Genomic DNA, 262,091 nt, shown 5'->3' on the forward strand with positions numbered 1-262,091 from the left:
TCTTTACATGAATCATTCATTTAATCTTTACAACTACCCTATGAAGTGGGTGCTGTTATTACACTCATTTTACAGATGAGAAAACCAAGGCACAAAGAAGCTACGTAGTTTTCCCAAGGCCACGTTGCTAGTAAATGACAGAGCTGGGATTTGAAGTTAGGGACTCTGCCTCCAGAGCCTTTCTTTGTAGCTTCTTCACTATGGTGTCTCTAAAAGCTCTAATAAACAAACACAAACACGTACTCTGACTTTCCGTGTCCGATTGCAATATGGTGGATGCTACCACAGCACAAACTTGTGCCGCCAGACTAACCCCTCTGCAGAGAGTTTCATTCATGTATTCATTCCATTAGCACATGCTGAGTATGTACGATATGCTTCTATGACCTTCCTGTAACTGTATCGATTAGGAAGATCATAGCTTTATCCTCATTTCTGAAAAATATTCACATCTGTTCATCTCTATTCACTTCAAACCGAACCCAACATCGTAGTGAGTTGTATAATAATTGATACTCCGGTAATGAACACGTATTAATCATTTTGATGTTTGTCATAGTTTTGGATGATACTCGATTGCCTTATATACCCACGATAAGGAAGATTAGCAGTTAGAAGAGAACGCTAGTGATTCAGTTTTGGAGACAAAAAGTCTCTATCACTCTTCTTTCAAGCTTTTGGAGAGTTTAATTGGAGAGTACCCTGAGGTTGCAGAGAAGGCGGTTAGAAGCTGTTACCCTTTGCAATCACACACAAGTGAGAATCAGGGTTTTATTGATTCCATACGACAGACACATAATCTGAACATAATCTAAACCTAATTTCAATTTGAACTTTTAACCAAACAACCCATTTCCCTTGTTGTTTGATTACTATAAGCAGTAACTATTGCCACTGGAAATTATAAAATAAATTAATACAGATTTAAAACTGGATATATATATACGTATGTATATATACGTATATATATACATACGTATATATATACGTATATATATATACGTATGTATATATATATGTATGTATATATATATGTATGTATGTATATATATATATATATATACATACATATATATATATACACATTGGAATTCAGTGTAAAGTTTCTTTGAAAACAGATAGAAGGTTTGCCAGACCGCCACTGGTGCAGACCATTACTGGACAAAGAGGACAGAGTTCACTTCTCATCTTTTTTTCAGCTGCCTGGATCTCCTCTAAACTGTGATCATGGACCCAGTCTTGGGATAGTCACTTCCAATCAAATGTGCCATCTGCTCTCGAGCACTTTCAGGGGGCAGGCTGTCACACTTTGTGGCTGGAGGTCACCCTGGAGGCCTCCCATTCTGCCTGTCCCCACAAGGCAGAGCGGGACTTCGGAAAAGTCCGATTCAAACTTGGGGCTGATGAAAGTGTTCTCCTAGAAAGTCTCTGCTCCGATGCGGTTCTGAGCAAAACACAAGGGCTTCTCTTCATAGAAAGGCTTCAGCGTCAGTGCAGTTTTCCACTCCTGAGGAGAAAGAATGAATTCCATAGAGGGAGCCTACTTCCCAAGCAAGAATGCAACAGAGCACTTCCACCAGGGGTACATTTATCAACATCGCTGGAGGAATAGTTTCTTTTTAGAGAACTGATTTTACAAATAGCTTATTTTCTTCGTTACATAGTTAATATGTGTTCATTACCGATAAAATGAGAACATACAGCTAGCAGGGGTGAAAAGTAAATTAAAATATTCATAATGTAAATACTCAGGAAAACTCACTCTTAACATTTTGGGAGACATCCTCCAGATCCAAGCTCAGCAGATTCTTCCTTCAAGGATTAGATGGGAGATATTGCAGGCTGTATAGGACGAGAGCTAAAACTGAGGATGTTACGTAGGTACTTATACAACGACAGAAAATACAATTTGCCATAAAATCCTTACTGATGGAATGCAAAATCGAACAACAGTAACAATGCAAATAATTGCAAATAACAATTACAGATAATTTTCTGGCATGTAGGTCTACTAATCCTAAGAATGCAATTCTTTTTTCAGAACTAACCTTTGGCTTAATTAGGGCTCAAACTTAGTATTCCTACTAGCACTCGTCAAAATCCATTGTAAATGTTCATCTGTTGATACGAATCTGTAATGAAATTTAATGTATTTCATCTTTTTAAAAAAATTTTTTAAATGTTTATTTTTGAGAGAGAGAGAGAGACAAAGCTTGAGTGGGGAAGGGGCAGAGAGAGAGAGAGAGAGAGAGGGAGACACAGAATCCGAAGCAGGCTTCAGGCTCCGAGCTGTTAGCACAGAGCCCGATGTGGGGCTCGAACTCACGGACCATGAAATCATGACCTGAGCTGAAGTTGGTTGCTTGAGCGACTGAGCCACCCAGGCTCCCCACATATATTTCATCTTTGAGGATGTCTTTTCACACAGCTGGGCACTGTCGAGTACCACTATCAACCCACGAACATAATTTTAACTGAGCGTCTTCATTGCTTGGGAGGCATTATTAGAATTCTGCATTCTCTTCTTATTGGCCTGTTTGCAACTCATTACAATGCGATAATCACTTCCAACTGAAGGTTATGTGGAAGCCCCTCAATTGCAGGCAATTGGATTTTAATACTGAAATTCCCTTTATACTTCCATGGGGGCTCAAAAAATGCTGCTAGAACTATGGTTTGAGCTCTGAAAGTATTTCCCCTGAAAACGTACGCTGCAATGGGAAATCTCCCGCTTTATTTTAGCTTTCGAAAGCACGGAAAGTATATAAAGCAGGTTGGTACTACTTGTGATTCAAGCAACATTAGGTATTACCAAAATGACATTGCTGCAGTATGTAAGTCTGATACATACACAGTTTTCTCTTTTCATTTTATATTGAATTCCTCAAGAGGCATTATCAAGCCTGCAGCAGAAGTTCGTTTTCAAAGCCATTCATTCGGTGTTCGATAATAACGAGCGCTAAGTAAATAAACAAACAAATAAATATTGAAGGGAAATGCTTCTCATTCAGAAAAATGTGACTCTCAGGCCCAACGTTAAAACATTGCTATAAATCTTCACCCGTGCTAAGTCCCAGAACTGCAGTGTAGTGGTGAAAGTCAGGGCGTTTGACTTCTATTTGTGACAAAAATCCACAGAACTGACAATGATTAAGTCCACAAAAAATGACATACTGTTTCAATCCCACAGGATAGATTGAATTTTTTTCTGCCAAGTTCCAACTGATGAATGATACAATGAATAACCACAGATTTTTAAATATCCTACATTTCCACAAGCTTTGTAAATTTCCCAACAAATACTTTCTCTTTCTGCCCCATACCTATTTTCAGTTGTGACACTTCTTAGCAGATTCCACTTCAGGTTGTACTGAATTGATTTTCTTAACTTCTTTGAAAATATTCTCCACTCTAGGTATTCCAGGCAGACTATTCACAGAGGCTATTTCCTCAACCCTTTCAAACTTGGCATTGACTTCTCAAATAAACAATTAACTAGTATCAGTAACATCAACTCATCAAGAGCCGTAGAAAACCACTCACCGTTATTTTCTTTGTTTTTTAATTGACTATTTATGTCACCCCAAAGTCCTCAATTCTCTAAGCAGTTGTAGAAAATCGAACAAACACATTTCTTTTCTCTGGACATATTTCTGCAGCGGTTGTGACCAAACGTTATTTAACTCATTATCGATAGTTGTCTTTCCTTGTTTGGCTAACAATGGGCCGCTCAAAAATGAGCCACTTTGGTTGCGGGTCTGTTTTCTTGTTTTATGTCTGCGACGAAATTTTCCTATCATGAGATATGCCATTTTAAATTTCCTGACTTTTCTGGTTGTCGCTTTCCTGTGAGTTGGGAGTGCTGTGATGCGTGCTTCATCTAGCAATGCTGGTATGTACTATATTCTTTTAGCACAGCTACGGTGTGATCCTCTGCTTTGCCATCAGATTCAGCAATAACCCACACTCCACTGTACTTCAAACATGTGACATTCCAAGTCTACTTTTCTTTTTTTGTTTATTTAAAAAATTTTTTTAAATTTTATTTATTTATTTGCGGGGAGAGGGGAGGGTAGAGAGAATGGGAGAGAGAATCCCAAGCAGGCTCCGTGCTGTCAGCAAAGCCTGACTCGGCGAGGGTGGTGGTGGTGGGGGGACGGAGGTGGGTGCCAAGGGCTCGAACTCACAAACCTTGAGATCATGACCTGAGCTGAGATCCAGAGTCCGACGCTCAACCAACTGAGCCACTCAGATGGTCCTTTTTTTGTTGTTTATTTTGACATGACTGGTATACACATATATGCACATATTATATATGCATAAAATAACAAAATACATTTAATGCCACCACACTGCGATGTGATTGACTCTGAATATGCTGTTGAGTCATAAACGTGCCACTGCATTTTGTCGTGCACCATTGCCATGCACTTCTGAGTCAAACTACCTGGAGTTGTGTCACATTTCACAAGAGCGTAGTCCTCCACAAGATTCTTCTCACTTCGGACACCAGTCTCAAGCTCTGGGGTTTCCAGGTCATCCGCACTTCTGACCAGCCGGCTATAAATTTAGGAGCTCTCACTATCCCCTCAGGTTCAAAAATTCACTAGAATAACTCACAGAACTCAGCAAAGTGCTATACTTACGATGACTGTTTTATTATAAAGGATACAAATCAGGACCAGCAGAATGCAAAGGCGCACAGGGGGAAGTTTTCCCATTCCCAAACGTGAAGTCGTCCATGTTCTTAGGACATGTCGGTCTCCCAGCATTTCAATGTGTTTCAGCAACCAGGGAAGCCCATCTAAGGTTCGTGTCTAGAATTTGTAATGGCGTCTCATTACACAGACACGATTGAATCAATGGCCAAGCAAATTAATTCAAGCTCCAGCCCCACTTCCTTCTCCAGAGGTCAAACTGATATCGAGTTCCTCAAAAGGTTCTAATCACATGGTGTGGCCTGTCCCCAATCTGTATCATCTCATTAGCACAAACTATCCAGGGAGGACCACGTGTCACCTCTCTAGCATAAACTACCAGGCTACACCACGAATGACAAAGACGCTCCTATCACTTGGGAAATTCCAAGAATTTACAGGGTAACTTCCAGGAACCAGGAACACAGGCCAGCCCACCTCTATCACACAACAGCCACTGAGCCACAGTGCAGATCGGTGAGGGTGCCACACGCAGTCTCTGTTGCATCTTTTCAGCCCTGCCTTTGCAACATGAGAGCGGCCATAGCTGAAACATAAACAAAAAAAAATGTGTTCCAATAAAACTGAATTTATGGACACTGAAATTTGAATTCCCTATGATTTTCATGTATCATAAGATATTCTTCTCCTCTTTGTTTTCCAACCATTTAAAAACACGTTCAAATTATCCTTCGCTCACAAGTTACAAAAACAGGAAGCGGTCAAGATTTGACCCATGGGCCATAGTTTATGGACTCCTCTCTCATTTAGATAAAAGATTGACAGACTATAGCTTGTGGGCCAAATCCTGCCCACTGCCTGCTTTTATGGGTAAAGTTTTATTAGCACAGCCTTGCCCATTCGTTCATGAATTGTCTACGACTCCTTTGGGACTGAATTGAACAACAGCAACACACACTGTGGCCTTCAATGCCTAAAATATCTATAGTTTGGTCCTTTAGAGAGAAATTGGCTGACCCCTGCTAGATCAGCGAAGAGGGGGAGTCCGGGTACTGCATTGAATACATTGACTTTGTTGCATCTAATCCTGTTAACGCTGTTAGGTAGGAGGTATTATTGTCACCTTGCAAATGGGTAACTGAAGCTTAAAGAGGTGAAGGAACTTGTCCAAGGTCACACAGCTTATAAGAGTTGAAATTGGGTTCAAAGGCAGACTTTCTGGCAGCTGGTGGCATTTCTTGGCTTGTGGCCCCATGACTCCATTCTCTGCTCTGTGTCATATTGCCTTCTCCTGGGTCAAATCTCCCTCTGCCTCTCTGTTATAAGGATACTTTGTGATTGCATGTAGTGCCCACTTGGATAAGCTCTCCAGCCCAAGATCCTTAATCACATCGGCAAAGATCTTTCTTCAGTAGATGGTAACACTTAGAGGGTCCAGGGATTTGGACCTGATTGTTGAGAACCATTACACAGCCTCCTAAAAGTGGTAATGCCCAGTATTATATGGGTATTCTAAAAAATAGGTGCTCTCTCACACTGCAGTCGGAGTTGAAGTTATTAACACATTTCTTCACAGCACGCTAACCTCAGTTTGCCTCTCCAGGTCCACTCTCTACCCTACTGCATCTTTCTGTGCCTGGGGGCTGACCAAGTGTGACCCAGGGCTCTGGCCTCTGGCTGGGCCCTGCTAATGAGAATCATGGGAAGGACCTGGGAAGCATCTTCCTCTGCTGCCTTGATTTGCTGTATCTTTGCACTGAAAGGATCCTATCAGGTGACCCTTCCCATAAGCTACCCTCTCTAGCTTCTGGTAACTGCTTCCTCTCTGCCCCTCAAGCCCAGGGGTAATCTCTGGGCACTGTACCATCAGACGTCCCTCAATTACCCAGTTTTAGTGTGCCACCTGTTTCCTGTCAAGCTTTAACTTGTGCTGGCTGTATGTGTCAGATCAAATACCTATTTATAAGAAAGTTCATTAGCAGAATTATTTATAATAACAGAAACTCAAAACAGCCCAAATAACCAAAAGAGGAGATTGGTTAAGCAAATTATGGTCCCTCCACATAGAACATAAAAATAAATTAACAATCATATTGTAAAAGAATATTACCGAAAGGATAAAATAGTCACAGTATATTCCTAAGCAAAAAACCCCACGAAACTGTATATATAATAATGTCCCATTTCTATAAAGAAAAAAATTAATGAGGCAGAAAATTAAAACGATACATATTACATTTTAATAAAAACGTATCTATATGTGCTTGTATATCTTATACATAAAATATGCTTATTTTGTCACGCGTGTATGTTATATAACATGTTATATAATGTAATCATGTTACATTTATATAATATGTACTGTATATTATTTAGATTTGTTACATTAGATATGATGTCACTTTTGTAAAGGATGATCTACATATCTAATTGTACATGTTTTATGTCAAGTATATTATATATAACATAACACATACATATGATAGAAACCATACATGCATATGTATATGCATGCATGAATGTATATTTCTTCCAGATGTGGACTTCAGTCCTTTGGGCTTGAAATAGAATAGGTTGCATCTTCTAGTTCACGTTTACGTGAAGTTCAATATACGATGTCCTTACTCAAGGTTTATCCGGATTCCCAGCGGCTCACAACTTTCTCCAGGCTCTCCGCCCACTCAGGTTTCTTTTCCCCTTTCACTGCCCCAGCTCAGACGTGGGACTCGGCCTCTTCTCTGGAATTGGAGACATTTGGGATTTCTCCAAAACCACGTGCACAAGGCAAATGTGTGGGTGGTGGACTTTTTCTGAAGGTTCAGAGCACTAGGTGGCTACCTTCCCCGATGTCAGCAGCACGTCAGGCGCGCCTGCCTCTCAGGCTCTGCCCGCAGTGGGCGCGAGCCGGGCTGCACGGGGTGGTGGGCGTGGCCGTGGGCCGCCTGCGTGGGTGTGGCCACTGGCCCAGCCTGAGGCTGGACGCCAGGCCCGAGCAGGCCCTCTTTCTAGGCTCCCCTCGCATCAGTTTCCCCCACCCCGTGTTTATCTCGTGCTCTCCACCGCAAGATTACAGCCCAGGCCTCCTTGGTGACTCTAGCAGCGGTCACTCTGGGCCAGAACCGACCAACCAGAGGAAAGTGAACCGTGAGTCCCTCCCCTCCGCTAGTCTCTAAAAGGGAAGCAGTGAGCCGTGTGGGCGCAGGTGGGCACTTGAGTTCTTGCTTCCCGCAGAGACTGGAGCAAATCCCCGCTCACCACCGACAGGCAGTGTGATTTGGGGCACGGTTTTTCATGTGCCTCCGTTTCCCTACCTACCAAATAAATATGACAGTAACAAAAGGGTGCTGAGTATTAAATGAGTTAAATGCAGAAGAATATCTTTGGACTTGGGGGTAGGCAAAAGTTTCCTCGAGTTAATATGTAAGGAGTGCCCAGGATGCTTGGCACCAAGTTAATACTGTTAAATGTTAGCTATTTTATATATTTTTTTCTCCACAGATATGTTTTATGCATCACCTACCCCTCCCGTGAACACGCGGGAGTGGCCGCTATAATCAATTTGTTTTCAAGCGAGGTGTGTGTTAGCTACATCTAAAATATCAGAGGAAAATATTTCAACACGTGGGAGGTGGGATTACGGTGTTTATTTTTTCATTGTCTTTGTGCTTTTTCAAGAATTCCTAGTTTTGTACACTGAGCATTTGTTATTTTTGCAACTATGGAAAATGCGAGTTTTCAAAAGAAAGGCGCGTGAAGCCTCTTGGGAGGACAGTGAGTGGTGTAGGTTAGGAGAGATCTTTCCCCTGTGTGTACATAGATTAAACCCTCAAGACTAGGCATGGCTTCTTGGCTCCTTGGGAAATGGGTAGACCTTTAAAATTAATGGTTCCCCACTGTTTGCATTTCATAAGAAATCTGTAATGACTTCTTGCTCTTCGGACTTGCCATTTCAGCATCTTAAAAAAAAAGAGAGAGAAATTAAAGCGTAAGACTCGATTCCTTTTTACAAACCAAATTGTTCTGAAAACTTCCCCTTCGATTCCTAGATTTTAAGAGGCTTAGCCTGCTTCCTGCCCCCTAATTGCTCTATTAATTTAATCTGCTCAGCGTCTCCCTAGAGTGTAAGTCATGGGTCCTCAGGGCTAGTTCTGGCTGGTTCTGGCTGCTCTGGTCTCTTCCACAGAGTTGCACTGAGCTGTTCTACATGTTACCCTGAGTTCTATTTTGCTGGCTGTTTCTTTCCAAGAGGGTTTCTCCTGGCCTAATTAAGTAAGCTCCGGTATTTGCACGAAGTTGCACATTAAGTGAAATGATGTGCGCTCATTTTCCCTTTCTCCAGCAGACACCTGGAGCTACGCATTCGTCCTAATTTTCCTGTTTTGGATCCTGATCATTTCTCTTGTGGGCACTCAGTAGCTTCATGTTTGTGTAGCACGAATCGGTGCTTTGCATAAAAAGAGACCCCAAGCAAGTTAGTTCACTTTCGTTTCCTTCCCTGTAAAGTGGGGATAAAAGCCTACGAATTAGTTTCCTAGGGCTGTTGTGACAAATGGCCACAAACACAGTGGCTTGAAACAATGGAAATCGATTCTTTTCATAATTTCAGAGGCAAGAAGAATTGAGGTGTCAGCAAGGCCATCCCCTCCATAGTCGCTAGAGGAGAATCCTTCCAGCTCTGATCTTCCTTGGTTGGTGGCAACATAACTCCCATTGTCTGCCTCCAGCTTCATGGGGCCTTTCCCGTGTCTCCTGTCTCACGTCCTCCTTTCTCTTCTGAGGTCGCCAAGTCTTCCAGTTTAGGGCCTACTCTAAATCCAGAATGATCTCATCCCGAGATCCTTAACTTGGATTACATCTGCAAAGACCCTGTTTCCAAATAAGTTCACATTTACGGGTACTTGGGACTATGATTTGGACATATCTTTTGGGGGGCATGCTATGCCATTATTACAGCCTCTCTACCTTTCTGAGTTGCTGTGTGAGTATTAAAAATGATATGATAATATACATAATGCAGCTACCACAGAGCCTGATGCACAGTAGGTACTCAACCAGTGGTCATCTTTTTTTTTTTTTTAAAGTTTATTTATTTTTGGAGGAGAGAGAGACAGAGTGTGAGCAGGAGAGGGGCAAAGAGAGAGGGAGACACAGAAATCGAAACAGGCTCCGGGCTCTGAGCTGTCAGCACAGAGCTAGATGTAGGGCTCATACCCTCAAACTGCGAGATCATGATCTGAGCTGAAGTCGGATGCTTAACTGGCTGAGCCACCCAGGTGCCCCTCAACCAGTGATAATCTTAATAATTACTATCGATAAGTGAGTGCTGTACTTACATTGGGACTAAGCCTATCTCTGCCTTAGTCCACTTGCTCCTGACAGTATCTCTCCAAAGGAGATAATGCCCCATTTTACAGATGAGCAAACTGAAGTTTCAGAAGCCTAGACGGGATAGTAATAACAAGTGGAGTGGGACTCAAACCCAGGTTTTTGTGACTCCGGAGCCTGTGCCCTTCTCTACTGCACGCAGTCACCCCAGTGTTGCCTCTTTCTACTCCTCTGCTGTGACCCGACACCTTCCTCTCACCCCCATCACACTTCACACTCTGACCCAGAACTATGGTGGGAATAATAAGCAACGGAGAAAGAGAAGAAAGAAGTTTCTTTCTAGAGGTTTCCAGACCTGCTCGAGTGTCCTGGTGACATAACAGCTGGCTTGCCCCAGGGTGCATGAGCTGTGAGAAGAAAGTCATAGTGCCTTTTATGTGCTCACCTGGGAAGTCACACATGACTTCTGCCACATGTATTTGTTGGAAGTGAGTCACTAAATTCAGCCCACGCTAAGGGAGAGGGGGATTTGGTGTCACCCTTTGAAAGAAGGATCAGGGAATCTGTGGACATATTGGAAACTCCCACACTCCATGAGAAGAAGATGGCCTTCATCGAAGAACTTAATCTGGTGATTTAAGTCAAGTTAGCTATGCAAAGGTTCAGGAGCAGGGGCTGAGGAGAGCACGATTGCTCCACATAAACAAGTGGGAAGAATTTGAACTATAGGTCAAGTGAAGGGAAGAAGGAAAGAAAGGAAGTGAAGAGAGGGAGCATGAGCCCGGCAAAGACTTGTGAGAACACGGTCTCGCTAATATGTTTGATGTTGATCCCCCCTATTTTGCCAAGCCAATAAACTTTTCTTTTCTTTTGTTTTCTTTTCTTTTGTTTTCTTTTCTTTTCTTTTTTTTGTTATTTATTTTGAGAGAGAGAGAGAGCGCAAGCAGGGGAGGGGCAGAGAGAAGGAGAGGCAGAATCCCAAGCAGGCTCTGAGCTAGCCCTGAGCCTGATGTGCGGCTCAAACCCACGACATGAGATTGTGACCTGAGCTGAGATCAAGAGTCAGATGCTTAACTGACAGAGCCACCCAGGTGCCCCCAATAAACTTTTCTACACACACACACACACACACACACACACACACCACTTTGTGTGAGATGCTTTTAATGGCAGTTATGAAACGGGCAGAGTTTCAGGTCTCCGTTGATGGAGTCTAAGCAGGGACCACACTTGAGGACAATAAAGCCCATTTGCAGATTTACCCTGTGTTACAGAAGCGGATGCTAGAGGCCAGAAGGCCCCTGGGAATTACCAGAAACCTTGAGAAAAGCAATGACATTTCCATGAGCTTGGAAGGGGAAGGAATTGTAAGAAGCAATTAGGCAGGCCCTGTCCTGGAGTTGTTACTAAACACAATGCACAGAAGAGGGCTTCACCTGGGAGGGGCGAAGCCTGTCCTAATTTCCAAAAGCAGCTTTCAGACGAGAGGATGGGTACCAACTCTTTGGAGTTAAGTTTGCTCTTAAGGGTCTTTGGAGGATTTAGTGTTTTTGACAAAATCCTAAGATGCTGTTTTGTTTTTTCTTCATTATTTCAAGTCATTTGCTTCCCTCTTCTATAATGATTGGGGATGGGGTATTTCAGGGGCTGCAGGCTTAATTAGCTCTGAAAAATAAATTTAATGTCGCTCAACTTCAGGCATGATGTCAACATTATAGTCCCCGTCATTCTATTTCATGTAGTTACTGGATTTGTACATCTCTTTGCTTCCAAGAAACATAAAGCCCTATTGAAAAATCTCTTAAAGAACATCCCTGATATTTTAATATTTAACGAAAACCCCTTTGACAAGGAAAGTCTCCAAAGGAAAGAGGGTTAATAGGAGGAGAGAGCATTATGAAGTTCAAATGTTGAACATTCCTCCGAGACTCTATTTGGCCAAGTCATTACACATTTAAAACTCATGCCTGGGTTCTTTCTTATAAGTCACTATGCCCATCAAGGGAGGGTCTTGACTCTCCCTGTAACCCCAGTGCCTGACACGGTCTATACACTATAAATATTTGTTGACTTGGGCATTCGTAAGAGATTATTAACACTTAGAGACTAATTGGGGTCTAGTTCTAGAAAATTCCCAAAGGTAAAAATACTTTGGAATAATGAAGTCCTTGATCAAAGTCATGAATTTCCTTGTCCCTCACTAATTTGGATCAAGAGGAAGGCAGAGGGGGCAGTTCCCAGGGTGGGATTTGGGGGGAATGTGGGGGAAGATGGCATAGGGTTGGTGCATCTGTCCATGGTATGTACACACATTGAGATTAGTGTTTTAAGACATCCTTTTGCCTGTTTTCAACAGTTTTGCTGCTGAAGTTCCTTCAAAATAACTGAATGATGAATAGATTTTGAAAGAAGTCCATCACCCACTGAATGAGATACTGTCTTGTAGGACCCTCCCTTACTTTTATCTGCAAGGATCCCCAAATAGATGTTGCATTCCATGAGAAGAAACCATATTTTTCCCATCTCAAGCCCTACAGCAGTTCATTCTGGCCCCACCCTCCCTCCACTGGTAGGCTCTTCTCCAAGTGCAGTGAATATCTCCTGCCTTCAGGTTCAGTGCACTTGCCTAGCTCCTTACATAGTGGAGGCGTCAGCTGGAGCCTTCTTAGCCCTTAAGACACAGAAGGAATTGTCTCAAGTACCCCATTCCACAGACTTTGGAAAGCCTGGTGCCTTCTCCAAGCACATTCTGCGGGGGACCTAACTTCTGGCTTACCTCTTGTGCTGACCTGCTGTTCCTGTGAATTAGTTCAACTTAGGTTGTATCTTGCTGCTTTGGGTAACCCAAATGTGAGACTCCACTATTTCCTTATTTTCTATAAACTCACATGGCCATATCTTTGGGTGTATGGCAGACTGTGATTTTTGCTAAAAATTCAGGAAGAAGGAAGGCTGGGTATCACAGAAAATCAGACAAGTTGCTTTTACTCATTCTTTTTTTGTCTGTCTGTTTTTTGTATTTTACCTATTTGTCTTGAGAGAGACTGAGAGAGTGTCTCAAGGGGAGGGGCAGAGAAAGAGGGGGAATCTCTGTCAGTGTAGACCCCATTGTGGGATTCAAGAACCATGAAGTCATGACGTGAGCTGAAATCAAGGGTCAGGTGCTTAACCGACTGAGCCACCTAGGTGCCCCTAGTTTACCCATTCTTTATAGCCTCCTTGGTCACGTTCTTAAAAACATCCCTCTGCCATTTCTGCTGCCTTCGGCCAGGTTATGTCACTTCCTCTCCATTTTCTTTCCTTCTCCTTGCTTCTTTTCCTTTCCTTCAGGAGAAAACAAAACTACACAAAAATCACCCCTACTCCCCACAAATTCTTCCCATTTTCTGGGCCTCCCTTACATATTCAAGGACACACTGAAGTTTTAAAATTACTACCCCCAAGAAAAGGCTTTTCGTAAACTCTAAGACAAATCAACCGTCATCCTAGTTTTTGTCAGGATATCAATTAGTAGGGCAATATGGTGATGGTTTAGCTTTCTAGTTACTCTGATTCCCAGTTTCTCCGTCTATAAAATGGGAATATGACAGCACGTGCCTCATAGAAGGAATGTGAGGATGAGTAAGTTAATGTGTCAAGTCCTTAGCACAGTCCTTGGTACAGGATTCACAAGAAAATGTCACCTATTCTTACTAGCTCCCTCACTTCCTGGTCACTGAGGTCCTGTTCAGACAGGAAGGTGCAAATCAAGTGCCAGCACCCCCGTGGAGACTTCTGTGAGCTTTCCCAGCCTGAGCTAATCAGTCTAGCTCCCTCCCTCCACGCATTCTTGTGGCACTGGGTTTACACTTCCCTTCAGGCAAGGAGGAGTGCTCAGATGCATAAGGCAAGCCTTGAAATGAATTTACAGTCTGGAGGGAAAGAAAGATGTGGGCATATTGAAAGGGAATGACGCAAGGAAGCTACAAATGAGTGGAGGAGGGACGAGCAAAGAGGTACAGTTGCCAGCTTCAGGGTCTGAAGGTCAAAGTCAGCAATGTGATCATGTTGCCAGTGTTGTCAGCCCTGAATGCCATTATGCAATTCTTCTGTCAAGTTTTCGTCTGTTTGGAAAGTTTACCATGGTGCAGTTTTAGGGCTTGCCACTGTTACACTGTGTTGATTATTTCAACATGTGTCTATCAGTCAGGACCTGAGCAGGGAAGCAGAACTACTATGAGTTATGGGATAAGGAATGTATTATAGGAAATGGACCTTACATAATTTGGAGAAGAAATGGGGGAGCAAAGGCCTGGAAAGGGGAGTTGAAGAATCAGAGAAAAGTCACTAACCAGCCCTGGCTTATTGGGAAATGTGGAAGCCAGGCAAATCCAGCCACTGGAATAGACTTGGGAGGGGGGTGGGGGCCGGGGTAGAGGTCTACGGGGGATGGTTGGCTCTTCGTGATAGCTGCTTCTGTATGTTCATAGCATCTGCTGGCAGGCCTGAGGTTGCTGCTGGCAGAGCAAGCAGGTGGGAAGGAGGGCTGGAGGCAGCACCGGGAAGGATGAAGCACACTGGAACTTGCCAGCATGTCTGTCTGTCCATTTCTCACCACCTCTTACCAATGACCGCCTTTCGACTGTAATGGTACCTGCTTCATTTCTGCTTTCTAAATTTCATACCACTTCACTTATGGCCCACTCAACCCAGAGTCACACAGAGAAATGAGTTCTAGGAAACAGCTCCCAGTAGAACAATCCAGTACAATATGTATTATGAATCTCAGTATTCACTGCAAATTGGAAAAATGGCTGATGGCTAATTTCTACTTCTTGGAACAAAGAATAAAGAACAAAGAGGGAAAAGTCATAGGATCTGGGTAAATGGCAGGGTCAAATTTTAGAACAGACAGTCCATAATCAAACTCACACATATGTAGACACAGAATATATGACAGAACAGTGGGGAAAAGATAGTCTTTTCAGATAAATGGTTCTGGGTCAATTGGATGTCCAAATGGAATAAATAGTAATCTTGACCTCACCGCATATATAAATATCAATTCTAAGCACATTATAGATCTAAATGTAGAAGATAAAACAATAAATCTGCTGGGGTGCTTGGGTGGCTCCCCAGTTAAGCATCAGTTAAGCATCCGACTCTTGATTTTGGCTCAGGTCATGATCTCACAGTTGGTGAGATTGAGCCCCTTGTTGGGCTCTGCGCTGACAACGTTGAGCCTGCTTGGGATTCTGTCTTTGTCCCTCCCCTGCGTGTTTGCTCTCTCTCTCTGTTCCCCTCCACAAAAAATAAATAAATAAACATTAAAACATAACAATAAATCTGCTAAAAGATAAAATAGGAGACTAACTCCCATGACACATTACCCCAATTGGGTAAGATTTCCTAAATAAAACCCAAAATCACTTCTTTGTGGAGAAAAAACACTTCTTTTTGGAGAAAATGTAGAACGATTACAAAGTACAGTTGTTGGATGGAGTATACATTAATTCATCCACTTTAGAATACTGTTTGATGACGTCTACGAATGTTGAATATATTCACACCCTATATTCCAGCAATTTTGCGTTTTGATATGTACCCAATATAAAGATGTATGTAGGTTTACCAATGTATTTATCTAAGAATGTCCATAGCTACTTTACTAATAATCAAAACCAGGAAGCAAGCTAAATTTCCATGAACAAAAGAGCAGATCAATACATTTTGGTGCATGTGTGGAATGCAGCAATGAAAACGAACAAACTACTGTTTCATGCAACAACATGGATGAATTTCACAAGCATAATTTTAAGCAAAAGAAGCCAGACAGAAGTGAATATACAGTGCGAGACTCTATATAAAGCTCAAAATGGGTGAATCTGTTATGTTAGAAGTCAGGATAGTGGTTTCCTTTACTCATTTTAGTAGTGGGTGTGGATGACTGAGAGATGTTATGAGGGAGGCTTTGGATGAACTGGGCATATTCTGGGTTTTGATCGGGAAGGTGATTATAACCTCTGATAATTCGTTAAGCCACACACGTATGACTTAGGCTTTTTGTATGTGTGTTTTACTTCAGAAATTTTTTAAAGCTTATTTTCTATTATCTAAATATCTTATTATTATCTATTTTTATTATCTAAAAGCTTATTTTTAGAAAAGCTTTTACAATGCCCTGGCTATCCACCACCAATTGTCATACCTAATAGCCTTTTTCTTACCTTTTGGCCTTTTTCTTACCTTTTGCCTCTTTTATCCCTCCTACATTATTTCCTACCCTCTGGCTCTAAAAATGCGTTTCCTTTCATAATTCTTCCTGCACCTGGCACACCTAGCTTTATTGCTCAGCAAAGATTTCTTGAGTATCTGCAATATGCCAAGCACTGAACCAGGCCTAGAGTTCATGATGGTGAGTAAGCTAGCAAAGGTTTTGACCTCATGGGGCTCCAGCTTCCAATGGAAAGAAGCTTATAAACAAGAAATTGCATCATAACTGACTCTTCTTGAGAAAAATTTTGGTCTTCCCCAAAGTTCCAGATTAAAGCCAGCGTCTCACAATCTGTTGTTTATGCCCACTAACGACCTCATCACTCCCTGCATCATTGCCATTGCTGGGTAAGACCTCAGCATCAACTGACAATTTCCTCCACCCTCCATCCCGAATTCTGCCTCATCCTGCATACTTCTGCTTTTGAAACGTACACACCCATTCTTCCTCATTTCCAGGCCTGTTGCTTCCAACCACTCTGGAGTCCTTACTCCTTCTGTTTCCTCCTTGTTGTAGGGTTCCTTTACAAAACTAGAAGCCACTTGAGCTTGTGTAATCAGAACTCGGGTTTGGAACGCCAGCAAATTGTTGAAAAATCTGGAGAGGGCATTTGAAACAGAGCTTCCGAGACCCACCCACAACCCTTGGAATCCTACTATCTCTGTCACAAAGTGGCAAGTGACTCCTGTCACTACAGAAGCTCCTCAGATTAGGAAGCAAGCGATCCCAGCACCGTGTTGCCTCTGTACCGTCAACTGTCAGAAAAATGGATCTTTGTCCAGAAGTCCAGCTACAAAGAAGTGTGTGAATTATAGTTTCCAGCTTGCCAGCCTTCATGGTACAGGTTAGAATGGGTGTTGAGCGCGTCGGTCCTCACTGCCTCCCTCACCAACTGGCTAGACTTCGAGTTTCCCTGCTCTTGCCCACCATTTCCATTCTCTTTATTGCTTCTGACTCTGATTATTATCACTCCACAGCTCCAAAGCCTGCTATGACTCATCCTCTCCACTGAATCACGTTAAAATGCCCTTACTTGTCATTCAAGGCCCTGTGTGATCCAACCCCAACTTGTTTTTCTGTTTGTATATCTTACTCTACTCTTACAATTTCCTTTACACATTCTGCTCTTTCCCACCTTGAGTCTTTGTGCATCCCCTACCCCTTCCCACAGTCATTTCCCATTAAAATACGTAATTTATTTAGACGTGGTGTCTGAAGACAGAGATGTGGGCTGGAATCTTAGCTCTGCCTGGGAAAACCAGATCACCCTGAACTCAAAGCCTCAGTCCCCTGCCCTGTAAGATGGAGGTAATAATAGTACCTACTTTATAGGCATGTTGGAAGGACTGGATGAGATCAGAACCCAAGTGGCTGGTGCATGCCCTCCACAGATGGCAACTACAGTATTGTCCTCTTTAGCTTTGCACCCCCTTACTCGGGTGCTCAGTAAATATTTGTGCAATGAATGGACAAGCCAAACCAAGCAGCAATGTTGACCTCAGCTAACCTAAGGTCAAACCAGGATGCTACTTGTCCCCTTCCTGGTCAGTATCAAGGCCCTGGGCGGGGTCAGTTTATAACACCGGTATAAGCAGGTGAAGAGTTTCCACTTGTTTTTATCAGATCAGGAGAAATAAAAGCTAAGAGTCTTAACAATTAGGCTGGGGCACAACCCCAGTGTAGGCCACAGCATGTTACTAGTGCCTTATGGATTGAACACAGTTTAGGAGAGATTCTCCTCCCAAGCCTTTCTGTGGGGGGCGCTCGTCTCAGTGCTTGGGGAAGGGGCTGTCTGAACACAGAAAGTGGGAGGAGACAGGAGGTCTCCCATCAGGTACGTTCCCATCTGAGCCCCAGTGGAAAATATTCGAGTCATCTCAGATACTGCTGGAGGAGTGAAAACTGATCTGCTCCACTTTGGAGATCCATTTGGCTGTATTTATTAAATATGAAGATGCACATACCCTATGGCCCAGCAGTTCCGCTTCTAGGTCTCTGCCCTAGGAAGACGCTCGCACAAGGAGACTCGCTCAAGGAGATGTTTATCAGATCCAGGAATTAAAGCAACCTGAACATCCATCAGTGACGAATGCATGACATGTGCATTTAAACATTAAAATAGCAAATGGAAAGGCGTGAACTAGGTTTTTATACATCACTGTGGATAGACTCCAAACGTGTAATTTTGAGCGAAGAAAACAAGTTGCAGGACAATGCATTCAGAATGTTACCACTTAAATGTTTAAGAGCAATATATAGATTGTTCAGGAACACATACCTGTATAAGCTTTAAACAATGGGCTGAAGGGATAGAAGCTGAATTCATCGTAGTCGTTACTTTCATAAAGAGGAATTTGGTCAGGAATCAAGAAGACCTAAATTGTATCTATAATTTTTTTCTCTTTTAATTAAAAAAAAAAAAGCCTTAAAGGACAAATATTAACAACTGAATTGAGGCTGAAGGTATAAGAACTCTATTCTAAAGGAGAATATTCTTCTCAGAAACAAAGGCATGGCTGTGAGTCTGATTCGGGGTTTATGTGTGTGTTGTGCTGGGCTGTGTTGGGGGAGGAGGTGCTGGTAAATGACCTTCACTCGGGTCCTCGAGGAATGTCCACCTGCAGGCAAGAGAAATTAATCAGTGTCATGGCATTTAAATTTGAACAACATAAATACCAATGGACCTCTTGGACCCTCTGATGAAAGCTGTGTCCTCTTGATTCTGGGAGGGGAAATGTCCATACACACAACCGGGCAGATAACGTTACAGGGTCCATAGGCCTCCGGCTGAGCCTGCACGACTGCAGGGGATCCAGAGGTTAGCTTTTTTTGACCTCCAGAACAGCTGTTAGAAATGCGTGGTAAAGAGACCAGAGAGACTTGTTAAAATAAAATATAAATACAGTGCTCTCTGTGCAGAAAGTTGGGAAGGAGGGGGAGAGAGAGAGAGAGAGAGAGAGGAAGAGCGCACACGCCTGTGTGTGTGTGTGTGTGTGTGTGTGTGTGTGTGTGTGTGTGTGAAAGCTGCTGAAACCGTAAAAAATTAAGCACAGCTTCTCCAGAGCTCTTGGTTTGCATCCTGAAGTGTAATGCCAGTGTAAATGCCAGCAGCCCAGCCTTGGAATTAGCTTCTCTCACCCTGAAACCGGAAGTTTAGAGAGCCCCGTTTGGTCTCGCGGAAGGACCACGATGTCTGTTCCCGCAAGGACCATGCGGTGTCCAGCTTGCTGCATGGCCAGCCTCTTTCGCCCCTTGCTGGAAGCCTCAGGCTTTCACCCAGTGTCCCTGATGAGACAGAGTCTTCCCATGCAGGGTCCACGCAGCCCCCTTTGGCCCTCTGACCTCAGGCAGGGACTAAGATGTCTTTGGAAACTGAACATTTTTTTTAAAGAATCATTTTGGTATTTGGCATTTTTGAATTGGACTCCCAGCAAAGGAATTAAAATAGAGGAATGTAATTGAGAAATCGTTTGAAAATTTTAGGTAGGCTGCATCTTTTCCAGTTGATGCGAAGGTCCATTGAGGGGAGGGTGACAAGCTGCCAGCTGTCCCGAGGGCAGCTTCCCGACCGTTGCGTTCCCACTGGCAGTACTGTGGCCAAAACACGAGGGAACGCATTAGACGTTTAGGGGAAACTTAATCTCTTCCAAAGACTCAAAGTCAGATGTAGCCTTAAATATTTTATAGGAAAATATTTGCAAAAAATGTGACTTGGCAATAAATCACAAGTTGGTACTCATTAAGGTTACTTGCTGACAGAGACAACTGAAAAAAATGATCCAGGCCCAGAATTCTTTTGGAGCCATGAAAAATCTATCAAGATCGATGCATAAAATCTCGTTCTTTCATGTTGCCAAGGCAAACGTTTTCGGGTTGGATGAATAAAGCCCAGTTTGTCTGTCCACTCTGAAATCCAGAGAGGCAAAGTGACCTGCATGAGCCCCCACTCTGCTTATGTTGAAACAGAAGAATGAGCCTCCCAGCCTTACTGCTCTCCTTCAAAGTCCCGCTTCTGCAGGTGGGGGCAGACATAAGAATTCCTTGCCTGTAGACAAGCCATGGTTCCCCAGGGCCTCCCCTGGAACCTCCTGTGGGAGGCTCTTGTTTATTTTATTTTTATTTTTTATTTATTCATTTGTTTATTTTTAATGTTTTTATTTGCTTTTGAGAGAGAGAGAGAAAGAGAGAGAGAGAGAGAGAGAGAGAGAGAGAGAGAAGAGAGACAGAGCATCAACAAGGGAGGGGCAGAGAGAGAGACGGAGACATAGAATCCGAAGCAGGCTCCAAGCTCTGAGCTGTCAGCACAGAGCCTGACGCGAGGCTCGAACTCATGAACCGTGAGATCATGACCTGAGCTGAAGTTGGATGTTTAACCTACTAAGCCACCCAGGCGCCCCAAGGAGGCTCTTGTTTAGAAACCCATCTGGGAAATGCACACGGCACTGGCACCAGTTCTCTGGGGAAAATATCTATTTCCAACAAACACCCAGAAGTTTTAGGATCCAGATGGCAGTTATACACTGTGTGGCTCTACCCAGAGAGAATCTCCTGGGTGCCCCTACTGTGCAAGGTGCCTTCTTTTTGCTTACAGGCTCCATTCTGCTAACTTGGATGCCAAGGCAAATGTCAGTGGCTCCTATCAAGAGCAGTGGTTCTCAAACATTAGCTTTAGAATCACCTGGAGGGCTTATTAGAACAGAGTCTCCTAGGCCCTATCCCCAAGGTTTGATTTGGTAGGTCTGGGATGGGGTGCCAGAAGTTGCATTTCTCATGAGTTCCTAGTTGTTGATGCTACTGGTCCTAGGACCACACTTTGAGAAACACCGGTCTGTGCTTTTCGTCTGAGGTGCCCCTAATTCATCAGCTTGGTTCCAGTCCCAAAATGGAGCCCTCAACACACAGCCTTCCTCTACACAAACTTGGAAGTGCACATACGGTTAGCCAGACACGGAGTTCAAAGTTACGTGAAAAACAGCCCTTTTACGTTCAGCAGAAGTTCTAATCCATTCTGGAGACCACAAAGCAAGTCTGGAGTGACTCACATGCTCATTTCCACCAGCTTGCCCTTCTTGGGGCTCTCTCACTAAAGAGGGACCTTATTGTGACCCTCAGGCACCCAGGTGGCAGTGCCCTCCCTTTGGAGGAAGAACCTCTTCTTCCAGACATCCTGTCCTGTCCCCTTTCCCACTTGGCCCCGTCTTGATTCTTTCTTTCCATCTTGATATCACATTTGGTTCTTTCTTTCCATCTTGATATCACAAGGCTTCAGGACCTGGGGAATGGAAGGTGGAAAAGGGGAAAAGAGGCATTCCATGACTTCTGTCCTCAGGGTAGATTGTATACAAGATAATCAGAACTTTCATGCTGCCTGATTAACAATGCCACGGTTATGTCCTGGAGTAATACGCTAAAAGAGTGTCCCTTATCTTAGACTGAACTGTTTCCAATCCTAGGGACAATCCCAAGAAGGGGGAGGGGCGGTCTTGCTATTGCACAATAATGGGTCAGTGTGCTGCTGATCTCCATGGTAATTGCTGCCTTACCCCTCAAAGGGTGGATTTAATACCAGGAATCCCTACTCTCACTAGCTGAGGTGATTTCAGACAGGGATATTCATTACCCTGAAACCACACCTGCTAGGCAGTAGTTACCTTTTCATATGACTGGAGGTGGCTGACACATCGAATATATTCACCCTAATTAATATACTGAGCCTGGGTGGCTCAGTCAGTTAAGCATCCTATTCTTGGTTTCGGCTCAGGTCATGATTTCATGGTTTGTGGGACCAAGCCCCACATCGGGCTCTGTGCTGACAGCATGGAGCCTGCTTGGGATTCTCTCTCCCTGTCTCTCTGCCCCTCCCCTACTCATGCTCTTTCTCTCTCTCTCTCAAAATACATATATACATATATATACACTATTTGCTAGTAGTTGTTCCAATGTGGCTGTCCTCAGAATCACCCAGGAAACTACAAAACTATGTATGCTGAAAAAAATACAACACAGAAAGGAAGGGTATCCTTATTTTCTTAATATAGAAAGAACTTTGCAAATCCATAAGAAAAGTACTAATAACAATAGAAAAAAAGGACAAAAGGTATGAATAGGAAGATCATACACATACAAAAATTCTAATATTAACATGAAAATATAATTGATATCACAAAGTGTGAACATTTGAACACTGAGGTACCATTTTTCACCTATCAGACTGGCAAAGATAAAAATTTTTAACAGTAGACTTCATTGTCAAGTGTGAAGAAGGAACATTCTCGTACATTGTTGGTGGGAATATATGTTATCATAACCTTTTTGGATGGCAGTTTGTCAATCTATGAAAATGTTACAGGCGTATACCCTTTGGCCCAGTGTTTCACTCTTGCTAATTCAACATAGTGATATCTTAACACATGAATGAAAATGTATAAGCATGTTCTGTTTCATTAAGAAAATATATAACATATTCTTGGGCTCTCTCCCTAAGACCAACGGGATTTTAGTCACTGAGGTTGAGAGGCAGGAATTTATATTTTGAAAAACTCTACTGGGAGAAATAGCTGATTCTAGAGTTGAGACAGGGAATACACAAGACGAACTTGGAGAATCTCATTAAGATGCTCAAAAAACAGGGGCACCTGGGCGGCTCAGTCGGTTAAGCATCAGACTTCAGCTCAAGTCATGATGTCACAGTTCATGAGCTCAAGCCCCACGTCGGGCTATGTGCTGACAGCTCAGAGCCTGGAGCCTGCTTCGGATTCTGTGTCTCCCTCTCTCTCTGCCCCTCCCCCACTCATACTCTGTCTCTCTCTCCCACTCTCAAAAAGAAAGAAAACATCAAAAAATAAAAATAAAAAACAAACAAACAAACATGCTCAAAAAACAAAAGGATGGGGCTATGTCAAAGGGACACAGGAGTCAATCTGAAAAAGCTCCCAGTGGCCAAAGCTGGAAAATTTGAGCACAAAATATATAACATACTATTAGATTACAACCCAGGATATACAATAAATATCTATGAGCCCATATTGGTAAGCATAAATGATGAAATAAATAAATAAATAGGGAAGAAGAGATACATCTCCCTTACAAAAAGATTTCAAGAATTCCAAATAATTTATGTAGATCCTCTCCGCTCCAGGAAGTGAAGCTGAATTCCCACCTCCCCCTTGATCATGGGTTGTGCTTTACGATTCCAAAGACTACAGTGTTGGAGTAGAAGAGTAACTTCCAGTAGAGAAACATGGCAAACACTATGCTGGCCATGTGATCAAGGTTAGCGTCAACAGTGATAAGTCTTGTTGAGGATATATACCTTTGATATGATGTGATTAGAAGGATGCTTCCTCTGAGGTATTCTTCCCCCAATCCATAACCCTGGTTTCACCATGAGAAAAACATCAGGCAAACTCAAATTGAGCATTCTACAAGATAACCTGGCCAGGACTCTTCAAAACTATCAAGGTCATGACAAACCAAGGAAACTCGAAGAAGCTATCACAGACCAGAAGAGACTGTAAAACGCAATGACAAAATGTAATGTGGTATCCTGGATAGGATCCCGGAGTAGGAAAAATGAGTGAACTCCAGATAAAGTATAGAATTAACTTAATAATTAAAAACAAAAACAAATCTCCAGGCAGTTGTTATTTAGCCAGCGTGGCTCCAGGCTGCCATTAAGCACTTTAGAATCACATCAATAGACGGAAGTTCTCAAACTTTGGTCTGCAGTAGAATCACCCAGGGAACTTTTTAGCTCCATAGATCCCAGCAGAAAAATTCCAAGTAGCTTCATAGTGGGCTTGAGATATACATATTCTTAAGCCAGCGCCAAGTGTTTTCTTTGTTTAGTTTTTGCATTTGAAGCATTCTTCATAACATCCTCGAAATTCTTTGCTACCTTTGTGCGTTACCACACAACTCTACAGGGTTTCCCCTCTCTGTCAGTTTTACAAGGGTCTGCCCATCCCCCTAGTTTCTTGTTGTCTTGAACCTTAATTAGGTTAAGTTGTTGTTCAGCTACAAAGAACCCCCACCAATTTGACATACATAGACTCATAGTTGGATGCAAGCACACGGAGATGGCCTTGGTGCTAAGACATGGGCAGCTTCACAAATTCCACATGCCAGGACACAGCGGAAGAGGGCAGTCCTCAGCACCTCTTAGAAAGTAGTATTACTGGCCATTTCACCGCCGGTAATCATGATGGTGCATCACAGGTGAAGCCAAATGTTTTTTTTTTTTTTTAATGTTTATTTATTTTTGAGAGAGAGAGGACAGGGGCAGGGCAGAGAGACAGGGGGACAGAGGATTCCCAAGGAAGCTCTGCACTGACAGTAGAGAGCCCGATGCAGGGCTCAAACCCATGAACCGTGATTTCATGACCTGAGCTGAAGTCGGACACTTAAGTGACTGAGCCACCCCAGCGCCCTACAGGTGAAGCCAAATCTTGAAAGGACCTGAGCCTCTGCCTCTGCCCATCTTGTTGATGGCAAGAAAAGAGGGAATATGCATTTTTAATAAACACTACAAGGGCTTCTGAAATGCCACATTTTAGACACACTGCCCTGGAAACCAAATATGATATTCTACTCGTCATTACTACGTCCATCAATAAGATGTGAGTTTAGTTGGAACAAAAGCCTTCTGAAGATAAAAAGATCACGAACTTCCATTCATTATGTAACATCTCTAGTCTATTTGGGGCATTAAATGAGTTTCTTAATAGAATTCTTACCACCATTTGACATGTGATAAGTGTGGAATGAACAAATACTGGAAATAAGGAATTAATAGGAAACCTCCTGACACATCATCCTTTCTGATTACCCTGACCTGGTATAACCAAGAGAGTTTATTTCCTATGGCACTTAATTCACATTTAGGACATCCTCTTTTATTTTTCAATACAGGTACAATGTCACCCATGAATTTGTTTGCAGAATTAGAGCCTGATGGATATGTGTACTTCAAAGGTGTCCTGTGCCCCCTCTCTTCAGGTTCTCCCTGTCCAGAGTTCTCTATCCCTGGGACTGTCTTTCCAAACCAATCCATAGCACCCTCACCCTCCTAAACATACATTCCTAGTTAATTCCTACTCAAATCTTAGCTTAAACATCCAGCCTCTCCCATTGGTAAGGACTCCTCCAACATGGTCCCAGAGCGCATAATCATTCCTGTGATACTACCATTACTTAAAAAGAAATCTAGAATTCCTGTCTTTGGTGTTTTGTTATTGTTTTAATCTGTTGCTTGTGTTTTCACAAGTATGTTCCAGTTCTTCCCAGTAGAACTTTCTATGATGGCAGAAATGTTCTTTATCTGTGCCCAGGTTTCAATCCAGGAAATCTGTTGCCTACACCACCATGGAAAACTATCTCCCGACACCAAATAATTACTTCATTTGTAATTTACCTTTTCTGTTAAGTTGTGTGTTTCTTCCTATATTCATTCATTTGGCTGATGGGGCAGGAAACGTTAGAGGAAACTCTCACACAAGAGATGACAGAACAGAGAAAGGTCTAGCAGGCAGATAGAATGCCATGGACAAAGGCTCAGAGCATGGAACAGCAAGACAAAGCACAGGAGGTCTCACAAAGATAGTTAATGTCTACAGAAGATATGAATGGAACCCAACACAAAAGTTTCATGTAAGATAGGGAAAAAATTGGGATGCCTGGGTGGCTCAGTCAGTTGAACATCTGACTTCTGATTTCTGCTCAGGTCATGATCGCAGGGTTGTGGGATCAAGCCCTGTGTTAAGCTTCATGCTGAGTGTGGAACCTGCTTGGGATTCTCTCTCACTCTCTCTCTCTGCTCCTCTCCAGCTTGTACTGTCTCTTTCTCTCTCTCAAAATAAATAAACATTAAAAAAAAAAAAGGTGAAAAACTGATTAGAATTTGATATTGAAAAGTGAAAAGAAAAATTATAAATACAATCTATGTTATATATATTTGATGTAAGTTAGGTAATAGCTGTGGTCAGTCCTAATTTTTAGAATAAACAAAATTAGTTGATTTATGGCTTGAGAGTATGCTTTAAAAAATAAAACAAAACATGTCTGGTAGCTCATTTGAGGACTATGTTGAAGTCCTTCATTTTTTTTCAGCTGCCTCCCTTAATTTATGATTTTCAAATGTTTCTAGTATGTCCATTTCTTCCTCTTTAATTGTTAACTGGTCTCACTCTGAAAGACTCTTATTTATCAGTGTTTGCCTGTATTCTAGCATTTCTCCTAGGTCCCTTGCATCAATTTCATGAAACTCTGCATCGGGGTTGTTCCCATTATGGTGATTTTGTATCCCGAACCAGAGACATTGGACAATGATTACCAGCTTAGGAACTGCCTACAGTTCAGCATGGCTGGAGTGTTGGGTGTGAGGCAGGGAGCAGTGGGAACACCTTGACATTTACCAGGGAGAGGCATTCAGCAAGTAGCTGACTCTCTGGCCTTCAGATTTCTTCTCTACTTTGAGGAAGCCATTGCAAGAGTTCAAGAAAACTGCAAAAACAAAGGCACCTAACATGTGCCAGGAAGATAATGGTCCCTCAGCAAGCACTCGTGTTTTTTCTCTACCATGTTTTGGCTATCTTGCGTTATGTTTGGTTGGCGGATTCATCTGTGCATGATTGGATTTTTTATCTTGTTACTGTGTCACATAAGCACAAAACCTGATAGATGAACTTGTGTGCTGCCGCTAGACAAAGTAAGGAAATATTTGTCAATTTTTAAGGCGGGGGTTCCCAAGAAGCTAGTTTCCCATTGAAGAGAGAAAAGCAGAACAAGAATGCAGAATATGACATATGCTAAGAATGGCATCGCTGAGACTAAACAGGGCTGGCATCTGCAAGACATGCAAAGATTTTTTTTTTTATTTCAGGGCCAAGGGATTCTGGAATCCAGCCCTTCCTCCATGTCATTCATTCTAAAGAAATAAGTTAATTAGAGAAAGAGGAGGATCAGCATGCCTCCTTGCAGTCTTAAAATTGAATTTATAAATAAAAATAAGAAAATGGAGCTCATCCTGGGCTCTTCTGAGGAATTATTGATAAATGTGGGGCTCATTGACATCGAATCTGAAATGCAATTTTTCTCTCTATTGTTTTCTAAAATCATTTTTGTATTCCTACTTTGACGTATTTGTTTCTGGAATGTTTTATTTCCCTAAAGAACAAAAGGGTTCTTGGAAAAGAATTACATGTGAAAATTAGCTGAGTGGTTTGCAGCCATTTACAATGGAAATTTCTATGCGGCGGCAGTAGTCGGGAATGTAACATTTACCTTATCGTGCAATTCCCAGTACTTCAAAGATAGCTCAGAGACTAAATCTCAGCAAGGTCCTGATTTCCTAATGAGAAACTGAAAGTAATAATGAGCGTTGTTATGAGATTAGAATCATGAAATCATGAACAGAGGAAGGAACAAATTTGAGATTTTAATCTTTGTGTTCTGTGTTCCAGCCACATAGTAATAGTATCTTAAGAGAAATTTCTTGGAATTTCTGTGAGGTGTGATTTACAGCTATTTTCCTGCTGTGGGTTAATTTCTTGGAAATAAATCCCAGGGATGAATGATCACGTCTAAAGGGGAGAAATGCTGATAGGCTGTGGCTTAATCATATACATCCTCCTTGGGAAAATTTTAACCAAGAATTGCGCATGTAAGCATTAAGGGAATATTTAAAGACACTACTGATTTGAGAAAAACTGTTTTGGAAGAGCAAGACCAGATATTAACAACAGGGCATAGTGAAAATCTAAGCTTCCCAACACAAACGTTGGAAAAGTTCCACTCATCCTCTGTTACTGCCATTTCCAATCTCCCCTTAGAAAAGCATTCTTTGGGGTTAATTTTATTAATATATAAATAATAATATAACCTTTAGAATAATTTTAATTTAATTTAATTCTAATTTTATAATAATTATAATATTATTACTTAAATAATAATAAATAACTTTTCTAAATTAGTAAGAGAAAGCTCAACAGTTCAACAGAGGACATCAGCATACAGTTCACGGAGAAAGAAACAAATGGCTTTCAAATCGGAAAAATGCTTTAAGTAGGCAATTTATTAACTCAAAGAAAAACTAGAACATTGTCAAAGAAATGCAATCGTACTTCACAACGTGGCTCAGCAACAAATAATATTTATATAAAAATAATAACCTAAATGCTGAACTTAATATACCTGTAAGGAGCTTGTTGAACAAGACAGACGTGGAAGGCTCCTCTGCCTTCTCAGTTTTTCAGCCCCGTGGATGAAATATCAGACAATTTCTGTAAGTTTTCTGAGTACTTTTAGGTTATTAACGAATAGTCTCAATTTTTTTCAGGTTATCCAAAGTCCAATGTAATCTTATATCAGAACACTAAGCTCTTATCCAGTTTATACTTCTCCTCTCCCACAGCTTGGGGCTGACGCAGGCTTGAAATTTGCAGTGGGCAAGAAGGGTGGGGAGGGCTGCCAAATCAAACACAAAATGCCCAGCTAAATGTAAATTCCAGAATGCAACAGATACTTTTAGGAGAACTGTGTCCCAAATATTACATAGGCTGTACTTATACTAAAAAAGAAAGAAAGAAAGAAAGAAAGAAAGAAAGAAAGAAAGAAAGAAAGAAAGAAAGAAAGAAAGAAAAAGAAAGAAACATTTTTATCTCAAATTCAGATTTAATTGGGCATCCTGTACTTTTATTTGCTAAATCTGGCCACCCTAGGTAGAGGATTGACATTTCTTCATTCCATCTGGCTCACTCTGCTGCCCTTGGCTCCTCTCTAGGGTTAGATGTAGACATGGAAAGGCTAGAAAGGAGGGGAAGGAAAGCTCTTGGCCTATAGGATTGTCATCTGGCATGAGTACCCTCCTTCAAGGTCTGAAGGAGGCTGACTCATGGGAGCACCTCCATCTCTGGGGGTGTTTTAGCTGGAAAGTGCCTCATTTGACTGACCACACTGACAGTTCGCCAGTTGGCACTTGGCTTCTGCTTGTTCACTCTTTGTTGGAGTCGTTTTTTTATCCTTCCATGTGATACTGTTGGGTGGGGAACTTTTGAGAGCCACCTATTGGCAGCTCTTTTCTACAGAATCCAATCTGGCCTGCAGAAAACCACATCCTTGCTCTACTAATCCCCAGAAATGTTGGCCAAACTTGACTCTTTGTCCTGAACTCCAGCCCGCTTCTGGCCTTTGTGCTTTTTTCAAGTGTCAGTCACCAAGTATGCACCTGCCCCCTCAAACTTCAGGGAACACCTATCATTCTCTCTGAGGGTCCTCTTAAAATCCCCTTTACTAAGTTTAGGGTGAGTGGAAGGAGTCCTCCCATCATGGCTTGGGGATGTGGTGGAAAACAACACTGCTAACTCCATCCAAAGCAATCCTCAACACAGGCCACTTCAACTCCCTAGTTAATTCTTTTTTTTTTTTTTTTTTTTAGATTTTGAGTAATCTCTACACCCAACATGGAGCTTGAACTCATGACCCCAAATTCAAGAGTTGTGTGCTCTACTGACTGAGCCAGCCAGGCACCCCATCCCTTAGTGAATTCTTCAGACTACAGGTAGTTAGTGGGTAAGGCTGGAAGAATCATTTTGGGGCCACCCTATTTGCAAGCCTTGCATGAATTGTCTATCTATTTAGAATGTGGGGGCTTTTCGTACCCATTGTTCTCATCTTTGGTATCTCCATTCAGTCTCAGAGATTAAAAAATCTATTTTAACAATTACATAACTAAAAATGGTTATATAATCATATTGTGAATATTATGAGAGGGTGCGTGTGTGTGTGTGTGTGTGTGTGTGTGTGTGTGTGTGTGTGTAGGGATAGAGGTTGTCATATATTAAAATCCTCATTTATCATAACAGGAAGGCAGAAGAGTCTCAAACTGATAAATCAAGAAGTAACAGTATAAGCACATTACTTAGAAATATGGGGATAGATAGCGGAAGGAAGATCCAGGTGACTGAAATGTTTACCTTTGTGGAGTGAGACTGTGGGTTTAATGTGGGTGAAGAAAGGTACTGTTATTTTTCAGTATAAGTCTTGAAGTGCTATTTTTTAAACAATACTATGGGCTTGATAATATATATTTAAATGACAAATTTTTTCAAAACCACAGGAAAAAATACGCATTCATTAAAAAGCATGAGGCAGGGGCCTCTGGGTGGCTCAGTCGGTTAAGCATCCGACTTCAGCCCAAGTCATGAACTCACAGTTTGTGAGTTCGAGCCCCATGTCTGGCTCTGTGCTGACGGCTCAGAGCCTGGAGCCTGCTTCGGATTCTGTGTCTCCCTCACTCTCTTCTCCTCCTCCTCCCCCACTTGCACTCTCTCTCTCTCTCTCTCTCTCTCAAAAATAAATAAACATTAAAAAAAATTTTTAAGCATGAGGCAGATCTATGTAATAATGGCAGCTAACCCTTCTATAGTATTTGATGACTATCAGATATAGTCTAAAATTCTGGGTATATGTTAACTCAGTTAATCCATGTGAGTTTGTTTGCTAGAGCCACTGTAACAAAGTACAACAAACTAGGTGGCTGGAACAATGGCAATTTATTTTCTCACAATCCTGCAGGTGGAAGTCAGAAAGCAAGGTGTCTGCAGGGCCCTGCTCCCTCTGAAGCCTGTAGGGAAGGGTCCTTCCTATTCTCTTCCAGCTTCTGGTGGCCCCAGACAGTCCTTGGCTTTGGGCACGTCACTATCATCTTCACGTGGCCTTCTCTCTGTGTGCCTATCTGTGTCCAAATTTCCTCTTTTATAAGATCATCAGTCCTTTTAGAGTAAGGCCCACCCTCATGACCTTATTTTAACTTAATTAACCTCTCAAAATACCCTATTTCCCAATCAGGTCACATTCTGAGGTACTAAGGATTAGAACTTCAACATATCTTTTCTGGGGAGGCACAATTCAACCCATATCACCCATGCAAAACAACCCATAACACCATGCAAACGCCCATTTTGCAGATGAGGAAACGGGAGCATCGGGTGGTTAGGTAATTTGGTCAAGGGTACATGGCTAATTGATGGTAGTGCTAGAATTTAAACCCAGGAAATCTGGCTCCCAGATTCTGTAGCCACAAGGCCACACCCTCTATATGAAAGGCACAAAGCAAGGCAAGAGCAGCGTATGGTTCATGCTGTCATTTGTGTGAGCAAAATTGGGGATGACTGTTACAGACATGCTTACACATGCACAGGACATCTTCGGAAGGGTGCCCACAAGAAACTGACAACAAGGTCACCTCTGCAGAGGAGAATTTGGGGGCAGAGAAATGAACCTTTTCTTCAATATATATATATTCAACATATTTACATATATGTATGTATGTGTACATATATTGCTGGGTGTTTGTTAGATTACCATATATTACCATATATAGGAATTAATTTAAAATATTTAAATTAAAAACGAAAGCAAGAAGAACGTCCTTTCACTATTGCCATCCTCCCACACTACGGGCGACTCAGGGAAGATGTTATGAAAGTGTGTGAGGAATCCGGGCAGAAGTGATCTAAGCATTGGTTCCCAGACAATCTCTTTAAGAAAGACCATTGCTTTAAAGGACTATTTTGGGGGCTGTAGAACATGGGGTAGAACTTTGGATTATGGAATACGGTGCAGCCATTACACTTTACATTTATGTAGCATTTTTTTAAATGATAATGAGACATATGTTTAAAATATTAAGTGAACTCGTATAGATAGGTATTTGTCTCTCTTTAAAAACAAAAGTAGGGGCGCCTGGGTGGCTCAGTCAGTCGAGCGCCCAACTCTTGATTTCAGCTTAGGTCATGACCCAGCTAAGCAGGGAGGCTGCTTGAGATTTTCTCTCTCTCTCTGCCTCTCCCCACCCCCCCCCAAAAAAAGATGAAGTAAAATAACATTCCAAAAAAATAAAAATAAAAACAACGCTGAGTAGAAAAAACTGGAAAGAAATAGACCTAAATGTTAGCCACGGTTCTTTTGGGGGAGGGTGAAAGAACCATGGACGATGTCTATTTTCTTCTTTGCACCCTTTTGTGTTTCGTTTAAGCCTGAAGATAGAATTTAAAACAGTTCTTAAAATGTGCCAGCAGTGTTTCTGGTGAGCTGGAGTCATTCATTCCTACATCGACCGGCACCGACTGCCCTGAAGAGATCATAATGACAAAATGAGTATGTCTGCCTCAGAGGTTTCTCTCCTTCAAAAGTCAGCCTAGAAACCCATTTCCCCACGTAGGCACTTCCACTCAAACTGCCACTTTCCTAACTTGATTCCTCCAGTTAGAGAGGGTGTGAGGGTGTCCTGCAGGGCATCAGCTTTTATGCTTGGAACTCCATTGGAATTATTCTCTTTCAGCTGGCCACAGGATATCAGTTAGTCCTATGGGCCCAACCCCAGCTGACCAGTGTGGGCCGTCACTTAAGGCAGCAGCGCCACCATGATGCAAGGTTTTGTCCACATAGATTGATGAGGATAGTGTGTCCTCATGTGGTGCATGGGAACAGTCCTCATCATTGCAATCTGCATGGCTTTCTGGAGAGGTTCGGACTTCTCTCAGCTGGTCACGTGTCACCGTATGGCTGAAATAACATAACCCAGGCTACTCAGTTCAGCTTCGCCACCAACGGTATGTGTCTGCATGCTGGGCTTCCGCTGTGCCAGCCGGCCACGTGACCCAGATGTCACTAAACCAGCCTCGGCCCAGAACCCACCCTAATTCCCCAGAGAGCTGGGGTCAGGCTCTCACGCCTGAGTCGCTGGCCAGCAGCACGTCTGGGCTTGCATTCTAGGAAGAATTTTTGTGGCATGCTCAGGGATGGCTACGTTAAACGTCAGACTAAAATGAAATCTGTGGGGCCCCTGGGTGGCTCAGTCGATTGGCAGCCAGCTCTTGATTTCTGCTCAGGTCGTGGCCTCATGGTTCGTGAGATCCACGCTGTCAGTGCAGAGCCTGCTTGGGATTCTCTCTCCCACTCGTGCACACGCGCGCATGCTCTCTCTCTCTCTCGAAATAAATAAATAAGTTTAAAAATAGTAAAAACCAAAAATAAAATAAAATCTGCCATGAAGCAAGGCATGAGTCCTTCAGGGACTGGAAGCATTCTGGTCTGGGGGGGGTCTCCAGAGTCCCCCCGCTTCTGGAGTTCCCCCCCCCCCCTTCTGACCAGGCCAGGAGGCTCCCATCCGCTCTAACTGTTCTAATAACCAGAGGGATGTACATAATGTTGTGATGCCTATAAAGGGTGGCTGACATCCAGGTGACGTGATAGAGTGGAAATAGTAAAATACAAGACTGTGTGCTTGATCCCATTTACGCCGTGATGACTGTAAATCAATATGATCCTAAATATATAAATATATGAAGAGATGTTTGGAGAAAGTTCACTTACATATTATCAGTGGTTGTCTCTGGATGGTAGAATTTGGTGCAAAAATTGTTTTTAACTTTTAAAAATTGTAATTCTCAGTCTTGTAAGAACTTTTTAAAAAAAAAAATTTAATGCTTTGTTTATTTTTGAGAGACAGAGAGAACACGAGCAAGGGAGGAACAGAGAGAGAGGGAGACACAGAATCCAAAGCAGGCTCCAGGCTACGAGCTGTCAGCACAGAGCCCCATGTGGGGCTCCAACCTACAAACTGTGAGATTATGACCTGATCTGAAGTCGGCTGCTTAACCGACTGAGCCACCGAGACACCACAAGAACTTTAAAAAAAAACATAGCATGCATCTTTTTTATGGATGAAAAACAAAAATATTCTTTTTCTAAAGAGCAATTATACATATCTCTTGATATGTGTATAACCTTAGGCAAGTTAGCTAGCCTCCCTGTGCCTCAGTTTCCTCCATTATAAAATGGAGATCATGATCGTTCCCATTGGATGAGATGGTAAGGGTGAAATGTGCTAATATATATAAAGTACCTAGAAGAGTGCTTAAAATGTAGAAATGCTCAATGCTCTTATTATTTGGGTGGTGACGGTGGTTGGTGTTAGTTGTGTTATTGTAATCTCACATTATGCACCGATGTCTGCAGGACAGGAATTACCTAGAACAGAAAAGCCAAATTATTTTTGCAAGGCCACAAGATAGATTAGTTATGGTTGAAAAGAAGGACATACGTAAGTGTGTGGCTATATTTCCACTGACAGCCAAGCAGTCTAATATATTAGTATAACTGACAATTAGTACGCTAGTAAAGCTAAATGTCAGGGGGTGAAAAAGCTTCAGTCTGGCAACTTTCTGAGCATAACTTTCCAGGAAAAATATAGTGATTTTTGGACTGATGAACTTCAAAGAAAATGTGTGAAGGTCATAGTGAGACAGAAACTTCTATGTGAATGCCTTTACAACACAAACCACCTGCACAGGTTTTAGTCTGTTTCATCAACACAGAACCCTTAAGAATCTGGGAGGGACGGTGGGGCAGTGTTTGGGTATATTAACCCCTAAGATATTTTTTTTTATATTTTATTTTATTTTTATTATTGTATTATTATTTTTTCTTGTAAATAACCTCTATACCCAACATGAAGCTCAAACTCACAACCCTGAGATCAAGAGTTGCATGCTCTACCAACTGAGCCAGCCAGGTGCCTCATAACCCCTTGGGTCCATATTTGCAGTGGGGGGAGGGGGAGGTCTCTGCTGGGCATGCATATGTAGTTGAAAGGCCCAGAAAGTTAGGTTTCTGAATGTGCACAGTTTAGGGCACCAGGCTCTCCACATGGTCGAGACCCTGGAGTCTGACCCTGAAATACTTTGAAGCTCTCCCTAATTCAATTCCTGGCTCTCGATGCCTCTGGCTCCTGCTTTCTGGTGGTGAGGGCACCTAGACTTGAATCCCTAGTCCAGGTTCTTTTATCTGATGACAAACTGATAAAGGATGTGGCAGTAAATGTGTGTCATCATTCAAGCTGATTTGAACCAGAGACCCAAGTGAAGAAACCAGTGTGTGTCTTTGTCATTGCCAATGATAAACTCCTGAACAAAGCTGACACCTGCACATTAAGGGTGTACAAGAACAAAGACCCATTCTCATTCCACTTAGAGGAATTCTGTGCTTAAAATTCCACAGTAAATGTAAGCACTTTTCACTAGCAATGTCATGGCTGAAAAGAGGAATTACTGTCCGTGGCATAAATAGATAATGTTTATGAACCCAGCCTCAAGAAGGGCTTCCTTGTGGCAGATGAATTGCTTTGTCACCCAATGTCACCCCATGACAGAAGTAAGATATCAGAACCACTGGTGGAAAACAACAAATGCAGACTCTTTGAAAGGAGAAATAAAAACTATTTTCATATATATATATATGTATATATATATATATATATATATATATATATATATATATATATACACACACATTAGTTCTTATAAAGACTAAATACAAGTATTTTGAAGTAATATTTAGCTTACTGGCCTGCATGCTGTAGGCTCAATGTTGCTTTCTTTTGTTTATTTACACCATACCGAGGGTAGAAGTGATTACTTGGCAAATGATTTGGAGCCTGGTCTAATATAGACCATGGGAAAAAGCCTCAAGCCTCCACCTCCATAGAGATACAGAAATTATTTTGACCTTGAAGGGTTTTAGAGAAGTTATACCGATGACCACCTGGGTCAATAAATGAAAAATCTTTATTGATTTGAGACACACAGCTTCTTGGGGTGGTTTCCAAGATAAACAAGTTGCAAAATATTTGTTTGCTGCTATTTGTTGGCTACTGAGCTGAATCCCAAGAGTTTGGAATAAGATGGTCCTCTGAGAGCTAAACTATAAAATCAAAACATAGTGGATTGACATGGAAATCTTCACTGAAGACAATGCTACCCGGAGGGGCTTGGCATGGAGGGAAATACAAGCATTGCCTGGCCACAGGGTACTGTGTAGGGCACTAAGAAGTCTTAGTCGACAGCTTTTGAATCTTGACTCTTTTTTTGCCTGTAAAGGCCATTTCCGATGTGGGGGTAGAAGCAGGAGATTGTCACCAGGTGGCCACAAATGTTCAAATTCCTGGACAAGGACCTTCCTAATGTGAGCTGAATGTATCATGCTGTGTGTGTGCCTGATACCATTAAATATTCAATTAATCCCACTTCTCTTGTTCTCTTTCCATGTTTATGAGCATCTCTTGATTACTCTGGCTTCCCGTGTCAGTGTCCCTACAGAGGACTTTTGTAAAGAGAATATGGGCATTATGTATTCCCATCACAACAATTATCTTTGATGTGGTAAATGAATTTAATCGTTACTCAGTTCATGATTTGGCTTCCCACACAACTTGACTACAGGGAGAAAATGGGCTGCTCATGCTCACTTAGGTATTCCAGGCTATGGTCTCCATTATGTTTTGATTTCGTAGGCCAAAGTCTCAGTGGACACCTTCTTTTCGTGGTTCTTAGAAAATATCCTCTTTGTAGCCTCAAAGATATTGAAGCATGTATGGAACATGCCTTTCAGTACATCAGTGCATTGGTGTTTGGGTTTTTTATCTAATCTCATATGCCTGGTGAAGGTAAGCGTAACAAAACTAGGTTCCTGAGCCTATAAGACCAAGGATCACCCAGCAGAGCATGGAAAATTGCCAGAGGTAACAGGTGTCACCTGAGGTCTCCTGAGGATCAGTCTGATCACCTTCCCTGGAAAAGCACTCTCTTGTTTCTAGGTGGGCAGATCATGTCCCTCTTCCTTTTCTGCATAAATCTCAGACCATAAATGAGCTTGCTGGTTTTATGGAATTATCTGAGACAAACTGGTAAAAAGTTGAGGAATAGCTACTCAAAACAGTGAATTTCGCTTTTGAATAATTGACCTGCAGCTCTTCTTTTTGGCACTAATTAGCCATTAGGACCAAATGACTGTTAAGGCCGCCCTTAGATCGTGATAAATCTACATGTGTAGTCTGCATACAAGAGAATGTTTGTCTTTCTGTTCTCTGTAACAGGAAGTTAGGCGCATAGCTGACCCAAAAGTAGTAAAAATATTATTGTGATGTAGATTAAGTCTGAGGCTAAAGGAAGCGAGGCCTAAACAAATCCAGTTTTATCCCATTAGAGATTATGAACTGTTTTATCAAGAGACCTTTCCTACTCTGACTCTCAAGATGGTTTATAATGTAAGTTCTTATGAGCGTCACTGGTCAGGGGTCACACAACTTAGCCCAGACCCATTTGAGGGCCATAAAGTCACAGCCCAAGGAAAAGCCTGATAAGAACCACCTTTTATGTTGTTGGCAGATTTCTCTTCAAGGTAGCAAAGAATCTAACAGTGGCTTATAGTGCAACAGTTACACCTGAAACCTCTGGTTCCTCATGTTATGTAATGGCCTGCAAACCCAGACTTATATTTTATAGCATAAAAACTGGCCGCTCTTTGCCTGGAACATCTGATAAGTTACTAGATCTGTAATCAGGCACAGAAAAGAGTTTTCCACTTTTTAAATGAAACTTTTTGTTTTGAGATGGCTGTAGGATTCATGTGCAATGGTAAGAAATAACGTAGAGATTTTGTGTCCCTTTACCCAGTTTCCCCCAAAAGTAACATGCTATAAGACTGCAGTACAAGATCACAACCTGGGTTTTGACATTGATGTGGTCAGGATATGAAACATTTCCATCACCGCAAAAATTATCATGAAGCCTTTTCATAGCCACACCCACTTCCCTCCCACTCCCTTCTCTCCTTGACCCTTGGCAATTACTAATCTAGTCTCCATTTCTAGAATTATGTCATTTCAAGGGTGTTATGTAAATGGACTCATACGGTATGTAACCTTTGGGGATTGGCTTCTTTCATTCAACATAATCTTCTGGAGATTCAGCTAGGCTATTGCATCTATCGATAGTTGGTTCCTTTTTATTGCTGAGAAGTACTCCACGGTATGGATATACCCCAGTTTGTTTGACTGTTCATCCATTGAAGGACAAATGGATTGTTCCATTTTGGGGCTGTTATGAATAAAGCCATTATAAATATTTGTGTACAGGGTATTTATCAGGGGTAAATGCCCAGGAGTGCAATTGCTGGGCCATGTAGTAGTTGCATGTTTTGTTTTGTTTTGTTTTTTAATAAACTGCCAAAGTGTTTTCGAGAGTAGCTGTACCATTTTGCATTCCCAGCAGCAATATGTGAGCGATTATAGTTTCTCCACATCCTTGCCAGCATTTGGTATGGTCACTATTTAAAAAAAATTTTTTTTAATGTTTATTTATCTTTGAGAGAGATAGACAGAGCACAAGCAGGGGAGGGGCAGAGAGAGAGGTAGACACAGAACTTGAAGCAGGCTCTAGGCTCTGAGCTGTCAGCACAGAGCCTGATGTGGGACTCAAACCCACAAACCATGATATCATGACCTGAGCCAAAGTCAGACACTTAACCAACTGAGCCATCCAGGCACCCCTGGTCACTATTTTTTATTAGACATTTTGATAGGTATTAGCAATAGCTTACTGTGGTTTTAATTTGCATTTCTCTAATGGATAATGATGTTGAACATCTTTTCAGGTATTTATTTGCCATTTGTATATCTTTTTTTTAACTTTTTTTAGTTTTTAAAATTTACATCCAAATTAGCATATACATCCAAATTAGCATACCATAGTACAACAATGATTTCAGGAGTAGATTCCTTAGGGCCCCTTACCCATTTAGCCCACCCCCCCCCCCACAACCCCTCTGGTAACCCTCAGTTTGTTCTCCATATTTACGAGTCTCTTCTGTTTTGTCCCCCTCCCTGTTTTTATATTATTTTTGTTTCCCTTCCCTTATTTTTTTAACTTTTTTAAAAAAGTTTATTTATTTTGAGAGAGAGAGAGAGACAGAGTAGGGGAGGGGTAGAAAGAGAATCCCAAGCAAGCTCTGTATTGTCAGCACAGAGCCTGACATGGGGCCCATCTCACAAACCATGAGATCATGACCTGAGCTGAAACTGAGTTAGAAGCTTAGCCGAATGAGCTACCCAGGTGCCCCGTCATTTGTGTATTGTTTTTAGTGAAATGTCTCTTCTTACCTTTAGCTCAGTTTCTGAATGGATTGTTTGGTTTTCTTTACTGTTGCATTTTGAATTCTTTATATATTCTAGATACTAGTCTTCTGTCAAATAGGTGGTTTGCAAATATTTTCTCCCAGTCTGCAGCTTGTCTTTCCATCTTCTTAACAGGATATTTCATAGAGCAAAATGTCTAATTTTGTCAGCTCTGACTTAGCCACGGGAGATCACAAGGTAAACAACCAACACACTTATAACCATTCTGTACCCATACAACCATTCTGTTTTTTCCTTTCAGTATTCAATAAATTACAGGAGATATTTAACTGTTAGGTGATTTATCTTTGTGTTAGATGATTTTGCCCAACTGTGGTCTAATGAATTCTGAACACATTTAAGGTAGACTAGGCTATGATGCTTGACAGGTTAGATGTATTAATTGCATTTTCCACTTACGGTATTTTCAGCTTATGATGGGTTTACTGGGTCTACAACCCCACCATAAGTTGAGGAAGATCTCTACTGTTATATAAATGAGTCAAAGATGGCCTCTGTGTATTGGGCCCTCGGTTGTTTATTCTTCACTGCAGATTGAGACCCATTAGCTCAAAAGCACACTGGCATCAAACTCAAATTTTTATACAACTAACATGCAATTATTTAAAAATAGTACCAACAAGCAAATGTTTAGCCATGTAGGGCTTGCCTGACTCACATACCCCACAAAATCTAATCCAGCATCTCCTGGTCTTTGATAAGATAGAGCCTTGTGGTTATAAGGTGCTGCCTTTCCAAGTTCTCTGACCCAGAGACTCCCCACCATGCTGCCAAGAGCAATCACCCAGACTTACATGTCTAGGGACATGTTAATCCTCTGGGGGTTCCCTTGCCCTCCTTCCCTTCTGGATGGTGGTCTTCTTGCCACAAGCCTCTGGATGGTCTCATACTGTGAAGGACTTCCATTCACATGCAGCACTGCCCACACACAGCCCAATAAAGCTTGCATGTTACTTCCTTTGTGGCTTATTTTTTTTTCTTGATCACCCCTTAAATCCTTCAAAACCCCTGTAGATATCAGGGTAATACTTAGCTTCATACAATGAATTGGGAAGTGTTTTATTTTCTGGAAGGGATTACGTAGAATTGATGTTAATTTTTCCTTAAGTGTCTGGTGGAATTCTCCAGTGAAAGTCCATCTGGGCCTGGAGATTTCTCTTTAAGATCATTTAATAAAAAATTCAATTTCTGGGGCGCCTAGGTGGCTCAGTTGGTGAAGCACCTGACTTCGGCTCAGGTCATGATCTCACAGTTCGTGAGTTCGAGCCCCTTGCCGGGCTCTGTGCCCACAGCTTAGTGCCTGGAGCCTGCTTCAGATTCTGTCTGTCTGTCTGTCTGTCTGTCTGTCTCTCTCTCTCTCTGCCCCTCCCCTGCCCACACTCTGTCTCTCTCTCAAAAATAAATAAATATGAATTTTAAAAAAATTAAAAATTCCATTTCCTTAATAGTTACAAGGCTATTCAAATGATCTATTTCATTCTCGGTATAGTTAGGTTGTTTTTGTTTTTCAAGAAATCCAGTGCACTTTCAGTGCTATCCTCTTCCTCTTCTCCTTCTAGGAGTCTGATGATGGACATGTTAGGTCAGTTCTTATAGTCCCACAGGTCTGAGGCTCCGTTGTTGTTGTTGTTGTGCTTCTTCTGTTGTTGTTGTTGTTTTCCAGTCTATTTTCTCTCTGTTGTTCAGATTGGATAATTTCTGTTGCTCCGTCTTCAGCTGCACTGGTTTGTTCCTCTGTCTCCTCCGTTCCGTGATTGAGCCCATCCACTGAGTTTTTCATTTCTGCCGTTGTAGTTTTCAGTTCTAAAGGTTCTCCTTGGTTCTGCTTTCTCTTTTCTATTCCTGTGCTGAGACTTTTCTGTTTCTTTGCGGGGCCTATTTTGTTTTGTTTCAAGCCTGTTCTTAAGTGCTCAGTGAAGTTGCTTTTTAAGGCGGCTGCTTTAAAATCTTTGTTAGATGTTTCTGACATCTCTGTCGTCTTGATGTTGGCGTCTCTTGACTATCTTTGCCCGTTCAGTTTGGGCTCTTCGTGGATTTGGGCATGATGAGTGAGCTTTTATTTAAACCTGGAATTTGGGGTATCATGAGAATTTGGATTTTAGGAAAACCTGTTTTAGCTGGCCTTCTCTGACATTGTTCTTTTGGGCGGGGGGGAAGGGTGCTGCCTCATTGCCGCCAAGTAGGGGTTGAAATCCAGATTTCCTACTCAGTTCTGTTGATACTGATTGGGGGTAGCGGGTGCTCTTCATTACTACTTGGACGGGATGGGAGTGCCAGCTTTCCAATTGGCCTGCATTGGTACTTCTCTGGCTGGGAAAGTTGGGGGTGCCTTGATACTTCTCTGCATGGGGCCTCAACCAACGCCACAGGGTGGGGTGTGGCCTTGTTACAGCTGGGCAGCGGTACAAGTCCTGACCCTTCACTAAGCCTCTCCTGGTATCACTCCAATGGGAAGGAAAGGGGTGCCGCCTCACTGTGGGTAGGGGTGTAAGTCCAGGCCCCCCCCCCCCCCGGGATATTATAACGGTGAAATTCTGATGAAATTCTTGGCCCTCTATTCTGCCCTCTCAAACACCACCCTGGCTGCGAGTTTTACATTTTGCATTCACACTTGATGTTATAGCCTCATGAGGGTAGACATCTAGTCTCTCCACTCAACCTCTGCTAGCACTGGTATGGGCGGGGACATAGTTTTTTCTCTGGTGTTTGGCCACAGCAGAGCAGCTTCCAACTGAAAGTTTTCTGTTCTTGCTAGGCTGCCCTTTTTCTGTTCCTTTGGCTGGAGAGAGCAGGCTTTTGTTGGGGCTTTGCTTTTTTTTTTTTTTTTTTCTTAGCTTGTTGGCATTTCTAGGTTGCTGGCTTTTTTAGCTCCAAATCCGAGATATGCAAGGCAAACAGAGCTCAAAGGACTCACAACTGTGCTGTTCCTCAGGCTTCAGTGTTCTAGCTGCTCTGCCTTCTCTCCATCTCTGAGTCGTCTTACATTTGTTTTATATATAATGTTCAGGGCTTTTTGTTGTACTTAGTGGGAAGAATAAGGAAAAGCTCATCTATATTCCGTCCTCCCAGCCGCATAAGTCTCTACATGCCTATTTTGAAAAATGGACAAAACCCACACCCTGGGTTATACCAGAGAGCAGCACACCCATGGGATTCATGAAGGTGGGCAGATTAATAATTACCTGAGCCAACTGTTCCAAGCGATCCTTCAAGTAACTTTGGGGGGGGGGGGGTTGGAAATTTCCTCCAAGCATTTATTCAGCTTGAAGTTTTTCATCACCTATTTATTTATTTTTGATCAACTATTTAAAAAAAAATTTTTTTTAAATGTGTATGTATTTTTGAGAGAGAGAGCAAGAGAGCATGAGCAGGGGAGGGGCAGAGAGAGAGGGAGACGCAGAATCCGAAGCAGGCTCCAGGCTCGTCAGCGCAGAGCCCGACGTGGGGCTCCAACTCACAAACTGCAAGATCGTGACCTGAGCCGGAGTCGGAAATTCAACCAACTGAGCCACCCAGGCACTCCTTGATCAACTATTTAAAATGAGGTACAGTTACCAGGTTTCAGTCAGGGAAAGATCTGAGCAGTTGACCTTGTTTTGTAAATCAGCGAGAGTCACCCGCATCTCAAGCAGGATCTTTGGCTCCACGACCTTAGTCGTCACGTTTTTATCTTTGCTAACTGTCCCTAGAATCTACACCCATCACTGTGTCTGACAACCAGACTCTCGACCTCCCACTGGGATTCATATTTTCTGTTTTTTTAGGTGATGAGAAATGTATAATCTTCAAATCTGATGATATTTTAATAACTTGTATATCCCCAATTTTCGTCAGTGCAGGTATTTAGAGAGTATCTACCACATTTACCAAAACACTCCTGTAAGTAGAACAGATTTGGGGTTATCACTGGTCCATTAGTAAATGGTAAAAGTAGAAATTTCACCTCGAAGGCAGAGTTTTAAATAGATCTCAGCCAGTAATAGGTCACCAATTGCCCTGAAAGACTTCAGATTTAACCTCCCCATTCCATTCTCATGTGCAGGTAGACTTTGCCTTAGAAAGAAAAAGAGGGGCACATGAGAGGCTCAGTGGGTTAAGCATCTGACTCTTGATTTATGCTCAGGTCCTGATCCCAGGGTCATGGTATTGAGCCCCACATCAGGCTCCACACTGACAGTGCAGAGCCTGCTTGGGATTCTCTCTCTCTCTCTCTCTCTCTCTCTCTCTCTCTCTCTCTGCCCCTCCCTCACTCTGTCTCTCTCAAAATAAATAACCTTTTTTAAGGAAGGAAGGAAGGAAGGAAGGAAGGAAGGAAGGAAGGAAGGAAGGAAGGGACTTTTTGCCTCATCCAGAATATTCATTCTAAACGTGGAGACTTTATCAGGATTAGACTCAGCTGCAAGTGACACAAAAAATCACAGACAGACAGTAGCTGAAACAAGATAGTAATTTACTTCTCTTTTACATAAAAGTCAGAAAGGGCAGTTCATAGCTGGTGTGATGTCACTGCACTGAAGGGACCCATGTGCCTTTCATCTTCTCGCTCAACATATGGCTTTCACATCATGGTTCAGAGAGAAGTAGGACACACCCTTTCCTACAGTGAGATTTCCTCTCACTGTGCCTTCCCACTGGCCTGGCCTGGGTTACTGTAGCAGGATTCTCACACAGAGTCCTGACACCGAGGCTTTTCTTTCCCAGAAGCAACTTTATTCATGCCAGCACCGCTCAGTTGGGTTCGTACCCAAAGAACTGAGCCCCGAATGCCATGTGATGTAGTTTTTTATATATTTTTTACTTCTTTGTCTCTCTTATATGGTAACACACAAACACACAGTCTGATTAACTGGTCTCATGTTACAAGGTCGTGAGGGATGTTGTCATGTATGCATATAGTCAGGTTACCTTGAGGTGTTTTTCTTTCCTTAGGGAGGGGACCCTACCCCATTACAGGGTTACAGTTAATGGCAAGAGAGGCTATGTAAGGTCGTGCTTATTCTGAGTAGCTTAGGGCCCACATAACCATCCATTCTATTATGAGAAAGAAAGGGAGGATGAATATTGGGGGCAAATAATGATTTCTGACACTGGGACTGACAATAATGAAAATCTATAATGCTAACTATGACTGACCACTCAACCCCGATTTACCTTCATATGCTCTCACTCCTAAGTATCTGAGGGTTTTTCCATCCCCAACTACATCTGTCTTTACGAGTAGGGTCCATAAGGAAGCAGCCCTCTTCTCCAGCAGCTCCAGATGAATATGCTCTAACCCACCAGCCAGTTTAATATTCAGGTTTCAAGAGTGATTAATTCTGCCATGGAGTCTGTGGAATAATACAGAATAAATATTATGGCAAAGAGATCGGAAGTCCAAGCAAACAGCATGCCCTTGGCAGGGGAAATACAAATGTTAAAAAAACAAATCACATCCAGTTTGCCAGAGAGCCAGATCAAAACTATAGGAACCTCCAGTCTCTCTGAAGCTAGCAGGGATTTTAGGGACCAGTTCAGCTTTGTCTTAATCCCACCCTCAAATCTGTGGAGAGACAAATCGGCAAGCTTGGGGAGATTCGTTCTAACGTCTGGCTCAGTTTTAAGCAGATGATGTGAAAACCCACCTGCAAAACCAGTGTCAAAAGGTTTGTAATCTGGGGGTGCCTGGGTGACTCAGCGGAGTGCCCAATTCTTGGTTTCGGCTCAGGTCGTGATCTCACGCTTTGTGAGTTCAAGACCTGAGTTGGGCTGCACACTGAGAGCACAGAGACTGCTTGCGATTCTCTCTCTCTCTCCCTCTCTCCCTGCCCCTCCTCCCTCACATGTGCTCTCTGCCTTTTTCAAAATAAATAACTAAACTTAAAAAGCTTTAAAATGTAGGGTGCCAGCTTGCTGTGGCACCCAGTGACTCAGAACTAAGTAACTGGATCTGGGGCGCCTGGGTGGCTCAGTCGGTTAAGCGTCCGACTTCGACTCGGGTCACGATCTCGCGATCCGTGAGTTCGAGCCTCGTGTCGGGCTCTGGGCTGATGGCTCAGAGCCTGGCGCCTGCTTCCGATTCTGTCTCCCTCTCTCTCTGCCCCTCCCCCGTTCATGCTCTGTCTCTGTCTCAAAAATAAAAAAATAAAAAAAATAAAAAGAACTAAGTAACTGGATCCGAAATTGACTGAAATCAAAAATTATCTGCTGCTACTTCCCTACTTTAAGATAAAAATGTTACCTATTTACAAACTCTCACTTCTCTAAAGCTCGGCAATCTGCAGCCTCTCAGGAACACAGCTGAGAAACACGTCAATGAGAAAATAAAATGGATGTTAAAAGAACTCATGTATTTTTTTCCCCTGAGGAAGTCGACTGTCCACTGGGTCCTGACTCACAGTCCATGTAGTCTTGTACTACACACAATTCTAATAAGCATGTTACCTGGCTTCCAACTCCCAAGCATATCGGGACTATAGAAGCAGGAAGAGGGCTGTGCAAGATGGCATATGAACGGCAATAGGAAGTGCTGGTTATCAGCTGGCCAGCAGGGGAAGAGACAGAAATCTACAAACGATAGAAAGGAACTCCAGTAGGGGCACCTGGGTGGCTCAGTCGGTTGAGCGTCTGACTTTGGCTCAAGTCATGATCTCCTGGTTTGTGAGTTCCGGCCCCGCGTCCGGCTCTGTGCTGACAGCTCGGAGCCTGGAGCCTGCTTTGGATTCTGTGTCTCCCTCTCTCTCTCTGCCCCTCCCCTGCTCATGCTCTGTCTCTCTCTCTCAAAGATGAAAAATAAATTTTAAAAAATTGTTTTTAAATTAAAAAAAAAAGAAAGAAAGGCACTCCAATAAATCTGGTTTTGACAGACATGTGATAGAAGGACAAAGAGCCATGCATCTTGGCAAGCGCTGGTTAAAATACCATGCCTTCACTCCAAGCATTCATGGAATACTTACCCTGTTACCCTTGCATCAGGACATGGGAATGAATTCTGGCCAGTGCACGTAGACAAAAGCGCTGGGGGCTATATTCAGGTATGGTTTTAAGATTTCTTGTAAAATATTTCAAACTCTCTGTCTTTATGTCCCCAAATTCAGAGGATGCAGGGGGGGGAGTCTGAAGCCCTGGACTGTATTAAGCCCAGGTAAAAGAGCCTGATTCCTGAATGACGGCCTGGTGCAAAGCACCTCTGCTGACCCACACAGGACTGAGATGCCAGCTAGAAATATGTACTTGGGTCAAGCCACTGACTTATGGGGTTGCTTGTTTGTTACGGCAACCAGAATTTCTCATCCCAACTGATATAGAAATTAGTACTGGAAAGTGCTTTTAAAAACAGCAATCTCGGGGCGCCTGGGTGGCGCAGTCGGTTAAGCGTCCGACTTCAGCCAGGTCATGATCTCGCAGTCCGGGAGTTCGAGCCCCGCGTCAGGCTCTGGGCTGATGGCTCAGAGCCTGGAGCCTGTTTCCGATTCTGTGTCTCCCTCTCTCTGCCCCTCCCCCGTTCATGCTCTGTCTCTCTCTGTCCCAAAAATAAATAAACGTTGAAAAAAAAATTTAAAAAACAGCAATCTCAAAACTCATGGTATCATTCAGTAGGTGGCAAGAAAACACATATTGCAGACTGATGGCTAGAAATCTATGTAACACAGTGGCAAAAATTTGGTAACGTTGTCACCTGTGATATTTTGGATGCACACCACCTACCTGTTGAACTTGTAGCTCTGTGGGAAGAAATTAGAAAACAACACATCAGTAGTATATACTGGTTGTTACTGGCTGCATTTGACAGGCTACGAAAAGAAAGAGATGAGCAGGAAAAAACTGGCCAATTTACAAGCAAAAGTAAAAGGAAATAGGGAAAAGTCCGGAAAGTCAGGGTCTCACAGGGTTGGAAGATCAAACTTTTGTTAGCCTTCAAACTGGAAGCTATAAGAACACATAAGGCTTTGGGCAACAAAGTCCCAAGAAAACTTTCTCAGTTGAACAAATTGGCTGAGCCTTGCATCAGGGATCAGATTGAAGGCGTGGCCTTTTTGACAGGTTGAAGGTAGCTATCATTAAGCTGAAGAGGCATGTGGGAAGAGGGTGGCTGGGAACAAAAAATAAGGCAGGCTCAAAAACTGTGTCTAGGATGAATTTGGGGTGAGGTTACTGGGAAATGGAACTGGTTGGAAGTAAAGGAATGAGAAGCTCATAAAGATTTTTAATGCAGGAACCCAGACTAAAAACCTTTTGGCTATTCAAGGTTGAAGCCCCCAATCTTACTTCCAAGGAGGGCCTCCTCCCAAACACACACCTCGGTTGTAACCAGAGAAAACGAGGTACAGCAAAGACCATGCCGGAGGGTAGATCCAGGAGTCGCAGAAAACAATGGAAGGTTCCTCCCAAAGAGCAGAATTAGGACCTAATCAAGGGTAAGAATGCCTAGAGGCTTTCAAATTTTTATTGCCCTACAACCGCTATGTGTTTTCCATTTTGTCTTCCAAACGTGAGTGATTATGCGGCATTTCTGCATACTACCATTTTATATTACTATGTGCAGAAAGCAGGGTCAGGACCAAGGTGAGGCAAGTGAGTTGCTTAGAGTGCAAATTTGAGCTAAGTACTCACTCCCAGAGGGTGCAACGGCTGACTTTGCACACATGGAGCCATATATAGCCTGAAGAGGACAGCACATCAACGCATCATCTGCAGATCCTGTTTTTGAGCTGAATGTAGTAACTGACTGCGACTGAATTATTCCTCTCTGCAGGATGAAGGGGTGCGGGGGGCAGTGTTCTATGTGTGGAAGAAAGAATGAAAGAGACATTTGGTTACCAGAAGCATGGACATTGGCAGAGACTAGCAAAACATTCCCAGTACCTATGCTGTCCCTTTGTTGGCACATCGGTAGCCCACATTTTCTTGTCCCTATTATCTGCGTGGGGCTATGTGACTATTTTGTCCAATAGGATGTGTGCTGCCTAACAGAATAGTATGAAATTTCAGGCCTGCTCCCTGAAACCTCTGATGCAATTATCACCTGCCACCATATGCAGACAATGCAGTGAAGAGCTCCCAGGCTCTAGAAGGCAGCAGAACCTCAAGATAGAAAGAGCCTTAAAATCCACCTCGTCAGCAGAACACACATTTTTCTCAAGCTCACATGGAACTTTCACCAAGATAGACCACACTGTGGGCCATAAAACACATCTTAACAAATAAAAGAACAGAGGTGCCTGAGTGGCTCAGTTAGTTGGGCATCCGACTTCAGCTCAGGTCGTGATCTCATGGTTCATGAGTTCGAGCCCCGTATTGGGCTCTCTGCTGACAGCTCAGATCCTGGAGCCTGCTTTGGATTCTGTGTCTCCTGCTCTCTCTCTCTGCCCCTTCCCCCACTCATTTTCTCTCTCTCTCTCTCAAATAAATAAACATTAAAAATTTTTAAAAATATATAAAAGAATAGAAATCATACAATGTGTGCTTTTAGACCACAATGGAATGAAAGTAAAAATCAATGACAGGAAGATAATGGGAAAATCCTTCAGTACATGAAGATTAAACAACACACTTCTAAGTAACACATGAGTCAAAGAAGAAATCTTAAGAGAAATTAAAATATATTTTGAGCAAAAGGAAAATGAAACCACATCTTATAAAAATTTGTGGGATGCTATGAAAGCAGTGCTTAGAGAGAAATTCATAGCATTGTAGAGAAGAAGAAAAATCTAAAATCAATCACCTAAGTTTCCATCCTAGGAAATCAGAGAAAGAAGAGCAAGTTAAATCCAAAGTAAACACAAGAAAAGAAATATTAAGAGTTAGAGAAGAATCTTGTATGATATTATAATGGTAGATATATATCACCATAACCTTGTCCAAATCCATAGACTGTACAACTCACAGAGTGAACCCAAAGGTACCCTAAAGACTCTGGGTGATTATGATGTATTGATGTAGGTTCATCCTTGGCAACAGATTTACCCTTTGGTGAGTGATGTTGATAATGTGGGAGGCTGTGCCTATGTGTGGGAAGAGAGTATATGGGAAATTTCTCATTTTTTCATAATGTTTATTTATTTTTGAGGGGGGAAAGAATGTGCATTGGTGGGGGAGGGGCAGAGAGAGCGGAAGGGAGAGAATTTCAAGTAGGTTCCACACTGTCAGTGCAGAGCCTGACGTGGGGCTTGAACCCACAAGCTGTGAGATCATGACGTGAGGTGAGATCAAGAGTCAGACGCTGAGCTGAGTGAGCCAACCAGGCACCCCAATATGGGAAATTTAAGTACCTCCCCTCGATGTTTTTTGAACCATAAACTGCTCGGAAAAAAATGAAATCTTAAAAAAAAACTTAATGATTGGAAGTGATACATTTGTGAAAGGCAATATTATAAAACATGTCTTAGATGGGCTGCTGGAGAGAGAACTAAGAAAAATAAAAATCTTGCCATTGTCACAAATAGTAGTTTCTAATTTATTCTCTCAGCTGGGCGGGCCTATGGTGCTGTGGAAGAAATCTTCATGTGAGCCAGTTGGTTTTCCAGTCCCAAGCTGTGGATAAATCCTGTCCATGCAGATCATGGGCTGAAAACTGTTGGACCATTAGCACTAAATGGTCTCTCCTACTATTAAAATACCTACTATTAAAATACCTCAAAGCACGTAACTATTGATGGTATATGGGTAGCAGTGCCTTCACGTAGGAATGACTTTTACATAATAAAGTTTTTTTCAATAATTTTTTATTGAACCTCCTTCAACAGCATCCAAGTCCGAAGTGCTTGGTCTTTGTCCACATAAAAAAATAAACCTTAAAATACTTTTCGTAAGTACATGGTTGAAGTGTCTCTCTGTTCTTCACTCAACTAAAAGCGCTTTGGAAAATGAATAGAGCTGGACGTTGTATATGTCTTTTGTTTTCATCTAAAAGTTATCCTTAATGCTACTCACCCCTCTAAAAAAAAAAAAAAAAAAAAAAGATGAAAGAAACCTGCGATCATCTAAACAAAATTGGACTAAGTTCCCCAACCACTTGTAAACGCCAAAACCAAGTATGTGAAAATCCAGTTGCTAGGAGGGGAAATTAAATGAGGTTTGAAGTTGGGGAAAGAAAGGATGAATAGGTTCATGTATGTGTTTCCACTTAAAGAGTTAAAAAAAAAAATCAACCTTAATTCTTACCTAGATTTCAACAACTGGGTTTTCTAGTTATATCTATGGTTTCAAACATTTTTGGAATCATGGGCCACTCTGGGAATCTATTGAGAGCTATGGACTTCTCTCCCAGAAAAGTGCAGATATACACATACATAAAACTTTGCATGTAATTAATTATATTACCTTGGAGTAATATAATTTCCCCTTCTCTTAGAGAATTACAAAAAAGTTATGCTTTCCTAATTTGATTTTCAAGCAAAAACTAATGACCACTTCTTGAAAAAAAAAATTACAGGGGCACCTGGGTGGCTCAGTCAGTTAAGCATCCAACTTCGGCTCAGGTCATGATCTCATGGTTTGTGAGTTCAGGCCCCGCATCTGGCTCTATGCTGACATCTGGGAGCCTGGAGCCTGCTTCAGATTCTGTGTCTCCCTCTCTCTCTGCCCCTCCCCCCACTTGTGTGCTCACGCGCGCGCTCTCTCTCTCTCTCTCAAAAATAAATAAACATTAAAAAAATATTTTTTAATTACAGTAAGTAAAAAAAGTGCACATAAAACAAAAATAAGTTAATTCTGCTCAAAGGTAATTTTAATGAAAAAGATGCTGCTGTTCCTTTGGTTTGTCTGTTTTGTTCTCTTGGAGCAGGAGGAGGAACCGTTTCCTTCTTATTTCAGGGTTTCTGTTGGTCTACGCACAGTAAAGCACAGGGTTTCAGAAGTCTACGCACAATAAAGCTAAGAACCCTGCAGTTGTCATCTGAAGCTTAGGGTATCCTTCAAGGCGTATTCAGATGGTTAGCAGAATTCCAACGATAGGACTGAGATCTCCAAATTCTTGCTAGCTGTTGACTGGGGAGCACTCTCAGCTTCTAGGTGCTGCCCTAAGTTCTTTGCCACATGGCATCCATAGGCAATTCCTGGCATGGATGTTTGCTCGCTTCCAGGCCAGCAGGAGAATGTGTGTCTGCCTTCTGAAGGGCTCAGTCCCTTTGAATCACTCACCTGATTAGGTCTGGCCCAGACGGATCATCTCCCTTTGGATGAACTCAAAGACAGCTGATTAGAAACCTAATCTCAAGAGGGCTATCCTATCATATTCACAGATTCTCCCCACCCTCAAGGTGAGGAGATGGTACAAACTGTGTCTACTAGGGGGTAGGATCCTTGGAAGCCATCTTAGAATTCTGCTTACCACAGCTACTTTTCCACAACTGCCTCCAGGGAGGCTCCTTTGGTAATATGAAGTTGTGTGGTTTTCGAAAAGGTGAGACAAACATCATTGCTATACAACTGACTTTAACAACTTTTGCTTTGATGGAAATGGGGTTGGTACCCAGACTCACTAAGGTCCGCGGTAGCAGATGGAATCAATGGCCAGTTAAGAATAGACTTGGATCAAGAACCCCAGGATTCTCTACAGTTCTTCAAGTTGAATTCATGTTACTTCATTTCTTTTGTTCTCAAGTCAATGAAGTCATCTTTGGCAAGGTCTGCCTCACCGCTGCTATCTATGTCAACAAGGGAAGGATTACAGATTCACTTTCCACTTGAAGATTGAGCAGGACCGCTCAGAGGTATTCTGAGGGCTTTTGGGTTGCTATAGTTTTCTGACCGCAGAGAAAGCAAGAAATCTTCATCGTCCCTCTCAATTCCAGCCTGTAGAAGCATTTGCTTCAGTGATAGAAAGTTTGAAGCTTCTTCCGACCAAGTTACTCTTCCAAGTATATAGGCTTGGCCCAAAGAGCTTGTAGTTTTGTTTTATTTTTTTCAGCAGAACTGCACTGATGATTCCAGGACCTTGAACTGAAGGATTTACCTCATTCAGAATGACCAAAGCTATGTGACTAATAATCTAAACTGGGAGCAAACCCTTCCCAGTAGCATTGCCTGGGGGGATCATCTTTCCTTTTCCTTTTGTCTTAAGCACCCACACAAACTTCTGCTTCAAGGTCAATAAGCACTTCATGACCTGCCTTATTCTGTGCGCTTGATAATCTTCTTCTACTATTATTTGACAAAGTCTCTTAAAAAGATGGTGATTCAGGGGCGCTTGGGTGGCTCAGTCGGTTAAGCGGCCGACTTCTGCTCAGGTCATGATCTCGCGGTCCGTGAGTTCAAGCCCCGCATCGGGCTCTGTGCTGATAGCTCGGAGCCTGGAGCCTGTTTCAGATTCTGTGTCTCTCTCTCTCTCTGACCCTCCCCCGTTCATGCTCTGTCTCTCTCTGTCTCAAAAATAAATAAACGTTAAAAAAAAAAAAGATGGTGATTCAAAGTCCTGGCCTGGGGGAAGATGAAGATATCCACTGCATAGACAAGATTGTCCATGGGGTCTATGGCACCGATGCCTGCTGACCAACATGCAGAGAGCTGCTTTCTTCTAGAAGACAGTGTGAGCACGCAGGCAGCTGAGCTTTTAGGGGGTGCCTCCTAGAACCTGAGCTAGGAGTTTTCTGTCCATCACAGTTTGCTTGGCGAAGACTTTTTTTTTAAAATTACACAAACGTTTTTAAAGTTTTTATTTATTTATTTATTTTGAGAGAGAGTGAGCACGAGTGGGGGAGGGGCAGAGAGCGAGGGAAAGAGAGAGAATCCCAAGCAGGATCCACACTGTCAGTGTAGAGCCCAACGTGGGGCTCGAACCTGCGAACCGGGAGGTCATGACCTGAGTTGAGATCGAGTCGGACACTGAATCCACTGAGCCACCCAGGCACCCCAGGACTTCACATAGTTGGTTTTTTTTTTTTTTTAACGTTTATTTATTTTTGAGACAGAGAGAGACAGAGCATGAACGCGGGAGGGGCAGAGAGAGAGGGAGACACAGAATCGGAAGCAGGCTCCAGGCTCTGAGCCATCAGCCCAGAGCCCGATGCGGGGCTGGAACTCACCCACTGTGAGATCGTGACCCGAGCTGAAGTCGGAGGCTTAACCGACTGAGCCACCCAGGCGCCCTGACTTCACATAGTTTTAAAGAAGTTAGTAGTATGGGGACACCTGGGTGGCGCAGTTGGTTGAGTGTTCGACTCGATCTCAACTCAGGTAATGACCTCCCCATTTGTGGGCTCGAGCCCCACGTTGAGCTCTACACTGACAGTGTGGATCCTGCTTGGGATTCTCTCTCTTTCCCTCGCTCTCTGCCCCTCCCCCACTCGTGCTCACTCTCTCTTTCTCAAAATAAATAAATACACTTAAAAAAAAAAGAAGTTAGTGGTACGTATTTTTTCAAAAATGAAAACATGTTTTTTTTTTCCTCTGATGGCATTGGTCAGTATGCAGATAATGAACAAAACCCAGAAAGTCATGAGGAATGCTTATAGTTTCTTTCTTTTCCATGACAAAAAGAAACATTATCACTTTCAATTATTCAAAAATCTGCTTCAAAATATGAGAAAGGAATATTACATATTTTGGAGTGTCAACCGAGATATTCCACCTCAGCTTCAAGCCCCTTCATTGTCCAAGTTCAGGGTATGTGGCTTTGCCAAGGTCTCTCCAATCACATGGAGACAAGCATTCTTTGCTTGGCAATAGGATGAGTGATCTTGTCAGATGCTTCCAAATAAGGTTCTTGATTTGAGATGAATCTATGTGATAAGATTCTGGTATTTCCCAAACAGGATCCTTCTTATGAATCTACACTGCCTGAGACAGATTTCAGGATGTAGAAGTGTCAAGGGCTCCTTTAGCTTCGTCGGTCTCAGATTCCCATCAGCAGATTCGTGCCTCATCCAGGGTACCGAGCTGTGGTATCTGATTGCATTCAGCGATGAAAGTTGACCCAAAAGCACAAAAATTTGGTCATGCTATGCTTTCTTTCCTTCAACATTTCCAATTTAAGCCAGACCTAATAAAAGCAAAGGCAGATATTTGTATTCAAAGTGACAGAGTATATTTTATTCAATTCTCATCCATGGGAAATGATTTTAGAAATACTCAAATGGCAACGGGGGCAATTGTGTGTTACCCACCACACACGTACTGAGCATGTGATAAAGACGATTTAAGCAAGAAGAAAGTCAAGTTTGGATTTATACCAGCAAATTGCTCCATTCACTAACTGTGTAATTAAAGAGCCAATTGCAAAAGCTTTTTGAATCTTCCGAAAATCTCTGGAAGTTCCCTACTCTTATATAGAACTATTATGTCCAGTTCTGTAGGTTTAGAAAGAGTCACATAGCTTCCAGTGTGTCATACTTTCAACTGCATGTATAAATGTTTCTAGAAGCGCCTGGGTGGCTCGGTCGGTTAAGTGGCCGACTTCGGCTCAGGTCATGATCTCACGGTCCGTGAGTTCGAGCCCCGCGTCAGGCTCTGTGCCGACAGCTCGCAGCCTGTAGCCTGCTTCACATTCTGTGTCTCCCTCTCTCTCTGCCCCTCCCCATTCAGGCTCTGTCTCTCTCTGTCTCAAAAATAAGTAAAAACATTAAAAAGTTAAAAAAAAAATAAATGTTTTTATATTGCCGATATTTTCACAGATGAGTAGTAGAAAACAAAGACAGTATTGAGAGACCTGTGACGTTCTTTCATTTCCCTGTAGACCTCATATGACTAATGTAGAGGATGACCATGACGTGGGTACGTGGGGAAATAATCTTGGCTTTTCTTACACTTCACAGAAACTCTTGGCTAACTTGCCGTTCATGTTAGCAGCACTAAGGTAGACATAACCTTATTTTATTCATATTTGACTCTGATTTACTGCTAATAATCTTATAACTATGGAGAGCTAGTCTTGGCCATGCCTTTATCATCTAACTTTCTTTAAGTATAGAATTTGATGTTTTCTGTATCATCTTGCATAAATCAATAGTTGTGTTTTTTCTTTGAACGATCAGTTTTTTGTACCATGGTACTGAATAAGCTGAGGGAAAGGATCCGTTTATCACATCCTGCAACTATCCTGTCCTTATCATTCCAATGATTATGAGTTTATACATTTATAGAAATCAACTTATGAATGCTAAACATTACTCTCATATACAAATGAAATAAACATTTAAAAGTATATGGTACTTCCCAAGAAAAGTGAAATATTTTCACCTAAGAATTTCAGATATATTTTAGTCTTCCAACTTGTCTTGAATGAGTGAAAGTGTAATCTATTATCAATGGTTTTACCACAAAAATCAATATCCATTCTCGAGTTGCAGTGTGTTCAAATACAGAAGTTTTTCATGCTCTCTGAAAATTGTCAGTGTTTCCTAAAAATTTTCAAAGTTATTTTTCTTCAGCGATTCTTAATGACTCATTTTTTTAAGTGGGGGAGACCAATAGATATAAGTAATAGAAAATCACATTTTTGTTGGGTGGAATATTGCATTCCAACCACTGAAACCATTTTCTTAAAGGTTGCAATTTACCTGGGATGTTTTGTAATCTTCAGGTAGATGTGTATTGATACTTCCTATCATGTAATTTCTTTTTTTTTAATTTAATTTTTTACTTTTAAAATTTTACATCCAAATTAGTTAGCATATAGTGCAACAATGATTTCAGGAGTAGATTCCTTAGTGCCCCTTCCCCATTTAGCCCATCCCCTCTCCCACCACCCCTCCAGTAACCTTCAGTTTGTTCTCCATATTTATGAGTCTCTTCTGTTTTGTCCCCCTCCCTGTTTTTATATTGTCTTTTTTCTTCCCTTATGTTCATCTGTTTTGTCTCTTAAAGTCCTCATATGAGGGGCGCCTGGGTGGCTCAGTCGGTTGGGCAGCCGACTTCGGCTCAGGTCACGATCTCGCGGTCCGTGAGTTGAGAGCCCCGCATCGGGCTCTGGGCTGATGGCTCAGAGCCTGGAGCCTGCTTCCGATTCTGTGCCTCCCTCTCTCTCTGCCCCTCCCCCGTTCATGCTCTGTCTCTCTCTGTCTCAAAAATAAATAAGACGTTAAAAAAAAAATTTAAAAAAAAGTCCTCATATGAGTGAAGTCATATGATTTTTGTCTTTCTCTGACTAATTTCACTTAGCATAATACCCTCCAGTTCCATCCACGTAGTTGCTAATGGCAAGATTTCATTCTTTTTGATTGCCGAGTAATACTCTGTTGTATATATATATCGCACATCTTCTTTATCCATTCGTCCACCAGTGGACATTTGGGCTCTTTCCGTACTTTGGCTATTGTCGATAGTGCTGCTATAAACATGGGGGTGCATGTGTCCCTTCGAAACAGCACACCTGTATCCGTGGATAAATGCCTAGTAGTGCAATTGCTGGGTCGTAGGGTAGTTCTATTTTTAGTGTTTTGAGGAGCCTCCATACTGTTTTCCAGAGTGGCTAGAGCACCAGCTTGCATTGCCACCAACAATGCAAAAGAGACCCTCTTTCTCCGCATCCTTGCCAACATCTGTTGTTGCCTGAGTTGTTAATGTTAGCCGTTCTGACAGGTGTGAGGTGGTATCTCATTGTGGTTTTGATTTGTATTTCCCTGATGATGAGTGATGCTGAGCATTTTTTCATGTCTTGGTTGGCCATCTGGATGTCTTCTCCTATCATGTAATTTCACGAACGTCAAACTATATGCAGAATCCCAAGTGGAAGCTGAGTCACAGTCTCACCTATAGATGAACTGCTATCAGTTGTGGGTGATGATAAAGCCCTTCATTGCCCGTTACCATCTTTGACATCATTTTTCAATTTACCATGGAGTATCAGCACACTTTGTAGATAATAATAAGAGACTTTTTTTGGTAATGTTTTAAAATAACTACTGTTCCCAAACAAAATCACACAGGTATACACAACCGGCGACAACTGAAATATCACACTTCTAAAGAAGTTCAGCAACAAAATGCACATACCAAGCCTTGCAAAACTGTGTAATTGTTAACAGGAAAAAAACAAGCCCACCCGAGGAGACAGGCAGAACACCCACTGCACAACAATGCCAGGACTGACTATCATTTTAGGTGAGATGCTCCATACTGTCCTTAGTGCATTTAGGCTACTATAACAGAAATACCACAGACCGGATGGCTTCTACGCAACGGAAATTCTGAAGGCTGGAAAGTCCTTTAGGTGCTGTTAGATTCAGTGTCCGGTGAGAACACACTTCCGGCTGACTTCTCGTCTCTACATGGTGGAGAGCTGAGAACGGAAGGAGGCTGTCTCATGACTTATGAGGGCACTAACCCCATTCATGAGGTCCCCAACCACATGACCCCATCTTATCTTAACTACCTCCCAATGGAGTGGTGTTAGGAGGTGGGGCTTTGGGAGTTTCAACATGTTAATTCTGCATGCACACAAACATTCCATCCATAGCACGTCCCTAGTTTTTCTTGGTTTTATTTTTTGTCTACGTGAAAAATTGAATAATTTTACCTTTTCACAAGACAAATAGAACCATGACTTACATTGTATACTTCTCCTGGCTGGCTTGAGAGATATAATCATTGTTCCCTCTGGCATTTTGGGTAGGCCCAGGCCCACCACATCCCCATCTCCAACCCTGCCTCATCGTCACCCTACCTTGACATTATATTTACGCAGTTCTTCCAGAAACCAAAGAATACCCACTTAGGCATAAGCCTGTTTTGTTAGTATATGATACTTTTTATAAAAGCTAAAGTACTTTTTTATTCCGTACTTGAGAAAGGGAGCCTGTGGTGTTCTCCTCTGAGGTCATTAACCAGTAAGATTGTAAAGTACGCTTTCAAGTACGTTTGACAATGATTTCAAAGAAGAAACAACAGCATTATAAAAGGAGCTAGAAAGAAAGGAAGTAAAGCTTAGTAGCAAGATATCGAGGGTCCTTATTTGCCAGAGATCTGCAAATAAGTGGCAGGGGTACCACAGGGGTCCAGAGAATGGTTTCACAAGCACGTGAAGTACTCCTTGCAGAGTAAAGAACTTTCAAAGAGGACCTTAAGACAGCCTGAATCATTTCACATGCACATCAAGGACTTAAGGCCAAGGAAACTGACAGAGCTTTACCCCTCCCAGAAAAACTGAGAAATGACAATGTGACCAGCTTAGTGGGCCACTGCTATCTGCGAGTGACAGCTTTGTAAGTGAGGCTTGGGAGCACAGCAACATCCCCTAGGGCTTTGGTTCCCAGTTTCTGAGGAAGAACTCCACACTAAGTGGTATTCCTTGCTTCATAAAGTCTCGGGGACCCTTTGGGCCAGGGCGTCCGTTTCTTGCACAAAAGTTGAGCTAAGTTTAACCAATAACTCGTGTACAATGGTAACCAAAATGAAGAGCAGAGATCTCATATACCGACTGGGGATTCATGTTGGTAAATGAGGATAAGTAAAAGAAACTATTTAAAAAGATGCAAAATAGGGGTGCCTGGCTGGCTTGGTGAGTGGAGTATGAAACTCCTGGTCTCAGGGTTGTGGGTTCAAGCCCAACGTTGGGCTTAGAGATTACTTAAAAGTAAAATCTTAAAAAAAAAAAAAAAGACGCAAAATAGAAAAAGAAGCAAGGTATTCTGTGAAATATAGTTAAAATCAATAAAAACATAATTAAAATACAATTTTGTTGATTTTAATTTTATTTTTTAATTTACATTCAAATTAGCATGTGGTGCAACAATGATTTCTGGAGTAGATTCCTTAATGCCCCTTACCATTTTAGCCCCCCCCCTCCTAAAACCCCTCCAGTAACCTTCTGTCCTCCATATTTAAGAGTTTCTTATATTTTGTCCCCCTCCCTGTTTTTATATTATTTTTGCTTCCCTTCCCTTGTGTTCATCTGTTCTGTGTCTTAAAGTCCTCATATGAGTGAAGTCATATGATATTTGTCTTTCTCTGACTGATTAATTTCACTTAGCATAATACCCTCTAGTTCCATCCATGTAGTTGCAAATAGCAAGATTTCATTCTTTTTGATTGCCGAGTAATACTCCGTTATGTATATACCACATCCTCTTTATCCATTCTTCTGTCGATGGACATTTGGGCTCTTTCCATCCTTTGACTATTGTTGATAGCGCTGCTATAAACATGGGGGTGCATGTGTCCCTTTGAAACAGCACACCTGTATCCCTTGGATAAATACCTAGTAGTGCAATTGCTGGGTCCTAGGGTAGTTCTATTTTTAATTTTCTGAGGAACCTCCATTCCCACCAGCAGTGCAAAAGAGATCCTCTTTCTCTGCATCCTCGCCAACGTCTGTTTTTGCCTGAGTTGTCAATGTTACCCATTCTGACAGATGTGAGGTGGTATCTCATTGTGGTTTTGATTTGTCTGTCCCTGATGATGAGTGATGTTGAGCATTTTTTCATGTGTCGGTTGGCCATCTGGATGTCTTCTTTGGAGAAGTGTCTATTCATGTCTTTTGCCCATTTCTTCACTGGATTATTTGTTTTTTGGGCATTGAGTTTGATACATTCTTTATAGGTTTTGGATACTAACCCTTTATCTGATATGTCATTTGCAAATACCTTCTCCAATTCCATCAGTTGCCTTTTAGTTTTGCCGATTGTTTCTTTTGCTGTACAGCTTTTTATTTTGATGAGGTCCCAAGAGTTCATTTTTGCTTTTGTTTCCCTTGCCTCTGGAGACATGTTGAGTAAGAAGTTGCTGCGGCCAAGGTCAAAGAGGCTTTTGCCTGCTTTCTCCTTGAGGATTTTGATGGCTTCCTATCTTACATTTAGGTCTTTCATCCATTTTGAGTTTATTATTGTGCATGGTGTAAGACAATGGTCCAGGTTCATTCTCCTGCATGTCGCTGTCCAATTTTCCCAGCACCACTTGCTAAAGAGACTATCTTTATTCCATTGGATATTCTTTCCTGCTTTGTCAAAGATTAGTTGGTCATGTATTTGTGGGTCTATTTATGGGTTCTCTATTCTGTTCCATTGATCTGAGTGTCTGTTTTTGTGCCAGTACCAGACTGTCTTGATGATTACAGCTTTGCAATACAGCTTGAAGCCCGGGATTGTGATGCCTCCTGCTTTGGTTTTCTTTTTCAAGATCGCTTTGGCTGTTTGGGGTCTTTTCTGGTTTCACACAAATTTCAGGACTCTTTGTTCTAGTTCTGTGAAGAATGCTGGTGTTACTTTGATAGAGATTAAAATACAATTTTAAATGAATTTTAAATGTTTGTTGATTGTTATGGTTGTTTTTTGTTTGTTGCTGTGGCGTTTAGAAAAACCCCAAACATTCAAAACAAAAAAATTCCAAACATTCAAGTCATAGCTGGAACATTCCCAAATAAAATTCTTTACTTCCAAAGTACTCTCTGTGAAATCAGAATAGTGACTGTCCTTAAGGGTGGCAGTGCTTGCAAGGGGCAGGAGGAGTCTTCTGGGCTACTGGTAAAAGTCCGTTGTACCTGCAGCTTGTTGTATGGGTATGTCCCAGTGCTATGCTGGAGACCCTGCAAACAAGCCATGAGAACCAATTGTTTTCATTTTCAGGAATTTGTGAGCCAGTTGTTAAACACAGACATCATTACAAATTAAACAACGTAATCTTACAATTAAAGTACACTAAAAACCTTCCAAGGATTTCACTACCTTTTATTATTATGCATGCTCTTGAGGTTATTTATGTGTGTTGTATCTGTCTGAAGGAAATATATAAGATTTATAGGTATATGTGTCACTGCCCATCTTTCCCAGCTCTGCATTCGGTGTATCATGTTGGTAGTTTGAAATGGGTGGTGGTGGCCAATTTCATTTGCTGCACAGACATCAAAAATTCTACACATCAGGGCTTGAGTTTTGTTGATCTTCCAAACTTAGGAAAGTAGTGAAGAAAATGTTAAGGATGAAGATTCAACTGACAAGTACATCACATCTGTAGCGATTATATTGTAAATAGCACAGAAAAATGAGGAATTATTCTTCCAATATTTGAAAACTATTATCCAATTCAGTGAAGTTGCTCACGTCATTGACAAATGAGTGTTCAGACATACCTCTTAGTTCACTTTTGTGAACTCTTTTTTTTTTTTTTAATTTTTTTTTTCAACGTTTTATTTATTTTTGGGACAGAGAGAGACAGAGCATGAACGGGGGAGGGGCAGAGAGAGAGGGAGACACAGAATCGGAAACAGGCTCCAGGCTCTGAGCCATCAGCCCAGAGCCCGATGCGGGGCTCGAACTCACGGACCGCGAGATCGTGACCTGGCTGAATTCGGACGCTTAACCGACTGCGCCACCCAGGCGCCCCAGTGAACTCTTAAGTGTAAGGAAAAATGTAACCAAGATTCATGTTGGAATTACATTCATTAGTCGTTTGCAACTTTAGATTGCCTATAGGTACAAGAACTCAGCAAAAGTCCATTTTTTCCCATGATTTCTTCTTTTCCACCCCTTTGTTTCTGTTCTCTTTCTCTGTGATTCTAATTAATGAGATATAGACCTCATTGCCCTTGTATTTTCCGCCTTTATCTTCCAAGCTGGTTAATTAAAAAAAATTTTTTTTAATTTTTATTTATTTTTGAGAGAGAGACAGAGCATGAGCACAGGAGGGGCAGAGAGAAAGGGAGACACAGGACCCGAAACAGGGTCCGGGCTCTGAGGTGTCAGCACAGAGCCAGATGCGGGGCTCAGACTCAAATCCTTGGGATCATGACCTGAGCTGACGTTGGACGCTTAACCGACTGAGTCACCCAGTCACCCCTTTCTATTAAATTTTTAAAATTTGGCAATCATTTTAAATTTCCAAGAGTTCTTTCTTGTTCTCTAATTCTATTTTTACAGCATCCTTTCCTTGTTTTGAAAGTGCAATTCTTATTTCTCAATTATTTTTGAATATACATAAAAGTTTTTTGTTTTGTTTGTTATCTACTATTCTCCAAATTTCATATATCTTCTTGGAGCAGTTTCTCACTTTAATTTGGTCCTTCTTTTTTTTAATGTTTATGTATTTATTTTGAGAGAGAGAGAGAGGAAGAGAGAGAATCCCAAGCAGGCCCCATGCTCAGTGTGGAGCCCGATGCATGGTTCAATCTCACCACCATGAGATCATGACCTGAGCCCAAATCAAGGTTTGGAAGCTCAACTGACTGAGCCACCCAGGCGCCGTGGTCCTTCTTTTTCTTGTTGCAGTCTTTTCTCCAATGTCTAGTGATACTTGGTTGCTCATGTATATTTAAAAATGAAGTAAGAGAAAAGTTCATTCATTGGGAGATTGGCTTTGTGGATGGCCCTGTTGAATGGCAGGCTTTGTTTTCAGATGATCAGTTGTGGATCAACCAATTGCTTGGGAACTTCAAAATGCCAAAATGCAGAGGTGCTGCACTGTTATCTAGTTGTCCTTATGATCAGTTTCCTTAGATAAGTACCTTCCTGTTCATCCTAACCTTGGGGGCAGCCTGGTATTCTGTGGAAGGGACAGGAAAGATGACTGTTCCATAGGCAGACTCCAGTGTTATGCCCTCTTTTGGATCCGCCATTTTTGAATGTTTGTGTCCTGAACCAGAGTTTCTATAGGTAAATCAGCTTCCTTCTCAGTGGCGGGCCACATCTTAGGTAATCCAAGAAAGTTTCCTACAGTCTGCTCCATCAGTTAACATTCCATTTTCAGCTTGCTTTCTCCAGAAATGTGTGGAAATTCTCAGCAGTTGATAGACTCCCCCCATAAGTTCACCATCTTGAAACAGGAGGCTCAACTGCTCAACTCATTTCTAACCTTGTTTGAAATGTACACTTCATAAACTGTAGTGTTTCCTTTGGGGTAGGAGTGAGAAGAGTTATGATAGGGATATAGGAGTACTATTGACATTGTTTTTTAAGACCTGAGCTAATATTCCTGTGATTATCAGTCCATGCAAGACCTCTCTCTTGTTTCGTTTTGTTTTTTTAAGTTTATTTACTTATTTTGAGAGAGGTGGGGAGAGAGAGAGAGATAAAATGTGAGAGTGGGGGAGGGGGAGAGAGAGAGAGGGAGAATCCCAAGCAGGCTCTGAGCCACCAGTGTAGAGCCCCACACGGGTCTCCAACTCACAAACCTGGAGATCATGACCTGAGTCGAAATCAAGAATCTGAGGCTTAACCAATTGAGCCACCCAGGCGCCCCTCCCTCATTCTTTTAAATGTATTTATCCCCTTTCCTCACTCCTCTCTCTCCTTCCACTAGGCAACCATTTTACTGTGGGCGATAAATATCCTTCTACTTGTATGTATGCCAGTAAAATATGTGTCATTATTCTTTGTGAACCTATTTTTAATCTACACAAATGACATTGTGCTGAAGATCTCATTCTCCTTTTTACTTTCTTCAACCAGCTCAAGCCTATCGATTACATTTTTCAGAAATTCCCTCATCCCTATTATTTTTTTATCTGCTTGATCTGTCAGTTAAAATCTCCAGCTATAATTTTTGATTTGTCTGTTTCTCTCAGTTGTTTGTTATATATTTGAGACTGTTTTATTAAGTACTTGTAGTTGCATGATGGTTATGTCATGTTGTTTTTATTACCAGACTTGCTAACTTTTATGCTATTTTTTACTTGGATTTTATTTTGTCAGATATTAAGATTGCTACCTCAGCTTTCTTCTAATTTCTCACTTTTGCCTGGTATTTTTATTTCAATGCTTCTATTTCTAACTTTTCCATGTCTTTCTATTTTAAATTTTTTTTTTCAACGTTTATTTTTTTGGGGACAGAGAGAGACAGAGCATGAACGGGGGAGGGGCAGAGAGAGAGGGAGACACAGAATCGGAAACAGGCTCCAGGCTCCGAGCCATCAGCCCAGAGCCTGACGCGGGGCTCGAACTCCCGGACCGCGAGATCATGACCTGGCTGAAGTCAGACGCTTAACCGAGTGCGCCACCCAGGCGCCCCAATGTCTTTCTATTTTAAATGTGTATTTTACAGGTAACATCTTTCCTTTAATCCAATATCAGCATCTCTGTTTTTTAATCAGTAACTGTGATGATTAATTTTATGTGTCAACTTGACTAGGCCACACGGTACCCAGATATTTAGTCAAACATTCTTCTGAGGGGGCCTGGGTAGCGTAGTCAGTTGAGAGTTAGACTCTTGATTTTGGCTCAGGTCATGATTTCACTTCATGAGTTTGAGCCCCACGTCCGGCCCCATGCTGACAGCTCAGAGCCTGGAGCCTGCAGTGGATTCTGTGTCTCCCTCTTTCTCTGCCTTTCCCTTTTCTCACATTCTGTCTCTCAAAAATAAATAAATGTTAAAAAAATTTTTTTATTAAAAAAAAAGATTCTCTCTCTCTTTCCCTCTGTCCCTCTCACCCACTTGTGCACGCTCTCTCTCTCTCTCTCTCAAATTAAAAAAAGGGCACCTGGGGCGCCTGGGTGGCGCAGTCGGTTAAGCGTCCGACTTCAGCCAGGTCACGATCTTGCGGTCCGGGAGTTCGAGCCCCGCGTCAGGCTCTGGGCTGATGGCTCGGAGCCTGGAGCCTGTTTCCGATTCTGTGTCTCCCTCTCTCTCTGCCCCTCTCCTGTTCATGCTCTGTCTCTCTCTGTCCCAAAAATAAATAAACGTTGAAAAAAAAAAATTAAAAAAAAAAAAAAAGGGCACCTGGATGGCTCAGTTGGTTAAACGTCTAACTCTTGACTTTTTGCCTCAAGTCATGATCTCACAGTTCCTGAGATCAAGCCCCACATCTGGCTCTGTTCTGATATCGTGGTGCTTGCTTGAGGTTCTCTCTCTCTCTCTGTCTCTGTGCCCCTCCCCCATTCATTCCCCGCCCCCAAATACATAAATAAACATTTTTTTAAATTAAACATTATTCTGGGTATGTCTGTAAGGGCACCTTTAGATGAGATTAATATTTGACTTTGTAGACTGAATAAAACAGACTGTGCCTCCCGATGTGAGCAGGCCTCACATATTTCAGATGAAAGTCTAACTGGAATAAAAAGGCTGATCATCCAGCAAGTGGGAGGGGATTTCTTCCTGTGGGACTGTCTTGAGCAGGGATATTGGTCTTTTCCTGCCATTGGGCCTGAACGGCAACATCAGCTCTTCCTGGGTCTCAAGCCTACTAGCATTTGGACTAAAAATACATCATTGACATTCCTGGATCTCCAGCTTGCTGACTGCTAATCTTTGGATGTGTCAGCCTCCATAATCACATGGGCCAATTTTATATATTTATATGTCATTATACTTATAATTATTTTTTTTAATATTTTTTTCACCTGTTTCACCCATCCTCCTACCCCCCACCTCCCCTCTGGTACCCATCAGTTTGTTCTCTGTAGTTAAGAGTCTGTTTTGTTGTTTGTCTCATTTTTCCTTTGTTCATCTGTGTTATTTCTTAAACTTCACCTACAAGTGAAATCGTATATTTGTCTTTCTCTGACTGACGTCTTTCACTTAGCATCCTTAGGGTCCCATAGATCCATCCATGTTGTTGCAAGTGACAGGACCTCATTCGTTTTTATGGCTGAGTAATATTCCATTGTGTATACATACCACATCTTCTTTATCCATTTATCTATTGATGGACACTTGGGCTGCTTCCATAATTTGACAACTGTCAATAGTGCTGCAAAAAACATAAGGATGCATATATCTTTTTGAATTGGTGTTTTTGTATTCTTTGGGTAACTACCCAGTAGTGGGATTACTGGGTAATATGGTAATTCTACTTTTAATTTTGGGGGGAACTTTCCATACTGTTTTTCACAGTGGCTGCACCAGTTTCCATTCCTATCAACAGTCATACAGTTCCTTTTTCTCTACATCCTTGCTGACACTTGTTTCTTGTGTTTTTGATTTAGCCATTCTGACATGTGTGAGGTGATATCTCATTGTAGTTTTGATTTATATTTCCCTGTTGATGAGTGATGTTGACCATCTTCTCATGTGCCCGTTAGTCATCTCCATGTCTTTGGAGAAATGTCTGCCCATTTTTTAATCACATTTTTTAATACATTAAGAACAATTATGTTTTATTAATTAAAATATATTAAGTTTACATGTGGGCTAAGTTATGCATTTCAAATCCACTATGGTCCTTGTTCAAAATACAGAATGCAAGCATTCAAGAAGCATTCTTGTGATATAATGATCTGGGAGTAATGATTTCCATAATTTTCAGGACTGAGGTAGTTATTAAGAAACGTGGATACAAGGCTGCCTGGGTGGCTCAGTCAGTTAAGTGTCTGACTTGATTTCCGCTCAGGTTATGATCTCATGGTTCGTGAGTCCAAGCCCCGCATCAGGCTCCATGCTGACAGTATGGAGGCTGCTTGGGATTCTCTCTCTCTCCCCCTCTCTCTGCCCCTCCCATGCACTTGCTCTCTCTAAAAATAATTAAAATAAACTTTTATTTTATTTTTTTTAATTTTTTTTTCAACGTTTATTTATTTATTTTTTTTGGGACAGAGAGAGACAGAGCATGAACGGGGGAGGGGCAGAGAGAGAGGGAGACACAGAATCGGAAACAGGCTCCAGGCTCTGAGCCATCAGCCCAGAGCCCGACACGAGGCTCGAACTCACGGACCGCGAGATCGTGACCTGGCTGAAGTCGGACGCTTAACCAACTGCGCCACCCAGGCGCCCCTAAAATAAACTTTTAAAGAAATTATGAAGAAAAAGAAATGTGGTATACAATTGTATGCCCTATTAAGGGAGAGTTAGCTATCTTCTGGTATCTCTGAAGATTTCTTCATTTCAACCACATCAACTATTATTCTCTACTTCAAACTATTGCTATTATGAAGACATGTCAGTATTTTACTGGACTACCATCTCTTTTTCTTAAAGACCAATTGGCAAAACCTTTTACTTAATAAATTCAGAACATTCCTTAGTCTTATTAACCCGGAATAATGATGCTTTGATCACCTATTTCATGGTAACTTACATCAATATCATAAATCAACCACAAACATCATCTCCATTTAGATTTTCTTCATATATTGTGTATTGTATTTTGTTTTTAATGAATTTAACTAAAACTTTGTGTTAAATATACACTTTAGAGAACACTTTAGAGAATATATATAAAGTATAAATATATACTTTAGGTGCATAAAGTAACTTTGAAGATCTAGAAATATAGAAAAGTATTTAAGTGAAAATCAAATGTAAATAATTATCACAGAACTCACAGTAGAAAGCAATAAGTCAGTAACCTTTCATTATTCTAACTCATTATTTTAAATCAGAGTATTTATTAAAGGAATAATCCACAGTTAAACCCTTAGATAATGTATTTGTTAATATGCTTCAAAAGATTAAGGGAATGGATTTTTGGACAGGTATAATTAATTTCAGCATAGGCTTTTTTATATTGACCTTATTTGAGATTTGTGACCAGCATATATTAATGTATTTCTACTCTCAAATAACTCCATGCAATACTTTTATTCCTAGTAAGTGTGTAAAATCATGTGGTTGATTATTGCTGCATCAAAGATATGAGATGTCCTTTTTCATTAGGTGGGATTCATGCATATCTCATTTTCATGAAAGATTAAGGGCAACATTATATACAATATGTGAAGCATAAAAAATGTATATATCCATGCCATTGGTTCTGTTTCTCTGGAATGCCCTAATATAGTAACTTTACCATTTCCATTTATTTTAATTAATATTATATTGGGATTTATTTCTTATTTGACATTTCTACATTTATTTTCATTTGTCCTTCTTTCCTGCTTTCCTTTTCTTTTCATGAAGAAAGTATTTCCTATAGAATGCCTTTCTAGTCAATGTTCTGTCAATAAAATGATTCTTAATTTTAATATCCAGATTTTTTAGGACATAAGTATATCATGATATAAGATTTTTTGGCTGATGTTTATATAGGAAAAAAATTTGTTTGCACTCCCCAAACTCAATACGATATTTTTAACAATACAATGTGAAGGAAATCTCAAGTTACATTCCCAATAAAAGTGGGAAAACGTGGACATTTTGAAAAGTGCACTGTGTGACAAGCAAGGGGACATGTGTCTCAGATATTGTAGAAACAGAGACAGAGGAAACAAAAAATTTAACGTTGTGAAGCATATGGCCAAGTGGTGGGACTGAGCAGGGAGGAGAGAGCCAAAACCTAGATAACTCAAGCAAGAAACTCAACATGAACCAGCAGAACTCAAGCAATTGGCAGCATCGGGTCATTCTGAACACAGGGGAAAAGTACGATCTGAAAACAATGGCAGAAAACATTTTAACGTCTACATTCCGTACCACTGGCCCCATTCCCAAGCTTGGCTCTCACAGTACTAGAGGTTGGGCTTCTTCCTATCACCAGCTCCACCCCAGACTGAGTTCTAGAGGATTACCCTCCAGAGAAAGTGATCAGCCAACAAAGAAGAAATCTCAGACACTTTCATCTGGGAGGGTTGCCAAAAAGAGGCTGGGACCCCATCCAATACCCTTTAGAGAATGCCATCAGAACAATCCCCAACCACTCAGAGTTCCCAATCAGCATTTTTCAAGATGATCACATGGCTGTTCTTTCATCTGTTTCACTAGAATTGTGTCAACCGACTTACATTCATCTGATCAATACTCACCATCTCTTGGGGAAATACACTGACAAATGTTTACACTATATTGCATGCTCACAGCTGGTAGGCTACTCCCCAGGATAATTACAGACTTCTGTTCCTCCGAACTGAGTTGTTGAGTTGTTGTTTGTGCCCAAATTGCTTTTGCCACTTGTGATTCTTATTTTAAATATTTCATTTAATCAAATATTTCATAACGTGTAAAATATGAGTATAAAGCAAAAGAGCTGTTGATTCTATTTAGCGTAGGCAGAATTCTGAAGATTTTCTGGAAGATTCCCACCCCCTGGTTATTCAAACACTAATCTAGGTACTGATCTAAAGGATGGAATTAAGATTATTAATCAGTTGACCTTAAAGTAAGGAAATTATCTTGGATGTTCTGGAAAGGTTCAAAGTCATCACATAAATGCAGAAGAAGTCAGGAGAGAGGAGGTAGAAGGAAAGATCAGAAATACTAGAGGTGCGAGGATTTACCCCAGCAGTGCTGGTTTTGAAGATTCAGGAAAAACACCAAGAGCCAGGGAATGTGGGTAGCCTCCAGAACATGAGCATGACCCCTGGCCAACAGCCCACCAGGAAACAGGGACCTCGGTCCTACAACCTCATAGAATTCAATTCTGCCAACAACCCAAATGATTGTGGAAGGGATTCTCCCCTGAGAGCCTCCACTAAGGAATGAAGTTCTATCAACACATCTATTTCAGCCTTGTGGGACCCTAAGCAGAGCCCGCTGAACTTCTGACCTACAGGCCTATGAGACAGTAAATGGGGATTGTTTTAAGCAGCTAAGGTTGTGGTAATTTGTTCCAACAGCAATAGGAAAGTAATACACTATTGAAAACTAAATTTATTACTTCAAAAAGATTTGGTGAGTTGCCGAAAAAGCCACTTTTGAATGTGATGTGAACACCACAATTGTAAAAGATTGGAAAGAAGATTGGAAAGATCTGGTAGAAAAAATATGTTCTGTTTGTTTTCCAAATGCCCTTAAGATTTTGCTTTGCTTTATCACGACCCAAACTGGAAATCGAGGGCAATTCATAAACCTATGTAGGAAAGACATATGCAAGAAAGGCAACTCAAGAGTTCCCTTGATCCATACTACAAGAAAGTAACTAAGCTCTACATTTAAAGACTGGTGTTTATGCGTTTTAAGTTAAAATAAAATATATAAGGTATCTGTTGTCTTTTTTTTTTTTTTTTTAAGATTCTGTGCTCTAAGCAAGTTGTGCAATGAACAGACTATCAGTCCTGATTGCCTCTGATAAGAAAGCTTCTCAACCGGTTTCCTAAAATTCTGCACTCCTGCTGTTACTGGCTATGCTAGGTTTGTGCATTGCTGTTTTTCACTACAGGCTCTCTGCAAAATGACGCCTGTTATCCTGAGAAGGCTTTTCCTTTCTGGGCTGAACTGTGGCCCCCTCCCTCTGCAGCTGTCTATGTTGTAAATGTGAGACGGTTTCCTTGGTCATCATGAATTTTCAGAAGAATTTTCAGTTCCAAGTTGGGTAGGACCTGAAGTAGCCTCCCTGCTCCACAGAAGTCCTTGAATTGCCGAGGTGACATATTCCTGGCTTCAGCGATTCGGGTTTTTACTGTCTCAGGGGCTGCAAACTGAACCGCTTTCAGGGTGAGGCAGGTAACCTGAATGAGAAAAGCGGGAGAAAGGAGTCCTGAGAGCTGGCATAAGCAACAGGGAGCGGTAAGTCCAGCGACTAACCAGAATGCCTGCCAAAAAAAAAAGAACAGAGTGCCTGTTAGTGACCAAGGATGCTAATTTCATGCCCATTACCAGCTGCGTTTTAGATCTTTTTTTTACTTTTCATTTTTTAATGGCCCCTTTACCTGACCAAAAAAAAAAAAAAATGCACGATGTTGTGAATAACTGAAAGGTATATTAATTATGAGTAGTTGCCTAAAGTTGTATTTTGTAATACAGCACACGATTTTCCCCCACACTTTAGCGAATAACTGATAACACTTTTTGTCATTGTATTGTATTGTCAAACCATGAAAAGGAACCAGAAGGTGTGGGAGGAACGGTATACTTTTTGTGGAGAGAAAGTTGAGAAAAGAAGTTGAAGAAGGAAGAAATGAAAAAAAAAAAAGAGCAAAATAAGAATTTTGAGAGGCACTAGGTAAAGGCCCTTGAAATTTTTGATCACTAACTTGGAAAATAGAGTTTTCTAGATCGTAGGCGCACAGCCTGCTCAAAAGTAAGTTCAATTGTCTACCTTGACTTTTTAGATACTGCTTTATACCCTGCAGAAGTTCATAAAATATTTCTGTGTGCTTTTGAGGGAATCCTGACAGATTCTTCTCTGATCACTGGTGAGAAATTAATTCTAAATGACTTCTGAATCCCCTCGAGAAGTTGTGTATATTGTTTCCCACAGCTTAACTGCACTAGAACATTAGCACAGAGATTTTTGGCAGAGCAAAAATCTGGAGTATTCGGACTATTTAAGTGTTAAAAGTTTTAGGGCGAGGTTTCGTTTTGTTCTACAAAGTCTGCCAAACTCTGGCTAAAACAAAGCAAACAGGCCAGCAGCATAAATTCAGGCACCAGTCACATGTCTTTCTTCATGAAATCTATTGTAAGTAGATAACTATATGAGAAAATTACAGAGTGGTAGTAGTGATAAGAAATGAAAAACTTTCTGAAAAGCATCGGTGCCAAAGGCTCAGAAAGCTCTGCTTCATGGTTCAAGCAAATGATAATCAAAAGGTATAAAAGTTCATTCCCTTATTCTATTATATTTTGGAGAGCTATTGAAGTTGCTGAAGATTAAGGGTATTGAAACAATTACAATTTCAGAGGCTGTCTCGTGATGTTGTATAGTTTGAAGCAGGACATGATGAGGAGGTAATTTTTCACTAATAGAAAATAGGCAGGAATGTCTAGAAAGAAAATTTAGGATAATTGCACATTGACCACTTGTATAATTCATGGATTAATTATGAACATGGAGGGTAAAAATATTTGATAGTGAAACCTTGGTAACTAGGTGAAAATGAAATGTTACCCATAGTAGGGGACTTTAGTTTTTGACATTTTATCTCTTATGTGCACTTGAGTAAGACTTTTACCGTAAGTATTGAGTTTTTATCTGAAGCAGTAAGCTAGGATAGGAATAAAAGATTAAAGTAATGTCAAAGTCAAATGCCTACAAGAGCCAAGCAGAGGACATGAGGGTGGCCCAGTGTGAGGACGAACTGGGAGTATGCATTCCATCTGAAGGGGGCAATTGTTGAATTGTGGGAATCTGGGTGAGGGTTACCTTCAAAAATATTTAAATGATTTTGGATATCTAGATTTATTTGACATCTCTGTTTTTCTTTAATTTTTTTTTAATGTTTATTTACTTTTGAGAGGGAGAGAGAGGCAGCGTGCGAGTGAGAGAGGAGCAGAGAGAGAAGGAGACACAGAACCCAAAGCAGGCTCCAGGCTCTGAGCTGTCAGCACAGAGCCCAACGCGGGGCTCGAACTCAACAGACCACGAGATTATGACCTGAGCTACCCAGGTGCCCCATAACATCTCTTTATATTTAATTCAGTGAACAATTCAATTAAAAACAAAACCCTAGAAGACAAATAAAACTCATATACTCTCTGGATTCAGCTTGCGGACCATCCCTAGATTACCAGAATATGGATGACATTAATATTAACTGAGTACCTGTTTAGTGCCAGTTAATAGACATAAAATGAGTTTATTTATACCTCAATAACTCAGTGCAGTAGATGCAATCATCTCCATAACGCAATTAAGAAATCGAGGCTTATCGAGATTAGCATATTATTGATAACCACTTCCCTGGTTAGCAATATGTTTAATAAGGAAGATGAATAAATCAAGTGATAAACAGACTACAGATGACCTAGCATAGAAGAGTTGTTTAACAATAATGGGGGAAATCAACGATGAAACTGACATATTTAGCAAAACACACTAATGGAAGACTGTATGAATAAGACTATTTTTATTTAACCTTCCTTGGTGTTTAAACGTGAAAAGGCTTCTTGACATTTGTGATTCGATTTCCATTTCAGAATACTCAGTTTTACTGAGATGGCTCCATGCTCTTTCTCTGAGTTCTGATCCTGTTTTTCTGCATTTCCACTCACAGTAGAAGAGAAAGGAGTGGAACCCCCGAAATACTTCAGAGTTACGAGAGGAATCTCTTCTCTCAGTGCATTTAAATAAACGTTCCAGAGGGAGAGGTTTTCGGGACTTATGGCTGAGTTGCTGTAAAACTTGAAATGGTAGACATGCTCTAACCATATAATTGCGTTAAGGATTTGAATTCTTCCTTGTATTCCCTGAATTTTACTTTTTAAAAAATTTTGTAATGTTTTGTTTATTTTTGAGAGAGAAACAGGGTGGGAGTTGGGGAGGGGCAGAGAGAGGGAGACACAGAATCCAAAGCAGGCTCCAGGCTCCGAGCCGTCAGCACGGAGCCGGATGCACAAGATCATGACCTGAGCCAAAATAGGACACTTAACTGACTGAGCCACCCAGGCGCCCCTAGTCTCTGAATTTTAAATGTATATTATCTTAAAATCAGAAGTAAATGCTATTTTATGAAGTTTAATCAGTACAGGAAACAGCATATAGCACATATACTTCAAGCATCAAGTATGTAAACATCTTAAAGAAACAACTTTCCTGGACAACTTGGCCACTAAATATTCACTCATGCCACCTTTAACCCCTGGGCTCAAATATCTGTGTCTGGATTCAGGCCTTTCCACCTCCCTAGAATTCCATGACCTTGGTCCCTTTGAAGACCACTCTGGATGCGTTGTGTCCTCTCATCTTGGCCTGGATTTCTCCGTGAGCACTAGACAGTGTGGGTAGGGGATTCTCCTCTCCGAGAACACCATCCATTTTCTTCTCTTCTGACGTAGGAGTCATTCATTCAGTTTCTATTATTTTCCTAGTTACCCTTAAATCTCCAATTAAGCATGCGTAATTTGGCGAAGTTCAAGTTAGCCCATGTTGCCACATCTTTGTCCTCTCTCCACCCAGACTAGGACTGTACAGGGACATTCGCCTTCCTCTAAACACACTTTTTTGTAGTCCCTTCAGTAAGGTTCTGTTGGTGGGGAGCTCTCATGTATGCCTGAAAATGTCTATTTTTCAGTTTTTCTAGCCTCAACAGTAAACGAGGCTGGCAGCTATTTTCTCTCAGCACTTTGAAAATATTATTCCATTAGTTTTTAGTTTCTATTGTTGCTTTTGCTGTCAGCCTAAGTGTGGCTCTTACGTGGGTAACCTGTTCTGTCTCTCTCTCACTCTGGTGTTGTGAAATTTCCTGCAACACGTCAAGGTGTGACTTTAATTGTTATTTATTCTGCTTGGGACTTAGTGTGAATATTGAATTTTCTATTGTAATCTCCTCTTCAGCAAGCTTTTACCAGAACAGTCCCTGAGCAACCTGGGTTGAAGGTACGCTTTTCAGAGGTGTGTGCAAGAGTGAAGGTGTGTGTCTGTGTGTTTGCTTCTGCTGGAGGGGTAGGAAAATCCTTGGCCTCGAACCACGTTCCTATGTTAATAGCTTGAAGATTTGCATATCATAGAAGTGGAATACACCTGGGGCTCAGAACTCCTGTGAGGGTAAGTCATGGCAGGAAATAACTAGCTTTGACTCTTTTTTATCTCCACCCAGAGCCTGTACTGAAACAGACATACTTCCTTGTTATCTCTCCATGCTGGTGGGCGGATAGTTTCTACTTCTTCCCTTCCCCAAGGACATAACCCTTCAAGGGGTGTAGCTATAGGCCCGGTTCCCAGTTCCAACTCTCTGCCTACTCTACTGTCCCCTTGTGGCCACAAAATCCCAAGTGTCCTTCCTGATTACCTGGATGGAGGCAAATACCCCCATCCAAACAGATGCAGTAGCAACCTTGGCCCTTCTCTCTCTAGTCTTTGGTTCCATCTTTCATTTGGACCTTTGGATCTTGCTTGCTTTCTTAGGAGCTCAGCTACACAGGGATGTTTGCTGTGTTTTATCTAGCATTGAAAGGAGTTTGTGGAGGGAAGGATTTTATGTTCTCTAACCCCCGAGAGTTCTGGAAATGGAAGTCCATGCGGTTCCTCTACATTCCCTCCTTCTTTCTCTTCTTCCATTGAATCTCTCAGACCAGACAAAGACTCCTGCATCTAGAATGTGGACAGGAGTTCCAAACTTGGTTTAGCATTCTTCTTACACAATAAATCCCACCACACTCTCCTGGATTAAATATTTTATTGCAGCTATAGTTCTTTATAGAGCACAAGAAGCTGCCCAGAGAGTAGATTCCAGGGAAAGAGCCAGGTCTTCTCTTTTTATTCTGCTTTTTGCAGATTCATTTAGAATGGACAAAAAAAAAAAATTTTTTTTTAATTCAAAGGATGCCTATTAAGGTTAGATCTCATCCACATTTTTGAGATTCCCAGAAGTTGGGGAGGCAGCCCCTTTTATTGGGTGTATCAAAATGAGTGGGAGGGCTTAGTTCACAAAGCTGCTCTTGGACACAGTTTTTTTCACTTTACATATATTTGGAATGAAATTCACTGTAACAGCCTGATAGTCTTGTCTTCTAGAGAGGATTTTTGTTGTTGTTGTTGTTGTTGTTGTTGTTCAGGTCAAGAAACATTGCCTTAGGGTATGTTACTTTCATATAGATTGATTGGAATGATGTAGATGAACACCAAAGGAACTGGCAAGGAAAAAGATTAGGAGCTTTGGATTTGTAAAGTGAGGAAAGAAGGAAGGAAATGCAGGAGGATTTCTGTGAAGGGGCTGGAAAGTAAACAGGTTGAAACCTCAGGAGGAGCAAGCTTTGGGATGGGATAGTGGTTAGGGGTCTGCCTGAAGTCAATGGCACTCTTAAAAGACGATATATGATAAAATTTAATGAAGGGACTACGTCGAAAAAGCACCAAGTGTTGGCGAAGCCCCTGGGGGAGAGTAGCCCCCAGATTCTCAGCCCAGTCTGAAGAAAGGGAAGGGAACCATAACTGGAACCTGGAGGGAGCCATAGGTGTAGGAGACAGCTGTGCCCTTCAGTCAGCAATGCTACCCCTCTGAAACCTTGGCCTATAGGGAGGGAGCTGGGGGGATAAATACCCATCATTCTCTGTCCTCCAACGCTTTGAACTCTCTTAGTGCTACCATAGACCTAAGACAAGTAGAGGCCAGAGGGCAAGGGAGCCCCCACTGATGCAGAAATCAATGCAGAAGTCAGCCTCCTAAGACAAGAGCACTGTGAGGGGTGTGGAGGATCTGGAAGGGCAGACAGACTGTCCAGCAGAGGGGCGGGGGGGTCTGCACCCTCGATCAGAGGGCATGTAGGTTAGCGTGGGTACAGGACAAACACATAAAGCATTAGCGCCGTTGGAATGCCTTCCTTTCATTTTTATAGTGTTGCTTTTTCACTGCTTCTAATGACTTTTCGTGTCAAAATAGCACCTAAATAATTGCGAAGTGGTACCACTTTTGGAGACTGTCTTCAGATGGTGGAAATACTTTTCCTGTTCCCCACTTGCCCCTCCTAGCTACACTTTTCAAGGAAAGGTGACAAGAATCAAGCCCATATCCTGGCTGGTTTCAGCATCTTGGTAGCAGTCAGAATGGCAATGAACAATAGGAGCAGTGCTGAGTTACCCTCCTATGGATCAAAATATCAGGGCAAATCTAGAGCTCTACCAACCTTGCCATTTCCCCAACGGAATCCAATCTCCCCAGGCCACCAGGTATGGTACGCCCTCGCCAATTTAGTCTCTCGTGTCTCCATGTAATCACTTATCTTTCTTCTTTGGGTAGCTGTAGAAAAAGAGTAAAAAGAAGAGAGGAAGAAGTGAAGAAAAGATAGCATGTGGCCTTGTCTTCCTCCTCTCTTAGTCATTGAAATCATATACCACTGATTTTCCTGTGCATGGGGCCATGGGCACTTGAACCCGGTCAGGGGAGGGCTCCAGAGCCAACCTTTAATCATTTGTTGATTCAATAACCATGGCCTGTAATATTATTCTCAGCATCTGATGATGACATTACTCATAATGATTGCTCTCTTTGTACATGAACAGGGCTTGTAGACCAAGGCTAGGCTAATGTTTCTTTTAAGGCTGCGCTATAAAATCTATTTTCTAGTCTGTAGAAACAGCCACTAATTGAAGCATCTGGTGCCATTTGTGAGCCTGCCTTTTTTGCCCTATGGCAGGTCACTTCCCTTCTGTAAAACTAGTCACCCCATTTCTGTTTACAAAATACAAGGTTGGGGGGCGCCTGGGTGGCTCAGTGGTTGAGCATCCGACTTCGACTCGGGTCATGATCACACAATTCGTGGGTTCGAGCCCCGTGTCGGGCTCTGGGCTGACACCTCAGAGCCTGGAGCCTGCTTTACATTGTCTGTCTCCCTCTCTCTCTCTGCCCCTCCCCTGCTCACGCTCTCTCTCTCTCTCTCTCTCAAAAATAAACATTAAAAAAATTAAAAAAACAAAAAACAAAAAAACAAAATACGAGGTTGGTCTTTCTGCCCCTCTCATTTCTCAGATAATCACAAATATGATGTCCCAATTCTTGTAACAGTGTACCAGGAGAATCAGGAGTGCAGAAAACATAGGCTTTGCCCACAGTAACCAGGACAGAATCTTACACATAGGTGCTCAAAAACGTCTGTTGAATGAATAAATGAATGTTCTTGAGAGTTGCATTTATGACTCTAAGATGAAAGGGTGTAATAATGAGACAGCTGGGAATTTAAAAGCAATATCGAAATAATTAATAACAGTGTCTACCTATAAGGGTTGTTGAAGATTAAATGAACTAATACATGTGAAAATAAAACTTTAAAGCCCTATACACACATGTTAAATATTATCATTATGTATGGATATTGTCAATAACTAGTCCCTCTGGAAAGAACATAAGATTTAGACTCAGAAGATACTTGCCTCCTTCACAGTCTTCAATTGTGTTGACTGTGGAAAGTTGCACAGCGTTGCTCTCTGAGACTTATTCTTCACATCTGTAAAGTGGGGATATTAATATTGTCATTTTCTTTCCATGTGAGACTCAGAGGGTTGTTGTGAAATGCTGTGAAAGTTGTAAAGCCCAGCGTAAACACTGACTTTGGTTTGTTTGTTTGGGTGATTAGTACCCTGTGACCCAGTGGACAGAGGGTCGATAGGGTGCACATGTTACTACTCCAGAATGACAATAAACGTGAAAATGTATACTTCTCAGAAGGTGTGCCTGTCTGGGGCCAAGACTGCATGATTGTTGAAGCTGTGGGCCCCTCGAGGGTGGATGCCACCACCATGCTGCCCAAGTGGATGCTCCAGGCAGCTGGGCTGAGAGAATTAAATGTGCGGGTAATTCCTACTGGTGATATCAGGAAACCACTCTCCCATCCAGCTCTATTCACCACTTCTCATGGATAGCCAAGTGGGAAACTTGCATTCCCTGATGGGCTTAACAGTAATGACACTGGACAGAGAATCAGAAGCCGGGTTCAAGACCCAATTGTTGTACTTTCTGGCTGTGTGATCACAGACAAGTCATTTATCATTGCTTAGCTGGGAGAGGAGAATAATGAAATCTATTCCACAAGACTGTTAGGAGGCTAAAGGAAGTTTATATATGTAATGTCATTCTGTAGCCTGCGAAGCACTAAACAAATGTAAGTATTAGGATTCTGCCCAGACACGGAGGGAGATGTTACCGAGCAGTAAAATTTCCTCACACATAAATGGCAGAAGTGGAGAGGAAGAAAAGCAAACGGGCTAGATAATTCACAGACTGGAATAACCGGCTCCTGAATCATATAGACTTGACTAGGCTGGGTCCAATATAGAGCCCTGGTAGCAACTTCAGTAGCTGGAAAATGGCGCTTAGGAGGATAAGCCAAAGGGCTTATTTCCTCAAAAGACAAGGTAGATGGGAAGGAACCTAGTGATCCGAGTACATGCAAAGCAAGCAGCCGTGTGCCATTCCACAGAAAACAGGACTCGCAGGTGGCCAGGATGAAGATCTGTTGGGTCAGTAGATGGGAGTTTTCTGTACGATAGAAAGATGGGGCAGGCCAAAGCCGGTGCCAGAGCTTTTGTGACCTGAATATGTACCCAGACAGACTGCCTCTTCCTGACTTGGGGGGAAGACGCCGTCCAGGAGTTTAGTCATGTTGATCAACAGGGGCTGACCCCTAAGACAGAAAGGTTAATCTTTGTGAGATGGAGCTTAAAGGGGCCCATGGGACAGGAACTTATTTGGGCAGGTAGCTTACCCCAGACCTACACTGTACGTTCATCCCTGCATTAGTTACTTGGGACAACTTACTAAATACCTTCATAACCTTAAACACAAAACAAAATTTGGAGATAGTCATTGTCATTCACTCATGCATTCATTTTTGCCTCTTGAGCCAGTACTGGTGACAGCTTCTCGCTGGCAGAAAAACCCAGGTGCCCATGACATAGACATTTCCATGAGCAAGTGCACTACATACAGAAAAGAGTTAAGCCCTTTCGTAATTGCTACAGTAGATGGCAAAAGGAGAAGTGTGAAGGGTGAAACTTAGATGTCCAGAGGAGGGAGCAGTCCCACCTGACAGTGGAGGTGAGGGATCACAACACGGAGAAAGTGACATTTGAACCAGGGAGTGAGGATAAGCAGCTTTTGGCAGGATGTTTGTGGCAATGGGTATTGCATGAGTTTTTGTGCAGAAGTATTTGATTTTTTACTCGTGGTTTTTATTGACGGTGTCTTTTTTTTTCCCCAAGTTTATTTATTTATTTATTTTGAGAGAGATGGAGACAGAGAGAATCCCAAGCAGACTCTGTGCCAGCACAGAGCCCGATGCGGGGCTCAAATCCATGAACCGAAACCTGAGCCAAAACCAGAGCAGAAACCAAGAATCGGACACTCAACTGACTGAGCCCCCCTGGAGCCCCTCCTATGGATTGATGTCTGTAATCAAAGTGTAAATAACTTTGTTAAGAATAGTGATTGTGCATTACACTTCTTTGACGTCTGTGCTGCTTCTACCCAGCGTTCTATACATATCCAGAATGAATGTCCATTCTTTCCACAATTTCTCCTCAGAGACTCTTCTAACAAAACCCTTCCTCTAGGCTTTTATCTGTCATTCTTGTGGTCAAATCATATCCATCTTGTAAGACCACCTTCCCCTTTTTTTTCCTGGTGAGAAAGGACTCTACTGCTCTCTAATGCCTATTTATAAAGCTGAACCACAAGCAATTGTTTCTGTAGATCAAAAATGGTCAAATATTGACAATTTTATATGGTTCAACCTAATGTATTCTCTTCTACTGAATGCACTCACTTGGTCTCACTTTGTACTGCTTCCCATTATCAGAGTTTAAATTACCTTGTTTCTTTCTTTCTTGGCTTTCCCCCTGCCTACCCCCGACTCCCAGCAGATGTAAGCCCCATGAGAGTAAGAAAGGTAGTGTCTTATCTTCACTGTAACCCTATCTCCTAGCAAATGTAGGCGTTCAATATTTGTTTAATGAACAAATAAATGCCCCAGGGTTTGGACATTAAACAAATTTTATCCAGCCTTGGGATTGGGTGAGTCTTTCCAGGCCTCACTGAGCTCCAAAAGCTAAGTTGTTGGGTACATTAGGTCAGTGGTTCCCAAAGCTGGCTGCTCATGAGAGTGGCCTTCAGAAAGTGTTAAAAATACAGATTCCAAGGTCCACTCCAGACCAATGGAATCATGATAGTGAGGAGGGGTTAAAAGAAAACAGGTATTTTTGCCTCTGAAGATGACTCTTAGATAGTCACTGAAACAGGTGTCAGCCTGCACTTGGGAGCTGCCGGACCCCATGAAGTCATGGGGAGAGGACCATATCTGTCTTGCTTGCAACCTGTCACTGCCAGGTTCCCGATTCATGGCACAATGGTTAGCACATGGCAAACAGCAATGATCAATTGTTGGCTGCATATTGAAGGGCTTTTCCATTTCTGAGGGGCATCTTAAACTGCCAAGCCCCATTCGGTTATCCGAAAGAGGTCTTACGTGGATTGACCTTGAGAGTTTTTTAGGGTCAGGGTACCTGGGCAGTTCAGTTGGTTGAACATCCTACTGGGGCTCAGGTCATGATCTCACGGTTTGCGAGTTTAAGCCCCATGTCAAGCTCTCTTCTGTCAGCACAGAGCCTGCTTTGGATCCTCTGTTCCCCTCTCTCTCTGGCCCTCCTGGGCTCACGCCCTCTCTCAAAAATGAATAAACATTTTAAAAAATTATTTTAAATTTTTTTAATTTAAAAAAAGAGAGTTTTTTAGGGTCTCCTTGGGCTCCCAAACTTGAGATGCTTATATATTTATGACAGTGTGTAATAAGCCACATGTCACTGGGCACTTTCACCTCTCTGAGCCTTAGATTCCTCTGTGAAATAAGGGTATTGGGTTCAAAAAGACCACTAGTGTCCTCTTGGACTTTACCTTGCTTTCCTTAATGACTCCCCTAGTTACTAACTGTGTGACTCTGGGCAAGAGATTTATCTCTTGCTGAAGTTTCTGTAACCCCATCCTCTCACCCTCCACTCCCTCCACTGTAGGATTGTAAGCGTCCCCCCTCCCCCCCAAGAGCAGAGACCTTGCCTCTCCATTGCATCTACCCACAATACTTAGTGCTTGGCATACACTAGTCACTCAGTAAATCAGTCTTTGAATGAATGATAGAGACTTTTTAAAAATGCAATGAGAAGGTAATTAAAAACTGTACATATCAACCCGAATTCACTGCACTGCTAGAGGAAGTATACAGTGACACAACCACTTTTCTTTCCTTTTTTTGAATAATAAATTTAAGGTATAATTAATATATCATAAAGTTAACCGTTTCAAAGTGTAAATTCAGTGGTTTTTACTATTTCACAGAATTGGGCAACCAGCACTAGTCTAATCCCAGAACATTTTCATCATCCCCACCCCCACCCCCCACCCCCTCCCGGTAACCCCGGGTCCATTCGTCTCGCTCTCCATTTTCTCCTCCTCCCAGGCCCTGGCAACCACTCGTCTGCTTTCTGTCTTTATGGATTTGCTTCTTCTGGACACGTCAAGTGAATAGAAATGTGCAATATTTGGTCTTTTGTGTCTTCTGGCTTCTCTCACTTATCACAGTGTTTTCAAGGTTCATTCTAGCTGTGGCAGGTATCAGTGTTTCATTCCTTTTGATAGCAAATAATATTCTATTCTGTTGATATAGCACATTTAACTTATCCATTTATCAGTTGATAGACATTTGAGTGGTTTCCACTTTTTCTCGATTAGGGATAATGGTACTATCAACATTTGTGGACAAGTTTTTATGAGGACATAAGTTTGGGGACATACCTAGGAGTAGTCTTATGGTAACTGATTTTTTGAGTAACTGTCAAAGCTGTCGAACTGGTTTCCAAAGTGACTGCTTCATTTCACAACCCAATCAACAATGCATGAGGGTTTCCATTTCTTCATGTCCTCTCCAATGTTCACTGTTGTTTGTCTTTTTTGTTTTCACCATCCCAGTAGGAGAGAAGTGTTATCTCAGTGCAGGTTCGATTTGCATGTCTCTAATGACTAAAGATGTTGAGCATCGTTTCATGTGCTTATTGGCCATTTGTATATATTCTTTGGGAAAACATTACTCACATCCTTTGCCTATTTTTTTTTTTTCCTTAAGATTTAAACATTTTTTATTTGCCAGTATGGTGTATGGTTTATCTGTGTCTGGAAGCTTGACTTCATTTAAGACAACTCAGTGCTCTCTGATAGTCTTTTTTTTTTTTTTTTTAATCTTTTTAGAGAGAGCATGAAGAGGGGGAGGAAGAGGAGAAGAGTGGGGGGAGAGAGGGGAAGAGAGAGAGAGAGAATCCCAAGCAGGGATAGCTGATAGCTATCAGCTGATAGCAAGGAGCACAAAGCAGGGCTCAATCCATGACCTTGAGTCATGACCTGACCCAAAATCAAGAGTCAGACGCTCAACCGACTGAGCCACCCAGGTGTCCCCTCTTTGATAGTCTTCACTCCTAATCTGAGCTTTAATTGTTCAACCTTCAAAATCTTTTTTTTTTTAATGTTTATTTATTGTTGAGAGACAGAGAGAGACAGTGCAAGCAGGGGAGGGGCAGGGAGAGGGACACCGAATTCAAAGGAGTCTCCAGGCTCTGAACTGCCAGCACACAGCCCAACTCAGGGCTCAAACTCACTAGCCGTGAGATCATGACCTGAGCCAAAGTTGGATGATTAACTGACTGAGCCACCCAGGTGCCCCCGCCTTCAAAATCTTTATTTTCCTGTAGTTTCCAGACTCAGCTCTGTGATGGAACAATCAGGAGTAAAACACTCTGCCTTTTCTCTGCTATGTGTTACCATTTCTACATCTTCACAAACCTGGCTTTATCTTTTCTCATTCTTCTTTCATAAACTGTAGCTCATTATAGCCTTTTCTTTCCCTTTATCCATTTGTAAATTGGATTTTGTCTTTTTATTGTTGAGTTGAAAGATTTTTTATATATTCTGGATGCTAGTCTCATATCAGATAAATGACTTGCAAACACTATCTCCCATTCCGTGGATTGACTTTCTACTTTCTTCATGGTGTCCTTTGGAGTACAAGTGTTAAATTTTAATGAAGTCTAATTTATCTACTTTAAAAATTGTATGTGATTTTGTCGCTAAAAAACAATTGTCTTATTTGAGGTTACAAAGATGTACTCATATCTTTTCTGCTAAGAATCTTAAGGCTTTAGCTCTTACATTTAGGTCTATGTTCTATTTTGAGTTAATATTTCTGTATGGTGTGAGGTAGAGCCATTTTTCTTTTCTTTTTTTGTAGTTTAATGGTTTTATTAACACAAATGTGACGTGCACATAAGCTGTCTGTCTATTCATTTTCTTGCTGTGCAGCCTGGCATTGGGTTGGGTGACTCTGACAGCCAGCTGGGATGCTCTTTCCGCCATGGCTTTGTGGTTCTTGGAGGAGACACTGTGAACAATCTCCGCACAGTAAGATCTGTTACACGTCAGCAGCACTTAAACTCCTTGATGTTGTGGACTAGGAACTTCCCGAAGACACTGGGAAGCACGTGCTTTGTTTTCTTGTTGCTACCATAACCAATGTTGGGCATCAAGATCTGGCCCTTGAATCTTTTGCACACCCTATCGTCAATGCCTGTGGGTTTCAGCCAGTTGCATTTAAGTTTGACATATAGGTCTGACGTGCCAGATGAACTTCTTGGTCCTCTTTTTAACAATGTTGGGCTTCACCAGAGTCAGCCATGATGCAAAGTAATGGATGGCTGCCACCTCCACAGGCTGAGCCATTTTCTTTTTAAAAAATCTTCCTATAATGAAATTTAGCACACATATAGAAAAGTACACAAAATAAAAATGTATAGCTAAATAGATCACCATAAAATGAACATCCTGTAACCAACATCCAGGTCAGGAAATAGAACATGGTTAGCATTCCAGAAGGTCCTCTGCTGCTGCTTCCCAATCAATATCCTGCCTTCCCCATGAAGTATCTGCTACCGTTTAAAGTAATCTCGTTTGCTTTTCTTAGTTTTACTACCTTAGCATGCATCCCCAACAATATAGCTTGACTTTGCTTATTTTTGAAGCTCATATCAATGGAACTATACCATCTCTGACTTTTACTCAACATTTTTTTTTTTTGAGATTTATTCAGGTTTTGCAAGTAACTGTAGCTCATTCATATTTATTGTTGTATGATGTTACTTTGCATGAACATACCATAATATTTTATTTTTTTAAGTTTGTTTATTTATTTTTAAGAGAGAGAGCCAGTAGGGGAGAGGCAGGCAGAAAGGGAGAGAGAAAGAATCCCAAGCAGGCTCTGCACTGTCAGAGCAGAGCCTGATGCAGGGCTTGAACTCATGAACCGTGAGATCATGATCTGAGCTGAAATCAAGTCAGATGCTTAACCAACTGAACCACCCAGCTGCCCCTATAGTATTCTATTTTTGATGGTCATTGAAATTGTTTACAGTTTGGAGCTTTTATAAATAGTGATGCTATGAACATTATTTTTCTTGTCTCTTGGTACACTGTGCATGAACATATATTGAATATAGAGTGGAATTATTAGACATGTGTATGCTTCACCCTCACAGAGAATGACAGTTTTACAAGGTGATTGTTATCAGTCAGTTAAAGCTCTCACTAGCTGTAAATAGAGTCCTTATTCCACACTGTCCCCTGACCAACACTTTTTATTACCATGAACAGTTTATTTATTCATTTATTTTTTATTTAAATCCAAGTTAGTTAACATATAGTGTAATAATGATTTCAGGAATAGAATACAGTAATTCATCACTTATTTATAAACATCCAGTGCTCATTCCACCAAGTGTTCTCCTTAATGCCCCTCTCCCATTTAGCTCATCCCCCCACCCAACACCCTACCATCACCAACACTTTTTATTGTCCATTTGATTACAGTCATCCTGGAGGGTGTTTAGTAGTATTTCATTGTGTTTTAATTTGCTTTTCCCTGATGGCCAATGAGGTTGAGCACCTTTTCATATGTTTATTGTTCATTTGAATAAGTGAGCATTATTTGTATTTCTTCAGAGGAGTGCCTATTCTAGTCTTTTGCTCATTAAAATATTTTTTGGTACTCTCTGTTTTACTTTGCTATGTAATTTCTAGGAATTTAAAAATATATTCTGGTTATGAGTCCTCTGTTAGTAATATGTATGCAAATATCTTCTTTCATTCTGTGGCTTATTTTTTCAATTCTTAATGTTGTCTTTTTGATGAACAGAAATTCTTAATTATAGTATAGTCTAACATAATGATCTTTTTTCTTTATGATTAGAGCTTATATGTCCAGTTTAGGAAATCTTCCTCTATCCTAAGGTCATATATATATCCTTTTATATTCTTAGAGATTTTATTATTTGCCTTTTACATGCAGATCTACAGTCTACCTGGATTTTTGTGTATGATGTGGGTAGGGGGTTAAGTTTAATTTTTTCATTTTTTTTTTTTTTTAATTTTTGAGACAGAGAGAGACAGAGCATGAGCAGGGGATGGGCAGAGAGAGAGGGAGACACAGAATCTGAAACAGGCTCCAGGCTCTGAGCTGTCAGCACAGAGCCTGACACAGGGCTTGAACTAGCAAATCGCGAGATCATAACCTGAGCCGAATTCGGACACTCAACTGACTGAGCCACCCAGGCGCCCCTAAGTTTAATTTTTTTAAAAATAATAATTTCCAATCATCCCAGCACAACTTATTGCATACTTTTCTTTCCAAACTTCTCTAAAGTGCCTATGGTGTTAAAGTCATGTGTTTATTAACCTTTGGTCAATGTCTGTGCTATTTATTATTTCATTGATTTCTTTGTTTCTCCTTACATTTCCATATAAGTTTGAAAAACAATTTGTGAAGTTCCACTGGGGTGGAGAAAAAAGTGTCAGAATTTTGAGATGATGCTAAAACTATAGATTAGGGAAGATTTACAACTTCGCCATGTTAGTTGTACTAGCCCATGAGCATGGTATATTCCTCCATTTATTTAGACCATCTTTGATTTCTTTCAAAAATATTTTAAAGTTTCTATGTAGAGGTTTTTACACATATCTTTTTGAATTTGTTCTTAGATACTAGATATTTTATAGTTTTTATATTAAATGTATTTACAAATTTTCATTTTCCTAATTCTTTTTGGTTTTTTGATATATAAAAACAGCTCAAGTTTTGTTGGACATTAACCTTATTTCTGATTATTTTGCTAAACCTGCTTATTCTAATTTTTTATATATTAAAATATGTCCTGTGAAAATAATGATGCTTTTATATCTTACTTTCTAAAACCTATATATATCCTTTAAGAGATGAACAGGTTTTATTGGGCTCAGATCAGAAGTCTGTGAGTCTTGAGGACCTCTGTTTATTTGCTGGTTTTCTTCCCTATGTTGTCCTTGGCCTGTTTGAGCTACTCCTTCTGTAGTGAACCTTGGCCTCATTGTACTTCTTCTTCTCCAGAGTGGCTGTCAACATTTGGTACTTCTGGTCAACCTCATAAGTCAGGTGCCTCAAGTAGACAAACTTATGTGTGGGCTTCAGACACACAGATTTAAGGAAAAATAATCACTTGCTTTTTCTTGTCAAACATCTTGAGGTGTTCTAAAGTGGCCTGGAAATGCTCTATCTTGTGGGGCCACATGCATTGCACAATCTATCTAAAGATGTGCTTGGATATCCAGAAGTAGTAGGGACCATAGGATGGGTTGGTGTCTATGTGCTTGTGGAAGAAGTCCAAAGCCTGGTACCTCCCCCTAATTTTGTAGAAGTTGTCACAAATGTTAATATTCTTACAGTGCATGACCACCACTTTCCAGTCCAGCACTACCTACCTGGTCATTCTAGCCTCCAGGTGATCCTGTAGATGGTGTCAACCATTGATCACCAGCACTATCCCTCTGTTAACTTTGGCAGCTGCCTTGGAAAATTAATCCCTATAAAATTTTTTTCTTATCTTATTGCACTAGCTGGAACCCTAGTGCAATGTTAAAAAGGAGTGGTGAGAACAGACATTCTTGTTTCCAATGTTAGGGGGAAAACTCAACATTTCACCACTGTAGAAGATGTTTTCTGTAGGGTTTTTAGAAACATCCTTTATCAAATGAAAGATGTTTCCTTCTATTCATAGATTACTAAGGCATTTTCTTCACGAAAGTTATAGAATTTCAGCATTCTCTTTCTTTCTCTATTGAAATGATTTAATAATTTTTCTCCTTTCTGTTAATATGGTGAATCACATTTATTGATTTCCATGTTAAAATATCCAACTTATTTATCATCCACTGTCCTTGCTATATATCCTGTTGAATTTGTTTTGCTGATATTTGTTTAAGATTTTTTCATAGACTTTATTTCTTAGAGCAGTTTTAGGATCTCAGCAAAATTGAGAGGAAGGTACAGAATCTCCCATGTACTCACATGTATAGCTTTGTCTGTTATCAACATCCCCATACCACAGTAGTCTATTTGTTAAAACTGATGAATCTACACTGACATATTATTATCACCCAGAGTTCATACAGTACATTACGATTCACTCTAGGTGTTGTACATTCTATCGGTTTAGACTGAAATTCTATCGGTTTAAAATGAAATGTATCCACCCTTAAGAGTATTATACAGAATAGTTTTACTACCTTAAAAATCCTTTGTTGCTTTACCTGTCCATCCCTCTCTCTACTAACCTCTGGCAACCACTGATCTTTTTACTGTCTTCACAGTTTTGCTTTTTCCAGAATGTCATATAGTTGGAATCATGGAGTATGTCACCTTTCAGATTGGCTACTTTCTCACTTAGTAGTATGCATTTACTATTCCTCCATATCTTTTCATGCTTGATAACTCTTTTCTCTTTAGTGCTGAATAATACCCATTGTGCAGATATACAACAGTTTACTATGCATTCACCTACTAAAAGACATCTTGGTTGCTTACAAGCCTTGGCAGTTTTGAATAAAGCTTCTATAAACACCTGTGTACAGATTTTTGTTTGGACATAAAACATCAAGTCCTGTGGGTAAATAGCAAGGAGTATGATTACTGGGTCATATGTTAAGAGTATGTTAGTTTTGTACAAAACCACCAGACTGTCTTCTAAAATGGCTGTACTATTTTGCATTCTCATTCTTGTTGCTCTACATTTTTGCCAGCATTTGGTATCAATGTTTTGGATTTTTAAGCCCCATTGTTTAACTCAGTCAACATTCATATACCTACATATTTCCTTCTCTTTTCATACTTTTTCATACCTTTATGCCTACCTGAGCTTACACTGGGGAATCATTTTCCTTTTGCTTAAACAATACTCTTTAATATGAATTGACTGCCAAAAATTTCTCACATTTCTTTTTCTTTCTTCCTCTCTTCGTTTTTGGAAATGTCTTTATTCTTCTTTCATTCTTTGGCCTTAGGAGTATGCTTTGCCCATGAGTGTGGAACGCGTAGTGTCAGGGATTTAACCCAGGAACAATCTTCAACCACCGAGGTATGGAGTTGATGGATAAATACCTCTAGCTTCCTCCCTACTCAGTGAGATAATTCTGAGATGTGTTCCCCCACTGTCTCTCAGATTGTCCCCAGTGGGATTGCATTCCTGTTGCCCACAGTGGTAAAACATGCATCAGCCCATCTTTCATTGAGCTTTCCCCCTTTCCTGTCTCATTTCTCTGTTCATTTGTTTTGAAAAGGAAAATTAGTCCAAATTATTAGAAAAGAACCCTCCTCCCCCTGGTCTTCTTTTCTGGGTTGTATTGCACTTTGATGCTTCAAAGAGATTCTGCTTGAACCCTGCTTATTGCCATGCTCTATCTGTATTCCCTCCTCCCCTAGGTGATGGGCTTGCAAAACTCCATGCCTTTATTCTTGTTTTTCTATCTGCAAAGTGGGACCCACTAACGTGTTGGAGCTCTGCAAGAGGAAAATTTTCCCTAACATGCCAGCCTGGGATAACAAAAAGATTGCAATGCCAAGATGGTCATCGAAGACCAAATGTGCAGTTTCAATAAGTGAGAAAACTGGCCTTCACCCGTGAGAGAAAGTCTCAGAACTAGGAGACTAGGGGTGAGTAAATCAAGGAAACAGAGTAGAAGAACAATGAAAAGATGAAAAAAGACAGATTTGGAAGAAATAAGCAATGTGTGGGTGTGGTGTGGAGTTTGTTCAGGGGCAAATATAAAATGAGTGAGCTTAAGCTAGATATTTTATTTGCCCCGAACATTCTTGAAAGCTCAGCTTAAATGACTTTTCTTAATTGTCTTGGCTTGAATCACTTCCTCCGTTAACTTCCATAGCACTCTTATTGCATTTATCATATCACATTTTTCCTATGGCTTTGAATAATCTGTTCCTTTTAAATTATTAACTGGATGGCAGCTGTGGTATAATGGAAAGAGCAATGTAATCAGAGTTAGATGACCTGGGTTTAAGTCTCAGCTTCAACACTTAACTGCACATCAGTGTTCTCATCTATATAATGGGGATATATTATTTACCCCACAGTGCGTTGAATATCAAAAGACGTAAGTATATAAAGTCATACATAGTGAACACTGTTGACTAATAAAAGCTTCCATTTGCTGAGCCTACCAAGTGTTATGAACTGCTCTAGGTGCTTGACAAACGCTATCTTATCTAGACCTCCTCACAACCCTATGTAGATCTGTTACTATGGGATATTTTACTGATGAGAAAAAAGACATTATGAGAGGCTAAATAATTTAAGCAAGGTCACATAGTTAAGTACCACAAACAGGACACAAATCCAGTTCTGTCTAGCTCTAAAACTAGCAGTGTCCGTTGGTCTACCCTGCTTCCCTTCTGCTTGTGAGGACTAAATACCAGCCTTGAAATCACTTTTTAGTCTAAACTAATCTGGGCCAATTTTGAAGCTGGTGACCTACAAAACTGTTCCATTATCTGTCTCAAGGGGGTACCTACTCTATCCTGATTTATAAATAAATTTTCATATATTTTGCTCAAAAGAAATTCCTAAGCAAAACTGTGCAAATGCAATGCATTAACAGAAAAATAGGGATATTTTACCTTAAGAACTTTTCCCAGGACCCCCGATTTAATGAACATCTACACAAATTGCAGACGGAGCTTAATGTTTTTACTCTGCTTTGAAAGGGGTACTTGATTTTTTGAAGGTGCTATGGAAGCCTTTGAGAAGAAAGCTATGAACTGGTTCCTTAGAAAAAAGGAGTTCCCTAGAAAAAAAGATCCATTCAAGAATTTGCCGTATGACCCAAATGATCATGAATTGAAGAACACCTTTGTAGAAGAGGTATTTTTCATTAAACTCATGAATCATTTAAATCAGTAAATTAGTGGAAATTTCCATTTTGTTTTTGTGCGAGTGATGGTGTTGCTGGGGACATTGGGGAGACTAGGGTGATTAAAGAAGTTGCTGCAAAGTCAGTTCTCTGATCCTACGATAGGACCTTCTGGAAAGGTCCTTACGTAACTACCTTACTTCTCCAATAAAAAGCTGTGCATTTCTCGCCCCTTAACTGATTTTGCACTTCCACTTTAAATGTAATTGCAGATGAAGGACTGGAAACAACAAAAACCCCCTAAAGGTCCGCAGAATAATTAGGGCTGCCCGAGGGAAATCAGAGCGAGAAACGCAGGAGCCCCTCTTCCTCCCACCTCCCCGGGGACGCACACTTAGCCTCCCTCCCAGACTTCTTCCCCGCCCCAGCGGGCTCCCCTCCGCCTCCTCCTTCCCTAACACGTGCTCTCCGGAACACTCACTCGGGAGCTATCCCACCCCCCAGAGGGCTGGGCTCGGGGCCGAACGGACCAATCCGCACGCGCCTTACAGTGCCGTGGCCCGACAACGTTGAGCCGCCCAATCGAAAGGGCCTTACCGCCCGTTTCCCGGAGCCCCGCCCCTCGCAGCCGTGCCCCCGCCCGCCGGTCTCCTCCCTCCACCTCCTCCTCCTCCCGTTCGCCCCTCCCCCGCCGCTCGGGAGCGGAGCCTGCGAGACGGAGAAACTGGGGCAGAAGTGAAGATGGCGGCGGCGGTGCTGGCGGCGGTGGTGGCGGCGGCTTCTCGCCAGTGACGCGCGGTGCGGGCTCATCTCCTTCCCCACCTCCCTAGTCCGGACCCCGTCCGCCGCCGGGACCACACCGTTCCCGCAGCCCGTCCCTCTCCTCCCTCCCCAGTCGCCCCCTCTCCCGACGCCCGGTCGCCGGCGGCGGCGGCGCGCCCGGGTCCCGGCCGCCGGCCTCGCACTCCAGCGCGCTGTCGCCGCGGGAGCGGGTGGCGTGTTGATCCGCCCCGCCGGACCGCCGGGCGGCGGACACACGCCCGGCAGGGAGGCGGCGGCGGCGGCCCCTGCGCATTTGCTTCCCTCCATTTGGGGACTGGGAGGCGGCGGCGGCAGTGGGTATTGGGGAGGGGAAGGGGGTTGGGGGGGGGTGGGCGAGAGCGGGAGGGGGCCGTCCTCGGGAGGAGGACTAGAAGGAAGCACCATGACGTCCATCCATTTCGTGGTTCACCCGCTGCCGGGCACCGAGGACCAGCTCAATGACAGGTAATAGGGCCGGCGGGCTGGCGGGCGGGGGGAGGGGCGCCTCCCCGCCCTCCCCTCCCCCACGGGGCCGCGCCGCGGCGGGCGCCGGTATTTACGCGCAGGCCGGCCGGCTGGCGGGGGGGGGGTGGGGGTCTTCACTGCTCCCATCTAGGCCCCTTCCGGGGCAAACTTCTGGTCCCGGGGGCTCGGGGTCGCGGGGGGAGCTCGGTGTGGACGGTGCCCGCGGTGTAGACGGGAAAAGCGCGCTGCAACCTTTTCCCTCCCCCCCCCCCCCCCCGTCTCCCAACGAGGAGCCGCGTTTAACTCGGCGGAGATGGGGGGGGGGAATCCGGCTCTCGGGGGGGGGGGGGCGGGCTGTAATTACCGCCCGGCCCAGGCCCGAGGAATCCATATTAGTCAAAGTTGAATTGAGACAGACAATGCGGATGGGGGATGGTGGAGGTAAAAAGAGAGGGAAGAGGAGAAGCGGGGCGAGGGGCCCCGGGGTAGACTGGGTTCGCCCGGGTCCCCGGGAACTGTGTCCGGTGGGGAGATCTGGACCTGCCAAGCCTAGAGATCCCGGGGGAGGGGGAGGCTGATTCCTGGCAGATCGCGGGGGTGGGGGGTGGGGGGGGTAAGCGCCATGATTATTGTTATTATTATTAAATTTGAGCTCCTGCAGTGAGGTTTGCCCGCCCCGGGAGGGGATGAATTCAGGCGGGGGTGGGGAAGTGGATTGGATTCCCTTTGCTCTCCTTCTTCCGAAACGGGTCTGGTAAGCTCCTTCTCCCAGCCCCTATGGTGCGAGCTTTTTTGTTTCCTTTTTTATTCTAATGATAGTGTTTTCCTGAGTTGTAATTTGACAGCTGAAAACCGTGCGTAGAGTCTAAGGAAAACTCTTACGTTTGCAGTTCGCAATGCTGCTTTCTTAAGCTGTAAATTTCTGGGATGGGTTGCTTTGGGTGGAGGAGGAATTATGATTTTTTTTTTTTTTTTGTCTTTAATAAGAAGGCTGTTTTGGCTGTGTGGATTCCTCCCTTTGCCTCCTCCACCGTTCCCTGCCAGTTTAGGATATTGAATTGCAGGGCCACATGCTCTCAGGGAACTAAGATAAAGCAGGAAAAGTTCCTTCACTGTTGCAAAACAGAGACTCGGAGAAGGTTGGGGGAGGCCTCCATTAAAGTAAGTCTTAGAATTTAGGACTCTGATCTGATGATGGGCTGATAAATATGGGGCCAGAAAGTGGGGCATTTTAAGCTTCCCTCTCCCCCGATAATATAAGTTGCTTTCTACTTCTTTTGAGTATAAAAGGCCATTTGGACCCGAGTTTAGAAGTTAGGTATGATTTTTGCTAAGTGACTGGGTGACATAAGTTGCGTGACGCCCTGTTTGTCGAGCGCTTCCCGGAGGGAGGAAGAGGCCTAACTTGCTAAGATACTGGCCTTGGTCTCCGAGTATCTATCCGCCTCAGGTGCGGGGGACAGCTTCTCATCGGCAAGCTGACCACTCAGTTTGTGGCACTGGGTTCAGATTTGTCTAATCTTTGCTGTAGCTATATTGTATTAACACGTTTGTGCAACTTTTGAAATCCTTTCTGAAAATATTAGCCATTTGGAGTTGTCACATTGTTCCTTTAAATACCGAAATAAGTTTTGTCATTTATTTTGACATTTTATGTGATCCTTACTCTGATTTTATTTCATTAGAGATAGAGATCTTTTTTAAGATTTTAACATAAGATTTTTTGGTAAATTTTGGAACCAGGCTGGTAGTGAGGATAGCTCTACTGTCATTCATAGAGCAAAGTTGATGGTGCTTGTAGTGTAACTTGGCTTGTGACTTAGAAAATTGAACCAAGCAGGAGAGAAGTAGGCCATGTTTTCTATATTAGTCCTGCTTTATATATACCAAGAATCCTGACTAGCTTACTCAGTTGACTGTGCATGCCAAAACCTATTTTGCAGTTGTCTTGGGCACTTTGATTCATTTTTGAGCATTCCTTTTGCTTCGGCTTGTCTGAGAAATTTCCAAGTAATGTATCCTTTTTAAAGCTACTTTTTTTTTTTTTTTTCATTCCTGGGGTAAACAAGTAGTCTTGTTTTTGATTCCTGTAATGTCAGTATACAATATTAAGAATATTTAGGTCATCTTGAGTTTTCATTTCATGAAATAGAAGTGGATTTGATTTAGTTTATAAAATGTGTGCATCGAGGTGGCAGATAATTTGACAAATAGGAAACTGTCATCCGTAAAATTTGGGGGACATAGTTGTGTCTGCTAGCAGTAAAGAATGGTTTGTTGAGATTTGTGAGGACAGCATTTGAGACAGGCATGCACTCTTGATGTAGCTGACTTAGGATGGAGCTGTTCTGTGTCTCCCCTTCTAAAGGAAGGATCCTTTTTGCATGCCTAGTTGCGGAGTAACAGGACCAGACTATTGCTGCATTGCTTGAGAAACATCTGTTTACAAAACAAACTGGCCTTCTGGAGTCTTTTAACTGGAATCAGAAGCTCAGGATGTTTTCATCTTTAGATAAAATCTTTACCAAGATTGAGTAAGTTTTGGTAGTAGAAAAGAGTGTACTACTCTAGCTTGACTTTTATATGAGAAATGTTGTCTGTAACAGAAATGAAGTGATAAATGATAGTTTTGGATGAAAAATAAGTAGACTTTATTCTGTATATGAAAAGCAGTAAGATTGGACAGGGAGTGTGATACTGCAAATAAATTGCTGAGTTAAAATGTATGGGGCCTCAAAACATCAACATTTCCTTCTCCAAATAAGTTTTCTTTAGAAAATAGCCACATCCTGTTAAAAATAAAATATTCTGTTCAGTGTAATGGTGTGATGTGTATCAAATATCTAAAAGGTACTTAGCATAAAAAAAAAAGTGTGCTTTTTTTTCTTTGCCTTTTCAAAATGCTGATTCTTTAATAGTCTTTGTATATCGGGTTAAAATCTTTGATTATTGCCCTGGGACACCAAATAATGAATGTAGTTGGTGAATATGGGTGGGGGTGGCTAGGACGGAGAAGAGGAATTCAGAGAGCCTGGGATGTTGGTTGTGGTTTCCAGAGTGATTACAAGGTTCCTGGTGCTGAGTGGCTGGCCCTATGCAAATATTCACTGTTGAATTGAAACCATCCCTGCTCATATACTTTTGTGACATTTTGATTTTCTCTCTAGTGAATTTCTTGAGTTAGTGCTATGTTCCTGCTTAAGTCATTGTTTCAGAGAAACAGCAAAGGGATACCAAGAACATGATTCTGCTGTGGAGACCGAGGGAAGGGCTGGAAATGCCTGCTCACTAAGATCTCCCTAAGTGCCAAAAAAGTCCCATAGACTGGCCTTTCACTAATGAGTTGAGAAAACAGGCCCAGAGATTCGCAGAATTTATCCAGGGGCACACAGTGGGCTACTGACAGATGAGGTCCACATGATGGGTCTTTTTTTTTTTTTTTTTTTTTTTTTTAAAGTCCAGGTCTCTTTCCACTTTTCCACATAGCCTATATTCTGGGATATTCCTGCCTTCTGAGGTATTGCAGCCTTAGAACAGGCATCTGTCTTAGAGTTTTGATTTCCCCTTCCTCTCAAGTCCTCCTTTCACTTACGCCTTTTGTCAGGTGGCTGACCCTCTTAACCCTTTTCTAGAACTAGCCTAAGAGAGGCCTTTTTAAGGTGATGTGGGTATGCCATGGCTTGTCCCTGTCCTGAATTAATCCTCAGGATGTAGGTTCGTTACAATAGGAACCAGTTCTCATTGTTTGTCTCTGCGGAATTTTCCTGTGAGCTTTGCTTTTTTGGCATTGTAATGTGTTGTGCAATCAAACAGTCTTGGTTGAGATTGTCATATCAAAAGGGTTTTTCTTTAAGGAGCTTCCCCTTCAGGGGCTGTAAGGCTGCCAGGTAAGATAATACAGAGAGGAGTTTGAAATGTGGAATTCTTAAATCCGGGTTTGTTTCAGCCAGGCTACTTAACATGGGTGGGTGAGTCATTTAACCACTTAGAACCTTACTCCCTTGTGTCTCCCTCTGCCGCCAGCACCTCAGTCTCTAAATCAGGCATAGTACCCATCTCAGGGTTGGTGAGAAACAGCTGAGATAGTGGGTAGGAAAACAATTATAATGTAGGTTCTGTGGAAAATATGAAGAGATGGTTACTTTTAACTGCTTCTGTGTGTCGTCTGAATTTCACATAGAAAAGCAGGAAATCAAAGGGATTGCTCTAGAATGTCCTTAGCATTGATACAAAATCCAGACCCTTAGTCTTAGATCGCTGTTTCTCAACTGGATGCTGTTTTGCCTCCCCGGGGTATATCTGGCAGTGTTTGGCGATACTTTTGATTGTCACCGCTGGGGCATTGCTACTGGCCTCTAGTGGGTAGAGGCCAGAGATGCTGCTAAACGTCACGCAGTGCACAGTACAGCTCCCACACCAAAGACTTACCCTGGCCCAAATTCTAGTTGTGCTGAGGTTAAGAAATTCTGTCCTCGATTATCTTGAATACACGTAGAGGTAAAAATAAATAGAAATGACTTTTGTGAAGAAAAATCCCAGCAATGCAGTTGTTAGTCTTATAATGTGACTATTTACAATTAAAATGAAAAAGTCAGTTCCTTGGTAACACTAGCCAGATTTCAAGTGCTCTGTAACCACATGTAGCTAGTGGCCACCCTATAGGACAGTGCAGATACATATCCGTGCCTTTATCACTGAAAGTTGGCTTGGACAACAGTGAAGTAGAAAGTGCTTTTTTGCACAGGCCATTGGCATTTAGTAAGTGGTCCTGATTTTCATTAGGAACTGTTGGGTTTTAAAGACTCAGGGTATTCTTGCCCTCTCAGTAGGAGCTTGAAAATGTGCCAGGGGTTACATGGAGGTGAACGAAGGTTGTGATGGGCAGATGTCATAATGGTCGAAAGCTGTCTGAAATTTCAGTACGCTACACCAAAAAACACAAGTATTAGTCTGTGTGGGACAGAGCATCACATCACCAGACCAGAGGGGAAGCTCACTGTTTATTTATTGATCGATTATTGAGATTGTTACCCAGACACAGTAATACTAGAGGACTGTGCTGGGGAAGTACAGGCAAGTTTAACTGAAATGATTAAATGAAGTTGATTAAGGAAAGTAAGATAAAGACAGTGTATGAAATAGCCAAACAAAGTATTGAAAATCAAAACATACAGTGGCAAACCAGTTTTATAAATCAAGAAATCAGTGACTAAATCGCAGGCTTAGGAGTAAACAGACACACTTGTGAAGGAAATTACACAGTACACGGAAGTGCAACTGGGAATAATGGGGTGAATTTTAAGAGAGATCAGGCTTTTCCCCTAGCAGTTAGGTTATTTAGGAAATAGTTTCTGAAGGAAAGTTGAATCACTGAAGGCTGTGTCAGATTGCACTTCAGTAGGGGCGCCTGGCTGGCTCAGTCTGTAGAGTACGCGACTATTGATCTCAGGGTTGTAAATTCGAGCCCCACATTGGATGTAGCGATTACTTAAAACAATAAAATATTAAAAAAAAATTACGCTTCAGTAGATACTATGGGGTGTATTGAAGGAAGCAGTTTTATATTGCAGGAGGATTTACTTACGTCTTCTTTTCCCCATTTTTTTTTTTAAATTTTTTTTTCAACGTTTTTATTTATTTTTGGGACAGAGAGAGACAGAGCATGAACGGGGGAGGGGCAGAGAGAGAGGGAGACACAGAATCGGAAACAGGCTCCAGGCTCCGAGCCATCAGCCCAGAGCCTGACGCGGGGCTCGAACTCACGGACCGCGAGATCGTGACCTGGCTGAAGCCGGACGCTTAACCGACTGCACCACCCAGGCGCCCCTTCTTTCCCCCATTTTTATCATATCTACTTCTAATTAAGAAACTCCAGTTGTGGTCTGTATTTCTGTCATTTTGCCACCTTGGCATCCTAAGTAAATGAAAACGGCCTCTCCTAGCTCTGTGTGATTGGGAATTGTTGATTGATTATTATACTTGATTTTTAACTTTTACTCTGAAAATTATTTTTAATCTTCATATTATGGAGAATTTTAAGCATATACAGAAGTAGAGGCAATAGGATGATGAATACACGTGTATAACAGTTATCACATAATCTTAGCACTTACCAAATCCGTGGCCAGTTTGGTTTCAACACTCTCTCCATCAGATAATTTAATCGATAATATCTTCAGTATGAATCTCAAAGATGAAGGCTTTAAAATTTTTTTTAATGTTCATTTATTTTTGAGAGAGAGAGAGCGAGAGAGCGCACAAGCAGGGAAGGGCAACAGCATCTGAAAGCAGGCTCCAGGCTCTGAGCTGTCCACACAGAGCCCCATGTGGGGCTTGAACTCAGGAGCCTTGAGATCATGACCTGAGCTGAAGTCGGAACCTTAACCACTGAGCCAGCCAGGTGCCCCTCAAAGATGAAGACTTTAAAAACACCCACACACCGAAAACAATTCCTTAATATTAAAATTCAATTTGTTTAGATTTTTCTATTGGCACATAAATGCTTCTTTTTCTTTTTTTAAAAGTTTATTCATTTAGAGAGAGAGCGCAAGTCGGGGAGGGTCAGAGAAAAGGAGAGACAGAATTCCAAGCATGCTCTGCAACATTGGTGCAGAGCCTGATGTGGGGCTTGAACTCCCGAGCTCTGAGATCATGATCTGAGATCAAGAGTCCGATGTTTAACCGACTGCGCCACCCAGGTGCCCCATAAATGCTTGTTTTTCATTGACAGTTTTACACGATAAAACTAAATGGGTTGTAACAAGTTACAATATTTGACATTTTTTGTAAAGATTTTATTTTTAATAAAATTTACTTAAATTTTTATTTAAGTACTTAAACTCGAACTCACAGCCCCAAGATCAAGAGTCACATGCCCCACCGACTAAGCCAGCCATGCGCTCCAAACTTTGACATTTTTAAGAATAAGACAATATTTGTGTGGATTGTAGCCTTAGAAGGAGGGGTAGTATCACACTGGGAATCTTAAGGTTCCTTGTAGCTTGATGCTGGCACTTCATAACCTCCCGTGGTAGCATTGTATTAGCAGTCACTCGTAATGGTTATGTAATGAGATTCTTGAAATTAAACTTGAGCGATTTTCTGCAGGGCACACTGAGGAATAATATTAAGTCATGTGGAACTTTGCAATGTTCTTCTAAGTTAATGTATAGAAGTGAGACTTAATGAGTTGAACTTGGCTATAAGAAATTATTCTGTTTCATATTTCATAGTATTTCATACTTCTTGATTGAATCAATGTTGTGGTTATAAACCTCTTGAAAATGAGAATTATGGTGAGTTCTTAGATAACTGTTTTGTGATAGTCTCATTGTTTTTTCAGGTTATTAAATAAGGTGTTAAATTTTAATGTTATTTTAAGGGTAAAGAAGACACATTTGTCTTGCCTGTGTGGCAAAAGTAATGTTATTTGTTTAGTTTCTGATGGTATCATTTACCTTAATGAAGTGCTTTCAACCTTCTCTACTTTTAACTTGTAAATTGGCTTTATTGAAGTATAACTGACGTACAGTATAACTCACCCATTTGAAATGTGCAGTTTGATGAGTTTCGACAAAGGTTTACAGCTGTGTAACCACCATAATCAAGAAAATGGAACATTTCCATCACCCCAAAAAGTTCCCTAGTGCCCCTTTGCATTCTTAGTCCCCTGTCTTGTTCCCACCCATGAAAAATGCTGTTCTATATTCTCTAACTGTAATTTTGCCTTCTTTAGAATTTTGTAGAAATGGAATAGTGTGTGGCATCTTCTGTTTAGCTCATGTAGCCTGTAGTAGTTTTTTTCCTTTTGTATTAGTGGTAGTGTTTCATTGTTTGGATGTGCCACAGTTTCACAAATCTGTTTTTTTGCTGGTGTAAATTTGGGTTGCTTTCAGTTTCTGCCTCTTCCTTAGTTTTTATTTATTTATTGTGAAAAATTGTTGTAAAAAACATTGTTGCAGAAGATATGGAAAATATAGAAAATCAGTGTAAAAAGTCTAATAGTGGGGAGCCTGGATGGCTCAGTTGGTTAAGCGTCTGACTCTTGATTTTGGCTCATGCGGGATTGAGCCCCGAGTTGGGTTCCGTGCTATCAGTAGATAGCTATCAGCTATCCTTGCTTGGGATTCTCTCTTTCTCGTCTCTCTTTCTTTGCATTGGTAGATCATTGGTGCTAGCAGTGTTAACATTTTGGTGGCTTTCTAGTCTCTTTTTCTGTACATAGAGATTTTTGTTTGTTTTTATAAAGTTGTAATCATCCTGGGTAAAAATTTTATGTACTTGAAGTTTTTTTCACTTTAGTATGTTAAAATATTTTTCATACAAGAAAGCTAGTTATTGTAAGAAACCTACATCTCTTTTCTTTCTTTCTTTCTTTCTTTCTTTCTTTCTTTCTTTCTTTCTTTCTTTCTTTCTTTCTTTCTCTTTCTCTCTTTCTTTCTCTTTCTTTTTTTAAGTAGGCTTCATGCCCAGCATGGGGCCCAATATGGGGCTTGAACTCATGACCCTGAGATCAAGACCTGAGCTGAGATCAAGAGTCAGATGTTTAACTGACTGAGTCATCCAGGCACCCTGAAATCTACATTGTTCTTACAGCAAGTTTGTGTGTTAATTAAAAAAATACTTGTCTATATAAAACGATGATATTTTAGAATCCATTAGTATTGATGGTATTCTAGATTGCATATAGAGCTATGACAGTGGGAGATAAATCCAGTGTAGGGAGCACTGTGGATTGAATGAATAGATAGATTTTTATTTCCTTCCCTATCAGTTCAGGCTCCATTTTTTTGTGATTCAGAAGAAAAAGTATTGAGATCTACCATTTTAGAAAACTGGATCTGCTCCAGCATGAGTCTGCTGTTTCACAATTCAGGTGACAAGGTGTTCCAGATCTTTATGTGAACTCAGATACTAGATCTTCCTCACAGATGATCGAAACTCCAGAGATGGCCTGTGTGTGAGCGGCTCGAGACCTTCTTACTTGTGGGCGTGGTGGAGATTCATTTAAGATGTTTTGTGACAGTCTGCTAGCTTTGATGTGAGAAGTGGGGGATGACTGATGTTTTAAGCCTTAAGAAAAGGCCAAATTTAAGATTAGGAAGTTAATAGGAAGACCATTAAGAAAGCAGAGACAGTATGGTAGGGTTATTTTAATATCTAAATTAGGAAAACAGAGTTCTCTATGGGGCTTTGTGGGGAGAGGTATTGGGCTTTTGCAGCTCAATGTCTGTTTTCTTATTTTGTAAGAATGGCTTTGTTTCTTGCCCAGAAGTAATTTGAACTAGTCCATATATTGCTCTGTATCCTCATCTGCACATAGGAAATCTGTTTTGTCTTTAAAGGAAGCATCAAGTGATTGGTCTTAAATTGTAAACTAAGCAGGTTTAAACATTTTCTTAGCATGCTTGTGTTTCTCGTGGTGTTTAACCTGAAGTCTTCATCTCCTGTCAGAAATCCCATAAGTGATTGTGTTTTCCTTCTTATCAGGTGTTCTGATTATTATGTGTAGATGGAGAGTAAGGGAGGGGCAGTGATGCTGTGGACAGCGTGCTCTTTCCTTTCCACAGTTCCTCTTCGGGGAGGAAGTATAGGAACTACTTTTTCTTTGCCTCCTGCAGTCACCAGCAAGGGATGAATCCAAATTATGGCCACATGTTCCTCCTGATTCCTTGTTAGGTTTCTGTCACTTCTGAAGGGACGCAAAACCAGGACCGGGTGTCTTCCCCTGGGCAGGTTGGCAGCCCAAGGTCTATAGGTCAGAGATGACGTGTGGGCTGATTTTCTTGGCAACAGCTGCTCATCTTTCTGCCACTCCAGAGAGCTGGAGGCTACTGAAGAATGCACACAGCACCTGCATCCAGACACAGGAGTCGTATGTGCTTAGCAGTCACCCCATATCATTCCAGAATGTTTCTGGTTTCACAAAACTCTTTTGAGTGGAGGGGCTAGGGTATTTTTTTTTTTTTTTCTTTTTCTTTTTTTCTCTAGGACCTCTTGACTCCTTAGAAGACTCTTTGGAAATGTAAAAAGCATTTTCAGTTTTCATGAAGATTTGATCATTTGATGAATTCTGGGACATTCTTGAGGGGTGATAGCATGTGTTTTTTGGGTGTGGTTTTTTTTTAATTATTTTTTTTTTTTGAGATGGAGTTTTTCTGACAACATTGAATTTTTATAAGAGTAACCTAACCAAATTGTAGTAAAACCATTTGTGGCTTTTCTAAGTAGTGTTTTTCATAGTGTCTAAGCGGACCACCATCATCAGGAGCACAAAAGCTTAAGGATTACTGTATGAAAGGCTCCTGCTCACATTCCTTTGTATTTAAATTAAAATAACTGATGACAGCCATCAGAGCTCTGCTTGCCTAGCCCTTACTGCCTGCAGCCTTCCTTTCCCCCTCCGACTACTGCTGCCATAGCTGTTGTTTGAGAGTAAGGTATTATCCTGCTCCTCAGCATTAGAGTAAATTGGTTTTTTTTTCTACAAATGAAATTTTTAAAAAGTTTGAGTACAGTTATACACATATTAGGTCCTCCCTACAACTATAAGACACCCGAGAGGGTAGCTTTAGGAAAACAAAAACATGTCAATTCTCATAGGGTTACAGTTCAGTGCAGAGAGTGAACCTGGTCCGGACCGCTAGCAGACTTGGAAAGACTGGTAGGAGAGGTAGTCGAAGTTTAGCCTGTGCAAATATTTGCCCTGTGTTGCCAGCACAGAGTTGGACCGTGGTGTTAGATTGGCCTTCCTTGTTCTGTAAATGTTTGTGTGCTTCTCACCTTCAAACATTGTGCTAACCAAGGAGTAGGTTTCCCTTGGTGCAACAACTGTGATTTATTTGTTGCACCGACCCTTTTTGGAACTTTTGGGATGAGAGGCAGTTGGAACATTTTCTGGCTTATTTTGCAAGTTTGGAGAATAGTGAGGTGATAGATGAGTGGGCCCAGGGAGTGGCATCAGGTGACTGCCATGTATTTTTTTTTAACTGTTTACTTTGAAATAATTATAGACTCACAAGTAGTTGCAAAAATAGTGCAGAGGGCCTGTGTCCCCATAACCTGGCTTACCCGAATGGTAACATCTTGATCGTATCGAGTATTTTTGACATCCTTGCAAACTATGAGAGATTTAAAGGAGCATTTTCCTCATATTTTTGAAAATTGCTTATTTCTCCGCTAAGGTAGCATAGATTAGAAGACCTACATTTAGAGAACATTTGGTATTCTTAGTTGATTTTGAATTGATGAGATATATTCTAGGTAGTGATTAAGTTTTTAGTCAGTCTTTGACATGATGGTGAGTGGAATATAAATTGGTAGTCAGTGGTCAGGGATTTGTTTTTGTTTTGTATCTGACACTAATTGGCAGTGTGACCATGAATCAGTGATACAACTTTTTTTTTTTTTTTTTGTAAAGTGAGCGGATTAGGCCAGATCATGTAGATTTTCTCCACTCAGTGTCTGTGCTGTTAGGATGTGGTAGGGAAAAGGGTTTTTGTATTGTAGAAAGGCTAAGAGGGAGAAGGAAGTGTGTCTATGGTTGTCTATGATTTCGTTCTCTTAAATTTCATTGATGAATGGAAAAATGAACAAAGAAAGTGGGAAAATAGGGTTTACTCTTTTACTTAATTTGTCAACTAAATTATATACATTGGGATACAAAGATGATGGCCTCTACCCTCATGGGGCATTCATTTTATAGGAGAGGCAAACATGTAATGGAGAATTCAGTGCTACTGGATGGTATAAATGACAGGGAAGAAGGACCTGATGATTAAACCTGATGCTTACAAATGGCTTTGAGATTGCTTTGAAGGCAAAGTTGCAGGGTGTGGACCCTGGTTCATCCTCTTATTTCTGTTCTCTTGAGCCTAATGAATTTTCTTTTAGAGACATGGAAGATACTGCCAGTAACCAGGGTTCATCATAGGTGCCTGTATTTGATATTGATAGAGTTTTAATAGTAGTTCAGAACTCTTTTGCTGTGTGAGAGTAGTTTACATATAGACAGTGGTTTTTTTCCTTTGCTTTTGGTTTGTAAAAGATACTGTCCAGGGATAAGATAAGAAGATGTGATTCAGGGGTGTGTGAAAACAGGTTGCTTTGTTGGAGTTGACTAGGAGGGGAGGGGGCATACTTGAACAGCTTACGTAGAGGGTCTGTACTCCTTTGTGATCCATGGTGCACAGGTTGAGGTTGACCCTGTGACCACCTTGAAAACTGCCAGGAGAGCAGTGTCATAGCACAGAGACCCTTAAATGTGAGACTGAGTGTCCTCAGATTCCTTGATTGTTATTGTCTTCATTCAAAATACCCAATTTCAGGGGCGCCTGGGTGGCGCAGTCGGTTAAGCGTCTGACTTCAGCCAGGTCACGATCTCATGGTCCGTGAGTTCGAGCCCCGCGTCGGGCTCTGGGCTGATGGCTCAGAGCCTGGAGCCTGTTTCCGATTCTGTGTCTCCCTCTCTCTCTGCCCCTCCCCCGTTCATGCTCTGTCTCTCTCTGTCCCAAAAATAAATAAACGTTGAAAAAAAAAATTAAAAAAAAAATACCCAATTTCAGGGGTGCCTGAGTGGTTTAGTCGGTTGAGTGACCGACTTAGGCTCAGGTCATGATCTCGCTGGTCCCGAGTTCGAGCCCCAGGTTGGGCTCTGTGCTGACAGCTCAGAGCCTGGAGCCTGTTTCAGATTCTGTGTCTCCCTCTCTCTCTCTTCCCCTCCCCCACTCATGCTCTGTCCCTCTCTCAAAAATAAAAACATTTAAAAAATAAAATACCCAATTTCATATAGTGCTCTGCCAATGAATATGCCAGGATTATTTATGGTTATAGATATTCATGGGATAGAACTATTTTAATGGATATGGAATTTCATATCTGATTTAAGACCCCAAGGTGAGACAAAATAGTCAAAAATACATATCTAGGAAAAAAACCCAAAAATACATATCCAGGGGCTGGCTGGGTCAGTAGAGTATCCAACTCTTGATCTCAGGGTCATGAGTTCAAGCCCCACGTTGGGTATGGAGATTACTTAAATAGAATTGCATATCTGAATTTATTTTTAAATATTTATTTTTGAGAGACAGCATGAGTGGGGGAGGGTCAGAGAGAAAGAGGGATGGAGGGAGGGAGACATAGAATCCTAAGCAGGTTCCAGGCTCTGAGCTGTCAGCATAGAGCCTGATGTGGGGCTTGAACTCATGAACCGTGAGATCATGACCTGAACTGGAGTCAGACACTTAACCCATTGAGCCACCCAGGTGCCCCTTACATATCTGGATTTAGATGTGTGTGTTTAATTCTTTAAGTTTTGTACTAAGTTTTTATCTTCAGAAGGTTTGTTCTGTGATACTGACATTCATTATCATGTATTCAAATTCGTACAGAATTTGAGAGTGTTACTGTGTACCTGAAAGACTTTGTGTACCATAGATGGGTCCTGATGGGACAGTTTTGAGAACTAAAAAGCCACTGGACTCAGTGTTAGGAGGCTTGGTCCTTCTTCTAACCAGTTGTGTAATCTTGGGCAAGTCATTTCCCTGCAATGAGGCTTAGTTTACTCATTCGTAAGATGGGGGGATGTGTTTGATGTCTGAAGGTTCATTTCAGCTCTGAATCTGTGGGACTGTAGGCCTGTGGATACTGTTTTATGAGCCATAATTGATGTATATTGCTCAGCTTTGCCACTTTAAGATTTGATTTTTATTTCCTGCCGCAGACCTCATGTGCCCTTTTGTCCTCATTCTGATAAGTATGTAAAAGCAGTGGACATTCTAAACCCAGCCCAACTCTTCTGAGTCTTTTTAAAAAACTTTATAAATTGCTAGGGTCGATGTATTTAACTTGATGTGAATGAATTTAGTGCAGTTATATTATCTTTTAATTATACTTCCCATATAAACTTAATGGGGAAGTTTACATGTGTGGCAAAAACTTACTTGAAATGAGGTATGATAAAGCAAAAGTGCATTGACAGTGTAACACCTCCTGGGGTTGGGAGTGTGTGCTCGCCTTTGATTTCCAGTGAAATGAGACTGTTCTCTTTGCAAGGCTATTTAGTAGGTTCTAGTACTGTCAGGTGCTTGTCGGGGATTCATGTTCTGTTTTTTAGGATGCCTATTGTCATTCTGTATATTAGGCTATAATAGTTGATCCTAGCTTTTTAGCTCTAGTAACCTTAAGTGTACTTGACATTGCTGAAATGTTCAAAATTTTATATCTAGGAGTATTTTAGAATTTTCATATTTTATAGCTGAGGAAATTGAGGGCTGGAGTGCCCACGTGATGAGTTAAGTGGCAAAGACTAAACTCTGCATTAATTCAGTTTTATTTCTTTTTTCTTTTTGGGATGTGCATGGGAAGTTACTTGCTTTTCTCATACGTATTTACTACTATATATAAGTGCAATTAAATATTAATATACACACTTTGTTTACACACACGTACCATTAAGACAGCAAATTTGGGGGTCTTGTGCTACTTTTCAGTTCTAGTGTTGGTGCTACAGTGGTGGAGCTTAGTCTGTGGGAAAGACAGGCCATTACAGGGCAGTGTGAGTACAGCGAAACAGGTTTGGGCTTCTTCACCATAGGCACATAGCGTGATCTTGTGAAGAAGGAAAGCTTGCCAGAAGAAGTGGTTAAAGGGAAGATCAGGATTTTGAATAGTAGGAGGTAGGCTGAGAGGCTGGTGCTGAGGGCATGATGCAGGGCCGGATGTTGAGGACTGGAAGAGCTTTGTAGGCAGAAAGAACTACATGTGTGAAGACCCAGCGGTGAGAGAGGGCAGTACATTGGAGGAACTGTAGGAAGCCCAGAATGCTTTGAGCAGTGAGTACATGGGGTTTCATATCATTTGAGTAGTTTTCTTGTAGAAAGGGATGCAGTGTTAACTGTCTTCAAAAATGAGGTTGGTATTATCATGAAAAACATTATTTGATTGTGCTAGGTCATATGCTGGCTGTGACTTGTTAATTTAGCAGGTTAGGGTTAGCAACTGAACCAGTGAAGTGAAGGGTGTGAATTTTCCATCCCAGTTTAGGCCAGTTACTTGATTTCATGACTACAAATAGCATCCTTCACCTGTGTCCAGCCTAGTCGTTGGTATTTGTTATTGTTAATGAGGAGAAGCCAGCTTGGATGGATGGTTCAGTTCAAATGCTTCTTTGCTGTTGGGAAAACGCTGCAAATTCTACAGATGGGTTAGTAGTATCAGTTAGATGAGTAATAATGCAGTTTTCTAAGAGAGGAAACAGTCTATGATCTTAACCATGTTAAGAACAAAAGTTTCATAAGAAGTGCTGAAAGAAAATGACAGTGCACTTGTCTTTAGGTTATGGGTGATTACTTTTGATGTCTCAGTGTGATTTAGCATTTTATATGCTTCCATATGAGTATGTTTTTTAAAGACTAGAAACAGAATAAGTCCCTAGTGTAGTGTTTTCGTTTAGTTAACTGTTCATCTAAAATAAGAACATGGAAAGCATTGAATAAAGAATACTTATTTAATTTCATTAAGTTTTTTTTTTTCTCTAGAAACCTCTTATATGAAATACAATTCTTTGTGTAAAAGTAATTGAAGGATGATTCCGTACATAAATTTATTATTGTAAAAATTTTATTTTGAGCTTTTATATAGAACAAAAGCCCATTAGGATTAGATATTTGGGCATAATTTTTGATTTGTGCTTACAAAAATTTGTTCACAGCCCTGCCCAAAGGAATGGTGTGTAATGAAAGTCTGTTGGATTTTGGACAAGAATTTATCATTTCCATTTTGCACACATAGTTCACCCAGGAAGAAGACAGCTTGTAAAAAACATTGTGGTAAAATTTAAGCACTTATTTTTTCTAGTAAACTGACAGAATTTTCATTATAACATAAATATAAATGAACACTCTGGAGAAAGCATTTAAAAGAATGTGGCCTAAAGTTTGTTTGTTTGTTTGTTTGTTTGTTTCATTCATTCATTCTTAGTCAACAAATATTTATTGAGGGCTTATTTTGGGCCAGACTCTTGGGCTACAGCAGTGAACAAAAGAGGCAAAAATTCCTGCCCTTGTGGAGTTTTCGTTGTAGTGACATGCTTTTTGTTAATGATTATGAAACACTTCTTTTGAGATGTGAGGTGTTTAATTTCCGTGTTCCATCTATGTGAAATGTATTTTTATTAAAAATTGCCATCACTTAGAAATGACGGGAAAGCCCACTGAATTAACTGTTCTTTGTAATATCTCTAAGTGGTTTATTAAACATTTTCATCACTGCGCGGGGCCACTCTTTACAACTTGCTCTTCCTTCAGTTTGAGGCTGTGAGCACCATCTGGGAGTGCTGAGAGAAGGCCTCTTTGAAGACAGGCTTATTGTGTGTGGTCTTTGCGTTCCAGTATCGCTTTTCCTAGACCTCATGAAATCTTGCATCTTTTGCAGTTTCACTTTGCACATATTTTGCATTGGATTACATTGTCTTGTCAGAAAACATCCTATGATCAGCAACAGCTTGACTCCAAAAGATGTGGAAATGATAGGCCAGGTTGTGCAGGGATGTTTGGAGACCCTTTTAATAAGAGATAAGTGGTTGGTGAAGGTTTTAGCCTTGTCAGTTTTTGTTTCCTTATGCACTCTCCTGACTGCAGGGATGAGGAAATGATAACATTCTATCAGTATATATTTCCTGGAGTGATTGACGGGAGAGCTGTCCTGTCGGTATTCTGTTAGTTACTAGGGAATATGGAAGTGTAGGGTTTTGTTGAGGTTACATAAACGTTGGTTTTTATTTTGAGATAAGATTTACTACTCAGTTAAATAGATTTGGAAATAATCTGCTGGAAAGAAGTGTTTAAAGGAGTTCACAGGTGTAGATAGTATAAACTACTGTTTTGTTTTTAAGTTTGGCCCATTTGAAAGGAAACTGGTAAGAAAGATATCAAAGATGAAGCATAAATGAAGCTTTATTCAAATACCACTGGAACTAGGACCGAAGAAAAGGGGGAAGTTTTCTTTGATCTTCATTCTGGTTTTTTATTGCTCTGTAATAAACCACTCCAAATTCAATGGTATAAAGCAACAATCATTTGTTATTATTTCTGGAGATTGATGGTACTCGGCTGGGTGGTTCTTACTCTAGGATTTTTATGCACTTGGAGTCATATGGTAGCTAGAGTCATGGAGAAGACTCCATCAGCTAGGGGCTGGAACAAGGGAGATGCCCCAGGCATCTCTAACCCCAATGGTCTCTCTGTGTGGTCTTTCCAGCACGGAGGCTTCAACGTTGCTAGACTTCTTAGGTGGCAGCTTAAAATTTCAAAAAAGTGTGTCCCTGTCCCAAGAGAGCACCAGCCTGGAATGCCTTTTTATGCCATAGCTTTAGAAGCCATGCAGAGTCACTTCTGCCTGATATCTTCCTCAAGAAGCAAGTCATAAGGCCTGCATTAAAGGGGAGGGTAATTAGACTCCACCTCTAGGTGGGAAGATTGTCAAAGGACTTCTAGGTTTTTTATGTAGTTTGTTTATTTTGAGAGAGAGAGAGAGAGAGAGAGAGAGAGAGCTTGCGCAAGCATGAGGGAGGGGTGAGCAGAGAGAGAGGGAGAGAGAATCCCAGGCAGTCTCTTTGCTATCAGTGCAGAGCCCGATGAGGGGCTCAAAACCATAAAGGGAGATCATGACCTAAGCTGAAATCAAGAGTCAGATGCTTAACCAACTGTGAGCCACCCATGCGCTGCTATAGATTTTTTTTAAACCTCCGTGACCATTAAAAAAGATGATAAACTAGTGATTATCAGAAGGAGATTTGGATGCCATGAAAGTTTTAGAAAAGATTGATATCATGTATTTGAAAATAGAAGCAATGAAGATTTGACATTTGTGGCACTGGACATAACGCATTGTGTGATAGTAGGAACTATTAATGAACCTAGTATTTCCAGACAGAGGTACTGAACTTGACATTTGAACAGTTGAACATGGCAGAGGCCCCCACAAAGCATCTAGGTCCGAATCACAAGGGAGTGTTCTTTTGACATCACTGGTATTACTCCTACAGTCAGGTGGTTGATTTGGTGCATTATTTAGGAAATAATGAAACATTTGATATGTTCTGAGACTTAAAGATTGCAGTGTGGGCAAGTAGTTCTTTACTATAACTGTGCTCAGGTGCAGGATGTATTTTCTATGAAACAGAATTTTCTTTGGATAAGAGCTTCTCGGCTTCATCATCCATTTGATTAGTCAGCTCTGGGATTGAATATTTTCTATTTGCAGAGACCCATCTGCCTTGAAATGACTAGGTTTTGCTGCTGAGTCTATTTTAATGGTCCTTTGCATGCCTACTATGTGCCAGGCATTGTGCTAGCTACGGCTGTGGTGGCATTCCGGAGAAACCTTAACAGCCAGTTCTAAAAGGAGAGTTGCAAGCATTTTTGGGGCAGAGTCATTGTGGTTGAAATAAAGGCATAGCTTAACAGATGATTAATAGGAACACCATGTCTATTTGCATGTAAAGTTTGTTAGAAGTAGTCCTTAATATTTCATAGCTCTGCCTGAGGTGGTATTTTGATATTTGTGGTCAATTTTAAAGGAATGTCAGTCATGTGTCATTTTTCTTGGTGTTTTGCAGTTTTGTTAAATGGAATATGTGATGAAATTGCAGTATCTTTTGTGTCAGTGTGAAAAAGAAAGACCCTGTATTCATTTTGTATATTCAGTACCTTCTGCCATTTTGTCTGTTTCCAATCAGAAGAGGCCGTATTGTTGTCATTAGAAAATGAGAATGTGGGATCAGTCAGTTACTAAGGGCCTTCCCAGGTCTAACACTCAAAGTGGGATGAGGGGCAAGAGACTGGGTAGAAGTTTTGGATGGTAAGGTGGTAGGAGGTATCAGCTAAGTTAATTTAAGTTGATTTGTATTTTAGGCTTTCTGGAAGCTGAGACAAAAAAGCAATGGCTAAAAAATAACATTGCTTATTATGTTATATCAGAGTGAAACTTTTTTTTAATCGTGCTCTGAGATAAATTTTTAGTGAATCCTTTTTCCAGTTAGAGATCTTAAAAAGCCCAGTGGACAAGGAGTTTTATAATTGACACGCAGGTTTTCTTTATGTGGTACATCACGAGGTTTGCTCATTTTAAACATTATTTTTAGCGTTATTTCTTACTATGTACAAAGCATTATGGCTTCCAAACATCCTCATCACTCTGGCAGCACTGTGAAGAAACTGGACTTGCAGGAGGTTAAGCGTGTTCCCAGGCTGCACAGCAGGGAAGTGTTACAAGGGTCTCCAAGCCCAGGCCCTTAGTTATTAAGTGGCATCAACGGGCTCTGCTGCTGAGGCTCAAGGGTACTTTTATGTGAAATGAAGGAAGTTTTAAACATTCTTAGATGAAAACAGAATACCATAGCAAAGGCCTGTGTTGTAGTCTTTGAAAGCTGTACATTAACATTTATCTTGTGCCTCCATGAATTTTTTTTTTTTTTTTTTTTTTTTTTTGCTTTCAAATTTTGATCTGTTTGCGGAGGACAGGATCATCATTGTGTCTTTTCTTCCCTCTTGCCTGGGGTTTGGTGGAGGAGAGGGGACCGCTGTATGAAGTGACCCTGTTGGGTTGAATGTTTGTCATTCATTTCCGAAGCCAGTATGCTAGAACCTATTTATTAAGCTCTCGCTGCACTCTATCCTGACATGCTAGTGTGTGAGATGGTGGGCTAGGGGACACATTAGACTCATTCAAATGGTGACACTGAATTGTTTCTGCCCTTTATGTGCTGTTTGGGTAAGGAGGGTTGTGAACAGTTGGTCTCTGGTTTTGTATAATATTCTAGTGTTTTTAATCTATGCGGTACCTACAATGTACTAAATATACAGATGTGCAAAAAGTTCAGTCATAGGTCATTTCCTGAAGTTTACCTGTATAGCTGGGAAAATAAAATAGAAATGTAAAAAGTAGAAGAGCAATATCAGAGAACAGTTCAAAGCAGTAAATAATTAATTTGTAGAATTGAATAGAATTGATGAGAAGTTTTGGAGGAAGTCAAAAGACAAAGTGCCTACTGGACCATAGTATCTTAATTATACTTGTAGATATTTGATGTGTAGCGTGGGTAGGATAGAAGCAAATTTGGAGAAGTTGAGATAACCAGGATTTTAATAGATATCATAGTTTTCATCATTGTTGTAGTACATAGGAACTAAGTACAGTTTTCTCCATGAACTTCAGTTCTGTCTAGTTGGTATTGTTACAGGTCAGTGAGGAGATATATTTCAGATGTCTCTCAGTGCTTGATTTTTAAAAGGTTATGACTGTAGATATTTGGAATTGCTCTTTGCTGTGTTCATCCAAAGTAGTACTGCTCATAGATAATAGAGTTCTGTGTCCCCAAATTCCTTTTGTTACCAGTTCCCATTTAGCAGTTCCTTTTCTTTCATTCGGTCAGAAGTGGTAATGACAGTAATAGCAGGAGCAGCTAACATTTTGTGCCTGACTGTACTAAAGATGCCATGTGCTACAATACCCTGTTGGTTCAAGTGTGTGAGTAAAATTTGCCATGATAGACGTAAATTTATGGTCCAAGTTATTTCTGGGATGTGTTGAGGAACTCAGAAACCGTTTGTGGATCAAAATTCTTGATTAAGTTTAAAGGTCAGGCTTTTTTAAGTCCTGATTGTTGTGGTTAGAGTTTTTCTGGCTTGGTTATTACTTCACGGACTCTGGTCAAGCCAATAACTCACTGGTAAGAGAGTTTAAAAATAAAGAGATAGGGGTCAAGGTGCTCTAGACTTGGTAATTTCAGGAAGAGTTTGAGAACTTTAGTTTTTTAAAGAGACCTTTGTCCCTAGGGTTTGTTTTGTTTGTTTGGCTCTGTTCCTAGCTCTTGTCCCTTACCCCAAGCTCTTGCTTTGCTGATACTCATTCATCTTGAGAGTATTTAAAGCAGTTGAAAGTTGTACATATACATTTAAACACAAATAGTACCTTTACTTTTCTATCACTTTTGTAGATGAGACCATAATCACTGCTGTGAGATTGAATAAGTGAATCTATATAATTTCCATGCCCAAAAAGGGAGGAGGGTGGATTTTTTTTTTTTTTTTTTTTACTTAGTTAACTGTTTTGGTGACATTTTAAGGACTTTTGGATCTAGTTTTGAAAGTTTTAAAGAGTTCTTTTTTCCTTAAAGCTTGTACCTCTTTCATTAGTGTGCTGTTTTGTTCCTTTATTTAGATAAATGCACATTTAAGTTTTGTCTGTATACTGTTATTGGCTAAGATACAATTTTTGGTTGGGAATAATTTTTCCTCATAATTCTGAAGGCATTCCATCATTGTCACATAGCTTACAGTATTTCTTTTGAGGAGTTCAGTGCCCTTTTGACTCCTGATCCTTTCTACTTGACCTGTACCCCCAAGGCTTTTAGGGTCTTCTCTCGATCTCTGTTGCTGAGAAGTTTCCTACTAATGTGCCTTGATGTAGGTCTTTTCCCCGTTTACTGTATTTTGGGCCCCAAACACTTGGTAGGTCTCTTTATTTGTATTTGGGCTTCAGTTCCTGGAAATTTTAGAATTTCTTTAATACTCTTTTCTCCTATCCATTTTCTCATTTTTCTTTTTTTTTTTTGGAGAACTCCTGGTAGTTGGATGTTTGACACCTCCACTGCTACCCTGATTTACTTCTTTTTACCCCTCTTTTCCATTGCTTTGATTTTTTTGCTTTATATTATGTTGAAGCTTTTTTTCTTCTGTTGGGTCAGTTTCCCCAGAGTGGAATCCTGGGAGGTAAGAGCTTGGCTGCGAATGTCTGGGATGGGAGCTGGCTTAGCCCTCTTTTCAATAAACAGCTTTTACTTCTTCCACTGTGCCGGTGCCTGCCTAGCTGGGTGTCCCCAGGTTGTTACTCTGGTTGAATTTCTGTAAGTAGGGACCAGTTCTGGCAGAGTCTCGAAGGGACAATCTCCTGTTCCTAGGATGGGGATCTTAATTGCTCCTTATGCAAAAGAGTCTTCTGTTTGGGTACCCCCAGACTTCATAAGTACCTGGCACCTCCAATTAAAATTCTTAAGAGTTGTCTGTTCATTTTCAGCATCTCCCTGCATACTGTAGGTTTCAGTTTTCTCTTGTCTGCTAGGTCATTTGCCACTTCTCTATCTGCTTTCCTGCTTCCGGCATTTTGTTGACATGCTGTTTGAATGCATTAGCCTTCTCTTTCTCTTTGTCCTTGTAACTTCTTTTAAAAAAAGTTTTTTTTAATTTATTTTGAGAGAGAGAGAGAGCATGAGTAGGGGAAGGACAGAGAGAGGGGGGGGGGGGAGAGAGAGAGAGAGAGAGAGAGAGAGAGAGAGAGAGAATATCCCAAGCAGGCTCTGTGCCATTAGCACAATTGAACTTGCAAACTGTGAGATCATGGGCTGAGCCAAAACCAGGAGTGGGTTGCTTAACTGACTGAGCCACCCATGTGCCCCTGTCCTTGTAACTTTAAAATTCATTTGTTGTCTTTTAAAATTCATTACTTGTCTTTTTAGAGGATTGCAGGAGGTAGTGAAGAGAAACACGTTTAATTACAAGTCCTATATGAGAAGAGAGAGACAGAGCACTAGCAGAGGAGAGGCAGAGAGAGGGAGATCCAGAATCTGAAGCAGGCTCCAGGCTCTGAGCTGTCAGCACAGAGCCCATTGCAGCGCTTGAACTCACAAACCGCGAGATCATGACGTGAGCCGAAGTCGGACACTTAACTGACTGAGCCACCCTGGTGCCTCTGTCATAGATGACTGTCTTTGCATCCTATCTACTCCCCTCTGTGCAGAAAGCACAGAGTGAAGAAGCCAGCTCTCTCCCGTCTCTTCTTAAAAGGGCACTAATCCCATCAGGAGGGCCCACCCTCATGCCCTGATTACCACCCAGAGGCTCCATCTCCAAATGCCATTACATTGGGCATTAGAGTTTCAATATATGGATTTGAAGGAGGGGGGACAGAAACATTGACTCCATAGCACCCAGTGTGATTTTTATATGATTTCTTTCTGTAGCTTGTATATATTTCGTGTAATCTCTGCTTATGTATCTGAGGTTCTTGGCCACGGCACTGTGCTCTCAGGAGAGGCCTGAAGTGTACTATTGACTACTTCACCGTAACCCTGTGTTTCCCTCCTGAAAATGAGTATCCCAGGATGTGCAGACTTAATAATTTTTCAAAATGTACTCAAGCCTGACTCAACATTTAATGTGGGGAGGCCTCTGTTGGTCTTTTCAGACATGAAAAAAGTTCTTCAAAAGTTACTATAGTCAGGGCTTGTTTTTTTCTTTTACTACCTTTTTTGGAATGTTTTCTTATATTCTTCATCTGGTGAGGAGCAGGAAGAAAGATTTTCTTTTACTGTATTTTCTTCTTTATTAAGGTTCTCTTCCAAGCACTTAGGTTGTTCTGTAGAGCCTTCATTTTGTATGATTTCATATCCATACCAGGTAGCCAAGTGCAAGGATTCTTGTGTCTGTGCCCCTCGTATCTGCTGTGTTAGTAATGTCCACGTCTGTGAGGTACATTCGTCTTTCTTTTTTGTGTTTCCGTCCTATCAGCTGCCTTTAAGTAATCTATTTTGATATTCATTCAACCTTAAAGGGAGATTTTGATTAAAAAAATAGTTATTTGATCACAGGAAGGTGATACATAGTTTGCCTCCGTTATTCATTCTCATAGTTGTACGTTGACTAGCAGATTGCTCTAGCACCGTCCACGGTTTAGATGACTTATAAGGAAAACTAATTCACATCTTAGAATTATCTTCTTGGCTTCCTGAAGTGTTTTTGGAGAACTTTAATTTTCTTAGTTGTGTAAGAGCCAAACATTTTTGTTTGTTTAATAGATAAGTCATTATAAATGTTGTTATTCGAATATGCCCCTTTTTGTGATGAATCCCAGCACCCTTCATGGCCTGTTCCAAAATACTGACGCTCCTGAAAGCCCTGGCCATCCCTCACAAAATCTTTTTCTTCCTCTTTCTCCTCCTCCTCCTCTTAACTAATCTCTGCATGCAACATGGGGCTCTAACTCAAAACCCTGATACCAAGAATTACATGCTCTACCAACTAAGCCAGCCAAGTGCCCCTCTCACGAAATCTTCTAACTCCAAATGAATCCTGTCTTCTCGGTGATTCATGCTTAGAACACTCCTCTCAGCACCTGGTTTACCGTTTTATTATTTGTCTGTCTGTGTGTATAGTTTGTTTTTACAAGTATATTGTAAACTCCTTAAGGCGTGTGGATTGAATCAGTGGGTTTTCAATGTTCCTTTTTTTTCTCAGGCTTCCTAAGGGGTAGATCACACTGTCTTCTGTAGCTGTGGCTCATGGTTAGGGGCGGTGTCTCCAAGTATGTAGAAAACTCCCTCAGGTGGTTTGATACGGCTCCCTGCCCTCCCTAGGGCATTTTATAGCGCCACTTACTTGTAATACTTAACATCAGGCCTTATACTCTGGGTGTTCAGGAAGTATTGTTGATTGAATGGGACCCTTGGCAGGTGTTGGTATGACAGCAAGAGTAGTGGCCTGGAGAGGTTTTGTCTCACACCCTCCCTCCCACCTTTTACTTGACAATTGCAGGTAAACCAGTCTCTATGTCTATAGTCTGCTGTTTTCTCAAATGGAAAATGAGGACACTTACATCAAGGACTTGATATTAAAAATCTGTTATGTGTTTGTTTTCCTGAAATCAAATTAAATATAATTCTGTGCTGGTGCAGTTTCTAAGAAAATGTTCACAGTTCAGGAAACTTTAACCAGTTCATGGTTAGCGAGAAAAGATTTTTGAGATTGTTTTTACTACTTTCCAAATTTTAAAGTAATCTTTTTATGAAGTATTGGTAATGGTGTCCCTCCCCCCCCTCCCCACCCCATCTAATTTGGCAGTATGAAAGGTTGGCAACCTTATCTTTGTCTTTATAATTTGAAGGAAATTTTATTTATCTGTTAAATCCAGAAGTCAGAGATAACATGCTTTTTTATACCTTAAAATCTGTGACTCCCCTTTGGGGACAGGTTTCTATATATTTGTTAGCTCAAGCTTGTAAATATACCTTTTCAAAGTCTCTGTCTTTACTAATATGTATTTTGTCTGCTTAAATTATTAGTTTCTGATAGAGGTATGTTAAATCTCTCCTTGGAGTTGACCGTTTCTCAAATGGTCAGTTTTTACTTGGGTGTATTTTTGAGGTTGTGGTGTTGAGAGTATTCAAATTTATGAATGTTAATGTTCTTGGTGGATTATTCCTTTGATTGATATGTAATGTGTCTCTTTATTCCTCTTAATACTTTCTTTTCTTTACTCTGATAAATTTTGACTTTTACTTGTGGGATGACAGTTTGAATAAGTAGATTGATTTCTCCTATCTGGATTTCATATTTTCTTATCTTTTATCCTGCTGCTTTTTTTCCTTCTGTTAGAGTCCTAGTTTTCTGCATTCCCTTCCCTTTTTCTTCCTTCTTGGTTTGGAAGCCATAGATTGTATTTCTTTTCTTTTCGTGGTTACCATTAAAATTTTCAGCTACAGTGTTTTCAGCAAAACCGGCAGCCCATTCCAACTTCCTTGTGAGGAACTCTGCTCTGGTACCCGGTCACTCACTGGGGAGCACTTTTAGCTTCATTTCCCTCCTGAGGAGATGTTTATCTCATGTATGGTCTCACCTTTGTCTTTTTTCTCTTTTCTACAGTTGTCTTTCATGGCTGTATATTTAGAGGAGGGGAGGTTTTCCCAGAGTGAACTCACTGTACCAGCTCTGCTCTACCCATTTTTCCTCCCTTTGGTCCACATACCTGTGCATCGTAATCACTAACTACTTGCTAATACATTTTGTTCCTTCTGTTTGTTTTAGTGTTAGCCACTTTTTTCAGCTTCAGATGGAAGGAAGAGAAAGAACAGGAGCACCCAAACAGGCTGGCCGTATCAGGCTTGGTGAAATGCTCAGGGTTAAGAGGAGGAAAATACAAAGAACTTAGTGCTGGACAGAGCGACTGTAGGGCCTTATTGTGAAGTGGTCATCTTTCCCAATTGTATTCCCGTTGTAGACTGGCTCCATTTTGTTCGATTTGTTAGCTGTTTTGCTCTGTCAGCATTAAAGCATTATAAAGATGCCGCTTATTTTTGTGGGAAACGGGAGGGCTACGCTGCATGTTTCAGCTCTGATGATGGCGACTGAGTTTTGCAGGCCTTCCTGTTCTAGCCCAGCGCTTGGTAGGACAGGTCTGCGACGGAGGCGGTTCTGAAGAGTGCCAGGCTAGAGATGAGTTTAGTGTCCGGATGTGTTTCACAAATTACTCCACCACCTTCCCCTTTTGGGGGATTGACGTTTATTATGCAGAGAGGAGGTAGCTGATCAAACCAGTAAACCTGCTAGCTCCTGGTGCTGCAAGATTGAGAACTTAGTTCTCTGGCTAGTAAGCGATTTTCAGGCATTAAAAAAAGCATGGGGAAAGAATTTGGCAGTTTGGGAGGATAAATAGGGATTGGCAGGTAGGAGGCTGATGTCCTTCATAATCTTCCCCAGGGTTAGCCCTTTTAAAGCATCATTATCCACACGCTATGTAAAAGCACTGTGTGTGTGTGGGGGGGGGTGTGGGTGTGTGTGTGGGGGGGTGTTAAGTGGTTGTGAGATGAAGAGAGTGGGACTGAGCTGGGATGCAGAACTCTCTGTCAGTGATGTCAGTCTGGAAATCGGGCACTGCCTGTTAAGTCAACTTCTCTTGGGTTGAGTGTTTATTGTAAGATGAAGAATGGGAAGCATTTATTGGTGGATTTCTGAAGGCCAAACTTGGGAGCCAGGCCTTGGCTGTGGTAGCTGTGTTGCCAGAAAGAACTTTGTATTCATTTGTGCTCCCTGGTGATAAAACAAAAGGGATCTGGTAAAGCTCTTAAATTTGACCCTGGTGTTTTGTAGTTTTGACATTTGTTTGACTCTTCCGGTTTAGCTCTCTGAATTATACCTAAAGGAAGGCTTTCTGGATGAGAGACCCAATGTTAAGAACTCTTAGTAGGTGCAAATTTCAAAGAAGCTGTTTGATACAGCTTTCAGACCCCCTCTAGGTACAGTGGTGAACATGTCTTTTAGTAAGTGGGGTTGTCGGGCAGTTTGATTATAAGGCTTACTTGATTAGTCTGGCTTCATGGAAATAAAGATGCCTAGCAAATGTCTGCTTATATTGTAGAAGGAAAATGATACTGAAATCTTGCCCTCTCCTACAAGTAGATAATTTCAAATCATAAAGATCTTTTATTTTTCCATTTTAAAGAATAAACATGCCTGTTGCCATATTATTTGGATTTAAAAATGATCTGTTGTAGATAGTTGTGTTTTCTAACCATAAAATTTTAGGCAGAGTAGGATTGTTAGGAGTATTTATGCTGTTTCCTTTTTTTTTTTTTTTTTTTAAATCCTTGAACAACAAGAAAATTGGGACATAGTTTTGGTTTAGGTAAAGGGAAAAGTTTTGGTTTAGGAAAGACAGCCTGTCACTGTTGAGCTCTACATTTTGGAGAGGCTTTCTGTGTGCTAGGCACTCTATAGGGTTCTGGGGTAAGGAGATGGTCTCTGCCTTAGGAAACTTGGATCTTTTTTTTTATTTAATTTTTTAAAATTATTTATTTATTTTAGAGAGAGACACAGAATGCACATGGGGAGGGGCAGAGAGAGAGAGAGAGAGAGAGAAGGAGACACAGAATCCGAAGCAGGCTCCAGGCTCCAAGCAGTCAGCACAGAGCCCGATGTGGGGCTTGAACTCATGAGCCGCGAGATCATGACCTGAGCCAAAGTCGGACGCTTAACCAACTGAGCCACTCAGGCACCCTGGGTACTTGGATCTTAAACCAGTGTCTTCTAGTTCCCCAAGATCTTACTAGAAAAAATGACCTGAACAGTGTGTCCTGTTCAACTTCAGTTTGAGAAGCACAAGATTAAGCATAGTTAAATGGGTTTCTTTATTGCAGTGCTTATAAAAGTGTAAGAGAGATATGTGAATTGTGAATTTCTGAGCAGGAGCTGTCCTAAGCAACATTCCTAAAACTTGAAATAGTAGGATTTTAATGTCTCCCTTAATGGACTACTAATCCTATGACTATTTTAAGCATTCCTTACCTGTATTTGTTGTATTTAAGAGTAGTGATTTCCAGGGGCGCCTGGGTGGCTCAGTTTGTTAAGTGTCCCAACTCTTGATTTTGGTTCTGGTCATGGTCTCACAGTTCCATGGGATCAAGCCCTGCATGGGTGCTGAGCCTGCTTGGGATCTTCTCTCTCCTTCTCTCTCGTTCCATCCCTCCTCGCTCTCACAAAATGAATAAGTAAACTTTATACATACATACATACATACATATATATATGTATATCACTACTTTATATATACATACATACGTATATATACGTATGTATATATAAAATATATACATACGTATATATACGTATGTATGTATATATGAAAAAAGTAGTGATTTCCGAAGGTAGTTAATCATCAGAATCACTTTGGGTGTTTAGAAATGAAAAAAAAAAAAATCCAGCTTGTGAGTGGATAATATGTTTATGTGCTTTAAAATTCAAAAAGTGTACGTTGGCACACAGTGAAAAGTCTGCCTCCCTGCTCTTTTCCCTAACTGCCTACTTCCTTTTCTCATAGGTGACTAATGTTATTCCTTCCAGAGATACTTCATGTGTGTGCCATAACTTACTTAGCTAAAATATAAACCATAGGGCCTTGCATTTGGAGATTTCTGGTTTAGTAGGTTTGGGTGGAACCTGGGAATATGTCTTTTAAAATGTTCCCTAGAGATTGTGATGATGAGCTAGATTTAGGCACTATTATTTATAAGACGGTACATGTTACTTTTACATGTGGTGTGTTACCCAGTTTGTAAGACAACTTTCTGAAACAGATATGGTAACAAGCATTTTTGGCAGGGGTGGAAAATTGAGAGCAGATGTTAAATGACCTATTCAAGGTCATGTTCTTTTTTTTTTTTTTTTTTTTTTTTTTTTTTTTTGATGGTGGAGCTGAGACTCAAAACCCGGGCTGTTTGCAGGTATCTAGGTAGGACAAGGCTGCCACTCAATGTGACTTTATGGCCACCTTTATGCCGGTGAATGGCTAAATAGCAACAACAACAAAACCAGACAAAAAATTAATACAGGCATTTATTTCCAGTTCTTCTTGTTTTGGTATTACCTGAGTTAGAGTGTTTTGTTTGATTACTTGCCAATAAATGTCCAGTGATTAGACTTTCTCTAGTTTGTATTTTAAGGCACTGAGCCCATTAGATTCGTGTTACCAACTTCAGGCGCTTAAATAGGAGGTTGCACACCAACTTTTATCTGTAATTTTGCTTCCTGATGAGCTGTCTCTCTCCCTTCCCTTTGCTTCCAACTTCCTTTTGGCCCATTTAGCACTTTTCCCTAACACCAACCCAGATTAAACCATCAAGGAGGGAGGGAGGGGAAAAGAAGGAGACTGCTCTCTGGGTGAAGGGGACTGAGAGAGTATCCTAGGCTGAAAAGTACTGAGTGATTTTCCTCACTGTTTGGTCAACTCTTTCTGTAGATGATTCTCCAAGAGTTTCATAAATTCCTCATGGTCTTGCAGGGCCATTTGAATTAGGGCAGAGACTCCAGGGGGTTATTTTGTAGGACAACATTCCTTTGGTGTATTTTTAAAAACCTGGTCTTATAATATTGGTCACATAAGAGAATATATAAAAATCTTTAAAAATAGCTATGAATCCATCATTTTGAGGCAGTGTGCAACTCAGAGCCAAGACATATGAATGTCTATTCATTGGTTCAGCCACCCATCCATTGGCACACAGTTACTAGGGATTTGGTCTGTGCCAGGTCCTGGGGACTTAGAGTTAGTAAAACATGCTTCTTGCCTTCATACAGTTTGTCAGGCTGCAAAAGAGGCAAATACTTCATCAAACAAGTAGTTACATCATATGAAGTGTTCTGGAGGAAGTGTGCCCCCCAGCTATAAAGTAGGATTCAGAGAAATGCCTAGGTTAGTGTGGAGTGAAAGGTAAGTTAAGGTTTCCCAGGTTGTTTCAGCCTAGCCTTGAGGGGCTCGTAGCTAGATGTGTAGAAGGCAGTGGCATGTAGTTACTCTAAGCTGAGGAAATAGGTGTGTTTAAAAAAATAAGAGAGTAGTTTATGAGTATAATCTAGTTAAGGAATTGTGAGAGGATAGTGATGTTTGGAGTATAGAATGCTCTGGAAGAGCGAAGAGATGAAATTAGAGAGGTAGTAGGGGCAAGAAGAGGAATTTTTCATGCTTTTTGAAATAAAAACCCATGCACAAGAAACAAAGGAATTATTGTGCATATACAGATTTCTAACACCAAGAATTCCCGGACTTCGCTCTCATTCTCTGGATCCCATTCCCTGGATCCTCAGGTTCCTCCTACCCTTGATCTCAGGATTAGAGTTGGGCCCTATTTAGGTTGGCAACCAGTTAAGCTAGAACTTGGTTTGAGCTGCAAAATATAGCAGGCTCTCTGAGGATATAGAATATAGTTCAGTAATGATAATGGTTGCCATTTATTGAGCATTTAAATGCTTAGTTCTTTCCAAGGTAAATCACAAAATTAACGTTAACCCTATAGCAGCACTACCAGACAAGTGGTTTTATCCCCATTTAACAGACCAAGAAACCTTCCAAGTTCTGGGAGGTTAAAGTAAGTTTGCCCGAAGTTACAGAGCCAGTTAATGGTAGGGATGGAATCAAACCCAGGTTGGTTTGTCTGACACCGCAGCTCATCCTCCCCTCCCCCCTTCTCACAAGACTGCAGCTGTGGTTCCTAGGGCAGATGGAATGGCAGCTCAGGAATGTAAGATGACCATTTCAAAAGCAGTGAAACTATTTCATCTTTGATGTTAATGTTATCAAGATCCTTGGTTATGAATATAATCTCCTAATTGTCTTGTTTCTCTGGGAAAGTCAGATTTCATTACAGGTATTTTACTTCAGTTTACAGTTCTATCTCAGGGATCAAATAACTTGCCAAATGTCAGTAGTTGTCCTGTGATGTGTATCAGTTGTCTCATGACACATTCGATTTGTATGTAGAGTTAAAATTGGGATTATAATGATTTGAATACATTAGCTGCATCTGGCAGATGCTTTAATGAATGATGTTGCAGATATTCAGAATGTAGATATGGCCTAAGGGTAAAGAAAACCAAGAATTTTCTCTTGAATATTTGGCTGGCTGCTATGCTTTTTGGATGGGGGCTCAAAAGAAGTCTTCTCAACCTGTTTAGTATAGTTTGATTCTTGTAGGTGTGTATAGTCTTGTTGTTTAACCAAGTTGGAATTAGAAGGACTTAAGCAATTGTCAAGAAGGATTAATGTATAAAGGCTGTATCTTGTATCTTTTTCTACCAAATTTCTTGTCCATTTGGCATGTGTATTTCCCTTTTCCTGTTTTGAATGGAGCTGAAAATAACATGGTATTTTGGCTTTAAAGGAAAATGACTCATTTTGTTGTGTTCGGCATTTAGTTTTTCAGAGATGTGTTTGACTTTCAAATGGCACAGGAGTTTGGGATTTTGGTCTCCTTTTCATTTTATTAGGAAAAATGTTATTCATGACACTAGATAGGAGTTTGTAAGCGGGATATTTTCCAGGTTAGGGGAAGAAATTATTTGTAAGTAGAAAGCCATTTTTTTTTTTTTCCTGTGAGAGAACATTTCTGTAATATGAATTTTCTCATTTTAATTTTATAACACTCTTTTCTTTTTTAAAGGTTATTTATTTATTTTGAGAGAGACAGAGGCAGCATGAGTTGGGGGAAGGCAGTGAGAGAGGGAGACACAGAATCCCAAGCAGTTTCCATGCTGTCAGCATAGAGCCCTACATGGGGCCTGAACTCACAAAACCATGAGATCATGACCTGACCTGAAACCAAGAGTAGGACATTTAACCGACTCAGCCACCCAGGTGCCCCATTTTTTAGAACTCTTTTAACGGTTTTAACTGAAAACCATTTTAGGGGAAATAGTGTAAAGAACTTCCCAATTAAGAAAATGTGTGACATTTAATGAATTTATAGTATTTATTTAGAAACTTATTTTCTTTTTGGTCTTGAATGCATCTTGAAGGTGAATGTCCTGTATCATTTATTTAGGGCAAAGTGAACATATTACATAAACTAGCATTTGTCATCTCCATAAGTGTGAAGTATGTATAGAAGTCCTACCTATAATTGTCATTCAGGAAGCTGACAGATGGGTTTTCCCTCTGTAAAAGCTGTCATTTGTGTGATTTGGGGTCTTTTAATAGTAAAGTCAGATGTTGTCTGCTTGGCTTAGTTCTCTTTGGGTAGGCAAAAAGTGAGAAAAGTCAGACCACTATTTTAGAAATTGTAAAGTCAAATTTAAAGAAATAAAATGTGCTTATGGCTGAGCAAAGATATATTAGGGATCACTGTACATGCTGAGATTTGAATTATAAAACTGTAATCAGATTCCTGTTTAGCAAGCAAATACTTTCTTCAGAGGTTGGGAGGAGTAATCCTTCCATATCAGTGGTCTCAAACCCAGATGCCTGCAGTCCTGGGTACCTCTCTAGTCACCATAAGGGGAATAAGCACAGTTTGTAGATCTCATTTTTCAAAAGAAGCTAAAAACCTGAAATTCTGTGTGAAATCCTCCAAGTTTAAATGTTGGCCAAGAATCTTTAAAAATCTTTTAAAAATTTAAAATGCTATGTGATTCAGCATCATGTGTACATCTGTAGGCTGGCAGTTTGTGAGGCTCCCTCTGCCCCCTTTTAGTAATTGACTATAGCTTTTGTATATAAATCTTAGGGAGGCTCTTCTGTATCTTTGTCCCCACTGCTGCCTCTTCTGTTGAAAACCATTGGCAAGTGAATTATAGTCACTTAATGTCTTTCATAGGAGTTTAATACTATCAGGGAGGCACTATTAAAAAGTTAAATCTGTTTTATGCTACTTCATGTTACTTCACTCTGCCATTGTACATCTAAACGGAATCACGTATGGGCAAATGATTTATTCGAAGTGTAAGACAGGCCAGTGGGTTTTAGTATATAACAAATGGGTTTTAGTGTAATAATATGGAAAGTTCATTAATAGGGTTTCAGATTCCACATTGCAATCAGCCTTTAAGAAACTATTACTTGTTGAGTTTTAGTGTAGTATCAAAGAATATGCATAATTTAAAAACTATTTTAAAAGTGCATAATTAGATTATTGTGGCTGTATTAGTAAGAAGAATGAACAATTACTTGTTTTCCAACATCACTTTAGTATTAGCCACTTTCGTGGCACCATGCATTTTAGAATACAGTATTGCAGTTCTCAGAACGTGGTCTGTTGACTCTGAATCCCTACCTAAGACCCTCTCACGGCCTTGCAGGTCAAAACTACCTTCATAATAATACTGAGGTTTTGTCTTTTCCACTGTTTTGAAATTTGTGCTATTGTTCAGAAGCAGTGGCGGGTAAAATACTGGCTTCTTAGCACAAATCAAAGTAGTGGCACCAAACTGTATTGAAAATTACTGTATTCTTTACTTTTTTGTACTTACAGGATAAGAAAAGCCAGTTTCACTCAAGGGTCTTCTTGGTGAAGCAGTAAATCTTAACCTGTGGATGTATGCCCCTTTAATACATAGTGTGACAAAATGAAAAGAACGTTGGCTGCCTTGAGGAAAACCACCTTTGCAGTTGTTTTAGTTACAAGCCAAACTAGCTGCTTTCTTCAAGAATACTATTTTTATTTAAAAGACGATATTTGACAGACATTTTCTCAAAAATGACCATAGTGTGCCTGTCACTTCAAGGAAAACAGCTGAAGCTATTTGTTGTCAGTAATAAAATTGAGCTTTCAGTCACATATTAGAATTTTGGGAAATTTGTATTCATCATTGTGTGTTTGACCCTGTAGATTGTTAGTGACTTTAACAAACATGATTTTTGAAGATCTGTATAAGTCAGTCAACCATTATTTTCCAAATGACCAATGCATGCTGTTCTAGACTCACACATGGGCAAAAGATGTGGTAGGTTTCAGGTTTCACATTGCTGCCAACCTTTAAGAAATGATCACTTGTCGAGTTTTGGTATAATATCAAAGAAGAAAATCTATCGTGACCTGTAAGGAGTATTAAAATATCACTCCCCTGGCCAGCTCTTCTTCACATACTTCAACCAAAACAATATACTGTAACATACTGAATGCAGAAGCAATCTGAGATTCTAGCTATCTTATATTAAGACTGATAATAAAGAGGTCTGCAAAAATGTAGAACAGTAGAAATGTATTCCTATCACAAATATTTTTGGAAAAATAGTTATTTTTCATAAGGTATTTTTTGTCAGTATGTAATGAGTTTATTATTTTTGAAATAAATATTCAAATATTTTCTCGGTGTTTAATATTATAAATATCAGTGTTTCTGACTCTTATAAACAAAAGCAATTTGGTGTCCTCAGTTGTTAAAAGAGTGTAAAGTGGTTCTAAGGTAAAATTTTGAGAATCCTTAAAGTACATGAGGAATTGGGAAGGGAGACTCTTCCCTTTTGGGAAGACTCTTTAGGAATATGTGGGGAGGTGAAAAACATGTATCCAGGGATTCTGATGTACTTTCAGAGAAAACCCTTCATAGGAGATAGAAATAAACTTAATGGTCTCTGTGTTCTTGAAGCCCGTATTTTGGTAAATTTTTAGTTTCTCTTTGGTCTTTACCATAATCTTACTCTTTGGTTCCTTAGTGTTAAATTTTCTGAAGTTTTCTGTGGTCAGCTGTGACCTGAGGAAAATTAAGGACAAAAATAGGAGTTTTTAATAGAGCTAAATTTGTTTAGTTTATATTTAATATAAGATTATGGCCTCACATTTTTGCTGTGAAAATGAAGTATAGTAATTTTTTTTTTTTTTTTGAATGTGTGTGTTGTCCAAATAGCTACATTGCTTCTCTTATTATTCATCCATTCCCATTCCCATTCGCCATTTTGGAAATCCTGAAGCTGGGGAACCCATGAGCAGTGTTAATTAAATTCAGTTAGAAGCAGTACAAAATGGATTTAAAAAAAAAATGTATCCAGAAGTTGAATGTCTTGAAGTAAAATTTCAGACATACAATGAAAAAGTCTTTCATGATCACAGAGATAAGAGAATCATCCCTAATGTGTTGGTGCTTCTTGCTTGGGCCAAGGCAGCCCTAATCTTTCCAGGTTCTTCCCTGCCATCCTGTTGGTCAGGGTATCTGTAGCTCCCAATATTTAAGTCATAACACAGGGTGGGTGGGTAGCAAGAAAGGTTTTAGAAAAACAAATCCACAGTGTAGATGAGAAGACTCTGTTGACCCCTTCCATCTTACACCCAAGACCTCCTAAAGAAGCTTCCCTAGGAACATGCCTTAGGTGGTTTCCTGTTGCCTTGCTCTGGGACTGTGTGAAAAGGGGTTTTGGGGTTGGATGCCCTCTGGACTGGATTGAATAAGGCAGCACCAGGTTTTCAGTTATCTGGTGGGGGAGGGTGTGCTTACTAGATGCTGGCACAATTAAACGATGATGTAAAAATGCCCTTGGTAATTTTGCCCAAAACAAAGCCTTTTCTCCCTGTGACAGTGGCTGGCAGGTGGGATCACCATGTGATAGCTTTAATTTGATGTCAGTGATAATGTTGAGCAGCTGGCATGCAAAGAGACTGTTCAGAGGTGGCAGTGTATATAGTATGATGCCATAGTTGTGTAAAAGAACAATGTGAAAATTAAGGACTGAGTGCCTATACTTAGAAAAGTGCAGGGTGATATAGCAGAAAAGGCCTTAAGTTTGACTCCTATCTCTACCATCTGTCTAGCAACATAGTTGCTCAAAAAAAATTATCTGTAATTTCATTGCTTCTTGAGTTTTGGGCTTTAAGATTTAGGGAGTTTTCTTCTGGAGAAATGCCAGCAATATTCCTACAGTGTTTTCTTTTTCTACAAGAAGATAATCTGAGCACAGATTTTTATTGTACGATTTAGTGATGTAGGTAAACACTACTGTTGGCTGTTGTTTCTTTATATGGATTATTAAACCATTTATTCCAAAATAAAATGATAAGGGTATGCAAAAGTTTTATTCTGTGGATGGATAGGTAAAGGTTGGAGTGAGGTCACTTTAAAGGCAGTATGATAATAATGATTATTGGGTTAAGTGGTGAGTTATTAAACGTTTTCTGTATGTTAACTCGTCTGCTTATAAGAGGTATATGGGCAACTGTCCTAAAAGAAATCTGTATATTTGCACTTTTGTTGCCCATTTTTTTTTTTAAGTTTATTTATTTTTGAGAGAGAGGGAGAGAGAGGGAGAGGGAGACATAGAATCCAAAGCAGGCTCCAGGCTCCAGGCTCCGAGCTGTTGTCAGCACAGAGCCTGACATGGGACTCAAACCCATAAATCACAAGATCATGACCTGAGCCGAAGTCAGATGCTAAAACTGACTGAGCCACCCAGACGCCCCTCTTGCCTGTTTTAAACTTTAGTTTGAGGTGGAAGACCTAGGGAGTTAATTTTGTTGAGCTTAGGATCAGGAACCTTTTCTTCTTCTGAAATGGATTCTATACAAGTATTATTATATATTTTTCACTGTTGGAACTGTATCTAAAGAAGTGGAAGAGTGGGGAAAGACTTGGTTTATCCTGTCTTTGCTTGGGAGAAGTTGTTGACTTCTGTAGGAAGAAAAGTAGGGCTGTCAGGAAAAGTTCATGGGGGAGGTAATATTTGAGCTGGTCCTGAAATAAGTAGGAGTGATGCTGGTAGAAATGTACTGGTGGCAGATTTTGTCAGTTTTCCACCATTAAGGTAATTACTGGTAAACATGAAACATGGGAAGGTGTAGCCTGTCTTACAGCTGCAGATCTATGAAGGCCATCATCTTGTAGTAGCTAGCTGGTGTGTCAGGAATATCTTTCCATCCTGGAGAATTGAAGCCTTTTTGTGGTCTAAATATACCATTTTTTAGTTTTAGAAATTCAGCTAGAAATCCACCAGGTTTCATACAGTGTAGGGGTATGTAGGTCTGAACGGGCAGGTGTGATATGTGACGGGTAGATAGAGAATTCTAAAATGGAGGAGCCTGCATTGATGCTATTACCAGTTGAGGCTCAGTGAGAAGATGAATTATCTTTGAAATTAGAATATTACATTTGGGGAAAAGGAGATTGAATTTATAGGGGATTTTCAGGGCAGCAATGAAATATGTTAGAGTCTAGTAGGTTATACTTTGATTTCTTGTCTGTTTTTTCAAAAGCTTATTTATTGGGGTGCCTTAACAGCTCAGTCGGTTAAGTGTCTGACTTCAGCTCAGGTCATGATCTTGAGGTTAGCAAGTTTGAGCCCTACATCAGGCTCTTTGCTGTCAGCATGGAGCCTGTTTTGGATCCTCTGTTCACCCCCCCCCCCCCCGCCCCTGCCCTGCTTGTGCTTATGCTCTCTCTCAAAAGTAAATAAAACATTAAAAAAAATAAATATTTATTTTGACAGAGAGAGTGTGCCCTCATGCACGCACAAGTGGGGGGAGGGATGGGGTGGGGAGGAGCAGAGGAAGAGGGAGAGAGAGAATCCCGAGCAGGCTCCATGCTCAGCACAGAGCCTGACAGTGGGGCTGTGCTGGGCTTGATCTCATGACTGGTGAAATCACAACTTAAGCCAGTATATCGAGATTTGGACACTTGACCAACTGAGCCACCCAGGCGCCCCTCTTGTCTCTTTTTAAACATCAGTTTGCTGTTACCTTACATTGGTGCTTTAAGAAAAAATTCCAGCCTTTGGATCTGTAAAATGCCTATAAATTTAAAGGAATGAAATAGGTTATTGAATTGGAATATAGAATAAATCTTTGGTGTAGGAGTACTAAGGATTGTCGGGAGCTTATTGCTAGCCTATCCATTGTGTGTTACAGGCACTTCACAAAGGCTTTCCTGCCTGTCCCTGAATGAGATTAAATGTTGAGTTATGAGGTTATTTTGTAATATTGTGCGGTGCTCTTAAAATTGTTTTCCATCACAACCACATGTAAAGATTTATTCTGAAATGGAATTTGGTGAGTTCTCGGGTAGTTTTCCTTTTATTTTGAAAACAAGGGAGATTTTTTTGTTCATGTTGCTATAAGAGAGAATATAGTTAATGAGTTTAAGCATTGTAAGCCTTTGGAGAAAGATCCTTTAAAGTAGATGAGTGCCTAATAATCATGTATAGACATTCAGTAACTTAGTACATGAATGTGATCCTTGGTCTGCGGTGATTCTGTGATTTGTGTGTGCGCTGAGGAGTCTATGATGTAAAAGAGGGAACTAAATACCCTTTTATTTTATTTTATTGTATTGTATTTTATTTTTTAATGTTTATTTATTTTGAGAGAGAGAGTATGAGCAGGGGAGGAGCAGAGAGAGAGAGGGAGAGAGAATCCCAAGCAGGCTCTGGGTTGTGAGCACAGAGCCCGAAGTGGGGGCTCTATCCCATGATCATGACCTGATCTAAAATCAGGAGTCAGACACTTAACCTACTGAGCCAGGCACCCCAATACTCCTTTTTTGTTTGTTTGTAGATTTCTTTGTCATGATTATCTGGGATTTATGCTTAGGGGACCAATTTAGTACTAGTAACAGTCTTGATATTTGCAAGAATGATAAATTTTTTGTAAATTTTGGGGTTAAATTTAAGAAACTTAAAAAACTTGATACTTGGGGAAACAGCCTAAATGTCCATGTAAAATCAGTTTGTATATGAAAGTTTCAGATGGGTTAGATGCAATTGAGTATGACAGTAGGTGCTATTCTCATGTAAACTGTATGTATGTATTCCCCACTGATATATGTATTTGCTTTTCATTCTTAAGAATTCCAGGACTGAAAAGAACCACATTTTCCCTTACAGGGTGAGAACATGAAACCTGACAGACTCAAATGAGCCCTGTCAGTAGTAGATGAGCTGGGAGTAAGTCCCAGATTTCTTGCTATCCTGTAGGCATTGTTTCCAGTACAGATGGTGTACATTTCAGATATGGTGAGGAGTCCACTGTGATTTTTAAGATTAGAAAATTAGTAGTAACCAGCCCCTCAGTGGCCTGAAATTTGCTGTTGAGTTCTTGACTTAGTACTTTTAGCGTTTTTATGTTCTCAAAGCTTATTTAGTGTTGTAAGTACTGTGTACATGGAATAATATTTGGAGCCGTGAAATATGCTGTGAAAGCGGCATTTAATTTTTAAAATCAGTTATTCCGCAGTTTGAAAAGACTTTGATAAATTTTATCTGCCCCAACTCCTCTCTCTCTCTCCTCCACAACTGTGTACTTTGTGAAAGTTGTCCATTCAGTGTTGGTTGAAGAAAAAGGAATGGGGTTGAAATGGGTTTACTTGTATGCAGGAAAACACATACCTTCTCAAAGTGTCACTACTGTTCTGTTTAGGAAGTAAAACCTTTCTTAGCCTTTTCCCTCCACCTCTGTCCCTTTGCTCCAGGGGTTCTGAAAGAGCCTTCCAGTTTATTTTATCCCCATTTTCTAGTTGGTCTTCTCTCAGAGCTCATGAATCCCATAATGCTTTACTCTTAAGGTATTTTATCTTTTTTGGAACATAGAAGAAGCATGCCTTGTAAATGAGCAAACTGGGATTTGGTGAAAAGGCTTGACTTGACAAGGAAAACACATTTTGTTAATGAAAGTAAATGCAACGGTAGGCAACAAAAATGAAAATGTATTTTCTTTGGGGCCAATTCACACATGGTCAAGTGCTGTTCTTTGGGAGTGAGAATAAAGTCACCAGTGAGTGGGAGAGAAGTTAAGTATGGCATCGTCTGAAAGTAATTCTTGCTTAGGAGTAAGCTTTAGAATTGGAAAGTAACTGTATATGTGTTAGTGTTTGAAAGATGTTCCTCAGCATTAAACAGAGAATAGAATTTATAGGATAAAGTAAAGTGGAGAGACAGCTGGGTCCTACTAGAATCTCTTACCGACATATTATTTGCCCATGTAATATGGTTTGTGGCAGCTTTTTAATCCTGAACTGGCTTTAAGCTAGGATGTATTTTTGGAGTATGTATACCACTCTCACCTGTCAGTACAAATTATTGAAATTTGAAGTTGTGTATTTTTGTCACTTGTTAGAATGCAAAATTCATGGAGTTTCTTAATGTTTTAATTTTTTTCTATTGCTTTCTAAAATTGTTTTTAAGAGAATTATTTATGAAAAAGTTTCAAAGACCAAGCAGTTGTTTTGGTTATAGAAGTTGACAAAAGTGCCTAGTTTAAATTAGTATTATAATATTTTATATTCAAGACTGTTTCCTTGAGAGAAACTGCAAAATCATAATAGATAACATGAGTTAATGTCTTCTAGTTATTTAGCCCTTTGAGATTTTTCGAAGCATACTTGACACTCTTGGAAATGATGGAGGTGTATGTGCACCCCAGTGTTTATGACATTATCAGCATTAACCAAATTATGGGAAAAACCCAAATGTCCATCGATGGATGGCTAAAGAAGTGGTATATATGTGCAGTGGAGTAATATGCAACCATCAAGAAGAATGAAATCTCGCCATTTGAATGACATGGATGGAGCTACTCAGAGTGTATTATGCTAAGTGAAATGAATCAGTCAGGGAAAGACCAGTACCATATGATTTCACTCATATGTGGAATTTAAGTAACAAAACAGATGAACATGGGGGAAGGGAAACAAAAGGCGGTGGGGAGACAAACCATAAGAGACTTTTAACTATAGAGAACAAACTGAGGGTTGATGGAGGGAGGAGATAGGCGAAATGGGTGATGAGTATTAAGGAGGGCACTTGCTGTAATGAACATTGAGTTTTCGGTGTAAGTGATGAATCACTACATTCTACTCCTGAAACCAGTATTATACTATATATTAACTAAAATTTAAATAATAACTTGAAATATTAAAAAGCAAAAGAAATGGGAGGAGGTGTTATTCGTGTTTTATAGATGACGTGGAGGTTTTAATTTGTACAGTTTTGCATCAGAAGGTCCTTCAGGAACTTGAGACTGTGTCTTAAGTCAGTTAGGCTTTCATGCTTTTTCTTTCCCATTATGTTAAATTCTTAATAGATCTTTGCTCCTCCATGTTTTCATTCCGTGGTATACATGTACAAAGAGATATGCAAGAATCTCTTTTGACATATGTAGCACACAGTGTTTAAAAACTGGCTTTCCACTGGTGTTGCTTCAAGAACCAGCTTTATTGCCACTTTTTGTATTATAAATGCTAGGAGCCTCAGTTTCCTCATCTGTAAAAAGGGATTAATGTTGTTATTATTGAAGTTGCTAATGGGGCAGTGAGGGAAAGTAGGAATTGTAGGGCAATGAGGGAATTGTAGAGTTGACTTGTGACTCTTTTCTTGGGACAGAAGTCAAAGACAATATAAAAACATTCTTGCCATAGCAAATTTCTTTGTGTGCTACTATTAGAAATCACCAAATAATGATACGAGTACCTATCAGAACTATTTTTGTTTAAAAATAATTGGTACATGTAGTTTATTCTCCTTTTGTTTTGTTTTTAAAGGTTACGGGAAGTTTCAGAGAAACTGAACAAATACAACTTAAACAGGTAATAGTTTTAAGGTATTTTAAATTTCCTGAAAATGATTTTTCTTAACTAGGAAAAAGAACTCATTTAGGTAGAAGCTACTAAGAATACTGTAAACTATCAACTTTTATTAATTCATTTCATTTGAATTATAGGTTCTATTCATACTGATTTTTTTAAAAGTCTGGCATACCAAGGACATACAGTAACTATGAGGATATCACAATTATTATTTTTCAATATTGCTTTAAGATATGTAAATAATAATTTTTAGAAACAAGTTTTGCCAGCTATCTTTTCCTTTGGTTAATTGGATAAAAACCAAACAACCAACCAACCCTAGAATGTGTTTGCCATTTAAAAAATTATTTTTCTTTGTCTTTCTTTTTTATTCCCTAGCCATCCCCCTTTGAATGTATTGGAACAGGCTACTATCAAACAGTGTGTGGTAGGACCAAATCATGCTGCCTTTCTTCTTGAGGTAAATCGTTTACTGTAAGATACAGAAATGAAAAGGAACAGTTAAAATAACAATTGTGCATTATCATGTGTCTTCCTTTTAAGCCAGAAAATTTTCTGTTTTTAAAATAGAAGGTTCTTGCAAGAGTTATTTCAGAGATCACCCAGTTCTATTTCCTTATTGTGTACATTCTCTGGCTCAGAGAAAGCTTAAATCATTTACTACAGCTTGAAACTAGTTAGTAACAGAATGGAGAAGTTCCTGATATCCAGTCATTTACTTACTCTGAATTCTGTTAGATTGGGATACTTTACCTTATTTTTGCTGCTATCCTGATCATGTATGTAACACATACTTGCGCACGTCAGGTGTGAGTGCCTTCTGGAAAGGAGCTTATATGTTGTCTTATGAATTGACAGTGATGGGGACATAATCTGTTTATTGAATAAATTCATATTTTAATACACATTTTTACTTGGGCCATTTCTTCTATTTTTTTTTTTTTTTTTTTTTTTTTTTTTTGCTTTCAGGATGGTAGAGTTTGCAGGATCGGTTTTTCAGTACAGCCAGACAGATTGGAATTAGGCAAACCTGATAATAACGATGGGTAAGACATTATGCCCTTTGCATTTAGTAAGTATTTAGCTCTTAAAAGATACTATATTAAACCTGTGTTTTGATTCTGATAGCCCTCAAGTTTAAGAAAAAAGCATTGTAGAAAATGAGGGACTTAAAATAGTGAACTGGTTATTTTGTAGTTTGATTTTAATTTTTCTGCAGGTGGTGATTTATAGCTAAAATATTAGCATTAAAAATAGCAGAAGAGTAGATCACTTAACAGAAATTTGTTACTAGAAGAATGATTTATGTATGTGGTAGGTCCCAAGTCAGATCTGTTCTTTGATTGAAATGACTTTTTAGATCTTTTTTTTTTTTTTCAAGATTTTTAAGTAATCTCTACACCTGACGTGGGGTTTGAACTCATGACCCCAAGACTGAGTCGCATGCTGTACCAATTGAGCACTGGCACTCCGTGTTTTTTCCTTTTTAATATTTCCAAATCCAGTAACTCAATTTGAGATTGACAATGGTGTTTAAAATTGTAGTCTTTATAAATGATGATATATTAAAAGAGTTACTGGATAATGTATGATGAATTTCAGTTGACTGCCTCTAAGGAAAGCAGGATTCCTTTAAAAAATCTAAAGAACAATTCATTTGCAGTTAAACCATGAAAACACTTTCAACCAGGAGTGAGTGCTGGATTGCCAGGAGCCTGTGATTTGTTAGGCTTGCTCTTTGATGTGAACGATACATTCCAGGAGGAGCAGTGGGGGAATTTGTGGGGTTGGTATTTGAGCACAGTCACTGCCAGGGTAGTGAGGCTGGGAAACCCAGGCTTGTGCCTAGGCAGTTTGGAACTGTTCTGTAGCTGTTCTACCTCCCATTTTTGTTTTTGTTTTTTCCCCTCCCCAGGTCGAAGTTGAACAGCAACTCGGGAGCAGGGAGGACATCCAGGCCTGGGAGGACAAGTGATTCCCCATGGTTTCTCTCAGGTTCTGAGACTCTGGGCAGGCTGGCAGGCAACACGTTGGGGTAAGTTGTGACCACTTGATGGCCTCCACTGGTCTGGGCCTGCGCTCTGTGAATGCTGTCACTCTGATTGATTGTCTTCAATATTATCCGGCTCTGTAGTGAGTGAGGAAACTCCTGAACTCTGGGCAGGCATTCCCATGGGTCTTGGCGAGGCAGTGTGATAAAAATAACCCATGCAGCTAATTACAATTAACCCAGGCCCTTGACCTTTTAAAAATGTCTAATGTTGAGATGTGTTTATTATATCACTTACCATGTCATTTGTGTTATTTCAGTTTTTCAGTCATGCCATGCCTTTGGTCTTACTTGTGCTAACTCTTGGGTAAAAAAATCTAACGTTTATTTCTTTCTAGTTTCCAAATTTGGTAGTTCTTTCTGAATTAATTTAGTGAGGTTTGAAAATCATGTGACTAAACCTGACAGCCTTTAATAAAGGTATTTTCATGTTTTTTATTGATATATTTGACATATAACATTATATTAGTTCCAGATGTATAACATAATGATTTGATGTTTATATATTGTGAAACGATCACCACAATAAGTCTACTTAACATCCATTGCCATACATAGTTACAGATTTTTTTTTCTTGTGATGAGGACTTCTAAGATCTTTGAAATAGGCAATAATACAGTATATTAGCTATAGTCATCATGTTGTACATTACATCTCCATGACTTATGTATTTTATAACTGGAAATTTGTACCTTATTTTTACTTTTTAGATTATTTATAAAATGTATACCTCTTAAACTAGATAATCAACTCTTCCATTTTATCTAAAGTTGATAAGCTGTCAAATTAAAGAAATCATATACAGATCCCAAGCTAGATGATTTTACTCATTTTATGCCTTGATTCTTGAATAGCTAGATTTTCTGAAATTACCTGATGAATGATTAGATAATGCCAAATCAGTTAGAAAATATGTTCAAAGACTGATCTGTGAAATATAACTAGAAGCAATTTAAATTGTTTTAAAGTATAGTAAGGGGAGGAGGAAGGTTTTAAGTATTTTAAAAATATTTTGACACTGAAATTCTAGGTAAAGTTAGATTTGAAAATTGAGGGCTCCAAATACTTATATATATATATATATATATATATATATATATATATATTTTTTTTTTTTTTTTTTGCTTTTTTGTTTTTATGCTGAACTAAGTTTATTTTGAGGTGAGAGGAAGGTTATTTATTTGAGTACATCCTTTATTTAGCTCATTCTGTGCTAGAACTATTAATAGGAAATGTAGCTCTGATCTTTACTAAAATATTATCTCCTTTTAATGGTCCTATGCACATAACCAAGAGAACAACAGTGTATGAGAAAGAATTTTGAAAATGATATGTAATAGAAGAGATTTTTATTTCATTTGATAAATCTGGAAGAAGTTTGATTACATTTATTTAAGAAAATAACTATTATGTATGATACTATGTCAAACTATACCGTATTCTTTAAAAAATTGCTGTGTTTCATTGCAGAGTCAGCAAACTATAGCCTACGGGCTAAATCCATTCCTTCTTGTTTTTATTGAAACACAGGCGTGATTGGTACTTTTACTGTCTGTGGCTGCTTTGTGCTAAGATGGCAGAGATGAGTAGTTTTGATAAAGACTTAGGCCCACAAAGCCTAAATGAACTATTTAGTGTTCTGCTCTTTACAGAAAAAGTTGGCTGATCTCTGGTTTAGTTTATGCATTTATATAGTGGCATTTGTTAGCTAATCTGTACTCTGTATTTATTTTTAAATTAAAGTTTTTATTTTGGAATAATTTGGCTTTCTTTCTGTTGTTCTTGAAGTGCATCACTGAAATAATTTGACTTTTAGAAAGTAAAAACTTTAACCTAGTCTCCTCAAATGTTATTAACGTTTTAAATAACTGTAGTACAGTGTTCAAAACTAAGAAACTAACAGTGATTAGTGTGCTTAATCTACAGAGTTTATTTACATTCCACTAATTGTCCCACTAACACCCTTTCTCTGGTCCACCCATTCAATTCAGGATCCCATATTGCATTTAGTTGTCACGCTTCTGTAAGTTCTTCCAGTCTGGGACAGTTTCTCAATCTCCTTATCTTTCTTGACCCTGATTAGTTTGAAAAATGGTTGGTCCTGTTTTAGAATGTTTAAATTTGTCTATTAACTCATGATTAAATCCAGGTGATGCTCCCCCCCACCCCCCATAAGCGTAACTTTTTTTTAGAGTGGTTTTCAGGTTTGCAGCAAAAATGAGAGAAAGATAGATTTCCCATATATTCCCAGTCTCCACACATGTACAGTCTCTTATTATCAGCATTTTCCACCTGAGCAATCCATTTGTTAAAATTGATGAACCCACATGGGTACATCATTATAACCCAGAGTCCATAGTTCACATTAGATGTTGTACAGTCTGTGGGTTTGGACAAATTTATGACATGTATGTATCCTCCATTATAGTATCAAACAGAGTAATTTCATTTCCTTAAAAATCTTCTGTGCTCTGCCTCCCTTTCTCCCCTCTGACCCCTAGCAATCACTGATCTTTTTATTGTCTCCATTGTTTAGTCTTTCCCAGAATGTCATTTGGTTGGAATCATATGGAATGTAGCCTTTCCAGATTGGCTTCTTTCACTTAGTAATAGGCATTTAAGTTTCCTCCATGTCTTCATATAGCCTGATAGCTTGTTTGTTTTTAGTGCTGAATAATATTCCATTGTCTGGATGGTACCACAGATTATTTGTGCATTCACATACTGAAGGACATCTTGGTTGCTGCCAAGTTTTGGCAATCATGAATAAAACTGTTAATGTTGTGTGCAGGGTTTTGTGTGTGTGTGGGGGGGGGGGGTTGGTGGGTATACGCTTTCAACTCCTAAATACCAAGGAGCACAATTGCTGGAATATATCTTTTTTTTTTTTTAATTTTTTTTTTTTTTTTACGTTTATTTATTTTTGAGACAGAGAGAGACAGAGCATGAACAGGGGAGGGGCAGAGAGACAGGGAGACACAGAATTGGAAGCAGGCTCCAGGCTCTGAGCCATCAGCCGAGAGCCCGACGCGAGGCTCGAACTCGCAGACCTGCGAGATTGTGACCTGAGCTGAAGTCGGACGCTTAACCGACTGAGCCACCCAGGCGCCCCTGGAATATAGCTTAAGAATATGTTTAGTTTTTTGTTTTTTTATTTTGGGGAGAGAGCACATGAAGGTGTGTGCACGAGTAGGGGAGAGGGACAGAGGAGGAGAGAGAGAGAGACAGACAGACACAGGGAGAGCGAGAACCTCAAGTAGGCTCCACACTCAGCACAGAACTCAACTCAGGGCTGGATCCCATGACCCTGGGATCCCGACCTGAGCTGAAAACAAGTCGGATGCTCAGCCAACTGAGCCACTGAGTATGTTTCGTTTTGTAAAAAACTGACTACTGTTTCCAAAGTGGCTATCCCATTTTGTTTTCCCACCATCAGTGAGTGAGAGTTCTTGTTGCTCCATATCCTCCTCAACAATTGGTATTATGTTGTCAGTGTGCTAGATTTTGGCCATTCTCATAGGTGTATAGTGATACCTCGTTGTAGGTTGCATTTCCTTAGTGATGTACCATGTGGGACATCTTTTTATATGCTCACTTGCTATTTTTTCTGGTGAGGTGTCTCTTGAGGTCTTTGGCCCATTTTCTAATTGGATTGGTTGTTTTTATATTTTTGAGTTTTAAGAATTCTTTGTATAATTTAGATAACAGGCCTTTATAATATGTGTCTTGCAAATATTTTCTCCCAGTCTATAGCTTGTCTTCTCATTCTTTTGACAGTGTCTTTTACAGAGTGTCATTGTGCCTTTGGTGTCCTATCTAAAGTCATTGCCATACTTGAGGTCATCTAGGTTTTCTTTGGTGTTTAGCTTGTAAGAGTTTTATAGCTCTGCAGTTTACATTTAAGTCTGTGATCCGTCTTGAGTTAATTTTTGTGAAGAGTGTGCGGTCTTGTGTCTAGATTCAGGGTTTTTTTGTTTTTGTTTTTGCATATGGATGTCCATTTGTTCTGACACCATTTGTTGAAGAGACTGTCCTTGCTCCACTGTGTTGCCTTTGCTCCCTTGGCCCAAAGATCAGTTGACTGTATTTATGTGGGGGATGGGGGGGGGGGTGTCTATTTCTAGGCTCTGTATTCTGTTCTTTTGACCTGTTTGTCTCTCTCTTTTTTTTTTTTTTTCCAATAGCACACTATTTGGATTACCCTAGCTTTATGAATCTTGAGGTTAGATATAGTGTCTGTCCTTTAACTTTGTAGTTCTTCAGGGTTGTGTTGGCTATGCTAGGTCTTTTTCCTCTCCACATAAACTTTAGAATTAGTCTGTTGGTATCCACAAAATAATTTGCTGAGGTTTTGATAGGGATTGCAGGTGATGCATTTTTGGCCAGAATGCACAGAAGTAATGATGGGCCTTTCTCGGTGCATCATGTCAGGAGGTGCATGATGTTGATATGTCTCATCTGATGATAAGGTTACCCCTCATTAGTTAAGGTGGTGTTTGCCAGGTTTCTTAATTATATTAAGTTACTATTTTCCTCTGTGTAATTAATGTGTACTTTGTGGGGAGATCTTGATGACTATGTAACTTGATTTTAGCACAATGATTTTTTGCCTTAATTATTTCTGTGGTGTTGGCCAAATATTTTTTTTTAATTTCCAAATTTTTTTTAAAAATTTTCATTTGTTTTATATTTACTAATTGGAATTTGACTGTAAAGAATTTTCCTTCCTTGTCCATTTATTTCTTGTTTATTTCTATTTAGTTCTTTATATCATTATGGTCTCATTAACATTTGTTTTATTCTATAGTTTATAATTCATTACTATTGTGTTGCTCAGTTTGTCTTGGATTTAAGTTCTCTTTATAAATAAAACTTGGATATGACCAATTATAGTGGAGTGACTGAAATATAGCAGTGGAATTTTAGGACTTTCCTGATAAAATGTGTGACAAATATGATGATAATAATAAAGTATAGGATATTTGATCTTGAATGAAACCTCTGTAGATCTACTTCAGAAGAAGATTAGGGCTAATCTTAAGACTTTAAAATGCAGAGAGAAGCAATTTTTGAGTCCTCCATACTTATCCTTGCCCACACTGCTTTGTGTACCCAAACATATGCGCAGAATAAACTCTGTGTGAGCTTTCTTTGGCGTTTCATGCGTTGAAGTATTGAGAAATGTCACAGGTATCACAGCATCCACTAAGTCATTGTCAGTCATTTGTTTACCTTTATTTGGTCCTGCAGATGTCCACAAAGCATAAGCACTTAAAGGCTAATTGTTTCTGTTTGGCCTCTGAAAATCAGTCTCAGTTTGTTGATGGTGAAATTGTGATCAAGTTATTTTGTAAATTAAATTTTATAGAGTCAAAAATATTTTTCTTCATAATATATTTTTTCTGTGAGTTGTATAATGGGTGTTTTTTCCTCTTTCTGTGTTGATTACAGTGAACTTTAAAGAAGTTTGCAATTTATAACCTGTCATAGAGAATCAAGGAAGGCAGAGCTTAAGTCTACCAGAGGGGATTTTTATCCACAAGTTTACCAAATGCAGTCAAATATGAAAGGGACCATCCCCGTAGACTGTGGCCACCCCTACCCCCTGCCCTTCCTTCAGAGTCCAGTTTTGCTCCCTCTGGGTTGTGAATCAGGGAGTGAATGGACTGTATCTGAGAGCTACATTTGGAAGAGTTGGGGATAGTTGGCTTTTCTTTTTCCATTAACATAGATAATTGAGAATTGATCATTTATTTTGACCAATCATTCTTAGGAATGCATAGTACACAGAATTTATGGGATTTTTAGTATTTTTCCCTTTGGCCTTTTCACTGTTGGCAGGTGTTTGTGTTAAAGATTTCTCATTCCTCCTGTTTTCTCCCTTTCATAACTAGCAAGATTTATCCTGGGAAATATTTCAAAAATCTTCTATGTAATTTTGTTCAACTCATTTCAGACCAGGATAAGGGTAAGAACACCAAATTTACTTGGGAAAGAGAGTTAATTGTGCTCAGTAGTAAATTTTAAATGGAGATATTTGTGTCTAAAGTCTTTTTATTCTGTTTGATGTCACTGGATATAATAGGTGATAGGTGTTAAGCTGCTTTTCATTCATTTGAGCTACTGTATTTCCTTTGGAGTCTCATCTGAGTTAGTAATTAGCACTGGATTTGGAATGTAAAAGCCAAGTAGGTCACTGTAATTGTAAATAATAATTGAAGCTGGCTAGGTGGGTAAGATAGTAGGTAAGTAGTAAGACTGCGACAGACTAAGCGAATGCCCCATTTTTAGAGGAGGCAGCTGATCAGCTGATTATTCCCGTAGGAGAATACAGAGTCATTGTTGCCAAATGCAGACTTCTGTGTCCCCTCCAACCTGGTTTGGTTTTGTTTTGTTTTGTTTTGTTTTGTTTTGTTTTGTTTTTTGTTTTGTTTTTTTAAAGTAAGCTCTATACCCAGTGGGGCTTGAACTCATGACCCTGAGGTTGAGAGTTGCATGCTCCACCGACTGAACCAGCCATGTGCCCCTTACCCCCACCCCTTTTTTTGTCCCAAGGAAAGCTGCAATTCTCTATCCTTATGTGAACATCTTGGCTTAAATATTAGAACTAATTAATATTTTTATGTAAATAAATATATACACAGGGACACACATAACCAATCATATGTATATAGCATATGTGTGGTGTTTATGTGTGTATAAGCTCTTTTTTAAAGTTTATTTATTTAAAAATTTTGTTCTTTAATGTTTATTTTTGAGATAGAGAACAGGGGAGGGGCAGAGAGAGGTGGGGGGGGGGGCAGAGGATCTGAAGCAGGCTCCGCACTGTCAGCACAGAGCCTGATGCAGGGCTTGAACTCATAAACCACGAGATCATGACCTGAGCTGAAGTCAGATGCTTAATCGACTGAGCCACAGAGGTGTCCTGGAAGTTTATGTATTTTTGAGGGGGGGGGGGCAGAGAGAGGGTGGAGACAAAGGATCCAAAGCGGGCTCCATGCTGACAGCAGAGAGCTGGATGTGAGGCTTGACCCCACAAACCGTGGGTTTTATGTATATATTTTTAACTAACCAACCAGCTGTAGGGACAAAGCTTGGCCCATGGACTTTGAGTTTGCAAGCTGTGGACTAATTCCTATGGTGTGATCTCCTCAGTTGATTTTGAGTCATTCTGTTACCTTGAGTACTATGTAATGGGATCAGAATTGTAGGATTAATTTTGATGAGCAAAGTATAGGTAGTAGAAACTGGTTTCCCCAGGAGTTTGGAGGTTTTTTTGTTTTGTTTTTGTTTTTTTTTTTTTTTTTTTTTTTTAATGTTTATTTTTGGAAGAGAGGGAGTAAGAGTGTGAGCAGGGAGAGGCAGAGATAGAGGGAGACAGGATCAGAAGTGGGCTCTGCACTGACAGCAGAGAGCCCCATGGGGGGCTTGAATTCACAAACCATAGGATCATGACCTGAACCAAAGTCAGGTTCAACCAAAGGCTTAACCACCTGAGCCACCCAGGTGCCCCAGGGCTTTTGCGTTTAGTATTAAACAATATATAGCTTACTAGCTTACTAAAATTATAGATAACAAGAATCGCTCATTCCAGTACTGTCTTTTTTGACCACTGATAAATTTATATTACTGTATGTTTAGTTCAATATATTATTATCTCTAGATAGCAAATTGATTACAGAAAGGAATGTAAAAGAGCAATTTGAAGTAGGGAGACTCTGGAAGGTTGTTTGGATTCTGATAGAAGAAACCCTGCACAGCAGGTATGAGTGGGAAAACATGGTATCCTCCATGGTAACAGGTTAATGGACAAACCAGAGATACTTTGACAAATGTCTTTCAACACCTCAGTTCAGGGTTTGTGTAGCAGGTTTGTGTTACAAAATGGCAGCCGTTGGTGTTTTGATGGATGAATCCAGCAGTGAACTTGGGTGTTTTAGGTAGGCTGTTACTTTCCACTCTTCCCTGTTATCTTGACTTCATTTATTAATGTAATCTGTCTACCCCTCGTGGAGATTTGAGTTTGTAAGGTCTGCTCAGGAGTAGATGTATATACTTCGATAGGGTTATTTTAACCCTTTATATCAGTTACATGATTTACAAATATTTTCTCCCATTTTATATGTTGCCTTTTCACTGTGTTGATTATGTCCTTTGAAGCACAAAGGTTTTAGGTTTGATATAGTTATTTTGCCTGTTTTTGTTTTCCGTGCTTGTGATTTTGGTATCATATCTAAGAGATCATTGCCACGTCCAGCATCATGAAGCTTTTCCCCTATATCTTCTCAGAATTTTATAGTTTTAGGTCTTATATTTAGGTCTTTAATCGTTTTAAATTAATTGTTCCAGGGACGCCTGGATGGCTCAGTTGGTTAAGTGTCCGACTTCGGCTCAGGTCATGATCTCGCAGTTTGTGGGTTCGAGCCCTGCGTTGGGCTCTGTGCTGACAGCTCAGAGCCTGGAGCCTGCTTTGGATTCTGTGTCTCCTTCTCTCTCTCTTCCTCCCCTGCTCACACACACATACACGCTCTCTCTCTTTCTCTCTCTCTCTCTCTCTCTCTCTCTCTCTCTCTGTCTCTCTCTCTCTCAAAAATAAGTAAAGATTAAAAAAATTTTTTTTAAATAAAAAATAAGTAAATTAATTAATTGTTCCATGTGGTATAACATAAGGGTCCAGTTTCATTCTTTCACTTGTGGATATGTAATTTTCCCTGTGTCATTTTTGAAGACACTGTCCTTTCCCCATTGAGTGGTTTTGGCACCCTTATCAAAGATCATTTGACCATATGAGGGTTTATTTCTGGGCTCTCTATTCTGTTCCATTGGTCTGTTTGTCTTTATGCCAGTACCATACTGTTTTAATTATGGTAGTTCTGGAATAATGTTTCAAAATCACAAAGTATGTGTTCTCTAGAATTTTGTTTTTCTTCTTTTTCAAATTTGTGTTGGCTCTTGAGGATCTCTCAAGCCTCTACATGAATTTTAGGATGAATTTTTCTATTTTTGTAAAAAATGCCCTTAGCATTTTGATAGGGATTATAATGAATCTGTAGGTTGCATTGAGTAATGTAGACATCTTAACAATATTAAGTCTTCCAGTCCAGGAGCATGAGGTTTGTTTTATTTATTTGTGCCCTCTTTAAATTCTCTTAGCTGTGATTGGTAGATTTCATTATGCAAGTCTGACCTACTTGGTTAGGTTTATCCCTAAGTACTGTTTGTTTGTTTGTTTGTTTGTTTGTTTGTTTGTTTTTTTGATGCTATTGTAAGTGGAATTGTTTTTTTTTAAATTTCCTTTTTGTTAAAGCAATGTACTCTTAATGCACCTTAGTTTTTCTTTTCGTCTATGAATGGTTCTTTACTGTTATATTTATGACATCTATTGCATAACTGAGATTAAATGATGGTTCATAGTATAGTCCTGAGAATGCACAATACTGTTTTTCTCTAAAATTATCTTGGGCAGTTCTCAGGCTATAGATACAAATACCACATAAACAATTGATACAGTGCATCAACAAGTGTAGAAAACCATCAAAAAGGATGACACTAAGTTTTCTGGAGATTTGTTCTTTTTCCATTTTACTGAGGAAACTTTTTAAAAGTTTTTTTTTTTTATTTGTTTAGACATAGATTGTGCTTTCCAATTAAGTAAGAAGAGAGATCCAGTAGTTTGTTGTATATTAGAATTGTTATGGTTAATATAGTCAGACATTTGTAAGAGAACAAAAGACTTGGAAAATCAAATTTAAACTAAATCTGCATGGGCAAGTTGAAGGTTTCAGCCTTAGATGAGTACCATGCACAATAGTTGAGAATAAAGTACCTTTATCTAGATTGAATGATCTCTAAATATTAGATTCATTTTAAAGAGGCATCAGCTATACTAAAAAAATTTTTCTAAAATAAATAGACTGGCACTGTCATAATTTCTAAGGCTAATGTGATTTGTGAGAACATTTTCTTTGAATACAGAAAAGCAGTTGTTTATGGTTATCTAGCTTTGTTGATTTGAAAATGCTTAATGCTCATGTTCGGGGCAATAAGTAAAGATGGAAATGTCATGCTTTTTCTAAGTTTTCTCATACTCAAGAAAAAATTAATGACTTTTAAATAATAACTTTTCCTTGGTTAAGGTGGTTAATAGTGCTAAATATCAATGGACTAATACCTTTGCCAAATAAATGTTTTATTCCATGCAAAGCAGTTTGAGCCCTAAACTCTGAATTACACTTTTTGTGTAACATGTTGTTGGTAGTTATTGTCTGATGAGTCTTCCAGGTAGAGGCAAGGTGTGTCCTATAACACATTTTAGAATTGTGACTAGAAATATTTGGTATGTGGAGCTTTAAAACATTACATCAAAAGATGCATAAATGTGATACTTATCTTTCTGAAGAGTGATTTTACATGTAAGTTAAGCATTAAAACACAAACAGTTTTAGTTTGAGGCTCAGTTCTGTTGTTCTATTAAAATACTGTAAACTGTTACGTCAGTTAGACAAATCGCTTTGTCTCCACTTAGGGGAATGAATGTGAGACCCAAAGTGGTCTATTCAGAATGACTTAAAAATATTAATTGTCTTAAATTCTCTCCTTTTTTAGAAGTCGATGGAGTTCTGGAGTAGGTGGAAGTGGAGGAGGGTCTTCTGGAAGGTCCTCAGCTGGAGCTCGAGATTCCCGCCGACAGACCCGAGTTATTCGGACTGGGCGGGATCGAGGGTCTGGGCTTTTGGGCAGTCAGCCCCAGCCAGTTATTCCTGCTTCTGTCATTCCAGAGGAGCTGATTTCACAGGTATGGATCTTGTGGAACACTTCACACAGGCAGCAGAACAATATTCAGTTAAGTACTTAAGTGAATATACTGGGCTTTAGTCATGACTTGCAGCATGAATTGTGAAATACTGCTTCTAGAAAGCTGATTTTGATAAAAGTATAGTCACAAGAAAATTAGCATAGCACTCTTCTTTATTTTTTATTTCAGGCCCAGGTCGTTTTACAAGGCAAATCCAGAAGTGTCATTATTCGGGAACTTCAGCGAACAAATCTTGACGTAAACCTCGCTGTAAATAATCTACTTAGCCGGGATGATGAAGATGGAGATGATGGGGATGATACAGCCAGTGAATCTTATTTGCCTGGAGGTTGGTGGATCACCATCATGGTTTTCTTAGCTTTAGAGGGAGAAACTTTTTTTTGAGTGGGTAATGGCATTATAAAGTACAATGGGTTTTCTGACGGTTCTTTCCAAGGTGGTAGGTATTTCTCACTGTAGTGTTTAATTTGTAAAATACCTTTTAGGGGAAATGGGGAAATGTTTTTGCTCAGTGGACTTGCGTTCTATCCCAGTAAAGACATAGATGTATATACATGGCTTTATCACTGTCTGACAGATGACTCTGGAAAGTTGTTTTCTGATGCCCTTATTACCAAATATGTAATAATTGCATTTAGATTTTGGCTACATTATATCTATGATGTTACAAATATCTTAATAGAGATCTTTTTTTTTCCTTGTGATTATTTAGGTAGCCCAAGTGACACTCATGCATTTGATGTTCCCTAAAATCTTTGTTTAGTAACATTAACTTTATTTCCTAGGTAGTTAGGACTTTTCCCTCAGGGTATGTCAGTAGTCTGCATCTCATTCTAATCTGATTTAATTTTTCAGAGACCTTTCAGTGGTCTACAGATATTTTCTGTATCTGCTTTATTTATGTTTCTTTCTGTTTATAGAGGATCTTATGTCTCTTCTTGATGCTGACATTCATTCTGCCCACCCAAGTGTTATTATTGATGCAGATGCCATGTTTTCTGAAGACATTAGCTATTTTGGTTATCCTTCTTTTCGTCGTTCATCGCTTTCCAGGCTAGGCTCATCTCGAGGTAATTTTGCATTTATTTCTTTGTGATCATTGGCTGGCTATATGGAGAGATAGTGATGGAGTTCACTATGTTTTAACTTTTAATACTGTAGTAATTATACGTTAATACTTATTACTCTTTTTGAATGCTTTGGTATTAAACTAGTTATTTTTGATTTGGAAGAGCCACAAATAGTACTTCACTTTAGAGATGATCTTATCTACATTGTGGAATACCTGTCAAGGGATTTGACTTACCTAACTGTATTTTTAATTAGGAAAATGGATTCTGAACTAAAAGCAGAATTCTACTTTACAGTGACATGCAGCATTCAGAAAACAAGTCTCTTTAGTTTATTTGATTAAAATAAAGTGATTATTCTGTTCATTTTAAATCCTGGCTAGATGGAAGTGAGAAGTATGAAAAAATTTAATAGAAATGGGATTGGCTAATAATTAATATGTGGAAATGTATAGCTTATTAAATGTTACTTTCAAAAGTTTGAAATTCTTGAAAGGTATAGTACATAGTAGAGGTTAGAAGATTTTGAAATCCTGTGAATGTAAGACTTTTCTCTGTATATGTTGGTATAGATTTAACTTGTATTTTAACTTTATTAAGTCAATTTTTTTAGTTTCCAGAATGTAAAACTGCTTGATTCAAATAACAGACAAGAATCAGTTATATTATCTACTGATCATTAGTAAACTGGAAAAATTGCTATGTTTTATTAAGACCTTGCTACAAATATCGAGTACTTAAAAGCAGAGTTTAAAAATAATAAACCTATGATGATCTTACAATATACTGAACCTGTTACGTAATAGCTTTAAAAAATTTAAATAAATCCATACTTTACTGCCTTTATCAAACATTTCATTTTCAGATATTTAATATCAAGCACAAATAACTCCTTCTAAATTTCTCCCCTTTTTTTGGTCATTCTGTGTAGGCATTGCTTTTCACTTGAACCATATGAAATTGCTGCTGCTTCCATTTTGACCTGCATGGATGGCAGTTTCATATGGTTCAAGTTAATGTTGTTTCTGATCCTTCTTATCCAAGTCTTGGGAAGTATATTTTGATTACTTACTTAAAAAAATAATGAGCAAACAAAAAACACCCCCCCCCCCCCCCCAACAAACTGTCTGTAGAGAGTTTGAAGGCCAATTGCAGGGGAAGCATTTTTGTAAGGAAATCTTTATCTTTCTATAAAGATAGTTAAAAAAAGAAGCTTGTCTGTTTCTCAAAAAATTTTAAATGAAACTGACCATGAATATCCAGTCTATAAGATTACTCTGAACAAGGGCTTGAATTATCAACATTTTTATAGTTAATGTTAATGGATTTATATTTTATCCTTTTCAGGTTTTTTCCTTGTTTGTATAAGGTTTTGTTTTTGTAAGGCATTCTACTAAATACTCTTGATTTACATATGTATCTGATATGTTGAAATTCTTATTTATGCACATTATCTAGTAGATAAAGTTATGGTAACCATCTTTAATGAAAGCCAAAAATTTTTAATTCCATTAAAAATCCATTTTAAAATAAAGTAATTCTGTTCTAAAATTAGTAGTTGGAATTCAAAAAAGTTTGCCTCTACATAGTTCTCAAAAATGCTAGTTTATAATTTTCATAGATTCACTTGAAAGAGTTAATGTTTTGAATGTTGCATGTCAGGCTTACTAGATATACATTTACATTAAATTTTTGTGAGTAGATAAACTGCTGTTAGTTGCATCCTGAAGGGTCTTTACTAGAGAGTGGCTTACTTTTATCCCACTGGTGTGACCCAATTGCATACCAGTTCTCCTTCTTCCCTTAGAGAGAGACTCTGAGCTGTTGCGTGAACGTGAATCCGTTTTACGTTTACGTGAACGAAGGTGGCTTGATGGAGCCTCATTTGATAATGAAAGGGGCTCTACCAGCAAGGAAGGAGAGCCAAACTTGGATAAGAAGAATACACCTGTTCAAAGTCCAGTATCTCTAGGAGAAGATTTGCAGTGGTGGCCTGATAAGGTATTTGGAAAGATTCCCACCCTTTCCATTTAAATGGATTCCTGGCAAACCCAACTGCCTCCCTCCCCCACCAAGGTTTCTATTTTATTTCAGAGTTTTGTACTACCATTATTTAAAAAAACAAAAAAAAATTTTTTAATGTTTATTTTTGAGAGAGAGAGACAGTGTGAGCAGGGGAAGGGCAGAGAGAGGGAGACACGGAATCTGAAGCAGGCTCCAGGCTCTGAGCTGTCAGCACAGAGCCCAATGCCGGGCTCAAACTCAGGAACCGTGAGATCATGACTTGAGCCGAAGTCAGATGCTCAACTGACCAAGCCACCCAGGCGCTCCTGTACTCCCATTATTTTATTTTAAATATTTGTTTATTTTTGAGAGAGCACGCGCAAGCGAGCATGAGTTGGGGAAGGGCAGAGGGTGAGGGGTTCAGAGGATCTGAGGTGAGCTCTGTGCTGACAGCAGAGAGCCTGATGAGGGGCTCAAACTCACAAATTGAGAGATCATGACCTAAGCCGAAGTCAGACGCTTAACCAGCTGAACCATCAAGGAGGAGCCCTTGTACTACCATTATTTAAAACACACACACACTCACACTCACACACACACACACACACACACACAGACATAAGTGATATTTTTGTTTTGTTTTAAAGTATACATAGAACATCTTTATTTGGCACTACAGGAGTCACCTTAGATGTAGATTCAGTGGTGCTATTATTTGTTGTTGTTTTTCTACTTGATGAAGTAAATTGGAGAAATCGGAATGGTAGTTCCCGATAACACATCAGCATTCTGTTTCAGAACTTCTTTTCTGGTGATAATTTTGCCAGTAACTGGTAACCCTTGGTAGAAATTTGTTTTATAATGTCAAGTGGACCCCAGCTACTTCAGAGCAAGTTTGTGGTCATTGATAGAAGCCCACAAGTCAGGGCAAGATAGGGATCTGTGTTTCTTTTGACTAATTAGTTGCCCTGTTTCATGGCACTGAATTCTGACAGACCCTTTGCTCTAAATGCTGTGGGAGACAAAGCAGGCTGAACAGGAATGGACTGGGAGATCGGCTCTGCATCCTGAAAAGTACAGTGACTGGCTTCTAGAAGGCATCCAGGATTTGTTAAGTTGATTTGAATCTTTAAAAATCCATCACTGCTGCAGAGGAAACATAGTGTCTGATCCTGTTGATGCTGTGTAGGTTTCGTTGTCCTGAGTGCTTGGTAATGGCTCCTACAGGAAGCCATGTTTTTCATCTCTCTTTTGATGTGCCTTTTTCTTCTTATTTCCAGAGCCAGTGGGCAGGAAATTTTCTTAAGTAGGAGTAAAAGAACATAAAAATTTTGAGGTTAATCTCTAACAGATAAGGAGATTCTGATAGAGATTTTTTTTTTCTTTTTTTGAAGTTGAATTTGCATTTGGGATATTAAAGGAAAATACTGTTTAACTTTTGAATTTATTTTTCATAGTTATTGCGAATCTTGATGTAGTTCATTTATTTTCTTCTGTATTCAGCTCATGTGGAAAGCTTGAATACAAGAAGGAACATGAATTTTAATCAGTCTCTTTGTAAGCAAAGGTTATTCTGTTTTCTTTGGCAGCTGACAAACTTTCCCTGTATTGGCATTCTCTTACTTCTTTCCATAAAACTAGACATGTCCTAAGTTCTGCTTTTATTCCATGTGGTAGAAGGTGATTTAAACCTAGGGCCTTTTTTCCCCCTCTCTTCTGTACATTGTTCTGTGTTTCCTATTTCTCTTGCCTGGATCATATTAGCCTGTGTCTACTTCCATGTTGGCAGGAAGTAATAGAGGATTCATGAATCTTGTTTTAATAGTACCATCACATATATATTAGTCTGGGCTTCTTTATCATGTACTATTTTTGATGAATGAGTGTTTTAAACAGTACAAATCTAGCAAGCTTTTTCCCTGGCCAGCGTATGCTCTGTTAGGCTTAGACAGTCTTTGTTGCTCTTTACTAATAGGCATGTTTTTAGTACAGCTTGTTTTCAGAAACAGTTAATAAGTACATCGTGATATCTTGAGACTGTGCAGACTTAATAACACTTGATGTGTTATTTCCTTGATGTTTAGACATCAAGGAGGAATAGGAGTGTGTGAAACAAAATATATCCTTCCTGTACCTTTTTTTCCTATTAAACCCCTAATTTAAAATATTTGCACTGGAAAAGATCTACTTTTTATTAGCTTATGATTGAAATTTAGATATAAAAAATGCAGTTTAGGGAAAAAATAGCTTAAGCCTAATCAAACTCTTAAGCATTATCATAGTTATCAACAAATATCAGTAGCTGACTATATTGGCCCCCCCCAAAATTGGGGGTAGTGATCCCTGGGAAGTACAAGGGTTTTGGTGGAGGGGAGCTTGATGTGTGATCAAGTGTCAGGTGGAGGGTGCAGGGAGATAAAGGGTGTTGTCAGCATTCACTACTTAGAAGTAATGTCTCTTTCTTTCTTTTTTGGGTGAGGAGGGTTAAAGAATGCCTGCCAGCTTAACTTCAGAAATGACTTAATCCGGTATTTTTAAATTGGAAGTTTGCGTAGTAACCATAGTATCTTCACTCTTCATTGTGTGGGGGTACATGAGAAATTCCATTGGTTAATTATCTTCTGGATTAGTACTGACTTTTCCCTACTCCCTATTTAGAGAAACAGCAATTTCTTCAAAGTTTCACCATTTTGTAGGCTAATAAAGTTTCTTTCATAGTAGAATGAGTGTTCTCTTTAAGCCTTTTATAGTTAATATTGAACTGAAAATATTTCAGGTAACCTTAAACTTTAAATATTTCTATGAGTTATTCCTTGAGTTGAATGTCAAAGCTAGTATAAGAGCATACTTGGGAACTCTTGTGCACTATTGGTGGGAATGTAAATTGGTACAGCCACTTTGAAAACTAGTATGGAAGTTCCTCAAAAAATTAAAAATAGAATTAACATATGATCCAGCAATTCTGCTTCTGGGTGTTTATCCAAAGAAAATGAAAACACTAACCCAAAAAGATACATGCACTTTCGTGTTCACTGAAGCATGTACAATAGCCAAGATATGGAAATAACCTTAAGTATTCATCAGTGGATGATAAAGAAGATATAATACATACATATACTCATATATACAATTGAATTTTGTTCCACTATAAAAAAAGGGAAATCTTGCCATTTGTGACAACATGGATTGTACCTCAGTGGCATTATGGCGGGTGAAATAAGTCAGAGAAAGACAAATGCTATATGACCACTCTTATATGAGAATGTGGAATCAAAAAAACAAAACAAAACACCAAGCTCATACACACAGAGAACAGATTGGTGAGTACTAGAGGCAGGGGGTTGAAAGGTAAAAAGAAAAAGTTTTAAAAATTGTTAAGTAGGCATAAAAATTTTTCCTTTATTAATTTTTCAGTACCTTAAAAATATAAAAATTAAAAATTATTATAAGGATGTCTTCATGAAGACAGGTGAAGGTCAGTTGTTATTAATTTAGTAGCCTTGATTAAATGCATACTTCCTTTTTTTTTTTTTGAAGCTTATTTATCTATTTTGAGAAAGAGGGTGAGTGGCGGAGGGACAGAGAGGGCAAGAGAGAGAATCCCAAACAGACTCTGTGCTGCCAGCACAGAGCCCAACGCGGGGCTTGAACTCCTCAAACCGTGAAATCGTGACCTGAGCTGAAACCAAGAGTCAGATGTTTATCTGAGCCACCCAGGTGCCCCACTGCAATCTTTGTGTTAGGCCTTTTGCTTAGGTGTTAGGGTAAGAGTTTTGTAGAAGGCAGAACAATGATATTAATGCTTTGGACTAAGTACCATTATAGAATTAGGTACAGGAGGCTTTGGGGAATCCTAGGAGGCCAGAGTGATTGCCGAGTGTGGACTCTGGAGTCAGATTGCTGGAGTTCATATTCTGGCCCTGCCACTTACTAGCTGTGTGGCCTTGGTTAAGACCTTTAACCTCTCTGGGCCTTTGTTTCTCATGTATAAGATGAGGATAATGATGGGTTTTGCCTTGTGAGATTGTCATGAGAATTAGATGACCCATTATATGTAAAGTGTAAAGAACAAGGAGAACAAAGGGTCTTTGTTCTACAAAGAGAACAGACAGTTTCTGTAAGTCACGGATGGGTGAGACCCCAGCGGCAGCATTTGGGTATTCCAAGTGGGTCCATGTGGCAGTATTTTGAGCGCTGGATTCTCTGCTGGTACAGAGTTGAGCACAAGCTGAAAGAGATATGACCATGTCCATTGTCTGACTTGGCTAAAAAATGCAAGAAATGAAAACATTTTATTGCTATAATAATGTAGCATAATAAAAAATTAATGGGTTGTCTGTATCTACCTAAGGGAGAGATGGAGGGAGGGCCTCTAAGTCCAAGTTCCTCAGGTTCACAGTTGAACCAGCCAAATCTATACTGGTTTCTGCATAGTTTTACCCCAGAATGTCAACTTTTTATTACGCTGCCCTGCCTCTTCATCCATCATTCCTCCCTCCCTCTCCAGCATACCACTGTCCCTCATTCCTGTCCTTCCTCCTGTTTGCTTTTTGTACTTTATATTTCTGGAAGTAGCTGTGATAATTCAGTTACTTTGGTAAGAGGATGCAATCTTCCCATTAGGTGATTATCTCACATAGCTTCATTTCATGAGACTTCTCAGTTCTGAAATTTAATTTCCTCAGACTAGAAATTTAGTTCTATGTGCTGAATGTCTACATGTAAAATGTAGCTATATATATATATTTATGCCAGCCTACTTCCAACAAGAATCTAAGGTGACTTATAAGGGAAAAAAGATGCAGCTATAGTCACGAAACACTGTTACCAAGAGAATGCACAGATAAGAGGGAATAACAGACGTGGGAGGGAGAAGGAGGAGTAATTACATAGAAATCCATGCTGAGTAAATCTGCTAAAACTGAACATAAAAACTTTGCTTTGTGCCCCATAATGCTTTCAGTTTAAAGCACGCACATATCCTTTATTTTTAAGCAAGTTGTTGGAGAAGAGTGTGGTGAGAGTTGTGTCGTGGGTGATGAAGAAACAAACTGATGGAGCAAGTCAGTGATGTTAATTTGCAGTCCTGTCCCTTACTGTTGTGGACCTGTTTTCATATGGCCTAAGAAAAAAAGAAAATATATTCACATTGGTCTTTTGAACTGCAGAGTTGCATGTGATTCTCCGTTTGTTTGAATGGTGTTGAGAGCAAATAGGCCATGACATTTGCTTCCTTACTTAACCTATTTGGAGCAGCCTCACTGTTGGAACCAGTTGACCAAACTTGTTGATCATATTGCTTCACCTTCAGGGTTCTAGAAGGGCAAGTTGAGTGGGGAGAGGTCTTTGTTGTTGTTGTGTTATTGACACTTGGATGTTGCAGGTAGTAAGTACCTGTTAAGAATTAGCTAAATGTGTCACAAACATAATTTAAAAGGAGAAATTGTCATAGAAAGGAAACGAAGGCAGGCATAAGGAGACTAGGGAAAGTGGATAGGCAAGGAGAAATGAAGTGTGAATAACTAAAGTTGATCAAATTGCACGTTGTAACCCTTGGTTATATTCCATCCACTTCAGGCATAATATGTGATAATGTTGCTGTTGGTGCTGGTACATCCTGGGAGAGGTAGTGTTGGCTGATGGAACATTTTTTTAAAAAGATGAAAACCAAGTTTTATGGGAGAAATATAGGAATAGAAAGGCCAACGTTTTCAAAATAGAAGTCACTAAATATAGATGTGGTCAGCAGGAATTTACACTGCTGCTGGACTACATGCCTTTTTTTTTTTCTTTTCAGTTTTGGCCCCTACATAATTTCTATCATTTTTGACAGATTTCCATCTCCTTTTGGGGAGACATTTCTAGTTTGATTGATGGCCTCAGTTCAGTTATTTATTGTTATTCAGACAGTTGCAAATTCATTGAGTAGTGTCAACTTTTAGTGACTTGATTTTTGTTAAAAAAAAAAAAAAATAGCGCTACAAAGTACTGATCTTTCAGGAAACATGCACATCTACTTTTTCCAGTTGGGTTGAAGTAGGCCCTAACTTGCTCAGAGGCAGCCATTGTTATTTCATAAATACAATGAAAACAATGTTTTCTATGACGTTATAAAATGAGTGAGCTAAAATACTGTTCTTTTCTGTTCTTTGTTTTGTATTTCTTCACATAACAAATCTAAATTGGGCAAGAAGCGATAGGTGATTATTCCATCATCTTCCTTTGGTTGGACACACACATTTTCCACATTTGTCCGTAATGGATTTTCAGTGCCTTTGGCATTCAGTTCATTCAGGACTTACCTTGGGGAACGTTGGTCTGTCTTGGAGGATATAGGTAAAGTCACTTCTGAGAGGCTTTGTGCGCCATGTTCTTGATATAGGGATGATTTGTTCAGGATTGTATTGCTCTGGCAAGGCATTTTACTTGGAGAAGTTGGGGTTAAAACTCATTTATTCATTCAGTTATAAGAGTGTTCTTACTGTGTACCATGTGCCAAGCTGGCCTTTGGGAATGTAGAGGTGAGTATGATATGGCCCCTCTCAGTGGGGAAGACATACATTCACATACAGTATAATGTGTTCACAGTGTGTGATCGGTGGTAGACTTGAAGGTGTGAATACAGTGCTTAGAGTTTCACAGTGGAGAATGACTAATGCCACCTGAGAGATTTGGTAGAGACTTCACACAGGAGATGATATCTGAGCAGCATTTTTAAGGTTAAGTAGGCAGTGACTAAGATGCAGAGGCATTCCAAGCATATCAAGCATGGGCCTAGAGTCAGGAAAGGGCACGGTGTGGTTATGGAACAATGAGAAATCTAGTGTGGGTGGGTAGGGAGTAGAAAAGAGCAAGGTGGAGCAAGACTGTGAGTGCCCCCCGGCAACTTGCCACGGGGTTAAGATGGTCTGCAGTCACTAGGAAGCAGAGTTCTTAGAGAAGTGACCTCATGGAATCCATGGGGTTCTGTTTGTTTTTTTATGAGGTGAAGGCTCTTGGCATTGTAGGAGAAAGATAGGAATAGGAAAAATCTGGAGTCTGTTCAGAGACTGATAGAATTGTCATGGAAGGGAATTATGAGCATCTCAACTAAAGTAATGGCAGTGGAGATAGAGGAAAGGAAGAATCTAAGGAATTTGAGGCAAAGGCAGTACTGGTTGACTAGTCACTACATTGTTAAGAGAGAAGAAGAGGAGGTGATGAGAGGGCCCAGGTTTTCATGTCTCTCCTCTGTTACAGGGTGGGTGGTGGATGCCATTCATGGAGAGAGCAACTGCAAAGGATATGCAGCTTTGGAGGAGATGATGAATTTATTTTGTAGATGTTAGGGTGCTTTACGACATCCAGTAGACAACTCTTGCAACAGGTTAGTTGGAGGTAGGAGATGTACATGTTTAATAAGCATGATGCCCCAATGGCTGCTGTCAGTTAGGCTGAGGGTGGAGCATATTTGAATAAAGGAACAGGGTGGAATCTGGGGCAGGGAGTGGATGGTGGTATGAGGGAGATGAAGAAAATAGCCATGAAAAAAGAAGGAAGACCAATAGGGAATAGTGACCTATGAATAGGGACAGGAGAAATTCCAGAACAGATGAACAGGGTCAAATGGTTTGAAGAGTTTAAAGAGAAGATGGGCTAATTAAATGCATGGGGCATTGATATGACTGTTGGAGGTGTAGTTGTACCTCTGAGTGAAAGCTGGTAAGGTGAAACATGCCAAGCAATTCACTTTACCATGAGTAGGATTGAAGGAAGGATTAGTTTGGTTGATTGTTGGGGTTATGAGAGAGTGTTACATCCTGTGTGTGGGGGTTACCCTTAAATAAGAGAGAAGGACACTTCTTTCTCTGAGATGAAGGTGGGGAGGAGAGGAGAATGGTGGTTTTTTTTTTGTTAAATCTAGAAGTAGGAATATTCAGCAAGCTTGTGCTTCTCTGGGTAAGTAGAAGGTGATGTTGGGGGCAGAGTAATCATAGTTCAATTTGAGCACTAATTTGTGCTGGGCTGTGTGCTGTCTACTTTATGTATGTTACTGTCTTTTGGCTTTTATTCTCCCCCCATATATATTATTAAACCCATGTTAGAGGTAAAGAAAGGGGGTTCAGAGAAGTTATAAAACTTACCCAGAGTCACATACTTGATAGGTGTTGGATCCAGGGTTTGGGCTCACTTGGCTTGATTCCATCATCCTTTAACTGAAGGGAGGAGAAGGAAGTGTGAGGTAGAGATGTTAGGATTTGATGCAGCCACCTTGGAGAGAGTAGACACAGGTTTTCAGATACGCTTGGCGGAAGATAAGCGAGGAATTGGTAACTTGCAGAGTTTCAAATTTGGTCTCTCCTGTCCCTCTGTGGAAGTGACTTGACAATAGGGCTGATTGGTATTGGTAAAATAGAAGGTTAAAATTTGGGTTCTTTCGGTACACCTCTGCAGCATAACCTGTTGTTACATTATAAATCGTGGCAGACTTTACAGGCTTTAGCTGACCGGTGTAACCCATCTGACCAAATAAGATTGGAATTTGACAGAAAAGCAAAATGACACCATTAGTTTAGCATACTCCAGAGCCAGAATTCCAAAGAGAAGCAGTGCTTAGACCAGTAGCAAAAGTACAACCAAAAATCTCTTAATGGCAAGTTTTGCCATGTGATTTCTGGGTAGCTTCATGACTCTGATCATATTAACATTATGTTAAAAATAATACTGATACTGGGGCACCTGAGTGGCTTAGTCTGTTGATGGTCTGACTCTTGGTTTCGGCTCAGGTCATGATCTCATGGTTTGCGGGTTTGAGCCTGTGTCAGGCTCTGCTCTAAGAGTGTGGAGCCTGCTTGAGATTCTCTCATTCACTCACTCGCTCACTCTCTCTTTTTCTCTCTCTGCCCCTCCCCTGCTCTTGCTCTCTCGCTCTCAAAATAAACAAACATAAAAAAATTATTGATACTGTTCATTTACATTTATTGTCAAAGATTTTTAGAATTTAATTGCATTTAACACTTGGCATGTGCATCACCTTAAAACTAAATGAACTCTCACCTTAAAAAAAACAACGTAGACGTTTGTTTCAGCAGCTTGGAAGAGTCTAGAGAGAAGGAGTCTTCTGTCTTGACACTTGATTTTCCCAGCTTCAGCTTATTGTTTTCTTCATTTATTTGGCACATTTATATCACCTACCATGTGCACTGTTCTAAAAAATGGGGATACAGTGGTGAACAAGACAAAGCTTATATCCAAGTGAATAGACCGTAAATGAGTAATACAGTATTGTGTATATACTATTACTATCATAATGTAGTATAGTTGTGAAATGCTATCATCTACAAAGAAAGCAGAGTAAGGAGGTGGAATATGAGAGTGGTGGTTTTGTAGGTAGTGTGGTCAAGGTTTCTTTGAGCAGACTTGATTAAGGATAGGGATCGAGTCACTGAGAAACAAGGCAAGAGAATACCAAGGACATGACAGGATCCTGCGGACATGGTCTGGGATCTGGAAGAAGGCCTGTGTGACTGAAGGACAGTGATTTCACAGAGGAAGCCAGGGCTGCATTACGAAGGGCCTTACAGGCTGTGCTGAAGACTTTGCACAGCTGTGGTTTATATGTTTACTGAATTAATCCCGATTTGATGAAGTGATTAAAGTGATTAGGTTTGGCCAGTTGTACTTACACTATTGTATTATTTTTTACTTTGTAGGATGGAACAAAGTTCATCTGTATTGGGGCTCTATATTCTGAGCTTCTGGCGGTCAGCAGTAAAGGAGAACTTTATCAGTGGAAGTGGAGTGAATCTGAGCCTTACAGAAATGCACAGGTATCTTATATTAAGCTTTCATCGAATGGTTCTATATATCAACATACAAAATAGTGATCATTTTTCTTGTGCTTTCTAAGAATCCTTCACTGCATCATCCACGAGCGACATTTCTGGGGCTAACCAATGAGAAGATAGTCCTGCTGTCTGCAAATAGCATAAGAGCAACTGTAGCTACAGAAAATAACAAGGTAGGAAATACTTTGCATTCGTTGAGAAACATTTCATGCTTCAGTTCTTGGTTTTCTTCCTCTCCCTCTGCCCCTTTTCCATCTTTTAATTTTCTCTCTTTCTAAATCCACAACTTCAAAGCATCTCAAGCCTAAAGAGAGTAATCCAGTATATAATCTTTTTGTTGCTGGTTTATCCCTATATTATAATCCAACTTTAGAGGTGGCTTTTTCCCTTAAGGAAAGGACAAAATATTTGAGATAAGTGCTAACAAAAGCTGTCAGATGGATTGGGGAAGTATGTGGGTATTTTGCCTTGGATTCTCTTTGGCTTTAGAGTCACTAAATTTTTTTTTTTTTTTTTTTTAGTTTATTTATTTTGAGAGAGAGAGCGCGTGGGGGAGGGGCAGAGAGAGAGGGAGAACTCAAGCAGGCCCTGTGCTGTCAGTGCATGAAACTGTGAGATCATGAAACTCATGAAACTGAGATCATGACCTGAGCCCAAATCAAGAGTTGAACGCTTAATTTATTGAGCCACCCAGATGCCCCTAGAGTCACTAAATACTTTTTAAAATTGTTGTAGCAAATGTTTACTTTTGATTAATTTCTTTGAGATGGCTTTAGACGATCATTTCAATAACTGCTACTTCAATTTATTTGTGTAAGGAAAGTATTTTAGATTCTTAATTAAGAACCTTTTCTGAATTACTTATTTTTCTGGCATTTAGCTCAAAACATTTTAGAATTGTAGTCCGTAGAGTATGTATGTTGTTTCCTAGTTTTGACCACAGTCCTTTCTTATTTATTTAAGCCTCTAATATTTTACTCTTTAGGTTGCTACATGGGTAGATGAAACTTTAAGTTCTGTGGCTTCTAAATTAGAGCACACTGCACAGACTTACTCAGAACTTCAAGGTGAACGGATTGTTTCTTTACATTGCTGTGCCCTTTACACCTGTGCCCAGCTAGAGAACAATTTATATTGGTGGTGAGTAACACAGGGAGGGGGAATTCCTTATCAGTGAATGCTTTTATGTGCATAGATAGGTGCTTTGAGAAGTGGAATACCAACATGAGAAGGTTAGTCAAAAGATAATGCTTTGTAGAGAGGGAAATTTCACTTTGGAACAAAGTAACATTAAAAAAACTTATAAAAGTAACACATACTTTAGTGACTGTAATTATGGAATTTTACAAAAGTATAAAGTGGAAACAAAAATTACCTATCATCCTGCAACCTGAAGGTAACTACTGTTAGCATTTGGAAGTATTTTAAATCTTTCTTTCCTATACATAAATATGTACTTTGCTTTCACATAATTGGAAACCTAGGCTATCGGGTATTTTTTATGCTTTCTCATTTAACAGTATTACTTAAAATATAATTAAATATAAAATATAATTACAATATTTCATTGGATGTATATTTTGTGTCTTCCTTTATTCCTTTACTATTAGGGACTTTAAAATGTATTTTTTCTGTTGTGTTTTAAGGAGTTTAGTAAATCTGCATTGGCAGAAATAATATGTAGGGGAATCTACTAATGAAATAAAATTATTTGGAAGAAAATTTCAGGTGATCAATTTTCTATAAAATTTTAATCCCTAAAGGTTTAATAAAAACAGGACCAGTTATGTATTAAAGCTATGCTCAAGTTATGATTAAGAATAAGTTGTAAATACAACAAACAAAAATATTACATGTAATTTCAGATTAATAGGCTTCTTTGCTGCTTGCTTGACCAATTTATACTTTTTCTTTTCAGGGGTGTAGTCCCTTTTAGTCAAAGGAAAAAAATGTTAGAGAAGGCTAGAGCCAAAAATAAAAAGCCCAAATCTAGTGCTGGTATTTCTTCAATGCCGAACATCACTGTGGGTACCCAGGTAAGTGATTAGGGGATGTTGTTACTCTTCAAAATCACTTTCTTCCTCTTTAATTAATTCCCTTCTAAGCAGTTTTATAAATGAATGTTATTTGAAGGACCAGGTTCCAATAGCATGTATATGCTTTTTTATTCAATAGTTGAGTGACATGGAGATTCTGCCCCAGTGTCACAGTAGGTTTCCTTATGGGGCAGGGTTCCCAGATTTGCCTAGTTTTAAGAATCATTTGGTACTTGAATGCAAGAGTGTGGAGCTCCTGGGACGTTCCTTCAGTTTGTCTGGTGGTAAGGCCTGGGGTTGATTATGTTAACAAGCATCCCAGGTGATAAACAGCCAGGCAGTTTTGAAAGATCCTGCTCTTGGGGATGTTGTCAGCATAGGGCAGGAGGCTTCCTCAGATCTCTGTTTCCACCAGAGATGGATTCCACTCTGAGATGGTTTTAGGCTTCTATGTTATAGAAGGTGATTTTTCTAATACCTCAGTGGATCAAATTGCGGTTGGTTCAAGGACTTCTGGCTCCTCCATTCTTTCAGGGAGTCTGCAGAGCCCTTTCTTTTCTTTCCATTTACGTATCTGTGAAGCTGAATTGTCTGCATACACTTTAGTCTAAGTAACTATCACAACAGATTGAATGCAGAAGCAGACGTGAGAATCGAACTGTCTTCCATTAAATCAAACATTAAGAGATTTGCAAAAATGTAAACAGTGCCACTTTTCTTGCTATTTTTTTTGAAAATCAGTTTTTTATAAAGTTGTTTATATTAACATGACATTTATTACTGTGAAGTATTTAAAAATTTCTCAATTTTAATTACTAATACATTAAATACCAGCTAGATAGGACCCAAATAAACAAAATATTTTTGGGTCCTCAGTAATATTTAACAGGGAAAAAGGGCTCTGATACCAGAATAGTTTGAGAACTGTTGTTGTTCTTTTCATTCATTATCTTGAGGATAGTTTATCTTGAGGATAAAAACTGGTGTATATTCTAGCAAGCACTACAATGACTATTTTGTAAGATCTAGGAAATACAAAATATAAGTTATCCCACCTTGTAGTGATAAGGAAAAGAAAAATTCAAAGTGCAAGATGACACATCGTGTAATAAAAACTACCATTTGTCTAAGTGCGAGGGATTATAAAGTGCTTAAAGAGTTACTACTTCAGTTGTTACTTTTCAACAAAACCCAGCTTATACGTACCCGTTTTGTGTTTGTGCTTCTATGTTGTTGTTGTTGTTCTTCTTCTTCTTGTCGTCGTCGTTGTTTGGTCCTAGTCATGGTTGTCTTATTCTGACTTATTTCTTGCTTGGCCTCCCAATGGGGAAGTGTTTAGTGATTACCCATTATTTTGAATATTCTTCTTCAGCCTTCATTATTTATTTCAGTTGGTTTGGACAGGAGCTTCAAAGAGCTCCCCTTTTCCCGGTTAGTCCAGTTACTGATTTCTGTTGTTCTTAAAGTTTCTTGTTCACTGGACTCACTTAATAGCAAGATATCCTCGCATTTGCCTTATTAGCATGGAGGATGATGTTGCTACAGAGAGAGACAGCAGAAAAAAACACTTTAAAGGTGCACTGAAGAACATTTTTAAATGAAATAGCTTGGAACTAAATTGCTAAGAGATAGGTATATTAAAATATTTTGGTATAGAACTAAGATTTTATTTTAAAGCTGTGGAAAACTAGAGATTTAAGATAGTCATAGCCACAGAATAAGGCAAGCCTTCGTGTGTTAACTGTTGATTACTTAGAATTATCAGCTACACCTACACTCTGAGATCATAATGTTGAGAATGATGTATTTAGCAGTTATCCATTGACACGTCTCGTTATATGCTGGACCCCAAATACACACCACCTTGTCTTTAAGGTGATTTATTTTTTATAAGAGGGCACTAATAAATAACCTCCTGTCTTCTAATCTTACCACATTTCTCTTTAAAATACAGCCTTCTTTCCTATTGATCCTCTTTCAGACTGTAAGCTTTCACCAGTCTTCTCTGAAAATTTGTGGGTGAAACTTCCCTTTAAGTCACAGCTAAGCAGGACATACCTTTTTCCAGAAGTCAGCTCTTCATGAACTGTACATTCTAAGCCACAGATCTATATTTAGTGACGCGTAACTATCTGATGGAACTGCAACTCTGCTCCAGGATTTCCAGTTGTGATACTACTCAGATGTATCAGCGTCTTCTGTGTCACTTACAGTTAATTATAAACCACCACATGATCTTCGTATGTGCCACTGTCAAGGACAGCATAATACTTCATTACTGGGTGACTGAACAGAATGTCCATGAGATTGAGCTGTGGGAGAACTCAAAAGAGATGTCCAGAAATAATCTTTCTCTCTCATTTGGAGCTATTCTTGGTGTGTTTGACGGTGCCATCTTGCAGGTTATTGCTTTCAGAGTATATGACCTGAGGGAGCTCCTTGGCAGTGAGAAGTTGCAGGTTATTTACTCCTGCACTCAATTAACTTCTAACATTGACGTCAACACACTCTTTTTTAACGTAAGAGAAAACTTATGTTATCCAGTGAAGCTTTTGGTTTGTAGAAAACAAGTCTTCTGGGGGAAAGAAACCCCCATAGAGATGAAGTTTATAGAGCCTGTATAATACATAGCATCGTGAATTAGGAAAGTCATTTCAGATGTTAAGAAACTGACAGAATGTGTAATTATTTTGTTATTTTTTTAATGACAATCTTTAAAAAAAGTTCTTTGCTATTTCTATTCTGTTTCTTTATAGCAGAATGGTCAGGATATTTGTTGCATGAAATTTGTTAGGTTGTATGAATTTTCTTTTTTTAATGTTTATTTTGAGAGAGAGCATGTGCATGTGAGCCAGGGAGGGGCAGAGAGAGAGAGAGAGAGAGAGGGAGAGAGAGAATCCCAAGCAGGGATTCGATTCTGCAGGCTCTGCACTGTTAGCACAGAACTCACATCGATCTCATGAGCTGTGAGATCATGATCTGAGTTGAAGTCAGGAGTCAGTCACTTAACTGACTGAGCCACCTAGGCAGCCCTTTTTGCATGACATTTTGAAGTTTTTTTTTTTTTAACAAATGTGCTAAAATAATTACTGCTCCTTAATTTTGGGAACAAATTCTTGATAGAGATAATGCTTTTAAGACAATGCTTTAAGAGCCTTATTTGATTGTGTAAGATTGTTTTTGGAAAACCTAGGAAATAATACTTTTATGTGTTGTATTTTTATGCATTTGGAACAACTCTTCTAGTTTTGAAAATGTCATCTTGATGATTTTTCTTTTGTTTGCTAGGTGTGCTTAAGGAATAATCCTCTTTATCATGCTGGAGCAGTTGCATTTTCAATTAGTGCTGGGATTCCTAAAGTTGGTGTCTTAATGGAGTCGGTTTGGAATATGAATGATAGCTGTAGATTTCAACTAAGATCTCCAGAGAGCTTGAAAAGCATGGACAAAGCTAGCAAAACTACTGAAGCTAAGTAAGTACTGTACTGTAATGAATCGTGATTTTACACCAGTTTCTAGTTTGCTATGTATACGAGAGGGGTAGTCAAGGCAGACTTAGAGGGGTGCAGTGACCTAGAAAATTGCTACCGTGGTGAGGTCTTGTGAAGATGCCCAGAAGGAATTGGTAAAAGATGCAAGGAATTGGTAAAATTTACTGTTTGCCACTTGGTTAATATTTGTATATTATAGTTGTTCTTGATGTTCAGCAGCTAGAATGACCATATATAGAGTTCTCTTTTGATATCTTTGTTTTGTCATTAGAGTGTGTCCTTTGCCATTACTGTGTGGAAGAAGAATATGTTTAGCCTTATCTCTATCAGGCCATCTTTGCCCTCCTCTCTCCCTGTGTAATTATCTTAATTTCTACCTAATGTCTTAACTGCATCTTGATCCTTGAAAGGATTTTGTAAGTTAACATCCTGGAGAGGGAAGTTCTGTAAAGGATTTGCAGACTTTCAGGGTGGAGGGGTATGTGAACAGAGTTACCACTGAATTGTGTGGAGCCCGCATACAGAGGCTGGCTTATTGTTTGCGAGTCAAGTATATAGTTACTTAACACCTGTACTTTTAGAAGCATCTATAAGTATTTGTGTGTGGTATAATTTGGTTGTTTGGTACATGAACTTCAAACCTTTAATAAAGTTTATAAGTAACTTTTTTTTCTTAATCTTATAAAAATATGTAACCATTATAGAAACATAGATGAGTAATAGCATCACATTCCAGAAACAACATTTTAATATTTTGGTGTCTTTTTTTTTTTTTTTAATTTAACAGGCATTAAAAAGAAATGGGGATTGTACTATACATCTTAAGTTTTTGAAATGCTGAAATTTGTTTGCTCAAATGAGTGTAATGATTGTAAATTTACTACCTTTTTTGCTATTTCTCTTAATGTTAAAAATGCAAGTTGTAATTAAGAAAACACAGGGATTACTGTCAGAGAAAGACAAATATCGTATGATTTCACTCATATGTGGAGTTTAAGAAACCCAACAGGTGAACATAGGGAAAGGGAAGGAAAAATAAGATAAAAACATAGGGAGGCAAACCATAAGAGACTTGTAAAGACAGAGAACAAACAGGGTTGCTGGAGGGGAGGTGGGTGGGGGAATGGGCTAAACGGGTGATGGGCATTAAGGAGGGTACCTGTTGGGATGAGCACTGGGTGTTACACTAATGAATGAATGAATCACTGGGTTCTGTTCCTGAAACCAAGACTATACTGTGTGTTAACTAACTTGAATTTAAATAAGTTAATTAAAATTAAAAAAATGGATGACTACTAAATAAGTTAAAGAAATACTCTTTAAAAGCAACGCTACTGTAATTTATGCCAAATTAAGGCTTTTTTGCTTTGTTGTCGTGATCTCTCTCTCACCGTCCCTGTCTTGTTATACATAATAGATTTATAGACTTCCTCTGTAATTACATTGATTTTTATCCTAAAAATAAAAGTGACAAAACACATTTTCATTTTTTATGAAATTTTGTAAAGAGTGATTGAAATGTTTTTGATGTGCACAAATATAAATGAGTTTATATTTAACACATAGAATATGCTACTGGAATTGTGTAATTTATAAAGTTTTTCAGTATCTTCCTTGAAATTTGCCATCTATATGAATAAACTTAGTAAAAGAGCTTATTGAAATTTAGTGTTAAGAACATAGTCATTTTCATGTGAAAGACTCTTCTTTGCTAAGTGTTGAGATGCGTTCACTTTAATGGCATGCTAGTGATTAGTCAGTATCAGCCTGTTTCCACCATCACAAGATTTGCAGAGCAGCCATGAGTGTTCACGTGTACTTGTACTAAGCACTTCGCCAAGATGCTGGTGAAAATGATACTGGTTTACTGTGGACTGTTTCTAAACTCAGGTGAAATTCCTGGTGGGGATAATAGACGAGGGGGTTAAGATGATGGCCTTGATAACAATATTTATAGCAGATTTCTTAGTAATAGGTGACTTTTCTGACTAAAAATTGACTTCTGCCTTTTAAGGACTAAGATATATATATGTGTGTGTGTGTGTGTGTGTGTGTGTATTTTTTAATCATCTGTAGGATATTGTATAGTTGCTGACTGTAGTTATCTTCCTAGGTATAATGAAAGAATTCAGTGACAAAGGATAGTTTATTCTGTAATTTCTCAGTTAGGTTACAACAGGTGATGGTTCTTCATCAGATGGTTCAAGAATAAATTTTTGTAAACCATGCGAGTTGAGTTCCTTTTTTGAACTCTTAAGAAATTAATGATAGATCTAGTTGGTATTTTATTTATTTTCCTTTACCATTTCTCAATTAAATTGCTATGTCCAAGTCAGGGTTTACTGAAGTGTGAAACTTGTTTGCTCAAGAGCTTGTAATAATTGAGTGTAGTTTTTGTTGTTATTCATAGATAAAGCTTATCTGAATCATTGTTCAAAGTTGTTGATAGCTTTATATGGTGTAGTTTTCTTTCCTTTCTTTTAAAAATATTACTAAGAATTTGAAGTATGCACCGTGTACCTTTTTCAGTACCTGGAGTCCTAGAAATAGACCATTTTGTACAAGTTTTAATATTTCATTCCCTTATAAGAATAAACTTGATCCTAAAAAATAAACCATCTGACAAGTTCTAATATTTCATTTTCCTAATAATGAGAATCTTATTTCTAATCTCAGGCCTGAAAGTAAGCAGGAACCAGTGAAAACGGAAATGGGTCCCCCGCCATCTCCGGCCTCCACATGCAGTGACGCGTCCTCAATCGCCAGCAGCGCATCAATGCCATATAGTAAGTTTTATGTGTAGTGTACGTTGGTCAAAGTAAGGTCCCAGGCAGAGAGCTGGGTGCAGTCTGTTTATGATTTGAGGCAACTTCTACCATTTTCAGTATTTTTTTGTATAAATTTTGTTTCTAATAGTTAGATTTTATGTGTATGAGCAGTTTTATTTAAATGAAAAAGTAGTATTTACAGTGTTGCCTATTCCTGTTGTTTTTTAGAGTTCTATTGAGTTTATAATTTGTAAAATGCATTGCAGTGATAGTGGGAAATAACTGCCACTAATTAGAATATTTTCCCACCTTTGTGGAGACTGTTTTTAGTATAAATTGGTTATGGCTTGGTCCCAACTTGTGCTCAGAATTTGCAGAATTTATAAACCTAGACTCACTACTGCACATTGGATTTAAGGAGGTTTTTGAACGGTCCTCAAAATAAATTTATAGTGTATTTGCTTTGCCCTTGAGGAAGTTGAAACTTAATAATTACATGATAGTTTTAAAAACAGACCAACAGGTCTTTTTTTTTTTTTTTTTTAACCTTCATCAGGTAACTCTAATTTTAAGGGTTCAAAATAAGTTTTTTATTTCTTCTGTGTGTGTTTGCAGCAGTGTTAATATCATTAGGCATTAACAGACGTGATTTTTGCTACTAAGTCATTTGAAGTGGAAATTGGTCATAAAACGTCAATTCATAAAGTGGTAGTTCACAGAATTGTTATTTAGATATCTCAGTTATGTATCCCTTTACAAATGATCTTTTTTCATATATTTAGATGAAATCTATAAAGTCTCTTTCACATTTTCTTTTTGGTACTTACCATTTTGTTGTTGTCTAAGAACGACGACGGTCCACCCCTGCCCCGAAAGAGGAAGAAAAGGTGAACGAAGAGCAGTGGTCTCTTCGGGAAGTCGTTTTTGTGGAAGATGTTAAGAATGTTCCTGTTGGCAAGGTTTGTTCAAAACGTCTAAGAGTTAGTTACTACCAGAACTAGAGCAGTATTGGTTATCCAAGAATTTATGGTTGGTGAGTGTTCATCAGCCCTTTCCTCAGAGCTGCTCCATTCCTTACCTTTAGTGAGCCCTTAGCCTGTTGCAGATAGCTTCTGTTCCCTAAAGATGAATAGATGATTATGAGACCTCTTCTTGAGTATTTATGGTGATATATTGCCTTTTTTTTTTAAGTGTTATTTTGGAAGAAATTTTGCAGAAAAATTGCAGAGATTATATTACTTTTTGATGCAGTCCGTTTTTTGGAGCTGTCAGAGAGTTCTGAAGGAGAGATCCTCTTCCATAACACTTAACAACTTCCCTTGACATTTAAAAATCTTACTGTCTTCAAGTCACTTCCAGTTTCTTTTCCCTTCTTTCTGGAGAGCGTTTCTTGCTTTCTAAGAAACCCAAGTGGGTAGAGTCCATCAGCTAAAATGCAATTTCACCTTTCTCTCCACACATACTGAAAAACAAAATGGAACTATATCTGCAAAGTAAAGGTTTTTCTTATTGCTCATTTGTTTCTGAATTGATGGTCTTTCATTTGTACTTTAGGGAAAGAGTAGATATGCCACGCCCTGCAATTTACAAAGGCTTTCTCATACATGATTCCATTTGATTCTCAAAATAGAACTGTAGCTTATGGGCAGGTGTTTCTTCTGAGATCACACTGGCTCAAAATCAGAAGCAGTTAGCATAGGTAGGACTCAAGTATTCTGGTTTCAAGTCCTGTGCTCATCTTTCTGTACATTGCTGACTCTCTACCCATGCTGTTCAAAATGGTAGCCACTAGCTATATATGTGGCTAATTTATTAAAATTGAATAACATAAAAAGTTAGCTCCTCAGTCATATCAGCTCCATTTCAGGTGCTTCATAGCCACTTATGCTAATAATGGTTACCATATTAGGCAGTGCAGATACAGGACATTATCATCGTCACAAAAGTTCTTTCACACAGCGGGGCTCTAAACTAGTAAAAAGCATAATAAGCTTTTTTGGGGGAGCATTTCATGGGTTATACTTAATTTTTATAGCTGGTTGCTAAACATCCCAAAGACTGTAAGCGCTGGCTATGTGGGTCAGTATTTTTTTAGAAAATAAGTCTCAGATACAAACATCAACAATAAAGCTTTGGTGAGTCTGTTTAGGCCCCCCCCCCCCCCCATTCAGGTTAATTTTATAACTTGGTGATCATTAAAGAAATAGAAGAAATTAAATGCCTTCAGTATTAAATTAGTTCAGTGAACATAATTTGCATATTAATTTCATATAAGTCGGTGGTAATATTCAGCATATTTACCTGTACTTCCAGGTGCTAAAAGTGGATGGTGCCTATGTTGCTGTAAAATTTCCAGGAACATCCAATAACACAAACTGTCAGAGCAGCTCTGGATCAGATGCTGACCCTTCTTCTCTCCTGCAGGATTGTAGGTTACTTAGAATTGATGAACTGCAGGTAGGTGTAGAGGGATCACTCAGCAGGTGAATGTTGGCACTGACTACTTGAGTGTGTTATGGTTTCTGAGAGCAAGGTTCCTTTTGTGACATGCAGGTTGTCAAAACTGGCGGGACACCAAAAGTTCCTGACTGTTTCCAAAGGACTCCTAAAAAGCTTTGTATACCTGAAAAAACAGAAATATTGGCAGTGAATGTGGATTCCAAAGGTAAAGATTTTGTAACATTTTCACCTGGCATACTTTATATCCTATTAATATTTGTGTAGTAAATGGGTGTAGGCTAGGAGCTGCCTGGGTGGCTCAGTTGGTTAAGCGTCTGACTTTTGATTTCAGTGCAGTTCCTGATCTCAGAGCTCATGAGATAGAGCCCTGCATCGTGCTCTATGCTGACAATGTGGAGCCTGCTTGGGATATTCTCTCTCTCCCTCCCTCCCTCTCTCTCTCTCTCTCTCTCTCTCTCTCTCCTCTCCCCCCCCCCCCCCAATAAATGAATATACTTAAAAAAAAAGGGCATAAAATAAGTGATTTGGGGTGTTTGGAAGTTTTGTTCCTTGTGTATAATGTTATGGAATGAGATAAATCACATTTCACATGTGACCAGAGATGTTAAAATTTGGCAGGTACTTAACTGGAGGTTATTAAAGATGCATAAATTTTTTTTTTACATTTATGTGTTTCTGAAGGTGTGCATGCTGTTTTGAAGACTGGGAATTGGGTACGGTACTGTATCTTTGATCTTGCGACAGGAAAAGCAGAACAGGAAAATAATTTCCCTACAAGCAGCATTGCTTTCCTTGGCCAGAATGAGAGGAATGTAGCCATTTTCACTGCTGGACAGGTACTGAGGCTTAACTTTTACTTGTGAAAACTGATGGGACAACATTGGCATTTTTGTAAAGCCTAAAGTTGGGCTCTAATTTGCTTGTTATTAAACTACTGAAGAATTTAGAATATCAAGTACAATTAATACTGGGTTTCTTATTTGGTTAGCATAATCTAATATGAAAATAAATATACCTGTTGTAAAAATCAAAGATCCATTTTTGGTTGGGAGCCAGATTTTATTATTTTCCCTCTATTATAGGAGTCTCCTATTATTCTTCGAGATGGAAATGGTACTATCTACCCCATGGCCAAAGATTGCATGGGAGGAATAAGGGATCCTGATTGGCTTGATCTTCCACCTATTAGTAGTCTTGGAATGGGCGTGCATTCTTTAATAAATCTTCCTGCCAATTCAACAATCAAAAAGAAAGCTGCTATTATCATCATGGCTGTGGAGGTAACTTGACTTTTGAAACTACTTGACATTTTAATTCACATGATACTGCTAGAAACTAGGGAAACCAATCAAATAGATTATTTGTTGACCCTTCTCTATAGGTGGTAGGAGTTTATTAAGACAAGAGAGATGAGTGAACCGTAGATGGCAGTGTAAGTGTTTGAGTTAAGGCGTGCACAGTGCTGTAGGAGCACAAAAGGGAGGGATATCAATCAGACTGTGACTATAGAGAAGGCTTCTCATAGGAGGCGATGCCTGAACACAGCTTTGCATAGTCAGGGGTCTCCTGGACACAAGGTGAGGGCGGGAAATGTTATCCTTGGTGCCAAGTCTTTGTGAATCTTAATGTTTTGGAAGACCACGTACATTGTTGATATAAACAGAAGGTAGGGCTTATATGGGTCAAGTGAGTGGCAAGTGCAGAGACTGGAGAAAGGCACTGGGGTACCTGTGTGCTAACCTAAGGGGTGTGAGCTTCCCCCTGAAAGCTAGGAGAAGGATTTTAAACTGGCTTTTTAAAAAAGGATGAGCAGTGGGTGGAGAACAGAAATGTAGAGACCAGATAAAGAAACAAAGTAAGCTTGAAATCTTGGAAATGAAGAAGAGGGAATGGATTTCAGAGTTCTTAAGAAAGTAGATTCTCTAAAGCTTGGTGCCATTCTTCAGCAATAAATGAAAGGAAGGAGTTATAAAGCTTCTTACTTGGGTGTGGTTGGTGGGGAGAGGAAAAATAGGAGGAACAAAATGAATGCTGGAAGAGGATGAGTTTAGTTTTGAACATGTTGTAGCTGAGGTGTTTATTAGATGTGGCGGTGGTACCACTGGAACTTATTGGAGCAATTTGAGCAGAGATTGACCTGATTTGACTTAACATTTTCACAGGATTGCTGCTGACCTGCTGAGAATAGTAGGGGACGGTGTGGAAGTAGGGAGGCTTGTGAGGGGGGCTATTGAAACAGTCCGGGTGGGAGGGGAAGGTGGCTTGGCCCAAGAAGTAGAGCTGTGAGGGAGAAGGGATTCATTCAATTCTAGGTATATTAGATAGGCTGACGGTAGAGCCAACAGGATTTGCCAATAGCTCAATATAGGGTGTCAAACAGAGGAAGCAATAAGGCCAAAGATTCTGAAGGAATGAAGTTGGCATTTATAGAGATGGAGACTAGGGATGAAGCAGATTCAGGAGGGAGGAGGGGCAGACAACAGGAATTTGGTTTTAGACATGCAGAGTTTAAAGTGCTTGTCAGATAGGTATCCAAGAGAAGGTGGTAAATAGACGTGTAATTCTGAAGACCCGGAGCAAGACGGAGAATTAGACATAGGAGCCTACAGTACATCCGTGATATTTAAGAGGAATTACATGGAATGAGATTACCAAGGTTGTGGAGAAGAGGTCTAAGGACTGAGCTGTCAGAATAGCATCAGCATGTAAATACAGGGAGATAAAGAGGAACCTGCATAAGAGACTGAGAAGGAGCAGCATCCACGGGGTTGGAGGAAAACTAGAGTGAGTGTTGTCTTGGAAGCCAGGTGACAAGCATGTGTCAAGTAGGGTGCAGTGATCAACCATGTCTGGTGATGCTGTGGGCCAGGCGAGGCAAGTGCTGAAGAGTGACTGGGGATTTGGCTCCATCTGGGTCATTCTGGACAGTAGGGATGAAAGCCTGATTAGAGTGAGCCATGGAGAAAATGGAAAAAGAACTAGAGATCAATATGGACAGCTCTTGTGAGGAGATTTTCTATAAAGGATGGAAAGTAGAGCTTAGTATGAGGCTTATTTACCCTTTATTAGGTTGGAGGTGAAAGCAACTTGTTAGAATTGCACCTAAAGTAGTCTGAATCCAGGTACTCCTGAGAGCTTCCTGTGAGCCTTGTGTATAGAGACACAGTGCTTGTATTCTTAGTTTAGTTTTGATTGCAACCTACTAGACTAGAGGTTATAGACTGGTAGGGGTATGATTCAGGAGGTGGCCATGGCCTGAAGTTGGCCTCTAGAAATAACCTTCATATCATTTTAAAATTCGTAATTGGTTGCCAACATTTAAAAACCACAGGATTTATTTTTAAAATCCAGATTTTTAATTCTTAAAAAATGAGAATATCTGGTAACATTGGGCCACCATAAAGCCATTAACGTGTCCCCTTTAGAGGCTGTATGTGGTCTCTCCAATTTATTGCAGTTCCTGATACCTAATTGCTTGGAGTCTAAATGTTGCCATTTATTTATGATGCAGTTTATGTTATCTTTTTACCCCCAGCCTCCTCCGCTCATTTGTATTACTTCAGATGCATCTGTAGGCATTTGGTTCTGTGACCCCTGCACTCTGTCAGCATCTCAAGGGTAAAGATAAAATGTGTCGTCATCCCATGGGTAGGGGTAAAGTGTGCCATCATTTATCTTTGTACCTCAGCGAGCAGGGCTTGGTGCACAGTAGACCTGCAAGAAATGTTTTACTGAACTCTCTCTGCCTTTTGCTGTAAGAATAAGTGACAAATACAGTATATAGTGATGCAGAGTAAACTCTTTTGCTTCTAACACAGTCATTGTGGTATTGATAACTCTCAGGGTGAGAGCCCATATAAAGCAGGTTGGAGATAAGGGTTCCCTGTAGCTACTTCCAACCGAATGACTGATTGGCTGCTTGAAAACATTTTATGTCACAGAGTATGCAGCAGAATATCTTGACTTTATTTACTTTCAAAAGTAGTGTGCTTTTTATTCTTGGGAGAGACTTTGACATATTCTCTTAGCGTATTAATTACTGCATATATGTCACTGGACTTGGGCAAGTTTAATCTTGTGTGTCCCACCTCATACTTTTGAATTGGAGCTTACCACGTATGGGGTCACCTCAGAGTCTTAGTGCGCGCAATCACAATAGCCTATCTCAGGTACTAAAATGTGGCAAATACTGGAAATAGTTTAACTGTATTTTTTGTCTTGCCTCCACCCCTTACCCACCCCTCCATACACTTTGGGGGAGGGATGGGATATTTAAGTACTTTGGGAGAGAAGTGGCAAGTTGTTCAAATGCACCTTTCTTCTTCCCTTTGTATTCCCGAACACTCTTTTCCCAGTTCTTAATTCTAGTTGAAATTTACAAGTTCATCTGTAGTCCAAAACTAATGCTTTATATTTAATCCAATAAGTGTCCCTTAACTATAGCGTTACATTCTGAAAGAAGTACATTTGAACTCCTTGATATGTTCATGCTGTGTCTTAGTCTGTTCAGGTTGCTATAGACTGACTGGCTTATAAACAACAGAAATTTCTCACAGTTCTGGAGGCTCGAAGTCCAAGATCAAGGCGTGGGCAGATATGGTATCCGGTGAGGGCCCACTTATTGTTTCATAGACAGCCATGTATTCTCATATGGTGGGAGGGGAAAACACTGGTTTTTTTTCAGCCCCCATTAAGGGTATTAATCCCATTCATGACGACCCCACCCTTGTGACTTAATCATTTTGGAAAGGTCCCACCTCCACACACCATCACATTGGGGAATAGGTTTCAACATACGAATTTTGGGGGCCGTAAATCTTCAGTCTATAGCATGCTGTTTCTCATGTAAATAATGACATGTTCTATAAATTATTAATGCTACCATGTCTTTGACAATGAAGTTACATTAGTTGTAACCTCTGAGGGATTGCACCTGTCGTGGTTTCTGGGGGAGTTGAAGGTATTGGTTTTCATGTACTGCAGTGTGATACAACGTTTATGAGCATAAGGGGGTATGTGTAAGCCTGTATAAAATACACAGAATGTATACCCTTTGCTTAATTGGTTAATAGTACTAATAGGGTTCTAATTTGATAATTACATAAGAAATAATATAGACCAGGTGTCGGCAAAATGACCTGCTGGCCAGATCCAGCCACTCCCATTCATTTGTGTATTGTGTATAGTGGCTTTCCCACCATAGCCGCAGAGTTGAGTTAGTTGCAAAAGCTGAAAATATTTACTGGTCCTTTACAGAAAATTTATACACCCTTCTCTATTCCTGTGAATTGTACATTCTGCTTAAAGGGCACCCTTAATTTTAACTCCTTTGGCAGGCTACCTGAAATTGTCTCTCCTTACTTGCAGAGCTGATTATATTATTATGTTTTTTTACATGTGTGATGTGCTGTTCAAATTCATTGAAGTTTTTTTCGTAATTTGTCTGAGCACAGAAACAAACCTTAATGCAGCACATCCTACGCTGTGACTATGAGGCCTGTCGACAATATCTCATGAATCTTGAGCAAGCGGTTGTTTTAGAGCAGAATCTACAGATGCTACAGACGTTCATCAGCCACAGATGTGATGGAAACCGAAATATTTTGCATGCTTGTGTATCAGTTTGTTTTCCAACGAGCAATAAGGAAACTAAAGAAGAAGAGGGTGAGAATAAGAACTATAACAAGGTCTTTAAAAGGAATCTTAGGCAGTTTTGGGGTGCCTGGGTGACTCGGTTAAGTATCCAACTTCGGCTCGGGTCATGATCTCACGGTTGGTGAAGTCAGGCCCCACATCTGGCTCTGTGCTGACAGCTCAGAGCCTGGAGCCTGTTTCGGATTCTGTGTCTGCCTCTCTCTCTGCCCCTCTCCTGCTCACACTGTCTCTCTCCTTCAAAAATAGATAAACATTAAACTTTTAAAAACAATAATAGGAATTTTAGGCAGTTTCGAAAATAGAACACTGAAAAGGAAATTACTATGAAGAATTTGTGTGTACTTTTTCTGTTTTGTAAAATCTAGGAGTTTTGACATTTCTTAGAAGGTGAAGATGCCCGTCTTCTTATTAGGATGAGTATGTAACATAAGCAAATAAATTTTTATCCGTGTGTTTTGTTGTCTTGAATTCTGTTCTTTGATAAATACAGACATTATATGCAATGCTTAAAATGAGATTTAATGATTTTATAATAACAGATGACTTTTATTACCATGAGAATTATGTAACAAATTAAGGCAAGTTATATTGAAGCCATCTTTATCCCAGTTTTCATAATGTAGAGGGAAAAATAACCTAGTGAGTTATGAGATGTTTTTGGAAAAATAAGGTTTTTTGCCATAAAGGTTTTAGTTGGCTACATGAAGGGGAAATCTGAAAGTCTAAAAGTGCAACTGGGTGATTCATAATGTTTTTCTTGATTTTGAATTCTGCCAGTGACATTCTGTGGCTGCATTTTTGAGTGGTGGTTTATTTCCTTATCATTAAAGGGGGATGAGTAGTATATAAACCAAGACTGAGGTACCGAATTATGGGTCTTTTTCTCCCTTGGTAGTGAAAGCTAGATTTCAGTCTACTTACGAATAATCTTATGTTTGACCTTTGGGGGTTGAAAGTTAAGGCAGAATAAGGAAATAACTCACATATTAAAAATCATAGTTAAATCTGTCTTCAGTGTCTGTTGCTCTAAGGAGGAAAAAATTAAGCTATTCATTATCTCTAGTATGTGAATTAGAGCACTAAAGTACAGAGTAGTTAGCATTTAATGGCCTATACATACTTAATCTCTTAATTATTTTTGAAGTTTAAATTAATCCTAGTTTTTTCTCTTGTATTTCAGAAGCAGAGCGCTCTGAAAGAAATACATTTGCAGAAAGGCTTTCTGCTGTTGAGGCCATTGCAAATGCAATATCCGTTGTTTCAAGTAATGGCCCAGGTAATCGGGCTGGATCATCAAGTAGTCGAAGGTAATGTGATTTTTACCAGGAAAGTTTAATTGGCGGAAACAGAACCCAAGTTCAGAAAAATACATCTTTCACCTATCATTTGCATGAATTGACAGGTCCTTTTGCTTTGTTTTTGTTCCTCCAAATATCACCCTGGGAAAAAGATCTGATAATATGTAATTAGATTTTAAGTGTAGAACAGTAGGACCTAGGATGCTTCAGAAACTTGAGATAATTTAGGCTTGTAGTTCAACCTTGATTCTTTGGATGTGTTTTAAGTTTATCACCCTTGTTTCCTAGGAAATTACTTTCTTTAGTTGGAGAACAAGTAATAACAATAATGGAAAGAATTTCAATCTTTTATTTTCAGATTACTTATTTAGATCAATTTCTCAGATGTCTTAATGATCTGGGAAGAAACGAAAGGCTGGTGTGTGTTATGAATGTTTGGTATTTAAAATTTTCAGCTCTCTGGGCTGTGGGATGGACAAACCTTAATAACATTAAAAATCACTAGGTGTTTGAATAGATGAAGAATATAAAGAATTCAGGATATAGTTTTTTTTTTCTTTCCTTTTCTTTTTTTTTTTTTCTGAAGGAAAAAGCACATGTATATTAGACACGAGAGCCAGAGTTCTTGGACACTTGACAGATCACTGACGGAAACACTGCTCTCTGTGCTAATGTGATAGGTTGTAAAGTCTACTTAAAGTGAAGAGTCTCTTTGCCTATTTTCTGTTCCGTATCCAACTTTCCCTTTAAAAATGATTCTTCTAAAATTGGTACCAAGTTGATAGCTTCCCGGGTTCAAAAATATCCTGAAATGAAATTTATCAAAAACTATTTATGGGTGACCAAATTGTAATTTAAAACAGTACAAAGACCTTATATAGACGATACAAAATGGAAATTATCACCAGCTTATTTGTTTAGGACTACACTAGGCAGACAAAGTGTTTGGTCTAAAATGGAAAGCAACTTAAATTCTTCTTGAAGAAATTAGTGTCTGAATTATTTCAGGTATTTCATTTCCTCAGGGAAAATACAGGTGCAGATCAAGTTGGACTCTGATATGGTTGGTCCAATGCCAGTGCTGCCATCTTTTTTTCATGTAAGGATTATTTTGAAGGCAAAGACTAAAAGGAGCTTCAAGAGTGGGTGATGTGTTGCTCACAGAAATAATTTGCAGAGTAAGCTCCTTTGAGGCATTTGCCGAAGATTTCACTGCAGTGCTCTTAACCAGTTCAAACTCAGGGCTGCCGGTTGAACAGATGAAAGCACAGGAGTCTTATTATCCACGCCGGGCAGTAGGAAGTCCACAGACTCTGCTTCATTGAAGTGAAACCCTCCTCTAGCCTACAATGGATTTTCTAGGCGATGCCCCTTGATGAGTATGCAGGCTGGGATTCATGAGCTGTAAGCTCAAAACTGATGCAATTTCAATATTGAATGGAGTACTGTTAAATGTCTTCAGATGATGATTTGACTCAGAAGTTTTGTTATGTGACTCATAGTTCCTGAGTACAAAGGGCAGATTTAGTGGAAAGCTTGATTGATGCATCTGATTGCAGGTGTATGTACTCTAGAGATTGTTAATCTGGAAGACACATGACCTTCGCTTTTTTGTCACAGTGGTATGTTTGAACATGACTGGATTCTAAGGCTTCTGTAGCATGGATATAACGTGCTTACAAAGAGGAAATTACATCATCCTTGAATTCTTCCATATTGTCAGAAAATACGATGACTCCAGGCAAGCCTATCGAAGAAATGTCAAAACTCTGAATCTTAGCAGCCAAGGTGGTATCTCCTCAGTATTGTCCTCAGCCACTGAGGATACAGGTGAATCTTCATGAATTGTGTACAACATCTTGAAGAATAATTTTCTTTTTTTTGTTTTTTGTTTTTTGTTTTTAAAGAATCTATATGAGGAGCTGGGCATTGTACTTAAAAATGTTCCCAAGACCTAATGAAGAAAAGAGGTTAAGGACAATTTTTTAAAATGACAAAGGAATGACCCCCTCATTTAATATTGAATTGACTACATCACAACAACAGAGTTGGGAGTTTGCAAGTTCAAGATGAGACTATGGTCTCCACTTATCTTCATTTTATTCTTAATCTGCTTTAAGCTAGAGGTTGGAGAATAGCCCACATATGTTTTTTGGCCTGTGCACGGTTAAATTTTTTTTTTTTTTCTTTAAAACTTGAATGCCTTCACATGAGCATGTATGCTTCTAGTTTGCCATTACTCCCCATTTCTTACACCTGACTGCCCTTTCCTCAGTTGATACTGCCTTCCAGGCCCAGGAGGCATTGAGTTTGTGACCCTGATGTAAGCATTCTTCTTAATAGGCCCCAAACATGTATTTATTTTCAGGTTATATGCAGTGCCTCCCAGCTACTACTGATTTTTTTCTCTATTTTGAGTAAGACACATTAGGATACCAAGTATATATATTGAGCTTAAAATTGTATAGGAACATCACAATGTGAACAGTCACCCTGGTGTGTGCTGTTAACTGGTAAGGAGACTGCCTTTCTCTGTGGGTGATGTCTTCGGACAGGGAAGTGACCTCGACTGACATAATCCCTATGTCCTGTTCCCCTCCATATTATAAAAACTCAGATATCTAAATTGCGAGAGAGAAGATCTCGATACCATAAAAGAATTACTTGTAGGTATTTTTTTTATAGTGAATACTATAATAACTAATACATTATTTAAGACATTAAAATTTACTTTGCAGAATCTTCCAAAGAATGTTTCTGTTCCCAGAGGTATATCGTCATACATAAGCTTTATAAATAGATGTGTTCTTGAAAGTAGCCTCTAAAGGAAATTTTTGTAAAAGTTTTAGAAAATTTGTCCTTTTGAAATTGAAAGTGTATCAATATGGAAAAACACATTTACCCTCGGATTACATAACAATTATAATTAGAAGATTCAAACATTAATAAAAATCTTTCTAAATTACTTATTTGTAGACATATATATAATGCTCACCTGGTAAGGTGGTAGGTCTTTCACATCAGAGAAATGTTGTGTCTGGGATTAAATCTGCATGGGAGAATGAAGTCCCTTATGTGTTGCCTGGCCCTTATAATTGAATTTTTAGTCTTTATTCATTTAGAAGCTCTAAAATTGTGGCTGACGGAAAGGATTTGCCTCATATGCTCTCTCTTTAATTGCTGTTAGTTCGTAATGTGTTAATTTTGTAGGCTTTGTAAGCTTTTATTCAGAGGTATAGATTTTTATACAGGTAGTTACCAGTTCCCCTAACAAGGTCTGTGTTTGTGATTATTTCCTTTTCTTTTTAGTGATGTGCACACCTGTGCAGTATTTTTTTTTCTTGTATAGCAGGAGGAAAAAAAAAATCACGCCCAGACATTAATCTAACACATTTTACAAGCTCCAGTTGCATTAAATTCCTTGGGATACAAATTGTACTGTTAAAAAAAAACTCCTTTTTTTTTTTTTTTTTTTTTTTTTTGGGTATAAAAAATAAATCTAAATTGGTCTTTGTTTTAAAACTACTCACTGTGTGGACATTAGTTTAATTGTTTTTGAGATCACAGCAAAGGGATTTTATTTAGTGGGCTAACAATATCGGTTTTGTGCTACTTAGTATGTTTGCTGATGTCTATTATTAAACTTAATTCTCACTGATTATAAACAGGGGACAGAAATTTTTTTGTCTTAATGTTCAGCTGTTCATTTACCTTAATGTATGAAAGATTATTTTCTAATCTTCACCGTAAGTTTTGTTCCCTGTGCTTAAGTTTGTGTGGGAGCTTAATATAGTGGTTTTAGTGCTGAACTGGGTACTAGGTGCCCCCAGTTTCATTTCTATCCCTCACTGACTTTGTGATTCCAGAATTGGCATTTGTACTTCACTTCCCTTGCCTGGAGTATTTGCTTATAGAACAAACTTTGATCTCAGATGAGTTCTGTACACCTTTTCATTACATTTAGCCATGGTAGTGAGCTCTGATTTTGTCCATGTTCTTCTAGTTTGAGGTTACGGGAAATGATGAGACGTTCGTTGAGAGCAGCTGGTTTGGGTAGACATGAAGCTGGAGCTTCATCCAGTGACCACCAGGATCCAGTTTCACCCCCCATAGCTCCCCCTAGTTGGGTTCCTGACCCTCCTGCGATGGATCCTGGTAAGATCTGTTATTTTATTTAGTGTTTAGCAAAAAAAACAAGGTCCTGAGAGAAAGGAAATTGAACACTTGAATGGGATATTTAGAAATCTGAAGTATTTAAAAGTAGCATAATGAGCAAATTGTAACCAGTTTAGTTGCAAAGATTTGGTTTAAGGGGTTTATAACTTAAAAATTAAAATTCTAGAAGCTGTTTTATTGAGATAATATATTTCCACACTGGCAAGAAGCTAACTAGTAATACATCATAACAAGTCAATAATTCAGAGGATTCCTTCTCTCATAATTTGGAAAACAAGTTTCCACTTAAACCTCTGTCCGATTTCACCTTTGGCTTGCAGAGAAAAGCCTTAAGGCCAGTTAAGAGAAAATGTTAGGGATATGTTGCCTATAATGATGTACATCCTGCTGTTCTGTTTACTGAAAGATGGTGACATTGATTTTATCCTGGCCCCTGCTGTGGGATCTCTTACCACAGCAGCGACTGGCACCGGTCAAGGACCAAGCACCTCCACCGTTCCAGGTGAGAATCTGTACTATTTTATCTGCCTAGGCATTTGGGTTTCTACAAAGCCACACTTTATCTCAACGAGACTTACCTTGGCTTGAAAAACATCTAATTCTCTGAATTAGATCTTCATATGTCAGTGAGGTTGTAGTGTTGTAAAATCATTTGGGAGTTGTAAAATGTGTTGTGTTTAAATTCTGTATAATGAAATTAGCAGTTTATTGCTAATACTAGAATATTTTTCTGTTGGTTTATTTAATGGTTCCTTGTTAATGTTATTTCAGAATATTCTTTTCACTCTTGTTTACTCTTGTTACCAAATGGATTTGCTTAATTACAGGTCCTTCCACAGAGCCATCTGTAGTAGAATCCAAGGATCGGAAGGCCAATGCTCATTTTATATTAAAATTGTTATGCGACAGTGTTGTTCTGCAGCCCTATTTACGAGAACTCCTCTCTGCCAAGTAAGAAGTTTAATATACTTTTTTTAATGAATTTTTTTTCTTCCATCTTTATTTATTTTTGAGACAGAGAGCATGAGAGTGGGGAAAGGACAGAGAGAGAAGGAGACACAGAATCTGAAGCAGGTTCCAGGCTCTGAGCTGTGGGCGCAGAGCCAGATGTGGGATTTGATTGTACAAACTGAGATCGTGACCTGAGCCAAAGTCCGCCGCTTAACCGACTGAGTCACCCAGGCGCGCCTAATATGCTTTTGATATGAAGATCTAGCTTAGCTCCTTTTACTGTTTAAGTTGATGTTGCAATGTATGGGCAACAGTTATCTTATGTGAATTTAAACTAATTGATCAGAATCTAGCATTTATTCCCTCTGTAATTAACTAAGCTCCCTTCAATGAAAGACTCCAGTATAATACAGTGTACACTAAATGAATACAAACCAATTTTATGTAAGTTTGATCAGGAGGTGTGTGTGCGTGTGTTAAAAAATCACAGCATAGCTATTCTCAAATGTGAATTCATAAATTCCATCACTGTCACCTGGAGAACTTAAAAAATTATACAGATTCTTCCCCAAACTTTGCAGCAAAAGTATGACTCGGTAAGTCTGGGATGGGGCCTGGAATCTGTATGCTAAACTCTGTGGATGATTCTGATGGTTTCTTTGGAAGTCTTTTTGGACTTGCAAAATCATGATGAGATTATGCAGTTTTTGATAAGTAGTATGTGATAAGTGCTCACTAACCATTGACAGAGTATAGCTCTGCTTTCAGCATGATTGTTTATGTTCCTTTACAAATTCATAACAATAAGCATTTTTATAAAAGTTAGCTCTTATCTGTGCCAAAGGATTAACTCTTCCAATTCTAGCAATAGCTGTTTGGAGTAGGTACTACTATTCCCATTTTATATTTGAAGAAATGGTCTTAGAGATTAATTAACCCACTCAGGGTCACAAAACTAGTGAGTGGCTGGAATTCCATCCGTGGTCCATGTCTTAATTCCAGAACTGAGACTCCCAGGCGTCACCCTTAAGCAACCTCTCCATATTTAAGTACAAGAAGGTGTTTTGAGTTTTTTATTATTAAGGGCAAGGAGATTTTTGTTTAAGCCTTATTGACCTTAGGCCATAATGAACATAATTTGTGAACTTACTACTTTAATGAAGGCCGCCCCCGCTGGTAAAATAAGTCACTGACTTGGAAATAAGTTATTATTACAGAAGAAGCTTACTAATTTATTAGTGGTTTGAGGCATAGGTAAAAATGGTATATATGCCAATATATTCTTTCTGTTTCAGAAAGGTATATCTTTCTATTTTTATTTCCTCACTTGAATTTTTGGTGTTTTTTAAGGGTATTATCTTTGTACAATTTGTTCAATCATTTGGTGTTGTCTCAAAATTCATTGAATGTTCTTACTTCCTTTCTCTCTATTTTTAATCCATTTTGCATTTCTGCAGTGTGTTTCTAGTTCACTAGTTATTTTAGTGCCCTTTCAATAGTAGTTGCTTTCCCCCAACCCCTTTTCTGAGAAAATACATGAACTATTTGGAAAACACTGAATATGTCGTGCTATTAATAAGCTGGTACTGTTGATGACAGCTTTGAAACAAATTAGAGGAAAGGCAAAGTTCTTTTGCCCTTTAGTTAATAAGCATAGGAATTCTCAAATTGGTCATTTGTTTCCTTTTTTATATTACACATATAGGAGAATTTCCTGGAGTTGCTAATAAAATTTTCCAAGTGGTATAACTGGAAATTGGTTACCATACAGATGACCCAGTTAAGAAAGGTTCTTGGCTTTAATTGTATTTGGCAATATATAAAGTATTAGGAGAATACTTCAGAGCATTGAATCTTAGTTTGAGAGCATGCCTGTGATGGTGATGCGTGTGTGTGTGTGTGATGAGGATGAAGGATTGTTTAAAAATACAATTATTTCCAATTTAAGCATTCCGTACCCCCCTTCCTCCCAAGTCCCTCCAATCCTAGGTGTGGGTGGTTGGAGTTTGCTTTAATAATGTAAGCTAAAGAAAGTAAATTTTGGTAAAAATCCTCCTGGCTAGTAAAGATGTAGAGGATTTTATTCGCAGCTGGCTCATTCTTATCTGAGCAGGGGGAATAGGTAGGGAGAAGAGTGAGCAACAACATAAAAATGGAGAAGTATAAATACTTAAGGAAACAGTGATGCATCTGATTAGAAGTGGAGGATTAGAAGAGGAGAACAATAGCCACTGAATCTGAAGAAGTAGGTTAAAGCCACCACTTTGGTCTCTGTTCTTTGGGCTTGAATCCTCAGATGGCTTTGGTTAGACTAGAATAGTATCAAAGTGGGTTTATAAGAATAATAATGTGATGGTGGCATAAAAAAAAGGAGTAAAATAGGTAAGAGTAGAGACTGGAGTTGAGGCTTTGTTTTTTTATGTCTACCTGTTGCCTTTAGTATATGTGTTATAATAAACTGAACTGGAAAATGGAAAAAAGGGATTAGATGCAAGAGCAAAAAATTGAGTTAGAAGGGGGACTTCATGAAGAATCCAAATTTTTTGTCTTAGTTCCCAGGAACAGTGATGCTGTTGGCCGACATAGGTAGAGAGTGGGTTTGGGGAGAAAGATGATTTTAGTTGTTAGACATTTTGAAAGTGCAGTATCACTGGGAAATCCTAAGTAGACTTACCAAGTAAGCAAGTGTAGATGTTTAAACTGTGTTATCATCATAGAAGTGGTAGTTGCTTTGGTGGATCAGAGAGAGAGAGAGAGAGGCACAGGTGGTTGAGGACTAAATTTGGGGAATTGCAAAGGATCCAGGAGGGAATAGAAATTCAGTGAAGAATATTGAAGGTACATTTTTAAGAGAAAATACATAAAAATAGCTAACATTTATTGAGTACATTTTATTTGCTAAGCAAATGAAAAGCTTTTAAGTAACAGTTGGCTTAATCCTCATCACAATTGTATGAGATAGAACCTGTTATCACCACATCTAGAAAATATTAGTCTGACTCTAGAGCCCCTGCTGATTTATTTTTTAATGTCACTAAGACCAAGAAAGGAGAGCATGGTTGAGAGACAAGGATTCTTAGACAGGGGCTTCCTTTTTTACATGTGGTAATAGGAGACTAGAAAATATCACCAGAGATTTCCTTTGAGTGGTAGGATGTTATTTAATACAACAAAACGACTTTTTTGCTTCATCTTGAACATTTATTTTATAATGAAGAAAGGAAATATTTAAAAATTAATATTTTTATGCATAATTTTTCTCATTTTAGGGACGCAAGAGGGATGACCCCATTTATGTCAGCTGTAAGTGGCCGAGCTTATCCAGCTGCAATTACCATCTTAGAAACAGCCCAGAAAATTGCAAAAGGTAATTTATTACAAGTCCTAAAAGAGTTGTTTATTTTTTAATTGAAAAGATTCTTTTCTACATTTATTATACAATTAATCAAACTTAATTTTTGCATGATGAAATAATTGAGTAGAAGCTATCAAGATAATTCTTTTGTGTATTTGTGTGTGTAAAATTCATGTTTGTACCTTTTTCAAGTATATTGTATTTTTGAACTTTCCACCAAAAAACAGCTGGTATCAGTTTTTAAATTAAAAAAAAAGTGCATGATGGGTAACGTAATGACTTTCTTTTTAATGTTTATTTATTTTGAGAGAGAGAATGGGGAGTAGGGGAGGGGCAGAGAGAAGGAAAGAGAATCCCAAGTGGGCTCTGTGCTGTTAGTATAGAGCCCAGTACAGGGCTTGCTCTCCTGAACCGTGAGATCATGACCTGAGCCAAAATCAAGAGTCAGGTGCTTAAACCAGCTGGGCGACCCAGGTGTCCCATGACTGATCTTTTGAAAATAAAGACGGGTTACTGATAGAACCTGCCAGTGGTTAACTGTTGATCATGATACAAATTTATGGAAATAATAGGCCAGATTTCTTATTGTTCTTCCTTCTGACTTGGAATTCTTGCTTAATAGAAAGCAGTAAGGAATATCAGTTCCTACACCCAGCCTTTAGAAGACTCTAAAATTTATGTGATTGTCTATAATTTATTAAATAGAGATAGAACTTGAATCTTAACTGCATAACATAGAGCTGTGTATTCAGCTGAGGTGTGGTGTATTGTTGTCATGTGGTTATGATATAATTACAGTTTGCTTTATTTTGCACCAGAACTGACTGGATTTCCTTGCATGTTGACTTATATATCAGTTTTGGGTTTTTTTTTAACGTATATTTATTTTTGAGAGAGCAAGAGAGAGTGCGCGCGTGGGCATGGGGGAGGAGCAGAGAGAGGGAGACAGAATCCGAAGCAGGCTCCATCCTCTGAGCTGTCAGCACAAGAGCCTGATGCGGGGCTTGAACTCAGTAACCACGAGATCATGACCCGAGCCGGAGTCAGATGCCCAACCAACTGAGCCACTCAGGCACCCTGTATTTCAGTTTTTAAAATTAATATATAGTAGTTTTGATTTATACTGTGTAAATGTTAGAGCTTTTGCATTTGAGTAAAGCAGTAGCTGATTGTGATTAAGGCCTGTCTTGGTATGTGAACTACTGTGTTCTTAATCTTTTTAGCTGAAGTATCCTCGAGTGAAAAAGAGGAAGATGTGTTTATGGGAATGGTTTGCCCATCAGGTACCAACCCTGATGACTCACCCTTATATGTGTTATGTTGTAATGATACCTGCAGTTTTACATGGACAGGAGCAGAGCACATTAACCAGGTAGGCCGTTTTAGACTTCTTTGTATTTATGCTGTCTTCAGGTATTCTTTTCTTTTTTCCCCTTTCACCATTACTAGAATTACAGTTCTATAGTTCTTAGCTCTGGAATTGTGAGTCTGATATTTCTTTTTATTCTGAGTTATAAAATTCTCCAAAGAAAAATAATTTTTATTCCCAAATAAGTGAGGCAAAGGAGATGATCATTAAATTAGTTATTAGATATCACGAAAATTAGAAATCTTCACTCAGTAGCATAATTTGATTCACAGCTCTTGACACAGATTTTATAGCTATAGCACCTTTTTGGGGGTGGTGATATGAATTATTTTTGCCCTACTGATAAATATTTGATTTCCATTCGTTGTACCTCCAGTGCTGTACCCGTTTATGATTCTGTTTCCATAGCACATTAGCTTTGCTCTGCTTTCATTGTGATGGACTTTAGAAAATACTAGAAATAATTAAGCTAATGAAATGTACATTATATTCTTCTAAGAAATAAACCCTTCTAATTGTAGGATATTTTTGAGTGTCGAACTTGTGGCTTGCTGGAGTCACTCTGTTGTTGTACAGAATGTGCAAGAGTTTGTCATAAAGGTCATGATTGCAAGTGAGTACAGTTCTAGTTTTCTTTAATTATATAAACTGCTTAGATTCATATTGCTGTATTAAAATAATCTATACCGAGGTAATGTTTTATTTCATTTTTCAGGAAGCATAAGGTTTTCTCAAGTTGTTCTCTTTAAGCCAGTTTATTTATTAAAATGTGGTTCTTGATTTAAAGTGTACTTTGAAATGTTGTTCATTTGCTTTTGTCTATATTCTCTCTCCAGAGTCTCAGTCTATAGTAGGGTCTCCTAGCAGGAGATCATAACAGGTATTAAGTGAAAAATGGTGAATGTTTGGCCTGTGCTTTATTTACTTCTTAAAGTGAATGTAATAACCTTTCATCCAGCAATAGAGTTACCATGGCTAGTGTGTTAATTTTCACAGACTTAAGAAGCAATAAAATACTCCAGCATGAACATTTGCAGTGCCTTAGAGTCTCAGCAGAGATATCAGCTATAATTGTGCCACAGATATGTAGATGTTACAGTTAACAGAGAATTGGTTTGTAAAAACCATCTATTGTGCTTTAAAATAAATGATTATATAGGACAAGTAGAAAATGTTTATAGATATTGCATTGGTGCTTATTTATTACTTTTATTAAAAGAACTTTGGCTAATATGTTTTTCTTCCTTAATTTAAACATCTAAAAGTGAATCTATTCATTGATTGCTTAGCAAGTGCTGTTACACACTAGATATTTGGGTGGTGGTGGACAAGGGAGTCTCTGTCCTTGCACGGTTTACAGTCCTATCAGGGGACACAAGCAAGAAACATTTGCTTATAAGGGTTTTAGGGCTCATTAGATGCACATAGGAGGACCACTTACACTGAATGGGGGCTATAGGGAATTAAGGAAGATGTTCTGGAAGACGTGACTATATTCAAGTCATTACAAGATCCCTCAGGAGAGTTGCTCTGTAGACTTCATGCCACTAAGTAATACTTGTAGTTAAGCATGCTTTAAGAATTGTTACACTTTGCATTTAAATATTAACAAGGGTTCTATCTTGGGTCAGTAAGTTATATCTCCATGATTTCAATAGAGATCTTTGTGGTTTTTTTTTTTTTTTTTTAATTTTGTTTTTTGTACTTGTGTGTGAATTCTTTCTAGACTCAAACGGACGTCACCAACAGCGTATTGTGATTGTTGGGAGAAATGTAAGTGTAAAACTCTAATTGCTGGACAGAAGTCTGCTCGTCTTGATCTACTTTATCGCCTACTCACTGCCACTAATCTGGTCACTCTACCAAACAGCAGGCAAGTGGGGTTTTTTAGGACATAAATTGGAAAAACACAGCACATCTGAGTAGCCCTCCCCCTCTCCCTGCTCACAGTGATGTTCCATTTTGCAGGGGAGAGCACCTCTTACTGTTTTTAGTGCAGACAGTTGCAAGGCAGACAGTAGAGCACTGCCAGTACAGACCTCCTCGGATCAGGGAGGATCGTAATAGAAAAACAGCCAATCCTGAAGGTGGGTGAGTCTGACAGTTGTGACCCATATAAAAAGGATTTTATTTATTTCTGTCTTACCCACTGTTTCTTTTTCTGCTTAGATTCAGATATGCCTGATCATGATTTAGAGCCCCCAAGGTTTGCCCAGCTTGCATTGGAGCGTGTTCTACAGGATTGGAATGCTTTGAAATCTATGATTATGTTTGGCTCACAGGAGAATAAAGACCCGTATGTATTTATTAAAAACGTTTTAGATTTATGTATTTCCCCTGTTAATGGAGGTGATTACAATGCATTGTCTTTCCTTCCCCCTCAAGTCTCAGTGCCAGCAGTAGGATAGGCCATCTTTTGCCAGAAGAGCAAGTTTACCTCAATCAGCAAAGTGGCACCATTCGGCTGGACTGTTTCACTCATTGCCTTATAGTCAAGTGTACAGCAGATATTTTGGTAAGTTCTTTGGATGTTTGTTTACAAGTACATTAAAAGAATGTTTTCTGACTTAGTTTCCCATAATTTTATTGATCCAACCTCCTAAGTACTGATAAGGTCTAATTAATTACACAGTACATTCAGGGGAATGGAATTTGGGGGTGATTTAAATATCTCAACACAGAAACTCCTTTCATTCTAAACAAAAATCCTAAAATGTGTTAAAAATATAACAGTATATAGAAATGTATGGAGCAGTGTTCAAAATTGACTCCGTGCAAATGTTTTTTTTTTTAAGTACTCCTTTTTGCTCTGAAATTAGAAAAGAATATAAATCATAAAACCTAGTGCTGGTGAGGTTATGGGAAAAAGAACACATTCAGACACTGATCGGGTGGCATTGCATTGGTATTCTTTTAGAAAACAACTTGGCAATAATATCACAAGCCATAGGAATGTCAGTGCCCTCTGGGGCGCCTGGGTAGCACAGTCGGTTAAGTGTCCAACTTCAGCTCAGGTCATGATCTCACGGTTCATAGTTTTGAGCCACATCGGGCTCTTGACTGTCAGCATGGAGCCTGCTTTGGATCTTCTGTCCTCCCCTCTCTCTGCCCCTCCCTCATGTTCTCTTTCTCTCTTTCAAAAATAAACAAACATTTAAAAGAAGAAAGAAAATCCGTGCCCTTCGACTCATCATAAAGAAATAATTTGTGACATGAGACATGTTACAGAATAATAAAAAATATAGAAAAGAAATACTTGATGGAGCCAATAATAGATTATTGAATCAAATTATAGCCCAGCCACTTGCTGAAATGTAATGCGGCAATTTAGAAATAAAGGTTATTTTAAGTAACATTTAAAAACCCCAAAATAACATGAAAATTGGATGTTCTCTATAATTAATATGTATATGATAGATGATGCATAGAAATGAGACCGAGAAAGTAACAATAAAAATGGTTAAGTGAGAGGGATGGGATTATGAACTTACTAATATAAATATTTGAAACTACTTTGCTGTTTCAATATGTACCCTATAGTGAGTGAAATTATTCTTTCTCTGATTTGATATATTTGTTATTTTTCTATGTATGATACACATAGAACTAGAAGACTAAAAACGGAAGACATTCGAGGCCTACTGTAGGTCAAAGACATGGTAGGCATGGGCATAAATTAATCAATGATATTAGAAGTGTTTTGGTAAAATTTATTTTGAGATTTTTATTATGAAATGGTAATATTGAAAAGGTGTTTGAACTTTTTGCTTTATAAATGTCCAAACATCTTAAGAGATGTCTCAGCATTAATAGAGTTATTACAATTTTTAAAGCTTTTAGATACTCTACTAGGTACACTCGTGAAAGAACTCCAAAACAAATACACACCTGGACGTAGAGAAGAAGCTATTGCTGTGACAATGAGGTTTTTGCGTTCAGTGGCAAGAGTTTTTGTCATTCTTAGTGTGGAAATGGCTTCATCCAAAAAGAAAAAGTAAGACATCCTTTTTGATCTGAGCTTTTCTGTCACTTTACACACATTTTTTGTGATAATGATAACATTGTGTGTATGAAAAGATTTCATAAAAGATTCCTATTTTTTCCTTTTGCTTCAGTAACTTTATTCCGCAGCCAATTGGAAAATGCAAGCGTGTATTCCAAGCACTGCTACCTTACGCTGTAGAAGAACTGTGCAATGTAGCAGAGTCGCTGATTGTTCCTGTCAGAATGGGGATCGCTCGCCCGACTGCACCTTTCACTCTGGCTAGTACTAGCATAGATGCCATGCAAGGCAGTGAAGAACTGTTCTCCGTGGAACCACTACCACCACGACCATCATCTGATCAGTCTAGCAGGTAAATTTCTATCTGGTAACAGATTCTAATTAATTCTTTCTTTGGAAATGTCACATTTGGCTTACTAAACCTTTCTATTAGCACTCTGGAAGTGTCCATGATCATTTATGTAACAAATGGTGAAGATTTTATTTTGTTTGAAACCTGTGAGAGCACTTGAAAAATTATACATTGTGCCTACACATCTAAGGTAATAGGCTTATAGTTGTAGGTTTTATTTTTGGTTGGAAAAGCACTGTTTTTATTATGCCAATAAAGTAATCTGGTAAGAAAGTTCAGACTTCTGTAGACATACTTCCTGTCTAGGGGGCGGGCAGGTTGTTATTCTCAACAACCATATTGTCTAGGAGAGAGCTAAAACAATTCATCAACTTAATATTTCTAGTTTAAGATTATTTATTTTTTAAATGTTACTTATCTTTCCCATTGGTAATTAGACTGTAAGCTTGTTGAGTCAGAATGTTTAGAAACTGAAACGTTTTGGTGTCTTTTAGCACAGTGCTTTATTAAATATGCATGCAAATTACTTGGGGATTTTATTAAAATGCAGAGGCAGATTTTGGAGGTCTGGGTGGGGCCTGAGGTTCTGTATTTGTTATAAACTCTCAGGTAGTGCCAATGTGCTCACGGTTTAGGGGTCATACTTTTGAGTTGGAGGGCTATAGTGATCTTTAGCAAATACTTGTTTATTTGGTTTTCTCACGTCTGATTCTGTTACTGTGTGTAATCATAATGATGTTTAATGAAGATCTTTGGGACTTAAAGACCCTCTTCTTCTTTCCTGGAAAACATCTCTGTGATACTAAGGCACGCCTTCCTTATTAAATTTAGCACAATTTCCCTAGATTTCATTCCTGGGTTTCATCTGAGTTGATTTGTTCAGTATCTGCTCTCTCACTGTTCTCATTATTCCCTGTGCCAGTATGTATCCCAGCTTTTCCTTTATTGTCAGGTCTCCTAGGATACCCTGAAATGTAAGTCCAGGTTTGTCTGTCAAAGCTTTCTCATGGTAGCTTTGTCACTGATAGGCTTTCAGGATTTGCTGGAAATGGTTACGAATCAAGCTGTATATTTTCAGACTTGCTAAACATACCCCATCATCCAGTGATTCTGTTAGCAAAATCTGCTTGGGCGCCATATGATGTCTGCTGAGCCTGATAGCCCTGTGAGGAGCTCCCTGGTTACTTAAGTGGTATTACTTTGTGTTTATGTTCCGGAACATAAACACTTTTTATCTGTTGAAAAGATTTTTGGGGTGATCTTCACTTTAAAAAGTGCCCATCAGCCTGTTCTTACTAAGTATCAAGATTTTTGTGTCCCTTTGCCCTGCTTCTTAGGCTCTTTATTTAAGTATTGTGCATTCTTCAGCTCTCCACTTTATCCCCCTTGATTGATTGAGTCAGTCTGTCATGTCTTCCCAGAAGGAGATCTCATTGGATCATCAAGAAAGATAATAGTGTCATGTTTTCTTCAACTGTTGATATAATGTAAGAGTCCTTCATTATTATACAGTGCAATCACTCCCTCTTGTAAGGATGTATTTTGATCAGTGTTTCAGGCATGTCTTAACTAAAAAGTACATATTTGACTAGTCTCTGCGATTTCCCTTGTGTGGGGTGGTAGGTGGTATATTATCACTCCACTGAACGTAAAGTTTTGAGTTTAGTATTTTTCCTTCTTCTGTCCCTTCCCTTCACCTCTTTAAAACTCTTAATGTCCTTATTAATCAACCTGTTTCTCTGTCTCCATGCCTCATACAAAAACTGTTCACTGAAATTTTAATATGAACTAGGAACTTTTAAGCGTTGTAAATGCATCACCTGTTTTAATCTTCCCAATAACTCATAGATAACCACTATCATCCTAATTTTAAAAGTGAAGAATATGAGACTCAGGTTACTTGTCCAAGGTCATACAGTGATTAAAGTTTAAACATATTTAGAGATAATTCTAGACAGATATTTACCTCTTTCCTATATTCCTGAATATTAGATGGCACTGTAAGGGGAGATAATTGCTGTTTGGTCCTTATTGATAGTGTTGAGACTTTGGATTAATCATCACAAACCCACCGTACCTTACAGTACAAATTGCAGTCCTAAACTTTCATGAGCGCAGGTTTGTAATTAGAAGTTCCCTGAAGAGGGGCACCTGGGTGGCTCATTGGTTAAGTGTCTGACTTTGGATTAGGTCTGTGATCTCACAAGTTGTTAGTTTGAGCCCCGCATTGGACTCTCTGTTGTAAGCATGGAGCCTGCTTCAGAACTTCTGTCTCCCTTTCCCTCTCTCTGCCCCTCCCCACCGTGCTCTCACCCTCTTTCAAAAATAAAACCACCACCACCACCACAAAAAGTTCTCTGAAGAGATATTTTTCCTGCCCCATCCAGCCATGGCTGATATAGATAGGTAAGTCTCTTGAAGTAGGTTACCCTTTCCCGATTTATGTTTGGCTTTATTTATGTGGGGGGGACAGAACAGATTTCTATGCTGTAGAAGCTTTATACTCCAGACTGTCTCCTGTGAAATCTGTGGCTTCTTGGAACCCTTCTTGCCTAAGAGACATCAGCAGATGCCTTTGGTGTTAATGGTGGCACCATTGCTCTCAAGCTTATTCAGTACAATTGTTTCCCTTTATCACCAGGATAGTTGTGCTTTGTTTTTAAATATTTAATGTATTTAGGTGTTCTACACCAAGAGGGATTTCTCTTCAGTTGGCAAATTGCTGAAACTAGAAGTTCCCAAAATTTGGAAGTATTTTAACAACTCCTGTTAGGGCTTCAGGACTATAGTTGTGCCAGGAAGTCTAGTGGGAAAAAAGTTGAATCGTGGTATGAAGAAAACTGAATGGGGGGTATCATATATTTTGGGTGTTATTAGTATTATACATACTAAGTGCATAACTCCTTAATGTTCTTTGAGGGGACGATAGATCTTGTGGATGTTTGTTTCAGGATTTTTTTTTTCTTTTTAAGGAATACTAATTAATTGTGGCTTTACACAATGTTGACTTTTATTTTTTAGTACTGGAAATATTGAAATCTTAGTTTGGAAATACCCTTTTTTATCTCTTCAGATTTTCTTTGAGCTTCCTCATATGTTTTGTAATTCACTGGCTCTGTGAAGAACCAGTTACTTAAATTTCTAGTATTAAACACTATATTGAGACTACTTGTGTATTTGAAGGTGGAGAGTTTGAGTGGATTCTTCATGTGTAACTGGTTTGATTCTTATTTCTAAGAGCAGCTGAGGTGAGGAAAGAACAGGATCAGTGTAAACACGTTTAAAGGTCTTTAACATTTCTTAATTTGTAAATAAAGGATAATAGTAGGTCATAGGATTATTTAACAACCATCTTCTGATCTCTGACCTGCATTTTAAGCTGCATTCTGTAATTCTCCCCTTCCTTTTATAATGGAGGCATCTGTCTTTTCTTGGCTGTTTGTTTCCAAGGCAGATTTTTAAGGAAGTAGAACTTTTTGGCCACCCACCTTTTGTTATGATTCTATTTTCAAATTCATACTTTTCAACTAATGTTTTCCCTCTACATACGTAAAGTCAGTGGTTAATAAGCTGATGCAAAGTAGGTCATGTCAGATCTCTTAGAAGAGTAGATCACTTGTAATAAGCATACTTATCACCACCATTCATACTTTGTTAATGGATGAATGCTGCTGTCGGAGCCTTTGGAAGTTGAGGACTGTTGTTACTGAAAGCAGTGGAGAAGGAAAAATATTTCCTGGAGATTATTTCAGTGGGAAGGACTCGTGCTTCAGTTATGTGCGTTAACAAATATGAAATGACTTACAGAAAAGTAGAAATAATTCTGAGGTTTCTAAGTTAAATCTCTATGGTAAAATTAATTTCTCTGGGGTCCATATTTTCTGATCTATGGATTATTAGTTTCCAAGAATTTTTAGGTCAGATTTAAAATAACATCCTAGTAAGTGGGTCACACCGAATGACACTGAGAAGCATAAAAAGTGTGTCGTGTGGCAGCAGTGGTCTCATAAGCTCCTGATTCTCCACAGCTCCAGTCAGTCTCAGTCTTCTTACATCATCCGGAACCCACAGCAGAGGCGCATCAGCCAGTCGCAGCCTGTTCGGGGCAGAGATGAAGAACAGGATGATATTGTTTCAGCAGACGTGGAAGAGGTGGTTGTAATTGTTTTAATTGTGGTAGATGAGAGGCTTTTATTTGGGAGGGAAGAAGTTTCACTAATAGTAGTTTACTATGATTACATGTGTTTGCTTCTAACGTTTAGAGTTTTGTTATGTGTTCTCATTTGTGGTTGTATGTGTTAAAAATACTTTAATTTAAATCCTTGATTTAGTGGATAATACAAAACTGGAAACAGAAGCTTGCTTTTTACTTAGGGTTAATAGAAAGGATATCCTCAATGTTAAAAAAAGTTTTAGTAGTTTTGTGCAATGTATTTGAAGGCAGAATGGATACTGCATATTCATTAGGTAAATTTTATTACTGTGGAAGTTAAAAAAAAAACATACACTTTCTACCCAGTTATTAAACTATTAATTTTAAGGTTCTGCACAGGGACGACAATTACAAATTTTAGGATATCTGACATAATTTTTGATTGCAAGTTGTCACTAGCCAACGATTTTCAAACTCTTGACTGCTAATAATCTCTGTAGTTAGCGATCTTTGTATTTAAGTTTAAGTTGCTGTGGAGGAACACTGGTAGAGATGTGGGTTTATTATGTACTTTGATTGTCTACAAATGAGATTCTGGATTTAGGTTGAGGTGGTGGAGGGTGTGGCTGGAGAAGAGGATCATCATGATGAACAGGAAGAACATGGGGAAGAAAATGCTGAGGCAGAGGGACAACATGATGAGCATGATGAAGACGGTATGCAGGTTATTTGAGAAATTATTCAGTATGAGTACATCAGGTATCTTTAAGGATATTAACAGAGAAAAGCCCCATTTGACTGTAATGTTCAACATATTTTCAGCCTAGGGATTCTGTAGCATCTGTTTCAAAATTTTAGGAAGCAGCTATATATATATACACACCTATAAATATATATGTATATGCTCATATATATTTATATGTATAAAATAACGTATCCTCTTTCTTTACCCTTTTTTTCCTTTAAAAAATTTTTTGGTATCGTTTGTTTATTTTTGAGAGAGAGAGAACGTGAGGGGGGGAGGGGCAGAGAGAGACAGAGACACAGAATCCAAAGCAGGCTCTGGCTGGCAGCACAGAGCCAGACATGGGGCTCAAACTCACGAGCCGTGAGATCATGACCTGAGCCGAAGTTGGATGCTTAACCAACTGAGCCACCCAGGCACCCCTGACTTTCTCTTTTCTTTTTCTTGTCTTTTAAATGTTTGTTTATTTTTGAAGGAGACAGAGACAGAGTGTGAGCAGGGGAGGCACAGAGAGAGAGAGGGAGACACAGAATCCGAAGCAGGCTTCAGGCTCTGAGCTTTCAGCACAGAGCCCAACACAGGGCTCAAACCCATGAGCTGTGAGATCATGACCTGAGCCGAAGTTGGACACTTAACCAACTGAGCCACCCAGGCACCCCTAACTTTCTCTTTTCTTATAAGGAAGTTAAAATAGTCATAATCATATTAGGAAATATTTGCAAATTTAGAGAAAGGGAAAACAAATGACCCATAATCCCACCTGGACCTAACAGTTTGTATTTTTACTTTCAGCCTTCCCCTTTGCTGCCCCATTCCCATGCATGTCTTTTAGATACTGTATGTGTAATTTTTGTGCCTTTTTTTTTTTTCCCCCCACTAATTCTTTTGGCCTTTTTGCTACCACCATAACCATTCTTACTAGTAGCCATTGGATAGACTTTTTGGGATCATCTTTGTTGAGGTGTAATTGACATACAATAAACTGCACAAATTTATAATTTTATGTTTTGATGTGTGTATACCATGAAATTCTAGATAGACGTTTTTAGCTTTCGTCCTTCCTCTTTTGGAATCCCAATATGTAAAACAGATGAAAATGGAGCATTGGTCCCAGCCCAGAGTTCTACCCATTGGTGGAAGTTCTCCTGCCCAACCCTTTTTACCTAAGGCTGTGCAGAACAGATTTTGAATTGCTGTGTAATAGTCTACTGAGGACCATAATTTGCCTAGTCATTTTTCTCCTTCTAAGCAGGCAGTTATGCTTACTGTAATAATAATCACTCCCCCCCCCACCCCCCCAACTTAGGATATTCTGGCTTATTAGACCCTGTCTGTTCCAGAGTGCGCTTATATTTTTTCCCTCCTTATTTAAATATATTTCCTAGGGAGTGACATGGAGCTGGACTTGTTAGCAGCAGCTGAAACAGAAAGTGACAGTGAAAGTAACCATAGCAACCAAGATAATGCTAGTGGGCGTAGAAGTGTTGTCACAGCAGCAACCGCTGGCTCGGAAGCAGGTGTGTTACCTTTTCCTTATCCAGCTTTCTTGCTTATACTAAGGCCATATTTATATTCAGCATGAAATGGTTAAACTATACTCCTTATGATTTGTACAAGGGGTGGCTAAGCTTTTTTACAACTTTATCCTTTTTCCCTTATTTTCGAGAGCACATGAGCAGGGGAAAGGAGCAGAGGGAAGGAGGGAGGGAGGGGGAAGTAGAGTGGGGGAGAGAGAGAGAGGGAGAGGGAGAAATTAAGCAGGCTCCACGCCACACCCAGTGTGGAGCCCAGCACAGGGCTCGATCCCATGATCCCAGGATCATGACCTGAGCTGAAATCAAAAGTTGGATGCTCAACTGACTGAGCCATCCAGACACCCCAGTAATTAAACTATTTTATGATGAGTTTTGTGGACTATTATAGCCTGGCATTCTGTTCAATATATGTAATATTTTCCTGAATGACGGAGTACACTGTAGTTTTAAATATCAACAGACTGACATTGATTTTGGTTTTAAAAATGAAAAATTTAGGTGCAAGCAGTGTTCCTGCCTTCTTTTCTGAAGATGATTCGCAATCAAATGACTCAAGTGACTCTGATAGCAGCAGTAGTCAAAGTGATGACATAGAACAGGAGACCTTTATGCTTGATGAGCCATTAGAGAGAACCACAAATAGCTCCCATGCCAACGGTGCTGCCCAAGCTCCCCGGTCCATGCAGTGGGCTGTCCGCAACACCCAACATCAGCGGGCAGCCAGCACGGCCCCTTCCAGCACATCCACACCAGCAGGCAAGTCTGAAAACTTGGTATTCTTGAAAGTGCTTAAGTAGGTTTTAAAAATTATGTATGTTCATCTATACAAATCAAGTAGTTTCATAATAGTTCTTCATTGTTTTACCGAGTTCAAATACAAAGTATTTACATATGATTATATCAAGGTTTCTCAGTCTCTGTACCATGATTACTTTGGGCTGAATAATCCTTTGTGATTGTGCATTATAGGATGTTTAGAAGTATCCTTGACTTCTATGCATCAGATGCCAGTAGCAGTCTCTCCTCCAACCCCACCCACCTATTGTGACAACCAAAACTGTCTATAGACATTGCCAAATGTCCCTCTATGGGCAGGGGCAGTAGCAAAATTGCATCTGGTTGAGAACACTGTAGTAATTCTTGTCTCTCTCATCATTGCCCTCCCTTAAATTAGTGTGGTTTAAGACCACGTTTTTCACTCGGTGACCATATTTGCCGTTACAGTTGATCTTTTAAATATATACAGTGCTAGAGAAACAAAATTAACATCTGACAGCTTGTTGTGGTTGTCCTTTTTCCTTTGTAGCAAGTTCAGCGGGTTTGATTTATATTGATCCTTCAAATTTACGCCGGAGTGGTACCATCAGCACGAGTGCTGCTGCTGCAGCAGCTGCTTTGGAAGCTAGCAATGCCAGCAGCTACTTAACATCTGCGAGCAGTTTAGCCAGGGCTTACAGCATTGTTATCAGACAAATCTCGGACTTGATGGGCCTTATTCCTAAGTATAATCACCTAGTGTACTCTCAGATTCCAGCAGCTGTGAAATTGACTTATCAAGATGCAGTAAACTTACAGGTATGAAAACATTGAAAAGTTACTCCAAATAAATTTTGGGATGTCAATTATGAAAATTCCAATGTAATGGGAATTAACATTACAGATACTTAAATGTTTATAGATTACTACTATATATCAAATTTAACTTTATTTGGATAGTTTTAACTATTTTAGTTTGGTCTTCATAGAATTATGTAGAAGAAAAGCTTATTCCCACTTGGAACTGGATGGTCAGTATTATGGATTCTACTGAAGCTCAATTACGTTATGGTTCTGCATTAGCATCTGCTGGTGATCCAGGACATCCAAATCATCCTCTTCATGCTTCTCAGAATTCAGCTCGAAGAGAGAGGATGACTGCACGAGAAGAGGCTAGTTTACGAACCCTTGAAGGCAGACGGTATGGAATTCTTCATATATGCTTATATGTTAGAGCCCTTATATCCCAGGAAGTTAGAGCTTTTTGGTTGCTGTTACATTAGACCTCACTTTGTTTTGAAGGGGGGGAAGTGTATTACTTCTTTTTAAATTGTTGTGTGGTTGAAGCAGAATAAGTTAGTTTATAATCCAAGCTGTTTTTTCCAAAATTCATTCATATGTTAGGAATCTGATACTAAATACTTCTCATTTTTGAAGTAGTTGATCTACATCCTTGTTTCATTGTCCTCCAAGCTTCCCCTCCTCCCTCCCCTATCCCTTGAAAGACATGTATTTATAGGAAGATTTTGACCATGATTGAGTATGAATGCATTTTGTATTCGGGAAGAGGAAAGTATGTGGGATTACCAAAGCTGTTCTTTGATCTCCTCGAATCCAGTTTCTTTTTCTACAGCCCCCAGTCTTTTGAATTGTGTTTAAAGTATATTTCTTTATGTATTTGTTGTCTTCTTTCTTTCAGTTATAAAATGACCTTTTTCAGGAGTAGGAATTAGCCCAAACATTGAACACTAGAGCACTGGGGCTGTGCCGTATAGTGCAAGGGCCCGGTACCTGAGGTCAGAGTCCTAGGATTTGGTTCTAGCTTTGGCTCAGGGGAAATAACTTTGCTACTTTGGGAGGATCATAACAGGGGGAAGACAAGGGCCTAGGAGACTGCTTAGGAACCTTAACAAGATTATGGTTGGAATTGGCCATTGAAAGGTAATAGATTTATTTAAGTGGGGCTGGTGAAGGCCAGGAAGGAGGAGAGAGAGAAGCATTGAAATCATGTAACAATTGAGGGCCTTGTTGAGGGGTAGAGCAGGAGGAGGCAGAATTTACAGCTAGACTTTGATTCTGAATAACTAATAGGAAAATTAAGAGAAAAATCTAGAGCAGTAGAATGGACATACTTGGCTTTTGAAAATACTGAGGAGCTGGGAGAGGTTTTGGTGGAAATGTCTAGAAGGCAAAATTGAATGCTTGGCAGAGAGATCTGGACCACTTGGGAGGCCTCTGCTTTCCTGTCCTAGGAAACCTGCTCCACCAACAGGCACAAGCCTTGTCTTTGTAAGGCTCATCACTCCCCGAATAACAGAGTTCTGATAATAGATCTAGATTGGTGACTTGTTCTTCTCCCTTTACTTCACTGTGGCTCTCACCCTAATATAATAACCTTATTGAGATATAATTCATGTACATTTCACCCATTTAAAGTGTACAGTTCCATACTTTTGAATATATTCAGAGCTGCACAACCATCATCACAGTTAATTATGGAATATTTTTATCATCTCCACAAAAATACCTACTAGTGGTCACCTCCCATTTTCCCCTACTTTCCCACCCTAAGCAACCACTGATCTACTCTTGGTCTCTATAATATAATTTGCCTGTTTTGGACATTTCATATAGACGGAATCATACAATATGTCTGTTCTATGCCTAGCTTTTCTTACCTAGCATAATGGTTTTAAGGTTCATCAGGTTTAGCATTATCAGTCAATATGTTACTTTCTAGTAATATTTCATTGTATGGATGTGCCACATTTTTATCCATTCATAAGTTGGGTTTTTCATCTTTCTGACTCTTGTGAATAATGTGGCCATCAGCATTAGTGTACAGGTTTTTATATAGACACGTTTTCAGTTATGTTGGATAATATACCTAGTTGTAGAATTGCTAGATCATATGTAACTCTGTTAAACTTTCGGGCAACTGCCAGACTTTTCCAAAGTGGCTGCATCATTTTACATTCGCAGTAGCAACATGTGAGGCCTCTAATTTCTCTAAATCCTTGCTAGCACTTGTTACTAGTGGGTTTTTTTGTTTTTTGTTTTTTTTAATGGTAGCCATCCTAGTGGGTGTGAAGTGGTAACTAATTTTGATTTTGATTTGCATTTCCCTAATGGCTAAATGTTGTGCATCATTTCATGGGCTTATTGGTCATTTGTATATCTTCGGAGAAATGTCTATTTAGATCCTTTGCCCATTTTTTAATTGGCTTGTCTTTTTGTTATCGAGTTGTGTGAGTTACTTACATTTTCTGGACTTAAGTTCCTTATCAGACTTGCAGAAATTTTGTCCCCTTTTGTATGTTTTCATTTTCTTGAGGGTATCCTTTGAAGTACCTATGTTTTTAATTTTGATAAAGTCTAGTGCTTTGTTTTCTTGTTGCTTGTGTTTTGGTATCATGTTAGACAGTGATTCTCAAAGTGTGATCCCCAGAACAGCATCAACATCACCTAGGAGCTTGTTAGAAATATAGATTTGGGGACCCTACCCCAGACCTACTGGGGTCTTCTGTTGGGAAGGAGTTCCTTGTCCATTTCCAAAGGACACTAGAATTCCTTTCCTGTATAAAGTACATGACAGTAAATCCTGCACAATGTTTTTATCTCTAAAGCAGAGTCACAGGGTTAATGAGTTTTTATTTACGGATATTCTCAGTTCCTAATTTTGCATATTTATGATAATGGTAAGTTTCACATTTGCTTTCTTTTTTTTAAACATTTTCATTTCTTTTTACTCCTACAGACGTGCCACATTGCTTAGCGCCCGTCAAGGAATGATGTCTGCCCGAGGGGACTTCCTAAATTATGCACTGTCTTTAATGCGGTCTCATAATGATGAGCATTCTGATGTTCTTCCAGTTTTGGATGTTTGCTCATTGAAGCATGTGGCATATGTTTTTCAAGCCCTTATATATTGGATTAAAGCAATGAATCAGCAGACAACATTGGATACACCTCAACTGGAACGCAAAAGGTATCCATACTTGCCGTGGGATTGGTTTAGGGAATACTTGTTTGCTCAGTGTGGTCTCTTAGTATATTGTCTGATTTTTGGAGTGAAGAGAACAGTGAACTAAAGAGAAAATAGTATAGGAATGTTTCATTTGGGAAAGTGGGTTTGAGTCTGTTCACCCTTTCTCCATTGCTGCTCCTCGCTTAAAACAGGAAATCTAAGAATTTAGTTAAGCTTTATGCCTGAGATAGTTTGTCATGTTTTCTATTAGAGTCTGTGTAAGTCCTCACTATTTCTTAATGTGGTTATCCTTTTACTTTTCTTGAGCCTCTTTTGTAATTGTAGTATAATTTGGCTGGTCAATCTAACATTCCCCAAGTCTAAAACTTGATCACAGTGTTTGAAATTGGCTAGATACTTAACTGACTTTTTCAGTGCTTTTTTTGCTTGTAGTTCCCATCACCTTTGCTCCATACTTCACATAAAATGACTCACTTGTCTTTTTAAAGGACGCGAGAACTCTTGGAACTGGGTATTGATAATGAAGATTCAGAACATGAAAATGATGATGACACCAATCAAAGTTAGTGTACAGAAAATCTGCTAATCTACTTCAAGAAATGGCTGCCTCAGTATTTCCCCTTCAAGCTTTTTAACTTCATTATTTTCTGTCTGGGTGGGAATTTCTCTTTTCTTCTCTATGTCCCATTTCTTGCATTTTCTGTCCATTTTTCCTTATGTATCCTTGCATTATTTGCTTCATAAATAAGGATGAATTAAAGAAATGTAGTGAACTTGTTAACAGTCAGTATTTTTTGTTTTTGTACCTTTTGCATTTTAGTTTTATGTTTACCTTTATTCTTAAGTGTGTAAGTACTACATTTTTAAAGTCTTAGCAGAACCTTTATTGATATTGGTGCAAGATATATTTAGTCAAGAAAATGAGAACTATCAGTTATAACTCCCAAATATGAAAAATCTTAACAGTTATTAAATGCAATAAAAAGAAAATATTCCAAACTCAAGAAATTTTGGGGTCTTCTGCAATCTCTTTGTAATTTTTAGCTGTTCTTTGAAGTAGAATTTAAAAAATTTGTCCTCTTGCCTATTTTCTTATTATCAACTAGTGCTTTTATTCAGCCCAGGGAAAGACAACTGACGTAACTGCTGTTGTTTGAAACCCAGCCATAGCTCACTATTTTTACAGCATGTGCTGTAAACTTACTGTCGACAGTTGTATTACATTAAGGGGAGACGGTGTTCTTGTGCTGACTTAGTGTTGAGATGAAGGAGATGCCCAGACATTTTTGTTTTGTAGAGAAAGCAGAACTTGGAAGTAAACAAATGCTCATATATCTCAGCTCCTGACCATCTCCTCCTTTTAGAATCCTCAGTGAGCCGCATCCTGAATGTGCTTAGGAATCTAGCTATATTCAGGTCTGAATCTTCTAGAAAGACAGAGGATATGGGAAATGTCTGTCCAGTACAAAGTGAAACCATATTTGTTATTCCTAATACTTTGTAAAAAGTCTTACTGTTGTGTTAAAATATACCTAATAGAATTTACCATTGTAACCGTTTTAAACTGCTAGTATTTTCAATTATCACCTAAAAATACCATCAAAATTTTGGACTATTGTTTTTGAGTGACATTAAAATTTTGTAAAGAGGGAACAGGAATTTCAGATTGAGCAGATTAAGATTCTTTTATTGTTCCCCAATAACTAATTTTTTCTAAAAAACAAATACTTTATCTCTTTATGTTTAGGTGCTACTTTGAATGATAAGGATGATGACTCTCTTCCTGCAGAAACTGGTCAAAACCATCCATTTTTCCGACGCTCAGACTCCATGACATTCCTTGGATGTATACCCCCAAATCCATTTGAAGTGCCTCTGGCTGAAGCCATCCCTTTGGCTGATCAGCCACATCTGTTGCAGGTGATTTAAATAAACTAGTCTTAGAAGGCTTCTTTTTAAGTGACTTTTTTTTTTTTTAAAGTGTTCAGTGTAACTAGAATATTTCTGTTAAAATTCCAGCCAAACGCTAGAAAGGAGGATCTTTTTGGCCGTCCAAGTCAGGGTCTTTATTCTTCATCTGCCAGTAGTGGGAAATGCTTAATGGAGGTTACAGTGGATAGAAACTGCCTTGAGGTAAGATAGTAAAGATCTTCACAATATAATATTTGTGAGGACTTATCCCAGTATCTAGAGTTTTGGAAATGCATTAATCCAGAATATCGTGTTGCCTCAAATAATGTAAGTATCAGAAATTCCTGCCTTATGTCATAATTCCATATAATTTCAGAATTCCATCAGTATCACTAGCCTGCCTTGATACTAACTGGTTTCATCAGGTGACTTCATCTGTAAAATGGCAGTTTCATTTTGTGTTTTGCCTGTTTCACAGAGTTGAGTGTTGTAATGCTGCTGAAAATTAAAATCTTTAAATGTATATATAATGTGAATATATCTTTTTATATATGAGCATACACAGTATTGACTTGAAACTTTTCTTTTTGACTGTAGGATGTGAATAAATAAGGTAATATTAATAATGACTTGTTGAATAATTCTGTCTCAATCTTTATAACCATGTTGGGTAAAAAACATTTTTATCTTGATTTTATGGGTAAAAAAAATTGAGGCTTGCAGAGTTTACATACATTTCTTGTGGGAATGTCTGTTATTACACAACTAATTAAGTGGCGTATCTAGTTTTTAGATAAAAGGTTGATTTGAGAGCCTAAAATTATACCACCCATACTATTTCTCTAGTGAAAATGTAATGAAACGTTTAAGATCAGGCACTGAATGTAGTTGAATAGAATTTTTTTTCTTTATTATCTAAATGATAAAGGAGAGTGCAGTCCTGCAAATATTGAAAATATGTAAGACATTTGAGTAACCACAGGTAAAGAGATTCCTTTAAAAGTTCTCTGAGGCTACTGTGGTGAATGCACTGAAACTGCACTGGGTGGTTTCCTGGTGGTCCGCCCAGGGAATCAGAGAAAAGGAACAGGCTGCATCTTTTTAGTTGAAACACCAGAAAGGAATTACGTAACTTCCGTGTGATTTCTGTGGAATATTAGTAAGTTGAAAAGGAAATCTAGTTAGGTTTGTTTTTTTTTTTTAATGTGTAACTTTTAAATGTAAAAATTCACAGGTCCTTCCAACTAAAATGTCTTATGCTGCCAATTTGAAAAATGTAATGAACATGCAAAATCGACAAAAAAAAGAAGGGGAAGAACAGAATATGGTGCCAGAAGAAGCTGAAAGTTCAAAACCAGGGCCATCTGCTCATGATCTGGCTGCACAATTGAAAAGCAGTTTACTAGCGGAAATAGGACTGACTGAAAGTGAAGGGCCACCTCTTACGTCTTTCAGGTATTTGCTAAGTAGAGATAGTTCTTCTGTTGCATTACTTTATGGATACTATAATTCTTGTAAGAATTTTTATTTAGGTATTTTAAAATTTCGTTTGTATGTAAATAATAGAATTAACCGTAATCTTATTTCTGTGTTTTCCTCGTTTATAATCAGATGTTTAAATATTAAATTTGAATTTTCTGGATTTTTTTGGTGACTTTAGTCATTGATTGACATTCTGACTTTCTTTTATTGAGGATATTCTGACTGTGTTTTTTAATGTTCAGTACTGAGTTAAAGTATATGTCCATGTCAGATTGCCAATTATAGACTTGTTACCAGCAGCTCAGCAAAGGGGACCATGTGAATGACTAGAAAGAACTTTCTAGATTTGTGACTATCTCAGTTACTTGGGCTTCTTTGCCAGGTTCACAGTCAGTAATTACTTTGCAAAAGGTAGGTTCTTTGCTTTCCCAATAAAAATTCGCTAGCATATACATACTGTGGCTCAGTATGGTTAATCACCTAATGATTTGTTGAGTTTCTGCTTTATGCTGTTTTTTGGTTATACTGTCAGATAATTAATTTTGCTTAGGAGTTAAGTGAGTTTAGGAAGCTATATGCATTTTATGTACACAGTTTAACAACCATAAAAAGCAAGGAAGAATTGTGGGCTGGGGTGGCCCAAGTTTTTCAGAGGCAATATGGCTTGTACTAAGATGTGTAGAATGTGTAGAAGCAAATAGATTGAAGGAGAGAAGAATTAGAGGTAGGGAGACAAGTTAGAAAGAACGCTGTTACTAGGTTCTGGCTAGTGGTAAAAGGGGGCTGAAGTGTAGAATATTGCCTTTGGGGATGAATTAGGAAATTATGGAAAGCAAGAGAAACTCATGAAGTACTTATTCACTCTGGAGGAACAGGGGAAAGAAAAATTAAAATTTGTTTCAAGTTTGTGCAGTAGGGAAATAGATGGTACTACTGAAAGAAATCAAGAGGCAGTGGCATTGAAGTGAAGAAGCCATGTTCAATTTTCCCGTGTTGAGTTGGAGTTACATGTCACGGACATGGGTATATTCAACCCACGGGCTGTTGTGGAAATTCTGGTCTGTTGTGGAAGTTTGAACTAGAGAGGGATCTGGGAATCCTCCAAATGTAGATGGACACTGGACTTTAGGGGAGGAGGTAAAATTGAAGATAAAAGGCAGCTGGGAGATGTATCCTTATGTAAAGGACAGAAGGAATAATGGAGTAAAAATGAGAAGTTCTGTGAAGAATGAGTAGTTATAAAAAGATTCTCTGTTAGAGAGGATGTGGACTGAAGTGCTATTAAGAGTTCAGAATATGAAAAAACCAACTAAATTACTGTCATTGACCAAAAACCAGGGGCTTCTTATAGTTGGCCAAATTACTTCCCCCCTCTTCTCTTAAACCTCTTGCAGGCCACAGTGTAGCTTCATGGGAATGGTTATTTCCCACGATATGCTGTTAGGACGCTGGCGCCTCTCTTTGGAACTGTTCGGCAGGGTGTTCATGGAAGATGTTGGAGCAGAACCTGGATCAGTATGTGTTGTGAGCACTTTTAATTCTGTTCTGCCTGATAAGAACATACGTCAGAGGATAATTCTGTCATGCATTTTTTTTTTTAAAGATCCTAACCGAATTGGGTGGTTTTGAGGTAAAAGAATCAAAATTCCGTAGAGAAATGGAAAAACTGAGAAACCAGCAATCAAGAGATTTATCACTAGAGGTAAAGGTATTTAGATTTTCTAATACTATATATATAGCATGTCACTTATGAAGTTTGAAAACTATTACAACAACCATGTTTCATGTTTAGGGATATATATGTTGTATAATTAAAAATTAAAATAAATGGTAATCACCAAATTTAGAGTAGTACAGTTGGTTTCCTAACATCTCATGATGATCAGTGAATTTTTCAGCCTTTTTTTGTTGTTGTTGTTTTTTAACATTTTTGATGTCCTTCATTCCATTAAGGTGATTATTTTCCACTGATGCTCCAGTGGTCTCTGGGTAGTGGGAGTCCTGAGTCTTTTTTGGCTCCTCAGTCCTTTTCACAGGACTCCAGTGATCTTTGATAACTTCCTTACTTTTTGGTATGTCTCATCTTGTGTATATCCTGTCACAGACCTTAGATCAGCCATTTCTTCAAGAAGCCCTGGTTCCTTTTGGTAGGAAAAAAGGTACTTTGAGTTTATACTCTGGGCTGTAGGGTTGCTCACTACCTACTAGGTTGGTCGTTGTTTCTAGGTCTTTTCATTGCACAGAGCTAGGAAATTCTCCTTTAAAAAAAAATTATAAGTACATACTGATATTTCCAGTTCAAATTCACGATTTAGGATCACGAGGTTGTTGTATTTCCACCTCTTAGTCTTTATTCTCCTTTCTTCCAAACCGAATATCCAACTTCCCAACAACACTAATAAAAGTACTCATTTGCTTTTACCCTACAGCATGTACATAGCAGTCTTGGAATCACAACATCAACACTACCACCCCAAAATAATTATCAAAAAGAGCTTAAGATTTGCAGGGTTTTGGTAGCATATCCAAGTAGAGATATAGTCCAATTGCTTTGTTTTAAAGTCATTTGAAATAATTTTTCTTAGTGTGGTTTTGCTACTAATTTCCATACAACCAGGGTCTTTGTTTCATTTTGCTTTCAGTTTTTAGGGATTGCTTTCTCTTTTTTTTTGGTTTTGTTATTAATGTAAAATATCTACATAGTGCATGATCAGCTCTACTGAAGAAGATATATTTAGGGAAATCTAGTTTCCATTTCTGTCTCTTTCACCATGTCCCTCCTCTGCCTTTCATGTTTTTGTTCTTTTGTTGTTGTTTTATTTTCCTCCCGCCTTTAAAAAAAAAAAAAATACAATCGTGTATGTGTGTGTATATAATTCATTGCCCATCTCTGTCCCCTACTCCTGACTCTGAGTGTGCTACACATTTTACTGTATCTTGCATTTCCCAGTTAACAGTACATCCCAGAGGTAAAGCCATTGCTGTATAGAGCATTGTTCTGTCTTCCTTTTACAGCTGCTCATCTTTTGCTGTTACATATAGTAGTGTGATGAATAGCCTTAGGTGTGTTTTTCTTTTGGCAAGTGTGTCTTTGAAATTCTCAGGGGCACCTGGATGGCTCAAGTTGGTTAAGCGTCCGACTTCAGCTCAGGTCATGATCTCATGGTTCATGGGTTCAAATCCCGCATTGGGCTCTGTGCTGACAGCTCAGAGGCTGGAGTCTGCTTTAGATTCTGTGTCTTTCTTCTCTCTGCTCGTCCCCTGCTCACGCTCGCTCTTTCTCTCTCTCTCTCTCTCTCTCTCTCAATAATAAATAAAACAAAATTTAAACAAAAAAGAGATTCTTAGACATAGAACCTAGACGTGGGTTAAAGGGCATATGCATATATAATTTTGGCAAATACTGGAAAATACTTCTGCCTGATGGTTACATATTTTTGCACTTGCAACATTAATACAAGAATGCCTGATTCTCTATAGTTCTGCCAGCAGTTTGTCAGAGTTTTAGATTTTTGCCCATCCAATATGTGCATCTTAGAGTAGTTTTAATTTGCTTTTTCTTATGAGCAAGTTAAACATTGTTTCATATATCTAAGAATATTACTTTTTCTGTGAACTGTTTGGTACATTTTGCCCATTTTCTATTAAGTTTTTCTCAATTTTTTTAGAAACACATCTTAACAGTAATATGTATACTACTCATGAATACCTGTCTGTAATAGAAGGCACCAGTTGCTTTTCCCAGCTTGTCATTTTTCTTATACTTTGTGCTTTTTTGTCACCAAAGGAATATCCCATGTTTTCTAGTATTTGCTGTTTTTTACACAACACATACTTTTGATTCACTTGGAATTGATCCTAGTATATTCCAAAATTGAACAGATTGCTGTTTTCCAATGAACTTACTTAGAAAATGTTAGAATTTAGGGGGCGCCTGGGTGGCTCAGTCGGTTAAGCGTCTGACTCTTGTTTTTAGCTCAGGTCATGATCTCACGGTTTCATGGGATCGAGCCCCAGGTTGGACTCTGTGCTGGCAAAGTGGAGCCTGCTTGGGATTCTCTCTCTCTGTGCCCATTCCTGCTTGTGCTCTCTCTGTCTCTCTCAAAATAAATAAATAAAAGTTTGAAAAACAACAACAAAGAAAATGTTAGAATTGAGTTTAATTCCATTATCCTGATTTAATGCAGGACATTCCTGTATGCTTTAGAATGTTTCTTATGTGGAATGTATAAGCTTCTAAGAATCCACATTACTTTGTAGTTAAACTGTCAACAGGAAGCTAAAATTACATTTTCAGATTTTACATAGGAAAATTTCAAGGTGGTTTCTAACATAGAACTTTACTACTCTCTGGTGTTTTCATAGGTTGATCGCGATCGAGATCTTCTTATTCAGCAGACCATGAGGCAGCTTAACAATCACTTTGGTCGAAGATGTGCTACTACACCAATGGCTGTACACAGAGTAAAAGTCACATTTAAGGATGAACCAGGAGAGGGCAGTGGTGTAGCACGAAGTTTTTATACAGCCATTGCACAAGCTTTTTTGTCAAATGAAAAACTGCCAAATTTAGATTGTATCCAAAATGCCAACAAAGGCACTCATACGAGTAAGTACAGATAATAAACATCATAAAAATTATTTGGATAGACGGACTTGGTGAAGGGGATTAAGAGGAAAAAACATTCTTATTTGAGCAAAAACAATTACAGTCACAGTTAAATGTATTTATAGTGGGAGAACTTTACTGCACATTTCCATTTTTATACAATTATATTCTAGATTAGTGATTTATTCTTATTTAAACTATTCTAGTCAACAGATTAGGACTTTGTTCTTTTACTGCCATGTTTTCATAAATGTTTGTGATGGTACTAGTGAGTTTCTCCTCTCAATTGTTACATGTTTTGAGGAGTGGGAAGTTGTAAGCTCTATGGTAACAGAAAAATTCAGTGAGCACATTACATTATTTCCATCACCCCTGTGTATTTAATTAGTACAGACACTGAAAATCCTTTTCTCTAGAGCAGTGCTATTCAAAGGACAATGTGCAGAGTTGATACTGGTCCCCAATGAGACACAGAGCTTGCAACCAAATGTAGATTGGTTGACTGTGTTACTAACCTCACTGTATAATTTAACAAGACATTGTTTTTTTGGTAATAAGATTTTCTTTATTAATATCCTACTGTAAGCTCTACCTCTTTGAGGACCAGCACTTTGGGATTAGGATTCTTACCTAATTTTCAAATTAAAAAGATCTGTGAAAATGACAGATGCCTTAAGTAGGCATAATTGGGGATTCATATAAATAAGGGGCAGAAGATTGTCATTTCATAGGTAGCTAATTCAGCGAGAGGGCATTACTAATAAGAAAATCCTGTATTTCACCTAGGCTGTAGTGCTGTTGTATTGAGTTCTGAAAAATGCCACCATAGACTAGGCTCAATGAGCTCTAGGAAGGATTGAGGATGAAAAGATGGGGAGAGCCCTGCAGCCTTTCATCATTAGTTTTACCGTTTGACTTTCTATAGTCTTACAATAAAAAGAAAATGGCAGATGTGAATGAGGGAGCCTTGGGAAGTCATAACATTTTAGAAATCACTGTTTCCTGCACATTCTTTAGGAAACCATACTCTGGCTTATGGTTAAGGTTTGAAAATAATAGTAGCTGATGTTTTGGGTGGCCTATATTTTGCTTAATGCCCAAAACTAAATAAATCTGACTCTAATCATATACGAAACTTCAGCATTATTTATGGTAAAACTAACAGCCCCAGTTGCTATATATCATTTCACAACTGTGACATAATTCATTAAATACATACTGATCGAACATCTATTGCGAGCCAAGTACATTCTATATAATTACCCCTAGCCTTCAAAACCATAGGGAGAATGAGTGGAAGGTACTAACAGATGTTAAGGGAGGTAATTTTCACCTGTCATGTTCTTAAGTTGGTCTCATGTCCTCGCATTAACTTTGACAGTTAAAATAGTTTCATTTACATTTATCTAAACAAAGTTATGTTTTATATTTTCTTTCAGGTTTAATGCAGAGATTAAGGAACAGAGGAGAGAGGGATCGGGAAAGGGAGAGAGAAAGGGAAATGAGGAGGAGTAGTGGCTTGCGAGCAGGTTCTCGGAGAGATCGAGATAGGTGAGATAATTTTGTTTCTTTTATTGAATACCACCTTAGGGAATGAAATTGGAGGTAGGCCTGGAATGAGAGGATCTCAATTATGGACTATTTTTTAGGAAAAGTTTTAGTATTTGGGTATATGTATAGTAACTGTACTGTTATTAAAATATTCTGCTTTAAAAACCCAGGGGCAGTTGAAATTACATAACTATCATTCATTCTTTCCTAAATTTGTCTTAAAATTTTAATTGTGGCAATTGTATTATATTTAAACCTTAATTTTTGTATGAGGGTGGGTGGCATTTAATTTGGACTAAAACTCCTAGGAAATGTGAGTGGATTCTTGATAATCTGGTATTTTATGGTCCTACTCCCTTAGAATCAAATTGAACTATGTATTACAAATTTATAGATTTTTGAGTATTAATGTCTAGAAAACCTTTATTTCCCAACCATCATCTATTAAGCATTCTGCCATCTTGATAATTAGAGCTGCCTATATGCTTTGGTTTTCCATCTCTATTACTGGTTGTGCTGATGTTATTTTGCAGACAAGGGAGATGAATTATAATAGCTTTGTTCTTCTTTCAGAGACTTTAGAAGACAGCTTTCCATTGACACTAGACCCTTCAGACCAGCTTCTGAAGGGAATCCTAGTGATGATCCTGATCCTCTGCCAGCACATCGTCAGGCACTTGGAGAGAGACTTTATCCCCGAGTGCAAGCAATGCAACCAGTATGTATGGTACACTTAGTCCCTCTTAACTGGCTGTGCCATTTTTGTTTTTAAAAGAGAGAGACACAGTGTGAGCAGGGGAGGGGCAGCGAAAGGGAAGGAGACACAGAATCCAAAGCAGGCTCCAGGCTCTGCACTGTCAGCGCAGAGCCCGACATGGGGCTCAAACCCACAGACTGTGAGATCATGACCTGAGCCAAAGTCGGACACTTAACCGACTGAGCCACTTGGGCATCCTCATTTTTTGTTTTTGGATTAAAGCTGGTATTTTAAAAAGTTGTTAGCTACTGGCCATTCAGGTGGTTGAGGACTGTAGTAACAAAATGGAAGCTTAAGAGGGAAAGCTGCAAAATGTGCTGGAGGGTAGCTTGAGGTTTGTTTTTTCTACCTATGTTAAGTTGGCTTCTACCTGATAAGTTCCTTGTGTGCTAAAGAATTATCTGTGCGTTCAATTTGTACCTTTATTTGTACAAATTGTTACCTTTTGAAGCAGACTTTTTAATCTGTTAACAAGTTGTAGCTAAAACATTGCAAATACTGTACTTTATTGCTGTTACCTGTTGCTAGGAGATTTTTATATTGAATGTCCTGTCAGGTTTCTTTCATATAATATGAAACATAAACTAGTGGTTTTTTGTTTGTCTTTATACATAACATATTTCTTTCAGTAAATCCTTAGCCTTAAACATAGGCATCTTTCATCTCCCTCCTTTACTTCTTCCCTCCCTTTCTTTTCTTCTGCCCTACATGAAAGAAATGTTTCTGCCTCTCTGTAGTGAGAAAAAATGGAAATCAAGTATTTGTGTGTTTACTCATGGATATCAAAAATAAAGGCTTGTCATACAAATTTTAAACTAGCTTTAACAAGACTACCAAAGTTCTCTATAATTAAGCTTCTCATTTAATAAAATACCTTACTGGTTTAGAAATGTTTTGTTTCCAGGTTTCTTAATTTTCTTTCTCCTTTTTTTTTTGGGATAAAAGATTGTTGATTTAGACAGGTTTCAGAGAGTAGGGGCAAGTAACATTTGCTCACATTTGCTCATTGTTTGCAGGCGTTTGCAAGTAAAATCACCGGCATGCTGTTGGAATTATCCCCAGCTCAGCTGCTTCTCCTTCTAGCAAGTGAAGATTCTCTGAGAGCAAGAGTGGATGAAGCCATGGAACTCATTATAGCACATGGACGGTAAAGTATATAATTGGGAAGGTATTTCAGTTTAAACATCAACTACTTTAAGATATGGTGGCACTACATCCTAAAAATAAAATTTATACTACAAATACATGACATTAAATGTTTTTTGAAGAGATGGCTTAAAATTCACGAGTGACAGTTGAGTTTCAAATGTATTAGGTAGAATTTTGGCGTGACTTATGCTCTAAAAATCTTTTATATACCTGAAATTTAGAAATTACTTGAAAGAAGTACATCCCAAATTCTCTACCAGAATACCCCTGATGGCAGAGGCCAGATACTTCAAGGAATTGGTGTGTAGTCCCTGAGTTCTTGCCATAAGCATGAAATTTCTTTTAGGACTTCTGATTTGTTTAAAAAATTCCTGTAAGTTTTTGCTTTCTGTTGTGTAATATATTTCTTTTACTGTAAAACCTAAAATTATCTAACAGCTAAATAATTCTTTTCCCAGGGTGACATCAGGAAGATATGCCAAACTTATTTGGTGCCTTCTGTTCTGGGGCCACTCTGATATCCAGTTTGGCTTTGAAATGTTAATTATTATTTTTTTAATGTTTATTTTTATTTATTTTTTTTCAATATATGAAATTTATTGTCAAATTGGTTTCCATACAACACCCAGTGCTCATCCCAAAAGGTGCCCTCCTCAGTACCCATCATTTTAATGTTTATTTTTGAGAGAGAGAGACAGATCGCAAGTGGGGGTGGAGGGTGGGCAAAGAGAAGGGGAGACCCAGAATCTGAAGCAGGCTCCAGGCTGAGCTCTCAGCACAGAGCCCAATGTGGGGCTAAAACTCACAAACTATGAGATCATGACCTGAGCTGAAGCCAGACACTTAATAACCAACTGACCCACCCAGGCACCCCAAAGTGTTATTTTAGATGCAAATTTCTGTCTTTTCTTCCTAGTCATGATTTTACATGAGGAACTTGGATTGGATATAGTCCTAAGAAATGGATAAGTGGGTAGGCTAAGCACTGAAACTTAATAGCCACTTATCTGTTTCATAGCCTTTGAATGGTCGAAGCAAAAAGACCACTGCTAGAAGTTTATTTTCTTTACTGTTAATCGTTTTTTTTCTTCTCTGGGCTTTTATGTGCTGTTTCTTCATTCCTTTTCCCAGTCTCTGGACGTAATCAACACCATGATAGAGCTCAGCCCATTATAGGAAAGGTTTTGAGGAATGTGCATTTTGATAAAAAGATGGTTATAAACGGGGGCTCCTGGGTGTGGCTGAGTTGGTTAGGCATCGGACTCGACTTTGGCGGAGCCTGCTTGGGATTCTCTCTCCCTCACTTTCTGTCCCTCCCTGGGTCATGTGTGTACTCTGTAAATCAATAAATAAATTTTATAAAAATCTTTCTTAAACATATGTAAGGTTTGCATTATTAGTAGTATTTTCTACTGAATGCAAGTAAAAGACTTGCATTCAGTAGAAGACTTGAAGACTGCTTTCAGCTGGCTTTATAAAGTAAATAGTGAATTTATTAGTATTCTAGAATAATTAAATACACTAAGGAATTCAGTTCCCATTGTGATTGCTTTCTGAACATTTTCTGTTCTCTTACAATGCTCCCTGTGAGCCTAATCTTCAGTCCCCCTGTGAAGACTGCATTTATTTTGTCTTAAACCAGGTAGCCTTTATCTCATTATCTTGAATCACACATGTAAAATCTGTTTTTTGTGTGTATATAATACTGACTTCTCTGCTCTTATATATGCACTAAGACTAGTAAGTGCCCTAGGTATTTATTTCAAAACTTTAAATGTATTTATAAATTCTTATAAATTCAAATGCATGTTTCTCTACACTAAATTTTAGAAGTTTCAGTTATCTGGAATGTGAAAGGTTATTTTGTTTGTTTTTAGGGAAAATGGAGCTGATAGTATCCTGGATCTTGGATTATTAGACTCCTCAGAAAAGGTACAGGTAAGAGATATTTTGTACATGTGCTAATAATAAGCACTTGGAACTCTAATTTAGCACAGCCTGAATTAAGCTTGAATTTAGAGATGTCATGAATTTCTTAGGGCTTATTCCTTAAGGAAGAATTGAGTGCCAAAGATGCAGAGAAAATGAGACATGTGGAGGAGAGCAGTAAAGAAGGCTTTTTTAGCACATGATGTATTTCATTCTTGAGCTACCTGAGAACTTCACTGCCACTCAAGGTGGAGCAAACCCAGTATAATCTTATCTCTTCCATTGACTACAACTAAAAACTGAACAAAATGCGAAAAGGAACTGCCTGAGGATTCTAAAAAGTAGACAATAGCATACAGATTATAGAGGAAAGTCAAAACTTGAAAAACAGCTGGTATGGTATTGTTTCAGGCACGAGAGTAAGCTGATCCCCTTTTACTCCCACCATAGTTGGAAGATAGAAAAGGCTCTGAGAACTAAACTGTGGTATGAAACCATTGTCCAAGTCCCAGACTATTACAGATGGTGCTGGGCAGACCCAAACAGTATGATAGAAGACTGTGAAAATTTGTTACTGGAATCATTGCACATAGATATGACATTTCAGTCTGAATCTAACCAGGTTGATTGCCTCCTAAAACCGCAAAATATCACCATTCTCCCCTATCATTTTAACAAGACCCAGAGTTTCACAACATAATATTTAAAAGGCCCGGGAGGCATTCCAAAATACAAAGAGCCAGGAAAGACCAACCAGTTTTCCTGGGAAAAGACCCAGTAGATACCAACTTCAAGATGAACTACTTGTGTTGGAATTACCACAGATTTTATCTCATACTCTATGAGATAAACACTAATGAACTGAAAGAGGTTCATAGCAGAGAAATAGAAACTTTAAAAGAGAACCAAGGGAAAATTTTAGAATTAAAAGAGTATCTAAAAGAAAAAAATTCGCCAGATAGGTCAATAGCAGAATGAAGATGATAGGAAAGTGTCAACTTGTAGATAGAAATTATCTACTCTGAAGAACAGAGAGAAGATTCTGAACAAAAGAACAATTTTTTGGATCTGTGGGACCATATCAAAAGATCAAACATCCAAGTCATTAGAGTATCCAGAAGAAGAGGTATTCCCGTAGCAACAGGAAAATATGTGAAGAAATAGTAACTGAAAACTTAACCAAATGTGGTACACGACATTGATTTATAGATTCAAGGTACTCAGTGAACCCTAAATAGGATAAAGTGAAAGAAAACTATATATTATCATCGAACTGCTGTAAAACTAAGCAAAGAATAGTGCCTTATGTATAGAGAAACTGATTTGAAAGACCATGGATTTCTCATCAGAACTGGTATAGGCCAGAAGACAGTGGTTCATCATCCTCAGAGTGCTTTAAGAATTGTCGATCCAGGGGCACCTGGGTAGCTCAGTCGGTTAAACATTTGACTTCAGCTCAGGTCACGATCTCACAGTTGTGGGTTCAAGCCCCATGTCAGGGTCTGTGCTGACAGCTCAGAGCCTGGAACCTGCTTCAGATTCTGTGTCTCCCTCTCCCTCTGCCCCTCCCTTGCTCTCTCTCTCAAAAATAAACAAACATTAAAAAAAAAAAGAGAGAGAGAGAGTTGTCAATCCAGGGGCACCTGGGTGGCTCAGTCAGTTAAGCATCGAACTCTTGGTTTTGGCTCAGGTCATGATCTCATGGTTCATGAGATCAAGCCCCACATTAGGCTCTGTGTTGACAGTGCAGAGCCTGCTTGGGATTCCTTCTCTCTCCCTCTCCCTCCTCCTCCCCTGCTTACAGTCTGTCTCTCAAGAAGTTAATCCAGAATTCTATATCCAGCACAGATATCTTTGAGGAATTAAGGGGAAAGAAGCTACCATTTTCATTAGTGATTTTTTTAAATGGACAGAGAAGGATTTAACAGGCCTGAGCTTCCTGTACCACAGTTCTGAAAGGATGAATTTAAAAGTTTATTTACAGGGGCGCCTGGGTGGGTCAGTAGGGCATCCAACTGGATTTCAATTCGGGTCATGATCTCAGAGTTCAGTTTGTGAGATCGAGCCCCTCGTGGGCTATGCACTGATAGCATGGAGCCTGCTTGGGATTCTCTCTCCCTCTCTCTGGGCCCCTCCCCCATGTGCATGCACTCTCTCTCAAAATAAACTTTAAAAAGAGTTTATTTACATTTAAATGTTGCTTTACCTGCCTGACTTCACTTTCAATGACTTTAGAAATGACTTTAGTCATTTCAATGACTAGTTTATATGTTTTGTTTTAAAAATCAGTTTGGGGACTTAATCTCTGATATTCTATTATTAGGAAAACCGAAAGCGTCATGGTTCTAGTCGAAGTGTTGTAGATATGGATTTAGACGATACAGATGATGGTGACGATAATGCCCCTTTGTTTTACCAACCTGGAAAAAGAGGATTTTATACTCCACGGCCTGGCAAAAACACAGAAGCAAGGTTGAATTGTTTCAGAAACATTGGCAGGTAAAATAATCCTAATCTTACATTTGAATTTTTATAAAATTTCAGTTCAAGACTTTTCTAAAACAGTTTTTAAAATGTGTATATGCTCTATTTCATACTGATTAGAAATGAGGCTGTAGAAAATTTCTCAAAATACTGTATATATATTATGTATGTATGTGTGGGGTTATATATGTTCTAGAATTATTTTCAAATTTAAATATATTTCCCTGTTTTTATTTTTAGGATTCTTGGACTATGTCTGTTACAGAATGAACTATGTCCTATTACATTGAATAGACATGTAATTAAAGTGTTGCTTGGTAGGAAAGTAAGTGATTTTAATGAACCTAACTGCTTTTACAATTGCAAAATTTTCCTTTTATAGCCATTATAAGTCATTTTCAAACCTTTAATGACATGGGAAAAAAAATCTCAATACATGGAGGAGATAGCATAGCAGAGTGGGTGACACAGGTGGGTTTGACAGTGTCTGACAGACCTGGATCTTGTTGCAGACAAATCCCCTGACACCTATCGCAGATTTTCCCATTTAGAAAATGGTAAAACTATATAGTGCCTGGTAAGTGCTCAATAGATTTTAACGATTATTATTTGTTCAAACAGGTGGTAGTGGAAGTAGTAGTATTTTATTGAAAAGAGCATTGTTGGCTTCAAAAATCTGTGTAAGATGTACAGGAGGGAGGGGGACAAAAGAATGTAAGAAAATCCAGCATAGCATGCTTGATCTTTATCTCTGGGTGATAGAATTAGCTTAATTTCCTTATATGCTTTGATAGTTTGCCTGCCTGCACATTCTTTTTATACTGGGAGGAGGGGAAAAAAACCACATCCTTTAAAATTAATGTATAATACCAACTATGCAGCTTTTGGTTTAAAATGTAACTGCCAGTGTTTTAAAGGTATTATAAAGAAATTACTTGACACAAAACAATGAAATATTTTAGTCTTTTCCAGCAATGTATATCGCACATCTGATACAAATTAACACTGTTAAAGCTGTAGTCGATTTTTTTTAATCACATTCACTGATGAATAGTTTTCTATTAATACAGCATATCATATGTATGTGGGTGTATATATATGTGTGTGTATATATATATATACACATATATATACACATATATATGTATATATATGTGTATATATATATATATTTTAACTCTGACCCTGTTGAATTCTTAAAATATTCCAGCTAAATGTTCTTGTCCAAAGAAGAACTAGGTTTAAAGCTCAGCAACAGCTCAGAAATGTTGATATGTGGATTCTTTAACGAGGTTTATGGAAAAGATCATGGAATCAAATAGACTCCAGTATAACCCAATGATATGACTGTCAACAAGTTATTGAATTCCTTTGAGCATCAGATTCATCATCTAGAATTAATAATCTATTTTATTATAATCAAGACTAAATAGGATATATATTAAGGACCAGCTGCTTAGCATAATCATTGTTTAATAATTAATGCAGGATTTACTCCTCCATTACTGGCTTTTTTTTTTTTTTCCAAAATATATGTTACATTTTTTATACCTTGAAAATTAAATGTTATCAGAGCCAAAGATTAAAATTTTATCTTTTTAAATCAGTTTTAATATACTTAGTGGAATATTATTCTTTATACCTTCAAAGTAGATAAAATTGTAGTGAAGATGTTTTATAATTGAGTTCCATATGATTACTTCCTTAGGTCAATTGGCATGATTTTGCTTTTTTTGACCCTGTGATGTATGAGAGTTTACGGCAACTTATCCTCGCTTCTCAGAGTTCAGATGCTGATGCTGTTTTCTCTGCAATGGATTTGGCATTTGCAATTGACTTGTGTAAAGAAGAGGGTGGAGGACAGGTAAAGCAAATATGTAACTTTCTGATTCTGGCAAGAGAATTTGGTTAGTCTGTTGTGCTTATTTTATACAGAAGCAGTTTGGATGGGGACATAGAGCGAGAGACACACACAACAAACATGCAGAGAAAAGACACACTGGACTGACAGGCATAGAGAGAAGGATGGAGGGTTAATGAGACAGACTGAAAGGTAGTTTTTAGTGCTTATTTAGGCCTAAATTCTTGCATCCCTTAGATATTGGTCAGCAATTTGTGTTTAGATTTTAGAATTTTAGGGAATTATTTTATGAACTGTAGACTTACTACTGCTTTGACCAAATTGCTTTTAAATGGCAGTGCTAAATTATTACAGGTTGAACTTATTCCTAATGGTGTAAATATACCAGTCACTCCTCAGAATGTGTATGAATATGTGCGGAAATATGCAGAACACAGAATGTTGGTAGTTGCAGAACAGCCATTACATGTGAGTATTTTCTCAAAAGTGTTATTTGATCTGATGAGGCTATTTGTGTCTTCATGTGGTAAACTATTTCAGAGTGTATTCAGCTTGCCTATAAAAGGTTAAAATTTTTAAACCAAATTAATTTATGTACAGTGTAAGTTACACCTGAATCCAGACCAAGCATTCACCTTCTGTTGGGTAAAACTACTTGGATAAACTATATGATCATCAAAGTCAATTTGGTGAGTAAAAGTTCAGAAAGGATTCTTGTGGAACTGAAATGACTACTGTTTTGGGGTCCTACCACCACCCATACTTGAAGGCGACTGACTAGAAGGACTCCAAGGCAATAGTACTGATAGTTATGGTTTATTGTAGCAAAAGGACTCCCGGCAAGGGAAAAAAGTACATCAAACCAAATCTGGAGGAATCTAGGTGCAGGCTTCCAAAGTTCTCTCTCTGGGGCCATGGGTTGTCACAAAGAATATACTTCTTTCCTCCAATAGTGAATTAGAAACACATGGACAGTGTTTGTGTTTAGAGAAGCCTGCTTAAGAGTCACAGCTCAGGTTTTATATTAGAGGCCAGTCCTGTAAGCATTTTCTGCCTATGCAGCCAGCCCTGATTACTGAAATTTAGACTGTTAGAGGCATGTGTTCATCATAAGTCACATTGTCTGCACAAATAGTCTAGGTAAGCTGGCACAGCAGGGTTCATTGCTCCAGGCATTCAGAACAGCCGTATCAGTAATGTAGGGGGAACATTCCAAAAACCAAGTTTCCAGATGCCAGCCAAGGACCATCCCCCTCCAGGAGAGCCTTCTAAAGAGCAACATCAGGCCTGCTGTATTTGTCAAGTGTTCTGATCTCTGTGCTGGGAATAATTGTGCAGGCTCTGAAGTCCTACTGTCAGGATTCAAATCATGGCTGCAACACTCTTTAGCTGTTATATGACACTAGCAAACTACTTAAGTATTTTGTGCCTTGGTTCCCTCTTCTGCAAAATGAGGATAGAATTAAATGCATTAATACATGTAAGGTGCTTAAGAACAGTTCATGGCACGTTGTAATTTCTCAGTGAGCCTCTAGATTTTGAGTTTGTGTTCTTTTGTCGTACTTTTCATAGCATGTGACAGGATAGCATGTTTGACAAATTGAAGCTATTCTTACTTCATGAGTAGCCTGTTTTATTAATGTGTAAATTATTTCAGTTAAATCCTGGTGTATAACAATATGGTTTCACTTTTGAACCTATTGCCTGCCTATTCATGATGCCTTTTTTCCCCCCTCTGCCTCTCTTTTGAATCTGTCAATTTAAAAATACTTAATTTTATTTCTTTCTCTCTGGTTTAAATGAGAACTAGTATTCTTAGGCTGCTAAAGTTAGATATTGGGCTTTAACAACAAAAAATGCTACATGGAAAATAAAGTACTCAGAGTAATAAAAAGGTAATTTTTAAAATATTCTGTAGGCAATGAGGAAAGGTCTACTGGATGTGCTTCCCAAAAATTCATTAGAAGATTTAACAGCAGAAGATTTTAGACTTTTGGTAAATGGCTGTGGTGAAGTGAATGTGCAGATGTTGATCAGTTTCACCTCTTTCAATGATGAATCAGGTAGGAAATTTTGTGACTGTTTGTTTAAGGAATACACTTGATAAATTTACAGGGTTTAGAAATGCTGTATAACTCAGGTGTTCAAGGCTTTTTGTGTACATTTTTAAGACATTATTGAACTGTGATGGCTTAGCATTAGGTTATTCTTAAATCTTTGGTTAACATTTCTAGGTTTTTAAAGAGTATATGGTTTAGCTTGAATACAAGTAAAACTTCATTGTGGTGAGCAGCTATGTAAATGGATTTTGTATACTAAGAAAATATAATCCATGTGACAGTTCTATTGGCCTTTCCCAATTCCTCCTAATCTCTTTAGACGCTCTAATTAAAGAATTTGACTGCGTGGTGTTTGCTCTGTAGAACTGGACCCAGAGCTCACTTACAAAGACATAACATACAAACACATGGAAAATCCAGAAAGAATAACAAGAGGTAGTGATATTCCTCCTAGAATAACATTTACCTCCAGCGCCTGATTTTCTGTAACACTTCGTTTTCAAGTGGCCTAGGAATAGAATTTGAGCTGTGACTATACCATAAAGACACTGGAAGCCATGAAATTCCTTATGGAAGGATTACACCTATAGTCCAAAATTATTGCCTACGTGAAGGCACTGATTTTTTCCCCCTTTTTCATATTTTGCAAACAGCTTCAGCTAAATTATAGCAAGTTAAATTTTGTTTTTTCTTCATGCTTGACAACGTATAGATTCATGTAAAATAGTTTCTGTGCTACTTTTTAGTATAGTTTTCAATACTGGTGAGATGAGAATTTGTCTCATTTACAAACCAAAAACCTAAGAGGGAAAAATAAATACCTAAGGACCCTCCATATATGATCCTCAGATTAGCAGCATCAGTGTCATCTAGAAGTGTTTTAGAAATGCAGAATTTCAGTTCTTTTCCTCCCTTCTCCCAGACCTAGTAGATGCGAATCTGTATTTTAAAAAGATCCCCAAGTAATTTGTAAATTCATTAAAATTTGTGAAGCACTGGTGCAAGTTCAACAGATAGGATTAAAGTATTGATGATCAGTTTTGAGGCTGATGATCCATTTTTGTTGGTCATCTTAAGTCAGGATTGAGTAATGAACTATAGAAGTTTTACATTATACAAATGGTCCTAATTTCCTATATTAGGAATTAAACCCCTGATCCTAAATAACAGTTCTGTATCTATTTTTTATAAGAAGCAGTGTTTTAAAGTAATAATTGGTACAGTATATTGGATTTATATTTTTCATAGGAGAAAATGCTGAGAAGCTCTTGCAGTTCAAGCGTTGGTTCTGGTCAATAGTAGAGAAAATGAGCATGACAGAACGACAAGATCTTGTAAGTTAAAACTTTTACAAAATTAGCAAAACAAAATATGAAATGTTAAAATACTGTGTATGATAACCTTTTAAGTTTGTAATGGTTGGTCATTTTAATTTTGGTTAAGGACAATTATAGAAGGTCAGAAATATAAGGCAGTTTTGGTTTTCTTAGTCCCAGAAGAAAATACCAGTTGATTGTTGAGACAAATGTTTCTTTTTCCCTATAGTGCTTATTACATATGCTGGCTGCTCCTTTTATATATCCTTAATCCTTTTGACCAGTGGCAAGCCTTTGCAAAATTTCTAAATAGTATCTTGATTGCTATCTGTATAGTGTACTAAGAATAGAGTAGCTTATGATATGTATTAAGTCTGTGATTTTAATGTTACTACTTATTTTTAGAATCATAATATAAACTTTGATCATAGTGAAAGCCTACCAAGTCAGTGGAATCTATGTCTATCCTTGAGTATATCCATAACCAAATCAACCTGTCCATCAGTCTTGAAAGGTAGTCTTCACTAGACTTTATTTGAGAAATTTGTGGGATGTTCCTTACCTAGAAAATTCCAGAGATCCTTTCTGCCATATTCCTCATGGTTCTTTGCTACGTCTTCCCTATCAAACCAGCCTTAGTTCTTAGTAATTAACAACCATACTTCTTGTGGAATATATTTTTAAAAATCCAGTTTCTAGATATATTCTCCAATTTTATCTGAGAGAGGGGAAATGGTTAGTGTGTGGGAAAGCACAAAACTTGACAGTTTCCCATTTATCTCCAGCTCAGTAGTAACTTATTTTTTGGAGTGGGGGAGTCTGCATTTAGCATCCTTGATTTTTTTTTTCATTAAATTTTTTTAAACATTCATTTTTGAGACACAGCATGAGCGGGGGAGGGGCAGAGAGAGAAGGAAACACAGAATATGAAGCAGGCTCCAGGCTCTAAGCTGTCAGCACAAAGCCTGACGTGGGGCTTGAACCCACGGAGCATGAGATCGTGCCCTGAGCCAAAGTCTGATGCTAATTAACTTAACGACTATGCCTCCCAGGTGCCCAGCACTACTTAATTTTTAAATGGACCCAGGAGTCTTCCAATATTTCTGCACTATAGTGAAACAAGTTGTTCAGTAGTCCTTTTAGCTAGTTCTGTTCTTGGTTTAGCCACTCTGGTAATTTCTACTTAGGTTCTTCCCTAGGTGGATTCCATATAATTCAACTTTCCCAATCTTGTGGACCCTAAAGTCTCTACCAGTGTGCATGGTTTCAGGACCACCTGTACTCAGTTTTTTGATTCAGTTACCTTGTTTCTTTAAGAGCCCATTATCGGTTCAGTAAGACCTATCAAAAACAGAGATAAAAATGATTGGCTATCTGGTATAAATTCTAAGGTTCTGATGGACTTTTTTTTTTTTTAAACTATTCCCTAGTACTAACTTTGTTTTTAAACCTAATGTATCCTTAGTCCAGTCAGTCAAGTTAAATTTCACTGTAGTTTCTGCCTTCCACTGGAAGAAAATTTGCTAACTATTCAGTCTTTAAAATGAAAGATCTCCCTTTGTAAAGGGCCTCAGGATTTCCTATTAACAGCTTTAATTTGAGGGTCACTCCTATTTACAGGGCTTAAGCATTATATCAAGGGGTTTCTCCCCTCCTCTTGTGAGAAGGATGCTTCACAATTGTTGGTTTTATCCTGATGTGCTGAGGAGAAAAACTAAAGGACATAAGAATATAACAGACCATTCAGAGCAAACTCTTCTTCCTTGGGTTACTAGTCTTGCAAATTTTAGGGTTTTTGGGTTAATGGGTAAGACCACATAGTTTATCCTCCTCTTAGAGAGTCACAGTTCACTAGTAAAAGTTCTGAAAAGTCCTGTAGTATTTCTTTTCTTCCAGCTTCTTGACTCTCCAGCAATGGTAGTTATCTACCCTACCTAGCCATATACAACCTTGGAGAAACATTTTACATTAACTTTGTTTTTTTTACCTGTAAAATGAGTAGATTAGACCAGCTTTGTCTCTAGAGCATCTTCCAGTCCTTAAAGTTCTTTGCGGGGGTATCTAGATGACTCAGTTAAGCATCCAACTTCAGCTCAGGTCATGATCTCATGGCTCATGAATTCGAGCCCACATTGGGCTCTGTACTGACAGCTCAGAGCCTGGAGCGTTCTTTGGACTCTTGTGTCTCCTTCTCTCTCTCTCTTCCCCTTCCCTGCTCATGTGCGCACTCTCTCTCTCTCAAAAATACACACACACACATATACATATATATGTAAAGTTCTTTGAAGATTGTATAGACCTGACACTTAGAGTTTCTTTTTCTGCCCCTTCTAGAGAATTAGATAAGATTTCTCATAAAACCATTCTTCAGGAAAGCAAATCATTATGGGGGTTAAGGGCACCAATCTACTGCACAGTTGAAAATCTGAGTATAACTTCTGACTCCCCCCAAAATTTTACTAAAGTTTTTATATTAGTAAACAGTGCATTACACATATTTTGTACATTATTGTATTTTTTTTAAGTTTTTATTTAATTTTGAGAGGGAGAGGGAGAACAAGTGGGAGAGGGGCAGAGAGGAAGAGACAATCCCAAGCAGGCTCCGTACTCTCACAGAGCCCAATGCAGGGCTTGATCTCACAAACTGTGAGATCATGACCTAAGACAAAATCAAGAGTTGGACACTTACTGAGCCACCCAGGCACCCCATATAACTGTATTATTAAGACAATCATAAGGAAAATATATAGTATGATACTATATTTATAAAAAAGTTTGCCTGTGGGCTCCTGGCTGGTTCAGGTTGCTGGAACATGTCATTCTTGTGAGTTCGAGCCCTATGTTGTATGTAGAGATTACTTAAAAAAAAACCTTTTCTATGTGGAATTTAAGAAACTTAACAGAGGATCATAGAGGAAGGGAAGGAAAAATAGAGAGGCAAACTATAAGAGACTTTTTTTTTTTCCAACAATTTTTGAGAAAGAGCACAAGCAGGGGAAGGGCAGAGAGAGGGAGACATAGAATCTGAAGCAGGCTCCAGGCTCTGAGCTGTTAATGCAGAGCCTGATGTGGGGCTAGAACCCATAAACTGAGTCTTTGAACTCTTTAGAGATTTTGTGCCCTATTTCCACTAAACGATACTTTGTGGAATTTAACCAACTAGAAAGGCCCACAGAGAAACTGAGGCCCTGAAATATAGTCACTTTTCTACATACCTGACACTTTTTTCTCTTTTGACCCTGAACCTTTCTTGAGAGGGGCAGAGAGAGAGGGAGACACAGACTCCGAAACAGGCTTCAGGCTCTGAGCGGTCAGCACAGAGCCCTATGCAGGGCTTGAACACACAAGCTGTGACATCATGACCTGAGCTGAAGTCAGACACTTAACCGACTGAGCCACCCAGGCACCCCAGTGCAAGAAATAAATTTAAAACCCCATTCAAAATCCTATCCCTCTGTAGGTTTTACCTTAAGAATGGGGTTCTGTGTAGATGTTGGCAGAGTTCATGTTATTATATTAAAAGCCAAAATTGTAATTATTATACTCCTGTTTAGGTTTACTTTTGGACATCAAGCCCATCATTACCAGCCAGTGAAGAAGGATTTCAGCCTATGCCCTCAATCACAATAAGACCACCAGATGACCAACATCTTCCTACCGCAAACACTTGTATTTCTCGACTTTACGTCCCACTCTATTCCTCTAAACAGATTCTCAAACAGAAGTTGCTACTCGCCATTAAGACCAAGAATTTTGGTTTTGTGTAGAGTATAAAAAGTGTGTATTGCTGTGTAATATTACTAGCTAATTTTGTAGATTTTTTTCCATTTGTCTATAAAAGTTTATGGAAGTTAATGCTGTCACACCCTGGTGGTACCTTAAAGAGATTAAATGCAAACATTCCTTGCTGAGTTTGTAGCTTAAAGGCCTGAGGAGCACTAGCAACATTTGACTATAATGGTTTGCTAGTCAACAACTTCTGGGTCTAACCCCAGCCAAAGATGACAGCAGAACAACATAATTTACACTGTGATTTATCTTTTTGCTGAGGGGAAAAATGTAAAATGTTCTGAAAATTCACTGCTGCCTTTGTGGAAAGTGTTTCAGCAAAGGTTCTTGTATAGAGGGAATAGGGAATTTCAAAATAAAAAATTAAGTATGTTCTGTGTTTTCATTTTAACTTTTTTTATGGTGTTTAATTTGTGGTTGGCTGCAATTGTGTATCATGTATATGGAACTTGTAAAAAGTTCTGGACATTCAGATCTTAGAGATGAAATCACTTTTACCTATGAAAACCACTTTTATTGCGGTTTATTTTAGCTGCATTGAGCTCTAGGATATTAAATGATATCACTAATATTTTGCATGTAATTTGTTCATTTGAGTAAGGGCACTTTTTTTGTACATATGATGGGGCCAATGCACAATACTTTATCACAATCAACTTTTTTTTCTTTGTATCCCTATTTCAATGAGCAGTCAGTCAGGAGGTTACTGCACTTCAGTTCTAACTAGACATTTGTACTAAGGTATTTCAGTTATGTAAACTCAGCCTGGGCACTTTCTGATAACTGTAAAATGTTTTATAAGATCATGATTATTGAAGATACATTTTGGAAAATTTTAAATGTTCGTGAGCAGCTTAACTACTTTTGTATCTAGCCTTTTTTAAGTATCTTGTTACATTTACTTTTTTAAATAAAGAAATTACAGAAGAAATGTCAAGTAATATTGAAGAAACAATAGTTTTTATTTATGTAGTTGTACATTTTTAAACTAAGGGTAATACACCAACATGGTTGTGTGCATAAAAATTTTTGATTTAAAGAACTGAAAGTTTATATACACATGGACTATAAGAAAGAGAAGTAAATTAGTCCACATTTTACAGTTAGCAGAGAATCCTGAATGGCACTGGCCAGGCCACCTTTTCTTTTTACAAATGAGGGACGTGAAGTGTGACCCTTACTTGGCATAGGAAGTTAACTCACTTATACTTAGTAACTAAGTGACAGGTTCTTTTTTTGATGACCCATTAATTATGTAGCCTAGTACCAATCTCTAAATTCTTATGGTTTTAGTAGCTTTACTCAATGGCATAAAGAACACTGTTTTCTTCACTAAGTCTTCAAAAGGTGACTTAAAACTAGTCACTTTACATATTGAAAATGAGAGAAATTCTCTGAAATCTCTACCTTTCAGTTCCTTTAGAGGACTCCTAGCCTTTGGGATGTTTTTCATGTTCAAAGGCACTATGCTTTTATTATATAACTTCCTGCAGAAGACTGAACCATGTGATATTCTCAGCCCTGCTGACACAAATATTAAAAACTAAAATGATAGTAGTGAAACTCATTGTATTACTTAAAAGTTACACAACATGCTGTATTAGATTTGTGTAAATTAACCAAAGGTTATTTTACAAAGTGAGACATTGGTTTTTATGTCTAAATGCTATTTCTGAATAAATGAAATAGTAATTAGATTAAGAGCTAATTATCATCAGTGTGTCTGAAAGAGATAAAATTTATCATCTTAACTTCTGTATGCACATGATGGGATAAAATATTAAATGAAAACAAACTAGATATGATTAGGACATTTGAAACCCTAATTGTGAACTTATTTTTAATAGTTATTGAAAGAATGAAAATATTTAAAATAATGCACAATGTCTTAAGTCTTCCTAAATCAAGATTTTGGTTAAATGCTTTTAGGATTATTAAAAGCAGAGTGAGTTTTTTTTTTTTTGTTTTGTTTTGGTTTTTTTTGGTTTTGTTTTTTAAGTAAAGCATAAAATGGTTCTAAATGGAAAATAAAGTCATGTAAAATAAAGTTCTCTTTTGGTCTTGTTTAGTGATTAAATCTAATAGAATTGAAAACAAATTTAGGAAGAGAAGACCAAGAATGAACTTTACCAAGGGGTTTTCAATGTTTTCCTATTTTTGCCTTTTTTTTTCCATTAAATCATCTGAATATCTTGACTATCCAGTATAATAGTAGCTTACTGAGACAGACTTGAGTTTTTAAATAGTATGGTATCAGTCACTAGTACTTAAGATGATTATTTTTGTCTGTTTAAAGGTAGCCAGTGATTTCTAGGTCTGAACTCCAACAGATCTTCCCGTGAAGTAGTAGTTCTCATGATACTTTATGCCTAAGATTCCCTGGTAGAGCTTGTTAGTGCAGATTTCCTAATCTTTGCCCATGCTTTCAATCACATTCTGATTCAGTAAACCTTAAGTGGAGTACAGAAATCTTTATTCTTAAAACAGAATCCCAAGTGATATTTTGAGTGTTTACATTAACCTAAGTGGGTAGGCATGGACAGAGATGAATTCTCCTCTAAACATCATTTAGAGATGTATTAAAAATGTGACTTGTCTATTCATCTCAAGATAAAGCAAATTGTTACCTCTTAGAATTAAAAAAAAAAAATTAACTGCATTGCTAGGACTGTGCAACATGAAATTTCTCCTTTTATTATTTCCTGTGTGCCAGGCACTTTGTCAAGTGCTTTACATATAATATCTCATTTTATCCTTTGAGATAGGGGCTATTGCCATCCTCACAGACAGGAAACTAGACACAGGTTAAACAACTTGCTCCAGTTTACACAGCTAATAAGTGCTGGAGTAAAAGATTCTAGGCATTCTGGAGCTTGCATTCCTAAACACTGGGCTATACAATTTTGTGGAAGGTATGGTTATAAGCAAGTGAGTTGGTCATTAAGGGTTCTGATACCCAATTCATGTGTGTGTATGCACATATGTGTATGTAGGGGATTTCTTCCATACCACCAAGCATTGGGCTGTAATATTTTGTGGATGGTATGCTTATAAGCAAGTTGGTCATTAAGGGTTCTGATACCCAATACCAGTGTGTGTTTGTGTGTGTAGGGGACTTCATCCACCAAGCAATGCACCAACACTAGCACAATTTATCTCATTCTGACGCTGTCTACCTGGAAGTAGCATCAGATTCCACAGGTCAAGGGCTCAGTCCCACAAGACTGCTCTGCCCTTCATTTCAGATATCAATTGCAAGCCCAGGTTGTTACCTGTACTTGTGACTGACGAGCTGTAAATCAGAGGTTCCTATGAACCTCTCATTGGGTATTAATGATTCTCTAGAGTGGCTCACCAAATTCAGAGATCACTGGTTTATTATAAAAGGCTATAACTCAGGAACAACCAGATGGAAGATGAGCATAGGACAAAACACATATTAAAGGGTATGGAGCTTCCATGCCCTCTCAGAGCATGTGACTCTTCCTGCATCTCCACATGTTCACCAACCTGGAAGCTCCTTGAACCCTTTGGGTTTTTATGGAGGCTTCATTACATAGACTAAGTCATTGTCCATTGATGACTGATTGAACCTTCCAGCACCTTTCTCCTCTCCAGAAGTGTGTGTGTGCATGGCAAGGTGGGACTGAAAGTTCCAACCCTGTAATCACATGGGATCAATTGGCAACTAGCTCCCAGGCTTAGATGTGGTCCATAAGGTAGCTCATTAATATAACAAAAGACACCTTTACTACTCCTTACTTAAATTCCAAGGGTTTTAGAAGGTCAAAAGATACTGGCTTATTACTAGAATTCCACTCAGTCAATATCTAGTCCATCAATCATATCATGAAAAATATTTCCCAGGGCAAGACCACTCAGGTCTGTAAGCTTCCATTGTATCTTGTCAGGTTCCGAAAGCAGGAGTAGTGTCAGAAATAAATGCCTTCACCCTTTCAGGCAGCTGGTATCATCAGCACCACCATATGGTGGTTCCTGTGTGGTCACTTGCTCTGAGTCTCTTTCTAGGTGTTAAAGTAATACTGGATTTCCCTCATTACATAAACCATTTATTCATCCTTTTACCCATAGCTGCTATTTTTCCTTCTCTCCATTTATACCCAAACTTTAACTTTGGAAGGGATATTAGGTTTGGCCACTGTGCTTGTCTAGATTGCATGCACCAACAGTGGTCTGGCGTCCCTCCCCTCAAGTCCAGTTCTGTTCAAATAAGGTTACACAAGTGTAAAACTAATGGACTATTTTTATTCTCAGGCAATACAGCTGAATTCAGTTAGCCCCAATTTGTTAGACGGGGTGAAGGTACATCCTGCCTCATCAGGCCCTTAGGAATTGTGACATAAAGGTTAAAAGCACAGTTACAATCTCTTGCTTAAGAATCATCCCTGCTTCCAGCCCTTGTAGTTGCAATAGGCCTGAGCTATGACCAACGCATCAAGTTGGAGGAAAAAAAGTGGAAGTGATGTCAGAAAGAATATCAGCACCTTCCCCCAGCCTCTTTTCCCTGGATCCAACAGAAAAACAAACACAAACGCAAATCTATCTAGCAGGGACACTCCCTTAGCCCCACTCATGTTAATGTTGAGTGTCCGTGCATAACTCATAAAGGCATGTAAGCCTTCATCCATTTACTTCCCCGTTTTAGACAACCAATGTTTTAATTGACCATTCCAATCCTCTAGCAAACTATTTTTCTGAGGGGGAATATCTCTGCCCATTGTTGGATATTATGGGCTCTAAAGTATGTTTGCTCCCTGGTCTGAAGACGTGACAACTAGTTATCCAAATTGGTGCAATATTTGTCCTGGTTCTTTCATAATACTCTGAGTATCTGCATCTACCACTGGGTATGCAAAGCCCACTCCACAGTAAGGATCTATTCTTGTCAGGACCCATCCGTAGCCCCCCCCACAGCTACCAGCATCATTCTGACTTGCCAGCTATGTTCAGGGCCATCCAACCAGAGAACCTGCTACTACATTGCCACCCATAGTCTCTGCCTCTTGTTCGCAGACAGAATAGCTCTTACTGGCATTTTGTGCCTCAGAAGGTACAAGAGGGAAACATTTAGATTCATCCCATCTGTTCATTGCTGCAGTGTCCTCATATCCATTCATTTCATGGATCCAGGTAGCTATCTCAAGTGAGCACACAGGAATATATGCTGGTCGATTTCACTCCCTTTCCAAACCTGGAAGGGAATTCTGATGGGCATCAACATGTCCTACTTTAATTCATTCCTCCAATTTCCACAGGACTATGTCCCATGTGGGCATATCTTTAATGGGCCAGGTTTCCCCAATGGCTATTGGCCACTGCCCAGAAGTCCGTAAAAACCAAAATTTAGGGACTTTTACTGCCATTCAATTCTTCCATCACTGCCAGGAAAACAGCATGCAATTCAGCACAAGACTGATCTGTTTTTAACTTCTTTAATCAGAGTGGCGGCTTTCCAAACAGAATGCTGTCTATTTACCTTGGAACTGCCATCCACAGACCAAGTGGCTCTTTGTTGGTCAGTCAAGAGCTGTCTATAGGGCACTATCCAAGTGACAGTAAAATCCACACAGTTCCAGAGTCAGTCCTATGGAATAAGAGCCTCCTTCCTTGTAAGTATCTCCTCTTTGCATTCCCCAGGTAGCATGATACTGCATAACCCATTTCCATTTTATTATGGAAACTCTGTGCACTATCCTCTCCATTAGAGAATTTCCTAGACATCACCTAAGACATGTGGCTATTTCAGACTTCAAGATCATGTTATGTCTTTCAGTCATGGGAATAGCTTCAATAAATAATGTCAGATAGCAAGGTAGTAAATGCCCCTCAAATGAAAGAAGATTCTCTTGTCCCAAATCCTAGTGGTCATCCTTAGGAGGCACTTGCAGGTTCTTGCCATAAGCCCCAGTCTACGCTCCACATAGGGCTATTGCACAGAGAATTTGACCCTACCAGTACTCCAGCTTCTATTCCACACTGTGTGGGCTCACGCAATCTTATTGGTTCCCACCTAGCACGTCCAATTAACATTGCTTGAAGGGTGGATTTACATGCCTTCTGTTTTATAGTACGAGGTAGGGAAAACGTTCTCAGTGCGATACAACATCTATCCCCAAATACAATCAAGTAAAAGAGACACAACCACTTCTCATAAAGCCTATTCAAACATACCAATTCTTCTACAAACTTTTACTGTAATTCCATCAACTCCTATATTCCTAGTTTCCATTAGGATTTCATTGACAAATTTTGGTTTTACAGCACTAGATGGAAGAAGTGGTTTGCAGTCGAACATGATATCCATTCCCATAAAACATCCAGGTAACAGAGACACAACTTTACAAGTAGTCCCCAACTTACGGCAGTTTATCTTATGATTTTTCAACCTCATAATCGTGCAAAAATGATTCGCATTATAAGTAGAAACTGTACTTCGAATTTTGATTTTGGGTCTTCTGCGGGGACTAGTGGTATATGGGAATGATACTCCCCTGTGATCCTGGGCAGTGGCAGGGAGCACAGCAGCTACCAGTCACCCACATGATCACAAGGGTAAATCACCAATACACTTACAACCATTCTGTACCCATACAATCATGCTGTTTTTCATTTTCAGTACAGCACTCATTAAATTGTGTGAGATATTCAACACTATTATAAAATAATAAATGATTTTGCCCAACTATAAGCTAATGTAAACTGTTCTAAGTACATTTAGGGTAGGCTCGGCTGAGTTACGATATTTGGTAGGTTAGATCTATTAAGTGCATTTTTACTTACAACATTTTCAACTTAGGATGGGTTTATCAGAACATAACCCCATTGTAAGTCAAGGAAGATTTGTATATCATACCTGCTGAAACATTCCAACTTTCATAATCCTATCACCCAGGAGTCAGGGCTTCACCACTGGGTTTTAGTATCACAGTTCAAGAGACCCAGAAGTCCTGAAAACTTTTCACCTCCTGATCATTTTACTACTCTTACACAAAAGACTGGATCTCCAGTGAGATGTGGAGCCAAGAAACCCTGGCCCTTTTGTCAATCTTTAACTTTATTAACCTCCCTAACCCCTGCCTGAAGTGAGTCCTGATCAAGTTTCTCATAGTAATCTCTACCTTCCTGCTTTTTAAATTTCTCCAAACAGGGATAAATACAGTTGACTTCTTTGGGGCCCTTTAAATTAGGGGGATCAATCAGGACTCCATTTGGCCCAGCCAACCTCAGGTAGTGCTGTATTAAAAGCTCTGTTTTAACCCCATCAATGTCCATTTTATTCATCCCATTTTTTGATAAACATCTGAAGATTTCTACCCTGCTGGGAAAAATCCCCTCTCCCTTGCACTCCTCTTTGTTTTGCTCCTGTCAATATTTGTTTTATTCACTTTATTTCTTAATAATCATTTAAGAATGTCCACCTAGTTGGGAAGAGTCTTTTGACGCTCTCTTGGACCTTTTGCCATTCCCTTGTTAATTAACCTAATGTTTATTAACATCTGGAGGACCCATGAGGGGAAGCTGGGACAGTAAATTTAATGAGGCTTCCTTAACTATTTTTTGGTTTTGCAGCAATAGGGTTATATGGGGTGCCCATGTGAAAGGAACCCTTTGAACCTGGGTAATAGGCATATTTAGTGGGTGAATATCCCAGGCATCATAAACCAGTCACACATGGCTTGCATGTGATGCATATCAGCCGTTTCATCTGGGGTGCTCCACTTGGCAGTCCTAGGGGGAGGATAGTCCCCCTTCTCAGGATAAAGGGAACTTACAGTAGCTTTTATATAGTTCACCAGGCTGGCTGTTCCTTCAGGAATAGCCCCCTGTGTGTACGGCCATCGGTGATTGTTCCATAGTGAGCTGTGGGTCCTGTATCAACCCAAACGTGGTCTTCCATCCTGCAGCATTCAAAACCAAAGACACAGCCATATTTGCTAGTCTCACAATCCATTTCAGTAAAGATCCCTCAGGAAGCCAATGATACCGATTCATGAAGTGAAACAACTCTTTCACAGTATATACTCCCTGGTTTTAAGATTTCTTGATTTTATCCTCCGAAAACCTACACATTAACAAATGCTTGACCTTTCTACCTTAAAGAAACTTTGGCTAACTTGATCGATTTATGAACCTGTTTTTGCAGAAGTTGACTAATGAGACTAGCTAAGACTGCAGCAAACCAGAAATAATTCTTGCAGTTGCACAGAAGGGACCAAGAGTGAATGAAAGGAACCTCTGTGATGACACATCCCAAGATCTCTACCCCTCTGTTAGTCACACTTATGCCGCCATAATTTGGACATATGCCCCAGGAAGAGACAGGATTCCTGAATGCATGCTCAGAAATGAGAACACCATCCTTTTCCCCTATATTTAATCAGCATATTCCACATCCTGACCTTATCCTTAAATACTTCAAACCCCAACCCTTTGGTGGGTTGTGGATTTGAGGCTTGCCCTCCCATCACCTCATTTGTCTGTCTCCCAAATAAACTCTTACCTTGCTGTGTACTCAATGTCTCAGTGATTGGCTTTGCTGAACGTCAGACAAATGGGTTTGGTTACACTCTCCATGCACTGACTACCTTCCTGGTGAGGTCCTAGAGGTACTTTCTATTGCTCCTGAATAATTTTTTTCTTCTCTCAGTGGCTTTTAGGCAAGTGGCCAAGGCACAGAGCCAAATATGAGCTTGGTTTACCATCAATGCTCTACCCAGCACTTGCTGTTAATTTCATTTTTGCTATTATAGATAACAATAGCCAAAAGATTGTATATGTTAAAAATAATAATAAACATAAGAGGTCCAAAAGCAAGTCATTTGTGCTAAGCCCACATCACCAAACCAAGGCTTAAAACCTAACCTAGTTGCAGTTTCAAAGCCTTCTCCAGAAATGTAACAGTGTAAAATTTTCTGGTCAGTACCAGTGAGGTAATCTGCCACATAAACCCTTTCCATCCCTCAAAAGAAAAGAAGGTAATCTGCTCTCTCCTTATCCCTTCCCACGCATAAAAGCCTTCCACCTAGTTAGAAGGAGTACCCAGCTCCTTGGAGCTCCTTTCTATTTACTAGATGGGATGCTGCCCAATTAACAAATCATTGAATAAAGCCAATTAGATCTTCAAATTTACTCAGGAGGAATTTTGTTATTTAACAGATATGGTGGCAGTAACAGTATCCAAAGCAAACTCTAATACCATTATTCAGAAAAATGAGAAACATAAAGTAGTCCCTGTGAACCCCTTTTAGAGTTCTTGGTGTTTCTGAGGGCCAAGGGTAAGTTCTTCTAGGCTCTGAGATTCTCTCTTGACATTGACCTTCAGATCCTAATTGGCTTTCCATCACTGGGCAAGTCAACTTAAAATGGCAGATGGTTCTGCCCAGAGGTAAGCCCCTAGCCTTTCAGACCACAATCCCCAGGTTTTTGAGTGGAAAATCTCTAGCTCTTAATTCTGTCCTGAGATCCACATGGGAATTGTTAGTGACAGCATGCAGCTCTCCATCCATGTAGAGCCCCCAGTTCAAAGTTCCCAATTGTTGAGGTCTGCTGGTTCAATTCTTTCCCTAATCCCCAGATTCCACACTGAAAACTTGGTGGTTACTGGCTAGAGTTGGACTGGGTCCAACTTAAAAACCAGACTGAAATCAGAATTGGGCTGGGTCTGATTTAAGCTGGACTGGATCCAGGGTGAGGGATCAGGAGCATAAGATTTTGTTTTACATAAAGGCTACTGCTAAATGGGAATGTCACAAGTAAACAAAACAAAACTCACAAAATTGGTGGGCACAGGGCAAAGCATTTAAAAACTGTGAAGTGCTCGCCACCAAACTCAAAGACTTCCATGTTCAGATCAGTTGATCATGGAATGGATTAGACTGACACTAGTTCACACACCAACTTCAAGAAAATTTCTGTGCAATGAAGTACACTGTAAAATCATACAATTCCCAACCCAACAGCATATCCCTTTCAGATACTAGTTTGGATCCAACTGACCCAAAGGTTAGCTAAACAAATAAATTATTTAAAAAATGGTATTCTTGGGGACACCTGGGTGGCTCATTCGGTTAAGTGTCTGACTTCAGCTCAGGTCATGATCTCACAGTTCATGATCGAGCTCTGCATCAGCCTCTCTGCTGTCAGCACAGAGCCCACTTCAGATCTTCTGTCCTCTAACCTTATTCGTGCCTTAATGTAAATTCGTGCCTTGTAAAGGTCAATGATCTCTTTGAGTCTTCCAGCACAATAGATAACATCTAAAGAGTGACCAGGCAAGGTCATCATGAACTTCTAAGACCACTGACTCCAGATACCTTGGCACCAAGACCCCTGGCTCCAGAGCATAAATGACTTACTGAGGACACCTGAGCACCTATCTTTGTTCAACCAGTTCCTGGATGCATGAGAGGACACATACACTAGATGACCAACCTTAATAAAAATCCCAGACCCGAGGCAAATACGAGACTCATTCTCCTTTTCTTTTCCGAGCCTCTCAGACCTTCCATCTGTATTGGCTCTCTCTAGATCTTCAATAAACTTCTCTCATTTCCTGTTGGCTCATGTTTGATTTCCACCCTGTGCAAAGCCAACAACCCTCTTTGCTGGTCCTAGAGGACCGTCTCTGGGTCCTCAACCTGGCTTGCCTGCATCAAAACCACCTAATTAATGGTCCATGTCTACCTTCCAAGGTAGGCCCCCATATGGGCCCTACCCAAAGTTGATGAGACTCAAGGGGAATAATGTAGCAGTTTACCAGAAAATCCCTCAAACAGCCAAAGTAAAACTGAAATTAAAAATTAATAAGAACTAAGGTGCCTGGATGGCTCAGTCCATTAAGTATCCGACTCTTGATTTTGGCTCAGGTCATGATCTTAAGTTAGTGAGTTCAAGTCCCACATGGGGCTCTGTTTTGACAGTGTGGAGCCTGCCTGGGATTCTCTCTCTCTTCCTCTATGTCCCTCCCCCACTTATGCTCTCTCTCTCAAAATAAATTAAAAATAATTAATAAAAACCTTGCCAAATTCTGATAAATACTGGAGCTATACTCTCCACTTTAAATACTGCTCAGAACCTATAGGTGGGATCCTGGAAAAACTAGCAAAAACTGCCTACAGTACAAGGCAGAAAAAGGAAAAGAAAACATCTTTTGCATCCTCTCTGGGGACACCTCATAAGTCTTAGAGGTTGTCAATACTGCCAGTAATATTTATTGTTTGTCCTGGCTGGAAACTGACAATATATTTAAATTAAAAGAAATTTTAAAATAGCTCTCTAGTCAAAAAATGGGTAAATTAGAAGCTGATATTCAGGGCCTGATATGAACTTTTTTTTTTAGGACTTCTCCCCTAAGCAAATTGAAGATAAAGGACTTAGATGGGTGGGTCAACTTACGAGATCTTTTAAGTGTCAACCCAATCCTTTGAGGAATTAGAAGCAACTATCTTTATCTTATAATCCGTGCAAAACTAGAAATGTACCTCTAAAGGCAGTTCAAATTCACCCATTTCTTTTTCACCAAACCCCAAACCTCCCCTATTTATCTTAAAGGGTTGTAACCTGCATTCTTCCCTGTGCCATTGAGATGTAAATGTTCGAATATGAATGTCAGGGAGGTTATTATTACTGTTATTATTACTGTTATTATTTTAGGGAAGTAATTCTTATCATAAGAAAAACAAAAGAGGGAAAGGTCATTTGGAACTTGGGCTAATAGGAAATCTTGAGTGTACAGAAGCAATAAGATCCCTATGTTTGTATCTATCTATCTATATATCTATATATGTTGTAGATGCAGTATTTTCTAACTCTGGATGATACTAAAATTAATTTGTAAAAGAGCTATATTTAATTGGCTCAGGGAAAATCAAGTGCGTATATGAATTAAGTATACACAAAAATTTCAAAAAAAAGGAAATTAACCCAACAATTTTTCAAGTTCACATGATCTGGGATAATCTTTGGCAAATAAAAGCTGGTTTAAGTTTGGTTTACTGAAAACAGACATCTTCAGAGTTATCAGCATTAAATATAATGCAGACACACAACGTCCATTCTAACTGGGTTTACTAGTCAAATACATTCATGTTATTCCTCACGAAATCTGTCAGCAAGAAAAATAGCTTGGGATGAATACCTGACTTTATGTAATGTCTCATCAAGCTTTTGTAGGTAACCTAAATATAATTATTAAGAATAAGTAAATTAAATAGATGTAAGTAGGACAAAAATGTTTGAGGTGAACTTTTTACGTAGTTTTCCCAAATCTTTTGGTAACCTTAAATCTTAAAATTTTGCTAAGTTAAATGGTGAGTTAAGTTCAACTCATTAAATATCCATCCAGATCATTCCAAGTAAGATAAAATACTGAAAAGTATGTTTCTAAAAATTATAAAGAGTATTTAAATATTTGCCAAGCCAGGGGCACCTGAATGGCTCAGTTAGTTAAGCATCTGGCTTCAGTTCAGGTCATGATCTCCCGGCTTGTGAGCTTGAGCCCCACGTAGAGTTCTGTGCTGACAGCTCGGGGCTGGAGTCTGGAGCCTGCTTTGAATTCTGTGTCTCCCTCTCTCTCTGCCCCTTCCCTGCTCACACTCTGTCTCTCAAAAAATGAATTAACGTTAAATAATTTTTTTTTTAATATTTGTCAAGTCAGAATGCTAAAAGTTCATGATTGCTCTTTATTTTCACTAAATTAAGGATTTTTAGGGTGAATATTCTAATATATGTAATTAAAATTAATAGAAATGATAAGGAAAATAAATTTTTAGTTGTCAGGACTGGCTAATATTAAAATTTCAGTATCAAAAGTAAGCTGGTGCAAAATTTGGTTTTTCTCTCTGTTAAAAAGACAAAGTTTTCATGGACTACTGGGTTGCTCTTGATAAGAGGCTATAAGGAATTTTATTTACCTTTATTTAAATTTTTTTAAATGTTTATTTTTGAGACAGAGAGGCAGAGCACAAGTGGGGGAGGGGCAGAGACAGATGGAGACACAGAATCCAAAGCAGACTCCAGGCTCTGAGCTGTCAGCACAGAGCCCCAAAGCAGGGCTTGAACTCCCTGAACCAGCGACATTGTGACCTGAAGCCGAAGTGGGACGCTTAACCGACTGAGCCACCCAGGGGCCCCTATTTCCCTTTTTAAGTAATCTTCGTAGAAAGCAAAGACTTTGTGTTTTATCAAAATCATTTCCCTTGCTTCATTTTATCTCCATTATCAGGTCTTTGATTATTTAACAAAGATGAATCTGTCTATTAAAAAAGCTAAGGTTTTGTGGGGTTTTTTTTAAACAACTATTTAACTTTCTGTATTTGCCTGTAAAGACTTCAATTGTCACTATCTTTTTTAATTGTCACTATTGTTAAATGGATAACTAAGTATTGTTTCACAGCGACCTATGCTACTATCTGACCAAGTATCCTAAAATCTTTTAATATTTTTGACAAACTTTCCCCACATCAAATTTTAAATAAAGTCTTTTTGACCTCAAACTAACTTTGGAATTTCCAGAGGGTCCTGGAACATCTCAAAAGATTTGTTCACTCTCCTTACAAAAAAAGAGATATTGAATTAGGCTTGTTTGATATGTTAAGTTACATGGGAAGCACTGTCAAATAAGTGATGCCAAACCTTCTTAGATTATATTTGTGTAGATATATATTATTACTATGTGTTACAAAATTAGGTGAAATTCCTAGAAATCTGAAATGTCTTAGTATAATGATAATTAGACATAATTCTTTTTAAAATGTTGTATGTTATAGAAATCACTAAATTTCCTTGTCAATTCCATCATAATGAACTCTCAACATATCTTTAACAATGGGAATTTTTAAGTCTTTTTGTCATTTACAGTTACTGTTTTACTCTGATGTTTTGCAAAAGTGTTCTTGCAAAAGTACTTTATCTTCAAGAAGATTCAAGGAAAGGATTTTTGACAAGCACACGTTTCTGATAACTTTAAGATCATAAACTTGGGGTAAGAATTTCCAGAACAACTGAAAAAACTGGATTCAAGAATAATAAGAATTAATTACATGGGACTGAAAGAACTGAAGAGGACAATTATCATTTTTATAACTTTTTGTCTGAAAGAGTGCTGGTTCTTTAATGTGCTGTCTTTCCAGATTTAAGAAAACTTTTTATGTTAAGCTATCAATGACACACAATTTGGTAAAAGCATACCTTTGTAAACAAAGATGAAATATTTACTTTTACTTCCTCCCTGATCCTTCTGGAATTTGGAAATCTTGAGTGCTCTTTTCCTGACAAAACAGTTAGTTATGTAAGTTCAGTAAGAATCTGTTCTTGTAACAGGACACAATTGGAAACACAAGGTTATGGTACCAAGGCTTTAACTGGAATGTCATATTTGAGACAGATGGGTATAGACTCAAATATGATGACAGTTTTAGGGAAACTAAGGTTGACTTTGTGGAGCCACTAAAGGTTGTTAGAAAATCAACCTGTGTACCTTGCTTAGAGATTCCAGCAAAGCTGTGTTAGAAAGAGCTTGTATGGCCAATCACTATTCCTGCTGTACTTCTACAATCAGGCCAAGTTTAATGCAAAAACAAATTAGTTTTATGATGATTATCTTTGGTAAAAAATGGGGGCAACAGCCGAGACAAAATTTTATTTGCACCTTTGTCTATATTATTATGATCCTGTTACTTGTCTTTGACATTCTGTTATATACCTGTAAACTAGACTGGATCCTGAATTTTTTGTGGTTTCCTCAAATATCTGATTACCAAGGTTCACCAAACTAACGTTTCCAATTTTCCTCTCACCCTCTTGATTTGTAATTGCTAAGAACAAAGATTGTCCTTGAATCTCCTTGGAAGGTCCTTCTCACTACCAAGATGACAATAAAATTTCAGGCACCTGAAACTTAGATACACATCTCAAAACTAAAGAAGGCTCCACTTGATATCTGGTCCAGATAGTTGGGAGTTGGGGACCAGACCCCAACTAGGAAGAGAAGTAGCCTACAGGGAGGTAGACTACTTCCTCCAGAGACACAAGATCAAGACTTCATATTTTAATTAAACATACTTTCCTTTCTTTGGCATTGATCTGAAAAGATAACACCATCATCTGTATCATCCAGGTCATTGCCAAGGGGGACAACCTCTGGAATTTAGAACAACTTTTCATTTCAAGTTAGGAGAAAACCCAACTGATCCCTGGCGTGAATGGGCAAATGCAACAATCCTTGTGAATGAATCCATTAACAGTGCCACCTTAATGGAAGTGGTTTGCCCAATCCTTCCAACAGGGTTTATCTTTGTGGTGGTTATCACTCTCCTTGGGCCTATGAATGCTTAGATGGCTGTTGCATAACAGGGCAATGCCTCTTAGGTTATCCAATTATACTCCTAACTGTTACACCTCATTGGTCAATCCCCCTGAATTAACACTGTCAAGTTAGAAAGGAATTATCAGATTGCCTGGGAAAATGGCAGAGTAAGAGGATCCTAAGCTCACCTCCTCCAACAGACACAAGTGGATAATACCCATATTAGCGTAAATAACCCAGGAAACAACCCGAAAGTTGGCAGAACAAACTCCACAACTAAAAGGCAGGGAAGAGATAACAAAGAAGATAGGAAGGGTGAAGATGCAGTCTGGGAGCAAAGTGGACTGTGGCCATCTGCCGTAGGGAGGGAGCTGGTGGTGTGGTGGAAGGTGGAAAACAGACTTTTGCTCCAGGGAGCTCACAAATGGGGAGGACGAATCTCTGTAATACTTGCCTTTGAACGTGAGAGGGGCTGAATTCCATGAGTTTTCTAAACCAGTGGGACTTAAAGCCTGGAATTTTAAAAATCAGTGGGCTCAGCTCTAGGAGAGCTTGGAAGTGTTAGGAAACCGAGTCCCTGCAAATAGCCCATGCAGATAGAGTGTAGAAGTATCAGTTGGAAAAACACTGGGGGCAGACAGGAAGGAGAATGATTTGTTAATCTCAGAACGTGGCCTGAGAGACAGGGATCATGGAGAGAACCCTCCAGAAACAAAGGAGCTGGCAGGTGCCATTGTCCTCCCGTTGCCCAGCATAAACATCCACCTGTGGGAACAAGCACAGCCCCAACACTGGTTACCCTAACTTGCTTGCACCAAGTCCTGCCTCCCTGTGCTTCCTTGGATCCACCCTTCCCAGTCATGCTCACCTGAGTCCCAGCACTGTGGGCCCCTCCTCCAGAAGACCAGCACAAATCCTGCCCACACCACACCTCCTGACTTAGGATATTTGTGGAACCTCAATTCTGGCAATGGCAGGGATGGTCTAGTTTTGCAAGCAGACCCCCACACACTTTGCTATCCACGGTAGGCAAAGAGAGCCTCTGCAGGCAACTGGACTGAAGAAAAAAAGAGGCCAAGACTCAACAGCAAAGCACACACAACACATTGGAGACACCCACTTAAGTGCCAGGCCCTGGGTAACAGGAAAAACTGCACTGCAGGGCACTACAGGACCTCTTCTTCATAAAGCTATTATCGTTAAGAGCAAGAGAAGTAGCTGACTTTCCTAACACAAAGAAACAAACACAGAAAGCCTGGCAAAATGAGGAGACAGAGAAACATCTCCCAAGTGGAAGAACAGGGCCAGACCACAACAAGAGACCAAAATGAAACAGATGTAATATGCCTGATAGAGAATTTAAAGTAATGACCTTTGCTGGACTAAAAAAAAGAGTGGAGGACATCAGTGAGACACTTAACAGAGAGATAAAAAAGAACCCATCAGAGATCAAGAACACAATAAAGGAAATTAAAAATACACTTGATGGAATAAATAGGCTAGATGAAGAACAACAACAAATTAATGACCCAGAAGACAGAGTAATGGAAAGTAACCAAGCAGAACAAAGGAGAGGGGAAAAATATGGAAATTGAGAAGTCTTAGGGAACTCAGTGACTCCATAAAGTATAGTAACATCTGCATTATCGGGATCTCAGTAGAAGAAGAGAGGGATAAAGGGACAGAAAATTTATTTGAAGAAATAGCTGAAAACTTCCCTAATCTGGGGGAGGAAACATATATCCACATCCAGGAGGCTCAGAGATCCTCCCCAAATTCAACCCAAGAGAAAAAAATTCAACCCAAGGAGCGCAACACCAAGACAAAGAGTAACTAAAAATGGCAAAAAGTAGCGATAAAAAAATTTTAAAGCACCAAGAGAAGACAGTTACATACCAGGGAAACCCCATACGGACATCAGTAAATTTTTCAGCAACAACTGTAGGCTAGAAGGGAGTGGCATGATATATTTAAAGTGTCGAAAGGGAAAAAGCCAAGAATACTCTTTCTTTAATTCAGAATAGAAAAATAGATAAGAGTTTCTCAGACAAACAAAAACTAAAGGAGTTCATGACCACTAAAACAGCCTGCAAGAAATATTAAAGGGAACTCTTTGAGTGGAATGGAAAGACCATAAGTGTAAGTATAAAAAGTGAAAAATATAAAAGCAGTAAAAATAATTATTTCTGTAAAAATTAGCAAAAAAAACCCTCATAAAATAAAAGGATGTAAAATATGACAACATATGCCTAAAATGTGGGAGGGAGAAGAGTAAAGAATGGGTTCAAACTTAAGCGACCATCAAGTTAACATAGACTGCTATATGCTGAAGATGTTATATACAAACTTAATGGTAACCACACATCAAAAACCAATAATATATATGCAAAGAATAGAGAAAAATGGATCCAAGGATATCACTAAAGAAAGCCAATGAACCAAGAAGGCAAACAAGAAAGTCTAGAAAAAAATCTATAAAAACAACCACAGAACAAGTCAAAATAGTAATAAACACATATCAATCACTAATTACTGTGAATGCTCCAAGACATAGGGTAACAGAATGGAGAAAAAACCAAGACCCATCTATACGCTGCCTACAAAGGATTCATTTTAGACCAAAAGACACCTGCAGATTGAAAGTGAGGAGATGAAGAAACATTCATCATGCAAATGGATGCCAAAAGAAAACCAGGGTAACAATTCTTATATTGGACAAAACAGACTTTAAAACAGACTGTAATGAGAGATAAAGGAAGGCACTATATAATAATAAAGGGGACAGAAAGGGAAAATGGCAGCAGAGAATAAGGACCCTAAGCTTACCTCATCTCATGAATACAACTAGATAACTATCAAGTCATCCTAAATATCCCAGAAACCAATCTGAAGACTGGCAGAACAAACTCCACAACTAAAGGTAGAGAAGAGCCCACATCGAAGAAGGTAGGAAGTGTGGAGATGTGATTTAGGAGAGAAACACATTGTGGCTGCTTCTCTAGGGAGGGAACAACAGTCACAGAGATGTTCAAGACACAGACTAACACATGGGAGCACACATGAATCTCCATAGCAATTGTCTTGGAAAGTGAGAGGGCCAGAATTTTGTGAGTTCTTGCAACCAGCAGGGCTTAAAGCCTAGAGTTTTAAAGGTCAGCATCCTTGACTTTGGGAGAGCTTGGAGGACACTGGGGCTACTCTTGGACAGTAGGCAGGGCAAAGAACCTACAGATGTACAGCATGGAAACAGCGATCTGAAGACAGCCTAAGGCACACAGTGGGGAGGTTATTTGCTCATCTTGGAGCATGTCCCAAAGAAGCAGTGTTCATGGAGAGACCCCTCCTGGAACAAAGGGACTGGCAGGCACCATTTCCCTCCCCCACACCTCAGCAGAAGCACAGTGTAGACACTTGCTATGTAACTTGCTTGCACCAAGCCTCCCTCTGCCCCCCCACCCCGCTTTGCTATGGTGGACCTACCCTTCCTCGTCATGCTTATCTCAGTCCCTGCTTGGCAGGCCCCTTCCCCCAGAAGACCAGCCCAAACCCCTGCCAAGACTGCATCTCCCAACTTGAGAGTTTTGCCAAGCCTTGGTTCTGGTGACACATCTCATTTCACAAGCTGACTAGAGCACACCTACTTAAAACACACCACATTCAGGCCAGAAATCAAATGCCCACAACAGGCAAAGAGAGAGCCTCTACAGATGACTGGCCTGAAGGATGAAGTGGCCAAGACACAACAAAGAGAGCATGCAGCACACACTGGCGACACTCTAGGAAGTGCCAAGCTCTGGGGACACTACCCTGAAGGGCACTACAGGACCTTTTCTGCATAAAGCCATTGCCCTCAAGAGCAAGAGATGTAGCTGACTTTCCTAACACAAAGAAACAGGTACAGAGACTTAGACAAAATGAGAAGACAGAGGAATTTGTACCAACTGAAAGAAAAAGACAAGGCCATAGCCAGAGATCTAAGCGAAACAGATATAAATAACATGCCTGATGGAGAATTTAAAGCAATGGTTATAAGGATACTCACTGAACTTGAGAAAAGAGTTGAGGATGCCAGTGAGACTGTTACATGAAAAGAAGGAATAACATAGCAGAGATAAAGAGCTCAATAAACAAAATGAGAAACACGCTTGATGAAATGAAAAGCAGGCTAGAAGAAGCAGAAAAACAAATTAATGACCTAGAAAAAAGTCAAACTGAATAAAGGAGAGAAAAAAAGAATTATGCAAAATAAGAACAGACTTAGGGACCTCAGTGACTCTATCAAACACAGTAACATTTGTACTATAGGAGTCCCAGAAGAAGAGAGAGAAAAGGAAGCAGAGAATTTATTTGAAGAAATAATAGCTGAAAACTTCCCTAATCTGGAGAAGGAAACAGATATCCAGATCCAGGAGGTATAGAGAACCCCAACAAAATCAACAAAAGCATACAAGACGTATTGTAATTAAAATGGCAAAACACAGTGATAAAAATATTAAAAGCAGCAAAACAAACTCTGAACTATAGAGAACAAACTGAGGGTTGCTGGAGGGGAGATGGTCAGGGGATGAGTTAAATGGGTGATGGGTGTTAAGGAGGACACTTGTGATGAGCACTGGGTGTTATATGTAAGTGATGAATCACTAAATTCTAGTCCTGAAACTAATATTACACTATGTATCAACTAACTAGAATTTAAATAAAAACTTGAGACAAACAAAAAGCAGCAAAAGAAGACAATTACATACAAAGGAAACACATAAGCCTATCGGCAGATTTTTAAGCAGAAACTTTCCAAGCCAGAAAGGAGTGGCATGATATATTCAAAATGGTGAAAGGGGAAAACCTGCAGCCAAGAATATTTTATCCAACAAGGTTTTCATTCAGAATAGAAAAAGAGACAGTTTCTCAGAGAGACTAAAACTAAAGGAGTTCATGAGAATTAAACCAGCCCTGCAAGAAATATTAAAGAGGAAGACCAAAAGTGAGAGTATGAAGGTAGGAGAAACAACAGCAGTAAAAATGAATATTTCTATTAAAAAAAGGCAGTCAAGGAACTCACAAAATAAAAGGATGTAAAATATGACACCATATACATAAAATGTGGGGAGGAGAGAAGTAAAGATTGGGTTCAAACTTAACCATCAACTTAATATAGATTGCTATATGCAAAAGAGGTCATATACAAACCTAATGTAACCACAAATCAAAAACTACCAATAAATACACAAAGAATAAAGAGAAAGAAATCTAAATAAATTACTAAAGAAAATGAGCAAACCATGAAAAAGACAACAAAGGATCAGAGAAAATCTTCAGAAACAACCACAAAACAAGCAATAAAATAGCAATAAATACATATCGGTCAATAATTACTTTGAATGTAAATGGACTAAACATTCCAATCAAAAGACATAGGGTGACAGAATGGATTAAAAAACAAGATCCATTTATATGCTGCCTATAAGTAACTTATTTTAGACTCAAAGACACCTGCAGATTGAAAGTGAGGGGATGAAGAAACATTTATGCAAATGGATGTCAAAAGAAAGCCAGAGTAGCAATACTTATATCAGACAAAAGACTTTAAAACAATGACTGTAACAAGAGACAAAGAAAGACATTATGTAATAATAAAGGGGATAATTCAACAAGAAGATATAACAATTGTAAATATTTATGCTTCCAGCTTGAAACCACCCAAATACATAAAACAGTTAATAACAAACATAAACGAACTAATCAGTAATACAATAATAGTAGGGGGCTTAACACCACACATCAATTGACAGATCATCTAATCAGAAAATCAACAAGGAAACAATGGCTTTGAATAAGACACTGAAACAGATGGATTTAACAGATATACTCAAAACATTCCATCCTAAAGCAGCAGAATACACATTCTTTTCAAATGCACATGGAACATTCTCCAGAATAGATCACATATAAGTCCATAAAAAAAGCCTCAACAAATTCAAAAAGATCTAAGCCATACCATGGCATTTCTGACCATAACATATAAAACTAGAAGTCAAGCACAAGAAAAAATCTGGAAAGACCACAAATACATGGAGGCTAAATAACATGCAACTAAACAATGAATGGGTCAATCAGCAAATAAAAGAAATAAAAAAGTACATGGAAACAAATGAAAATGAAAACATAATGGTTCAAAACCTTTGGGACACAGCAAAAGTAGTTCTTAGAGAGAACTGTATAGCAACAGAGACCTATCTCAAGAAGCAAGAAAAGTCTTAAATAAACAATCTAACTGTACACCTAAAGGAGCTAGAACAAGAACAACATATAAAACTCAAACCCAGCAAAGAAAGGAAATAAAAAAGATAGAGCAAAAACCTAAAAACATTAGAACACTAATCAAATAAAATCAGGAGACTGTTCTTTGAAAAGATCAACAAAATTCATAAAACTCTAGAAAGACTCACTAAGAAAAAAAGGGGGCCCAAATACAAAAAATTACTAATATAAGAGGAGAAATAACAAACACCACAGAAATACAATTATAGGAGAATATTATGGAAGCTTATATACCAACAAATTGGGCAACTTAGAAAAAATGGATAAATTCCTAGAAACTTATAAGCTACCAAAACTAAAGTAGTAGGAAATAGAAAATTTAAACAGACCAATCACCAGCAATGAAATTGAATCGGCAATCAAAAAATTCTCCAAAAACAAAAGTCCAAGACCAGATGGCTTCACAGGCAAATTCTACCAAACATTTAGAGTTAATATCCATACGTCTCAAACTACTCCAAAAAAATACAAGAGGAAGGAAACTTTCAAATTTATTGCATGAAACCAATATTACCCTGATACCAAAACCAGATAAAAACACCACAAAGAAAGAAAGAAAGAAAGAAAGAAAGAAAGAAAGAAAGAAAGAAGTTAAGAGAGAAAGAAAGAAAGGAAGGAAGAAAGGAAGAAAGAAAGAAAAGAAAAGAATGAATGAACTACAGGCCAATATCTCTCATGAGTATACATGCAAAAATCCTCAATAAAATATTAGCAAACTGAATTCAAAAAATATATTTTAAAAATATACACCACTATCAAGTAGGATTTATTCCTGGGATGCAAGGGTGGTTCAATATTCACAAAACAATCAATATGATATATCACATCAATAAGAGAAAGGATAAAAAATCATATCACTTCAATAAATGCAGAGAAAGCATTTGACAAAGAACAACATCCATTCAGAATGAAAACGCTCTGCAAAGTAGTTAAGAAATCTAAATATACTATTAAAGAAAATGAGCAAACCATGAAAAAGACAATATCTCAACACAAAAAAAGGCCTTATATGAAACACCCACAGCTAACATCATACTCAATGGGGAAAAACTAGAGCTTTTCCCCTAAGGTCAGGAACAAGACAAGGATATCCACTTTTATTCAACATAGTACTGGAAATTCTAGCCACAGAAATTAGATAACATAAAGAAATAAAAGGCATCCACATTGGTAAGAAAAAAGTAAAACTCTCACTATTTGCAGATAACATGATACTATATATAGAAAACCCTAAAGACTCCACCAAAAAGCTACTAGAACTGATAAATGAATTCAGTAAGGTCACAGGATACAAAATCAAAGTACAGAAATCTGTTGCATTTCTATACACTAATAATGAAACAGCAGAAAGAGAAATTAAGAAAACAATCCCATTTACAATTTCACCAAAAATAACAAAATATATAGGAAAAACTTAACCAAAGAGGTGAAAAACCTGTACTCTGAAAACATTGATGAAAGAAACCGAAGATGACAAAGAAATAGAAAGATATCCCATGCTCATGAATTGGAAGAATATTGTTAAAATGTCTATACTACTCCAAGCAACCTATGCATTTAATGCAATCCCTATCAAAATATCAAGACTATTTTTCACAGAACTAGAATAAACAATCCTAAAATTTGTATGAAACCACACACACACACACAAAAAACCAACCCAAAAAGCTAAAGCAATCTTCAAAAAGAAAAACTGGAGGCATTGCAATTCCAGATTTCAAGTTATATTACAATGCAGTAATAATTCAAATAGTATGTTACTGGCATAAAAAGACACATAGATCCATGGAATACAACAGAAAACCCAGAAATAAACCCATAATTATATGGTCAATTAATCTTTGAAAAAGCAGGAAACAATATCCAATGGGAAAAAGTCAGTCTCTTTAACAAATGGTGTTGAGAAAACTGGACTGCCACATGCAAAAGAATGTAACTGGACGACTTTGGCCATACACAAAAATAAACTCAAAATGCATTAAAGACCTGTATGTGAGACCTGAAACCATAAAAATTCTTGAAGGAAGCACGGGCAATAATCTCTCTGACACTGGCCATAGAAACACTTTTCTAGATATGCCCCTTGAGGCAAGGGAAATAAAAGCAATAAAAGTTGCTGGGACCACAGCAAACTTAAAAGCTTCTGCACAGCAAAGGAAACAATCAATATAACTAAAAGACAACCCATGGAATGGGAGAAGATATTTGCAAATGACATATCCGATAAAGGGTTAGAATTCAAAATCTATAAAGAACTCCTGCAACTCAACATCCAAAAAACAGACAACTAAAAAATAGGCAGAAGACATGAACAGACATTTCTCCAAAGACAGATGGCCAACAGACACATGAAAAGACGCTCAACATCACACATCATTAGAGAAATGCAAATCAAAACTACAATGAGATATCATCTTACACCTGTCAGAATGGCTAAAATCAAAAACATAAGGAACAGCAAGTGTGGGCAAGGATGCAGAGAAAAAGTAACCCTCTTGCACAGTTGGTGGGAATGCAAATTGGTGCAGCCATTGTGGAAAACATTGTGGAGATTCCTAAAAATGTTAAATATAGAACTACCCTATGATCCAGTAATCACACTATGGGTATTTACCCACCAAAATACAAAAACACTAATTCAAAGGGATACATGTACCCCTATGTTTACTGCAGCATTATTTACAATAGCCAAAGCATGTAAGCAGCCCAAATGCCCACTGGTAGATGAATGGATAAAGAAGATATGGTATACACACACACACACACACACACACACACACACACACACACACACACACAATGGAATACTATTTAGCAATAAAAAAGAAATAAATCTTTCTGTTTGCAACAACATGGATAGAGCTAGAGAGTATAATGCTAATGAAATAAGCCAGAGTGGGGGGAATACCATATGATGTCATCATGTGTGGAATTTAAGAAACAAAACAAACAAGCAAAGAAAAAAAGAGACAAACCAAGAAACGACTCTTAACTATAGAGAACAAACTGATGGTTACCAGAGGGAGGTGGTGGGGAAACAGAGGAGATAGGGCATGAGGATTAAAGAGTACACTTCTCGCGATGAAACAAAACAAGACAAAACAAAATAAAATGATAAAAAAATTAAAAACAAACAAAAAAAAAAAGAAGAAAAGAAAGGAACTACCATGAGGCTTTCATGATTTAGAATTCACTTCCTTTGGTAGGGCCCTACTTCCATGGTTGGAGTAAATGTAAATGAGCCTATGATTAGAAATCTCTCTTTAACTCTTTAAGATATTGCATAATCCACTGACAAGACAATAGCTGCCCAAGAAAAATGTTTACACTTTCTGGCCAAAGTTGCTCTTGGAGATAGGATATTCTTAACATCTTTTAGTTGAACAAATAAGTATCTGCTCTGTGGCCAACACCACCTGCTACATCTGCATTAACACTTCTGGGGAAGTTAAAACTCAGTTACATAAGATCTGAGCAAGGCACTAGGCTTAAAGGGTGACTCCTTCATCAGGGTCTTTCTTTGATTTATTTGAGTTTGACTGGTTTGGATCTTGGGTATCATATTCCAAAGTGCACTCCAAACACTGGTAATTATCCTGATTATAATCAAAATAATTCCCTCATATATTGTACTCTCTCAAACGCTTTACATGCATGTTTGCAGCTGCTAACCACCAAGAAAATGATCTCCCTAATACTGGGACATCATAAAAGGAATGAAAAGAATAACCAACTTACAGGTTGTGAATCTAAAGCCATGACCTATGTATATCACAGGGAATAAGCAAAAAATGCAATGACTTCTGGATACCACACAAAGAACCAAGAAAAGCTGCAAGTAATAGCAAAGAGTAGTGCTAATGCCTTAAATTTTTATTGTATCTCTCTATTATCAAAAGAGGGAAAATATCAAAAAGAAACAAGAGGCCCAAAAAGAAGTCACTTGCACTAAGCCCATGTCACAAAACCAAGGCTTAAGGCCTAACCTAATTGCAGTTTCAGCTTTCTCCAGGAATGTAGTTTTAACTGTCAGTTTGTAATTTTCTGGTTAGCACCAATGAGGTAATCAATCTGCGACATAGACCTTTTTCACTTCCCAAAGAAAGATGAGGTATTCTGATCCTTCCTATCCCATCTTCCTTCTACTTACAAAAGCCTTACATCTAGTGTAGGTCCTTGGAGCTCCTTTGTATTTGTTAGAAGTGGAATGCTGCCTGATTCATGAGTCACGGAATAAAGCCAAGTAGATCTTCAAATTTACTCATTTGGATTTTTCTTATTTAACAGATATTTCTCCCTTTTCTTATTAGCTTGCATTGCCTTATGCATCCAGTGAATCAACTCTGCAGGAGCTGGATCCACCTCTAGATTTCATTGATAACTTTACCCTTAGTAACTTAGTACAGCACAGCTGCTACCCCATACCATGATTTCACACGTGGCTATCCAAAAAACCAAGATTATTCATGCTCTGCTCTTTCATTTTTTTCTCTTCCCAAACAACATTTTTATGACCAGGACCAAGCTACAAATCCCACTTCTGACACCAATGAAAGGTTCTGATTGCCCAATTCCAGTGTGTGGGTGTGGGTGTTCCCCCACATTACCAGGCATTCCACTGAGACTGAGTGTCCTACAATTCAACTCAACTCTGACACTACCTATCTGGAGATACCATCATATTCCACAGGTAAAGTGCTCAGTCCCACAAGGCTGCCCTTCACTTCAGAGGTCAATTGTAAGTCTGGCTTGTTACCTATAGTTCTGACTGGCCAGCTGTACATCAGAGGTTCCTATGAACCCCTCTTTGGGTTTTAATGATTTGCTAGAGTGATTCACTAAAGTCAGGGGAATATTTTGTTTACTAGATCACTGGTTTATTATAAAAGGATATAAGAGCCAGGTAGAAGATCAGCCTAGGACAGAGCATGGGGAAAGGGTGCAGAGCTTTCAAGCCCTCTTGAAACATGTGAGTCTGCATCTCCACATGTTCACCAACCTGGAAGCACTCAGAACCCTGTCCTTTTGAATTTTTATGGTAGACTCATTGCATAGGCATGGTTGATTAAATCACTGGACACTGGTGATTGATTCAACTTCCCAGCCCCTCTCCCCTTCCAAGGGGTGGGTGGGGGTTGGGGAGTGGGACTGGAATTTCCAACACTCTAATCAGATGGTGTCTCTAGGCAACTACTCACCATCCTTAGATGCAGATCAAAAGTTACCACATTAACATACAAAAGACACCTTTATCACTTTTTTTAAAAATTTAATTTACTGTCAAGTCAGCTAACATACAGTGTATACAGTGTATACTCTTGGCTTCGGGAGTAGGTTTCCATGATTCATCATTTACATACAACACCCAGTGCTCATCCCAACAAGTGCTCTCCCCCAGCCCCCTATCAACCCTCAGTTTGTTCTCTGTATTTAGGAGTCTCTTATGGTTTGCCTCCCTCTCTGTTTGAAACTATTTTTCCCCCTTTTTCCCCCCATGGTGTTCTGTTAAGTTTCTCACATTCTACATATGAGTGAAAACATATGATATGTCTTTCTCTGGTTTATTTCACTTGGCATAATATCCTCCAGTTCCATCCATGTTGTTGCAAATGGCAAGGTTTCATTCTTTCTCATTGCTAAGTAGTATTCCATTGTATATATAAACCACATCTTCTTTATCCATTCGTCAGCTGATGGACATTTGGGCTCTTTCCATAATTTGGCTATTGTTGAAAATGCTGCTATAAACATTGGGGTACATGTGCCCCTGTGAATCAGCATGCCTGTGTCCTTTGGATAAATTCCTAGTAGTACTACTGTTGGGTCATAGGGTAATTCCATTTTTAACACTGTTTTCCAGTGTGTCCAGAGCGGCTGCACCAGTTCGCACTCCCACCAACAGTGCAAGAGGGTTCCCATTTCTCCACATCCTTGCCAACATCTGATGTGTCCTGAGTTGTTAATTTTAGCCACTCTGACTGGTGTGAGGTGGTATCTCATTGTGGTTTTGATTTGTATTTCCCTTATGATGAGTGATGTTGAGCAGCTTTTCATGTGTCTGTTGGTCATCTGGATGTCTTTTTTGGAAAAGTGTGTATTCGTGTCTTCTACCCATTTCTTCACTGGATTATTTGTTTTTTGGGTATTGAGTTTGATACAGTCTTTATAGATTTTAGATACTAACTCTTTATCCAATATGTCATTTGCAAATATCTTCTCCCATTCTGTCTCAGTTGCCTTTTAGTTTTGTTGATTGTTTCCTTTACAGTGCAGCTTTTTATCTTGATGAAGTCCCAATAGTTCATTTTTTATTTTATTTCCCTTGCCTTTGGAGACATGTCGAATAAGAAGTTGCTGAAGTTAAGATCAAAGAGGTTGTTGCCTGTTTTCTCTTCTGGGGTTTTGATGGTTTCCTGTCTCACATTTAGGTCTTTCATCCATTTTGAGTTTATTTTTGTATATGGTGTAAGAAAGTGGTCTAGTTTCATTCTTCTGCATGTTGCTGTCCAGTTCTCCCAGCACCATTTGCTAAAGAGACTGTCTTTTTTCCACTGGATACTCTTTCCTGCTCTGTCAAAGATTAGTTGGCCATACATCTGTGGGTCCAATTCTGGGTTTTCTATTCTATTCCATTGGTCTATGTGTCAATATAGTATTGGCACAAAAACAGTTTTGGTGATTACAGCTTTGTGACACCTTTATCAGTTTGATCAATTAGGGAATTCCAACAGGTTTCAGGAACTCTGTGCCAGAAATGGGACAAAGATCAAATATATATTTCTTATTATAAATCACAGCATCAAAGTCACAGAATAATGTAATGTTCTAATATGAATCTGGCTGCACTATTACTAAAAAATAGTGATTCATGTATTTTTTTGCTAAAGATTTCTAAAAAACATATTTGTCATTCAGTAACTTTCTCTAAGAATAATAATTACAATTCTGGAGATGTGGGAATTTTCTAAAATCAACCATGGCACCTACTTTTAAGTCTAAAGGTCTTAAAATGAAAAGTACTATACATCATGAAAAGTTTTTTAAGTTTTCTCATCAATTATAAAGTGAGTTGCTTGCTTTTAAAGACGAATGTCTTTCATTAGCAAAATAACTCAATTTCCTCAATATTTTTTCAGAACACATCTTTGATTTCTAGTTGTGGAACTAGATTGAGTCTTTGAATTAATACTTTGCATTTTTATATAGCAACTTTGATGCATGTAAAAACTCTTCAGGAAAAAGATACTAGAACGTATATTTCTATTTACAATGCTTTCTTCAAGGGGAAGATGAAATTTGGCTATTTATGAAAATTAAATTCACTACCATTCTATTGCAAACTTATAGCATGGTTCTGGTTATGTGTGTTTTGAGTAGTAGAAGTTAGCTCTAAGAAAGTAATGTGGTAAACAATAATGCCTCAAACTCTCAGACAGCCAACTACATTTAACTATTTTGTGTAATGAAATCATAGGTACAGTTATGACCTATAGAAATGCAAGGCTTATGTGATTATCACTTTTGAGGCATTCATTTAGTACCTTAAGTAACAAACACGAAATTTTGTGTTGTTTCCTTAAGAATTCTGCCCACATAAAAAGATAATAAACCTCTCAATTACTAAGAAATAGATTGGGGTGGGAGAGAGTGAAACTAAAGCAGATATAACAGCGTCTCAAAAAACAGGAATCAAATCCAACTACAATAATGAAACCAGAGGCTTTGATTCTAGAGTGATCAGATTCCTGCTTCACTACAGATTAGAAGTGGCAAATAAAAATCAAAGAAGATATCAAACACTCAAAAAGCATAGCAGAATGGAACCATTTAATGTAGAAACATTTGGTAGTGTTGGTAAAGGTCATTGAGAAGACATGACCATCAGTTGACCCATGAGTGGGACCTGGGCAAGAGAGGCTCCTCCCTCCCTCCCCTGTCCTTGGAATGTGGGTTCCATTTGCCTTTCCCACTCCCAGAGGATGTTCCAAGGACACAGCCTTGAGAAAGTCCTGTGACATTGAGGACACCTGCAGGTATACATGACTGAACCCAGTTAAAGCCTCTATATACGCTTTTTAAAAAAATCACTTTAAAAAAATATTTATTTTTGAGAGATTGAGAGAGAGCACCTGTGGGGCAGAGAGAGAGGGGGAGACACAGAATCCAAAGAAGGCTCCAGGCTCTGAGCTGACAGCAGCAAGCCCACCTGATATGGGTCTTAAACTCACAAACTGTGAGATCAGGACCTGAGCTGAAGTTGGATGCTCAATCAACTGAGCCACCCATGCTCCCCTCTATATAAACTTTTAAGATTTGATGGGTGGGTGAAGGAATACACTCTTCTTGCTGCTTCCCAAGACACCCCTTGTATGTAAGTTCCCTTTCTTTATTAAAACTGCCACCTACCAACCTGGAGTGGCCTGCCTCTTTCTGTCCTCTGACAACAGCAGCCATTTTCAGATTTCACCTAGGAAACTAACAAGGTGGTTGCAAACCAAGAGGTAATGCCAAATCTACAAGTCTGAATACCGCAAACATGTCTGCTACATAAGTTGACATGCCAGCAGTCCTTCAAATTCAAAATCAGCACCCAAAGCTAACTAATAATTACTTCAACTGAGGATAATTTTTCATTCACTAAAAACTATTCTATATATATATGTTGGAAGTAGGCACAGAACCATGCATTTTATTTAAAAACGTATATCCAAAGTTGATAAGGTTTAGGATATTTCTAAAAAATTATGTAAGCTGAAATAAGGGCCTTGAACAAAGCACCCACATATGTGTTGAGTGAAAGAAAACATTTATTCCTTAAAGGTGTTTGGGGCGCCTGGGTGGCTCAGTCGGTTAAGTGTCCGACTTCGGCTCAGGTCATGATCTTGCGGTCCGTGAGTTCGAGCCCCGCGCCAGGCTCTGTGCTGACCGCTCAGAGCCTGGAGCCCGTTCCAGATTCTGTGTCTCCCTCTCTCTCTGCACCTCCCCCATTCATGCTCCGTGTCTCTCTGTCTCAAAAATAAATAAACATTAAAAAAAAAAAAAGGTGTTTAATAGGTAAGGACCTACTATATTATTTACAATAAGTAGTAAAGCACAATAGAGAAAAAGCTGTGATCCTTGGGTTGGGTATGCAAATTTTCTTGATTATATGAACTTTTTGGAAGCACCCTAAAGATTGTAAAACATGTTTATTCACTTAATTTTTATTTTATATTTTAATTTTTTTAATTTAGTTTGAGAGAGAGAGAGAACAAGGGTGAGTGCACACTTGGGAAGGAGGGGCAGAGAGAGAGAGGGAGAGAGAGAATCCCAAGCAGGCTCTGCGCTGTTAGCACAGAACCTGACATGGGGCTCGATCCTATTGAACCAGGAGATCATGACTTGAGCCGAAATCAAGAGCCAGACGTTTAACTGACTGAGCCACCCAGGTGCCCCATATTTCCTTAATTTTTAAATAAAATTTTATCTTGGAACATTAAATGAGGGCAGAAAAAACTTGCCAACATTATTTTTTACGTAGAGCAGCTGAAAGTTTAAGTGATTTGAGGAAGCAAAAGAGGAAAACCAAGGTTTTCATGCTATTTTTTTAATCATTCTGCCCTTTTCCCCTACCACTATGCCTTAGACATCTGGAAGCTGATAAGAATAACTAAGGACTGGCAGTCTCTGCCCCACAGCTATGACTTTACCCTTAAAGTTTCAAAGGCATAGGCACAATTCATACCACCCTTGGTCCAAGAACTACCTGAAACTAGTTCACTTGCTTATTCTTTAACTTCTCCAGTGACCCTCAAGAGCAAACACTATCAGAAACTCTATCCTTGTTCACTTTTTTTAAATGTTTATTTATTTATTTTTTGAAAGAGATAGAGCACGAGCAGGGGAGGGGCAGAAAGAGAGGGAGACACAGTATCTGAAGCAGGCTCCAGGCTCCGAGCTGTCAGCACAGAGCCCGATGAGGGGCTCGAACTCACGAACTGAGAGATCAGGACCTGAGCCAAAGTCGGACACTCAACAGACTGAAGCACCCAGGCGCCCCACTTGTTCACTTCTTTAAAGCCCAGTACTTAGAATAATACCTGGCTCAAAAACAATTTATGAATACATTATCTAGTTCCCAAGTCAGAAACAAAGAAACATGCTTAATTTCTTCTTCTTTAGCCCCACATTCAAATTGATCATCAAACCCTATAATTATTAAATCCTTATCTCTTGACTATGCCTACTTCTCTTCAGGTCTACAATCCTTACCTAATTTGCCTACATTACTAGCCTACATTACTTCAACTAACTCATTTCTGTTGTTTTGTTCCTTTTCAATATGTAGAGATACAGCAATCTTTCTAATAAGCATGTTAAGCATGTCACTTACCTGTTTAAAATATATTGACTCACCATGGCCCTTAAAGTCCAGACTCCTTAACACAACATACAAGTCCCTTCATGACTGTAATTGTTTTACAGACTTATCTATACTTGTTCCCTTATTATACTGAAAGACTTGCAGTCCTCTGATGAGTTATATCCTCTGTTACCTTGGGGCCTAATCACATACTGCTTTGATGTTCCTGCGATCTCTTCATGGGTCTTCATCTTGGAATGGTTAATTCCTATTCATACTTCAGAACGTGGTTTAGCCACCTCCCAAAGAAGCTCTCCCTGACCTGCCCTCTCGACAAAGCTGGTTTAGATGCTCCTTTCTACTCCTCAAGAACAGTGTATTTGCTTGATTTCCCACTCTATAAGTTCCTTAAGAGTAAGAATTGTGGCTCATTTACCTTTGTCTCTCCAGGGCTCAGTATATTTATTAAATAAATGAATGAACAAATTTTAGTGACCAACTTCACTCCAATTTAAGAATATAATGCTGTAATCTCATTGTTCATTTTTATCACCTGGAACTCTGCATCTCTGAAAGTTTGTCTTATTGTACCATCCTGTGACCAAAAACTACTGTCTTTCCAGGGCTCTCACACTTATAAGTAAAAGAAAAGGGGCCTTTGCTTTCTTTATCTGCCAGCCTAGATATGTCAGCAACTTACTCTGAAATAGTTGGGAGGGGGGGGTAGTTTTTACACTGTATTTAAAAAGAATGCTTGCCAATTCTTTTGAGACAAATGATTTACGGTGAATGTAAAATATGGCTAAGTATAGCTTTGAGGTTGGCAGCTAGATGAGATCTATGGGCTAAGCCTGTCACTTGTGGGCCACATTATTAGATACCTCCAGTTGGATTTGTCACAGGCACCATGATCTGAACATGTCCAAAACTGATAGGAAATTTTTCCTACTAAACCTGTATGGATGAAAGGCTTGCTAACTGCCTAGTCTCTTGGCCAGAAACTTGTAGTTATCCTAGAATCATCCCTCTACCATATACTTCATATCCAAACACTGGTCAAATCACCTTGAGTTTATGTACCTAACTCACACGCATATCTCCTTGCGTTCCCCACTGCCACAGCCTTATTTTAAACTTGCATTATCCTGCACCTGGCCTATTCCAATTAGCTCTAAATTAACCCCTGCCTCCAAATGTGCCTTTTCTTCCCACATTGACTTCCTTCATGATAAACACATGGCTTATTAAATATAGAACCGTCTATTCTAGTGATTTTCAAGCTAGGGTTCAGGATCTGCCAATTTTGTGCAAGGCTTTTATTTTGATTTTTAATACAGATCTCAGATTATCAGGATGACCGTTTATGATGGCATTAATGTCAAGCAATACTCCTTTTAATGACTGAAAGGTAAGGAGGCAAATTTAATATATAAGTGACACATTTGTTCCTCACGAAAGGCAAGTTATATATAGAGCTGTGGTGGGAAAATGGAATCCACTATCCAATGACTGGAATGCAAAAGACCACACTGCATTAATGGTCACTACAAAATTCACACTGATGCAATACAGTTTCCTCAAAACATCATCCGTTGCTTAACGTCATAAATTTGAATTTTACCTTTCCTATAGTTCTGTTTGCATTTATTTTTACTTTTTAGTTGTATAAAGCTCTAAGTAGTTTATAACTGGTCTCTTTGTACATACTTAAGTACAACAGATGTAGTTTAAGTCAATACTGAATGGTTGTGAGAAATTTCTTTAAAAGTGTTTGAGACATCAAGTTTGAGAAACGAGGATCTACCCATCGAATCATACACATTAAGTTGAGAGTAGCTTGAAATTACATATTTTCTGTGCCATAGGCTAAATTGCCTTTTTAGGTCATTACCACACAAATCTCTGTGGGCTGGGAATTTAGACGTAACACAGTCATGACATCTTATCTCTGTTACAAGATGTCTGGGGCTTCAAGTAGAAGGCTTGGAGCTAGACTATAGATGAAGAAGAAGACTGTAGATGAAGAAGAAGAATGTAGCTAGAAGAAGACTTTCAAGTAGATGACCAGGAGCTAGAATACTGACAGTTTGTTCATTAACACATCTAGAAATTGATGCTACCTGTTGCCTGGGTGCCTCACTTCCTTACCACATAGACCTCTCCATGTCGTCTCTCTTTGTGGGCTAGTTTTGGGTTTCCTATAGAATGGTACCTAAGTTCCAAGGGCAAGAGAGAGAGAGAAAGAACCAGGCAAATACTATTTCTACTGTACTTTATAAGCCAGACTTGGAAGTCATGGATTTTATTCATTAAAAGTTACTCACTCCAATGGAACAGAATCAAGAGCCCAAAAATGAATTCATGCATATTTGGTCAACTAATATTTGACAAGGGGTCCAAGAATACTCAATGGAAAAAAAAAAAAGCCTTTTGAATAAATGCTGTTGGGAAGACTGTATATTCACATGTAAAAAAATGAAACTAGACTTCTATCTTACAATACTCACAAAATTACCTTAAAACAGATTAAAGACTTAAATATAAGACCTGGAACCATAAAACTTCTAGACAATATAGGAAAAGAGTTCTTTGACATGGGTGTTGGCAATGAAAACTAGCCGAACTATATACAACAAAAAGGCTGCACAGCAAAAGGAACAATCAACAAAATGAAAAGACAATCTAGAATGGGAAAAAATATTTGCAAACCCTATATCTGATAAAAGATTAATATCCCAAATATTTAAAGAATTCATACATCTCAATAATAAAGCAAATAATTCAACTTAAAAATGGTCAAAGGACCTGAACAGGCATTTTTCCAAAGACATAGGAATGGCCAATAGGTACATGAAAAGATGCTCAACATCAATAATT

General features: G+C 39.2%; 2 protein-coding genes and 2 long non-coding RNA genes across 6 annotated transcripts; 2 read left to right on the top strand and 2 right to left on the bottom strand.

Annotated features, from left to right (window-relative positions):
- Window positions 1-4,366: 4,366 nt before the first annotated feature.
- Window positions 4,367-10,579, bottom strand: LOC113600632 (uncharacterized). Its single transcript, XR_003421719.2, has 3 exons — window positions 10,339-10,579; window positions 7,284-8,614; window positions 4,367-5,244 (listed from the first exon to the last, which is right to left on the bottom strand). It is a non-coding gene; the product is annotated as an uncharacterized LOC113600632 (long non-coding RNA).
- LOC113600633 (uncharacterized) lies at window positions 7,198-90,928 on the top strand. The gene is made up of 3 exons (XM_053208244.1): window positions 7,198-7,802; window positions 89,168-89,398; window positions 90,487-90,928. Exons 1-2 carry the CDS (start codon window positions 7,274-7,276, stop codon window positions 89,341-89,343), a joined length of 705 nt encoding a protein of 234 aa, XP_053064219.1. The 5' UTR covers window positions 7,198-7,273; the 3' UTR covers window positions 89,344-89,398; window positions 90,487-90,928.
- Window positions 90,929-91,745: 817 nt separating this feature from the next.
- On the top strand, window positions 91,746-228,170 carry UBR5 (ubiquitin protein ligase E3 component n-recognin 5). The gene is made up of 59 exons (XM_053208245.1): window positions 91,746-91,878; window positions 133,428-133,472; window positions 133,851-133,932; window positions 134,442-134,518; window positions 135,388-135,507; window positions 146,129-146,318; window positions 146,508-146,667; window positions 147,260-147,409; window positions 149,199-149,410; window positions 159,106-159,222; window positions 159,303-159,413; window positions 160,226-160,380; window positions 161,159-161,276; window positions 164,565-164,749; window positions 167,444-167,553; window positions 168,382-168,494; window positions 169,849-169,992; window positions 170,089-170,200; window positions 170,677-170,831; window positions 171,078-171,275; window positions 175,449-175,659; window positions 176,831-176,957; window positions 180,952-181,103; window positions 181,531-181,626; window positions 181,952-182,075; window positions 185,345-185,442; window positions 186,654-186,802; window positions 187,321-187,412; window positions 188,526-188,672; window positions 188,768-188,886; window positions 188,969-189,095; window positions 189,185-189,314; window positions 190,633-190,793; window positions 190,915-191,154; window positions 195,183-195,306; window positions 195,912-196,023; window positions 197,438-197,569; window positions 198,086-198,347; window positions 198,898-199,162; window positions 199,333-199,544; window positions 202,101-202,331; window positions 202,820-202,893; window positions 204,079-204,251; window positions 204,351-204,464; window positions 205,477-205,697; window positions 207,119-207,239; window positions 207,328-207,426; window positions 210,090-210,333; window positions 211,773-211,884; window positions 212,458-212,602; window positions 213,658-213,788; window positions 215,668-215,728; window positions 218,043-218,218; window positions 218,444-218,528; window positions 219,912-220,067; window positions 220,419-220,532; window positions 221,983-222,127; window positions 223,373-223,458; window positions 226,995-228,170. The coding sequence occupies exons 1-59, from the start codon at window positions 91,817-91,819 to the stop codon at window positions 227,205-227,207; spliced, it is 8,397 nt and encodes a 2,798-aa protein (XP_053064220.1). The 5' UTR covers window positions 91,746-91,816; the 3' UTR covers window positions 227,208-228,170.
- LOC106980040 (uncharacterized) lies at window positions 149,556-164,374 on the bottom strand. 3 transcript variants are annotated; one of them, XR_008292604.1, is made up of 5 exons: window positions 163,335-164,374; window positions 162,483-162,815; window positions 158,450-158,600; window positions 157,551-157,663; window positions 149,556-153,678 (listed from the first exon to the last, which is right to left on the bottom strand). It is a non-coding gene; the product is annotated as an uncharacterized LOC106980040 (long non-coding RNA). The 3 variants fall into 3 exon arrangements; XR_008292605.1 differs by having other exon boundaries at window positions 149,556-153,641; window positions 162,483-164,373; XR_008292603.1 differs by having other exon boundaries at window positions 162,483-164,373.
- Window positions 228,171-262,091: the final 33,921 nt, after the last annotated feature.

The sequence above is a fragment of the Acinonyx jubatus genome, chromosome F2, assembly GCF_027475565.1.
Source record: "Acinonyx jubatus isolate Ajub_Pintada_27869175 chromosome F2, VMU_Ajub_asm_v1.0, whole genome shotgun sequence".
NCBI classification, from domain to species: domain Eukaryota; kingdom Metazoa; phylum Chordata; class Mammalia; order Carnivora; family Felidae; genus Acinonyx; species Acinonyx jubatus.

Excerpts from the sequence above, each read along its gene's own strand:
- LOC113600633 (XM_053208244.1), top strand. The coding sequence starts at position 7,274 with ATGTCCTTACTCAAGGTTTATCCGGATTCCCAGCGGCTCACAACTTTC. Across the intron at positions 7,803-89,167 it reads CAACCAGAGGAAAGTGAACC|GTGATGGGCTTGCAAAACTC; the intron begins GTGAGTCCCTCC and ends CTCCTCCCCTAG.
- UBR5 (XM_053208245.1), top strand. The coding sequence starts at position 91,817 with ATGACGTCCATCCATTTCGTGGTTCACCCGCTGCCGGGCACCGAGGAC. Across the intron at positions 205,698-207,118 it reads CCACCTCTTACGTCTTTCAG|GCCACAGTGTAGCTTCATGG; the intron begins GTATTTGCTAAG and ends AACCTCTTGCAG. Across the intron at positions 212,603-213,657 it reads GAGTGCAAGCAATGCAACCA|GCGTTTGCAAGTAAAATCAC; the intron begins GTATGTATGGTA and ends CATTGTTTGCAG.